The sequence below is a fragment of the Myxine glutinosa genome, chromosome 12, assembly GCF_964187855.1.
Source record: "Myxine glutinosa chromosome 12, kmMyxGlut1.1, whole genome shotgun sequence".
NCBI classification, from domain to species: domain Eukaryota; kingdom Metazoa; phylum Chordata; class Myxini; order Myxiniformes; family Myxinidae; genus Myxine; species Myxine glutinosa.
In genome coordinates, this window is record NC_136272.1 from 13,321,769 (window position 1) to 13,575,544 (window position 253,776).

The 253,776-nt window shown below is 45.4% G+C and overlaps 4 protein-coding genes across 10 annotated transcripts; 3 read left to right on the forward strand and 1 right to left on the reverse strand.

Annotated features, from left to right (window-relative positions):
- Positions 1 to 21,842: 21,842 nt before the first annotated feature.
- On the forward strand, positions 21,843 to 66,867 carry OS9 (OS9 endoplasmic reticulum lectin). Of its 2 annotated transcripts, XM_068133256.2 has the most exons (13): positions 21,843 to 22,061; positions 23,770 to 23,925; positions 46,151 to 46,330; positions 48,419 to 48,482; positions 51,883 to 51,959; positions 52,110 to 52,208; positions 52,827 to 53,040; positions 55,042 to 55,164; positions 60,375 to 60,466; positions 60,813 to 60,942; positions 61,040 to 61,204; positions 61,307 to 61,416; positions 66,528 to 66,867. In XM_068133256.2, the coding sequence occupies exons 2-13, from the start codon at positions 23,782 to 23,784 to the stop codon at positions 66,660 to 66,662; spliced, it is 1,533 nt and encodes a 510-aa protein (XP_067989357.2). In that variant the 5' UTR covers positions 21,843 to 22,061; positions 23,770 to 23,781; the 3' UTR covers positions 66,663 to 66,867. The 2 variants fall into 2 exon arrangements, with proteins under 2 accessions (XP_067989357.2, XP_078622603.1); XM_078766477.1 differs by lacking the exon at positions 21,843 to 22,061 and having other exon boundaries at positions 23,685 to 23,925.
- Positions 66,868 to 75,704: 8,837 nt separating this feature from the next.
- Positions 75,705 to 151,562, forward strand: PPIG (peptidylprolyl isomerase G). Of its 2 annotated transcripts, XM_068133266.2 has the most exons (13): positions 75,705 to 76,026; positions 78,704 to 78,781; positions 79,830 to 79,904; positions 83,281 to 83,388; positions 85,101 to 85,145; positions 89,803 to 89,890; positions 93,848 to 93,877; positions 97,596 to 97,735; positions 97,878 to 98,061; positions 98,315 to 98,485; positions 125,452 to 125,539; positions 129,145 to 129,311; positions 150,105 to 151,562. In XM_068133266.2, exons 2-13 carry the CDS (start codon positions 78,724 to 78,726, stop codon positions 150,985 to 150,987), a joined length of 2,037 nt encoding a protein of 678 aa, XP_067989367.2. In that variant the 5' UTR covers positions 75,705 to 76,026; positions 78,704 to 78,723; the 3' UTR covers positions 150,988 to 151,562. The 2 variants fall into 2 exon arrangements, with proteins under 2 accessions (XP_067989367.2, XP_067989368.2); XM_068133267.2 differs by lacking the exon at positions 79,830 to 79,904 and having other exon boundaries at positions 75,981 to 76,026.
- On the reverse strand, positions 139,074 to 152,050 carry LOC144888485 (uncharacterized). The gene is made up of 2 exons (XM_078766479.1): positions 151,927 to 152,050; positions 139,074 to 141,638 (listed from the first exon to the last, which is right to left on the reverse strand). Exon 2 carries the CDS (start codon positions 141,232 to 141,234, stop codon positions 140,071 to 140,073), a length of 1,164 nt encoding a protein of 387 aa, XP_078622605.1. The 5' UTR covers positions 141,235 to 141,638; positions 151,927 to 152,050; the 3' UTR covers positions 139,074 to 140,070.
- LOC137438209 (pyridoxal phosphate phosphatase PHOSPHO2) lies at positions 151,784 to 221,890 on the forward strand. 5 transcript variants are annotated; one of them, XM_068133268.2, is made up of 5 exons: positions 151,784 to 151,850; positions 188,144 to 188,276; positions 188,366 to 188,629; positions 197,341 to 197,615; positions 220,764 to 221,890. In XM_068133268.2, the coding sequence occupies exons 4-5, from the start codon at positions 197,360 to 197,362 to the stop codon at positions 221,234 to 221,236; spliced, it is 729 nt and encodes a 242-aa protein (XP_067989369.1). In that variant the 5' UTR covers positions 151,784 to 151,850; positions 188,144 to 188,276; positions 188,366 to 188,629; positions 197,341 to 197,359; the 3' UTR covers positions 221,237 to 221,890. The 5 variants fall into 5 exon arrangements, with proteins under 5 accessions (XP_067989369.1, XP_078622607.1, XP_078622606.1 ...); XM_078766481.1 differs by having other exon boundaries at positions 188,488 to 188,629; XM_078766480.1 differs by having other exon boundaries at positions 188,144 to 188,629.
- The last annotated feature ends 31,886 nt before the right edge of the window (positions 221,891 to 253,776 follow it).

A 253,776-nucleotide genomic window follows, 5' to 3' on the forward strand; every position in this document is an offset into this window, starting at 1 on the left:
GTTCAAAATATACGCGGAGATCGGGCTTATCTGTCTTTGTCGTCTTGTATTGTTGGTGTCCAGCACCGCTCCTTCCGGCCCGATCGCACACCACGAGGCCCCTCGCTCCAAGCACCACGCGTCCGACGCAGGCCAGCGGCTCCACTTGACCAGGGACAGGAAGGACTCCTTTCAACTCCACTCGACTCGACGACGCGGGAGTGCTGGCAGCCAAGTGCCAACGAACTGCTCAGTGCCAACTGGGTGTGCTCTCGTGTGTCTCCTGCGACTCCCTACAACCCGAACTGCACTCGAACTGCGACTGGAATGGCGTGTCCTCTCCAACTCTCCACCACCGCTCAACTCTCTGGTGCCTGCCTGCGTCTCCCAGTGCCTGCCACGAACTCAACTCAACTCCTGAAATGGCGTCCGACCGTCGCCTATATTGGTGGCCGATGACGTCACATTGCGCACTCCTCAGCCAATCAAAGCCTCCCGCGACTCCTGACATCTCCCCCGTTACGCGACCCTGCGGTCCTGGCATAACACGTGCCGGCCAGGTTTGTAGGCCTTTGGAGGTGTACACGGTGGCGGCCAATTGTGGTGGTGTTTTTGACCTGGTTTCCTGTCAATTTAATACGAAGTCCTTGTCAGGGAAAGGGGATTATTTAATGTTGCGCTAAGGACCTAACTAATGTTTATGTGGTTTGCAGTGCCATAATGGACAAAGGTTTGACTACTAGGTGAGACTCACAGGGGCGTTACCTTTAATCCCTCACTATTTAACACTCGAATCTCCAGGTAGATCCACACTCATACATCTTACCCCGACAACCGCCTGAACATCAATAACTTATTACATGTAGAGTCCCTGTCACGACAGCCGAATACCTACCTATTCAGATCTACCTAGCTCTAGATGTTGCATTACCAAATTCATAACACAGCCCCCCCCCTGGAACCGTAGCTCCTGCAAGGTTCACCGCAGGGCTACCATTCCAGCCTTCACACTTACTGTCACACACTTAATTAACCTATGAAATAAATCAGGAAGGGCTGTGGGAAGTGAGTCGGACTACCTACCTACACTTCCTTAACATGCTGAACCCCTTAACCATCATGCAAGTATGTACATCTTCTTCGTTGTTCCTGTGGAGGGAGGAAACAACAACACACAACACTAACTTAACCACAAAACTTAACCATCTTTCCAAAACTCAAAACTCTAACCTTTGTACATACCCCGGTCTACAGACCGCGTCCCCCGGTGGATGCCACAAGACACAACCTTACCTGCGGGGCCATCCCCAATGCATCCCACTAAATTTCCACGGGCCCTGTCCAGATGTTACAGGTGAGTGACACGGCTCGGTGGATTTCGCCCACATTCATGCAACACAGACCCCTTAACCACTCATTCTCATTCCATAGGTCATCAAGGCATTGCAAAAATCAACGAAGCACTTATTCCCAATACACCCCCTGCAGGACCATGGCATTGATGTCATTCACGTGTGTGTGCACTCCTCAACTAGGCAGCGGGGAGGTACCGCACAAAAAGATGGTGGGGGCGCATCAGGCTGTGGTGCCCGCAGTCCCAAAAACAAGTCAACCGACTTACAAGTTCATTGCCCCCCCCCCTTCACCTCTTGGCCCCATGACAGCCCAACAGCCCCTTTCCGCCGTTACCTCGCCGGTGAGGGTCTCCACACACACCAGGCTCCTTTGCCTCCTGCTTTCGCGCAGCAACACGGGTCACCGGGGGACTTCCTCACCCCGCGGCGCCCAACCAGACCCTCCACCGACGAGCTCCAATTTCCAGTTACCACCGGCTGCCAGGGGTAATTGCCGCAGAGGGGGGCCCGCAGGCATCGCTCCTCAGAGCTTGCTCTGTACCTGCGGACACACACACCTTCCCCACCCACAAGACCCCAAAACACACTTCCTCCCCCACTGCCATTCAATTCTCCACACAACTCAGCACAATTCAGTACAATTCCATAGATGGTGTAAAAGGTGTTACAAGGCTTGCCATGGCCTGCTACATGTGAAATTCCCCCAGTTCACATTTAAACCATCACATCTTCCCAAAAGCACATTTCCAAAAGCACAATTATCACCCCTCATTATCTCCAATAATCATCACACACTCTCCAGGTTCCACTCTCACGACCACATCAAAACACGTAACCACAATACAAAAACATACGCCACCCACAAGACACTGTGGCTCCCATTCCATCCCCTCACCGGCCATGTCATCACTCACACCCGCCTCCCAACTCCAATTTACATGTCCCCAATTTCCAAAGCAAGTCCTGAAGCCTGGGACAGTACTCCTCAAAACACTCACCTCAAGTGCAGGTAGTTGCAGGTTGGTCAGGTTCAAGAGCGTCATCCACCCTTCACAATCCCAAAATTTCACATTGGGCCTACCAAATACTTCCAAATTTCTCTTTTGTCCCCACTACACTGGCAGGTATGTGGATCCGCATCCAACGGTGATCATCACTACACAACTACCTGTGGCCACGACAGCTCTGCACCTCTACCGTGCAAGGGTCACCGGGACAAGGTGAGCAGTCAAAACGCCAACATGGCCCATGAGTGTCCATAAGGGTGCGACCCACCATCCCTCCTTCGGCCCCCCTGCGAGGAACACAGCTGCAGCAGCCCCAGCTGGCCAATGTGGTGAGCACTTGCTGCCACAACACACACTACCGCACACACAACCTCGGCCCTGGGGGGCACGGTCGCAGTGCGTGGCATCCCTACAGCCACGTCCCCTGCACCTCCCCACCATCCCCCAGTCCGACTACAGAACTGCAGCCCCCCCAGTGCTCACCCACACTTGACCACACCAAGGTCCAGTCAACAGCCATGCTCCACCAGGAGACTCACCCAGAAGACATGGTCCACACACCTCGGACATGCACAGCACCACGTTGACCCTCAGGCTACACAACTGCATCCCCAGGATCCCGCGTCCCAAATATCAGCACAGTTGCCCCCGCAACCAGTTGAAAGCTGTGTCTTACTACCCTATTAATTTCATCACAGCCTCCAACACTTTGGTCTACACACCTGGATCAATAATGGCGTCACTGTACAGTGTCCACCATGGCATTTCAAAATCCACCCTTAAATTTCCATCTAACCCACAGATTACCCATGCCAACCATTTGTCACATTTCACTCACCTCACCAAAGAAGGATGCTTTGCCATACACATGCCAGCCGAGCATGGCCCATATGCTCGGCGCGTTACACATCTCCCGATTCACATCCCCATGGCTCTCTTCCCAACCCGAGAGTCCATAAATCATAACGGAGCATCTGTGGAAGGTCACTCACACCATCACGTTCCACAGATGCCCCAATGGTTGTCCGGCAGGCTATCTCCATCCCTGTCCATTCGGTTTGACCCGCGTCCATAGACCAACCACCATGCCAGGTCACCACATGCTGGTTGTCCCAGAGTCCCTGGAGGAGAGTGCCAGGCCGCATGCCCGGGTGGTCACCACATCAGTCCCAAGCTGGCCATCTGCGGTGCCACCACCAAAGCGCGACCCACAACACCTCCCCCTAGTGGTCCTCAATAAATGCCAACCCACGCTTGAGAAACCACCTCGGACCCCTCTGGAGGTCTTAACCCCCACCAGGGTCCGGTGACCCTGCCGGCCCGAGCCACCAGCTCGGACGGCGCCCCGACGGACAAGGGACGCCACACTCCACCAGACCCCCCGTGGGACCCAGGTCGTACCTCGACACCCAAGGCTGGACCCCACGTTCAAATCTCGCCATCACAGCCCCCCAGCTGGCCGGCATACCCAAATTTTGAAAGGGGCAACTTTTGCCCGAGGCCATCACCCATGACCTCTCCATACCCAGATCCCGCAGCCCGGGGACCAATCCAAACCATGGCTGCTCCAAATCAATTTCCCATTGTAATTTTATTTTACAAATTTTTATTCCCACTGCCATTCCGCAGCTGCAGGGAACAACCTCTACCACCGGTTGTTCTGCCCCTCCCTGCAGTTGATCCAAATTCCCTACAGGGACCAAATCTCCAGAAGCTCTATCTCCCGATCCTCCAAGATCCAAATCCAGCCCGGAGCCAACACACTCCCCCAACTGGTTGTCCAATTTTGGAGCCTCTGTTTCCAAATAGCAGTGTACAGTGAGCGTCCCCTCGGTCATTCCAACCACCTCCTTGGACCAACTCACCTCTTCCCCCAGACTCCTTTGGGCCTGAACAAGCTCTACCTCCATGGGACTGTCACAGGTCTCCAGCCGCTGGATCAAATCATCCTCATCATCATCATTACAAATCATTCCTGGCCCCGCCAGGCTTTGATCAATATCCCCAATAAATACCCGGTCCGGCTCTATCGCATGGACCCCCAAAAACTCTACCCCCTCTTGCTCCGCACCACCGCCCTGGTGCTGCACAATTCCAAATTCATCCCCCGGTTGGGGTGTTGTGACATCCACACGGTCCCGATAAACAACCAGGCCAGAATGTGGGAAACATTCCCCATTACAACTCTCACATTCCAAATTTCCTTCCCCGCTCACCTGTGGACACTCCACGTTTACCTGCAGGCATTCCCCATCTACCTGTACACATTCCCCATCCACCTGTGGACATTCCCCGTCCACCTCTGCACCTGCAGTCTCCCCATTTACTTCAATTGCCATTCCCTGTGCAATTCCCAATTTTGCCATTCCCGGTGCAATTCCCTGCTCGTGAGCAACATGCACATCTGCATGGGCCGTACTCTCTCCTGTTCCCAATCTAGCTTCCCCCCGTTCCGATTCAATTTTTGCCACCTTTGGCTTCTCCTGTGCCCCCAATTTTTCACTCCGAGCCCTCGCTTCGTCCCTCATTACCTCCATTTTTCCCTCCAATCCATCGATTTTGCTGACCATCCCTTTGATTTGTTCTTTCAATCCCTCCTTTAATCCTTCAATTTTATCACTCTGGGCATTCAGTTCCCCTTTTAACCCATCAATTTTATTTCCCAACCCACTTTTCATTTGTCCCATTTGTTCCTCCAATCGATCACTCATTCCCTTCATTCCTTCCCTACATTCCTTACTCATTTTATTTTCCAGCCCGTCAATTTTTCGAAGCAATTGACCCAACATCTGGTCGGTTGTCGGGGCCGTTCCTACTGCTCCCGACTCCCCGGTGGGGGAGGGGGATAAGTTGGTGCTCGGGACGAGGGAGGTTCCAAGGCTCACCTCTGCATCTAATTCCCCTATTTCCGGCTCACTCCCGACGCTGACGGAGGCCTCGCTGCGTACCTCCATCTCATCAATTTCCGACATCCGCTTTCCGGAAGATTGTTTCCCGCGCGCGTATTTATTTTAATAATTCCTGAAACAATTTAAATTTGACGAAGACGCGATATCGCGCTCCGTTTGCCCGATTGATTATTAAATTTCTCCGCCTCGACTATAAAAATTTTGCGTTCGAACGTCGGGCGCAATGTACGCCCGACCGTGTCGATGTCTCCCCGCGGACAAAAAAATTTGTCCGACCGTGTCGATGTCTCGCCGCGGACAAAAAATTTGTCCGACGGGTTCAAATCCCACTCCTGACACCACTTGTCGCGTAACCGTGATTAACACCACAGTTACGGATGACCGATTTGCGAGACTTTAACTCCCGAGGCGAACACTCAATGGCGGACTCAAGTTCAACACCAACGCGCGGAATGGCGGGGCGCAGCGAAGGCTCCGCAACCTTATCTATTAAAATCAAACACCCAGGAAAACTGCGTTCAGATATTATGTACAAAAAGTAATATAAGGGTTTATTAGGAAAAGTAAAGCCAGTGAAAAAGCCCGCCGGTAAATCTAATAACTCTAATAAACCTAAATCGGGACGTCCCCACACGACTGACAGCAAACACAAACGAGGGAGATTAATCACGAAAATAACACGTCCCGTCGTTCAAAATATACGCGGAGATCGGGCTTATCTGTCTTTGTCGTCTTGTATTGTTGGTGTCCAGCACCGCTCCTTCCGGCCCGATCGCACACCACGAGGCCCCTCGCTCCAAGCACCACGCGTCCGACGCAGGCCAGCGGCTCCACTTGACCAGGGACAGGAAGGACTCCTTTCAACTCCACTCGACTCGACGACGCGGGAGTGCTGGCAGCCAAGTGCCAACGAACTGCTCAGTGCCAACTGGGTGTGCTCTCGTGTGTCTCCTGCGACTCCCTACAACCCGAACTGCACTCGAACTGCGACTGGAATGGCGTGTCCTCTCCAACTCTCCACCACCGCTCAACTCTCTGGTGCCTGCCTGCGTCTCCCAGTGCCTGCCACGAACTCAACTCAACTCCTGAAATGGCGTCCGACCGTCGCCTATATTGGTGGCTGATGACGTCACATTGCGCACTCCTCAGCCAATCAAAGCCTCCCGCGACTCCTGACATCTCCCCCGTTACGCGACCCTGCGGTCCTGGCATAACACGTGCCGGCCAGGTTTGTAGGCCTTTGGAGGTGTACACGGTGGCGGCCAATTGTGGTGGTGTTTTTGACCTGGTTTCCTGTCAATTTAATACGAAGTCCTTGTCAGGGAAAGGGGATTATTTAATGTTGCGCTAAGGACCTAACTAATGTTTATGTGGTTTGCAGTGCCATAATGGACAAAGGTTTGACTACTAGGTGAGACTCACAGGGGCGTTACCTTTAATCCCTCACTATTTAACACTCGAATCTCCAGGTAGATCCACACTCATACATCTTACCCCGACAACCGCCTGAACATCAATAACTTATTACATGTAGAGTCCCTGTCACGACAGCCGAATACCTACCTATTCAGATCTACCTAGCTCTAGATGTTGCATTACCAAATTCATAACAATACTTTATGAAATAAAACCTGAAGACAGTTGGTTATTATAATAATATAGTATATTTACCTCTGCCAGCAAAGGTGGCGTGTGCCGCAGAGGTCATGTTTTTACCCGCTGTGTGTCTGTTTGCTTGTGAACAGGATATCTCAAGAGTTGTGGAAGGATCCAGACGAAACTTGGTGGACAGTTTGTTTGGGTGTGTGACAAGGAAGAATCGATTCGATTTTGGTGAAGATCCCGATCCGATAATTTTAAAAGTGATTCTTCACCATTGAGTGATAGGGCAAAAAAAACGATATATAGCACGATATTTCAAAAAGTTGTGAATGGATTTTGGACAAAACTTGGTGGAGAGGTTGGGCATGTGACAAGGAAGAATCGATTCGATTTTGGTGAAGATCCAAATCCACATCCGATAATTTCTTAAAGTGATTCTTCACCATTGAATGATGTGGCCAAAAACGATAAGTAGCACTATATCTCAAAAAGTTGTGGACGAGGTTTGACAAAACTAGGTGGACGAGTTGATTAGGTGACAAGCCAATTCGATTCTGGTTCAGGTCTGGATCCAGATCCGGCCTATGCGTGCGATAAAAAACCCTAACCTGTTCAGCCTAGCAGAGGTATACGCTCTACCGAGTGCCGTTCTAGTTATCCATGTAAAGATCAAAGATACCAGAGCAGGGCAAGATGACCAACTCATCCGCTAACCCATGGAAAAGAGTGTAGTACACACTGGGGTGGAACGTCCACCATTGTAGTCAGCAATTTCTCAGCGGTGCTCGATGACCACTACGTCGCTGATGTAGCACCTGTTGGCGAAATCGAGGATTTCTTTTTGGTTTCCTTTTTAGTGGAAAGAAGGGGAGGCAATATCAATTTGAAGGCAGATTTATTTTTTAGCTAGTTTTCTTGTGTGGGATTAATGGGATTGGGATTAATTGTGCTCCGAGTGAAATGTTTTACTTTGGCAACATGATGGTAGAACCACTGGTGGTTTTACTGGCGACATGTCACAGGCTACAAAAGCTTTGCTTTGCTGTTGTTCATGTTGTGGGTCGATTTTTGAATTGTGCACCCATTGGTTGGACAGCTGCTGGACCACACCCACACATCGCGTGACTCCACCCACCATAATACCGAGACAAAATGATATGGCTGTCATCTTGTTGCAACAAAAAAGGAAAAAAGAAAAAAGCCGATTGTATGGCCGCCATCTTGTTGCAACAAAAAAGGGGAAAAAATTAATAAATAAATAAAAATAAACCGATTGGGTTTAAATTGCAGCACAAACATTCCTGGGACAGTGTTGACTTCTCACCTTGGTGCTGTTTATTGTTAATTACAAACAATATTTCAGGTTGAGGTATGGGTGGGAAGTAAACACATATATATGGCATCGGTCCATATTCCCCTTTCGTTTGTGTTTGCATTCAGACTTGTGATGTTCATAAAAAGCAGACACACGGCAAATAATGTACACAATACCAGTAAAACTTTCAGTCTCTACAATTCATTCACATAATTATTCACATAAAATACGATTATAATCGAGATTACATCCACATCAATCTTCTCTCGCATTCCGACTCGCATGCTCTCGGCAGGCTTTTCTCTCTTCAGGCTTTCATTTCCAAAATACAACTACACACATCACCACCATTCACTTTAAACTTTGACTTAATACATGTGTTGTCATTTTAAAATACCGTACCATCATAATAAATAAGATATACATTACTGTCCAAGTGTTAAATCTCATTGCCACCATGTTCTCGTATTTCTGTTTCTCCACAGAGTAGCATCGACTTCTTTCATAAAACAAAGTTGGAAGTAAAGTGAACATTTAAAAAAGATTTGTGTAACCAGATATATATGAATTTTAATAAAAACACTAACGTATAAAAATACATGTACAATAAAAAGTCTGCGAAGCAAAGTTAATTTGCATACAATAAGACAAAAAACTATCAATCTCAAAATCGGCATATTTTATGCTAATTTACGTCTTGCTTGTCCATGTTCATAAATACAATTACGTTTTTTGTTATCTAAAATGTAAAGTGTGCATGAAAACAAAAAATGATTTAGAGAAAAGACTCGGTAGAGCACATACTTCCGCCAGACTGAACAGTTTGTTTTGTATCCCATTGATAGGCCGGATTTGGATTCGGACCTGAACCAAAATATAATCGGCTTGTTCTCGTCACCAAACCAACTCGTCTACCAAATTTAGTCGTAACTCGTCCATAACTTCTTTTTTTTTTTAATATCATGTTATATATCTCTTTTTGCCCGATCTCTCAATCGGTGTGTACCCCGATTTAGAATAGGTACACCGTATCCCTGCGCATCGTAAGAGGGTTGGTGTCAGGAAGGGCATCCGGCCATAAAAACATTGCCTCAAACAGGGAGCCATGATTGTCATGGGGCCCGCAAGGCTAACCCCTGCTCTAGCGGGGAAAATGGCCTTAAAACGATCATTCATTCATTTCATTCTCAATCGTGAAGAATCACGTTAGAATTAAATAATTCTCGTATCCGAATCCATATTCAGATGTTCACCAAAATCGATTCAATTCAGTCTTGTCACACACACAACCTGTCCACCAAGTTTCGTCCAAATCTGTCCACAACTCTTGAGATATCCTGTTCACAAACAGACAGACAGACAGGGATGAAAACAACCTCCATCCACCTTTGCTGGCGGAGGTAAAAATGTAAGCAAAGCGCACATTGAATAACATGATCATTTGCAAACTCCAAATACAAATGGGATCAATCAAACACAAATGTGACAAACCATTTACACTACCTGTCTGGTACACTTTACAAGTAGGCTCTTTGTCACGATATGCACATTACAAAAGAAAAAAGTTACATCTCTAACTGCAAACATTAGAAATATACGTACATGCCAGTTTACACTCTTGAATTGCGTTGCTGAATATTTTTGAGCCATGCTATTGGTACTTAGAAAACATGAGGTATGTGTATAATTTTATTTACCATACTGCCAACGTTTTCAGAGTGCATAGACCACCACTGATCTTATCTAGGCCATCCATGGAAGACTTACTAAGAAGAAAAGAACTTGCAAAATCTCCACAATGTACATCCTTCAATTTGAAGCATCAACTTTACAGCTTCCATCGATACAAACAAAATGATAATCCAACATTTTCATGCAAATTAATATGTAAATTGACCTACATGTACATGTTGTCCAACATCTTTTCGAGAACTGTCCATATATCGGTTCTTATTTGTGCAGCAGCTTTTGAACTTTTCTACACTTCCTCTTGTCGGTGGCATGACGGACATTTGTGTTCTTGAACTTCAGTGCGTACTGGACCCCAAACATAGCAAAGCCACGCTTTTTAATATCTTTGCTGGACTCGGACGCTTACAAATGTTGCAACTATTCTGGACTTCACTCGCTCACTGCAAACGTGCAAACGCTTGTAGACATCCAGCCGATGCATGGCTCCATTGAGCAGGAGACAGATATTGTTTCTTGTCATCTTTGCTTCACTGAATTCAGAGTGAAACGCTTCCTCACAGTGTGAGCAAAAAGTGAGGAACTCGTCTGATGGGACCATCGGATATTCAAAATCTGACTTGGATGTGTCGTATGCCTTGTTGTGAATCGAGAGCATGGCGGGATCGTCCAATTCAGCATCGCTTCTGAGAAGAGCCTTTCTGCAGACCAGACACGACGACAGAACTTCATGTCCACTGAGGATTCTGCGACACAGGTAACCAGCAATGTAAGCTAGTGTTTTCTGCTGATGAAGGCCGAGTTGAACATTAGGAATTGCAACATTTCTGACATTTCTGACGTAACTGAGAGGCGATCGACTCCTTCTTTTCTTGTCGGCGAGACTCCGCAGCGTCAGAATGAATTTGTCCGAGTCTGGCGAGCAATTTGCTGCAGCAGCCGGTTTGATTAATTCAGTGACCATCGCCATCCTCAACACACATCTGAATTCCTTTGCTGATGGTTTGGCTCTGCACCCACCTTTCCTCCTCACGGTTGAGAACAGGTTCTCTACGATGTCCTGGTTCAGACGAGAAGTGAATAAATATTTAACGTCAAAATCTGACTGAAGCTGCTCCCACAACTGTGTTACGCAAGCTATGGCAAGTCGCCAGCCTTTGATGAACAATATATTTTTAGCCCCAATTACCTTCAAGTTGTTGAGGATGGGCATACATGTCTGGAAAAATGATAAATGTTCCGATTTTGATGAAAGAGGGAGCTTCAATTTCTTTGTCTCCTTAAATACCCTGCTGTTGAAGGAGTCAAAGAGACCGTCTATCGTTTCAACAAACTCGGCAGTATGGACCGCTTCAGCGGGCAGTTTTCCCAATGCTGCATAGGTGTAAATGCCTGCAGCCACAGTATGACTGAGGACGTGCGCCGCCTTGTTGACTCTCATCTTAGAAAAGCTGTTAAGGTCAAAGTGCGCCTTCGTGAGTTTAGGGGCCTTCCTTATAGGCAGTTGTGAATCAAACTCGTAAAAATTGCGAATATGTGACCACCTGATGTACTTAGACTCGCTTCCTGCCTCCAACTTAAAAAAATACTTTTCCAGATTTGACCTTGTATTCTTCAAAAGATGACGGGGGTCGTGCATGCAATAAATCTTCTCTTCCTCGAAAAGGAAGAAGGGACGTTCTTCACTAACAAGCAAGCGCTTGTATAGTCCGACATTACTTGATCCCGCATCGCACACCACAACCATCGGCTGCAATCCAATATCTTTCACCTTCTGTATGCATTCCTTAAGGAGCGTCTCACGTTTGTCGGCTGGTGTAGCATCCTTGGACAGGAAGTAACCCATGGGTTGTTTCCATCTACCCATCAAACCCCTCACCATAAACATGAGAGCATGATTTGCTGGTCGAGGTGTTCGTCCCAGGGATCCAAAATCTTCCAACCCTTCCACATAGTCTTCAGTTATGTTAAATGATAGACCTGCACGAAGACTCATTTCATCGAACGAGATGATGCAGAGCTTGTCCTTCTCAGCCATGCATGCCACTTTGTCCCCGAGCAGCTCAAGTACCCGTGAAGGAAATCCTGGTCGGACCACCACATTGCTCAGCCAATGGCGCAAAGATGAAACAGACGGAAGGGTGAGAACCCGTCTGCAGAATTCATATGCTCGCGGACTCTGGTGATACAAAGACAAAGCAACAAGCTTGTCCTTACATGTCCATCTCCTCCCCGTTGCTTTACGGTGACGAGTTGAATTGCGTAACTGAGAGGCAAAAAATGCTAAGCCTGGTTCAGCTAGATACCTGCTGGCTCCTATGATTAGCTCCTCCAGGAAGTGCGCTTCATTTACAGCCTTTTCCATGGATCGTTTCAGCTCGTTGACTCGTTTTTTCAGCCGAAAAGTTCGGAGGCGTTCCTTCTTGAGGAGGTTATATGTACTCTGCTTCCTTGGTGGTGCTTGGTCTGGTAAATCTGGGATGTCTGGAGATGATGTGCATGGGTGCAGGTTTTCGGAGCTATTATTGGAGTTGTCTTCAGTTGACTTGCAGTAGGCATGGTCAGTCAGGGGTTCGATGGACACTGTAGGGAGGAAAAGGAAAATTAAAAGCGAAAGGATTTTAAAAGCATACATTAATTAAAAGCATACCTCTGCCAGGCTGAACAGTTTACATTTTGTATCCCAATGATAGGCCGGATCTGGATCCGGACCTGAACCAAAATCTAGTCGGCTTGTTCTTCTCACCTACCCAACTAATCCACCTCGTTTTGTCGTAATCTGTCCAGAACTTTTTGAAATATCGTGCTATACAGTCGGACCCAGACATTCGCGGGGGATACGTTCCTGGAAAATGCCGTGAATGTGTGAGAGGGAAGTATTATTTATTTATTTATTACTGCATTGCCTAAGCTCGTGGAAGAGGGATGGCACAGAACAAATCAGGGCAACGTATCAAAGGGAACAGCAAGAGATATGGGAAACACCAACAGCAGGGCGGAGGGAGAAAATATATGGAGACGGACAAACAAGGGATGCAGGTAACGATGAGGGGTAACGGATAACGCAAAGGGTGGACAAGATGGATACATAAGCAAAACGTTTTGGAGTGGTGGGGAGTGGTTTACCTATTTTGGGAGAGTAAAACTTCCCTGACCCCGTAAATCCCCTTAATGAGCACAGATTTTGATGTGGTCAATAGGATGGTTCTTCAAAATGAAAGTTAGAAAAGTCATGCACTTAAAAAATTTTGTATGTATGAAAAAACCCTTGTGGTGAAATTTTAAGCCATTTTGACTAAATTTAGGGGTTGCACACGGAGTTTGTAATTTCACATATTTGGCTCAAGCATTTGGAGTCGATTATTTATTCTCCACTGCTATACTTGTAATTTTGACCATTACAGTTGACCTGTGACCTTGCTATGTACTGCACATTTTGAAGTTGTTTTCAAGTTAATTGAATGCAGTGCAGGTGTACTCTGGTGTATGCAGTTGCTCACATTGAAGAGTACAATCGTCTCCTGACAAAGGATGAACAGCAAACGCAGTATCTGCTTCAAGTTGTGACAGAACATCGCAAGACGTTTCCCGATTGCAGGAAATCAACGCTTATCGGGCACAAACATTGAGTGGCTGGCAACCATGAGTCACTGTGCAACCCCTAAAACTTGATGTATTCAAAAAATATTTCACATGCAGAAGTCATACCTCGATGCCAAAAAAATTAAAGGTTAGGAGTAAAACAATAAAAATTTTTTTATTTATTTTGCCTTATGTAGCTAAGAACCACCCCAGCGGTCAATACACCTTCATTAGGCATCAGATATGAAGATTGTGACCACATATCATCACAATCGTGTGTTTGGTTCAAGCGATAATGACTGAAGTGTTTACGGACTCACTGGCTGACATATCTACGGACACTGCTCGATTGCATAATCTCACCGGACTAGAGTCCAGGTGCGCTAAAAATGATGAATATTTTGACGTTTCAACAGATCCATGTCACCTGTTTATCTCTATATATAAAGGAGGAGTGTCTGTGTGTCTGTCTGGATGTCCGCTTATAACTCAATAACTACACATCGGAGAAAAGTTTTAGACGCAGATTCGGAATCAGCATAAAATTCCGGTGGTTATAGGCTACTTTTTATTTTAATATCAATGGTTTAAAAAACCGCGCCAGCTGCAATTCCATGGTGTAGTTTGTGGCGGCGCTATTGCCCCTTTCCGATCCCATGACGCATTGCGGTTCCGATTCGCGATAAGGTCTATGCGCTATCACCGACACTTTTCCACCTTTTCTATACCTTTTAATCAGATTTACCTTATCGTCCATCGTAACCACATTACACTTGGAAACACTAGCATTATCCTTCTTCGGACGCATGGCTAACACAGACACAGTAAAGGAATACTGTACGTCGCCTCTGTTTTGAATGAGAATCAGCGGTTGCGCGTACGTACAGTATACTGTACGTACATATTTATATATTTTTAATGTGCTTTTTATTGTATTTTAAATTGTTTTTTAGCTTCTTTTATTGTTAATTTATGTACTATTTTATTTATTTTAAATATATATTTAAGGAAAACAAATGTTTTCACATCCGTAGGAGTGACGTAATGTCGCACATAATGACGTTCGCTGCCCGGTCATGAAAGAAATTATGATTCTCTTGACAAAGTGACATGCAGATCAGGCAGTAAACCTCCCAACTGAGTTTCTCAACAGTCGTCAGCCTCAATTCTGAAATCCTTAATTTTCATCCTATTGACTTGAACTTTGAATAGGATTTACATATCGGCTTACTGAATTAAACCACCAACTATTTTTGAGATCGGCATAGGCCAAAAGGTCAACGTAGGCCAAAGGTCAACCACTTTTTTTTTAAAGTTTCTAAAATCCTCAATTTTCATCCGATTCACTTGATATTTGAATGGGATTTACATATCAGCAAACTGAATTCAACCAACAACTATTTTTGAGATCACCATAGGCCAAAAGAGCAACATAGGCCAAAAGTCAACAACAATTTCAAATTTCTAAAATCCTCAACTTTCATCTGATTAACTTGAAATGTGAAGAGGATTTGCATATCAGGTCACTGAAATTGAACCACCAATTCTTTTTGAGGTCAGCATAGGCCAAAAAGTAAACATAGGCCAAAGGTCAACAACTTAAGGTGAAGTTTTTTAAATCCTACATTTTCATCCAATTGACTTGAAATTTGGATAGGATTTGCATATCAGGTCACCTAATTCAACCACCAATTATTTTTGAGGTCTAAAGGTAAAAATATCAATATGGGCCAAATTTCTAAAACCATCAATTTTCATCTAATTGACTTGAAATTTGAAGAGGATTTGCACATCAGATCACTGAATTAAACCACCAATTATTTTTGAGGTTAACATAGGCCAAAAGGTCAACAACTTATTTCAGGAATATTTCAAGACATATTTCTGGCGCAGGGGCAATCAATGAAGGTTGTAGGCCTGAACTCCACAGAACAAGTGTTTGCCCATGGCCAGCTGTACGTGGGCTGCTCGAGGGTTGGAAAACCAAGCAATCTTTATGTCTTGGCACCAAGCAAGAAAACGAGAAATGTTGCATACCCAGAGGTTTTGAGAAATAGAAAATTGAAAAAACGTCATGTAGGAAATGTACTGTGATATTGCTCTAAAATATACATGTTCTTTTCATCATATATTTGTATTATTCTTATTCAACCCGGGCGAAGCCAGGTACCTCAGCTAGTGTGTGTGTGTATATATATATACAGTGAAACCTTGACTTACGAGTTTAATTCGTTCTGTGACCGAGCTCGTAACTCAATTTGCTCGTTTCTCAAATTAAATTTCCCCATTAAAATGAATTGAAATGCTATTAATCCGTTCCAGCCCCCCAAAAACCACACCAATTTTTTTTGAAATATATATATATAAATATCTCGCGCTTTATATTTCACCTGTATGCAGCATACAAGTTGGCAGGATGGCCTGGACTGGAGGTACGCACACTTGACTCTAAACTGTCCAGCCTGGGTTTGAATCCCGACCCAGCTATAACCTGTCATGGGTGAATCACAGGCAGGGTGATTCATCAATGTGTGTACCGCTATGTTAAGGATCTCACCGTGTTTTCCACAAAGAGAAGGCGAGCTATCGCCGGCACTCTGAACAAGTTGTGGCCTGGCATGCTCTTCTCCTCTGCCGTTATATACGTCCTCCTCGGCATCTTTTTCCAGAAGAGCCCTGTCTCGTCACAGTTGAAGATTTGCTGGGGGATGTATCGTTCGGCTTCTATCAGTTCGGCAAAAGTTATAATAAAATCTTCAGCTGCCTTCACATCCGAGCTTGCTGCCTCACCATGCCTCACGATGGGGTGAATGCCGGTCCTCTTCTTAAAATTATCAAACCATCCCCGACTGGCTTTGAATGACTTCCGATGCCTCGTCCGTTGATGTTCCCGCCGTCTGCTGCACCAAATCCCCGTACATGTCTCGTGCCTTCTCACACATGATGCTCTCGGTCACGGTATCTCCTGCGAGCTGCTTCTCCGTCAACCACACAAACAACAACTTCTCCATCTCTTCATGGATAGAGGTCCGGAGCTTTGAAATAATCGTAACGCCCTTGGCTGGCGTTATAGCCTTTATCGACTCCTTCTGCTTCAAAATCGTACATATCGTAGAAGTACTACGATCGTACTGCCTCACCAAGTCGACAACACGCACACCTCGCTCATGTTTTTCGACGATTGCGTGTTTTATATCCAAGCACATCATCCTCTTCTTCTTCTCAGTACTGCCCTTGGCACTCAATTTCTTAGGACCCATGGTTAAAACTAAGAAATTTTCCAAAATAACCAAAATGCGAAAACAAAGCAGCAGCGATATACGGCAGAGATGCTTGCACGGCAAGATAACCACGTGACCGGAACCCACCTGGTGGCGGGTGGCGTAAGCTCGTAACTCAGATCTCGGCTCGCATCTCAAAGCAAAAAACCGCCCGAGCGACGGCTCGTATCTCGGAAAACTCGTAAGTTGGTGCACTCGTAAGTCAAGGTTTCACTGTGTATATATATATATATATATATATATATATATATATATATATATATATATATATATATATATATACTAGCCGAATGCACCCGCGTTGCCCGGGTTCTTTTTGAATGAATTTACTACTATAATTCAGCTTTTACCTGTGGCCGTAGGTGATTGACTACTATAATTCAGCTCAGCTTTTAATTGCGAAATGGGCCCAGCCTGGCCGAAGCGGCCTCAACCGGCCTCGCCACCTAGCCTATAACCTTCCCGGGGCGCGTCCCGACATTTTTGGTTCTTTTTGAATAAATTTACTACTATAATTCAGCTTTTACTCGCGGCCGTAGGTGATTGACTACTATAATTCAGCTCAGCTTTTAATTGCGAAATGGGCCCAGCCTGGCCGAAGCGGCCTCAACCGGCCTCGCCACCTAGCCTATAACCTTCCCAGGGCCCGTCCCGACATTTTTTTGTTTCAGAGGTTTCCTTTTATCTTTCACTGTTCAGGAGATTAGCGCGTGCAGACAAACAAACAAAAACTTTCTTTTATATATATAATAAGAAATAATAATATATAATATAGAAGATAGATGAGCCAGCGATTAATAACAGCATTAATTCACAAATGATAAACAAATGTTTGAATACCAGTGTTTCACTTTTACCCTATTTGGCATTCCACCTCGGTTTTTGACATGAGAACTGTTGAGCAATTCTACCTTAAATTGTGTCATATACATGTATGCACGTACATGCATATACATCATCAAATCAAGTACCTTTCTGTTGCGCCGGTGCCTGTGGTATGGATGTCTCTGTGCTCTTCCTCTTTAAAGTGCGGCGGGGAGTGGACAGAGATTTGGGGGGATTGGGTACATTGAAGACAGTTGGAACAGCGTTCCATTTCAATCTGTTCTTTGCCTCGCGGTTGGAGAACTGGTCAACTTCAAAGTGCTCAGCACACAAGCGACAGTTGTTTGACAGATAAAAAGGCGTCCTCTTCCGGAGATCTTCCCTGCGGGTATTTTGAACCCATTGTTGACACCTGGATAAAAGAAAGAAAAAGGGACAAGTCAGGAGACAACGATGGTTCACGAGCGAGCGGTATTCAATGACAAAGGACAGACTATAACCGAAACAGGCCCGGACTGGGGGGTTGGGGGCCCACGTGGCAGGTGTCGGCCGCCGACATGCGGTGTACATGCCTATTTACAAAGGGCCCCAATGCGCTGTGTGCGCAGGCCTTTAAGAGCCAGCCGTACGTAATTGTGTGTGGTGCTGGCCTGGAAATGTCAAAACGAAGGTTACTGACCTTGAAATGAGATAGAAAATAATGTATAATCAGTTATGAGGTTAGTTAGCTACACAATACCGAAAATTCGGTTCGATTCGGACCTTCAAAGGTCAAAGGTCGAAGATTCTGAAATTTGTTGGAAAACTTGTATTTCATGACGTATGTGATAATATAAGATCATGTATGACATTTCACCCTATCAGGAAGCGAACAATGTAATGAAACCATCAAAAATCGACTTTTCTAAATTTTGTGACCTTGTGACCTTGACCTTGGGGCGAAAATGAAAAAAAATCGAGCTCCATGGGGCTAGAAACATTACATTGGCCTAACCAAATATCGAAACCCCTGTCAGATTCCACCAAACCCCTCGGAGAAGATGTAGCTTGAACTCGATTACCCCCTAAAAAGACATCTTTTTCGGGCGTGGCTCCGCCCACAATGGGCGCAATACGCATACTCAAGGCAGGACACAAGTAGATCATGATATCAACCTCCCACCCAAGTTTCATCAAGATCGGATGATATCATCGAGTAGTTATGCTGCGGACAGACAGACAGACAGAGACACACACACACCCATGACGAATATAGTGGTCACTCTGTTTCATAACTCGTGAACCAAAAATACATCTGGAATGAAATCGACCTCGTCTGTAAGTACGCTTGCTCACGCCACACCACACACTCGGCGAATGTGTTTTTTGAGACATGTACATGTACGATTGTACGTGCATTTGTAACATGTACAGCTAGGTTGGTTAGCAAGCTCCAGCGATAGCGTGCGCGTTATCAATCTGAAGAACGAACTTTCTCGGTCGCTTGAATTCAGCGACTGATGAAGTACAGTAGACCTAAGTCTTAAAATGGTCTTCATTTGTGTATGCATCCGGAAGGCTGGCGGAAAGTTTTGAAGCCATGGTACGCTTGTACGGTGTTTAACAGAACCCAGACTCTGGGGGGTATTTTCAACAAATTTGCAAATGTGGGATTTGACCAGGAATCAGCCATCAACAACTACCAGATAACTCAGTAGTGCAAGTCGCACATATCTAGTATTGGTCGAGTACGTACAAGTGCACAGTACAACAGACATTGCCACTGCTGCAGTAGATGTTGCCGTATCAGGTATATGACCAATATCATTTCAATGGGATATCAATATGGGATGTGTGTGGGTGGTATGTGTTGGTGGTATGTGGTGGCCATCACGATGTAGTGCCCACCTCGGAAAAAATATCAAATATTAAGGCTAAGGCACCTCTCTCTCCTTTGCCCCCCCCCCCCCCCCCCAAGAGCCCGGACGAGAAACTAATCATTTATTTTACTTGGCATAAATTCAAATGAAAGACCTCAGTATCCTTACGATAATTCACGGACTAGTGTGTATTTGGCGCGCTGCTCCTCCTTCAGTCCAGGGCCAATTAGATCCAGACTTGCTGTATAGGAAGAGCATGATGGCAACCTGTGTGTAGAGGTGCCTGTAGCTTTGCTGGTGGTCTTGGTAGGGGGGGGGGGGGGGGGGGAGAAGGTGAAGAGGGAGGAGGGTGGAAGAAGAAGGGAGGAGGAGGAGCAGGAGGAAAGCCATTTCTCTATGCAAATGTGTATTGTGTAGCGCTGCTCCAGGTGGGAGCGGGTATTACAAGTCCCACCCTTTACAGCAGTGTTTCTGTCCACATTGATTGTGTCACGGTGAAGAGGGAGGAGGGTGGAAGAATAAGGGAGGAGGAGGAGCAGGAGAAAAGCAATTTCTCTATGCAAATGTGTATTGTGTAGCGCTGCTCCAGGTGGGAGAGGGTATTACAAGTCCCACCCTTTACAGCAGTGTTTCTGTCCTCGCGTTTTCTAGGGCAGAGGTATTTTGAATTATCGATCAGCGTGGAACCAAGTAACTTCCGGTTAGTGCACCCTTCGCGACAACAGTCACGTGATTGGATACGGTGAAAACAAACCACAAAAGGGCACGTGTTACAGCCGGAAATTATGGAAACGGTGTAGGTTATTCGATCATAACTCGCTTAATTCTTGTCTGATCTTTGAAATTTTAACTTTCCGACAAGCGAGAAGTAATTCTCTTTCTAACAATATAAAGTTTTATGAAAAATAATAGGAAGTTTGTATAGCCGCCCGCGGAACTACGTAACTTCCGGTTAGTGCACCCTTCGCGACAATAGTCACGTAATTGGATACGTTGAAAACAAACCACAAAAGGGCACGTGTTACAGCTTACTTCCGGTAGTTTCGCCCTCACCTATACGCAGTAGGTATTTTGCTTCATACACGTAAGTTTTTTTTTTTTTTTAACTTTCAGGAGCAATTGAGAGAGCTGTCAGTTGCCTATACACCGCCCAAATGAAGGTATGCATCAAAATAACGTATTGCATGCTTGGAACAAGATCACCCGTAGGGCAGGTACTCCGGGTATAGCCAGTAGTAATAGCCGATCTCGACACGACACCCGACTCCGAGTACTCGGCTCAGACCGGTCATTATCAGTCATTCAGTCATGCTCATCATGCACAGCAGCAACCGTATCCCAACACTAATGTATAACAGGAAAATGCCAACTAGTTTATAGATTTATATACATCTCTTCAGGTTTTGAAAAAGATCACCCCCACCGCTATTTTTTTTATTAGCTCACCTGGAACCAAGTTCAGGTGAGCTTATGTGATGGTGCGTTGTCCGTCCGTCAGTCCATAAACATTTGCAACTTCTTCTCCGAAACCGCTGATGGGATTGCGACCAAATTTGGCACAAATGACATTTGTTGTGTTGCGACTAAAGTTTGTTCACGGCATTAAAAAAAAAAAAGCCCCTTTTGGGGGTTTAGGAGGAGGGGGCGTGTGGGGGGGGGGGGTGGTTGCCCCCCAAAATAGGTATTTTCTTCTTTGTTTGTTTAAAGTCTTACGATTATGTTAGTATGGTTCCACATGCTGCACTGTCTTCTAGCGACCATTGAAATTGGTTTAAAATACCTTTAGTCGGTGCAGGATCCTGTTTATTCTACCAGTACCAGGTGAGCACCAGGGGTATTTCCCCTATGTTTTTTGGATGGCGTGGCAATGGAGATCGAGGTTCTATGTTACATCGAGGGTGTAGTATAATGTATAATGTATAGTACAACTATAGGGTGTAATGTTGTGTGGTGCCGAGCTTGAACACACTCCCTCGCCCCACATAAGCGTTCCCGCGTGGTGTCGCTTGTTTTACTTTTAGATCTAAACTTAATGTAATTTGTAAGGTAATAATATTAATAATAAGACTGTATAGATCTAGAGTCTAGACCTTATATAATGTTATATCTACGTACCTTTCCTTGTTCTGTGGAAACCTGAAGAATGATAAATCAGGCCTTTTGGACTGTCGATTAGAACAATGAATTGCAGAACAATGAGCGGAGGACCGTGAAGTTGTCGCCATTCCCATGTCTGACAACCGTGGTCCGTGAACAACTTAACGTTCCTTGCGCAGTTGCTTACTAAAATGGCGGCCGAGCAGTGAGCACGCCCATTGGATACTTCACGGTGACGGCTGAGCACGCCCATTGGATACTTTGTGATGACGGCCGAGCACGCCCATTGGATACTCCCGTTCACGGCCGAGCACGCCCATTGGATACATCGCGGTGACGATCGAGCACGCCCATTGGATACTTTGTGGTGACGGCCGAGCATGCCCATTGGATACTTTGTGGTGACGGCAGAGCACGCCCATTGGATACATCGCGGTGACGGCCGAGCACGCCCATTGGATACATCGCGGTGACGGCCGAGCTCGAGCACGCCCATTGGATACTCCCGTTCACAACCGAGTAGAGCATTTTGCGCCTTCGCGGCGCTTCAATCAACCTTTGGTAAAGATTTATGGTCAAATTTGGTTGGTCTCGCGAGAGCTTGTGCACATCACGTGACGTGCGACTGTACTGCAGCCTGTAGGTGTTCCGTTTTAGTAAATTCCATTCTGCAGTGAATACCCCTTCATCTTAAGTTAGTTTAATTGTACATATGTTGTGACAAATAAATTGTTGAAACGTTGAAAGCTATTTTCTAAACTGGGATATTTGCGAACACGTCGTTTTATTAATGTTTTCATGAATAGCGCATTTGGACCAGACCTCGCAGCACCCCTCATAAAAACTAGAATGGTACAGCCCTCTTAAACACTTGAATGGTACACCCCTCATAAACACAAGAATGGTACACCCCTCATAAACACTTAAATGGTACAGCCCTCCGAAACACTTAAATGGTACACCCCTCATAAACTCTAGAATGGTACACCCCTCATAAACACTAGAATGGTACAGCCCTCATAAACACGAATGGTACAGCCCTTATAAACACTAGAATGGTACAGCCCGCATAAACACTAGAATGGTACAGCCCTCATAAACACTAGAATGGTACAGTCCTCATAAACACTAGAATGGTACAGCCCTCATAAACATTAGAATGGTACAGCCCTCCTAAACACTAGAATGGTACACCCCTCATAAACACTAGAATGGTACAGCCCTCCTAAACACTAGAATGGTACAGCCTTCCTAAACACTTGAATGGTGCAGCCCTCATAAAAACTAGAATGGTACAGCCCTCCTAAACACTTGAATGGTACACCCCTCATAAACACTAGAATGGTACAGCCCTCCTAAACACTTGAATGGTACACCCCTCATAAACACTAGAATGGTACAGCCCTCCTAAACACTTGAATGGCACACCCCTCCTAAACACTAGAATGGTACAGGCCTCCTAAACACTTCAATGGTACACCCCTCCTAAACACTTGAATGGTACACCCCTCATAAACACTAGAATGGAACAGCCTTCCTAATCACTTGAATGGTGCACCCCTCATAAACACTAGAATGGTACAGGCCTCATAAACACTAGAATGGTACACCCCTCATAAACACTAGAATGGTACAGGCCTCCTAAACACTTCAATGGTACACCCCTCCTAAACACTTGAATGGTACACCCCTCATAAACACTAGAATGGTACAGCCCTCCTAAACACTTGAATGGCACACCCCTCCTAAACACGAGAATGCTACACCCCTCATAAACACGAGAATGGTACAGCCCTCCTAAGCACTAGAATGGTACAGCCCTCCTAAACACTTGAATGGCACACCCCTCCTAAACACTAGAATGGTACACCCCTCCTAAACACTAGAATGGTACACCCCTCCTAAACACTTGAATGGTACACCCCTCATAAACACTAGAATGGAACAGCCTTCCTAATCACTTGAATGGTACACCCCTCATAAACACTAGAATGGAACAGCCTTCCTAAACACTTGAATGGTACACCCCTCATAAACACTTGAATGGCACACCCCTCCTAAACACTACAATGCTACACCCCTCATAAACACGAGAATGGTACACCCCTCATAAACACTAGAATGGAACAGCCCTCCTAAACACTTGAATGGCACACCCCTCCTAAACACTACAATGGTACAGTCCTCGCCGTGTCCACTGGCACTGCACCAAGTCCGTAACGTTTTGGGTTTTGTTTTTGACCTGGGAGACCTGGCCGGTGTTTTACAGTTCATTGGGGCCATGGCGATGTCACGGAGCCTCTTGTGGGTTTGTGCTTTGTGCTGGATGTGCGGTGCTCGATGTTTGGCCTTTTTAAATGTGGAAGAATTGATGGAGGCCCAGTACACGCTCGAGATATCAGCAGAACCAGTTATCTCCGGACAGGTAGGCCTGTGCTTATCACTCCAAAAGGTGTGTCCATGACGTCTTGATGTGTTCAAGTGTAAATCGTTATAGAGTTGGGCAGTGTAAAAGGCGTCGATTCGTGCGTTACATGTAATGCGGAGTGTAAACACTATGATCAGAATGCCAGTTCCGGTGTCTAGTGATTGCTGTGGAACTGGAAGGCAACTTGATCAGTCATCAGAACGCTACAACCCACCCCCCTCTACCCCCTCCCCCTCTCCCCACCACCAACACCAACACACACATCAACAACACACACACCACCATTACCCCCTTCCTCACTTACGGAGAAGGCCTGGTCAAAGATGCCTATGCCCCTGTAGTGACGTATGGTGAGGCACCCTGAGCGCACCTATCCACACTAGTTATTATTAATAATTATATATTATATAAAATATGCACAATATAGCACTACGTTCCAGTCTCGTCCCGAAGGGGATGTGAGAGAGAGAGGGAGAGAGAGGGAGAGAGAGAGATAGAGAGAGAGACAGACAGACAGACAGCGACAGACAGCGAGAGAGAGAGACAGCGAGAGAGAGAGAGAGACAGCGAGAGAGAGAGAGACAGCGAGAGAGAGAGAGACAGCGAGAGAGAGACAGACAGAGAGAGAGAGAGACAGACAGACAGACAGAGACAGTGAGAGAGAGATAGAGAGACAGACAGACAGAGACAGCGAGAGAGAGAGAGACAGCGAGAGAGAGAGACAGCGAGAGAGAGAGAGAGAGACAGAGAGAGAGACAGACAGACAGACAGACAGAGACAGCGAGAGAGAGAGACAGAGACAGCGAGAGAGAGACAGACAGAGAGTGAGACAGACAGAGAGCGAGACAGACAGAGAGTGAGAGAGAGAGAGCGAGACAGACAGAGAGCGAGACAGACAGAGAGCGAGACAGACAGAGAGCGAGACAGACAGAGAGCGAGACAGACAGAGAGCGAGACAGACAGAGAGCGAGACAGACAGAGAGAGAGACAGACAGAGAGAGAGAGACAGAGAGAGAGACAGACAGAGACAGACAGAGACAGAGAGAGTGATTGTGGTTGATTGAAAGTTATCTCCATAATTTGGGTTTCAGAAGGTGGAACTGACTCCTCCCAGGACTCGAAATATCCACCTTTGTTTCAGTGAAGAATCTCGATTATTCTTGGGTGAAGTTGTGAATTTGTGCTCTTCTCAGAGTTTTGTTCTGAGGGCTCTTTTCAGGATCGTATGTGTATCTGGCTTTATTGGGATCTAACCGATGAAATTGTCTCTCCATGTCGGCAATTGAGGAAATAACTTGAGAGAGATGTGAATGCACTGGAAGTTCGCTCAATGAGGTTCGAAGTTCTATACCATGTCTGTGGTGACAGCTCCCCCCCATAAACATTATTCGCTCATTCTCCTCGTCCATTTGAATGCACTTGCACTCAGGCGCCGCTCACCTCACACTCCTTGCACCTGCACCTGCTTGCACGCTCGCCCTCTCCCACCAGTGCCGGTATGCACATGCCATGCGGTTACGATCTTACGGTGCGGTAGCTCGCCGTGCACCGAAATGCTTACGGTTCGCAGACCGGTCATTTAATCTCCACCGTGTAGACCCGTGCTTCAGCACTGGATGCAGGATCAGGTAGCTCCATGCTGAACACACCCAGGCACACACACCTCTCTAGGGAGATTTCCTGTCCAGACCTCCGTTAACTCGTCCCCTGCTCACCACTCACACTATTACTATATATCTCCACATACCTGGTGTTGACTGCCATGGCCACCTCCACCCCACAATCGTGTTGCTCCACCGGCTCCTCTGCCATGGTATCTTGCACCTGCTGGGCCATACGCACCTCACACGCCTCCACCTCAGCACATCCTTCAACCTTTTTTTTTTTTTTTTTTTTTTTGTTTGTTTGTTTGTTTTTGTTTTGAATCGAGGCTCGTGAAAGAGCTAAAAGATAGGATAACATTACATTACATTACGGAGACAGGATAACATTGCATAACATTACATTACGGAGACAGGATAACATTACATTACGGAAATAGGATAACATTACATAACATTACCGAGACAGAATAACATTACATCATGGAAATAGGATAACATTACATTACATTACCGAGACAGGATAACATTACATTACATTACCGAGACAGGATAACATTACATTACATTACCGAGACAGAATAACATTACATCATGGAAATAGGATAACATTACATTACATTACCGAGACAGGATAACATTACATTACATTACATGACATTACATTACGGAGACAGGATAACATTGCATCACGGAAATAGGATAACATTACATCATGGAAATAGGATAACATTACATTACATTACCGAGACAGGATAACATTACATTACATTACATGACATTACATTACGGAGACAGGATAACATTGCATCACGGAAATAGGATAACATTACATTACATGACATTACATTACATTACCGAGACAGGATAACATTACATTACATTACATTACATTACATTACATTACATGACCGAGAAAGGATAACATTACATTACGGAGACAGAATAACATTACATCACGGAAATAGGATAACATTACATTACATTACATTACATTACCGAGACAGGATAACATTACATTACATGACATTACATTACATTACCAAGACAGGATAACATTACATTACATGACATTACATTACATTACCGAGACAGGATAACATTACATTACATTACATTACATTACATGACTGAGAAAGGATAACATTACGTTACATTACATTACCGAGACAGGATAACATTACATTACATTACATTACCGAGACAGGATAACATTACATTACATTACTGAGACAGGATAACATTACATTACATTACCGAGACAGGATAACATTACATTACATTACATTACCGAGACAGGATAACATTACATTACATTACCGAGACAGGATAACATTACATTACATTACCGAGACAGGATAACATTACATTACATTACATTACCGAGACAGGATAACATTACATTGCATTACGGAAACAGGATAACATTACATTACATTACATTGCATTACCGAGATAGGATAACATTACATTGCATTACGGAAACAGGATAACATTACATTACATTACATTACCGAGACAGGATAACATTGCATTACATTACCGAGACAGGATAACATTACATTACCGAGATAGGATAACATTACATTACATTACCGAGACAGGATAACATTACATTACATTACCGAGACAGGATAACATTACATTACATTACATTACCGAGACAGGATAACATTACATTGCATTACGGAAACAGGATAACATTACATTACATTACATTACATTTCCGAGACAGAATAACATTACATTACGGAAACAGGATAACATTACATTACATTACATTACATTTCCGAGACAGGATAACATTACATTACATTACCGAGACAGGATAACATTACATTACATTACCGAGACAGGATAACATTACATTACATTACCGAGACAGGATAACATTACATTACATTACCGAGACAGGATAACATTACATTACATTACCGAGACAGGATAACATTACATTACATTACATTACCGAGACAGGATAACATTACATTACGGAAACAGGATAACATTACATTACATTGCCGAGACAGGATAACATTACATTACGGAAACAGGATAACATTACATTACATTGCCGAGACAGGATAACATTACATTACGGAAACAGGATAACATTACATTATGGAAACAGGATAACATTACATTACATTTCATTACATTGCCGAGACAGGATAACATTACATTACGGAGATAGGATAACATTACATTACATTTCATTACATTGCCGAGACAGGATAACATTACATTACGGAGATAGGATAACATTACATTACATTACATTGCCGAGACAGGATAACATTACATTACGGAAACAGGATAACATTACATTACGGAAACAGGATAACATTACATTACATTTCATTACATTGCCGAGACAGGATAACATTACATTACGGAGATATGATAACATTACATTACATTACATTACGGAAACAGGATAACATTACATTATGGAAACAGGATAGCATTACATTACATTTCATTACATTGCCGAGACAGGATAACATTACATTACGGAAACAGGATAACATTACATTACGGAAACAGGATAACATTACATTACATTACGGAAACACGATAACATTACATTACATTACCGAGACAGGATAACATTACATTACGGAAACAGGATAACATTACATTGAAGGAACTGCGCTCCAACGCGAGTCGAAAGAATTGACGCGACCAAAGACGGAATTCGTCCGAGTTGCTTTATTGAAACAAAACAGCTCAGGTATTCTGACAAGCCCGTTTATCGGGCAGCAATATATATACACATTCATGTCGGGAAGTTTGCCCGGCAAAAGCTATACCGGGCAAGCCCGGGTGTCAAGGGCGAGCCTTGGAAAGGCGAGTCTGGACCTGCCCGGGCGTGTTTGGCTGCGGCCTGGCAAGTCGAGGCTGGGCGTGCCCGGGCGCTCTGGACAGCACTGGAAAGGCGAGAGCGGGCATGCCCAGACGCTCTGGGCGAGCCCTGAAAAGGCGATAGCGGGCATGCCCGGACGCTCTGGGCGAGCCCTGGAAAGGCAAGAGTGGGCATGCCCGGGAAAGACGAGACCGGGCGTGCCCGGGAGGTTCGGGCGTGCCCGGGAACAGCGAGTCCGGGCATGCCCGGGAGAGGCGCGTCTGGCCGTGTTCTGGCCGGTGCAAGGCGATTGTGTGCATCCAGTGGTAACCGCTACACACGCCCCTCCAGAATCGACCTGCACCGGCAGGGTCAATTTAAGGGGGGTCCGGATGACCCGGCCGAAGCGACCCCTGGAGGGTCGTGGGGAGGGGTCTGACGTGGTGGTGGGTGGTCGAGCGGGGGGAACTGTGGACGGGGGGCGGCCTCGCCGCGGAGGAAGGGCCAACCGTGGTGGTCGGTCGACGTCCATGTGCGCCGGTTTGAGGCGGTCCACAGAAATCCGGTCCGGCCGGCCGCCGAAGTCGACGATGAAAGACTTGTCGCCCCGTTGCAGGACCCGGAAGGGCCCGTCGTACGGCGGCCGGAGTGGCCCGCGGTGCGCGTCATGACGCACAAAGACGTACTCCGCTGTGCGAAGCGCCGGGGGGACGTAGGACTGGGGGCCACCGTGGCGGGACGTCGGCACGGGGGCAAATCCTCCTGCGGCCTCCTGGAGGTCCGAGCGCTGGCGAGCGGCGGACCAGGGACTGGTAGCGTCGGGCACGAATTCGCCCGGGACGCGGAGCGGCTGGCCGTAGACGAGCTCGGCGGCGGACGCCTGGAGGTCTTCCTTGGGGGCCGTGCGAAGGCCCAAAAGGACCCACGGCAGCCGGTCGGCCCAACCGTCGTCCTGAAGGCCAGCCATGAGTGCGGCCTTCATGGAGCGGTGAAACCGCTCGCACAACCCGTTGGCTTGGGGGTGGTAGGCCGTGGTGCGGTGCAGCGTGACCCCCAACGAACGGGCGACCGCGCCCCAAAGCTCAGACGTGAACTGTGGGCCGCGGTCGGACGAGATGTCCGCTGGTGCGCCGAAGCGCGTGACCCAGGTGGCGATGAACGCCTGCGCCACGTCGGCGGTGGTGGTGGAGGTGAGGGGCACGGCCTCCGGCCACCTGGTGGTCCTGTCCACCATGGTGAGCAGGTGGGTGAACCCCCGCGAGGGGGGCAGGGGACCCACCAGGTCCACGTGGACGTGGTCGAAACGCCGTTCAGGCACGGCGAAAGGTGCCAGCGGGGCCTGGGTGTGGCGGTGGACCTTGACCCGCTGGCAGGCCGTCCAGGCGTTGGCCCAGTCGCGGATGTTTTGTCGAAGGCCGTGCCAGACGAAACGCGCCGACACCAGCCTCTGAGAAGCTTTCCGGCCCGGGTGAGAAAGGCCGTGGATGGAGGCGAAGATGCGGCGCTGCCAGGAAACGGGCACGATGGGGCGAGGCTGGCCCTGGGAGACGTCGCAGAGCAGGACGGTGCCCGCGAAGTGAATGTCGGCCAGGCGGAGGCCCGTGTCCGCCGCACTGAGTGCCTGCACCGAGGCGTCGGTGGTCTGGTCGGCCGCCATGAGCGCGAAGTCCACGCCGAGGTGGACCGCGTTCGCGCTGGCCCGAGAAAGACAGACGGCCACGGCGTTGTCTTTGCCGGTGACGTGCCGGATGTCCGTGGTGAACTCCGACACGGCGGAGAGGTGGCGCTGCTGGCGGGCCGACCACGGCTCCGTGACCTTAGCCATTGCGTAGACCAACGGCTTGTGGTCGACGAAAGCCGTGAACGGGCGGCCCTCCAGGAGGTGTCGGAAATGGCGAACGGCCAGGAATAGCCCGAGCAGCTCGCCGTCGAACGTGCTGTAGTTTAACTCGTTCGGCCGGAGTTGCCGGCTGAAAAAAGCGAGTGGCTGCCAAACCCCGTCCACCCATTGCTCATGGACGGCGCCCACCGCGTAGTTGGAGGCGTCCGTAGTGAGGGCGATGGGCGCGTTGAGCACCGGGTGAGCCAGCAGCGTTGCGTCGGTGAGGGCCCGTTTGGCGCTGGCGAAGGCCGCGTCCATGGCTGTGGACCAAACAATGTCATGCTTGGCCTGCTTGCCCCCGAGGGCCTCGTAAAGGGGCCGCATGAGCTGAGCAGCGCGGGGCACGAATCGGTGATAAAAATTCACCATGCCGAGGAACTCTTGGAGGGCCTTGATGGAACGGGGACGCGGGAACGTGGTGATGGCCTCGACCTTGGTCGGCAGCGGCACGGCCCCGGTCTTGGTGATGCGGTGGCCCAAAAAGTCAACGGTCGTCGAGCCGAAGTGGCATTTGACCGGGTTGACAATTAAGCCGTGCTCGCTGAGGAGACCGAACAGTGTTCGGAGGTGGAGGAGGTGCTCGGCGCGGGACGTGCTGGCGACGAGGATATCGTCCAGATAGACGAAAAGAAACGGCAGGTCGCGCAGCATGCCGTCCATCAAGCGCTGGAACGCCTGGGCCGCGTTCTTGAGGCCAAACGGCATCCACAAAAATTCGAACAGGCCGAACGGCGTGATGACGGCCGTCTTCGGGACGTCGGCCGCCCGGACAGGTACCTGGTGGTAGCCCCGTATCAGGTCAATTTTCGAAAAGATGACCCGTCCCGCCAAACGGGCGGAAAAGTCCTGAATATGCGGGATCGGGTACCTGTCGGGGGTGGTAGCGTCGTTGAGACGGCGGTAGTCACCACACGGGCGCCATCCACCCCCCAGCTTTGGCACGATGTGCAGTGGCGAGGCCCACGCGCTATCGGAGCGCCGCACGATGCCGAGGTGCTCCAACGCGTCGAACTCGGCCTTCGCCACGGCGAGCTTGGCCGGGTCGAGGCGGCGGGCCCTGGCGTAGACCGGCTGGCCCGTAGTGGGTATGTGGTGCTCGATCCCGTGCCGCACCGCGACAGCCGAAAACGTCGGCCGCGTGAGGGCCGGGAATTCCGCGAGCAGGCGAGCGAACTCGTTCGCTGCCGGGAGGGCGCACGCCAGTTTGGTCGGCGCGGAGCTGCTCATTGTGCACGCCAGGGAGCTGAAGGTCTCGGCGTGGACAAGGCGACGTCGTTTGACGTCGACCAGCAGCCCGTGCGCGCAGAGGAAGTCGGCGCCCAGCAAAGCCACGGGGACGCTGGCGGTAACAAAAGTCCATTGAAAACGCTGGCTGCCGAAGCAGAGGGTGACGACGCGTGGGCCGAAAGTGCGTATGGCCGAGCCATTAGCAGCGACCAAAGAGGGGCCGCAAACGGCGTCCCGCCTGTCCTGCTCGGAGGCGGGTATGACGCTCAGTTGGGCGCCGGTGTCACACAGGAAACGCCGCCCAGACGCTTTGTCCCGAATAAACAGCAAGTTGCCCGAGTGGCCGGCGCTCATGGCTGGGAATGAACGCCGGCCCGGCCGTTTCCCGACCTGCTGAAAGTGCACGGGGGCCGGCACGTCCGAGCCTTGTGTCCGAACCTGGCGTGGTAATAACACCACGCCCGGTCAGGTGGAGGCCCCGGCCGTCGTGTCGGAAGCGGGCGGTGCGGCGTGGCAGCCGCCAGTTGCACCGGCAGTTCGGCCTCCAACCGCGCAGGGCGCTCGGGCGTCATGGGCGTCGCCTCGGACGGCGGCGGGCTCCAGGTAACCGCGCCGATGTGCTGGCCCGCCGAGGAGATCTTATCGGCTTCCCTGGCGAGGGCGCGGGAATCCGTGATCAACGTGCCAGCCAGGGCGAGGCGTACCGGGTGAGGCAGCTGGCGAAGGAACAACTCGCGGAACAGAAAATCCGGAGAGTGCTCACCGAGCAACGAGAGCATATAGTCCATGCGCTCGGACGGGCGCGTGTCGCCGAGCTCGGGCAGAGCGAGCAGGCGCCGTGCGCGTGCTGCCGGTGAGAGGGCGAAAGCGTTGAGGAGGAGTGTCTTCAGCGCGTCGTATTTGTCAGCAGCCGGCGGGTGCTCGAGGAGGCTCAAGGCGCGGGCCGTGGTGGCAGAACCGAGCGCCGCCACAACATGGTGGAAGCGGGTGTCGTCCGCGGTGATGCCTCGCAGGGCGAACTGAGAGTCCGCCTGAGCGAACCAAACAGCCGCGTGAGCCTCCCAGAAGGTAGGCAGTTTAAGCGTCACTGCCGTGTCCATGTCGGTAGGTCACCAATGAAGGAACTGCGCTCCAACGCGAGTCGAAAGAATTGACGCGACCAAAGACGGAATTCGTCCGAGTTGCTTTATTGAAACAAAACAGCTCAGGTATTCTGACAAGCCCGTTTATCGGGCAGCAATATATTGTTACAGACACGACTTTGATGTTAAGGTGGGCCGAGCGGAATGGCCGTCGTGTCCGCACAAATTACCCGATTGTACTCGAACGTTGACGGAGCCGCGCTATGCTGGATCAATAAGGAAAAAGAAGACACCCGGCTGGATTATAATGACAGACACCAATGTTTCGATTCTCAATTATATATTCGTACGGAAAGGTTAGATTACAGGGGCTAGAGGTAAAGCACAGAAAAGATGGGCACTTAGACACACTCTTATATTAACCCCGGACAGACGACAGGTAAACGGGACAACGGCTGACTCACACGGCAAGGAAAGGCAGATAGCGATGGCTCAAGGTGCACTCTTGGCTAAAAGCAGGGTACAGTCCGGTCCAAAGATGCGGGGAGGTCACAGCGCTCGGAGGGGACGTTCTTTCTCAGGCGGGTTCTCTTCCTCTCAGCGATCGCAGGCAACGTTCTTTCTCCAGCTGGGGGCGCATCTGACGTCACATCCGGCGCGGGGCCGCGTATATCCGGCGGGGAGTGACACGCCCTCGGCTCGTTAGCGCCGCCCCAGATGGAATCGGTCCGCCCTTCTGATTGGGTGCGGGGGGTTACCAGGCTCCGCCCTTGAGGAGGAGCTGACAGCCAGCCCCTCCGTGGTAACCCCGTGGAGCGCGTGGTCAATGGCGCTAATCGAGCCGGTGTGAGGACGCATCCTCCCCCGCGCCGCCGCCATCTCCTCTGTTGTTGTTGTAATTGTTGGGGAAGAAGATGGAAGGAGGTATGGGAAAGGTCCTAAACTCACTACTGATGCCATATAATCACATTCTGGTGCAACGAAGAGTCAGAATTAATGGACACGAGTCCTTAACTGACATAGATTAAGAATAACTAGCAAGATGTCCGATGGTTGTCTACGTGTGGTGCGGTGGACCTGGGCACGACATTTAATGGGGGAATAAGGGGAAGGTCGGCTCTACTGAGTGTTATTTACATGCAATGGGACTAGGGAATGGGGGATTGGGGAAAGTTGGGGAGTATTGGAGAAATAGGGGAATATTTACAAGCGGATATGGAGGCCAAATTCCATATTCGCAACATTGCACCCTTCTCTACCCTCGGGGCGTCCCGACCCGATAAATTTTTACCTACTTTAGTGTGGCACGCAATGTAGTTCCCTCTACTATTAACTCTACCCTGAGTGCGACAGTTTTACAGATGTTCACAAATGAGTAAATATGTCCCCCTGCGACGTTGCACCCTTCTCCTCACAGAAACACACCCACAGGATAACCGAATCCGGAAAGAATTCTCAAACTACACATACAGCCGGTAGGGAGCATTATTTACAAGACTACGCTGCTATTTACACTACGATCCAGGACCTGTTTTTGGAGGAACACATGCAGATGTTATGCATAGAGAGAGCGCGCTTGCCAACATCGATACACCAACCCACGAGTGCTCTGTGGCCGACGGCCTTTAATAACGTGCAGAGCACCCTTCCCGAGCATCAAAAGCACCACCCCACCACCAATCGGTGCAGTCACCATTGTTCATTGGAATAAAAATAAATTCGACAACCCCTAACCCTGCAGGTGTCTCTTGCTCTTCTTGTGGTGCACTTGGTGTTAACTAAAAGTGGTTCACCTGTATGGCATAGGTGCCACGTTGACCCATAGGTCCATCCCCGGGTGGTGCTTGGCCGCAAACGAACTGCGGTCCATTGTGGGTGGCCACAAACATTGCGGTCCATATGGTGTATCGATCCCGGCAGCAAACAGCGAAAGTGCAGGCCCACAACTGCGCAGCCAGCACCTCTCTCTCCTCTCTCTCTACCCCAAAGCCAGATCCTCGGAGGTGGGAGACAAAAGAAGCAGACAAGTGAGTAAGGTGGTAAGGGCGCAAAAGTGCACGCAATGTAAGGTGATGCACACTGGGGGCACATGGGAACCAGGTGAGACAGGTACGTTCCTATCGTACGCCCCCCCCACCAGGTAACCTACATGGCCCCTCCCTTACCCCTTACTGCATCCACAAAACACAACACTACCCATAAACATCTACTTTACAAATCAACAAACATCCCTACTGTCTTCCCCGTTCCTCCCATAAACCAAATTCGTCTTCTCTCCCTCCTAACCAATCAAATTTGCCATTTTCAACTCTCATCAAAATTTGCCATTTTCAACTCAACATCAAAATTTGCCATCACCAATTCATCATCAGTCCCTCCTAGGGAGGGAGAGATGGAATCACCCCAATGTCTCATCCACGGCGTGATGCGTCTCACCAATCCACACAGCAATTTCATTTCCTGCTACAAACCAAGAAAACACAGGTGTGGAGTCATCATCATCACCACAGGTAAGTGGCTGCGTATGGTGCGACAGGTTCATCAATCCTAACTATTTCCTAAATGACTTTAACAACTTTACACTACCCGGGGTCTTTCTCCGGCCAAACCATTGGCCCTCTTACACTACGGGTTCTAAAAACCAATTCCCATTGGCCAAACTGTGGTGCTCTTCAATTTGGGGTCTCACTCCCCCGATTCATCTCCCGGTGCCCTCGCACAATTTCTGGGCTGTGGCGTGTACCTCTCCCAGCGGGTCTACCCACCTGCACACCTCCACCACTGCAGTTGCCTCCGAGCTTACCTGCTCCTTACCCTAACCTAACTACCTGGGGAAGGCCCTCTGGCACTCTCCCCACTCGGTGCCCTCTCTGGCACTGGGCTACCCGGGTCCGTCCTCCGGATCCTCGGGCCCCATCCACAACTCTACCGGCTCCCAGAGCCCACCTGCGGCCTCACCTGGCCGACATCCTCACAGTGGTGGAGTGCCCAACCAACTACACGCACTAACAGGCTACACGCCCAGCCATTTCCACAACACTAATGCACCCATTCACAACACCATTCTGCAACCGCACCACAAGTGCCAATATCCAACCACAACTTACCTATACCCTCTACCTAACACTTACACTACCCGCCCCGGGTATTCGTGAAAGGGGTCCACTCTTCCCCCATCCACACCTTCGCACCATGCACACCACTCCATACCACTCACTCCAACTCTCTCCACACACCTGTACCTGCACACCTGTGCTCTCACACCTGGTGCCACCTGCACCCTTCTCTCCCCAAGCGCATTCGCTTTACACACACTCACTACTCACACACTGCTCCACACACCTGTCCAGTTGCACACCTGTGCAATCACACCTGTTCAATTCTCACACACACGGCATCATCTCAGCTAACTACTCCCTTCTGAAACTTGCGCTTCCCAGTCGTCCCTTTAAACTATTGCGCTCCCTCGTCATTATCAGCCACACTAATCTACCTGCGTCCCCACTACAGGTATCAGTCACTAACTAAACTTAACGTCACCTAATGTCATCTTCTAGGGCCCTATCAATATAACCTAACCCACCCGGGCTAGTTTTCACTGCCATACACCCCATAAGCTATTGCTCCTTTGCCCCCCCCCTGTGAGGGATGGTGGATTTGCCATCCCACCACATCGGGGGTCTCTCACTACCAATTTTGCACATCAAATTTCAACAAATTAAAAATTTGCCAATCACTGCCCATCATCTGCCAATCACTACTGCCAATCCTTTGCCAATCATCAAATTTTGTTTTTCTCTAATTTTGGGTCCAAAACACGAACCTCATCACCCAGTCTACTCACTACTGCCTCTCGGTGCGCCAATTCCTGTCCAAAGCCCGGCTTCGTAAAGCCAAGCAATGGATGCTGGTTATTTTGTGCTCGCGGCTGGGTGCGTCCGGCATTCGGTGCAGGGAAGGAGGTTTACCCGGGCCGAGATCCCACGCACCATCTCGGCGTGGAGCCATCCAATGTCCCGATCTCGACCTGCCGGACTGCCTCAACAAAAAGTGGTCGCCATGACGACTCTTTCTATCAGGCTGCCTGCTCCGCTTATTGGAGCACGGACGCGGCCGTTCAAAGCGAGGCCCAGCGTGGGTCGCGCACGGCGGTCCTTTCGAACCCGCCGTGGCTCGGATCCCCGCTGGTTCTCGCGGCACGCGAAACCCGGCACGCACCGAGGGCCCGCTTCGGCTAAAAGTCGACCTAACCTTTAACCTGTGTAACGTCGATGCTTCACCTGGACGCTTACACCCCGCAGCCCGTTCCTTGCTCACACATCCAGCCGTTTCCATGCTCCTCGTACCGTTCCTTACACACCCAGGCACACCCATTCCACTCACAGCCTTGGTCACACACCTGACCACCGAACACTTTGGCACACATTCGTTGGTAGCACACCTCACCAAAACACCTCTTCGCGCCCCCTCCTCTGTCACCTCCTCTGTGACAATCACAGGTGTGCCCTCATTCGCACACCCAACCACGTGCCTCACCACCAACTCCAGCGTGCATTCCCACTCACGCTCTACCATTCCAGGTGTACATCCTTCCATCCCAGGTGTACATCCTCGCTCACCTGTCACAACCAGCTCACTCTCCTTGTCACTCTCACTACTCTCACCTCCACTCGTGACAACGCACTCACCCTTACTCTTGACAGCACACTCTTTCCCCATGCACCTGTCCGTCACACACCTTTCTCGCGCAAACTCCTGCGCACACTCTCCCGTCACACCCTCTGTAACACTCACCACACCACGCTTCCATGTGCTCCCTCGCACACGCGCTACGACCGACTCACTCTCGCCAGCACACTCACTCCTTGGCACGCACTTTTTCCTCACACACCCCAGAGTCGGACTTTCTTGCACACCTCCATTTTCGCACACCAGACCTGTCGCACACTTCACCAACGGCCTCTCACGAACACCCGGGTCTATCTCGACCCCCAAGCCTCTTAAATCACCTGGCGCATCATACGCACGACCATATTGGTCACCACTTACACCGGGTCCTCTTCCTCTTCGCTTCTCCTCCATCACCTGCGAATCCCTCATCCGGTTAATGAGCACATCATCACGATCCAAACACAGACTTTGGACCAATTCTTTTATCTCCTCTTTTATCTCTTTCTTATCCCCTCTCCGTCGCTTCTTAATTTCGCTCATCCCTTCTTCCACTTCTTCTAATTTGTGCTTCACCTCTTTTATTCCCCGGTACGTCTCCTCAAGCTCATCCTCTAAGGCTACCTTGACCGTTTCCAGGTGCGTCCTCACCTGCCGGTCCTTCGTCTCCATTACCTCTATCACCTCGTCCAACCTCGTTGTCAGTCCCTCACGTACCATCTGACATTCCCTCTTTGTCGCTATCAAGTCGTTTTTTATGTCGTTTTGTGTCGCTTTTAAACCTCCTAATACCGCAGTGTTCCTTTGAACCTGCTCCACTAACTCCGTTTGTCCTACCGTCAGCTGCTCCACCTCTTGCGTCAGGTCCTCTATGCCCCCTTGTAACTTTACAGTCCCCTTTCTCACCTCCTTCTCCATGTGCTCCTCACAGTGCCTCACCTCCTCGCGCACTCCTCCGACCTCCTCACTCACTCCTCTTCTGATCTCTTCTCCCATCACTTGCATCTCCTGCCCAGATGCCACCCTCATCTGCTCCATTTCCTCCCTGTGAGCATCCAGTTTGGTTTCTACCCCCATTCTGACCCCCTCTATCTGCTGCCCCATTTGGTTAACTTCCCTTTCCGCTTGGTCCCTCATGTCCCTCAATTTGCCTTCCATGGTGTTTTCTAACCCCTCTAACCCATTTTTCACTCCCTCTATCTGATTCTCCTGAGCGGCCATTCTGTTTTCTACCCCCATTAACCCATTTCTCACCTCTTTTATCCCGTTGTCTAACCCCTCAAAATTTTTGTCTACCTTCTCACCAGTACCCCTCGCTTCGTCCCTCATTACCCCCATTTCGTTTCCCATTACCCCCAATTGCTCATTCTGAGCCTCCATCCGGTTCCCCATTACCCCCAATTGCTCATTCTGAGCCTCCATCCGGTTCCCCATTACCCCCATTTGGTTTCCCAACCGCTCACTATCAGCCCTCATTCCCACCATTTGTTCCATAAGGGCCCTCATTTGCAGGAGGAAAAGGTTCGAATCCACCAGGGGCGCTGCCGCGGGCGTGGACGCCGTGGCCACCTCGTGCGTGACAACGCTATTTTGCGACCCTGCCGCCCTCACTGCTTCGCTCTCCTCCTGTCCCTCAATTTGGTCCTGGACCGACCCTGCTTCACTCTCCCCTACCGGACCCCAGCCGTCTTGATCCGCCATAGCGCGACTTTCAAAATTCGAGTTTCGTAACACAAATCCAAATTTTGCTGTTATAATTTCGTCGAGCGCAGTAACCGCGGGACCGCGCTCCGGATCGATTTTGTCGAGCGCAGTACGCGCTCCGAATCGATTTTCCCTCCCAAAATTTGGGCCTAACTAATTTAGTCCCGGGTCCGAATCTCACTCCTCGACACCAATTGTTACAGTACTAACACAATTGGTGTCCAAAATTTGGGCTAAATAAATTTAGTCCCAGGTTCGAATCCAACTCCTGACAACCAATTGTTACAGACACGACTTTGATGTTAAGGTGGGCCGAGCGGAATGGCCGTCGTGTCCGCACAAATTACCCGATTGTACTCGAACGTTGACGGAGCCGCGCTACGCTGGATCAATAAGGAAAAAGAAGACACCCGGCTGGATTATAATGACAGACACCAATGTTTCGATTCTCAATTATATATTCGTACGGAAAGGTTAGATTACAGGGGCTAGAGGTAAAGCACAGAAAAGATGGGCACTTAGACACACTCTTATATTAACCCCGGACAGACGACAGGTAAACGGGACAATGGCTGACTCACACGGCAAGGAAAGGCAGATAGCGATGGCTCAAGGTGCACTCTTGGCTCAAAGCAGGGTACAGTCCGGTCCAAAGATGCGGGGAGGTCACAGCGCTCGGAGGGGACGTTCTTTCTCAGGCGGGTTCTCTTCCTCTCAGCGATCGCAGGCAACGTTCTTTCTCCAGCTGGGGGCGCATCTGACGTCACATCCGGCACGGGGCCGCGTATATCCGGCGGGGAGTGACACGCCCTCGGCTCGTTTGCGCCGCCCCAGATGGAATCGGTCCGCCCTTCTGATTGGGTGCGGGGGGTTACCAGGCTCCGCCCTTGAGGAGGAGCTGACAGCCAGCCCCTCCGTGGTAACCCCGTGGAGCGCGTGGTCAATGGCGCTAATCGAGCCGGTGTGAGGACGCATCCTCCCCCGCGCCGCCGCCATCTCCTCTGTTGTTGTTGTAATTGTTGGGGAAGAAGATGGAAGGAGGTATGGGAAAGGTCCTAAACTCACTACTGATGCCATATAATCACATTCTGGTGCAACGAAGAGTCAGAATTAATGGACACGAGTCCTTAACTGACATAGATTAAGAATAACTAGCAAGATGTCCGATGGTTGTCTACGTGTGGTGCGGTGGACCTGGGCACGACATTTAATGGGGGAATAAGGGGAAGGTCGGCTCTGCTGAGTGTTATTTACATGCAATGGGACTAGGGAATGGGGGATTGGGGAAAGTTGGGGAGTATTGGAGAAATAGGGGAATATTTACAAGCGGATATGGAGGCCAAATTCCATATTCGCAACAATATATACACATTTATGTCGGGAAGTTTGCCCGGCAAAAGCTATACCGGGCATGCCCGGGTGTCAAGGGCGAGCCTTGGAAAGGCGAGTCTGGACCTGCCCGGGCGTGTTTGGCTGGGGCCTGGCAAGTCGAGGCTGGGCGTGCCCGGGCGCTCTGGACGAGCACTGGAAAGGCGAAGAGCGGGCATGCCCGGACGCTCTGGGCGAGCCCTGGAAAGGCGATAGCGGGCATGCCCGGACGCTCTGGGCGAGCCCTGGAAAGGCGATAGCGGGCATGCCCGGACGCTCTGGGCGAGCCCTGAAAAGGCGATAGCGGGCATGCCCGGACGCTCTGGGCGAGCCCTGGAAAGGCGAGAGCGGGCATGCCCGGGAAAGACGAGACCGGGTGTGCCCGGGAGGTTCGGGCGTGCCCGGGAACAGTGAGTCCGTGCATGCCCGGGAGAGGCGCGTCTGGCCGTGTTCTGGCCGGTGCAAGGCGATTGTGTGCATCCAGCGGTAACCGCTACAACATTACATTTCATTACATTTCCGAGACAGAATAACATTACATTACGGAAACAGGATAACATTACATTACATTTCATTACATTTCCGAGACAGAATAACATTACATTACGGAGATAGGATAACATTACATTACATTACATTACATTTCCGAGACAGAATAACATTACATTACGGAAACAGGATAACATTACATTACATTACATTACATTTCCGAGACATGATAACATTACATTACATTACCGAGACAGGATAACATTACATTACATTACATTACATTTCCGAGACAGGATAACATTACATTACATTACGGAGATAGGATAACATTACATTATGGAAACAGGATAACATTACATTACATTACGGAGATAGGATAACATTACATTACATTACATTACATTTCCGAGACAGAATAACATTACATTACGGAAACATGATAACATTACATTACATTACCGAGACAGGATAACATTACATTACATTACATTACATTTCCGAGACAGGATAACATTACATTACATTACGGAGATAGGATAACATTACATTATGGAAACAGGATAACATTGCATTACATTTCCGAGACAGGATAACATTACATTACATTACCGAGACAGGATAACATTACATTACATTACCGAGACAGGATAACATTACATTACATTACATTACATTTCCGAGACAGGATAACATTACATTACGGAAACAGGATAACATTACATTACATTACATTACATTTCCGAGACATGATAACATTACATTACATTACCGAGACAGGATAACATTACATTACATTACATTACATTTCCGAGACAGGATAACATTACATTACATTACGGAGATAGGATAACATTACATTATGGAAACAGGATAACATTACATTACATTACGGAGATAGGATAACATTACATTACATTACATTACATTTCCGAGACAGAATAACATTACATTACGGAAACAGGATAACATTACATTACATTACATTACATTTCCGAGACATGATAACATTACATTACATTACCGAGACAGGATAACATTACATTACATTACATTACATTTCCGAGACAGGATAACATTACATTACATTACGGAGATAGGATAACATTACATTATGGAAACAGGATAACATTACATTACATTTCCGAGACAGGATAACATTACATTACATTACCGAGACAGGATAACATTACATTACATTACCGAGACAGGATAACATTACATTACATTACATTACATTTCCGAGACAGGATAACATTACATTACATTACCGAGACAGGATAACATTACATTACATTACCGAGACAGGATTACATTACATTACATTACCGAGACAGGATAACATTACATTACATTACCGAGACAGGATAACATTACATTACATTACATTACATTTCCGAGACAGGATAACATTACATTACATTACATTACATTTCCGAGACAGGATAACATTACATTACATTACCGAGACAGGATAACATTACATTACATTTCCGAGACAGGATAACATTACATTACATTACCGAGACAGGATAACATTACATTACATTACCGAGACAGGATAACATTACATTACATTACCGAGACAGGATAACATTACATTACATTACCGAGACAGGATAACATTACATTACATTACCGAGACAGGATAACATTACATTACATTACCGAGACAGGATAACATTACATTACATTACCGAGACAGGATAACATTACATTACATTACATTACCGAGACAGGATAACATTACATTACATTACCGAGACAGGATAACATTACATTACATTACCGAGACAGGATAACATTACATTACATTACATTACCGAGACAGGATAACATTACATTACGGAAACAGGATAACGTTACATTACATTGCCGAGACAGGATAACATTACATTACGGAAATTACTCTTCTCTTCCTATGTATTTAATTTGCTCTCCTGGTGCTATCTCTTTCAATCAGGGCGCCATTCCTAGTCTCCCCATGTTGTCTGCATTTCTTTATAACTAGGGCATGCCCGTACTATATATATGCCTGTACTATATATCTATCTAAAATTATATCCCCCCCCTCTATTTACATGAAATGGTTTGGTCCATTCGCAACGCCAAAGCGAACGGCGAACGGCTTGCGAGTACAGTGACAATCCCCCCCCTCTATTTACATGAAATGGTTTCGTCCATTCGCAACGACCACAGAACCCCCCCCTCTATTTACATGGAATGGTTTGGTCCATTCGCAACGCCGGCACACGCGATCGTTCGCTGCTCTCTGATTGGTTGAATCGTTTTTTGGACATAGCTCGGTAAGTAATTGTCCGATTAATATGAAACCTTGAAAAGGCACATCCTCGGGTCCCCAGCAATATACCTGGCAAGTTAAAAGTATATCGGACCCGTGGTTGTCGAGAAACAGCGGTCACAGACAAACAAACGTACAGACAGAGATTACTGGAATTATAGATAGATAACAAGCCAACATATTTGCCTCTCTTCCTTTCCCTCCCCCATCCCTCTCCTCTCTCCTCCCATTCCCCTGGTCTCTGTTCTTTGTTTTGAATCCCATTTCCCACTCTGGCTCTGTTGCCTTTATTCCTACTTGTGCTTTTTTTTCGCGACTTCCCTCCTTATCCTCCTTGCTGCCGGATCTGCTCGGTTTATCCTTTCCCCATTTATCCCCTCCCCTCGAACCTCCCGATACCCTGGCCTGACCGGCCGCCAGTTCTTTCTGCACTCCCCATACGTGCTGCCAGGCTGTCATGGTTTGCCTCCACACTTTCCACCAGATCAGCTTGGCACGCTTCCATTTTAGCCATGCATAAGTGTAAGCAAGGCCATCAGCCCCTGCTCACTGCCCTGCTGTGACAGCAATGCCAGCCTGCTGCTCCTTGCTGCTAGTTTGTTTGGGGGCACCGGGTTAACTGGGGAGGTGATTGTCTATGGGGGTATCGGGCAGCGGGGGGGTGACTTCATTGTGTCCTTTAGTGGCCCTTCTAACTCAATTTGGCCGGGGCCGCTGTGGCATAAGTCCAGTGCGTACCCTTCTTGTTCAAGCCACCTTGATCACTCATTGCGAAAAGTTTTTTTAAATTTTTTTATTTGGCACAAGGATTGCACACAAAATACAATTTTGCTTTGAAGAGGGATTCCCCGCTCCTCAGTCCGAATCCCACTCAACCAATGTTGCAGCTGCAGTTCCTCCCAATGTCCTGGTAAGAATCCCTGCAGGCCTTGTCAACAGAGGCCGCAACGTCCGGCTGAGTTGATGGACCCACGTGTGTCTACTGCCACGATACCGATACCATGCTGGAGGGACCTCTGAGTCAGCTGATGAGTTATGTTAATTTGGTGCCGAGCGCCTAATCTCTAATTAACGGCCGCGCAGAGCCGGTGAGTGTTGTTATAGAGCGTTGGTCGCCTGTAACCAACCTTTAATGGAAGGGACCACCCAAATTCATCCTGAGACCAAGTATATTTAATAATAAAGTCTCATGTGGGATGGCAGCACAGGAGAAGCAATAACAACTAGAACGGCACTCGGTAGAGCGCATACCTCCGCCAGGCTGAACAGTTTGTTTTGTATCCCACTGATTGGCCGGAACTGGGTTCGGACCTGAAACAAAATCTAATCAGCTTGTTGTTGTCACCGAACCAACTCGTCCACAACGTTTTAAAATATCAAGTTATATATCGCTTTTCGCTCGATCTGTCAATGGTGAAGAATCACTTAAAATTAAATAATTCTCATATCTGAATCCATATTCAGAACTTCAGCAAAATCGAATCGATTTGTCCTTGTCAGGCACCCAACCAGTCCACCAAGTTTCGTCCAAATCCGTCCACACCTTATGAGATATCACTGCTATGTATCATTTTTGGCCCTTTCTCCCAATGGTGAAAAATCACTTTTAAAATTCTACTAGCCGGATCCGAATCTTCAACAAAATCTAATCATTTTGTCCTTGTCGCATACACTACCTCTCTGCCAAATTTCGTCCGAATCCGCCCGCAACCTTTTGAGATATCTTATTCACAGACAAACAGACAGACAGGGGTGAAAACATAACCTCCATCCACCTTTGGTGGCAGAAGTAATATTTATATAACAAACACCTTACCCACTACCAATACTGCGCTCACGAAGCCAATAAACGATCAGGAGTTTCCTTCGTTATCCATCGTAAAGGACTTCAATAATTCCATGGGAGATAGACAAGAGAGGAATTACCTGAGCTGTGTCGTTGTGACACAGCTGGAACCAATGCAGGGTGGCAGCCCAGGTGCGTCCCTTGAGCAGGCACAGTCAGAGCTTGCAGAGGAGCAGGAAGGGGTGTAGGAGGGCAAGGAGAGGTCTGGCTGGGTGGGGGCGTGAATCGAGCGCAGCTCCGTATACCTGAGACCCAGCCTTCCCACAAGTTCAGTCCAGGCATATCCTCTACTCCCCCAGCTACCCGTGCATTTATAGTTTCCGGCCCCCACCTCATGCCATGACGTACTGCTCCCCTCCCCTCTCGCCATTTGTCCGAAGCCCAGTTTGAGTGTCGGGTGAATCCTTCCCCGACCTGCATCCAGATATTCCTGGTGCTGCAAGACTGGGCAGGATGGTGATGGTGGTTTTGGAACAGTGGGCTGAGGGCCTACAACAACAACAACAACAACAACATGCATTTTAAGGCCATTTTCCCTGCTAGAGCGGGGGTTAGCCTTGCGGTCCCCATGACAATCTTCTCCATTTTGCCCTATTTTCTGCATCTCTCCTTGTTAACCCCCTTGCCCGCATTTCTTCTTCCACCATCTTTAGCCAAGTCTTCTCTGTCTTCCCCGTCCTCTGCTTCCTTCTACATTCATTTCCATCACTCTTCTCAACCAGTCACTTTCATCCTTCCTCAACACATGACCAAACCACTCAACCTGTTCCTCTTCACAGCATCAATCACAGGCTCTATTCCCATCATCTTTCGCAATTCATCATTTGTCTTCCTCTCTCTCAACGACGCTCCGCACATCCATCGAACCATTCACATTTCCACCCTTTCCAGCCTTCGTTGCTGCTCAGGGCCTACCCAGAGCTCAGTTGCTGCTCAGGGCTGAGGGCCTACCCAGATACTAAAACGACCATAAAAGACAGATTCCAGATGGTAGAACATTAAATAAGGGTTCAAAGGGATCGTGGTTTTTAGACACACACACACGAGGGAGGGTGTACGTCATCTGTCTATACATAAAGCGACGCATATCTAATTTCACGATTAAATTACCTCACACTTACGTAAATTTCCACAGCCGTATATTAGACGTACGTGCACATCCTCGCCTGGCTCTTGTTAAATGCTCAATGTTGTTTTGTGTGTTTTAGGCTGGAGACGTCAATATGCTTGAGGTTACATCGCGCTTTGGACAGCACTATGAATGCCTCCTTCCCACACAAGGCGTGAAGCTCGACATTTCCTTGGCCAAGGACGACAAGGTGGACTCTCATTCGGGGAATGTCTCGGAACTTTTGCAGCCCATGGAGGCCGAAGCCTGCCTCACCAAGGTGTGGTCATCCTGTTTGGTTTCCTGTCACATCATTGTTTAAAATATACGTATACATTACTTGCAAGTTTGAGGTATTTTCCATGCCAACCACTTTGGCACCAAATTTTAATTCTTGTAGGCCTCGTTTGATTATTTTACTTTGCTGTGGCAATCAATTTTCCTTCCGAGCAACCTTTCTTAGTTGATTGATAAATGCTTCGTGTGTTGTTACAAGTGCAGTGTCTTCCTTCCGAAGAATTTTAATCATTTTTCATCTATCTATAATTCCAGTAATCTCTGTTTGTTTGTTTGTACGTTTGTACGTTTGTACGTTTGTACGTTTGTACGTTTGTTTGTCTGTGACCGCTGTTTCTCGACAACTACCGGTCCGATATATACACAAAGAATTAAGTTAAGCACCCCCCCCGTTTTTTTACAACCTCGCACATTACAAGTTTGTTGTCGTCAAAACAGTGTAATATACCCATGATATTGCTATATTTTCTGGAGAAGTGATATTATGGTCACATAAAAACATAACAATCATGCCGTTTTCAATATTTTATTCTGAATAATTTAAGGTGAAAATTTTTGGGAATTTTAGGCATATTTTCACCTCAATTTAAGTATGGAGCTATAGGTCCATCACGGACAGTGTGGATGACGTTTATGTTTTCTAACGTACAGTCATTGTTCTGAGAAGACCTCTAGCGATCTTTGCGTCAATAACGTGTGTAGGACCCACGTGATCGGATCACTGACTCAACCCTACGTCTCATAGACCATGTAAGCCGTCGTATGCGTTGCTGTGGCAGGTTGTTCCATTCCCGATGTAATGCACGTTCCAATTCATCCAGATTGGCTATTGGAGGGACCATCTTCGCAATTTGTCGTCCCAACATGTCCCAAACGTGCTCGAGGGGGTTCAACCTGCCACAGCAACGCATACGACGGCTTACAGGGTCTATGAGACGTAGGGTTGAGTCAGTGATCCGATCACGTGGGTCCTACACACGTTATTGACGCAAAGATCGCTAGAGGTCTTCTCAGAACAATGACTGTACGTTAGAAAACATAAACGTCATCCACACTGTCCGTGATGGACCTATAGCTCCATACTTAAATTGAGGTGAAAATATGCCTAAAATTCCCAAAAATTTTCACCTTAAATTATTCAGAATAAAATATTGAAAACGGCATGATTGTTATGTTTTTATGTGACCATAATATCACTTCTCCAGAAAATATAGCAATATCATGGGTATATTACACTGTTTTGACGACAACAAACTTGTAATGTGCGAGGTTGTAAAAAAACGGGGGGGGGGTGCTTAACTTAATTCTTTGTGTATACTTGAAACTTGCCAGGTATATTGCTGGGGACCCGAGGATGTGCCTTTTCAAGGTTTTAAATTAATCGGACAAGTACTTACCGAGCTATGGCGATTTAGCCGTTCGCCGTTCGCTTTGGCTCTGCGAATGGACCAAACCATTCATGTAAATAGAGGGGGGGGGGGGTGTTCTGTGGTCGTTCGCTTTGGCTTTGCGAATGGACCAAACCATTCATGTAAATAGAGGGGGGGGGGTTCTGTGGTCGTTCGCTTTGGCTTTGCGAATGGACCAAACCATTCATGTAAATAGAGGGGGGGGGGTTCTGTGGTCGTTGCGAATGGACCAAACCATTCATGTAAATAGAGGGAGGGGGGTTCTGTGGTCGTTACTGCCACGTGGTTTCAAAGTTTTTTTTTGTTGTTGTTGTTTGCACGCATGTTTTTTTGCACCCACGTACGGGCACGCCCTAGGATGTTTACACACACACACCCCTACACAAATTTTTTTTTTTTTTTTTTTTTTGGCAAGGAACGGGCACCCACGTACGGGCACGTCCTAGCTTATATATAGTACGGGCATGCCCTAGTTTAAAACAAAGCTAATTGGGAGGGATTGGTTGGGGATACATTTTTCATTTAGCACACCACTTGCATCAATTAATGCGTCGTTCATGAGGAGTTTGGCAGAGTATGTTGTCAATATTTATTTAAATTTACCCAAATTTGCTTCGCCTCCTTTTTTAATTTTTGAGATATGCTTTGTTACTTTTTTGCAGAAAGTGAACTGGTGGACGTACGAGTTCTGCTACGGCAAAAGCATTAAGCAGTACCATATGGAAGGTACTCATACGTATGTTTGTGAATGTAAAAAGAGTCATGTGCACTGCCATTGGTGAAAGGCCAAGTTTTGGAAATGCTGACTGCTTCCAATGATTTAGATTGAGCATTGTCATTTTGATTTAATTTGATTTGCTGTGTCAGTGCAGAGCGTACATTGTGCTGATGTGGTCAAATAAATCCTGCCGTAAGCATGCATTTATTACCTCCGACCCCGTAGGTGTATATTTTCACCCCTGTCTGTTTGTCTGTGAACAAGATATCTCAAAGTTGTAGACGGATTCAGCCGAAATTTGTAGGAGGTGGTTGGGTATGTGACAAGGCCGAAGTGATTAGATTTTGGTGAAGATCCGGATGCAGATCTGCATACGAGAATTTTAAGTGATTCTTCACCATTGAGAGATAGGATGAAAAACTATATATGGCATGACATCTCAAAAAGTTATAGACTGATTTGGATGAAACCTGGTAGAGAGGTTGGGTGTGTGACAAGGAAGAATATAATCGATATAGGTGAAGATCCGAATGTGGATCTCGATACAACAACAACAAACAACAGGCATTTTAAGGCCATTTTCCCTGCAAGAGCGGGGGTTAGCCTTGCGGTCCCCATGACAATCTTCTCCATTTTGCCCTATTTTCTGCATCTCTCCTTGTTAACCCCCTTGCCCACATTTCTTCTTCGACCATCTTTAGCCAAGTCTTTCTCGGTCTTCCCCGTCCTCTACTTCCTTCTACATTCATTTCCATCACTCTTTTCAACCAGTCACTTTCATCCTTCCTCAACACATGACCAAACCATCTCAACCTGTTTCTCTTCATAGCATCAATCACAGGCTCTATTCCCATCATCTTTCGCAATTCATCATTTGGCTTCCTCTCTCTCAACGATACTCCACACATCCGCCGAACCATTCGCATTTCCACCCTTTCCAGCCTTCGTTGCTGCTCTACGTTCATTACCCATGTCTCGCTCCCATAAATCATAACACTTCTCACACATGCAGCATACATCTTTCCCTTCAGCTTCAACGACACTCCCCTCCTCGTCAGCACGCCACTCAGTTCCCGAAACTTCTTCCATGCACATCTCACTCGAGCAACCGTTGCCGAGTCTGATCCACCTTCTCCATTCAGCATGTCTCCAAGGTAACAAAATGTTTTCACACCTTCCAGCTTCACGCCATCTCCAAGATCCAACTCAACATTTCCTCCATCTGCAGCTCCCTCTGTGCACACCTTACACTTGAATGTAGCTGCCACACTGGTTAATGACCCTCTCAAACCACTACATTTTTGATGAACCCACTCTGCGCACATTGTACATTGAATGGAGTTCACTCCGACACCCTTCCTGCACACAGCACACGGCCACTTCCCAGGTCTTTCCACCTCACCACATGCTTTACCACTTGCCATCACCTTCGTCTTTCCAATATTCACCTTCAGACCTTTTGTCTCCATACATTCTTTCCACTTGTTCATCTTTTCCTTCAGTCCATCCATACTTTCTGCAATCAACACCAGATTATCTGCATACAACAACTCCAATGGTAAACCCTCCTTTACGTTCTGAGCCAGCACCTCCATCACAGCTACAAATAGTAGTGGACTTAGTACGGACCCCTGATGCACTCCCACCTTCACCTCAAACTCACCACTGTTCCAGTCCTTCGTCCTTACAGCTGTGCGCGTTCTTTTGTACATTGCCATCACTACTCTGATCAACCATTCCTCCACTCCTAACTTCCTTCTCGATAGGAGAATTATATGTATATTTTAAAAAGTGATTCTTCACCAAAAATGCCGTTCTAGTTATTCTGATGTGATGTGGATAACGCCGCTGATGTGTGGAGTTCATTTCCCATATCTTTCGATGGACGGAGGTTTTGTTTTCACCTGTTTGTTACTTACAAAATCGAAGATTTTTCCCAGATCCGACCTTTCGGTGAGATACAAAACATAAACTGTTCAGCCTGGCAGAGGTATGTGCCCTCCCGTGTGCCGTTCAGTGAAACTGCATAGTTCGCAAACCTCATTTTTTGTGGGTGTTGTGAGTCGACCACAATGTACAGATTGATGTCATCTGAAGGCCTGACAACGTGGTTCAGGCAGATTACTCCTCTTCAAGATTATTTGTGGGAGAGCCGGGTTCTTGTTTACAGTGTCATCGTATCATGGTAATTCTTCGAGGACTTGGTAACTGTGTCCAGATGTTTAGAATGCAAAAACCTTGACACAATTGTTTTGTATTTAATCATTCTAATTTTCTGGCTCTACAATGATTCAAATTGATGTGATCCTCATGATGTTGAACTAATTCTTAATCACAATCTTGTGCAAGCTGTGTCTTGTATTTTGCTGTGTCAGCATGAATCTTCACTATTTACACTCGATGCTGATACATGCCATGATGGCACATGTTTATTGAGTCCATGGATAGATGCCCAGGAATTACTACTGACAAAGCTTTCATTCGCAGCTTGATGGAGTATTTCTCTCCCCTCTGGGCTGGTGCTCCTGCCTCACACCTAGCTCGACGTCATGCCGTAGAAACCAAAGCTTTCAGAATCATTGGTATCTCCTGTGATGAAGCTGATTCTGAGGGCCTTTCACTTGCTCACCGCAGGCAGGTTGGTGGTCTTTCTGTCTTCTCCCAACTCATCTGCAGCCTAGCTCCCCCGGCTCTGTCTGTGTTCTGTCCCCCAAATATTCCTTCAAGATGCACAAGATCTGCCAGCAACAAGATTTGCCAGCAACCCTCTTCTGGCGAACCTGCCAAAATCAAGACTCCCTGCTCACCTTCACTCTTTCATTCCACTTTTTTCCCGCTTCTGGAACAAACTCCCTCACTCTCTTCAATCCCCCTCCTCCTTCCAGGTCTTCCAAACAGCTGTTCACCACCATCTCTCATCTTCCCCCATCCAAAACCTTGATCTTTTCTACCCCTGTTAATCCACCCCAAACCCACCTCTTAAAATTCCCTGTTTTCTTTCCTGGTAGTCCCTGTAGTGTCGATCTTGTTTATCCTGTGTACCCCACCCCAGCCCTCCCTTACACAGATCTCCCGATGTCCCTATTCCCTACTGTTGTGCTTCCCTCTCTCTCCCCCTCTTGTGTCCCGCTCCCTTTGTTATATGTTCTCTCTATGTTAGTTCTCATACGAGCCTCAACTCGGTATACAAAAAAAAAAATTGGAGATGCCCAGACAAATTCATAGTCGATAAATTAACCTAGTGTATGGGATTTGAACTTGGGGTCCCAGCATTGAGCCAAATGCTTAGATGGGAATGCCAAAGAGCGCAGCACCAGGATTAAACCAATTAGGTAACAGGCTGCATCATTTGCATGGAATGCATCCCAAAGATGTTGTTGTACAAAGTTTACCTAATTTCCTTTCCAGGTACTGAAATTCAGGGAGAGATTCTCCTTCTCGGCCTTTATCAATCCGACTTCATTTGGGGTAACAGTACACTGAAGGTTTGTGAGTTGGTACATACCATCTTCAGACTTTGCAGGAATGTTTATATTGTCATTTTTAAATTAAATAATTATATAAAATAATTAAATAATTGTGATTAGAATTGGCTGTCAGGTGTTGGTGATTAGTATTTGCATATTTTTCCCCAGGAATCCCGAAAGCATCGGCTGCAGAGGTACCATAGTCAGCGATATGTGAACGGGACACCGTGTGATTTAAATGGCATGGCGAGGGAGACTGAAGTTCGTGTGAGTGCACGTCATTTACCCGTGTCGAACTTCCTTGGCCATTTTTAAACGTGCATGCTGTTTTCAAATTGGAGAACCTATCTGGTTGCGAGTAGAGCATAATTGATTTATAGATGGTCCAATGGAAGGATGGTTATTCGATGAAAAATATGATAATTGGGAGGTACCATAGACCACTTCGAAAAAGGAACAGCGTGCAAATAGTCTCATGGATTTGGAAAAGTTTATAGTGCAAACTTTGGTGCTGTTTAACATTCCCGTCTGAGCACTTGCCTTGCTACTCGGATCCCAGGTTTTGATTTGTCCACTGTTCATCAATGTCCTTGTAATTCATGTACAAGTCGCTCCATGAACTTTGGATCACTAACGGCAAATATAAACAACTAAACTATTCTGGACGAGACAGTTTTGAATGTGTGTTCAAGTTCTCATCAAGAAGACAAAATGTACATTCTTGAAAATACATTTGTTGTAGACTCTCCTTAAGTGGCCGAGAACGTGGCTATGACTGGGGAAGTATCATTTCATAAACCATTTGTGGAATTTGGAACAAAATGAAGTGTGGTCAAATGAGAGTTGTGCATTTAAATTTTGTACTTCTTGCCATGTTTCCTTTAGTTTACCTGTGAGGATGGAGTTCAGGATTACCTGCACAGTGTTTCAGAACCCGAGTCGTGTGTTTACATACTATGGGTGCGCACCGCACGTATATGCCAGCACCCAATGCTTCGGCCGCCGCGGCACCCCCCATCTCTCACTGTGACGTGCCATCCAGCCCTTTCTCTGACGCAGTACGAGCAGCATCTGCTTCTGCGTCACCGGGAGGAAGAAGGTGGTAATGGTTATCCTGTCTACCTCGGTCTTTTTCTCTGTTATTTTATTTTTATTTTATAACTCTGTTCCTTTGAGACAAGGTGTGTGCGTGCGTGTGTGTTGTATGTTGTATGCAATGACAAAGCCCAAGCATGAGCTAGAACACAGAATTTAGCAGAACAAAAAGAACAGTAGAAAGAGAATAGGGGGTGCACCAACAGCAGGGTTGAGGGACAAAATAAAGGGGCATTTGGATAAATAAGGGATGTGGGGAAGAATGACACCTCTCAATCACCAAAGCGGAACGGAAAACTGGAGACTTGGGGAGGATTAACGGGGGTAGAAAATATCATTATTGTGGATGTGGGATGATCTGAGATGGGAGTGAACAACTGTCTTGAAGCCCTGGAGAGAAGAATTAAATTGAAGAGAATGTGGAGCTTGGTTCCACAGGTGGGGCAAAAAGAGGAATGAATGAGTGGAGGTGAGCAATGATTCTGTGTTTTGGGAGTTTCTCTAGAAGGGGGTTGCTGGTGGACCTCAGAAACCTGGAGTAGGGGATGGTGGGGCTGGGGGCAGAGCACGAGTGGGCAGCAAATGCCAGACCAGAAAGAGGCGTTAGAAGACAGAAACCACCGACCTGTCTGCGATGTGAAAGTGATGGGCCAGAGATTTAGTTTTATCGAAGCAGATTCCAATGCTTTTCAAGGCCTTGTTCTCCAAGGCGTCAAACTGAGCAAGGTGTGAGGCCACCAGCATAGAGAGGAGGGCAGTACTCCATCAAGCTGCGGGTGAAGGATCTGTAAGTAGATAAAAGTTCAGGTGTGCTACGAAAAGACTGTGTACGACGGAGGATGCGCAGTCGGCAGCTGGCTTTGGAGGCCAACTTTGAAATGTGGTTAGCCCAAAAAAGATTATAACTGATAGTGAGACCCAGGAGTTTGAGTGACTGAACTTTCTCAAGAGGATTTTGACAAAGTAGATAGGTGGGTTTGTCAGATGTTCCTTTATGAGAGAGATAGTGAGAGTGTCAGATTTGTCAGGATTGAAAGACGTATTCCAAATGTTTGACCAGATTGTAATTTTATCAAGTCTGAAGAGAGGAAAGAGGCTGCCGTCCACCTGTCTGAAGGATGAGGGATGTCACAGCAGATGGTCGAGTCATCAGCACATAGATAAAGGGGATTTTCCAGAGTTAGAGAGGTCGTTGATGAAGATTAGGAATAGGACTCGGCCCAGAACACTGACTTGGGGCACTCTAGCCTTGACAGGGAGAGGAGATGACAAATCTGATGATCTGAGGACCTTGCTGATGATTGAAAGTAGTTCTTTTGGCTGATTTATGTAATGCAGTGATGTCTAATTTCCAAGCAGATGGAATATGACCAAGGGCAAATGGTAGGGTGAAAATCGCAAAAAGAGGATGTGCAAGTGTAGCGGAGCAGGTTTTTAGGACACGCGGGCTGATGCCGTGCAGTCCCGTTACAGAGCCAGCCATCTCAACCATTCGGCCACGGCGACTTTTACCTGCTATACATCGGTTTTCTTTATTCCTATAAAGAGCTGGTTGGGAAGAAGAGGAAGGCAGTACTTGAAGCGCTGCTGTAATACACAGCCTACAAACGAACCTTTTGTGATTTCTATAAGGAATCATAAGTGAAGAAATAAAAAAAAATCAAAATCAAAAATTCGTGCACAAACAGCAACAGCAACAACGTGTAACGATCCTTCGTAATTTCCGTTTGTTTCACTTAATTGTACATTGGGATTGAGATTCTTCTTCTTCCCAACTGGAAGGATGGGCTCTGTGCTAGTAATATTAACTGTTCAATCAAGCCTGGTTTAGCTGAATTTTAAATCGTATGTATTTACATCCAGGAAATGTCTACGCTTCCAAATCAAACGGCACAAGTTTAAAATAAAAAAGTGATTTTGAATGTGTTCGCACCTTTTCCGCATCAGTCGTGACACGAAATGGTCATTTTGCAATTTCTCTTTTCTCTCGTTCCTTTTGGTTGAGTCGGTGAAAACCGTAAGGAGGAAAGTGACGCCAAGTTGGAGGAAGAAGCCAAAGGTTTTGAAATATCTTCTGAAAATGAAGAGGAAGATGCAGATAAAGCAGATTCCACTCTTCCTGTTGCAGGTTGGGCGGTGTTTGTTACTTCCACCACCAAACGTGGTTGGAGGTTATGTTTTCACCCCTGTCTGTCTGTTTGTGAACAAGATATCTCAAAACGTTGTGGACGGATTCAAATGAAATTTTGGCAGAGAGGTAGTGTATGTGACAAGGACGAAATGATTAGATTTTTTGATCTGACTAGTATAATTTTTTAAAGTGATTCTTCACCATTGGGAGATGGGGCCAAACCGACATACAGCAGGATATCTCAAAAAGTCATGGACGGGTTTCGACGAAACTTCACCCTCGTCTGATGAAATTGCCAAAATCAAGACTCTCTGCTCACCTTCCTTTCATTCCTCTTTACTCCCACCTCTGGAACAAACTCCCCCACTCTCTTCAATCCCACTCCTCCCTCCTGGTCTTTAAAACAGCTGTTCACCACCATCTCTTATCTTCGCCCCATCCAAAACCTTGATCTTTTCTACACCCGTTAATTCACCCCAGATCCACTTTTTTAAAATACCGACTTCTTTCCTGGAAGTCCTAGCAGTGTCCATGTGTTTTATACCTCTCCCACCCTCCCCCACCCCTTTCCATGCCTCCTCCCCCCAAGCCTTTTCCCTCCCACAGATCTCCCGATGTCCCTGTTCTCTGCTGTTGTACTTATGTGCTTCCCTCTCTCTCCCCATCTCGTTCTCCCACTCCCTTTATTGTATGTTTTGTGTGATTTTTCCCAATCTGGAAGGTTTTCCGGTTTTTTTTGTTTTGGTTTTTATTGTTAACTCTTACACTAGCCTCGATCTTGTATACAAAAAAAAAACAAAAAACTTGGTGGATCGATTGGGTGTGTGACAAGAACGAGAACGATTCGATTCGATTTTGGTGAAAATCTGAATATAGATTCGGATACGAGAATTATTTAATTATTAAGTGATTCTTCACCATTGAGAGATTGGGTGAAAAGCGATATTTAAAAAAAAAACAAAAAAAAAAACAAACAAACAAACACCTTTAGAGGCCATTTTTCCCCGCAAGCGTGGGTTGGCCTTTTTCGGGAACTGTGGTTGTTGTTGTTTTTCGGTCCCCTTTTTGAAGCAATGTTTTACGGCCGGATGCCCTTCCTGACGCCAACCCTTTTTGCCGCCTTTAACGACAAGCAGGGAATTACCAGTGAACTGGTACTCAATTTGACGACCTCGGAAGGATGACAGGCTGAGTCAACCCCCCTGGCGTTAATTCAGCGATTGACCGGGATTCGAACCCAGGATCCTAGGATCCTAAGCCGGCACCCTAGCCGCTAGCCCAACACCAGGGCTTACGGACTATGGGTGAAAAGCGATATATAACATGATATTTTAAAAAGTTACGGACGAGTTTTTATTTTTTTTTCTATTTTTTTTTTTTTTGTATACAAGATTGAGGCTCGTGTAAGAGCTAACAATCACAAACTAGAGCTTCCAGGGAAGCAGAACTCAACTGAACTGACTGGACAACTTCACACACCAAGTTTGATCAAAATCCATAAATATTTGTGGACGTTAAAGTCTTAACGTCGTTTCGGAGCTGAAAACAATATGGCGGCTTATGGCGGCCATTTTGTGACGGATCGGGTTGGAATGCAATAGCAACCTATCTTGTGTGGTAAGGGTTAAACATTCTAAGTTTGATCAAAATCTGTTAATATTTGTGGACGCTAGAGTGTTAACGTCGTTTTCATGACCAAAAACAAAATGGTCGCCTAAGTCCGCCATTTTTCAACGGATCGGGCTGAAATGTAATACTAACCTGGTCCTTGGGGTCAGGATGCTGCATGTCAAGTTTGATCAGAATCGGTTGATATTTGTGGACGCTGGAGTGTTAACGTCGAAAAGTTAACAGACGACAACGACAGACGACGGATGCCGGAGGGATCAGTATGTGATGAACTCAACTGGACTGTGGTCCAGTTGAGTTAAAAACATAAACGGACACATAAAACATAATAAAGGGAGCGGGAGACAAAGGAACCAACACAGCACGACAGTAGAGAACAGGGACATAGGGAGTTCTGTGGGAGGGAGAAGGGGCAGGAGAAGAGGGGGGGGGGGGGCGGGGGGTTGGGAGGGGTATAAAACAAATGGACACTGCTAGGACTTCCAGGAAAGAAGTTGGTATTTCAAAAAGTGGATCTGGGGTGAATTAACGGGGGTAGAAAAGATCAAGGTTTTGGATGGGGGAAGATAAGAGATGGTGGTGAACAGCCGTTTTCAAGACATGGAGGGAGGAGTGGGATTGAAGAGAGTGAGGGAATTTGTTCCAGAGGCGGGAGACAAGAGGAATGAAAGAGTGAAGGTGAGCAGAGAGTCTAAATTTCTTGAGAGTCTTGAGTTATGACTAAACTTGGGGGATGAGTTGGTTAGGTGACAAGAACAAGCCGTTTAGATGTTGGGTCAGGTCCGAATCCAGATCCGGCCTATCAGTGGGATACAAAATGTAAACTGTTCAGCCTAGCGGAGGTATGCGCTCTACCGAGTGCCGTTCTAGTTGAGCATGAAACTGTATTGGATTATGGTGTTTTTATTTATTTATTTATTTTTCCCACCATATTGTGAAAGAAAACTGTGGTAATGGTTAACACAGAAGGGAGTATTTAACTCAGCAGTAAAGCTAGAAACATGAACACCAAAAAATTGCTCATTCCCAATGAATGACTTTAATCATCGAATTGCCAATCGTGATGACAGATTTGGCCAATATCTCTCTGATTACTACAATGACTGTATTTGCAACTGGCAATGCAAGAGAAAGATTCCACGGTGGGTTTTGAACAAAGCGAAGCTTTATGTTCATGAGGACTTTCGAGTAAAGTTCTGATGGGACTTTCAAGTAAAATTGTGAGGAGACTTTGAAGCCGCCTCTCCCTTTTTTCTTTCTTTACAAGATCAAGGCTCATGGAAGAACAAGGCTATTAACTCACTGTGGAGTAATAATTGGACACAATACAGGAAAAAATTATAATTGAACAAGAAAGACCGCACTGTGGTCACAACCTGTGACAAAATTTGGTAACAGGCTGATTGGGAAACACACATTTAATGCATGATTACAAAATGAACTCAACGCCTCTCATCCATGTCACCCTCCCCACGGGTATATCAGAACGAGCTGATTCATCACACGGTCACGGATTGCTTAACCCCAATATGCGGCCTTTCAAAAATTATGTAACGCTATTTTTTTTTGGGGGGGAATTTGCGTAATGTAATATTTGATGCCGTAATGTAACGCTTAATTACTGTGCATTTTAACGAACCATGAGTTCTGACGGGCTTGATTAAACCTTATTATTCGGCGAATTATTAGATTTTTCGGGATCCCTCGTCGTCAATAACTCGACCCAAGCACAGCAAATGTTAATCTGAAGCAACAAACCTGGGCAGTGTGTAATCAGGTGTTAGGCTCACCCGAAAACCAAGATGGCAGCCATATCATTTTGTCTCCATGCCATGGTGGGTGGAGTCAAGTGACAGCTGTGGGTGTGGTTCAGCACCTGTCCGACCAATGGGTGCACATTTAAAAAATCGACCCCAACAAAACAACAAGAGCAATGCAGAGCTCTTATAGACCTGAGACATGTCGCAGGTAAAAAGGCTGTACTTCATGGTCGGTAAAGCCGACGTTTCGGCGAGAATCCTCTTTCGATTTTCATTAAGAGTGCGAAAGATTCATCTCGCCTTGGTCACAGCAGATGGTGAAGTGAAGAAGAAGCTTGAGAATCGCCACGTGACCTCCACTGGTGATATATCTACGCACTTGAAGCTGCATGGTCATAGCTTTGATAACAGTCAAATGAACAAGTTAGAGAAAAAAGTGGTTTGCTCGTGGTGTAAAGGAATCCATTTGGGAAAGAGCCAAATCACCATCTCTCAACAAAAAGGACGGTTTGCATATTCACCTGTCTCGCACGTGGGACGAGGCTATAACATATATATCATGCCATCTGCAACTGTCACGTGACGCCCAGATTGATCTACAAACCAACTGACCCTACAACTGGTGTAGGTGATGTGGCGATTCTCAAGCTTCTTCTTCACTTCAACATCTGCCGTGACCAAGGATTCTCACCGCAACGTCAGCTTTATGGACGAGCAAGTCCAGCTTTTTTCAATTACTAGGGCATGCCCGTACTATATATATATCTAAAATTATATCCCCCACCCTATTTACATGAAATGGTTTGGTCCAAAGCGAACGGCTTGCGAGTGGTGACAATCCCCCCCCTCTATTTACATGCAATGGTTCGGTCCAAAGCGAACGGCTTCCGGAGTTTGGTAAAGAAATCGCCATCGCGTACACAAACGCGCAGGAAAGCGAATGAATCGCAAATTCGTTTTTATTAGTTGTAAAACATAATGCCCAATTATTCAATTAGCGCCAACGTATTTTGGCTTTTTGCAATTTAATCGCAAGGAAAAGTAGAAAGAGAAGAGGGAAAAAAAGAAAAGCCTTGCCTTGCTGCAAACAGCTGCTGCAAACAACAACAACATGGAAGGCTGCACTGTCCGGAAGTTGGCATATCGCAGTTACGATTATTTTAGTGTTAATGGCCAATTATTCAATTAGCGCCAACGTATTTTGGCTGTTTGCAATTTAATCGCAAGGAAAAGTAGAAAGAGAAGAGGGAAAAAAAGAAAAGCCTTGCATTAACGCATTAACGCTTGCATTGCATTAACGGTTCGGCACACGTGATAGCTCGCTGCTCTCTGATTGGTTGAAGCGTTTTTTGGACATAGCTCGGTAGGTACTTGTCCGATTAATTACAAACCTTGAAAAGGCACATCCTCGGGTCCCCAGCAATATACCTGGCAAGTTTCAAGTATATCGGACCCGTGGTTGTCGAGAAACAGCGGTCACAGACAAACACACAGACACACAGACACACAGACAGACACACAGAGATTGCTGGAATTATAGATAGATAAACTTCTACTGTTTGATTCGACTGGATGAAGAATAACAACCTGTATCAAATTAATTGGACACAATAATTACGGGAATGAATAAACAGGAAAGGAGGGGAGGAAATGTAGCGGCCTGTAAGTAAGACGGTTGTTCTCGGTTAAGCTTGGCGTAAAGTTCAGCTTTGGTGTAAATGATAGGAAAGTTCAGGCTTTCTCTAAACTGCTAAAGTAACATGTCCTTTTGACTTTGATGGGTGTTTCAGGGTTACCTGGTAACTTGTGTGTTTACAGATGTGCAGCTTCAAAGTGATGGTTTGAGGTTTGTCAAAAGTGCCAGTGTGCTTTCCAAGTTCAAGAGGATATTGCAGAAGATGAAGAAAAATGTAAGTGAAATCACGATATTCGGCTGCAGGTGGAAAGTGGCGAGGGGGAGCGGACGGGCACGCTGAGACATACAATTTCACCTGTGGTACCGATGTTGTGGTTCCAGAAGTTTCTAATCACAAACATTAAGACCCATCGTCGGTTTTGCAACAACAATCTATGCGTCGATCTGTTATCCTCACCACTCGGTCACCATTGTACTTCCGCACCACTTGATCACCACTATACTTGTATTGTGTACGTGGAAACTATGTTGTAGAGTTTAAGACTGCTCAAGAATAATTTGACAACCAAGACTTTTAAATTTTCTTTTTCTGTCTTTATCTTGAATTTGGCATTTCCAAGGGTGATGGTGGGAGTACGACGAATGTGGACGAGACCGAAGATGCTTCGAAACAACCACACCAAAGCGATAGTGGGGCTTCTGCAGAACCTACAGAGTCCAGCGTGACGACGAAGCAGGAACAGCCAATGGGTCTGTTCAGCACGCTATACGATCATAACACAACCAGACTTGTAAATGTGTTCACCATTCTAATTTCTATTGGGTTTTTCCCAAAACTATTATTCAGACAAGGGAAGCAAAGGGAAGGTGCGGATTCGAGTTTTCAGCAAGGTACTAGCAGGTGAAGCCGAGGAGGGAGACAAAGACTCCGAGAAGGAGGGCGACTCTGATGAACTTGGTGTAGAGAATGCGGTCAACGAAGCATTGGACAAATCGGGTGTTAACATGGAAGGTAAGCCGTTACCGGATTGGAGAGTAGTGCACGAGTGGAGGTCCTCGAGTTTATTTATTCTGATTTGGTTAAATGTATTTGAGGTGCCGCCTTTACCTGCAGGGAAAGTAAATGTCAAGGTGATTACTAGAGGGACAAAAGTCGATGATGATGTACGTTGGCTCTCCGAGGAGGAGACCAAGCTGCTGACAAACCTCCTGGTGGAAATGTTGGTATGAGACAATAGTTTCCCTTTTTCACATTTATTATTGCTGATCTCCTTTACAGAGGGAGAAGCTGCTCTCCCTTTCCGCTGAGTTGCTTTTTGCAGTGGGTGGGTTCTGTGTCTTTCACAGACTGCAACTAAAGCCAGAAGTTTCATTTTGTGTGTGGTGTTGTTATCAACAGTAGCCCCAGACATCCTCACGAGAAACAACAGCCCCAATGATGCCGGCCACTCTGACCGGATTCCCCCGGAGACTGAGTAAAGATTAAATGTTAAATAGTTGTCTGTATTGTGCGAGTTGAGAGCAAGTTGTAATGAGGCGGATTAGTGTCCAGGTAAAGATGGCAGCACATTTTAAGGTATCACAAATATCCCTCCCCTCGCCCTCTCTCCAGCCACCCTTCCTTCATCCTTGAACCTTGTGCGTTGTGATCTGCCTTTCGTTGTAAACTTCCATCGTACAGTGACCAGAAGTACACGTAGCTTCAAGTGAGAGAAGGGCATACTTGAGCATTTATAAAACGTGTGACACATATTTATTCTCCCACTTGAGCCTCATGGCCCTCTGTGCCCTTCTCCCACTGGAGCCTCATGGCCATTCGTGCCCTTCTCCCACATGAGTGTCATGACCATTCGTGTCCTTCTCCCACTTGAGCCTCGTGGCCATTCGTGCCCTTCTCCCACTTGAGTCTTGTGGCCATTCGTGCCCTTCTCCCACTTGAGCCTCGTGGCGATTCGTGCCCTTCTCCCACTTGAGCCTCGTGGCCATTCGTGCCCTTCTCCCACTTGAGTCTCGTGGCCATTCGTGCCCTTCTCCCACTTGAGTCTTGTGGCCATTCGTGCCCTTCTCCCACTTGAGCCTCGTGGCCATTCGTGCCCTTCTCCCACTTTAGTCTTGTGGCCATTCGTGCCCTTCTCCCACTTGTGTCTTGTGGCCCACTGGTTGCTGAATCCGTCTCTTGAATTACAGCAATTGCAACACACATATGCTAAACATGTACGATGAAATAACTTTTCTCAACTATGCCTTATTCACTCCTTAGGCCAGGTCCGCAACAGTGTGTGTGTGTGTGTGTGTGTGTGTGTGTGTGTGTGTGTGTGTGTGTGTGTGTGTGTGTGTGTGTGTGTGTGTGTGTGTGTGTGTGTGTGTGTGTGTGTGTGTATAAAAGTTGAATATGGGATGTGAAATTATCATCATTTACAGAAATCCTTTAAATTATTTATATTTAAGTTTAGGAACAACTAATACTGTACAATTAATTAAATGCATTTTTAAGTAAGAACTGAAAAAGAGAAATAAGAATTGAAAATCATAAGAGATAGAATTGTGAGAAACAAAAATTTAAAAAAAACAAGATGTGTGTGTGTGTATGTATGTGTATATATACAGTCACGTGAAAAAGTAAGTACACCCCATGTAAAGTTTTGACTTTTTCAACATATTTCAACATACAGCTATTTGATCTTCATTTCAACAATATTGATAGATAAAGGTGATATAATATAACAAATATCATGAAACATTTACATTTTGTAGTCCATTGTATAATTTAAATAAACATAAATGCAAATTTCGCATGTGGAAAAAGTAAGTACACCCTTTTTTTTTTTTTTTTTTTTTTTTTTTTTTTGTATACTGAATCGAGGCTCGTGAAAGAGCTAACATTAATCACACAAAAGGACAAACCGACACACAAAAAACAAGGGGAGCGGCAGACAAGATGGGGAGAGAGGGGGAAGGACACAAACACAACATTTGAGAGCAGGGACATCGGGAGGACTTGGGGGGAGGTGGGAGAGGAATAAAACATATGAACACTGCAAGGACTCTGGGGTGAATTACCGGGGGTAGAAAAGATCAAGGTTTTCGATGGGGGAAGATAAGAGATGGTGGTGAACAGCTGTTTTAAAGACCTGGAGGGAGGAGTGGGATTACAGGGAGTGGGGGAGTTTGTTCCAGAGGCGGGAGAAAAGGGGAATGAAAGAGTGAAGGTGAGCAGAGAGCCTAGACTTTGGCAGTTTAACCATAAGAGGGTTGCAGGCAGATCTTGTGCGACCTGAAGGAATATTGGGGGGACAGAGCACAGAGAGAGCTGGGGGAGCAAGGCCGGAGAGGAATAATAGAGATTAGAGAGAGGAATAATAGAGAGGAATAATCTCAAATCTCCCTATATTTTGTACGGAGAGGTACAAAATATAGGGAGATTTGAGAAATAAGGGATGTGGGGAATGAGGGGATGCATGGGGTGGACAACATAGAAACAGAAGCAAACTCTCAGGAAGGAAAAACGGGAAGGGTGGAAAGAGGTGGGTTTGGGGAGGGTGGAGAAGATCATTGTTTTGGATGGAGGATGATCTAAGATGGTGGTGAAGAGCGGTCTTGAAGACCTGGAGGGAAGATTTAACAGGATATGGAAGTTGGTTACATGGGTGTGGAAAAAAAAATGAACAGAAAATGAGTGGAGGCAAGCAGTGATCCTGGATTTAAGTAGGTTCACCTGAAGGGGGTTGATGGTGCACCCTGCGGAAAGATGAGGAAATAAAAAGCATGGAAAGAGCAGAGGCTGCAAGACCAGAAGGTGGTATTGCCCCCTTTGGCAGAAACAACCTCAAGTAGGCGTTTCTTATAACTGTCTACCAGTCTCTGACATCGACTGGGAGAAATTTTTGCCCACTCCTCCATGCAGAATTCTTTCAGCTGTGCGATGTTTGAGGGGTTTCTTGCATGCACAGCTCGTTTCAAATCCCCCCACAACATCTCGATGGGATTTAGATCCGGGCTTTGACTTGGCCATTCCAGAACCCTCCATTTCTTTCTTTTCAGCCATTCCTTGGTGGATTTACTAGTATGTTTAGGGTCATTGTCATGTTGCAAGGTCCACCTTCGGTTGAGCTTCAACTTTCCAACAGATGGCCTCACATTATCCTCAAGCACCCTCTGGTACAATGAATAATTCATAGTGGATTCTATGATGGTGAGCTGCCCAGGCCCTGATGCAGCAAAGCTGCCCCAAACCATAATATTTCCACCACCACGCTTTACAGTTGGTATCAGGTTCTTATGGTCAAATGCTGTCTTTGGTTTTCGCCAAACATGTCTTCTGGTACTGTGGCCAAATAGCTCTACCTTTGACTCATCTGTCCAGAGCACATTGTTCCAGAAGTGCTGGTCTTTGCCTAGGTGTTCATTGGCAAACTTTAGTCTTGCCCTGATGTTCTTTCTGGACAGCAAAGGTCTCCTCCTGGCACACCTCCCATGTAGATCAAATTTGTGCAGCCTCTTTCTAATGGTAGACTCGTGCACTTTGGCATCAACAGTGGCAAGAGCTACCTGTAGGTCCCGTGATGACATTCTGGGGTTCTTAGAGACTTCTTTCAGCATCTTGCGGTCTGCTCTCGGGCTGAACTTGCTGGGGCGGCCTGGCCTGAACAAGTTGGCAGTTGTTTGGAATCTTCTCCACTTGTAGATGATCTTCCGGACAGTCGAATGATTGATTTTAAATTGTTTGGAGATCTTTTTAAATCCCTTCCCAGACTCGTAGGCATCTATAACCTTCTTTCTGAAGGCCTCAGAGAGCTCTTTTCATCTAGGCATGGTGACGCTGCACACTTCAACAACAAAGAGCAAACCAAACTAAATGTCTGAGGTTTAAATAAGACAGGTTACTCCAAGATCCCCTCTAACAATGTTCTAATCATTTGCACCTGAGCTGGTGCACCTGATTCTAATTTTAGGTATTTGAAGTACTGATAAATGTAGCGGTGTACTTACTTTTTCCACATGCGAAATTTGCATTTATGTTTATTTAAATTATACAATGGACTACAAAATGTAAATGTTCATGATATTTGTTATACTAGGGCATGCCCGTACTATATATATATCTAAAATTATATCCCCCCCCTCTATTTACATGAAATGGTTTGGTACATTCGCAAAGCCAAAGCGAACGGCTTGCGAGTACGGTGACAATCCCCCCCCTCTATTTACATGAAATGGTTTGGTCCAAAGCGAACGGCTTGCGAGTACGGTGACAATCCCCCCCCTCTATTTACATGAAATGGTTTGGTCCAAAGCGAACGGCTTGCGAGTACGGTGACAATCCCCCCCCTCTATTTACATGAAATGGTTTGGTCCAAAGCGAACGGCTTGCGGAGTTTGGTAAAGAAATCGCCATAGCGTGCACAAACGCGCAGGAAAGCGAAAGAATCGCAAATTAGTTTTAATTAGTTTTAAAACATAGTTTAACGCCAACATAGTTTGCCAACGTGAAATAAATGAATACGCTCTCAAATGTGCCGTCCGAGGCAGAGTCTGTTCGGCACGTTCGGCACACGTGATAGCTCGCTGCTCTCTGATTGGTTGAATCGTTTTTTGGACATAGCTCGGTAACTACTTCTCCGATTAATATGAAACCTTGAAAAGGCACATCCTCAGGTCCCCAGCAATATACCTGGCAAGTTTAAAGTATATCGGACCCGTGGTTGTCGAGAAACAGCGGTCACAGACACACAGACACACAGACATACACACAGAGATTACTGGAATTATAGATAGATTATATTACCTTTATCTTTCAATATTGTTGAAATGAAGATGAAATAGCTGTATGTTGAAATATGTTGAAAAAGTCAAAACTTTACATGGGGTGTTCTTACTTTTTCATGTGACTGTATATGTGTGTGTGTGTGTGTGTGTGTGTATATATATATGTGTGTGTGTGTGTGTGTGTGTGTGTGTGTGTGTGTGTGTGTGTGTGTGTGTGTGTGTGTGTGTGTGTGTGTATATATATGTGTGTGTGTGTGTGTGTGTGGTTTTTTTGTTTTTTTACCGCCCACACCGCTGCTATTCTAACAAATTGATAAAGACTCCATGTGAATGAGCAATCTCATGCATTGTGTCGTTTGCATGATGTGCCAGCTCAACTCACCTGGAGCACCACAGGGAATGAATTGTGGATTCCTACTGAGTCATCCTTTGTTTATCTACAAACGAGCTTGTGGCTTCCACTTGCTGTGACCAATCACTTTTTGAAAGCTGCATGAAAATACATGCAAAAGTTGAATTGTGCACATTGTTACCTTAATTGGACTCCCTGGCTTGCGATGCTGTTCTAGATTGGGAAATCTGAAGAAGCCTCCAAAGAAGAGGAGAGACAACTGCAGCTTGAGGAATCGTACCGGTTTGTGTGGGATCATCAGGAGCACAACACTCAAGGTGTTACGACAGAACTCGATGACATGGACTTGTGAATATCGGCTTCTTTAATACACCCATTCCTTTTGCCAACACAAGACTTCACTTTGTCAATGCTGCGACGTTTCAGTTTTGTTTCTCTTCCAGTTCAATGACCGATGCAAAAAATATTGCAGAATCAACATTTGTTTGTATGGAATAAATTCTTCAATCGAGTACCTTTGCTGAGCAAAGTGAACCTGAAGGAGAATTTTTGCGAAACTGGTTCTTGCAATTTCATGGATGCCCCTCCCCCCTTCTTTCCCCACACCATTCCTGGTTGGTTGAGGATTTTAAGGATATTTGTCATCGCTGGTTATTGGATGTTTTGCCAAACTGTAATCCTTACTTAGTATTTGTGGTGTAAATTAGGATGGCAGGTGGGGGGAGGAGGGGGGCAGGGAAGAGGGGGAGCAGGTGGATGGGGGATAGGAAGAGGGAAGGTCTGCTCTACCAAAAGCATTGGTAATTATAACACTTCTGTTTAAATAACTCGGCTGTCGTCTTCTAATGACCCACCTTCAGGGAAAAAATATTTTTGGTGGGTTGGTAGCCTGTTCTGCCAACGTTCCAGTGCATGCAGGAGTTTAGGAAAAACTCTGAAATGCAATTTCCACCATCAGTAGCTGCTTGAAAATTGAGATTTTCATTTGTATACAAATGTCGAATGTCTCAACCGCTGTGTGCCAAACTGTTTCAACAACCAGGAAAGCCACTCACTATGTTTTAAATTGGTTACTGTCGAATCCCAAGTATTTGAAATGAAACTGCATGTACCAAGTCGAAATGGACGACTAATTAGATTGAAATATATATATATATTGCGTCGGAATGGCGACCCATCCGGGAATGTGCCCAATAGACAAGGAAACTGCTTCGGCAGCCCTATGCATCGTCACGGTGCAAAAACGAATGGAATTTTAAAAATGTATGTGTGTATGTGTGTATATATATATATATATGTATGTATGTATATATATATATATATATATATATATATATATATATATATATATATATACACACATATATTTATATATTTATATATTTATATATTCATATATATTTATATATTCATATATATTTATATATATTTATATATATTTATATATATAATATATTGTTGCAGATCTCCGACGTCGGCCTTCCCCTTATCAAGGGGGGATTAATCCCCTTGTCCTTTATCTGGCCGACGCGATCCTGGGGGTTATAACGTCCTTCCCAGGCAGCATTAGGTAGGGTCTTTAGGACTAGGGATTCGCTATTACCTAAGTCCTAACGCTGACCGGAAACGTGGAAATAACTCCCGCCCGAATCACGGATATTGATGGAATATGCCGAGCGGATAGCAATCCGCGATCCGAGCTGTTAACCAATGACTCGACCCGATTATAGCGGTTCCGAATCGTGCCACGCGTACCCAATGGAGAAAAGACTGGGACGATTGAATTAGGAAGAAACCAGGAAGAACCAGGTAATTTATTACAATTTGTACAAGAAGAGGAAAAGAAAGAATGTACAAGGAAGAGGAAGAAAAAGGACACAGGGCAGCCTTATTCAGTCTTAACTTATTCCCTGGACTCGGGCCCGCTCGCTCTCAGACTCGGTCTCAGACTCAGACTCACGCGGGGATGCAGATGGTCGGGTTGAGGGTCCGGCGATGGCGTTCACAGCTCGTCCCGGTCCTCGACCCATACCAGCAGACGATGGTGGACTGCAGGCAGCTCTCCGCGTAGCGTAGGCGCGAGCGGACAATTATATCGGGGAAATGGTAAGCTGGGCTATCGGCGACTTCCTGGCTCTTGGCCGCGTATGTAATAGGAATACGGGCGTTTGGATGTTTGTGCACCGCAAGCCCAAGCCAAATTCTCAACCGGTGATTCCCGAGAAACCCTTCACAATGGCGCGTGCCTCCAACAAATGTCCTTCAATGCCAATCGTACAAGTTATTTGGCACAATGCGCTCGTCCCCCAAGTCCTTCGCATAACTCAGGTACAATGTTCATCACTCAAGCTCTCCCCTCATTACTCTCACACGAACCAGGTCAAGCGCCTCTCTCTCCCTGCTCATAACTCGGAGCGCACGTTCTTTTGGGATCTCAACTCTGTTCAGTCCTCCCCTCATAACTCAGAGCGCAATGATTGCAGCTGTGTCCCTCCTCATAACTCTCGCACGAACAAGGTCAAGCGCCTCTCTCTCCCCGCTCATAACTGAGGTGGGGGCATCGCGCAAGGGGTTATATTACCACGCCCAGCGAACCCTCTCGAATGTCCAGCCACACCCTGTCAGGCGATGTCACCTCAGCCCTGATTGGCTGGTGTGGGCTTACCGGCTCCGCCTTGATGGCTGCATGACGTGGCCGCACCTCCACCCTTGCGCTCCGCCCCCTTTTCGGGCCTCACCTCGTGGCTTTTGGGCTGGTTTGAGCGGAAGCCCAGCGAGGTTGCGAAGGCTGCTGGCAGCCTAAAGGGCAAGGGCGAAGTACAGACTGGCTAGCGCTTAATGGCGTCGCTTGGAGGGAGGCTGCAAAATGGACGGATGGGCCTACTCTTATTTGTTCTACACAATGCAGATGCAACTATTGGGAATGGCCTTATCCTAAACACATACTATGAAATAACTAACGTCCTAAGGTGACCTACGTGTTGCTTGTGGCCTATCTATGGGGTGCACCCTTTAACCTTTAATGATGTTACCTGTGTGGGTTCTCAAAACCGCAACAATATATTTATATATACCTTTTAATATATATATATATATATATATATACACACACAGGTATATATACATTATACACGTATAATTATTGTCGTTGTGCTTTATTTTATGTTAAATAAATAGATAAACATTGCACATAGCTCAATTCTGGATCCACCTCAACTTTGATAATCACAATCAAGAGGCTTGTGGTGACATGACGACGCTAGGTATCAATAAGCGATCCTTTTTGACCTCCAAGAAAGTGCACATCCTGCTACCACCACCAGTGTGTGAAATTGATGTTGATATCCTTCTCATTACATTATTTTGACAGCTTCTTTTTTTTCTTTTTCTTTTTTTTGTATACTGAATCGAGGCTCGTGAAAGAGCTAACATTTATTTCACAAACAAATCAACCAGACAAACAAAATATATAAAAAGAGGGAGCGGAAGACAAGATGGGGAGAGAAGGGGAAGCACACAAACATAACATTTGAGAGCAGGGAGATGTGTGGGAGGGAGAGGGCTTGGGGGGAGGAGGCGTGGGAAGGGGGGGGGGTGGGAGAAGTATAAAACCCAAGGACTTCCCGGACAGAAGTTGGTATTTCAAAAAAGTGGATTTGGGGTGAAATTAGCGGGGGTAGAAAAGATCAAGGTTTTGGATGGGGGAAGATAAGAGATGGTGGTGAACAGCTGTTTTAAAGACCTGGAGGGTGGAGTGGGATTGAAGAGAGTGAGGGAGTTTGTTCCAGAGGCGGGAGAAAAGAGGAGTGAAGGTGAGCAGAGAGTCTTGATTTTGGCAGTTTAACCATAAGAGGGTTGCAGGCAGATCTTGTGTGACTTGTAGGAATATTTGGGGGACAGAGCCCAGAGAGAGCTGGAGGGGGGGGGGGGGGGGGCAAGGCCAGAGAGGAGTCGGTAGAAGATGGAAAGACCACCAACCTGCCTGTGGTGAGTGAGTGAAAGGCCCTTGGAGTTAGCTTCATCGCGGGAGATTCCAATGATTCTGAACGCTTTGGTTTCAACAGCGTGAAGACGAGCTAGGTGTGAGGCAGGAGCACCAGCCCAGAGGGGAGAGCAGTATTCCATTGAGCTGTGGATGAAAGCCTTGTATGTGGTGAGGAGCTCAGGTGTGCCAAGGAAGGACTTCGAACGATGGAGGATGCCCAGTCGGCGACTGGCTTTGGAGGCCAGATTTGAAATGTGTTTTTCCCAGGAAAGATCATGGCAGATAGTGAGACCCAAAAGCTTGAGTGACAGAACTTCTTGGAGAGGATTATTCAGAAAGTGGATGGGAGGGTTGTCCAGTCGGTCTTTTCGGAGAGGCATCGTAAGAGTGTGAGATTTGTCAGGATTGAAAGACATGTTCCACTTGTTTGCCCAGTCTGTGATTTTGTCCAGGTCTGCAGAGAGTGAGGTGGCTGCAGACTGCCGATCTGAGGGAAGAGGAATGGAGCGGCAGAGAGTGGAGTCATCAGCAAAGAGATAGAGAGGATTTTCAAGAGAGTCAGAGAGATCATTGATGAAGACCAGAAAAAGCACAGGGCCCAGAACACTGCCTTGGGGAACTCCAGCCTGAACAGGAAGAGGAGATGAGAGAAACCCATTCAGGGCTACACGTTGACTATGACTAGAGAGGACGTCCGCGAGCCATGCGTGGAGATTTCCATGGATACCAAAGGAGGAGAGTTTGGTGAGCAGAGCGGGGTGCCAGACCGTATCGAAGGCACGTGATATGTCAAGGGAGACGGCTCTAATTTCCTGTTACAAAGAAACGTTTGCAAAGAAAGAAACAGCTCCAAAGAAACGTTTGCTAAAAGTAACTCTGTAAAAATCGACTCTTTCTGTTCTTTAAATTTTCTCACTCTCTTCAATGTGAAAATGTGAATTCTCCACTTCTGAATTTTTACTGACATTAATAATCCTTCGAATATGATCGGTACGGTAATACAGACCTACCTGATGGGAAGCAAGTTGGTGGGTAATGATGCGATTAATGTGTTAAAGTATGGCAATAATTTTGGTGAATGGTAGCTGTTGTATGATATCATTCATCATGTGGACTTTTTATTTAACTTCATTGTTGAATTTTTGTTTTGTGAAACTTTATTTCTGCCAAAATGCGCTCACCCGTGCACATCCACGATCTCTTCTACACACGCCGAGTCTTTTCCATTCTGTTCCTCTCCGGGTCATTACTACTCGTTTTTGTGTTTCTTCATGTTTCTTGTGCCCTTTGGTAGTTGGTGAAACCACTGCCCTTTGTTTGTCATTCAGTTCCTCTATGAGCCTCGACCTTTATTTATTTATTTTACCGGATCTAAGGCTCGTATTGGAGCTGTCAAAGACACATCTCACACATATAGACATACAGACGAATACAAGACACAATACAGGACTGTTAGATGAGACAAACACTCCTGCTGAGCTCGGAGGAGGTGCCATCACTTCGCAGGGCACTCTGGGTACCAACAACACCACAACAATTGTGCCAGCTTTTAAACTGCCCTCAGCGGCTTATTGATGCTTGTTATTATAACTTACGTGTTGATGCTTTTTCACTTTGTTTCAACACATTTTGGATAACTTGGTTGCCCAAACCGTTGTACGACGCTGTCCTGAATCGAGCGTGTGCAGCTTCCCTTTTCTGAAGCCCTTTCGACCATCAATGCCGCAACACCTCGACATTTAATCTGGTCTGCAGCTCTCTATGCGAAGCAGGAGCCGTGAGGCCTACTCAAAGATCCCTCGTCGGTGAGAATTATCATGACACTTCGCTTGGGCCTACAGCCTGTCAACGGCGATTAGCGAAATTGAGGCAGATCCCGAGCGGAGGTATATGCGCGATTTATTTATTTATTATCTGTGAGAAAGCATAACTTTTCATGATTGTCCATTTTGGCTCACGCTTGACCTCCACCTCTTAATATTTGCTCGTAATTGGTGAAAACGTAGTGAGGGAGTTATAGCTGTTGAAATGCAGTTTGGCGCGCACACACCTTTACATTCGGCATGTTTTTGCATTGAGAAAATGTCACCGGATGGTCGGGTAATCCAGATTTCTCAAAAAGAAACGGTGCAGTAGAAACGTAACACCTCGTGCAAAAAACACGTAACACCTCGTGCAAAAAACACGTAACACCTCGTGCAAAAAACACGTAACACCTCGTGCAAAAAACACGTAACACCTCGTGCAAAAAACACGTAACATCTCGTGCAAAAAACACGTAACACCGTGCAAAAAACACGTAACATCTCGTGCAAAAAACACGTAACATCTCGTGCAAAAAACATGTAACACCTCGTGCAAAAAACACGTAACACCTCGTGCAAAGAAACACGTAACACCGTGCAAAAAACACGTAAAACCTCGTGCAAAAAACACGTAACACCTCGTGCAAAAAACACGTAACATCTCGTGCAAAAAACACGTAACATCTCGTGCAAAAAACACGTAACACCTCGTGCAAAAAAACACGTAAAACCTCGTGCAAAAAAACACGTAAAACCTCGTGCAAAAAACACGTAAAACCTCGTGCAAAAAACACGAAACACCTCGTGCAAAAACACGAAACACCTCGTGCAAAAAACACGTAACACCTCGTGCAAAAAACACGTAACATCTCGTGCAAAAAACACGTAACATCTCGTGCAAAAAACACGTAACACCTCGTGCAAAAAAACACGTAAAACCTCGTGCAAAAAAACACGTAAAACCTCGTGCAAAAAACACGTAAAACCTCGTGCAAAAAACACGAAACACCTCGTGCAAAAACACGAAACACCTCGTGCAAAAGACACGAAACACCTCGTGCAAAAGACACGAAACACCTCGTGCAAAAAACACGTAACACCTCGTGCAAAAAACACGTAACACCTCGTGCAAAAAACACGTAACATCTCGTGCAAAAAACACGTAACACCTCGTGCAAAAAACACGTAACACCTCGTGCAAAAAACACGTAACACCTCGTGCAAAAAACACGTAACACCTCGTGCAAAAAACACGTAACACCTCGTGCAAAAAACACGTAACATCTCGTGCAAAAAACACGTAACATCTCGTGCAAAAAACACGTAACACCTCGTGCAAAAAACACGTAAAACCTCGTGCAAAAAACACGTAAAATCTCGTGCAAAAAACACGTAAAACCTCGTGCAAAAAACACGAAACACCTCGTGCAAAAAACACATTACACCTCGTGCAAAAACACGTAACACCTCGTGCAAAAAACACTTAACACCTCGTGCAAAAACGAGTTTTTCAGAGAAAAATATTTATTGTCAAAGTATTTATTTTCAGCCGGTGGGTATCTCATTTGAGCAAGTCAACGATGTAAACGAGCACACTTTATAATTTCAACATTGACAAATACACGACACGTAAATATCAAGTTCAGCGCACTGTTACCTTTGAAACACCCTGCACGATTCACCGGGACGAAAAAAAGAAAAGATGGTGGACGAGGTTCTGCTTTGACCTCAAAACCCCACAAACGAAATACTCTGCGTCTTGTCATTGTACTCGTACAATGGTTCCGCTGCGGACGTGTCCCGAAGGGGACGCTTAGTTGCATTTTGAGGTCTCGCTGTGTTTTTTTTTCTTTTTCATTTCATCATGAAAGTCTACTTTGAGACTGGAATCCGTCACTGGTGATGCTTGCGATGCAGATTTGCATTTATCTGATGTAAGTGACCTTGCCGAGTTCAGACAATGCAACTTATTTTCTTTTCTTTTCTTTTTTTGTGCGGGAGGTGGATTGGAGGAGGTAAATCTGCATTTATTAAAAGAAACAAAAATGAGATCTTGCCTCGATGTGCTTTTCATGCCTCTTTGTACACTGGTGTCCTTGTATTGAGGATGAAGGCAGCAGTGATTCGTTTGCTTCTAGTTTACCTAAAACCCAAGGACGTAGATTATATCGAAGTCTGCCCACTATGGAAGATTGCATGTCCTGTTCTTTTGCTGACATCAGTAATTCAAAATCCATGACAAACTCAGCACGTGCTTTTTCTGTGGTTTCCAGACAGTGGTGCAGATTCATTTGTTTATTAATTATTTTTTTTGCTGTTGGTGAGGTCATTGACGCCATTGGGATCCAAGTCGTGCTTTTGTGTCTGAACGTTTTTTTTTTTGTTTTTTTTTTTGAGAAAGTGGGAAATCTTTTTGGTTCCATTGTGTGTCCTTCGATTGTTAACATGGCCACACCACCACAATCGATTTTCATAATGCTGGTGTTGATGTTTCATGCAAGTATTTCAACAATCTTGTTTGAATAAAAATGGAGACTATTGTTCTTTGAGTATTTGGATCGAGTTCGACAGCACCGTGCGGAGGCATAGCACGTACCTTTTTAAGCCTGGGTTCGATTCCCGTTCCTACTGTGGACTGTCAGATTGGTGCTTCGCTGGATGGGATGGGATGGGGGTGCTGCATCTCGGAGTATGCATCCTTTGGATGAACAGCTCTGAGTGCCAGCATGGGAGTAAAATATCCCATTGCGTTTTGCGTGAAGAGTCGGTGAATTATCGCCGGCACTGTGAACAAATTGCAAAGGTAAGTAAACAAATGAGTGATGAGGTGAGTAAATACGAGGAACGCCCACCTATGCTATCGTCGTGTGTAGTGCACAAGGATATTTGGCCCAGGAGGCTATTTGGCCCATCGTGCCTGCGCTACATCTCAATTCAATCTAACAATTTATCAACTAAATTCCTATGCTGAGACAGCGAGACGGCTGGAGGAGTGCGAATGAGCACAGCGGGGGAAATAAAAATAATGGTAGCAAAATAAATCCTGCAAACGTTTTTACATAGCAATGATAATGGCGTTTTCCGTCACCTTTCGGCAAATGTACCTGACTACATCGCATTCATATCATAATGACGTGTAGCATCAGTAGTGCTACATTAATCACGGAAGAATTGTTTTTACGTCAATTGTAATGAAGTACCGCACACATTTTATAATACAAGATCTGCTTTAATGAGGTAAATAGCTTTGCGCCAGCCTCCGCACCATGTCGGAGTAGTTTGTGTCATGGCTTTGTCAGAAAACCGGCACCGAGTTTGACATCGTCGGATATTAATTGTGCTATAAACTGAAATATTTGTTGCTTGGCACAATTTTAGATCTTCATTTTCCTGAATTATTTGTTTCCTGGACGCTTTGCTGGATGTTCTCCTTTTCCCTCTCAAAATGTCCTGATTTTCGCTTTTATCTCGGCTATAGCTCTTGTGTGTCCCCGATAAACGAACGGGCATAAAACAACAACTTCATGCGATCGTGCTGCATGTGGTACGTCCTAGGAGTGAAGCGTTTCGCAGCTTATACACCGCCTAAAATTCTTTGTCGTTGCATTCGGTTCCCGAAAATTCTCGTTCCATGTTCGATGAAAGAATAAAGATTTTTTTTGTTTTATAATTTCATCGTCGACGTAGCTTCAATTCTTGCGGGCATGAGATTACGTTTCATATCTCCATGACAGGAGTGTCGAGAGTAGGTTTTTATTATTTTTTTTTCTTTTATTATTATCATCGTTTTCCTTCCCCCTTAAGTAATTCCTGAGAGGATCTCGAAGGTGAAATTGTAATTATTTTAGTTTAAAATCTATAGTACAGTTACGCAGTTACGCTACCGCCGTGATCCGCCATGTTTGATGTTTCTACGGCTTTCTGAGGTAAGCTAGGGTTTGGCGATATTTTCCTCAAGTATGTATTTATTTTTATAAATTCAGCAATAAAACCAGACGTGACGTGCATTGCATACGGAATTGCTGAAATACCTCATAAGTAAAGTCTCTGTTTTGTCAGTCGTGATTTACGTTTGAAAGTTGAGGCCTGTCTGGTGTCTTTACGCCATTAGTTGGGTTTGTCGTGCATGTTTGCGAGAATCGATCCCTTCGCCAATTCCTTCCAACTCGTGAAGCGAAAACCGATGATTATTCGGTCTCGTCGTCGCTTGTACGGTTTATAAAACGTGTGACGGTGTATTAATGTTATTTTATTATCATACGAGGACTGTTCATTTGACCAATTGACGTTTGGAGGTATCGGCGTGTAAACCGTTCCACATGACCTGGATTTGAACACGACGATGATGGTTGTGATTGTGGACGTCGATGGAATGCTTTAATCATAAATCGGAGGGAAATGTGAACTGACTCGACGCGAGTTGAGGTGACAGTATCGGGAATCGAAGCTCTTGCAGTTTAAATGTTTATACTGTATTCCGAATGCATAATGGAAAGTAATACGTATTTGAAGGGTCCACAGTCTCCACGGGACTACACTGAGTGTTTGGAGTGGTCGCACTCTCATGTACGACCTTAAACCACGAAACTAGGAGGCCATTTGGCCCGTCGTTGCTGTGTTGCGCTCCCCGAGTTAATGATCTTGCTCGATATATAAACAAGTGTCCATCATCATCGCCACCATCATCACCACCATCATCATCATCATCATCATCATCATCATCATCCCTATAGCTCCCGGTCACTGCGTCCTGTAAACTTAACAAACCCCGGTGAGGGTTTCGGGGTACTTTGAATCTTCCCCCCCACCAATCCCCAGTCGGTTGGGGCTTGGTAAGCAGCGGGTGGAGTGGCCTGATGATTGTGAGTGTGCCACCATGAAGAGAGGGATCCTTATGGGACGGGACTCCCCGTCTCGTGGTGAGTGTTGCGTGTCATCCACTTGTGGTGGGCAACCGTGGCAATAAAGTGAGGACGACCAGCCGAGCTTGCCGCTAATCGGTCACGTTCTTCCTCGTCGCTTCCTTCCACACTACACTCCCCTCTCTCAACTTAGCCTCGAGGTGGTCAAGGACACCCGAGGACCATTTGGTCCCCAATCCCTCCCCGGATCTGCGGCGATGATGTGCTCACAGTTTGGGATCCACACATCGTGTAGGCTTGTGGTGGCCGGCTCTCCGCGAGCAAACACCTCATCTCGGCACACTACTGGATCTTTCTTGAAGAGATCTTCCGTGTGCGCCATGTCCAGCAGTGGTCTTTGGTAACTGGGCTCTGGCTTTCCCACACAAGGGGTTGGTCTCGACGCGATTCCGGGTTACCGGATCATCGACTGACCTCCCCTGGTGGGCTGTCCTGTGCCTGGCGGCGTACGACCTCGAACAAGATGACAATTGAAAGGAAGTCTAGGAAAACAGCCAAGCTCTGACAAAGGCTGTCATTATTCCCATTTTCTAGAATAAAACAGATATTATTTGAAATTAAATTGACAAAGTCTCCCTCCCATCACTTTCCATTGAGGAAAATGTCTCAGAAACTTTCCAAAAAAGGGGGATTTTTCCAGACCGAATGACAGAGGCAGTGAAGACATGACGGTGAAGCATTTATAAGACCCATTGCAAAAGTTAAAAACATTCCGAAGTTTTGCCAGGGTTTCAATTTCAGGGAAATGACATGAGGGCATGGGGTTTTTTCTGCACTGAACGAGATTCAACGGACTGACTGGATTTAAACCAAGATATTCATCGACTATATGAGTTTAAACAGATGTGATTTTAAAGACCAAATAAGATAACGTGTCAGTATGATGCACAATAATGAGGTCAGAGAATAGTGAGTGGGTCTCGCTCACAAACAAGTAGTGCAAGAACGTGAGTGGCGAACGACAGCAAGTGTTGAGTGGTTGGTCTCGCAACCAACATTTTTGTACTACTCACGTATGGGAGTCTTGGCTGTGGTTGTTGTTGTTTGTGTGCTTGTCTTAAAATAATAAATGTGCCCTACTGTCGTAAAATAATAAATGTGCCCTGCTGTCGTAAAATAATAAATGTGCCCTGCTGTCGTAAAATAATAAATGTGCCCTGCTGTCGTAAAATAATAAATGTTCCCGTTCCTGCTTCTTCTTCTTCAATCACAGAAAGACGGGCTTTTAAAACAGGCATGTGTGTGATTAAACGTACACAAATTTTTGTTCCAAATAAATTGATTATCTTTTCAACAAGTAAATCGCTTGTTCACCTGTTCTCCCCTAATCCACTGTTTGTTGTGTTAATGTTTCACCGTTTGTCATTTCAACTCTTCTCCATTCCTTGAAATATATACCAAAAAAAGAAGCTTTTCGAGTTGTAAAGTTGTACATCAGGGTCTAATGCGTCAAAATAAGTTTGCTTTTCCACTGAAACGATGAACTATGTTCCTGGAATAGCATTTAATGGCTCCAGCATCAATTTGAACTTGAAATGTATTACCTGTATTGTTTATTTATTTATTTTTACATTAAAAAAGTGTTCTTCTTGACTTCTGCATTTGGTGAACCAAGTTTATTCTGAATTCTATATTACCTGAATAATTCTGACTTACTGTGGCCTTGATTGTGTCTCACCAGCTTCCGTTGATGTCGTCAATATGGGTGTGAAGCAAAGAACCCGTTGCTTTTTTGACATCTCCATCAACAATGTTCCTGGTAAGATGTCAAATGAGATTTTGATTTTATGAGCCTTGTTGCACTTCTTGAAAGGAATGCATGTCAGCGCATGGAATGGATTTCCTGGAAAGTGATAGCAGCAGGGGCAGTTAAGTTAAAACTGAATTCGGACAAGTACTTTTAAGCATTGGGGCCTACAGCGTGGTTTTCATTAGAAGCCGTCTGCTGCCCAAGCGGGACGGCCGCTTTAATGAATCCAGCCATCTACTTTGAAACTTCCTGAAAACCCTGTACAGGGGGCACAGAGATGTTGGCAGGAAAGGTAAGTTTCTTGAAATTAGCCAAATATGATCAAGTTGTGATGTGTGTGGGTTGAAGATTGTTTTGCACGTTATGGTGTTGGAATATGTAGTGCGTTTGTTTGTGTAGGTAGGAAAAGAAACTCGCAATCGGCGGCCACAACCATTCTTAACCACGTTGTGGAATGTCAGCCAAGGCCCTCACCTTCTTTGTTCTTGCACCCTCACGTTTCACCTTTACTCGCTTTTAAATTGGTTTCCTCCGCAACCGCTTGGGCGATTGGCAGAAAACATTCAAGATGTGAGCTCCTACCCATGGCGAATCATTTTAAACAAAGTTACATGATGATTGGGCAGAAAGTGTGGCTGGCGTTCCAAGAAATCCGTTTTCTGCCAGCATGGGTCGCAGGGTGTTTCACGTGTCAGGAATAAACAGCCCCGACCTCACTTTGCTCGGCCGAGGAAGGACAAGTGAACTGAGGGGGGCAGGTTTGCATGGGATAGTATTATGCTCCACGGTTGTCAGGAATGTGGAGATCGGCACGGTGTTGATTGGTCAAGTGGTCTCCTGTGTTTGTGTTTGTGTTTGTTTTGTTTTGTTTTTGTAGTTACATATATATATATATACATATATTATATTTATAAATGTTAATGCAAATTTCTCTTTGTTTGCAATATATTAAGATTGCACTTCTAACAAATGTGTAGTCTTTGTCATCTTTATGAGTTATTGGGTAATGAATGAAGCTGCGAGTGTTCACCTGCTTTTGTAATTCACTTCCAAACAGCTGGAAGAATTGTGTTTGAGTTGTTCTCGGACAAATGCCCAAAGACGTGTGAAAACTTCCGTTGTCTTTGCTCCGGTAAGTTATTTTGCATGTCCAATGTATCCTTAACTTAGGACTATGGGGACAAACAAGTCAGAATGAATTTTTGGGGGCTGAAGATGAAAATGTTCCAAATAACATTAATTTGAGAAAGTAATCCTGAAATTTCTTTTAAACTTATAAAAATAACTTTTTCAGGGTGATTTGGGACATATAGCATGGCGTCAAAAGATTTTACTGCATAGCCGAGACTCGTGGAAGAGCTTTGACACAGAACAAGTCAGGACACAACATAACAAAGGGAACAGCAGGAGAAAGGGGAAACGCCAACAGCAGGGCGGAGGGAGAAAATAGATGGAGATGGACAAACAAGGGATGCAGGTATCGGAGAAAGCAAAGGGTGGACAAGATGGATACATAAGCGAAACATTTTGGGAGGGGTGGGCAGTGGTTTAACAGGTGTAGAAAATATCATGATTTTGGATGGGGGATGATGACGTTTGCCTAATGGTTAGGGCAGCGGGCTTGGGATCCTAAGGTCCTGAGTTTGAATCCCGTTCAGCTGTTGAATTAATACCAGGTGGGGTTGACTCAGCCTGTCATCCTTCCGAGGTTGGCACAATGAGTACCAGGGTGTACTGGGTCCTCTCTCAAGGAGGTTGGTGGCAGGATTTGCACTCAGTCCGCTGTAAAAACACCTCAATCCGTGTCACACACAGTGGTGTGTGTCGGGATGGTGCTGAGGAGTCGTCCAAGGATGCAGCGACGTGCTGATCCAGCGTATGCTCCCATATATATATATATATATATATATATATATATATATATATATATATATATATATATATATATATATATATTATATATATATATATACACACACACACACACACACATACACATATATACACATATACATACAGTCATGTGAAAAAGTAAGTACACCCCATGTGAAGTTTTGACTTTTTCAACATATTTCAAAATACAGCTATTTGATCTTCATCTCAACAATATTGAGAGATAAAGGTGATTTAATACAACAAATATCATGAAACATTTACATTTTGTAGACCATTGTAAAATTTCAATAAACATAAATGCAAATTTCGCATGTGGAAAAAGTAAGTACACCCTTGGCTCTAATAGGTGGTATTGCCCCCTTTGGCAGAAACAACCTCAAATAGGCATTTCTTATAACTGTCTACCAGTCTCTGACATCGACTGGGAGAAATTTTTGCCCACTCCTCCATGCAGAATTATTTCAGCTGTGCGATGTTTGTGGGGTTTCTTGCATGCACAGCTCGTTTCAAATCCCCCCACAACATCTCGATGGGATTTAGATCCGGGCTTTGACTTGGCCATTCCAGAACCCTCCATTTCTTTCTTTTCAGCCATTCCTTGGTGGATTTACTGGTATGTTTAGGGTCATTGTCATGTTGCAAGTTCCACCTTCGGTTGAGCTTCATCTTTCTGACAGATTGCCTCACATTATCCTCAAGCACCCTCTGGTACAATGAAGAATTCATAGTGGATTCTATGATGGTGAGCTGCCCAAGCCCTGATGCAGCAAAGCTGCCCCAAACCATAATATTTCCACCACCATGCTTTACAGTTGGTTTCAGGTTCTTGTGGTCAATGCTGTCTTTGGTTTTTGCCAAACATGTCTTCTGGTACTGTGGCCAAATAGCTCTACCTTTGACTCATCTGTTCAGAGCACATTGTTCCAGAAGTGCTGGTCTTTGCCGAGGTGTTCACTGGCAAACTTTAGTCTTGCCCTGATGTTCTTTCTGGACAGCAAAGGTTTCCTCCTGGCACACCTCCCATGTAGATCAAATTTGTGCAACCGCTTTCTCATGGTAGACTCGTGCACTTTGACATCAACAGTGGCAAGAGCTACCTGTAGGTCACGTGATGACATTCTGGGGTTCTTAGAGGCTTCTTTCAGCATCTTGCGGTTTGCTCTCGGGCTGAACTTGCTGGGGCGGCCTGGCCTGAACAAGTCGGCAGTTGTTTGGAATCTTCTCCACTTGTAGATGATCTTCTGGACAGTAGAATGATTGATTTCAAATTGTTTGGAGATCTTTTTAAATCCCTTCTCAGACTCGTAGGCATCTATAACCTTCTTTCTGAAGGCCTCAGAGAGCTCTTTTGATCTAGACATGGTGACGCCGTACACTTCAACAACAAAGAGCAAACCAAACTAAATGTCTGAGGTTTAAATAAGACAGGTTCCTCCAAGATCCTCTCTAACGATGTTCAATCATGTGCACCTGATTGTAATTTTAGGTATTTGAAGTAGTGATAAATGTAGGGGTGTACTTACTTTTTCCACATGCGAAATTTGCATTTATGTTTATTTAAATTATACAATGGACTACAAAATGTAAATGTTTCATGATATTTGTTATATTAAATCACCTTGATCTATCAATATTGTTGAAATGAAGATCAAATAGCTGTATGTTGAAATATGTTGAAAAAGTCTAAACTTTACATGGGGTGTACTTACTTTTTCACGTGACTGTATATATGATGACGAGATGGTGGTGAACAGCAGCTGTCTTGAAGACCTGGAGTGAAGAATGAGATTAAAGACATAATGGAAGGTAGTTCCATGGATGGGAAGAAAAAGGAATAAATGAGTGGAGGTGAGTAGTGCTTCTGGATTTAGGCAGTTTCACTAGTAGGGGAGTACTGCTGGAATGCGTGCGTCCTGCAGATACCTAAGGGGGACAAAGCACGGTGAGGGCAGACGTTGCAAGTCTTGACAGGACGCCAACAGGTTTTACAGGAGGGAGAATAGTTTGAAAGCTCATTCTTGAGATTGGACAGATGTTGTTGTTTTGTGGCTCTTGAGGTCATGGACACTTGTTATGAGCTTTGTGGAATGATCTGAAGTTGTCTTCAATTGGATTTGCCTTCCAGAGAATGCAAGTTGTTTTAAAGCAGCTTCCTCCCCACAGGATTCAAAGTACCAAGAGCAGGAAGGATTAAATTGAAGACTTAAAAGATAATTAAATTAAAATTTAAATTAAAAGATAATTGAAGACCAAATGGGGTGAATCTCTACATAAAAGAGCCTAGGTTTCTGTAGAAGAATTCCCAGGCTGAATTTATATCGGTGGCAGTGGATATAGGAAGACGAATTCCAGGCAAAGTACCGCAAAATTTACTCCCCCAAAAAATAAAGAATTTTTTAACTGTAAATAAGCGAAGCGCGAATGTAGAAGTAGGTCACATGTTATGAACCGCGAATATGCGGGGCCGGCAAATGTTGGGACCGCAAATTTGCATATGTAATCAATGCATGGCCACTCTTTTCAAATTTGACAAGCTTGTGCTGCTCTTTTCAAATGCTCCTTTACAGTATTTATTTGGTTTGCATTAATCTCAAATGTTTGTCATTGTCCAGGTGAGAGAGGTGTGGGTAAAACAACTCAAAAGCCTTTGCACTACAAAGGCACACCTTTCCATCGGATCGTCAAAGACTTTATGATTCAAGGTGGAGATTTTAGTGAAGGTATGAATTTATAAGCTCTTTAAAAGCAATAAACTACCATTTAATGCATCTTGTGTACAAGGTCTGTCTGGTTTCATGTCTCATCTCTCTTCACTTTGCACATCTTTGCCAAGCTTCATGAGAACAACAAATAATATCTTACGACGTCTAATTTGCTTCTAACTTTTATTTTGTTCTGCGGAGTCGAAAATAGCAGTGGACAAAAGGTGCTTTTAAAGCCCAACCGTTTTGGGGATTGTTATTGTTCTCTCAATTTAATTCATTATTCACGGGATTGGTGTCGTTGTCGTTGTTCTACGGCCCTCCTGTCCTTTCAATTGCTATTCCAATTAATTACCAGTCCTTGATCGGTACATGCGCTAGTTGTACATAAATGGAGAAGGAAATTATGATCGATCAAAAGTAAAGAGTTCATAGAACACCTTACCCCGTACAGTCTTGAGAAGCGAGCACATGGGCATGGTCTGTGAGCGCCAAATTTGATTGGTCGAGATGATGTAAAATGCTGTAATATTTTGTCCAAATACTGCTAAACAGAAGGGGTTTCAAAGTGTCAAAAAGGCGATTAGTGTTCTGCAGTGTTTAAGTATATAAATATTTTTCGGTGGTTTACCACCGTTGATGCAGCGTGTTTTACACCACCTTATTTAACACATTACATTAGTTATTTGTGCCTGCTGTTTGTGTCCTTTATGACAGCCTTAAAAACAGTAAGCTTCCTGTTTGGAATGATTTTCAATTTTCTTTGACTACCTGACAGGCAGCCAGAGTAAAATAATTATCTCCTGTCCGTTCATGTGCATGTGTGTTCATGTGTGTGTTCATGTTCATGTGCGATCGGGTCAAATTCAGATGCAAAGTAAAACTACAGTTTTGTTTTTTGTGTTCAAAATATAACATTCGATTGAAATTAAGTTGTTCCTCGAACATAAACTGATGTTTGTGGACAGGCAGACAGACAAACAAAGTGAACCAATTGCTTAACCCCGCTTTTTGGCTTTGCTTTCACGGGATAACAAAAACTCTTGAGGGCTTTTGATAGCACAGGCTAAAGTTGCATTGCACATGTTCCTTGATCGAATGTACTCCCAAATGTCTCATCTATCACTGATCCAGCACCTCACACTCGCTGTTTATGCCATACTGTCTTTTTTGTTTTGTTGGAGAAGGGAGGGAGGGAAGAATGTGGTGGTGGGGGGGGGGGGGGGGGGGAGGAGAACGGGCAGGGGGAGGATTTTCAGTTGCGGGTTGTTTTGTATGACTTAACTCTCTGTGTCTCGGCTGTATGAGGTCTGTCTTGGGGTCTTGGCTGCCTTGGCTGTGTCTCTCTGTGCCCTGCGTAGCGCACCCTTTATCGCAGCTCCCTGCACCTCCTCCCCGCACCCTCCACCCCACTGTGCTGGTCCCACGCAGCCTGTGGTCGCGGACATGGCTACTCCATTTTTAAAACCCTGTGTGAGAGACTTCACATAGCACACGTGTGCCCTCCATGGTGATTGCAGGGACAACGGCCAGGTGATTTAAGATGCACACAGATGGGGAAAAATAGATAGTCACAACACCGAGGGTGACAGAGAGCCAACTAGACATGATGGTAATTGGGGTTTACAAACACTTATGCTGAAACTCATTCGGATATAACTGCAGAATAATTAACCACCAAGTCATTTTGTAAAATTATTTAACGAGGCTGATTCCATTGTTTTACGCAGGTAATGGAAAAGGTGGAGAATCGATTTATGGTGATTTTTTTGAAGGTGAGATATTTTGATTTTGCTGTTTGAATGTACTAAATAATTAATAACTAAATAATTTTGTGCTTCAGTTTACCTGGACTTAACACTCAAAATATCTGTGCTGTAAATGCAGTTTGTCCGTTTGTTTAAAAATATATTTATTTCGCTTTTTTATCAGTTATTTATATAATTGAATGTGCAATGCCTCAGCAAGTTTAACGATGTGTGGCTAGAAATGTCATCCTATAATTATGAATGGATTTCTTGGAATACTTGCGGAGATGCACGTCTCACAGGTGCAAACGATGTACAAAGGGCATAAAAATAATTGTCTTTTTCACGATTGGTGATGAGAAATGTCATGAAGACTGACGTGCAATATGTGGTTCTCCTAATTTATTTCAACAAGCATGTAAGACTTAGGAATACATCACTTCTCGATTATAGTCCCTGAGGAGTGCTGTATACCTTTGGCACCTGTCCATCTGTGGTGTGGTGTGTAGCAAAGCTTTCTTCAGTGGTATATAGAGGACACTGACAGAATGACAGATCGTTGATGCCAAACCTGATCTGGAGGAAATGTTCAGACCACAAAGGCTGTCCTTAATTTTTGGAAATGACAATGTCAGTGGGCACAAGGTCTGGCAAATCTGATGGATGTAGGGATCGGCTTGATGTGCTGTTCGTCAAATAATTCCTGCACCTGTGCGGCCCAATGTGGCGGGACGTTGTAATGGTGAAAGTCAAACCCTGACATTTGAAAGTCGATTTATGGACGTTTCTTCTGCTTGGCTGACAACCGATTTTTCCAACATCTCGCTGTAGCTGTCACCAGTATCGGTCATCCCTTTTGGAATACAGTGGGTGAGATTGATGCCACGAGCATCACCAAAGATGGCCACCATTGTCTTATTTGATGAGCCTTCGCCCATGGTGGTTAGCCTGGCGATTGTTTCTCACCATTTCTTCCACACAATGAATGTTGTTCGGTGAATGGCTTGTTCAGGATTATCTGGAATGAGGCCCAGTTTCGCTGCTTTACACGTCTCTCTCGAAACCTCTGCAGCCTACTCTACTCCAAACTCTGTTCATGTCCATCGTTTGCCCTCTCGTATATAAAACCACCTTAAGCCCTAGTTTGCCCTCTCGTATGCAAAAATTAAAAATTAATTATATTACTATATTGTTATTATTAACATTATTATTATTACACAAACTATACTACTGAATTAAGAAGCCTTGACTAATTTGCCCAAAGCGGCATGAAGGTGAGGGATGAAGGCATGAAGCCTAAGGGAAGAGCCGTAATGCCCATGCTTTTGATATTTGATGGTGATTTTAACAATCATTTTGTGTGTTTCACACTGAATGAAAACCGTCAAGGTGGAGCATGGCGATTGTGATATACACAACATGACCAAAAGTATGTGAACCCACGGACGTTGCACATCTCATTCCACATTCATGGGCATTAATATGGAGTTGGTTGCCCCCCCCCCCCCCCCCCTCTTTGCTGCTATAACAGCCTCCACTCTTCTGGGAAGGCTTTCCACTAGATGTTGGAGCATTGCTGTGGGGATTTGCATCCATTCAGCCACAAGAGCATTAGTGAGGTCGGGCACTGATGTTGGGCGATTAGGCCTGGCTCGCAGTCGGCGTTCCAATTCATTCTAAAGGTGTTCGATGGGGTTGCAGTCAGGGCTCTGCAGGCCAGTCAAGTTCTTCCACACCGATCTCGACAAACCATTTCTGTATGGACCTCGCTTTGTGCACGGGGCATCGTCATGCTGAAACAGGAAAGGGCCTTCCCCAAACTGTTGCCACAAAGTTGGAAGCACACAATCATCTAGAATGTCATTGTATGCTATAGCGTTAAGATTTCCCTTCACTGGAACTAGTCGTGGCCAAAAATATTGGCACCCTTGCAATTTTTTCAAATAATGCACCATTTCTTCCAGAAAATTGTTGAAATAAAAAAATATTTTGGTATCCACATATGTATTTCTTTGGTTTGCAGTGGAACTAAACAAAAAAGCTGGAAAAAATTACTAAATCTTAGCTTATTCCACACAGAAATCCTAAAATGGTCCGGACAATATTATTGGAACCTTTTCGAAGTTGTTAAAAATTATTAGATTTCAAGCAGCTGATTCTCCCTTACTTTGAAAATGAACTCACCTGTGGTGTCTGCAATATAAAAATCACTCGTGCAACAGTTTGAATAGGAGTCATTCTGCTGTTTTGTGTCACGGTGTACCGCAATGAGCATGGAGAAATGAAAGAAAATCTGAGAATTGTCTGAGGAGGTCAGACAAGATTGAAGCCAAGCATGGACAATCTCAAGGTTACAAGTCCATCTCCAGAGACCTTGATGTTCCTGTGTCCACCGTACACAATGTTATCAGGAAGTTTAAGCCCTATGGAACTGCAGCCAACCTCCCTGGACGTGGCTGCAAGAGAAAACCTCATCGAAGATTGCAGTGAAGGATTGGCAGTTGATCGAGGTGCTTTCTCCACCATTCGAACAAACAGATTCAAGCCTTACCTTCAGGCACAAGGTACGACGGTTTCAACTCGCACCATCCGTCGCCAACTCAATGATGAAAGGGGGTTCTATGGTAGGAGACCCAGGAGGACCCCACTGCTGAGAAAGCCCAACTGAAGTTTGCCAAAACACACCTGAACAAGCCAAAATCCTTCTGGGAGAATGTGCTGTGGACAGATGAGAACAAATTAGAGCTTTTTGGTAAAGCACATCATTTCTAGGTTTACAGAAAACAAAATGAAGCCTTCAAAGAAAAGAACACCTTCCCCACAGTCAAGCATTGAGGAGGTTCAGTGATGTTTGGGGTTGCTGTGCTGCCTCTGGCACTGGGTGCGTTGAATGTGTGCATGGCATTATGAAATCCGGAGATTACCAAGGCATTTTGGAGCGCAATTAGAAGGTGTGACCGCATACTTTTGGTCATGTCGTGTATGACAGGTTCGACGATGTGTTCGGCCTGAACGGCATAGAAATCAAAATGGCGGTGTATGGAGCCAGCCGTCGTACACCGTAATGACATCAGACGTAATGACAATACATCATCCCTCTCATGTGACCAGATCCTCAGCTCTGATTTGTGTAGATTTGTGAGGGACATAAATGCATACATACATACACGCGAGCGCGCACACACACACACACACACATCTCGTTTTTTCCTTTTTTGTTCCTCACAATTCTATCTCTTTTACACACACACACACACACACACACACACACACACACACACACACACACACACACACACACACACACACACACACACACACACACACTTAATTGTACAGTATTGGTTGTTCCTAAACTTAAATATAAATAATTTAAAGGATTGTTGTAAATGATGTTAATTTCACAACATCCCATGTTCACCTTTATTTAAATTGCAAACCTCAAACATAGTTTCTCCACCTAAAGGAAGAACGTTAACCTGTAAGCAATTGACTCGTTTCCCGACTGCATGGATCATCAGCTGGGCACCGTTCCTCCTCGAGGTTTCGATCCTTTCAGCCCAGGACCTCTCCAAACGGCGGATCCACAACCTCGATCATGGATCCACATCAATAGATGGTACATCAGTAGATCCACAACCTCAGTTGCGTCCAGGCAGTCAGTCAACCCATCAATGCACCAACATATTGCATCGCACATTTGCTACAGGTCAATAGGTAAACTATATTTGAGGTTTTACATGTAATTAATTCTTTAGTTTCTTTTAACTTGTAACATCTAGCCGTTACTGTACATAAAAAATAAAAAATAACCACCTTTAGAGGCCATTTTTCCCCGCAAGGCGGGGGTTGGCCTTTTTCGGGCACCGTGGTTGTTGTTGTTTTTCGGTCCCCTTTTTGAAGCAATGTTTTACGGCCGGATGCCCTTCCTGACGCCAACCCTTTTTGCCGCCTTTAACGACAAACAGGGAATTATCAGTGAACTGGGACTCAAATTAGCCGACCTCGGAAGGATGACAGGCTGAGTCAACCCCCCTGGCGTTAATTCAGCGATTGACCGAGATTCGAACCCAGGATCCTAGGATCCTAAGCCGGCACCCTAGCCGCTAGCCCAACACCAGGGTTATTAACTAGCCGTTACTGTACAATTAATTATATTGTTTGTGGTTTTCATGCTTTGAAATGTAGTTGAACAAACATAAAATATCATATAAATGTAGTTTAACAAACACATTAAAATCACATCAACAAAGAATAAACATATAAATATATGAGAAACAGTATATGAAACACACACACACACACACACACACACACACACACACACACACACACACACACACACACACACACACACACACACACACACACACACACACACACACACACACACACACACGTACACATACACTGTTCTAGATGGCTTTGCCCTACAGGCTACACCATAAGAATCTTCCAGAAAAAGTCTATTTTACCCTAGCGACGCTTTCAATTTTTCATATTTAATTATTTATTGGCTGCACGAACCATAGTTAGCTCCTCAATGAACCAAAACGAGGGAAGGTTGGGGTTCATTCCCTCATCTGGGGTGGGTGGGGGGGGGGGGGGTGTTTGTTTGTTTTTGCTGGTTACATATACATTAGCAGTGTTTTTGTGTGCGTGTTGTTGCATCGTGTGATTGCAGATGAGTCCTTTGACCTGAAGCATGATAAGGAATATCTGGTCTCGATGGCAAACCGTGGCAAAGACACAAATGGCTCCCAGTTCTTCATGTGAGTGGTTACATTGGGGAAATGCAATTTATTATTATTTTTTTCTCTTTCATGAGTCCTTTGTAATGCCAGTCTGACTTTTATGTGACTGATAAAACACATTACTTTGAGAATTTATGAATCCAAGGTCAGTGTTTTTTTTTATCATTTAGACAAGAGCTTGTTTGAGGTCGAGAATTGCTGTTATGAGCGATGGCATCTCCCCCTCAATTTTTTATTATTACTGCAACTGACCTAATGTTATCAAAGACGTGGAATTTTACCACCGGACGCGCAGGCTCTTACAAATCACAGTGCTCCTTATCTAAAGCAGTTTGATTCTGTAATTGCTGCTTGCAAAGGAGAGGACCTTTAAGACTTGCAGATGATTTACTTTCCTGTTATGGCTTGGATATTTTAGAGTGGTATTTGTGACTGACGTGAGCTTGCACTAAGGGCATGATGGCTTCAAGGTTGCACTCTCACGAGTTGTCTAGCCCGTGTTTGAATCTCTTCCCAGCTAAAAACAGTGCCGTCCGTTGGAAGGATGTTGAGTAGGAGGACTCGTCTGCGAGCATTGGCCATTAGTGGATGCTAAAGATCCCACGGAGTCTCTCGTGAAGAGTAGGCGAATTATCGCCGGTGTCCTGAACAAATTTTGAATTCTTTCCTTGGTTGAATGTGAGAAGAAGAAATGTGGGCAAGGGGGTAAACAAGGGGAGATGCAGAAAATAGGGCAAAATGGAGAAGATTGTCATGGGGACCGCAAGGCTAACCCCTGCTCTTGCAGGGAAAATGGCCTTAAAATGCCTGTTGTTGTTGTTGTTGTTGTTGTTCTTGTTGTTGTTGTTGAATGTGAGACCTGGCCAACCTGTTCCAGACAGAATTTGGCCAGAACCATCTGGCCGACTCCACAAGGTGGTAATTCATTGGGATCATTATAAATGAAGTAGACCGTGGGCCAAAACCCAAACGACCTCCCCAACCCGCTCCCAGCCCCTTTCCCCCCGCCCCCTCAAGGATTTTTGTGTTGGTACTTTTTAAATACCATGGGATCCGTTCCTTCTTTCTTTCATAGGTTGTACGCCACCCGAGTTTTGGTAATTATGTGGTGCTCAAATGTCATGTTTTCAGGCACTTCTATTTCCGGGATGGTTTTCTTCGTAAATGAAAAGATAGCTTGTTTATCGTACATCCGACTGATATGCTGGATTGAAATCAAAAGATGGCAGAGTGCAAGTCTAGTTCAGAAAGGGCATTGTGAGTGGAATGGGGGCATTAACCATGAGTCAGGGAGAGGGAGGGTGTGGGCATTTTAATCTAGATGGTTCCAGATATGCATAAATTACATGTATATATTTATTTTGGATAGGTTTCATGCTCCTCCTCTCCCCGGCTTCCAGACATTTGTTGCTGACCAAGATTTTGAAGTCGGAAGCCATAATGGTGGACCGCAGAGAGAGGTCCATACAGTTTGGAAACAAATGAACTTTATTCAGATTGTTCAACATATTTTCAGAGAACGAAGCACTTTTGGAAATGGAGCATGGAACATTCTACACGAATGGGAATTACAGGCAGGAATGGCTGGACGAAGGATGAGAACAAATGGAGCATGGAGTTGTGTGTTAGACAGTTAGTGCACCCCTCTGGTTCATTCCAGCCAGCTAGGGGGTTGATCACAGTGGAATATGCGAAAAGAATGTGAAAAATTGAATGCATAACTTGAAAAATGCACAGATATGTTGGGGTTTTGAGAACCCTGCACTTTGTAAATTGTTGTAAATATACCCCTTTGTAAATAATTCTTTTTGTAAATACCTCCATACATTGTAAAGGTCAAAGGTCGTCCCCTAGTTAGTCCACATTGCAACACGTAGCGAACCATAAGCCCTTTTCATAGTTATTTCGTTATTATGTGTTCCAGGTAAGGCTGTGTTTCCAATAGTTGACTCTACGTTGCATAAATCAAATAAGATAGGCCCCCTTCAACTTCCCCAATCGTCTCTTTGAAGTGCCGGTAAGGTGACGTTCGCCGCCGTTGCATTGGGCTGTTTTGTTGGCATCACACCGCCAAAACTCCATTACGCACGAGGCCAAGAAGGGGGGAGGAGCCGCCGGATCGGGCGTGGCACCAACTCGTCATCAAAGGTGGAGTCAGAGAGCCCTTACCAACCAACCAGCGCCGGGGTGAGCCAACCGGTAGGCGTGTCATCGCAGCTGGCAGCTTGATACGGCCGACAGCAATAAAAGGAACTGCGAGGGACTGCTTACAGAGAGACGCGTAAGGAGGCTGATGACCGAGGAGGAAGAACCAGCGCTGACGACCGGGTTTTCGCCGCTGAACCCGACTGAGAGAGGGCGTGCACGCGAGACACCAAAGGCGTGCCGCGATCCCCGGACCTCCCTACCCGCCAGCTCTGTGGACCATCTGCCCCTCATCCTTCGTCCAGCCATTCCTGCCTGTAATTCCCATTCGTGTACGTGAGTTTGTTCTGTCTGTATTGTCCTGGGGATAAGTAAGCCTGTTTAAGAATTGCTCTGTCTTCTTCTTCTTCTGTATATTACTTTCGTTCCTGCTCTTCCTTTGGTTTGTTAGAAATAATAATTAATAAATACCTGTTCCTTCTTATTCTTTGGTTTCTTTCTCGTCCGATCGCTTTCGTGATTTCTTTCAATTGAGTATCTGTGGCGCGATTTTGGCCGACCCGCTTTTAATCGGGTTTAGTCCATTGCTAACGGCTCGGATTCCGGATTGCTAAACCGCTCGGCAAACTCCATCTTGTCCGGGATTCGAGCGGGGCCATCCACCTGCTTTGTGGAGGGATTGGCGGAGGTGTCCGGGAATCCCTTGACCAATCACCTTGGCCAATCCCATCCCACAAAGGAGCGGGGTAGTTCCAGGAACGGAGACGGCCAGCTTAACAAGACAAGGGGATTAAACCCCCCCTTGCTAACGGGAGTGCCGTGCTCCGGTTCCGTAACAATATTTTCAGAGAACGAAGCACTTTTGGAAATGGAGCATGGAACATTCTAGGAGTTGTGTGTTAGACAGTTAGTGCACCCCTCTGGTTCATTCCAGCCAGCTAGGGGGTTGGATCACAGTGGAATATGCGTCAAGAATGTGAAACATTGAATGCATAACTTGAAAAATGCACAGATATGACTCTATCATTGGAAAAACAAAGATTTGCTGTTATTTGTTAAAAATACTTCAGTGGCTGATAAACCTCTGCAACTTTGAACATTCGTTAGTTCTAGTTGCTAACAATTTTAAACATAACAATAGTGTAAAATATAAGAAAAATAATGGTGTTATAGCAACTCTTATGCACAGTGGAAAATTAATCGAACTACCTTGGATTTGATTTTGGGCATAACAGGTAACACAACTTTCCTTGCATTTATCCTCATTACCAGTTAATGAACTGGGCTCGTATTATGGTGTACCACGGATTTGTAAGGGTTGACAGGATGGCCAGAGGTACGCACACTCGCCTCTAAGCGGTCTGCCCTGGGTTCGAATCCTGACCCAGCTATAAGCCTTCATCCCGGTTTTTCACTGGCGGTGCGATTCATCAATGCGTGTGCTGTTCTTCGGATGGACGTTAAACGGGTGCCCCGTCCCCCGGCATTCGTTGTTGGACGTTAAAGATCCCACGGTGTCCTTCACGAAGAGTAGGCGAGCTATCTCTGGCACCGCACCAGCATCAGCAGCACAGCTGTGCCAATTATGCCCCTGCAGCCTTGTGCTGCCGACGAACAAGCTAATTTGTAATTGCCGAAACTTGGTTGCGCTTGAGGGTTGTTTTTCTCATTTAATTGTAAATATTTTACATTTAATTACACTTTTCCCTCTAATGTGTGGACTATTGTGTTTTTGATGAACGTTTTATCTCGATGTAGTTGTTTGTAATATGTCTATTACAGTCTAAACACATGTTGCTTTTTAATTTCAATCCTTATCTTTGTTTCCAGTACTACGAGGCCATCACCACATCTTGATGGGTAAGCTCATGATTGGGGAAATCCTCTTGTTACCTCCACTACCAAAGGTGGATGGAGGTTATGCTTCCACCCCTGTCTTGTCTGTCCGTTTGTCCGTTTACTTAGGAAAAAAAAAAAAAAATTTGCAAGTATGTTGATCACTCCGGTTTGTGTGGTTTGTCTGTCCGCTCACTTATACTTGCCTACAGTTTACAGTTTTTAACCGATCTTCACGAAACTTCACCAAATAGTAGAGTTCGTGGTCCGACAAATTCCTATATATTTTTGAGGTCAAAAGGTCAAAAAGTCAACATAGGGCAAAGGTCAACCACTTTTCTTCAAATTTCTAAAATCCTCTATTTTCATCCAATTGACTTGAAATTTGAATAGGATTTACATATCGGCTAACTGGATTCAACCATAAACTATTTTTGAGATCAGCGTAGGCCAAAAGGTCAACATGTCAAAGGTCAACCACCTTTTTTTGAATCTCTAAAATCCTCAATTTTCATCCGATTGACTTGAAATTTGAAGAGGATTTACATATCTGCTTACTGAATTCAACCACCCCAACTATTTTGAGATCAGCATGGACCAAAAGGTCAACATAGGCCAAAGGTCAACCACTTTTTTTTGAATTTCTAAAATCCTCAATTTTCATTCAATTGACTTGAAATTTGAAGAGGATTTACACATCAGCTAACTGAATTCAACCACCAATTATTTTGAGATCAGCGTAGGCCAAAACGTCAACAGAGGCCAAAGGTCATCCACTTTTTTCAAATTTCTAAAATCCTCAATTTTCATCCGATTGACTTGAAATTTGAAAACAATTTACATATCGGCACACTGAATTCAACCACCATCTATTTTTGAGATCAGCGTAGGCCAAAAGGTCAACATAGGCAAAACGTCAACAACAATTTCAAATTTCTAAAATCTTCAATTTTCATCCGATTGACTTGGAATTTGAATGTGATTTTCATATTGGCTAACTGAATTCAACCACCAACAATTTTTGAGATCAGCGCAGGCGAAAAGGTCAACATAAGCCAAAGGTTAACCACTTTTTTCAAATTTATAAAAATCCTCAATTTTAATCCGATTGACTTGAAATTTTAATCGGATTTTCATTTCATCTAACTGACTTCAACCACCAACTATTTTTGAGATCAGCATAGGCCAAAAGGTCAACAATTTCGAATTTCTAAAATCCTTAATTTTCATCCAATTCACTTGAAATTTGAAAAAGATTTACATATCAGCTAACTCGATTCAACCACCAACTATTTTTGAAATCAGCATAGGCCAAAGGGTCAACATAGGCCAAAGGTCAACAACAATTTTAAAAATCCTTAATTTTCATCCGATTCACTTGAAATTTGAATGGGATCTACATATCAGCTAACTCAATTCAACAACCAACTATTTTTGAGGTCAACATAGGCCATATTTCTAAAATTGTCAATTTTAAACCTATTAACTTAAACTTTGAAGACTATTTGCATTTCAGGTCACTGAATTCAACCACTAATTATTTTTGAGGTCAAAAGGATGCTCTTTGAGTGCCATTCGACTTTGTGCTGTTTTGCCAAGTGTCACTCTGAGTGATTTTTCATTTGTGTTTCTTTGTTGGTTTGTGTTTGTCTGTCCGCTCACTTATACATGCCTACAGGTCACAGTTTTTAACCGATCTTCACAAAACTTCGCCAAATGGTAGAGTTCGTGGTCTGACAAAATCCTATATATTTTTGAGGTCAAAAGGTCAACATAGGCCAAAGGTTAACCACTTTTTTCCGAAATTTCTAAAATCCTCAATTTTCATCCGATTCACTTGAAATTTGAATGGGATTTACATATCGGCAAACTGAATTCAACCACCAACTATTTTTGAGATCACCATAGACCAAAAGGTCATAGGCCAAAGGTCAACCACTTTTTTCCAAATTTCTAAAAGCCTCAATTTTCATCTGATTGACTTGAAATTTCAATGATATTTTCATATCAGCGAACTGAATTCAACCACCAACTATTTGTAAGATCAGCGTAGGCCAAAATGTCAACATAGGCCAAAGGTCAACCACTTTTTTATAATTTCTAAAATCCTCAATTTTCATTCGATTGACTTGAAATTTGAATAGGCTTTTCATATCAGCTAACTGAATTCAAACACCAACTATTTTTGAGATCAGCATAGGCCAAAAGGTCAACATAGGCCAAAGGTCACAACAATTTCGAATTTCTAAAATCCTAAATTTTCAACCGATTCACTTTAAATTTGAATAGGATTTTCATATCAGCGAACTGAATTCAACCACCAACTATTTTTTTGATCAACATAAGTCATAAGGTCAACATAGGCCGAAGGTCAACCAATCTTTTCAAATTTCTGAAATCCTCAATTTTCATCTGATTGACTTGAAATTTGAAAAGGATTTTCATATCAGGTTAGTCAAACCAACCACCAACTATTTTTGAGGTCAACATAGGCCAAATTTCTAAAATTGTCAATTTTCATCCGATTAACTTAAACTTTGAAGACGATTTGCATGGCAGGTCACTGAATTCAACCACTAATTATTTTTGAAGTCAAAAGGATGCTCTCCTGAGTGCCATTCGACTTTGTTCTGTTTTGCCAAGTGTTGCTCTATGAGTGATTTTTCATTTGTTACCTTCGCAAAAGCGGAAGGTTATGTTTTGATCGCTGTGTATTTATTTGTATGTCTGTGTGTGTGTGTGTATGTTATTCGCATAACTCAAAAAGTATTCAACCGAATTGCATGAAATTTGGTGGGATGATTGGTTATTATACGGGACACATTTGATTAGATTTTGGGAGCAATCGGGTCAAAGGTCAAGGTCAAGGTCACGAAAAGGTCAAAATCGTATTTTTGTTGTTCTGTTCCCTACACTCCCATGCCAAGTACAGAACAGTAGCTGCGGCGAAGGTATGCGCTCTACCGAGTGCCCGTTCTAGTTTTTTTTTGTTTTTTTGTGAACAAAATATCTCAAAGAGTTGTGGACTGATTCGGACGAAATTTGGCAGAGAGGTAGCGTATGTGACAAGGACGAAATGATTAGATTTTGGTGAAGATCCGGATTCAGATCCGGCTACAAAATTTTTAAAAATGATTCTTCACCATTGGGAGATCGGGCCAAAAACGATACATAGCAGGATATCTCAAAAGCTTATGGACGGATTTGGACGAAACTTGGTGGACCGGTTGGGTGTCTTACATGGACAAATAGATTAGATTTTGGTGAAGATCTGAATATGGATTCGGATATGAGAGTTATTCAATTCTAAGTGATTCTTCACCATTGGGAGATGGGGCCAAAAACGATACATAGCTGGATATCTCAAAAAGTTGTGGACAGATGATTTTGATTAAATGTGATTCTTTATTGTGATTTTCTGGTCTACTCTGGGATACAAAACAGAAACTGTTCACAAGGTTCACAAGGATTAAATGTGATTCTTTATTGTGATTTTCTGGTCTACTCTGGGATACAAAACAGAAACTGTTCATAAGGTGGAGGTTTACTCTCTACTGAGTGCCGTTTTGGTTCTGTTTGCTTTGATATGTGCCTACGATAGATTGTCTATCGCCATGATCTATTGACTCGATTGGAATTTAATTTGTGGAAATTTTCCATTTCACGGTTTTGTGGCTATTTTTAAAAATTTGAGTCGACTGGGAGCCTGCACAGCCAAACGTAACTGCTGCTTCTCTGCCAGTGTGCACGTGGTGTTTGGACAGGTCATTTCTGGCCAGCAGACCGTCAGAGAGATAGAAAGCCAGAAGACTGACCCCGGCAGCAAACCTTATGCTGATGTTCGTATTGCCACCTGTGGCGAGCTCGTTCTCAAGTCAAAAGGTCAGAGGTTTGGTGAAACCGACAGGCTGAGTCAGGTTTCCTTTTTAATGTCAAACAGATGATTTTGCTGTAGTCTTTGTGTTGGATTTTCTTTTAACTGCATGTTGACTATTGTTTTAACTGGAATTATCTCACGGTGCAGACAAGGAAAAGAAGAAGAAAGCCAAGCAGTCATTATCCTCGGAGACTTCAAATTCTTCTAACTCAAGCTCTTCAGAGGATGGGGAAGAGGGGAAAGAAAAGGCAAAGAAACGGGTGAAGAAAGCCAAAAAACATGGGTCGAAGAAAAAGAAAAAACACGAAAAGAAAGAGAAGACCATGATGAGGTTACTATAATATTTTCCCTATGCATTTTGTGCTTGTCTGTCACATCAGAAATGGGGCGATGAAAGGTTCTTTAATTTATTTATTTATTTGCCCATTTAAATTTTGACTCCCTTTATTCAAGTTTCTCATACTTGCCTTGTTGGTCAATTTAAGTATGTAGTACTGATTAATGTAACTCAAAAAAAGTATTGGAGATGTAATTACAGCACTTTGCGCAAAATAATAATTGGAACGTTTTTACCATCATTGCAGCAAGTCACAGGAGAAGGATGCCGCTGAGCAAGCAATATCAACCGGGGTGGCCACAGTGGCTTCGAATGTGAATATGGATGCACTGTCATCCGTGCGACCCGAGGAAATACCTGAAGTACCCCAGAACCGATTCCTTTTGAGACGAAGTCCTCTTGATGTGGATGAGCCGGGGTATGTTATTGTGTGTTTTTACGGCGTAGCCCGTAGGATAACGCCGTCTAGAACAGCATTTGTCTGTCCACATGTCCCAAAAAACGTACACCAATCAGAGTTGAAGACCTAGTCACATGACAGGGGGACAGTGTTTAGTATCCACTGCAGTTGCATATTTTACTAAAAGGTAATGTTATAACCTTTTGAACGTTTTGGAGTCCCAGCGGGTGTCATAAGGTAGGTGGGAGGTTTCAGAAATTCCTCAATACAATTATGATTTTGAAATGCAATTCTACACGAACCTTGCTCCCGAATCCGGAATTGAACAGATGATGACGGTTCGTTGGTTTGATAATGTCTCGATACAATCGTGATTTAACATTATATTTTGATATATTAATGCTGTAGTATTAATTTGTGATTGGAATGATGAATGATGCTGGAATGAAAATATCGGGATATTGAGTTTAAAGAAAAATGAGGAAACGACGTAAGGGTTTCCATCCGTGACATTCGCGGATTCATCGTTTGCAATTTCGTCATTGACTGGATAAAGCAACATTCAGACTGGGTACATTTTTGTGCAAGTTCTTCACGAACCTGCTGTCAATGCCTGACGTGTTCGACTGAAGGTGGCACAGGAATGTGGAATGTATTGGTTCATCGTTTGCCATTCACCATTTATTTATTTTTTACCCAAGTCAATCACAAACTGGCTGTCCATGTCTGAAGTCAAAAAATGTAATACTTGCATTGTTTGCTAACTGGTATCCCCACCCAGGTCATACTATCCTCTTCAACTACAGTATCAAACAAGCCCGGCTACACTGTTGCTAGACTATTTTGTCTCTCCCTGTCTGTCTATAAAAACCTTTTTATTACACCGCGTGCAAAGCGGGGTCAGCATTTAGCTCACTCTGTCGACAGAAGTCGGTCTACAATTAAGGAACTACTTAATTTCAATTTAATTTTATATTTTGAACACTGTAGAACACAAAGCGCAACACAAACCTGCAGTTTACGAGTACAGTTGGACCCTGCTATTTCCGGGGGGATACGTTCCTGGAAAATCCGTGAATAGCGAAACCCGCAAATAGAGGGGGATTGTTTCAATGTAAAAGGGGGGGGGATAGGTTCCCAAGTCGTGAAAATCCGCGAATAGAGAGGACCAAACCGTGAAGGGTGAGGCAAAATCCTAGAATATTGACGCAAATCCCGAGAATATCGACGATAATCCGCGAAGGTCAATGGAAGTCCCGTAAATGGAGAGACAAAACCCGTGAATGTCGACCATAATCCGCAAAGGTCGACGAAAATCCCATGAATGTATGCCGCAGCATTGTTTCAATGGGGAAGAGGGGGATACGTTATAGGTTCCCAGCGGTTCCTGATTCATCGAGGAAAATTTTTTAAGTTTAAAATGTTTTCATCCACAAATGCACATGATTACTGTTTCATTAAAAAAATGCGTACAAAAAAACAAACAACACCAGGTACTATTTCCAATTTATTGAAGGAATGCACTTACAGTTTATTAAGAGGGCTTAACCACGCTGTACCATGCAACACAACAACAACAACATGCATTTTAAGGCCATTTTCCCTGCTAGAGCGGGGGTTAGCCTTGCGGTCCCCATGACAATCTTCTCCATTTTAACCATACTGTACCATGAAAGTAAAAAAAAAAAAAAACACAACACCAGTTACAGTACTATTTCCAATTTATTGAAGGAATGCACATACCGTTTATTAAAAGTGCTTAACCATAAAGTAAAAAAATCACAACGGTCATGTTCTGTTTAAAATTTATATTTTACAAACACACGCAACTTTCAAATGATGGTGAATTAAAATCCCATGAATTCCTCGAACTTTGAGGGTGACCCAAATGATGGTGCAGCAAAATCGTGCACCAAGGGAGAGGTAGGAGAAGGTGATGATGCTGAGAGGAATGCAGGAGAGGGTATTGGTGATCTTGAGGTGGAGGGGGCAGGGCTGAAGAAATGGGTGATGGGGATCTGCCTGACAGATTGCCCAACATTTTGATATCGCTCTTTGTATGGGAGCAGCGCATCATCCAAGGCCCTCTTGAACTTTTGAGGTACCTCTCCATGACTGGGTCAGCGTCTTGCACCCTGTCGACAATCGCCCGCATGTCCTGCAGCAACTCGCCCAGGAACTGGTCTGTGAGGTTGGACCTTGGCACATCTTCCCCATTACTGCCCGCCTGCGCCTCCTCCTCCTCGGAAACCTTTGGAATGGCCTCCAACTCTTCCTTGATTAGTTTCAGGAATGGTTCAGCATCATGGTTTTCAGCATGAAGTCCCTCGTCTGCGTGTTGTCCTCGATCCATATTCTGAGAGTCTTCTCCATCCTTTCCATTTGGACATTCCGGACATGGGTGACCACCTCCGTATTTGATACAGTGCTCGCTGAAAGTTTCTCACGAATGGCCTTCTCCTTCCGTATGTAGCGAATGGTAGATTTGTTGACGCCGTAATGTCTGCCAATAGAGGCCGCACTCACTCCTCTCGAAAGGCGGTTGAGCAGCTCCACTTTCTGGCTCAGACACATCGGTTTCTTCTGCCTCTTGGTAGTCGACGCATCTCCGGCCCTGGTCTTGCGCTTGGGAGCCATAATTGAATGATTAGCAGAGCGAATCGAAGCAACGGGACGAGAACATTGATCGAAATTGAGGACACAATCTGCATATACAGTGCATTCAGAAAGTATTCAGACCCCTTCACTTTTTTCACATTTTGTTTTGTTGCAGCCTTTTGCTGAATTCGTTAGAATTCATTTTTTCCCTCATCAATCCACACTCAATGCCCCATAATGACAAAGAGAAAACAGGATTTTAGAAAGTTTTGCAAATTTATTACAAAGAAAAAACTGCAATATCACATTTACAAAAGTATTCAGACCCTTTGCTATGACACTTGAAATTTAGCTCAGGTGCCTCCCATTTCTCTTGATCATCTTTGCGATATTTGTACACCTTTAGTGGAGTCCACCTGTGGTAAATTCAATTGATTGGACATGATTTGGAAAGGCACACACCTGTCTATATAAGGTCTCACAGCTGACGATGCATATCAGAACAAAAACCAAGCCATGAGGTTGAAGGAACTGCCTGCAGAGATCAGAGACAGGATTGTGTCGAGGCACAGATCTGGGGAAGCCTACAAAAAAATTTCTGCTGCATTGAAGGTTCCCAAGAGCACAGTGGCCTCCATAATTCTTAAATGGAAGAAGTTTGGAACAACCAGGATTCTTCCTAGAGCTAGCCGCCCGGCCAAACTGAGCAATCGGGGGAGAAGGGCCTTGGTAATAGAGGTGACCAATAAACCGATGGTCACTGGCTGAGCTCCAGAGATCCTGTGTGGAGATGGGAGAAACTTCCAGAAGGACAACCATCACTGCAACACTCCACCGATCTGGCCTTTATGGCAGAGTGGCCAGACGGAAGCCTCTCCTCAGTAAAAGACACATGAAAGCCCACAGAATCTTGTTTCTCGCAGTCTGAGAGTCCTTTAGGTGCTTTTTTGCAAACTGCAAGCGGGCTTTCATGCGTTCGACCTCATGGCTTGGTTTTTGCTCTGATATGCATTGTCAGCTGTGAGACCTTATATAGACAGGTGTGTGCCTTTCCAAATCATGTCCAATCAATTGAATTTACCACAGGTGGACTCCAATCAAGGTGTAGAAACATCTCAAAGATGATCAAGAGAAATGGGAGGCACCTGAGCTAAATTTCAAGTGTCATAGCAAAGGGTCTGAATACTTAGTCACGTGAAAAAGTAAGTACACCCCATGTAAAGTTTTGACTTTTTCAACATATATCAACATATATCAATATACAGCTATTTGATCTTCATTTCAACAATATTGATAGATATAGGTGACATAATACAACAAATATCATGAAACATTTACATTTTGTAGTCCATTGTATAATTTAAATAAACATAAATGCAATTTTCGCATGTGGAAAAAGTAAGTACACCCTTGGCTCTTATAGTCGGTATTGCTCACTTTGGCAGAAACAACCTCAAGTAGGCGTTTCTTATAACTGTCTACCAGTCTCTGACATCGACTCGGAGAAATTTTTGCCCACTCCTCCATGCAGAATTCTTTCAGCTGTGCGATGTTTGAGGGGTTTCTTGCATGCACAGCTCGTTTCAAATCCCCCCACAACATCTCGATGGGATTTAGATCCGGGCTTTGACTTGGCCATTCCAGAACCCTCCATTTCTTTCTTTTCAGCCATTCCTTGGTGGATTTACTGGTATGTTAAGGTCATTGTCATGTTGCAAGGTACATCTTCGGTTGAGCTTCAACTTTCCGACAGATGGCCTCACATCATCCTCAAGCACCCTCTCGTACAATGAAGAATTCATCGTGGATTCTATGATGGTGAGCTGACCAGGCCCTGATGCAGCAAAGCTGCCGCAAACCATAATATTTCCACCACCATGCTTTACAGTTGGTATCAGGTTCTTGTGGTCAAATGCTGTCTTTGGTTTTCGCCAAACATGTCTTCTGGTACTGTGGCCAAATAGCTCTACCTTTGACTCATCTGTCCAGAGCACATTGTTCCAGAAGTGCTGGTCTTTGCCTAGGTGTTCATTAGCAAACTTTAGTCTTGCCCTGATGTTCTTTCTGGACAGCAAAGGTTTCCTCCTGGCACACCTCCCATGTAGATCAAATTTGTGCAGCCTCTTTCTAATGGTAGACTCGTGCACTTTGACATCAACAGTGGCAAGAGCTACCTGTAGGTCCCGTAGTGACATTCTGGGGTTCTTGGAGACTTCTTTCAGCATCTTGCGGTCTGCTCTCGTGCTGAACTTGCTGGGGCGGCCTGGCCTGAACAAGTTGGCAGTTGTTTGGAATCTTCTCCACTTGTCGATGATCTTCCGGACAGTCGAATGATTGATTTCAAATTGTTTGGAGATCTTTTTAAATCCCTTCCCAGACTCGTAGGCATCTTTAACCTTCTTTCTGAAGGCCTCGGAGAGCTCTTTTGATCTAGGCATGGTGACGCCATACACTTCAACAACAAAGAGCAAACCAAACTAAATGTCTGAGGTTTAAATAAGACAGGTTCCTCCAAGATCCTCTCTAACGATGTGATAATCATTTGCACCTGAGCTGGTGCACCTGATTCTAATTTTAGGTGTTTGAAGTGGTGATAAATGTAGGGGAATGTACTTTTTCCACATGCGAAATTTGCATTTATGTTTATTTAAATTATACAATGGACTACAAAATGTAAATGTTTCATGATATTTGTTATATTATATCACCTTTATCTATCAATATTGTTGAAATGAAGATCAAATAGCTGTATGTTGAAATATGTTGAAAAAGTCAAAACTTTCCATGGGGTGTACTTACTTTTTCACGTGACTGTATGTAAATGTGATATTTCAGTTTTTTCTTTTTAATACTGAAAAACCTGAAAAACATTGCCCGTCTCCGCTCATCCCTTTCCTCCATGGCTGCAGAAACCCTCATCCACGCCTTCATCGCCTCCCGTCTGGACTACTGCAATAGCCTCCTCTATGGTTCACCCTCAAAAATCACCAATAAACTCCAATACATTCAGGACTCCACTGCCCGTCTACTCACCCATTCCCGGACCCGTGACCACATCACCCCCGTCCTTTACAAGCTTCACTGGCTCCCCATCCCCCAGATAATCCAGTACAAAATCCTCCTCTTGACATACAAAGCCCTCCATAACCTGGCCCCATCCTACCTGGCTGACCTCCTCTCCAGACACACTCCCACCCGCAACCTCCGCTCTGCTGGTGCCAACCTCCTGACCCCCTCCATCCGGACCAAATTCAGATCCTGGGGGGACAGGGCCTTCTCCATCGCTGCTCCCACCCTCTGGAACTCACTACCTCACACCATCAGAGACTCCTCCTCACTCACCACATTCAAAACATCACTAAAGACCCACCTGTTCAACACTGCATTCAACATTCAACCCACAGCATTTAGCCCCTGACTATCTCTTATCCTTCTCCCTCCTTTTGCTTTAAATATTTCCCTATTGATTCTTGTCTTTTTGCAATTGTTGTTTTCATGTATTGTTATGCATTATGTTTTCCACTCTGTCAAAGCGCCTTTGGGCTTCTTGAAAAGCGCTATACAAAATAAATGAATTATATTATCTATCTATAATTCCAGCAATCTCTGTGTGTGTGTGTGTGTGTCTGTGTGTGTGTGTGTGTGTCTGTGTGTGTGTTTGTTTGTCTGTGACCGCTGTTTCTCGACAACCACGGGTCCGATATACTTGAAACTTGCCAGGTATATTGCTGGGGACCCGAGGATGTGCCTTTTCAAGGTTTTAAATTAATCGCAGAAGTAGTTACCGAGCTATGTCCAAAAAACGATTCAACCAATCAGAGAGCAGCGAGCTATCGCGTGTGCCGAACGTGGCGAACACACTCTGCCTCGGACGGCACATTTGAGAGCGTATTCATTTATTTCACGTTGGCAAACTATGTTGCCGCTATGTTGGCGTTAAACTATGTTTTAAAACTAATTAAAACCATTTCATGTAAATAGAGGGGGGGGGATTGTCACTGTACTCGCAAGCCGTTCGCCGTTCGCTTTGGCGTTGCGAATGGACCAAAACATTTCATGAACCAAACCATTTCATGTAAAGCGTTCGCCGTTCGCTTTGGCGTTGCGAATGGACCAAAACATTTCATGTAAATAGAGGGGGGGGGATATAATTTTAGATATATATATAGTACGGGCATGCCCTAGTCTATCTATAATGCCAGTAATCTCTGTGTGTATGTATGTCTGTATGTCTGTGACCGCTGTTTCTCGACAACCACGGGTCCGATATACTTTAAACTTGCCAAGTATATTGCTGGGGACCCGAGGATGTGCCTTTTCAAGGTTTCATATTAATCGGACAAGTAGTTACCGAGCTATGTCCAAAAAACGATTCAACCAATCAGAGAGCAGCGAGCTATCACGTGTGCCGAACGTGCCGAACAGACTGCCTCGGACGGCACATTTGAGAGCGTATTCATTTATTTCACGTTGGCAAACTATGTTGGCGTTCAACTATGTTTTAAAACTAATTAAAACTAATTTGCGATTCTTTCGCTTTCCTGCGCGTTTGTGCACGCTATGGCGATTTCTTTACCAAACTCCACAAGCCGTTCGCTTTGGACCAAACCATTTCATGTAAGTAGAGGGGGGGGATTGTCACCGTACTCGCAAGCCGTTCGCTTTGGACCAAACCATTTCATGTAAATAGAGGGGGGGGGATTGTCACCGTACTCGCAAGCCGTTCGCTTTGGACCAAACCATTTCATGTAAATAGAGGGGGGGGATATAATTTTAGATATATATATAGTACGGGCATGCCCTAGTTATTAATAAATTTGCAAAACTTTCTAAAATTCTCTTTTCTCTTTGTCATTATGGGGTATTGAGTGTAGATTGATGAGGCAAAAAAAGAATTTAAACGATTTCAGCATAAGGCTGCAACATAACAAAATGTGAAAAAAGTGAAGGGGTCTGAATACTTTGTGAATGCACTGTATATCGGATTGCGAGCATTGTGGGTATCTGCGGTAGTCCATTGTTTGTGGAGGGATGTTATCGGATGTTGCCGTGTCGTGCGTATCTGCTCATTTCAATAATAGATTCAATGAAACATTTGCATTCTATAATTTGCGGAGGATGACTTGTTTTAGTCGCTGATGGAACATCCCCCGAAGTGGTTTCATTGTGTAACATCTCTGATGATGCTTTACCTTAAATTGCAAACTGTAATCGATTTAATGAAGCATTTCAATTCTATAATTCACGGAGGATGACTTGTTTACACATCTGGTGGGATCATATCCCGCGAAGCTCGCTTTTAGTGTGGCTAAACTTTTTAAAATGTGTCAAGATAATGGCTGTACAGTACCATACAGTATAAACAGGTCATGCTCGTGACTTGTAGCAGTTTTTTTTGTTTTGTTTGTTTTTGCGTACGTCCAGCTGCTTTATGCATAGCTGGTAAAATATGGGTTTTATAAATGTGTCAAGCTAGCAGCTCGTGAAATTTTTTTGCGCCCCTGAAAAACCACAAATTCGCGGAACATGCCCACAAATAGGGGAGGGTGGGGGGAGGGGAGGGGTGGGAACCTCAATTTCGCGGAAAATGTCCGCAAATTGAAAAGAAACCCGAAAATTTGCGGGACATTTTTCCGCAAATAGAGAAACGTCGCATTTTATCAACCGCGAAAAGCGAGGTCCGACTACGTTATTTTCCTTTGAATTTGGCTAATTGTACAGAATCTCATCCCAATTGCGCATGCAAACAGAGGTGAAAGGGAATTTTATTTTAGTCTTGTCTGCCTGTCAAACAAAAATTGAAAATCATTCCAAACAGGAAACTTGTTTAGAATTACCTCATAAAGGACACAAATAATAGGCATGGATAACTAATGTAATGTGTTAAATAAGGTGGTGTAAAAGACGGTGCATGAACGACAGTAAGCTTCCAAAAAAGTTTTTATTTACTTATTTATTTCCTACAGTCTTTAAAACCTTTATTTTATTTCAATTGAATAATATACTTGAACACTAATCGCCTTTTCACTTCTAAAACCTTCTGTTTAGCACTATTTGGATAAAATATTACATCATTTTACACCATCTCAACCACTCAACTTTGCTGCTCATGCTCTCAGCGTTGGAAAATGTTGAACTTCAGACAAAATGGCGGCTGTTAGGAAATATCGATTGTACTAGGAAACGCAAATCAAGAGTTGAAAAGGCCCTTCCCATGCCCTTTTTCTCAAGACTGTGTGGAGTAAAGTGTTCTATGAACACTGGTTATGATTATTTTAAAATCATTTTTGGAAAATTTGCTTGCTCTTCAGTCGGTAATGGCTTTTACTTTGTTTCAAATCATTGAAAGCAAAACCGTTTAAGAAAAAAATATATATATTAAAACCTTAAAATGCAGCAAGAAAAACAATGTAAAAGGTGATTAATTCTGTTTAATTACCACAAGGAAACCTCAACCTGTACGTGTGTTCATATCAGCATAGCATGTAATCACAAAGTACAGCAGTAACTTCTCCTACGTCGTGAATGTCCCGAAAAAGTGCGACCTTGTTGGAAACTATTTTTGCAATTCAAATTAATGCAAATAATATTTAATGTGTCTCAAGTCAGAAGTTTTTTGCACTAATAACAGCTTTAATAAGTCTTAAAAGGTATATTTTTGTACATTTATATGGAATAACATCCTAATCATAAAATAAAATACCGAACAAACACAATAAATAGCCCTCAGTAGGCTGACGGTCATCTCTTGAGGTTGTAGTTCAGACCTCTGCTGATTTGGGGGACCTCCCCTGGGAGCCCCCGTGATCCTCTGGGAGCCACACTGATCCGAAATCAAAAAGATCTGAGACCGAGCTATCTTGTGGACCATCAAATAGAAGGGCTGTATCATGTTTCAGAGGTATCAGTTGGTAAATAAGGGACGAGTAGGGACCCGAAGTTTTAGGGGGTAACTTCCACTGGGAGCCCCCATGATCCAAAATTGAAGACAGAGCGATCCTGCTGACAATCAATCAGGACTGCATCGGGTTTCAGAGCAACCGTTTGGTAAATAAGGGACAAGTACCAATCCAAAGTTTAAGGTGGACCCTGGGAACCCTCGTGATCCAAAATCGAAGCCCGACCGATTGCATGGGCTACTATGTTGTATTTATGTGTCAAGTTTCAGAACAGTCGGCCGGGTGATACGGGAGAAGTAGCAAAAATAGCAAAAAGTTGACGGACGGACGGAAGGTTGGTCAGACGGACAGACATCCGGACATCATGACCCATTTTAAAAGTTTATCTCTTCGCAAATTGAGATTAGTCCAGCGGATTAGCAAACCAATTGTTCATTTTTTGATAAAAGCATCAAAATTGGCACAAAAAAAAACCCCCCCACCGTTTAGAGGCCATTTTTCCCCGCAAAGCGGGGGTTGGCCTTTTCGGGGACCGTGGTTGTTGTTGTTTTTTTTGGTCCCCCTTTTGAAGCAATGTTTTACGGCCGGTTGCCCTTCCTGCCGCCAACCCTGTTTGTCGCCTTTTTACGATAAACAGGGAATTACCAGTGTACTAGTACTCAATTTGCCGACCTCGGAAGGATGACAGGCTGAGTCAATCCCCCTGGCGTTAATTCATCGATCGACCGGGATTCAAACCCAGGATCCTTGGATCCTAAGCTGGCACCCTAGCCGCTAGCCCAACACCCAACACCAGGCACAGACAGATAATTACATAGTAAACAATTTCAGATATGGAGGCACTTGAAATTGTACCTATGTTGGCCAGAGTGGCCATTTTCCAATATGGCCACCATGCTGCATTAGAGATATAGATAATGCCTACTAGATGTCTTTGTTTGTGTCTAATAGCCACTTTAGAGCTGCCAATTGCTCATGATCTTATGCCAGAATATTAACGAGGTGCTGGCCTGAATATTTATGGGTGCCATTTTTCAAAATGGCCGCCATGTTCACAAAATGGGATCATATCTGAGCATATTGCTTTAAAACAGTTCAGCTTATGTAAAAATTGACTTACTGCTAGGTATATTCGTTTCTTGGACATTCTCCTTCACACCAGCAGAGAGCTGTGCATTTAAGTGCAGCCTTTTGCACTTGCAGCGGTTACGGCATCCTTTCTTGCAGCCACAGGAGATCAACTCATAGCAGGTCTTGGATGCTTCAGGAAGTGTCGTCCAATTTGGTTGATAAAGTCCATCATCAGTCTTTGTCCAACCCCAGCTACATGGAGAAGGAAGTGCAGGCTGTGGAAGCAGTGTCTGGCCCCAGATATGGCCACCCTGGAAAACAGCCCTCTTAACATGTTGTTCTAGAGCAGCCTGTGTTGGCGGAATTCACCTAATAGAGTTATTCTTTGCAAACAGCTTCTTCCTAGCCTTGTTAACATCAGTGCAAGTACCTGTTCGATCAAAGAGGAGTATGACGAACCTCTCAATGACACTCATGCTTTGTTCCGAGATCCCACTGGGAGCACGTGCCAGTCGCAAAAGTGCATCAGTGAGCTCCGGCAGCGAGTTCCAAGTAGCCCATGCAGTTTTCTTTCCATGTCCAACAAAGGCTGACACCGTATCACACCTTGTTAGGGCATGAAACATTGGAAGCGCACGTGATTTCTCTGGACCCAGACAGGCTGCAATTTTGTTGGTTTGTTGTACCCATCTACTTCCACGTAGCCAGTCACCCACAGTCTTCAGAGCTGCCATCTCGATGTGGAGACCACCGAACATCACCACAAATTGATCTTCTCCATATTTCTCAGGCCACTTCCACTGGATCTGTTTGGTGAGAGCATATAGCGGCTGGTCAAATGTCAGCACCGCTGGTGTTTGGCCTGTGTTCAGATGTTCGATAGCATTCTTCACTACATCCATTGAGTGTTTAATCATAGCCACAGTGTGGGCACACTCCTGGAGAAGATGGAGTAAGGCAGTGGGTGTGATGATTCGATCACCAGGGGTTTGATGGCTTGCATGGTATGCAGCCCATGATATGTTCTCAAAGTCCTTCTCTTCGTCATCATCAAGGACATGGCTCGTGTTTTCCAACCACCTGTACTGTTGTTCGGTATGGGTCTTGAAATTACTTCTTTGCAGGGAGGTGACATGGGTAGCCGGAACAGTAGATTCCTTGATGCTGGATGTAACAGGTGGTACATCAGCATAGAAATGTGGTAGATCACCAACCGTCTTCGAGCCAACATTGCCTCCAATTATGACAATACCACGGTCAACTCCAGCATCTGCACAAGTGGGATGTTGCAGCAATGAGATTCCTGTTCCATGGAATGAGTCTTTGGCTGTGGTTGCACTCGGATTGTGGTCAATATTGTCCACAGCAGCAGTTGTGAATATGTTGCCACGCATGGTGGTTGGACAAACCACTTGCTCCATGCGAAAGCGTTGGCAGACATTGTTCCCCATCTCAGCAGAGAGGCACAGCACGCGGTTATATGAGATGCTGAGGCCGAGATTGAATAGCCTGTCTACCAGTTCTTTCTTATGAGTTTTTGCATGCAGCATTAGCCCAATGTATGTTGGAAGAGGTGTTTCCTGGGAGGTATCGTGTCTGACTGATGGAGTAGTGTTTTTCTGGGTTCGCCTGTGCTTGACACAGTTATATTCCAGAAGCTGGGCAATAGCCAGTGTTGCTGGTGTCGAAGACACCAGGCTTTGGTCCTTGATGCTGTGGCCCTCCAGCACCATGCTTACGAAGGCAAGCAGAAGTTTTGGCACAGAGTTCTCCTGGCACCTTTCATCAAATGACCCATTGAAAGGCACAGAGTCTTCGAACATGTGTTGACGTACAATGTGTGCAGCATGTGCAAGGTGAACAGCGTCACTATCAATGTCCCCATCACAGGCTTTGCCTAATGCAGCACCGATATCTTCATCAAATACCAGCACAACATCTCTCCCCTTATTCTGAGCACGCAGGTCTGGGAACTGGGCCAAGAGTCTTTGCGTCCGTCGTGTGGTATTTACTCTTTTGTCGTGTGCAACTCCCAACTGTTCCATTCTTGACATGTAGAGATGTGCCAGATCAGCAAGCTTAAAGACTGGTGCAGTTCCTGATTCCAGGCGAGTTTCTTCAATGTACATCACAAGTTCACCAAAGGCGATTCTGGAAATTATACGTTCACTATCTGTCCCTTGCTGTGCATCTGTCTTGACCTTTCTTGCGCGATTGTATGGGGCCAGCAAACACTTTGTATGGTATTTGGCTTCCAATGCCACCATGTCACCCATACTGAGCCTGGCCAATAGCTCAGTATCCTCAACAACTGCTGCACTTGCCTGTACATTGCGGTCAATCTGAAATGTTGAAGCCTCATGAAGGCCATCATTACCAGCCAAATGTCCACAGAAGAAACATGAAGGCTCGCTTGCAATTGTTTCTGTGCCAGCAGGCCACGATCTAGTCCGTTTGCATCGAGTATCACCACTTCCACTCGATGTAGCTGCTACACTTGGCATCGTTCTTTTCTCTGCTCTTCGGGCAGTCTTCGCAGCATTGTACTGTTGTAGCAGAGCATGCTTGTGTGATGCCACTTAGCCTCGTTGGCAACCATAGCAGCTTCAATACCAGAACCACCATCTATTCTGTCCAACTGCAATGTTCTTGGTAACTGTCTTAGTTCATTGAATTTGACAAGGTTATCAGCAAGTGACTTGTACCCTCTTCCAATGTCTGACCGTTTCGACAGTGCCGGGCATCGAAGCGACTCCATTGTTTGCTCCTGGCATATAACACAAAGTTCTCAGTTTGTATGAGCTGGCTGTTGATATGCAGGCGATGCACATGTGTCCACAAGTTTGAACCGTTTTGACATGATTAATTGAGTGTCTTAGTCGCTATTATGTGCTATCGGGTCACCTATTACTGCAACCGCCACCTCTGTATCACAATATCCACCATCCACCACCACCACCACCACCATACTCTGCAAAGACATGTACAGTCACGTGAAAAAGTAAGTACACCCCATGTTAAGTTTTGACTTTTTCAACATATTTCAACATACAGCTATTTGATCTTCATTTCAACAATATTGATAGATAAAGGTGATATAATATAACAAATATCATGAAACATTTACATTTTGTAGTCCATTGTATAATTTAAATAAACATAAATGCAAATTTCGCATGTGGAAAAAGTAAGTACACCCTTGGCTCTAATAGGTGGTATTGCCCCCTTTGGCAGAAACAACCTCAAGTAGGCATTTCTTATAACTGTCTACCAGTCTCTGACATCGACTGGGAGAAATTTTTGCCCACTCCTCCATGCAGAATTCTTTCAGCTGTGCGATGTTTGAGGGGTTTCTTGCATGCACAGCTCGTTTCAAATCCCCCCACAACATCTCGATGGGATTTAGATCCAGGCTTTGACTGGCCATTCCAGAACCCTCCATTTCTTTCTTTTCAGCCATTCATTGGTGGATTTACTGGTATGTTTAGGGACATTGTCATGTTGCAAGGTCCATCTTCGGTTGAGCTTAAACTTTCCGACAGATGGCCTCACATTATCCTCAAGCACCCTGTGGTACAATGAAGAATTCATAGTGGATTCTATGATGGTGAGCTGCCCAGGCCCTGATGCAGCAAAGCTGCCCCAAACCATAATATTTCCACCACCATGCTTTACAGTTGGTATCAGGTTCTTGTGGTCAAATGCTGTCTTTGGTTTTTGCCAAACATGTCTTCTGGTACTGTAGCCAAATAGCTCTACCTTTGACTCATCTGTCCAGAGCACATTGTTCCAGAAGTGCTGGTCTTTGCCTATGTGTTCATTGGCAAACTTTAGTCTTGCCCTGATGTTCTTTCTGGACAGCAAAGGTATCCTCCTGGCACACCTCCTATGTAGATCAAATTTGTGCAGCCTCTTTCTAATGGTCGACTCATGCACTTTGACATCAACAGTGGCAAGAGCTACCTGAAGGTCCCGTGATGACTGTTACGGATTCGTCACTTCTGTTGTTGTGGTTTTCATCCACTGTAAACATTTTTGATTACATGTACTATTATTGTTGTCGTTTAAGGGAAATAGATATTGCTATTTTCAAAAGGTAAAAAAAGTTAATGTTTTAAATGAAACCGGAGCCGGACGACGAAGAAGAGGAAGAAGAGAAAAAAGAAGGCGGAGCGAGTGAGTCGGAGAAGAAGCATAGTTGCTTTGCGGTCTGGAGCGAACGTTGGCGAGTGTTACGGATTCGTCACTTCCGTTGTGGTGGTTTGCATCCACTGTAAATATTTCTGATTCCATGTACTATTATTGTTTTCAAAAGGTTTATTGTTCATGAACTGTTTTCAAAAGGTAAAAAAGTTAATGTTAAAAGAAACAGGAAACCGGATCGGGAACCGGGTGACGAAGAGGAAGAAGAGAGAGAATAAAGAGCGGAGCAAGTAGAGTCGGACAAGAAGCATAGCGGCTGCTTGGTCTGGAGCGAACGTTGGCGAGCCAGAGTCACTAGCGAACTTTCGGGGTTCCGAGAAAGGGATTCCTATGACAGAGTTGTCATCGCTGTGACCGGTCAACCTGCGTGTCAGGTTTTGAGATCGATTCAGGAGAGAATCATCGCCGTGCCGTGCGCCACGAGACCGGGTCGTTGGCCATTTTGACTCGCGCAGGACTTGTGCTTCGCTCGCGGGTTCGTCTCTTTTCGACCGTCTCTTTTCGACCATCTCCACCGCATTCAGACGTCGATCTGGGGCGTGTGTGTGACATGGCTTTTTGAAGGTCAATTCGTCCATACCCGAGGGTGTGATCTCTCAGTCGCTGTAGGGCGCCTTTGGATTTCCCAGGCGCCTTTGTGCAGCTTCGGCTGTGTGATTGTATTTGCCATCCACATGGGATTCTGGTCTCGATTGGACCTCGTTCTGGTGATCGCTGGAGCGAATCAACTTTGGGCTTGAAGCCGGGAATAAGAGACATTGGGAATCTTCCTCTTTTCGCTCACTTGGAGCACAGTGAGTTATATTGTACGAACCTGATGGTACCATCATAGGAAATATATTGTTACAGACACGACTTTGATGTTAAGGTGTGCCGAGCGGAATGGCCGTCGTGTCCGCACAAATTACCCGATTGTACTCGAACGTCGACGAAGCCGCGCTACGCTGGCTCAATAGGAAAGAGAAGACACCCGGCTGGGTTATAATGACACAATACGACACCAGGGGTTCAGTTCTCAAGACCTCCGGAGGAGGTTATATTAAGGCGGAAGGTTAGATTACAACTACAAGAGGTACATCATAGGAAGACAGGCACTTAGACACAACCTTATATTATTCCCGACAGACCACAGAGAAACAGGACAAAAACTGGCTCACACGGGGCTTGATGGCAAGGAAAGCGGGTATTCGATGGCCAGCACAAGGTGCACCTTGTGCTCAGGGACAGGATGGCGCGGCCCAAAAGATGCAGGAGGTCTCTCAGCGCTCGAGGTGGCGTCTTGTCGTCTCAAGCTGGGGGCGCATCTGACGTCACGTCCGGCAAGCGGCTGCGTATATCCGGCGGGGAGTGACACGCCCTCGGCTCGTTAGCTCCGCCCAGATGGAATCGGTCCGCCCTTCTTATTGGGTGCGGGGGGGGTTTACCAGGCTCCGCCCTTGACGAGGAGCTGACAGCCAGCCCCTTCGTGGTAACCCCGTGGGGCGCATGGATAATGGCGGCTAACCGAGCCGGAGGGAGGACGCACACTCCCCGCGCGCGCCGTTGTTGTAGTTGTTGTTGTAGCTGTAGTTGTTGTTGTTGTTGTTGTAGCTGTAGTTGTTGTTGTTGTTGCTGTAGTTGTTGTTGTTGTTGTTGTAGCTGTAGTTGTTGTTGTTGTTGTTGTAGCTGTAGTTGTTGTTGTTGTTGTTGTTTGGGGAAGAAGATGGGAGGAGGTATGGGAAGGTCCTAAACTCACTACTGGTGCCATATAATCACATTCTGGTGCAACGAAGAGTCATAATTAATGGAAACGAGGCCTTAACTGACATAGATTAAGAATAACTAGGAAGATGTCCGAAAGTTGTCTACGTGTGGTGCGGTGGACCTGGGCACGACATTTAATGGGGGAATAAGGGGAAGGTCGGCTCTACTGATTGTTATTTACATGCAATGGGACTAGGGAATGGGGGACTGGGGAAAGTTGGGGAGTATTGGAGAAAATAGGGGAATATTTACAAGCGGATATGGAGGCCAAATTCCATATTCGCAACATTGCACCCTTCTCTACCCTCGGGGCGTCCCGACCCGATAAATTTTTACCTACTTTAGTGTGGCACGCAATGTAGTTCCCTCTACTATTAACTCTACCCTGAGTGCGACAGTTTTACAGATATTCACAAATGAGTAAATATGTCCCCCTGCGACGTTGCACCCTTCTCCTCACAGAAACACACCCACAGGATAACCGAATCCGGAAAGAATTCTCAAACTAAACATACAGCCGGTAGGGAGCATTATTTACAAGACTATGCTGCTATTTACACTACGATCCAGGACCTGTTTTTGGAGGAACACATGCAGATGTTATGCATAGAGAGAGCGCGCTTGCCAGCATCGATACACCAACCCACGAGTGCTCTGTGGCCGACGGCCTTTAATAACGTGCAGAGCACCCTTCCCGAGCATCAAAAGCACCACCCCACCACCAATCGGTGCAGTCACCATTGTTCATTGGAATAAAAATAAATGCGACAACCCCTAACCCTGCAGGTGTCTCTTGCTCTTCTTGTGGTGCACTTGGTGTCAACTAAAAGTGGTTCACCTGTATGGCATAGGTGCCACGTTGACCCATAGGTCCATCCCCGGGTGGTGCTTGGCCGCAAACGAACTGCGGTCCATTGTGGGTGGCCACAAACATTGCGGTCCATATGGTGTATCGATCCCGGCAGCAAACAGCGAAAGTGCAGGCCCACAACTGCGCAGCCAGCACCTCTCTCTCCTCTCTCTCTACCCCAAAGCCAGATCCTCGGAGGTGGGAGACAAAAGAAGAAACAAGTGAGTAAGGTGGTAAGGGCGCAAAAGTGCACGCAATGTAAGGTGATGCACACTGGGGGCACATGGGAACCAGGTGAGACAGGTACGTTCCTATCGTACGCCCCCCCCCCCACCAGGTAACCTACATGGCCCCTCCCTTACCCCTTACTGTATCCACAAAACACAACACTACCCATAAACATCTACTTTACAAATCAACAAACATCCCTACTGTCTTCCCCGTTCCTCCCATAAACCAAATTCGTCTTCTCTCCCTCCTAACCAATCAAATTTGCCATTTTCAACTCTCATCAAAATTTGCCATCTCCAACTCAACATCATAATTTGCCATTACCAATTCATCATCAGTCCCTCCTAGGGAGGGAGAGATGGAATCACCCCAATGTCTCATCCACGTCGTGATGCGTCTCACCAACCCACACAGCAATTCATCTCCTGCAACAAACAAAGAAAACACAGGTGTGGAGTCATCATCATCACCACAGGTAAGTGGCTGCGTATGGTGCGACAGGTTCATCAATCCTAACTATTTCCTAAATGACTTTAACAACTTTACACTACCCGGGGTCTTTCTCCGGCCAACCCATTGGCCCTCTTACACTATGGGTTCTAAAAACCAATTCCCATTGGCCAAACTGTGGTGCTCTTCAATTTGGGGTCTCACTCCCCCGATTCATCTCCCGGTGCCCTCGTACAATTTCTGGGCTGCGACGCGTACCTCTCCCAGTGGGCCTACCCACCTGCACACCTCCACCACTGCAGTTGCCTCCGAGCTTACCTGCTCCTCACCCTAACCTAACTACCTGGGGAAGGCCCTCTGGCTCTCTCCCCACTCCGTGCCCTCTCTGGCACTGGGCTGCCCGATCCACACCCGGGATCCTCAGGCACCCACTCACAACTACCGGCTCCCAGAGCCCACCTGCGGCCTCACCTGGCCGACATCCTCACAGTGGTGGAGTGCCCAACCAACTACACACACTAACAGGCTACACGCCCAGCCATTTCCACAACACTAATGCACCCATTCACAACACCATTCTGCAACCGCACCACAAATGCCAATATCCAACCACAATTTACCTGTACCCTCTACCTAACACTTACACTACCCGCCCCGGGTACTCGTGAAAGGGGTCCACTCTTCCCCCATCCACACCTTCGCACCATGCACACCACTCCGTACCACTTACTCCAACTCTCTCCACACACCTGTACTGGCACACCTGTGCTCTCACACTTGGTGCCACCTGCACCCTTCTCTCCCCAAGCGCATTCGCGCTGATCCACACACTCACGACTCATACACTGCTCCACACACCTGTCCAATTGCACACCTGTGCAATCACACCTGTTCCATCCTCACACACACGGCATCATCTCAGCTAACTACTCCCTTCTGAAACTTGCGCTTCCCAGTCGTCCCTTTAAACTATTGCGCTCCCTCGTCATTATAATCCATACTAATCTACCTGCGTCCCCACTACAGGTATCAGTCACTAACTAACCTTAACGTCACCTAATGTCAATCCTCGCTAGATCCCTACACGCCATATCCTAACCCACCCGGGCTAGTTTTCACTGCCATACACCCCATAAGCTATTGCTCCTTTGCCCCCCACATGGGAAGGATGGTGGATTTGCCATCCCACCACATCGGGGGTCTCTCACTACCAATTTTGCACATCAAATTTCAACAAATCAAAAATTTGCCAATCATCTGCCAATCACTGTACCATTACCAATCATCACTCTGCCAATCCTTTGCCAATCATCAAATTTCGCCTTTTTCTAATTTCGGGGCCAAAACACTAACCTCATCACCCAGTCTACTCACTACTGCCTCTCGGTGCGCCAATTCCTGTCCAAAGCCCGGCTTCGTAAAGCCAAGCAATGGATGCTGGTTGTTTTGTGCCTGCGGCTGGATGCGTCCGGCATTCGGGGCAGGGACGGGGGCTTACCCGGGCCGAGATCCCACGCATCACCTCGGCGTGGAGCCATCCAATGTCCCGATCTCGACCTGCCGGCACGTCTCAACAAAACGTGGTCGCCATAACGACCCTTCCTATCGGGCTGCCAGCTCCGCCTAGTGGAGCCTGGACGCGGCCGTTCAAAGCGAGGCCCGGCACGGATCGCGCACGGCGGTCCTTTCGAACCCGCCGTGGCTCGGATCCCCGCTGGTTCTCGCGGCACGCGAAACCCGGCACGCACCGAGGGCCCGCTTCGGCTAAAAGTCGACCTAACCTTTAACCCGGTCACCGTCGATGCTTCACCTGCTTGCTTACACCCCGCAGCCCGTTCCTTGCTCACACATCCAGCCGTGCCCATGCTCCTCGTACCTTTCCTTACACACCCAGGTACACCCATTCCACTCACAGCCTTGGTCACACACCTGACCACCGAACACTTTGGCACACATCCGTTGGTAGCACACCACACCAACACACCTCTTCGCGCCCCCTCCTCTGTCACCTCCTCTGTGACAATCACAGGTGTGCCCTCATTCGCACACCCATCCACGTGCCTCACCACCAACTCCAGCGTGCATTCCCACTCACGCTCTACCATTCCAGGTGTGCATCCTTCCATCCCAGGTGTACATCCTCGCTCACCTGTCACAACTAACTCACGCTCCTTGTCACTCTCACTACTCTCACCTCCACTCGTGACAACGCACTCACCCTTACTCTTGACAGCACACTCTTTCCCCATGCACCTGTCCGTCACACACCTTTCTCGCGCACACTCTCCCGTTACACCCTCTGTAACACTCACCACACCGCGCTTCCATGTGCTCCCTCGCACACACGCTACGTCCGACTCACTCTCGCCAGCACACTCACTCCTTGGCACGCACTTTTTCCTCACACACCCCAGAGTCGGACTTTCTCGCACACCTCCTCTTTCGCACACCAGACCTGTCGCACACTTCACCAACGGCCTCTCACGAACACCCGGGTCTATCTCGACCCCCAAGCTTCTTAAATCCCCTGGCGCATCATACGCACGACCATATTGGTCACCACTTACACCGGGTCCTCTTCCTCTTCGCTTCTCCTCCATCACCTGCGAATCCCTCATCCGGTTAATGAGCACATCATCACGATCCAAACACAGACTTTGGACCAATTCTTTTATCTCCTCTTTTATCTCTTTCTTATCCCCTCTCCGTCGCTTCTTAATTTCGCTCATCCCTTCTTCCACTTCTTCTAATTTGTGCTTCACCTCTTTTATTCCCCGGTACGTCTCCTCAAGCTCATCCTCTAAGGCTACCTTGACCGTTTCCAGGTGCGTCCTCACCTGCCGGTCCTTCGTCTCCATTACCTCTATCACCTCGTCCAACCTCGTTGTCAGTCCCTCACGTACCATCTGACATTCCCTCTTCGTCGCTACCAAGTCATCTTTTAGTTCTTTCTGTGTCGCCTTTAAACCTCCTAATACCGCAGTGTTCCTTTGAACCTGCTCCACTAACTCCGTCTGTCCCACCGTCAGCTGCTCCACCTCCTGCGTCAGGTCCTCTATGCCCCCTTGTAACTTTACAGTCCCCTTTCTCACCTCCTTCTCCATGTGCTCCTTACAGTGCCTCACCTCCTCGCGCACTCCTCCGACCTCCTCACTCACTCCTCTTCTGATCTCCTCTCCCATCACTTGCATCTCCTGCCCAGATGCCACCCTCATCTGCTCCATTTCCTCCCTGTGAGCATCCAGTTTGGTTTCTACCCCCATTCTGACCCCCTCTATCTGCTGCTCCATTTGTTTAACTTCCCTTTCCGCTTGGTCCCTCATGTCCCTCAATTTGCCTTCCATACTGTTTTCTAACCCCTCTAACCCATTTTTCACTCCCTCTATTTGATTCTCTTGAGCGGCCATTCTGTTTTCTACCCCCGTTAACCCATGTTTCACTCCCTCTATCTGATTCTCTTGAGCGGCCATTCTGTTTTCTACCCCCGTTAACCCATTCTTTACTTCTTTTATCCCGTTGTCTAACCCCTCAAATTTCTTTTCTAATCCCTCACCGGTACCCCTCATTTGGCCCTCCAATCGCTCACCCTGAGCATCCATCCGGTTTCCCAACCGCTCACCCAATCGCTCATTATTAGCCCTCGTTTCCTCCCTCATTTTCTCGCTATTCTGGGCCATAAGGGCCTTCATTTGTATGAAAAAAAGGCCCCAATCCATCGGGGGCGCTGCCACGGTCGCTGGCGCGGTGATCAGCGAGGCGCCATTTTGCGCGCCCGCTTCTTCGTGCGTGACGGCGCTATTTTGCGAACCTGCCGCCCTCACTGCTTCGCTCTCCTCCTGTCCCTCATTTTGGTCCTGGATCGACCCTACCTCACTCTCCCCTACCGGACCCCAGCCGTCTTGATCCGCCATAGCGCGACTTGCAAAATTCGAGTTTCGTAAAACAAAACAAATTTCGGCCGCTCCAAATTTTGACCAAATTTTTTTTTTTTTCCTCTATTCGTTTTTTTTTCAAAATTTGGTCGGGCCTCGAATCTCACTCCCGACACCAATTGTTACAGACACGACTTTGATGTTAAGGTGGGCCGAGCGGAATGGCCGTCGTGTCCGCACAAATTACCCGATTGTACTCGAACGTCGACGAAGCCGCGCTACGCTGGCTCAATAGGAAAGAGAAGACACCCGGCTGGGTTATAATGACACAATACGACACCAGGGGTTCAGTTCTCAAGACCTCCGGAGGAGGTTATATTAAGGCGGAAGGTTAGATTACAACTACAAGAGGTACATCATAGGAAGACAGGCACTTAGACACAACCTTATATTATTCCCGACAGACCACAGAGAAACAGGACAAAAACTGGCTCACACGGGGCTTGATGGCAAGGAAAGCGGGTATTCGATGGCCAGCACAAGGTGCACCTTGTGCTCAGGGACAGGATGGCGCGGCCCAAAAGATGCAGGAGGTCTCTCAGCGCTCGAGGTGGCGTCTTGTCGTCTCAAGCTGGGGGCGCATCTGACGTCACGTCCGGCAAGCGGCTGCGTATATCCGGCGGGGAGTGACACGCCCTCGGCTCGTTAGCTCCGCCCAGATGGAATCGGTCCGCCCTTCTTATTGGGTGCGGGGGGGGTTTACCAGGCTCCGCCCTTGACGAGGAGCTGACAGCCAGCCCCTTCGTGGTAACCCCGTGGGGCGCATGGATAATGGCGGCTAACCGAGCCGGAGGGAGGACGCACACTCCCCGCGCGCGCCGTTGTTGTAGTTGTTGTTGTAGCTGTAGTTGTTGTTGTTGTTGTTGTAGCTGTAGTTGTTGTTGTTGTTGCTGTAGTTGTTGTTGTTGTTGTTGTAGCTGTAGTTGTTGTTGTTGTTGTTGTAGCTGTAGTTGTTGTTGTTGTTGTTGTTTGGGGAAGAAGATGGGAGGAGGTATGGGAAGGTCCTAAACTCACTACTGGTGCCATATAATCACATTCTGGTGCAACGAAGAGTCATAATTAATGGAAACGAGGCCTTAACTGACATAGATTAAGAATAACTAGGAAGATGTCCGAAAGTTGTCTACGTGTGGTGCGGTGGACCTGGGCACGACATTTAATGGGGGAATAAGGGGAAGGTCGGCTCTACTGATTGTTATTTACATGCAATGGGACTAGGGAATGGGGGACTGGGGAAAGTTGGGGAGTATTGGAGAAAATAGGGGAATATTTACAAGCGGATATGGAGGCCAAATTCCATATTCGCAACAATATATTGGTTGTACAATTGATTACTATTGTTGTACTGTTATTCTTGTGTGATCTTAATACAATACTGATTTGTTTGTAACAATTGGTGTGGCTTCACCATTGATCTTTGACATACAGAATAACACATTTTTGTGCCGTGACTCCTCTCGGGGCTCGGAGGTACACCGTCACCAGGGGGTTTGGGGAGGAGCACGTACAATGACATTCTGGGGTTATTTGAGACTTCTTTCAGCATCTTGCAGTCTGCTCTCGGGCTGAACTTGTTGGGGCTGCCTGGCCTGAACAAGTTAGCAGTTGTTTGGAATCTTCTCCACTTGTAGATGATCTTCCGAACAGTCGAATGATTGATTTCAAATTGTTTGGAGATCTTTTTAAATCCCCTCACAGACTCGTAGGCATCTATAACCTTCTTTCTGAAGGCCTCAGAGAGCTTTTTTGATCTCGGCATGGTGACGCCGCTCACTTCAACAACAAAGAGCAAACCAAACTAAATGTCTGAGGTTTAAATAAGACAGGTTCCTCCAAGATCCTCTCTAACGATGTTCTAATCATTTGCACCTGAGCTGGTGCGCCTGATTCTAATTTTAGGTATTTGAAGTAGTGATAAATGTAGGGGTGTACTTACTTTTTCCACATGCGAAATTTGCATTTATGTTTATTTAAATTATACAATGAATGAATGAATGAATGATCGTTTTAAGGCCATTTTCCCCACTAGAGCAGGGGTTAGCCTTGCGGGCCCCATGACAATCATGGTTCCCTGTTTGAGGCAAATGTTTTTATGGCTGGATGCCCTTCCTGGCGCCAACCCTTAGTCGCCTCTTACGATGCGCAGGGATACGGTGTACCTATTCTAAACCGGGGTACACACCGGGACCGGGGTACACACCGGGAAATATAATATTATAATTAAAATTTAAATAGTTATAATTTAAATTATACAATGGACTACAAAATGTAAATGTTTCATGATATTTGTTATATTATATCACCTTTATCTATCAATATTGTTGAAATGAAGATCAAATAGCTGTATGTTGAAATATGTTGAAAAAGTCAAAACTTTACATGGGGTGTACTTACTTTTTCACGTGACTGTAACACATTATTAGGTTGATTGTGGTCGCTATTAAATTCATTTGTAATGTGATTGAGTTAGCACTGAAATTTTGAATAAATAGCCACCATATTTTTTAAATGGTGGCCATTTTAAAAAATGGCGGCCATATATCTTTTATGTAACCCTCTGTTTGATATTCTGGTGAAATATTATTACCAACTTACACCTTTAAAACGACTTTTAGAATCATAAAGTGACATCTAGAGCGGCATATCTTTATTGTGTATGCCATATGGCCAGCATTTTGGAAAATGGCTGCCCTGCCCGACCTTCATATCTGAAATTGTTTAGTATATAATATAATATTCTATGCTTGTGCCAATTTTGGTGCTTTTATCAAAAAATGAACAATTGGTTTGATATGTTGAGCTAATCCGCTGGACTCGATGTGATGACCTAAAATAAGTAAAAGCATGTAAAGTCATGTATAGTACTGTGCTGTATTCACTGCCGATGGTCGTGGATGTATCTTTTGGAGGTGGAGTGGGAGGGAAAATTGTAGGGAACTGGCCTAAAGCGAGGAGGAGGAGGAGGATGGGGCAGGTTCTACCTCCCCCAACACCTCTACGTCATCATCCACAATGTGTGGTTCATCCTGGGATTGTTTAATGGCCGTTTTATCCAAATCAGAATAAGATGTTATTAATATTTAAAGTAGTTTTTTTTTTTTGTTCTTGGTGTTATCAATATTTAAAGTATTAAAAAATCCCCACGCAATTTTTAAATAGTGTTTATCAACATTTGCTTTGCTGCCTTTTTGTTTTCATAATAGATTTCCATGTAGCATCTTAAGACATTCCTGCACTCTCCTCTTCACTTTTGCACAGGGTTCTTTACTATGTAATGGGAGTGCAACAACAACAACAACAATTCACGCCTTTGGTGGCATTTTCATTTTCGTCTTCCATGTAATGCAGTTTTGATTTAGAGCGTTGCAAACCTCCGTTTTCTCTTTTCGAATCTTTCCCTTGAGCATTCGCTCGTTATACAGGTATGGACACCTGCCTGGTAGGTTATTATCCTGCGATGAAAATACCTATCTAAAACGCTTCAATCGTTTGGCCTTTTTGTGGTCATTTGTAGGAGAACTTGCTGTACTTGAATTTGAGAAGTGCGTGTGTTATATATATATATATATATATATATTTTTTTTTTTTTTTTACTTCTTTGCACTCCTGAACCGTTTGATGGAATGAACTGAAAACTTGAGGCTTTATGGAATGAAAACTGGTGTTTGGTGGTTTTGCTGATTTAAAAAAAAAAATCATAGCTGCCAGGTTTTGAGGTGGTGCTAGCTCGCCGTTTCTCTCTGTAAATGTATGTTATATATCGGCACCTGGTCAGAGCCATTATTACATGTCATAAACTAGAAGGGACATTTGGAGATAGCAGAACCTCGTAGGACTGTCTTTTTTGTATGGTGTATCCTCTCTGGGGTATATAGAAAGCATTCTTTTTAACTAAACTGGGGACATATTCCTGGCCTCCATATGCTTTTCTATCGCATTAAGTAAGAAATAGAAGAGATTGTAGTACTTGTCGGAACCTGCACACTTTGTACTTTGTTCTCTATCGAAGGTCACTTGTTACTAAATAGTTGTATTTGGCATTTCATACTTGTTTAACACATCTTGTGCAACCAATGATGTGTGATCATTGTAGGTGTGTTGCAACTATGTTGGAGCCTAACATGTTTACCTGAGTTATTGTAGACTTTCACTGAGTAGAAATGATTTTGTAACACAAGCTGTGGATAAAATGGGGTTAAAAAAAAAATTGTTTCCCTTTATTTTTTTATTTTTTTTATTTTTTACAAATTGGAACAGTGGTTCACAACCTCTGGTCTGGGGTATATGGGGGAAAAACAGAGAGCATTAGCCTCCACACACCGCTAAATGACACCAGCCTCGGTGGCCTAATGGTTGGAGCATCCGCTCTGAGTCTGGGAGGTCGGTGGTTCAAACCCTGGTCGAGTCGTACCAAAGACTTTTAAAATGATACGTGCTGCTTCCTTGCTTGACCATCAGCCTTTAAGAGGATATAGCACAGACAAACAACCATAGGTTGGAAATAATAGCACAGGCTCTGATGAGCCAAATGGCCTCCATCTGCATCAAAGTTCCTTGTAAGGGAATATATTATTTTTATAATTCTGTGATTCACCACACATCAGAAGCAACCATTCATGGGAGGTTGTGGTTCATCCTCCTTGTATCATTTAACCTGACCCAACCTCTGCATGTCATTATGATAGTTGTACATGGTGGGCCGCAGAAGATTTGGATGATTGGAAGTGAACCAGACATACAAAAAAGTTTGGGAACCACTGGCTGGGAGGGATGAGTCCAAAGGACATGCCACTCCCTTGACCTATTTTGATGAAAGAGGTTTTAGGGAAGAGGGGATGATGGGTTTCTGACCAATACATAGAGAGGGCAAGAAAATCCACCGACCAATCGGAACTTGGGACCACCAGTGGGGATAATGCTTGCTTACAATAAACTTTGAATGTAATAATAGCAAATTATGCGTGTACTCGATTTACATTTCGTGATTTGTTTTTGCATTTGTTTTAGGAATGGAAATGTGTCACCGCGACCTGGTTATCGGGGCCGTGTGTTCTACACCCGCTCTGGACGCAAAATAAAGGGCCGTGGCCCAATGGTGGGTGAAAGTTCATCTTCCTCCAAAACAAAGTTGGCTTTTTAAACTGAATGATCACACGGTTCACACGGTTTGGCTATTTCCTGTGGATGAGGTGTTCCTTTTACTGTGCTCGGTGTTTGTCGATGTTGCAGGAATTTGAATTGGTATCGTGTATGTAAGCTTGTTAGAAATACTACAAAATAATGCTTAATTGATTTATTATTTTGAAGGTTTTGTCACAGGATTATGATTATGATGAAGGTGTGAGTCGTCGCTTTCGACGAATGATATCCTATGTTTGATATTTGGCGAATACAACATCTTTGGGTTTCTGAGGTTTGGGACATGGAATGTAGGGACAATGACAGGGAGATCAGGAGAAGTGGTGGAAGTATTGGTCAGAAGAAGAGTGGACATATGTTGTGTGCAAGAGACGAGATGGAAGGGAAGTGGTGTGAGAATGGTGAAGGGTAGGCAGGGACAGAAATACAAGTTTGTGTGGCAAGGGTGCCCGGAGGGCGTGAATGGTGTTGGTGTCCTGTTTTCTGAGGAGTTTGTAGACAGTGTGGTGAGTGTGACTAGAGTGAGTGATAGGTTGATGATGGTGAAAATGATGATTGGAAAGCTCTTGGTGAACGTCATCTCGGGATATGCTCCGCAGGTTGGTCGAAGCGATGAAGAGAAGGACAAGTTCTGGTGTGCGATAGAGAAGCTGATGGAAAACGTGAAAGATGAGGAAGTTGTTGTGGTGGGAGGAGACCTAAATGGACATGTGGGAAGGAGTATGGACGGTTTTGAGGGAGTTCATGGGGGTTACGGATATGGTGTGAGAAATGGAGAAGGTGAAAGGATTTTGGAGTTTGCTGATGGAGCTGATTTGTTGATTTGTAATACTCAGTTCCAGAAAGAGGACAATAAGCTTGTTACATACACGTCAGGTGGGTCGACGACAACCGTTGACTACCTGATGGTGCGTAGGCGAGATAGGGGGCACCTCCGGGACACAAAGGTGATCCCGGGGGAGGAGGCTGTTTCACAGCACCACTTGGTTGTCTGCGACATAAGGGTGAAAGGTGCGAGGAGAGCTCGGCGGGTGAAGTACCAACCGAGAATGAAGGTGTGGAGGTTGAAAGAGGTGACAGTAAGGGAGGCATTAAAAGAGAGGCTGAGTAGGGTAGAGGATGATGTGGTTGAGCTTGAAAGTGGTTGGATGTCAATGAAAGCTAGTCTGTTGGGAGCCGTTGGTGAGGTATGTGGATGGACAAAAGGACCACCGAGGCACTCGGAAACATGGTGGTGGGATGTTGAAGTTGGAAAGAGGATTGACGAGAAGAGGAAGAAGTTCAAAGAGTGGCAGAAGGCGAAGGGTACGGGAGCAGAAACAGCAGAGCATGAAAGTTATAAGGCAGCCAGGAAGGCTGCAAAGAAAGAGGTAGCAAAGGCGCAGGAGGCATGTAGGAAAATGTTCGGAGAACGCTTGGATTCGGAAGAGGGTCAGAAAGCAGTATTCAGGATTGCAAAGCACATAGCGAAAGAGAGGTGTGATGTGATGGGGGTGAGTTGCTTGAAGGATGAAGTGGGACAAATCGTTGTCGACCCAGATGGAATTAAAGGAAGATGGAAAAGATATATGGAAATGCTGTTGAATACAGAGAATGAATGGGATGGCAACATAGAGAGTAACCCAGTTTTAGGACCGGCAGAGAAGATAACTGAGAAGGAAGTTGAGGAAGCGATAAAAGCAATGAAGAGTGGAAAAGCGGGAGGGCCGACGGGAGTTGTGGGAGATATGTTGAAGGCAGCAGGAAGTTGGGGTGTGAAGAGAATGACAGAGATCTGTAATCTGGTGGTGAAAGAAGGCCGCATTCCAGTGGATTGGGAACTGAGTACCCTCGTCCCTCTATACAAGGGGAAAGGTGACCCTCTGGAGTGTGGCTCGTACCGAGCGATAAAGTTATTGGAGCATGGAATGAAGGTATTGGAAAGGGTCTTGGAAAGGAGGATAAGGAAGAAAGTGAAGATCGACGAAATGCAGTTTGGATTTATGCCAGGAAGAGGAACGACAGATGCGCTTTTCATTGTGAGGCAGTTGCAGGAGAAGTACACGGATAAGAGGAAGAAGTTGTTTTTTGGGTTTGTTGATCTGGAGAAAGCATTCGATAGGGTTCCACGCAAAGTATTGACATGGGCATTGAGGAAGTTAGGAGTGGAGGAATGGTTGATCAGAGTAGTGATGGCAATGTACAAAAGAGCACGCACAGCTGTAAGGACGAAGGACGGGAACAGTGGTGAGTTTGAGGTGAAGGTGGGAGTGCATCAGGGGTCGGTACTAAGTCCACTACTATTTGTAGCTGTGATGGAGGTGCTGGCTCAGAACGTAAAGGAGGGTTTACCGTGGGAGTTGTTGTATGCAGATGATCTGGTGTTGATTGTGGAAAGTATGGATGGACTGAAGGAAAAGATGAACAAGTGGAAGGAATGTATGGAGACAAAAGGTCTGAAGGTGAATATCGGAAAGACAAAGGTGATGGCAAGTGGTAAAGCATGTGGTGAGGTGGAAAGAACTGGGAAGTGGCTGTGTGCTGTGTGCAGGAAGGGTGTCGGAGTGAACTCCATTCAATGTACAATGTGTGCTGAGTGGGTTCATCAAAAATGTAGTGGTCTGAGAGGGTCATTTACCAGTGTGGCAGCTACATTCAAATGTAAGGTGTGCGCAGAGGGAGCTGCAGATGGAGGAAATGTTGAGTTGGATCTTGGAGACGGCGTGAAGCTGGAAGGTGTGAAAACATTTTGCTACCTCGGAGACATGCTGAATGGAGAAGGTGGATCAGACTCGGCAACGGTTGCTCGAGTGAGATGTGCATGGAAGAAGTTTCGGGAACTGAGTGGCGTGCTGATGAGGAGGAGAGTGTCGCTGAAGCTGAAGGGAAAGGTGTATGCTGCATGTGTGAGAAGTGTTATGATTTATGGGAGCGAGACATGGGTAATGAACGTAGAGCAGCAACGAAGGCTGGAAAGGGTGGAAATGCGAATGGTTCGATGGATGTGCGGAGTATCGTTGAGAGAGAGAGGAAGACAAATGATGAATTGCGAAAGATGATGGGAATATTGCCTGTGATTGATGCTGTGAAGAGGAACAGGTTGAGATGGTTTGGTCATGTATTGAGGAAGGATGAAAGTGACTGGTTGAGAAGAGTGATGGAAGTTAATGTAGAAGGAAGTAGAGGACGGGGAAGACCGAGAAAGACTTGGCTAAAGATGGTGGAAGAAGAAATGCGGGCAAGGGGGTTAACAAGGAGAGATGCAGAAAATAGGGCAAAATGGAGAAGATTGTCATGGGGACCGCAAGGCTAACCCCCGCTCTAGCAGGGAAAATGGCCTTAAAATGCATGTTGTTGTGTTGTTGTTGTATGTAAGCTTGTTAGAAATACTACAAAATAATGCTTAATTGATTTATTATTTTGAAGGTTTTGTCACAGGATTATGATTATGATGAAGGTGTGAGTCGTCGCTTTCGACGAATGATATCCTATGTTTGATATTTGGCGAATACAACATCTTTGATCTTGGCAGATGGCTGAAGCTTAAGGAAGCTCATTGGTGGCGTGTGTGTGTTGGTGCAGCGTTACAGGACGCCATCACGCTCCCGCTCGCGGTCTCGCTCACGGAACCGTCGCACCCAGCGTAGCGACACGCCACCACATTGGCGTTCGGAGCAACGACGTCTGCGGCCCCTTCGCGACGTCCTTACAGCACAGGACAAGTGGGCGAGGGGCGAAGATCTCGATAAGTACGTAGAGGCCGTGATCGCCAACCTTACCTGGCTTTCCATGGCAATTTATTTTCATTTTCTGAGCTAGACTGTCGATTCTATTAACCAACTCTGTTCACTCGGAAGTAATTTTGGTGTTCACAAGTTGTTTGCAAACTCTGCGTTTTTTGTTCCACAGATAATTTATCTTCACATATCTGTCATGACTATCATTGTTCAATATGTAATACGAGTAGGGGTACCTGGCGCTGCATGGGGAAAAAAGCTATGTAGTTCTATGAGTTTCAGGGGAGGTGCGGAGGGGGGGGGGGGGGTTCAAGACATGGTGGATATTGAAAAGCTATGGAGTTATTGGCCTCATGGTGGTACTTATTGTCTGCGGGCTGGCGGCATTGCTGCCTTACCCCACATCCTAATATACACCTTGTAGCAGCTGACGTCAAAACGGATGTCAAGGCCAATGTGTGGTAGCTTATAACCTTGCCCAGATTCTGAAAAAACTACATCGAAAATTTGGGGCTTCCAGGTGTTATGGTTCGGCTGTGAAAGAATATCACACGAACACCTGAAATTATTTACAAGCTTGATTTTAAATTTTGCGAAAGATGATGGGAATAGAGCCTGTGATGGATGCTGTGAAGAGGAACAGGTTGAGATGGTTTGGTCATGTGTTGAGGAAGGATGAAAGTGACTGGTTGAGAAGAGTGATGGAAATGAATGTAGAAGGAAGTAGAGGACGGGGAAGACTGAGAAAGACTTGGCTAAAGATGGTGGAAGAAGAAATGCGGGAAAGGGGGTTAACAAGGAGAGATGCAGAAAATAGGGCAAAATAGAGAAGATTGTCATGGGGACAGCAAGGCTAACCCCCGCTCTAGCAGGGAAAATGGCCTTAAAATGCATGTTGTTGTTGTTTGTTGTATTGAATTTAAATTTTAGTATTTTATAAATCATTTTTCCTATTTCTCAAAGTTTCTTGGAGTTTTATAAATCTTTTCCTTGTGGGAAGTTGAGGTTTCCAAAAGTATGGAACATCCATGGTACACTGAGCCATCAAAATGCACTGCTTCCCTACATGGAGCCCCTCTCCATCGTTTTAACAAATGTGAATATGTTGTAGGGGCTTCATGTCTTTGGTTTCAACACTAGAAGAAAGATAACATTCTGGCTTTTGGTGCTATTTTGCAGGAAGTATAGAAAATGCTGCTATTTTGCTGCTGCCACACAGCTTCTTCTTTTTAATTTGGGGATGATGCCCTCATAAGCCAAAGATAATTAATTAAAATGGACTGACACCACATTAATGGCAGAACTCGGTTGATAAAGCCAGCCAGCACTTGGCTGGGCAGACTGTCAAAATGATTATTTATTTATGTTAGAATAAAAAGAAACTTTTTTTTTTTTTTTTTTACAAAAGTGGAGAACAGTATCTAAGGACTGTCAATCTTCTGCTCCCATGCTTTGAAGAATGAAATACATTGAGAGAATCATCTTGATCTCGATGCACTTGACCAAACCTCAAAGGAACATGACGTATTGTCGGCTAGATGGAGGGGCATGCAAGGTGGTCACGCACCCACCTCCCCATACACTCGGGGCCCCAACCTGGAATTGCCGAACAAGAACATGCGGAATTGAACCGTCAGGCGCAAAGCTGATTGTTACAGCTAAACTGACACCCTAACGACAACGAGAAAACATCCCCACATCAGTCCAACAATTCGATAATATTGATGACTGAAAAAAATGACAAACTATGCAGTTTTATCTGGTAAACACTAATGGTATCGGGCACAACTCATGACGGTCCTCCAGCAAAAGATGTCAAAGAACGTATATCGATAAATTAAATGCATTCACCCCGATGGCTGCAGGACTATGTACAAAGAAAGTGGGCCGGAATGTTGGGGGGAAATAGGAAAGAAACAGGCTGAAATAGAGAAATGAACATGCTGATAACGGGGCAAGAAGATGACATGCCTTCAGTCTTGTGGTCTATGGCAAGGCATGAGATGGAACCGATGTCAGCAATCTGCCGACAAGGGTGATCATTAATCAATACTCAAAGCCGACTTGTTGTCTTGGGATTGCGACTCGTACTCGGAGCTCCACCCGTACTGCCCTCTCCGACCTGCCTGCACAACTCTCATTGTGTGGACTCTTGTTGCTGCCACGTATCCCTGCACGCTTGACAGATGGACCCAATGTCAAACCCGACCAGAGGTTCTTTGGTCCATACAATGGGAAAGTAATGAGGGCAATTCCTTATCGCATAATCTACTGTGACAGACAGCTTGTACCTTTGACCTTATTCTTATTATTCTAAAAATGCAGCTCAATCAGCCACTGATGTGAAGGCATCAAGTCATGTGATCCATAAATGGCAGATAAATCCTCACTGCTACCTGCATGGTCTTGTACTTTCTTTTTTCCAAACAGGGGCCTGTATGGGTTTTTCACAGTCAGGGACCTGGAGCAGAGAGGAATAGAATATCGACACAAGTTTGGTGTTGGGTTTTTATTGTTATTTTGTGGAAACCTGAGGCAGGTCGATTTTGCTTGCCCTGTGGGACTGTTGATGACTCCCGAGTCTATCCAAAGTCAAACTGAAGGTTATTAACAGGTGACTGGCATCGTCCGGGTTTGCTCTTACCTTATTGTAAACAATAAATGGAGCGTTTTTACTCTCCACATGCGACAGAAACCCTTGAGGTAACATTGTCTTTTTAAAGCATACAAAAGGGGACGTTTCGATGAATGTTTTATTCATTGGAAGGTGGATAATGGGTCGGTGAGCAGAAAGCTGTAGTGCACAGTGACTAAGATAGTACAGGTTGTTAGGAAGGTGAATATGAAGTGATCCAAGTATCAGAAGAGGAGGTCGTTCTCTGGTTGCTCAGACCTTTGCATCACTTATTTAGTTTGATATTGTGTGCATTTATCTTATTGTGTTGTCAATGCAAGCAAGTGAAGACTATGATGGTACGCACAGGTGCGTCACGAAAACTGATGTTTCAAGGCGGCACGCTCTCTGCCTACGCATCCGCAGCATTATACTTTTGCCACTTGCAAAGGCTAATACTTTTGCTAATACCCGGGCTCATACTTTTGCCACTTGAACCCTGGTGTTGGGCTAGCGGCTAGGGTGCCGGCTTAGGATCCTTGGATCTTGGGTTCGAATCCCGGTCAATCGCTGAATTAACGCCAGGGGGGTTGACTCAGCCTGTCATCCTTCCGAGGTCGGCTAATTGAGTACCAGTTCACTGGTAATTCCCTGTTTGTCGTTAAAAGGCGGCAAAAAGGGTTGGCGTCAGGAAGGGCATCCGGCCGTAAAACATTGCTTCAAAAAGCGGACCGAAAAACAACAACAACCATGGTTCCCGAAAAAGGCCAACCCCCGCTTTGCGGGGAAAAATGGCCTCTAAAGGTGTTTTTTTTTAATACTTTTGCCACTTGCACGATTCAGTAAAACCATTTTTTAAAGACCTCTGCTTCCTCTTTTCAACAAACATTTCACTTGAGACTCTTGAGAGGTGGGCTATTTGGAGATAATCGACGAGAAATGAAAAATGAGGAAATAAGGGCATGTCGGAAAAGGTAATCTCACCTCTATTGAGGTTTGCTTGTATGGGATATTGTGTCTATTGCATACTAGCCATTTACCTACCCACCAGGTGCATTTTGTGTGTGAATTATTTACATTGTGTATATACATGTGTGTGTATGTACGGTATTGTGTATGTGAATGTAAACGTCGATATATTTGAAAATTCCGAGAACACTTCGGAGGAGGAAAATGCATTTGTCGTGACAATATTGATTGTCGCGTGGTAGAACTACGTGGGTTTGAAGAGGAGTATAACTTTTCTGTTGTAAACAAACACACAATTATTATGTAGATGATCTGAATTTGCCATACCCTTGAGATTGACGTGTACATATGTTTTTTTAATGTGTGCAAGAAAACAAGTTCTCGTCAAGGCAAACAAGGTCTATTGAATTTGGGTCTGTCTGTCTGTCTGTCCGCACATAATGTGCTAACATTGGCTACGAACGCCACCTCGTGGTAGCCAGTTTCACACGTTATCTTTTTTTCAACCGAGTACCGATATAAATTACGTACAATTACAATGCAAGTATGCCTATAAAGTAACTGTTTTAAGAACGTGAGTGCATCTATAAAGTACGTATTACAAAAATACGTCTGCGTCGGTAACATACGTCTATAAAATACATACAATTGGGACGTGAATCTACACAATAAAACTGAAAAGGTCTGTTTGCCCGCTGTATAAACATACATGTACGACGTCAAAGCATCGTCAACACACCATACGTACACAAACATGCCAGCGCACAAACGCCACACAAAATAAACCACATAAAAAGAGACCTGGTGAGGGTCTGCAATCTCATCTGCTTCCAGTTTTATTTGTCGACCAAAGTCTTCTGATGGAAAGGTGGATTACTACACATACCTTTTTTTGGATACAATGTGAGGCTCGTGGAGGAGCTAGAACATAGAACAGATCAGGATGTAACAGAATAAAAGGAATAGCAGAAAGAGAGGGAAGGGGTGGGGAACACACCAACAGTTTGCGGACAAAATAGAATGAGACTTGGACGAATTAATGGATGTGGGAAAGAATGACGTGTAGGGAAGGAAGGACGGGCCAAACAAGATGGATACAGAAGCAAACTCTCAGGAAGAAAAACTAGAAATTTGGAAGGAGGTGGGCTTGGGGATGATCTGAAATGGTGGTGAACAGCTGGCTTGAAGACCTGTAGTCATTTGGGAGTGTGGCCATCGCACGGCTCCCCAAGGATGAAAGTGACTGGCTGAGAAGAATGATGGAAATGGATGTAGAAGGAAGTAGAGGACGGGGAAGCCCAAGAAATACTTAGCTAAAGGTGGTGGAAGAAGAAATGGGGGCAAGGGGGTTAACAAGGGGAGATGTAGAAAATAGGGCAAAATGGAGAAGATCGTGATGGGGACCGCAAGGCTAACCCCCGCTCTAGCAGGGAAAATGGCCTTAACATGCCGTTGTTGTTGTTGTTGTTGTTGTTGTTTGCACTGCTCCCCATGCGATGACCACAATCCCAGATGACAAAACCAGTACAGAACTTGCTGTACTTACCTCCCTCCTTCCCCCCATTTTCCCAATGTGTGCTTTACGCCACTGTTCCGTGCTTGTGTTTTACTCTACTCGACTTCATGTGCTGTCTGTCTAGTGTATGCTCGATGCTAGGCTTTTGCAATCCATGCATCTTTGCAAAGGACTTTCACCAAACTTGGTTTAACTATATACCAAGTATTATGTATTATGATGCAAAGCTAAAGTGATTCGATTTTGGGGTCAATAGGTCAAATATCAGAGGTCATGTTAAGTTACAATTATTTCGTTACCACGATAACTTAACTGCTGAAGGGATCGTAGTCAAACTTGGTGCAGGTGTGTATAATGAGGTAAATGTGAACTGATTACATTTTGAGGTCAAAGGCCAAAGATCAGAGGTCATGTTAAGTGAAAATTATGTTGCCGTGCCAATTTGGGTACCAGTGATGGGATTTTGAATAAACTTGGTGTAAGTATATATGATGCAAAGATGAACCGATTGAAGGCATCAAGAGGTCAAAGGTCAGAAGTCATGTCAGGTAAAAATGTGACAACTTGAGAACAGTTGAATGGATTTAAATCAAACTTGGTCCAGGTATGTATAATGATGTAAAAATGAGCTGATGAAATTTTCGGGTCAGGAAGTCATAGGTCAGAGGTTATGTTAAGTAAAAATTATGTTGCCATACCAACTTGTGAACCAGTGATGAATTTTGACCAAACTTGGTTTAAATATATATGATGCAAAGATGAACTGATTGGATTACGGCATCAGGAGGTCAGAGGTCATGTCGGGTAAAAATGGGATAACTTGAGAACAGCTGAAGGGATTAAAACCAAACTTTGTACAAGTCTCTTATTATAGTAGAGCAAACGTATATGGTTATGTTTGTCTGTTTGCTTGTATGTATGTTTATATGCGACCAAAACGTCTTCTTCTTCAAAAAAAATTAACACTCTTAATTACGTTTAGACTGCTGAGACACCTCAGACTTTTGATGACCCTTCAAGTCCCCAAGACTCTTAAGACCACCAAGACCCAAAACACCCCAAAGACCCTTAAAGGCCCAGAGGATCCAAAAGACCCTGAAGACCCAGAGGAACCAAAAGTCCCTGAAGACACCAAAGACTCAAAATACCCTTAAAGGCCCAGAGGATCCAGAAGACCCCTAAAGACACTGAAGACCCAAAAAACACCAAAGACCCAAAAGACACTGGAATGGTCAAAGATACCTATCCCTCTGAAACGACATGTGGTGAGGCGCGCGGAGCGTGCCGAGTCACGCTAGTATGTATAATGATGTAAACATGAACTAATTTCATTTTTGCGTTGAGGTGAAATGTCATGTTTGGTGAAAATCCTGTTACCATAATAACTTGTGAACCAGTGATGGGATTTTGCCCAAACTTGGTATAAGTATATCCTATTATGATGCAAAATGAACTGATTATATTTTGGCATCAAAGGTGAGTGAAGTGATTTTGGTGAGGTCAGAGGTTATGTCAGGTAAAAATGTGATAATTGAGAACAGCTGAAGGGATTTAAATCAAACTTGGTACAAGTATTATAATGATGTAATAATGTGGGTGGAGGCATATCTGTCGACGTCGTGACATCGAAGAGTGTCGTTCTAGTTCATTCACTGCTTAAATGGTCGCTGGACTCCCAAGTAGTTCTGAAGTTGTGGAAGTTTTCTGTCATTGTACCTGTACCTAAAATACATTGTACCTGTACCATTGCACCTGTACCCAAAGTGGTAATTTAAATGATTATCGACCAGTCGCGTTAACTGCTATAGGCATTAAATGTTTTGAAAGGGTTGTGAGAAATATTATTGTGGAGTAAATGAAATAATGTATGGATTATCAGGATATCAAATAATGTATAATGTAATGTATGTCAATTTGCTTATCAGGGAAAGAGAGGTGAAGATACAGTCATAGCCTTGTTACACAATGTGCATGACCACCTTGAGAAAGCACCATTTTATACACAGGTTTGTTTGGCATCGGCTTTTAATACTATTCAGACTCATTTATTGATGGGGAAGTTGCAGGTAATGGATGCGAATTCAAATTTAAGGATAACTAATTTTTCACAGATAAACAACAGAAAGTTTGTTTCGGTAATCCATTTTCTGATTATATCACTTACGACATTGCAGGGACGTATCTCCGACTTTGTTTACCCTAATTATATGTGAATTTGAGTGTACAAGTGCTGGTTACCCTCGCCAGAGGAGAGGGTATTGCATTTGAGTCCGTTTGTTTGTCTGTCTGTCTGTCTGTCTGTTTGTCTGTCTGTCTGTTTGGCCGCACAGAATAAATATGATTTTCTCTGCAACCGTTGGTCCGATTGACAGGAAATTTTCACCATAGGTGCAGCTCCACCTGTATAATTTTTTATGATAATTATGATGTCATAGGTCACGTGGTTCGGCCGCCATCTTGGAAAAATCGAAAAACTTTGCACCTCTATATCTCGGAAAGCACTGAATAGAAAAAATTGAGACATGGCTCATTGTAAAGAACTCTCCATGGGGAATAAAATATGTTAATGATGATGTCATAGGTGCCTCCATTATGACATCATAATTCGACAAGTACAAAACTTCATCCGATCAAGTTGAAATTTCTTGGGCATAATCTAGGAATAAATTAGTTTAGACGAAAAATAATGATGACGTCATCGGTCATGTGGTTCGGCCGCCACATTTGTTTTAACATAAAAGCCTTAAAAACAACTGAAAATACATCCTGGCGAGGGTTTGCAATCTCTGATTGCTCTTTTTCTTGTTTATCATGTTTTATGGTCAAATATGCAGATGTTTGTTTTGATGGACTGATTTAAGACAGTGATGAGAAAAGACAACGTTCATTCCTTTGAAAGTTGGTGCCTGGGTAGGGAAAACATTGGAAACTCTTATAGATTTTGACAAAAACAAAGGAAATTGTTAGTTTTTTGTGTATACATAGTCGAGACTCGTGGAAGATTTGGTACACTGAACGGATCAGGAAGCAGCAGGACAAAAGCAACAGTAGAGCTTGGGGGGAAATACCAACAGCAGAGCTGAAGGCCAAGATAGAGGGAGACTTAGACAAACGAACGTGGGGAAGAATGGGGGGCAGGAAAGGATGGATTCAGGAGGGAAAACTTGAGGTTTGGGGTGTGGGGTGGTTTATGATGGAAAAATAGATCATGGTTTTTGATTGGGGATGATCTGAGATGGTGGTGAACAGCAGTCTGGAAGACCTGGGGGGAAGAATGAGATTTGAATAACATGTGGAAATTGGTTCCACATGTGGAGGAAAAAAGGAACGAATGAGTTGAGGTGAACAGTGATCCTGTATTTAGGTAATTTAACCAAAAGGGGGTTGATGGTGGACCATGTGTGCTCTGCAGAAACCTGGGTGGGGGAGGGGATACAAAGCACGGAAAGAGCAGATGGTGCAAGACTAGAGAGGAGTTGGTAGACGAAAGAGAGACTACCGACCTGTCTTCGATGGCGAAGTGATAGGCCCATAATCTCAGCTTCATCGCGGTATATTCCTTCATCGCGATCTTGAAGGCATTGGTTTCCATGGTGTCAAGGTGAGCAAGATGAGAGGGTGGCGAGGCAGTCAGAGGGGAGAGCAGTACTCCATAAAGTTGCGGATGAAAGCTTAGACAGAGACGCACAGACAGACAGACATAGAGATGCAGAGATATTGATATTTATGTGTCACGATTGAATGAATGAATGAATGATCGTTTAAAGGCCATTTTCCCCGCTAGAGCGGGGGTTAGCCTTGCGGGCCCCATGATAATCATGGTTCCCTGTTTGAGGCAATGTTTTTATGGCCGGATGCCCTTCCTGACGCCAACCCTTGGTCACGCTCTTAGGATGCGCAGGGATCCGATGTACCTATTCTAAATCGGGGTACACACCGTGATCATTCATCCCAGCAAGCTGGTACTCAATTAGCCGACCTCGGAAGGATGACAGGCTGAGTCAACCCCCCTGGCGTTAATTCAGCGATCGACCGGGATTCGAACCCAGGATCCTAGGATCCCAAGCCGGCACCCTAACCGCTAAGCCAACACCAGGCTTATTTGTCACGATTGAAAGACATATTCCAAGTGTTTGACTAGTTTGTGATTGTGTCAATATCTGGAGGGGAAAGAGTCTGCTTCTGTCTGGGGGTTAATGTCTGCTTTTGATAGTTTGTTGATGTTGTTGTTGATTGTCTGTTGATGTTGATTCTGCTGCTGTCTGCTTATCTGGAGGGTAAGCAATGTCACAGCAGAACTTGGCATTATCAGCAGAGATACAAAGGGGATTTTCCAGGGAGTCCGAAAGATCATTCATTGATGAAGATCGGGAATAGGATTGGCCCAAACACTGCCTAGAGGCACTCCAGCCTTAACAGGGAGAGGAGATAAATGGGTTCTGTTGATAGACTAGGCTAAATTTCCAGAAATGCATCTAATACAAGTTATAGGGGCATTTCTGAGTAAAAGTTGGTAACAAGTGTTTTTAACCTATTTTGGGGGTGCTGATCATGAAAAAATAGGATACCAAGCTGAATTTTTGGTATTTGATGCTCAAATCTGGAAAAAACTAAATGGCCGCCAAAATATTTAACTTTTAGCCGCTGAACTCAGAATCACACAGGAAGACATTTCAACAAGTACACTTTACGTGAAACAAGATGAATATTTCCGGGCAATCAAATTTGTATATACTATTTTAGCAGAAATCGATGTTTCGGCCATTTTCCAAGATGGCCGCCATCAAATCTTATATTGACGATATCTCCAGTTCTAGTGAACATAGAATCATTATTTTGATGTCTAGCCCCAGGTTATCGAGGTCAAGGAAGCATATGAGCGCACTATTATTAGTGTTGGACCAAAGCTATATACTGAAACAGGACACATTCAAGGTGGTTGCTCACAAAATAGCTCTAAATATCGGCTAACTGCAGCTAAAATGATATCTACAGACACTTACACATGGACCCTTGTGCCACACAGCTCATATAATAAACAACACGATTACAAGGCAATACAACAACGCATGGCTTTGTTGAACTTTTTGCCAGCCAATGCTGCTTCAATGGTGTTCTGTCCCATTAGACCAGCTTCAACCCAGGCCTCTGCCAATCCAGATCCGTGCATGTGTTCTCCAATAACTTTTTAAAAGTTCATTGAAATGTGTAGCCCTCCTAGACGTGGAATGAGTCTCTTCTTGTACTCCGGATTGCACCACTTCAACTCCATGAGCTTGCAATAAAGTGCTTGATCCACACTCAGTACCGTGTATTCTTGTCCGAAGCGAGATGAAACTTCCAAACATCGCTCCACGACTGTTTTGAGTGTAGCAAACTCGTGCGCTGGTGCCAGGATTATGGGCATATAGCCAACTGTAGTTTGTGGAGGATCATTTTGTGTCAGGGACTCATTGAATACTGTCCAACTGGTTTCCGTTGTTGAGTTGAGTCGCATGAAATTGAACGCTAAATCCACCGATTGGGCCCTTGCTGCACAATCAGTGTCCTTGGACGGTTGATGATACCAAGTTTTTTCCACTTGGCCACTGAAAGATGGTTCGGCCCTGACGGCAGGCATAGTTGCAGCATTTAAGGTGTCCATGACCTCTGGGACATGCAGCATTCGGTCTTTAGAAAGAACCATGCTGTCCCCACTTCACGTCTGCGGATGGTCCTCTCTGCCACGCTGCCAGCTGAGTGGCATGGAAGGTTTCTTTTCCGTCCAATGTCTCATCCAGTATGTCGATATTGTCAGCAGTGTAGAACAGAAAGCGGTCAGGAACTAGATTAGGTGGTATGACGGCACCGGTGTTTGGATTCATAGACTTAATTGTGGACTTGGCTAAGGTTGTGTCCAACTGCAACACTTGATGGTAACTGAGGGTGTGTCCTGCCTTATGGAACATTTCCACCAACTCCTTAGATCGTGTAGTTTGGTGCAGGGTGCTGCCGAGCCCTATATGTTTCGGCGTCAGTTTACTGCCTCCGCTCACTCCATATACCATGTCCTGAGCACTGCTGAGGACTTGTTGTTCTAGTTTCGTATCATCTTCTTTGGCAACGCATGGTTCTATTTCAAGCTGACACGGACCACCATATAAGAGCTTGAGGAACATGTAGACAGTCTCTGGTACGCAACTTAGTGCGTTTCCGATGCTCACTTCAAATCCCACGTGGCCAGGCTTATCAAGCAAATCTCCTCGAAGTTTTAGGGCAACATGCACCAGCGACAGGAAGATGTCCTCTTCAGGCCCGAACCTAGGCATTGTTAGTTGTTCGTCTGCTTCATCCGTCAGTCCAGATACAGCATTGCCGGTATACTTAGATGGTACCAACAACGTTTCTCTCTGAGATGTCCCACCATCAGGTCGAACAAAGAGGATGGTATCACCTACTCGAGATTGCAGTTTTTCCCTGAATGTTGTCCGACGACTTACAAAGGACTTCGGAATAACTGTGTTAGCTTCCTCTGAAAGATTTACATACCGATCCCAGACGTCACTTAGCCTCAGCACATGACCCTTTTGGGCTGCATACATAAGTTCTGAAGAAAGCCATATCAAAGGTAAGTCTTGACTGGTGTGAAAATCTTCTTTGACTTTGGATGTACTTCTTTTGAACGAACTTAAGCAAGGAAGGTGATATTTACCTTCCGCTGCGATGAGGTCACTAACGCCTGCCAAACTGAAGCATAGCTTGTGATGTAATTTAGATGCCTCTAAAATATCTTTGCTGACATTGAATGTCATAACTGAACTTAATCGTTGTTTTGACGTACGATCCTGACAAAACATGCACAGCGTCCAGTCAACTGGCTTGACAGAGCTCCGACGTATGACACGACCTTGGGTAGACCCAACAACTGAGCTGCATGTTGGTACATTTTCTCGGTCCTGATGATGATCTTCCAGTCTTTCTAGGCGAAGAAGTTAATTTTTATCGGTGAATTGGACATAACAGTTTTTGTGCCATACGATTGAGGTGGTATTCGAACCCAACGCCAGATCCAGACGCTCAATTATATTGCGGTTTTTTGGGTCGCGTAATTTCTTTCTGGTTTCGTAAGCCTTAGCGAGTGTGGCTAGACCTTGATTGCTGGCAGGTCGCAAATCCCCATCTGTTTGGCATAAAATGCATAAGGCGAAGTCAATCGATGATGGTCGTTTCAGAGTAGCAACAGGATCCATCTTGATTTAGTCTGAAAATAAAAGAAAGAGAGGTTGCATGTCACCGTCCCGGTAAATAAACCGTCCTTAACTAGACATGATAACAACCTTAACTAGAAAATACAGTTGACAGTGATCTGAAAGCAATGTAATGCCAATCAAGGTAAAACGGCAATAAAAGCCAATATGGTGTATGAAACATCTTCCATTGAAAGCCTGCAATTCAGCTTGGTATCCTATCTTTTCGTGGTCAGCACGCTCACATACAGCTAATAAGCATAGATACCAAGTGCTACTATGACATTCCTATTTTTAAAAGAAAATTAGAAATGTCAATATCGCGTATACTTTTTTTGACGGCCATTTTGTTTTTTGGCTGATTTAAGCCCTAAATATGTAATATTCAGCTTGGTATTATTTTTTATCGTGATCAGCACCCTCATATACAGCTAATAAGCATGGATACCAAGTATTACTACGACATTCCACTTTTCTGAAGAAAAAAAACAAATATCGCATAAACTTTTTTGGCGGCCATTTTGTTTTTTGCTGATTTAGGCCCTAAATATGCACATTTCAGCTTGGTATCCGTTTTTTTCGTGATCAGCACCCTCATATCCACCTAAAACGCCCGGATACCAACTTTTACTCAGAAATGCCTCTGCCAAAAAAAAATCAGAAATTTAGCCTAGTCTATGAGAGCCACTTGGCTAGGAGAGTGAAGGAAGTCGGTAATCCATATGTGGAGTTGGCCTTTAATGCCATAGGGCATAGACAGACAGGTTGGAGAGCAAGACAGGATGCCAGACTGTATGACGAGGACTATATAATGTCCATCGAGAAGGCCCTGAACTCAACTCTGATATTGATGGTCTCCATCCATTGTTGGATGATTAGAAGCAGCACGCCCAAGGTGGAGTGACCTGGTTTGAATCTGAACTGATGATCTGAGATGGGCTTGTTGGAGAAAAGGAAGGATTTCATATCAACTGTGATGATGGATTCCTTGACCTTGCTGATGATTTTAACAAAAACAAAGGAAATTGTGATAAAATTGTTATACAGTAATACACTGGTATGTCGCCCCTTTTATCTCGCAAGTACTTCGTCACGTTACTAATACCACTTCTCGACATTCGTCGTCTCAACTCACACTTGCGTCATTTTAAAAGTAATGTATTTTATTCTCAAGCATTTTCAGAACATGCTAGACTGATAGACGCCAGAATACATCGCTAGAGTACCAAATCGGGAGATTGCAAAATCACCAAAATAACTGCTGTGTACTTTGCTTCGCACATAAAGAAATGTACGATACTGTAGATTGGCTAAGCAAGAGGGTTACCTTGAAAGTGAAATCGGATGTTGTTCTTCAAATGGATGCTGATGAATGTGCCGTTGATGATGCCAGTTATTAAGTTTGCCTCTGATCGATAAATATGCCCACTGTTATTGAAGAAGAAGAAGAAGACTTACCACCACTTATGACTGCTTCTGGAAGACGTTTAGACCATGGACCAAAATCGCTTGGCTGTCATCTCGATGTACATATATATATTTTTTAGGCAACCCAATTTTCACACCAGATGTACTTTATGATGTTGAGCTTAGGAATCACCAATTTTCCTGCGTTTTTTTTTGGATATCAGCAACAAAACAACTGCCAAAAGATTGTGCTCAGCTGCCACGTGACCATGGCAATCAGCCAATCAAAGGAGTCCATGCGTCGGCCAACACCCGTCTCCTGCTTCATCGATCCAATATGGCGGCCCCCACAGGGTGTTATTTGAACATTGTGCCAACTGAAAATGGTGCTATTATACCGATTTCTGAAGTCGGTTTCCAAAAAATTTGTCAATGTGTTAAAAGATGGGAAAACCTGGATGGTGAGGATTGTTTAGAATACCTTTAGTCAGTGCAGTATACTGTTTATTCCACAAGGTGAGTGCCCAGGGGATTGCCCCTATTTTTTTGAATTTAAAATACTCTGGTAATTGGTTATCTTTTATTTATATGTATGCTTACTTTAAATATAACCAGGGAATTCTGGTTATATAACCTCTGACATCAATTCTTCCAAAGCAAACTGCTCTCTCTCATGCACAGATTTATCCCATCGCGTCTTCAGTTGTCTTACCCTTCCTCCCGTCCATGGTACACTGAATCTTGTGGTGAGGCAGTTGCCCTGAAACAACTTGCCTTTGCCTCTTGGAACGCAAATCCAACTGAAGGCAATCTCAGTTCCTTCCACCAAGCTCGGAAAAAGTGTGTGTCTACCCTCAGGAGTGCCAGGAAGCGCTATCTCTCCACACTCAAGATTGAACTCTCAAACCTGTCTCCTTCCTCCAAATCCTGGTGGCATCTGGTCAAATCCGTTTCTGGTGTTTGTTCCCCTTCCATCCCCTCCCTTACCTCAAATGGCTACACAGTTGACACCGCACGTGACAAAGCTGAATGCCTCAACTCTGTTTGCCTCAAAATCTTGTGTCCCAAACCCATCTCTCTCTGTTCCCACCTTTCCCAGTCGAACCCAACTGCTCCTGGACTCTTCTCCACCTTGTCAGGAGAGAAGGACACAGTTTTTGTCAAACCTCGACTCTGATTCTGCAACTGGACCAGACGGCATCAGCCCACGGGTCCTAAAATCCTGCCCTGCCGCTCTATCTCACCCTCTCTCTGTTCTTTTCACCCTCTCTTTTGCTCAAGGTCATCTGCCAGCATCTTGGAAATCAGCAAGCATTACCGCTTTGCACAAAAAAGGTGCAAAAACAGATCCTTGCAACTACAGACCAATCAGCCTGTACCCAATTATCAGCAAAGTCATGGAATTCATCATTGCTTCGGATATCAAATCCTTCCTCTTTTCCAATGGCTTGATCTCTGATCATCAATTTGGATTCAGACCAGGTCATTCTACTCTGGACATGTTGCTTCTGCTGTCTCAACAATGGATGGAGGTCCTCAATGCCAAACAGGAAATCAGAGCTGTCTCCCTTGACATATCACGTGCCTTCGATACGGTCTGGCACCCAGCTCTGCTCACCAAACTCTCCGATGGTATCCATGGAAATATCCACTCATGGCTTGCGGACTTCCTCTCTGGTCGTAGGCAACGTGTGGTCCTGAATGGATTTCTCTCATCTCCCCTTCCTGTTCTGGCTGGAGTTCCCCAAAGTAGTGTTCTGGGCCCTGTGCTATTTCTGGTCTTCATCAATGATCTCTCCGACTCTCTGGAAAATCCTCTATCTCTTTGCTGATGACTCCACTATCTGCCGCTCCATTCCTCATCCCTCAGATCGGCAGTCTGCAGCCTCCTCACTCTCTGCAGGCATGGACAAAATCACAGACTGGTCAAACAAGTGGAACATGTCTTTCAATCCTGACAAATCTCACACTCTTACTATGTCTCTCCGAAAAGACCGACTGGAAAACCCTCCCATCTACTTTCTCAACAATCCTCTCCAAGAAGTTCTGTCGCTCAAGTTTTTGGGTCTCACTATCTGCCATGATCTTTCTTGGGAAAACCACATTTCCAAGCTGGCCTCCAAAGCCAGTCGCCGACTGGGCATCCTCCGTCGTGTGAAGTCCTTCCTTGGCACACCTGAGCTCCTCACCACATACAAGGCTTTCATCCGCAGCTCAATGGAATACTGTTCCCCCTTCTGGGCCGGTGCTCCTGCCTCACGCCTAGCTCGGCTTCACGCTGTTGAAACCATTGCTTTCAGAATCATTGGAATCTCCTGCGATGAAGCTAACTCCGAGGGCCTTTCACTCACTCACCGCAGGCAGGTTGGTTGTCTTTCTGTCTTTTACGGACTCCTCTCCGGCCTTGCTCACCCAGCTCTCTCTGTGCTCTGTCCCCCTATTATTCCTACAGGTCGCACAAGATCTGCCAGCAACCCTCTTATGGTTAAACTGCCAAAATCTCGGCTCTCTGCTCACCTTCACTCTTTCATTCCCCTTTTCTCCTGCCTCTGGAACAAACTCCCCCAACTCCCTTCAATCCCACCCTCCAGGTCTTTAAAACAGCTGTTCACCACCATCTCTTATCTTCCCCCATCCAAAACCTTGATCTTTTCTACCCCCACTAATTCACCCCAGATACGCTTTTTTGAAATTCCAACTTCTTTCCTGGAAGTCCTTGCAGTGTTCATATGTTTTATACCTCTCCCACCTCCCCCCAAGCCTTCTCCCTCCCACATTTCTCTCGATGTCCCTGCTCTCAAATGTTGTGTTTGTGTCCTTCCCCCTCTCTCCCCATCTTGTCTACCGCTCCCCTTATTTTGTGTTTTATGTGTCGTTTTGACTTTTTGTGTGATTAATGTTAGCTCTTTCACGAGCCTCGATCTTGTATACAAAAAAAACAAAAACATCAATAATCAAAAAAGCATTAACATCATAGGTAAAAAACGAAGTATAATACCTTGAAGTGGTGGCATTAGGAACGCATCCCCCCCTTATCCCATTAATTAATTATTGAGAAAAACTGCTTTGATCTCTGTAGTTTTGATTTTTGTCGCACTTTTCAGGAATGCATCCCCAGCATAAACCATGGCCTTGCGGTACATATAAATTGTTACACCATGTCCTTAATGGAGGTAAAACAAAGGAAATTGTCTATTTTGGATGAAAATGTTGAGAATGTTTCAGAATATAAATATTTAGGAACTTTAATAAACTGGAAGAGTAATAGAGGCAAAGTACGTTCTAAATGTAATTCTGAATAACGCATGTATATTGTCGCGTTCCTGGGGTGAACACCCCTGGGGATGGATAGCTGAACGAGCTTTCCACTCCTAGGCGTTCAGTCAACAATGGCAAACCTTCTTTATACGCGTGGGGGAGGGCAGCTCAGGGTAGCGAAGCTCTTACCTTCACGGACTCCACTGGACGTCTTTGAACCTGGAAATCAATTCAAACCGACACGGAATTAAAATGTACAAATATCGGCTTTATTGAAAGGAATGCCGGTAACAAAATAATGCACGGTGAACTAAAATGCCTAATCGAGGGACCCCTCCATATGGACTCTCGTATACAACACAGGGGGAAAAATAACTGGAAAATAATGTGTGTGTTTGTGTACTTAACTCTGAGCGGCTCTTGAACCCCGTCAGTCCGTGACCAGGTCCCGGAGGTCCATGCACGGGAAAAGCACTCACCCTGGCGCGAAGTCCGTGCGCAGTAAGCAGGCCTTAGTGCGCCCTCTGCTTCACACCGCCTCGCCGCACAGCCAGCACCAATGGGCCAAGGAAAGGACAATGCGGTCGCTCGAACCAATGAAAGCCAGGGACCACGAAGACAAAATGTGCGACTGCGTCCGCCTTTCACGAACACCAGGAAGCGAGAGGGTGTGGTGTGCGAATGCCACCGCTAAAAGCGAGCCCGAACTCCAACCGCACACAATGAGCACCCACCGCAATAGAGCACTGTATATGTGACCGTTCGCTTGCAATGTCCCTGGCGCAAGAGAGTCGTATATGAGACCGTTCCCTTTCAATGTCCCCACACAAGAGGACAAAATGTCGGGACCCAAGTCTTTTATTCTGAAGGCTCCGACGTCATCCGACGATCCCCGTGCGTGCTCCTATCAGCGGGTCCCTCTCATTGCTTGACAATACCGGATCAATCACTGTTCTTCGGGGTACGGCCTCACGGACCTGCCTGCTTGAAGTTGTGATGTGGCAGGTGGCGGCATCAGCGCTTTTGTTCAATGTCCTGTTCCCGTTGGTTTTTATTTACTGTTTTAATGCACGATTGCTTGGCTTGGCTATGTGTGTGTGCTGCAGTGTCATAAGGAACAAGGGGAAAAAGTACAGAGGCGATTACATGCAGGGGATGAATTACCCTTAATCCCTAACTAATTAACATAACCCCACCCCTCGTCATGGGGACAATTATACACTTACGCGATATCCAGTCCAACGGATTCCCTACTTATGGTACAAGGGGTTCTTCTTTTTCATCGCGACATACAGAGCATGGTAATCTATACACTTCTACCTGGCCCTAAGGTAATCCATTGCCTACCCCCCTATAAACGTAACAATATTTTAAGGTGTTTGAAGTATATTGATGTTTATAAGACTATTCTGGTTTTGTTTTTACAGGCTATAATTCAATATGTAGTAACATTTTATGGTACAGTGAACTATCTCAAGATGAGAGGAGAAAATTATATAGTATAGTGAAGACAGCTATTATTAAGATGATTGGCAAGGATGTTAAATATTTAGAATTTCATTATTGGTGGGAAATTTCAGACAGTTATTGATGATGTAAATCACTCTCTCCGTTCTTACATAGTTTTTCATAGACCAGGAGGAATTTGAGTTCCACGGGTTAAAACCATTACGTACAGAAATCCCTTGCTTTGTGCTATGAGGAATACAATGATCATTCTCGAGATTACTTCAATGAATGTGTTTTGTTTTTTTTAATACATGGGCTAAGGCTTGTAATAGAACACACACACACACACACACACACACACACACACACACACACACACACACACACACACACACACACACACACACACACACACACACACACACACACACACACACACACACACAATGGATGCCAACCAATAGGGATTGCCTGTGCTCTATCCTTTCTAAGCAAGGAAGCAGCACGTACCATTTTTGAAGTCTTTGGTATGACTCGAACCGCGGTCCAAACCGGATGGGTGGTTTTTAGGAGACACCATCTCCTTACTGGATGGCGTTGGCTCCCTACGGGAGCTCATCCGCCCTTTGCCAGGTGTTATTTTTGGTCCTGGCAGGGTGTCACAGTCACCCTCCCCACTAGCAAAACCAGTGAGAGGTGTCTGTTTAGTCACCGACAACCCGAACTTGCGGCAGGTAGCACTTCGTTGCATGTTACCAGCAGCAGTCCCAAAAGACTGTCCTGACCAAAGATAACTAACTGTTGGAGGAAGAAGATAACTGTTGTTGTTACATATCTGCATTTTGGTGTTTTTAGATCGTTTTTTATTATTGATTCATTTGGTGTTTGTAAATGAATGTACATGTAAAGTTTTTTTTGTTGTTGTGATTCATTTGGTGTTTGTAAATGAATGTACATGTAAAGTTTTTTTTGTTGTTGTGATTCATTTGGTGTTTGTAAATGAATGTACATGTAAAGTTGTGTTTTTTTTTGTTTGTTTTTTATCATGCATAGCTTATGTTGAACTTTATATTATTTAATTTGATAGTTATTTTGTAAAGGATTCCTTTAACGTTTCACGGAGGTGGATTGAGTGTTTTAATCTAATAAGTATTAAATCGCCACATGGAGTGGATTTATTGCAAATTGTTACTTGCAAATTGCAAATTGAGAGCCCAAATCGAAGATTTTTCAAGTCTATTGGTCGGTTGCGTTTGTGGTTCTGTCTGTTTGTTTGTCACCGGCCTACAGGTCACAATTCTAAACCGATCGTCGCGAAACTTCACCAAGTTGTGATCGTCGTCCCAATTAAGGTCGTCCCAGTTCGTCCCAGTTAAGGTCGTCCCAATTGAGAAGCCTATTGTTTTTGGGGTCATAAGGTCAAAAGGTCAACATAGGCCAAACGTCACCAACTTTGCCAAATTTCTAAAATCCTCAATTTTCATCCGATTGACTTGAAATTTGAAGAGGACTTACATATCAGGTCACTGAATTCAACCACCAAGTATATTTGAGGTCAACATAGGCCAAAAGGTCAACATAGGTCAATTTCTAAAAATCCTCAATTTTAATCCAATTGACTTGAAATTTGAAGATGACTTGCATATCTGGTCACTGAATTCAACCACAAATTATATTTTAGGTCAACCAATTTATTATATTATTTTTATACCAACCAACAATATATTATTTAGGCATATAGGCCAAAAGGTCAACATCGGCCAAGTTTTTTAAATCCTCACTTTTCATCCGATTGACTTGAAAATTGAACAGCATTTGCACATTGAGTCACTAAATAGGGAAACTAAATATTTTTGAGGTCAAAGGTCAACTCAAGGTCAACCTTCCAAAATCATCATTTTTCATCTGAAAAATCGTCACTTTTCTTCCTGTTGACCTGAGCTTTGATCAGGATTGTCAATTTTAATCTTGATGAAATGGACAATTTGCTGTATCAATGGAATTTTTTTTTCTTGGGGTTGGGGGGGCGGATTTTGCAAGTATCGTGCTCCGCATGACGTCTTCTTGTTTATTTATTGTACAAAATGACTGGGAAGATCAATTTCGTGCTATTGCATGATCAATAACATGAGTCTGAGTCGAATCGTCCTTTTTGGCACGCCAGGTAAGAGTGATGTCATCAGTTAAATTGAGAACCACAATCTACTCTCATTTAAATTTGTATTGAGTTTATCAACTTGAAACATATTCCGAATGTTTTATTTAAGACTAAAGTAATGATGTCGATTGATGAGGTTTTCTTGCGAAAACCAGAATTATTAATTTCTTGTTTCTCGTCCCTCTGTCCTCTTCTCCCCCACTTTCAGCCAATGTGGGGAAGCAAATGAAGAAAGTGTCAACGCAGATCGTGAAAATCGTCCCCAACAGGGAAACGAGGATGGCATAAAACGTGGAGAAGAGAAACGTGTAACCGAGGACATGCCAAAGGAAAGGAGCCGAAGGAGAGAGAGGGAATCGGAAAGGGAACACAACAGGGAAAGAAGGCACGATCGCCACAGGGACCGGGAGCGAGATGGAGATAAGGACAGAAACCGAAGATTGAATCGAGAGAGGAACAAGCACAGGCAGGGAGATCGAGATCGAGGGCATGAAAGGAACAAGGGTAAAGAAAGAGAGCTTGGTGAAGAAAGAGAAGGGAAAAGGGAAGGTCAGAGTAAAGAGAACAAGGTGAGAAGAAAAAATGGAGAGCAGGATGCGAACAGGACTGAAAATGAGGAAGTGGTCGCTGCAGAGAACAAAAATGAGTGCGAGGTTGAGAGGAAAGAAAATAGTCATGTGGAGCCAGAGAAAACAGAGGATGGTCTCCAAAATGCAACGCGCAAGGAAGAGAAAGATGATGCCGCTAAAGGAAGCGGAGTCGGAGATCTGAACACGGGGGACAAAGAGAAGGAGAAGGAAACGGATCGAAGGAGAGCAAGCAGACATTGCACAGACAGGGACGACAGACGCAAGGAGCATCGGCAAGGCGATAGGGACAGGGATCGAGAAAGACTGCGAGAAAGGGATCGGAAGCAGTACGGCGACAAGGACAGACACAGGCGGCGAGACCGAGACGGCGACAGCCAGGAGGTGGAACGGAGGAAGCGGTGGAGGAGATCCGACAATTCCAGATCGAGGAGTCGTGAGAGGCACAAAGAGCACAGTTCATCTCGAGAAGATGGCAAGCCCGCGTCCGCACGGGGACAATGAGCGAGTCGTGCCCCATTCCGTGGGATGTCCGTCCGTGCGACGCACGGCTTGTGATGATATCGAGCGAACCACCTACAGTGCACTTGCATTTCCGAGGTTGTCCAAACGTTAGGCACATTTTCCCTTTTATTCGTGCTCAAACTGTTCCTCAAACCAGTTATCTTCTTCTTTCTTCTTCTTTTTTTTTTAAAAGTGAGCGATGTTTGTTTTTCACTTCCTAATCGTCTGTGTGAATGCATTGGATAGAACATTGCGTTTATCTTTTGTAATTTCATTTCTGAAATGGCCACAGTGTAACATGATTAGTTTTTATCGAAAAGGTTTTTGTGATGCAAAAGAAAAAGTTGTCGGCCGTCACTTTTTTTTTTTTTTTTTTTGTTTCTTCTTCCCCTTCCTTGTCAAATGATGTTACCTCGTTGTTTGCGAGGAGGTCGAGTACAATGCTATGGCGAGGTAAAAAGATGCATAAATCTGCAGTTGATGGTAATCCCACTTGAAACGCGATGCCCGTGGGTTTTGTTCACTGTATGGGAACATATTGTTCATAATAAATAAATTTTAAAACCTGTTATATATATATATATATATATATCTTTTTTTTTTCTCTCTCTCATCCTTCCTCCAGCCCCATGGTAAGAAGGAAATATAGCAAGGTTGGTGTGTTTGTAAGATTAGGCATTTTGATAGGAGTACACACTGCAAAAAAAATACCCGACTCCATCAGCCTGGCTCCGCCCCCAACCCTCCGCTCCAATTGGACATCGCGCTGCGTTTCGCACTGCAGTGAGCCACGCCTCTCCCCCCTGCTCGCGGCAATACCCTGACGTTCGACCTTCCGAGAGCATTTTGTGCTTCAACCTGCGGTGAGTAAAATGCGTGCGCCGCGCCTAGCGACCCCTTTCGCCCCGCTTTGCCGTCCGGCCCTCCTTTCCCCTCTACCTGTTGCCCATGGCGGCAGGTGTCACGTCGCCCCGATCTCGCGGTGTTCTCGCGCGACCATCGACCTTAAAAGTACAGTCCAACTCGAAGGGCGTCCGCCGCGTGTTGTTCCCGGTGTCGTGGTGTTTGTTTCACAGCACCCTCTCCTCGGATCATTTTTAAAATCCCCAACATCTAAATAAAGCATGGACAGCCTCCCACACCGGTTTGCTCGGTCGTGGATGCACAGGGATCGTCAAACGTTCTATTCAAATGACGACGACCTCGTATTTGTTTTCAGTCCTCACCGGCTGCATCATCCACGTTGTAAAAGTTGTCCGAAGGAGATATTCTTGATAGTCCAGGAAACGTCTACATTTTATTCATCGTCTGCACTAAAATATAAATAAATGATTAAGTATAAATGAGATTGGTTAGAAAATTGTGCTGAACTTGCTTTTTGAAATTTCTTCAAACTTGGCATTTCATGCACTCCGAGAACTTTTTGAACACTTCTTCGAGAAATCAGTTTGGTGGAAAATCTTTGTTTCATCCGCCATTAAAATCAAGAACATTGTAATTCGATCACAGATTTGCCGTGGAAAGTGATTATTATTTTTATTTCATCTTGTTACACATGCATGTCGCAGAGAGAGACAGATATATATAATATATATATGTGTGTGTGTGTATATATATATATATAGTAAAGTAAAGTGCGGTGACAACACTCGTTCCAAGGTCCATTCGGATGATTTATTTTTACAGTAAAAAAAAAAAAAAAAATTTTTTATCTGAAAACTAGTGTTCAAAGTTACCCCACTTTACTATATATGTACATGTGTGCTCATACATTCTTTGAGAGTACGTTTGCATGATTTATTTGCGATTAAACGTTGTGCTCCCTGTATGGGGGATTCTGTTTGGCGACAATATACAAGACAAGCAAGTTCGGTTTTGGTTTGCTTTCCCGCACACATGACTCATGACTCAGCACAAGACTTTCTTTGCATTTTACGTAATGATTCGTTCTTGGAACGTTGGGCGGTTGCGAAAACCATTTGAGTGTAAAGTAGGGAGAGGTTCGGCATGTGTGACGGGTTATTTTCCAATGTAGCTAGCCTAATACTGTACTATAATTATTGTCAAAATTAGAATGTGTCCTTACTGGATTCATCTGATTGAGGTGGATTACATCTCTCGACTAGGTTTTGAGCTGGACATCTGAATAATGCAGGAGCCATGACACATCGTGAAACATACAATCTGGTTCAGGTTGACCTTTTTAATAGAGCACACAGTTGTGGTGGTCATACCCTGGCTTAGAGCATGCAGATGTGGTGGTCATGCCCTGGCTTAGAGCATACAGATGTGGTGGTCATGCCCTGGCTTAGAGCACGCAGATGTGGTGGTCATGCCCTGGCTTAGAGCACACAGATGTGGTGGTCATGCCCTGGCTGAGAGCACACAGATGTGGTGGTCATGCCCTGGCTTAGAGCATGCAGTTGTGGTGGTCATGCCCTGGCTTGGAGCATACAGATGTGGTGGTCATGCCCTGGCTGAATTCAGCAACTGCTTACCCTCACCACTGTTCCATGCCCAGACACTATTATGCAAGCCGATTCTTTTTATGGAACCTTGTTCAGATATGCATTTGCAATGTTTGTCTGCAATTCTACATTATGTGTGTGTATATATATGTATATTTATATTTATATTTATATAGTCTGATGATTTATAGAATAAAAACCGGTTAGCCCAATCGACACCACATTTTGCATATCTGCTCAGGGTACTCAAGATCAGAACAGGCTAAAATATACTTGCCCCCTTTGCCCCCACTCCTCCCAGGGGCCTTTGGGGCCATCTAGCATTTATAGTTATTAGTATTATTATTATTATTATTATTATATAAAATAAGGCAATCTATGTTTGTATGTGTGTACGTCTGATAATTATGGAATCGAAAACTGTTGGGCTAAGCTCCACCAATTTTTTTTTTTTCATATGTGCTCGGGGTACTCAATGTCTGATCATGGCCACAAAATATCACGACCACCCAGAATGAAGAGATTATTTGCGGTTGTTGCCTGTACACCGATAATAGTGCAAGTGGTTTAAACACTGACCCCCTGTTGGAGAGAGGGGTATTGAGGGTGGGAAAATACCAATTCCGAAAAAAAAAATCCTCTTGCTCCCAAAAGGAGCGGAGCGGGTATTACTCGTTAAATAAATTTGTAACTTTTTCAAAGAGTTGTCCTCACTGCTCTATGTAGACCACAGACAAGTTTGTATGTTGCAGGTACAGCTTGCTGCTCAGTGTGTGCATTAGGATTCCATTCTTCACAGAGGTGTTTCAGTATATTTGAGGAAGGTTTTTGAGAAATTATTGTGTTAGGAAATGAATACGGGTTGAATTGGTTATATAATTTGAGGACCATAGGATAAGGTGTACCTTTCTCCTCCCTTTTCTTGCTCTGGCAGATTTGGGATGAACGGGACTGAGTGTAAACTGTGTTGATGCATGCGAGTGGAAAAAGTTGAATGGTAGGCCAGGTGTGGCGAGTGAGTGGTGTGAAGAGTTATATGAGCGCAAGAGTTGTCGAAGGAGCTTCCAGTTAATGTAGGTGAGATAGGGGTTGGAAGATTTGAAAAATGGAAGCTTCAAAGCTGCTGGTCAATGGGCATGGCGAATTGGTAGTTGGAAACAGTGGGACTGCAAACAGGTAGTTTGTGGCCTGGGGTGTGGGCAGATTTTTGGGAGTGTGACTATTTAAGGTGCCAAGCTTTGGGGACTCCTGAGTGGCTGCCAGCTGCCAGAGGGCAAATTAGTTGGGATAGAGGACCTGGACACCTAAAAGAGAAGGACTACGGCGTGTTGGTGTCACGAGAGCATGGTCTGTGCCAGAAAGGACTCCACAATTGGGGAGTTTGGAATGGATGCTCTAGTTTAGCTCCAAGGTCTTGGGTGCCATCGGGAGATGGATCTATGTGAGGAGGCCTGAATTGGGGCCACTCGACACAGCCAGTTAATTGTGCCAAGACACAGAGTTAGAGGAATTTGAGGGCCGTGCCAAAATTCATAGGGTCGGATCCAGCAAGCTCAGCAATGGGTGAATTGGTCACTAGGACCACTGTAGCAAGATTAAAGGTAAATAAAAAACATATGGTTGTGTATTAGGGATAAGATTAGATGTTCTCTCGGCATCATACAATGTGTGCGTACTACTGGTTAGGACAGGATAAGGTATTTGAAAGGACCCATTGAGTCCCAAATTGTCAGACCAAGGAAGGTGCCACTCAAGCCACTCTCTCCACAAACTTGCCAAGTTTCGATCGTCTGGTATCCCGATGCAGTCTGGCATTGCTTTCGATGCAGTCTGGAAATCCCACATTTTCTCTCCAAACTGCCTGCCTGTGGGAATCCAAGGCCAACTCCACTCTTGGATTACTGACTTCCTCCACTCTCGTAGCCAACATGTGTCTCTCAACAACAATCCTTTCTTCTCCTCTCCCTGTCAAGACTGGAATGCCCCAATATAGTGTTCTGGGCCCAGTCAAATTCCTAATCTTCATCAATGATCTATCTGACTCTCTGTAGAATCCTCTATCTCTTTACTGATGACTCCACCCTCTGCCACAACATCCCTCATGCTTCTGACAGACAGGCAGGCATCCCTCTTTCCTTTCTTTAGACCTTGTCCAAATCACAAACTGGTTAAGCACTTTGAATATGTCTTTTAACTCGGAGAAACACACTTATTCTCTCTGAAAGGACTGTACCGCAAACCCTCCCATCTACTTTCTCAACAACCCTCTCAAAGAAGTCCAGTCACTCAAATTCTTGGGACTCACTCTCAGCTATGATTCTCTTGGGCAAGCCAAATTTTAAAGTTGGCCTCCAAAGCCAGACGCCGACTGGGCATCCTCAATTGTGCAAAGTCCTTCCTTGGCACACCTGAGCTCCTATCCACCTACAAGGCTTTCATCCACATCTTGATGGAGTACTGCTTTCTCCACGAGGCTAGTGCCCCTGCTTCACACCTTTCTTAGCTGGACACTGTGCAAATCAAAGCCTTCAAGATCATTGGAATCTCTCGTGATGAAGCTGAGTCTATGGGCCTATCGCTTCACCATCATCGAAGGGTCGGTGGTCTCCGTCTTCTTCCTCCTTTCTGGTCTTGCACCCTCTGCCCTCTCAGTGTTTTGTCCCCCACCCCAGGTATCTGTAGAACACGCATGGTGAAACTGCCAAAATCCAGAACCACTGATCACCGCCACTCATTTGTTCTTCTTTTTCCCCACCTGTAGAATGACCTTCCACACCCACTTCAATCTCGTCCTTCCCTGCGGGTCTTTAAGACAGCTGTCCACCACCATGTCGAGTCGTCCCCTATCCAAAACGATGATCTTTTCTGCACCTGTTAAACCACTCTCCACCCTCCTAAAATTTTGCTTCTGTATCCATCTTGTACACGCCTTGCATTCGCTACCCACATACATCGTTTCCCACATCCCTTGTTTGTCCGACTCTGTCTATCATTTCTTCTACAGGAAAGTGATTATGTTGGAGCTGGTCTCCTCTTCCCCCCGCCTCCCCCACCCTCTCTCTCTTCCCTGCCGACAAGCCACCCATCAACATCTGCAGCTAAACAACGTCATCAAGCTACCTGCTGCGAAGCGTCGCTGTTGCTAAGCTGCCAAATCAACCTGCTGCCATTTCTGCCAGAATGTACTTTTGCCTGGTCTCTGACTTGCCTTGCTGGCCCCATGGCCAATGAACACACTGCTGCCCCCCATCAATGGTTGCCCCACTCCTCCATGGACTCGAAGCATTGTTGGTTGATGTGCAACTTGTTATAAGTAGAAATGCTCATCCTCAGACAGTTTTATTTTTATCGTGTGCTTTGAAATTCTGGTTAGAAACGTGATGAGTGGGTGTTTGGGGATGGATGGATGCATCTGTGAAGGAAAGGATACTGGTCGACAGAAGGTGTACACAACCACATTTACTGCACTTTGAATGTTTTAGGTATTAGACAGAGTAGGACAGAATTGTTGTTGGTCATATCCATTGTGTCCCGGCCCAGCTGTAGGTGAGATTTGGGACACGTTTGAGGGGAAGGACGGGGCAGTGTTATGAGAGTGATGGGTTAATGAGGAGTTTATTAATTAGTTATCTCATTAGTTAATTATTTAAGCAATGTCCGTGCAAGTGTTTGTAATCCCCATTGGCAACAACCAGGATTGGATGTATTAGTCCCGCTGTCATCTTCACCCTTGTGTCCATCTCTTCTTCCTCTTTTTCCATCTGTGGTTGACTCTTAACTCACCACGATTGTCCTTTCACATCATACAACTCCACTTCAACATGGTGCATGCATGTAACTACCGTGACCCCTCTTACACAGTGTGGTAAAATGCTGCCTCCACGTGTGCTATCCCAGTATTGTGAGAGCGCATGTGGGATACTTACGGGGTTGGGAAAAAGATGGAAAAGGCGCATACACTGGCTATTTATTACAAGGCTGTGATGCTCACACACATGGGGGAGATGCAGAGTACTCGACATGGGCCACAGTGTGCGCACCCAGGGAGACGCTGGACATGCCATACAAGACGCGTCAAACCAGTGGTGAAGGGTCTGAAGGTAACCTTGCTATCAAGTGTCATTGGCGTCTCTCCCCAGCCAACATTGCACCTCCTGATGCTACACCAGGGAATACCGCACACCAATGTTTATTCTCCTGTTTGTCCTGTGCTCCTGATTGTCTGCTCACTTAAGAGCTGTGGTAATGTGGTAACCGTTACTATATAGGTTAAGCGTGCCGATCAAGTGTATTTTTAGTCATGTTCAATTCCTGTGTCCAATCCCCATTATTTATGACACTTGTTGTTTTTAAGTGTTTCTGTACTTTTTAGCTGTGCGACCATCCTCCATCTATCTATAATTCCAGTAATCTCTGTCTGTACGTTTGTACGTTTGTACGTCTGTACGTCTGTTTGTCTGTGACCGCTGTTTCTCGACAACCACGGGTCCGATATACTTTTAACTTGCCAGGTATATTGCTGGGGACCCGAGGATGTGCCTTTTCAAGGTTTCATATTAATCGGACAATTACTTACCGAGCTATGTCCAAAAAACGATTCAACCAATCAGAGAGCAGCGAACTATCGCGTGTGCCGAACGTGGCGGACACACTCTGCCTCGGATGGCACATTTGAGAGCGTATTCATTTATTTCACGTTTGCAAACTATGTTGGCGTTAAACTATGTTTTACAACTAATAAAAACGAATTTGCGATTCATTCGCTTTCCTGCGCGTTTGTGTACGCGATGGCGATTTCTTTACCAAACTCCGGAAGCCGTTCGCTTTGGACCGAACCATTGCATGTAAATAGAGGGGGGGGATTGTCACCACTCGCAAGCCGTTCGCTTTGGACCAAACCATTTCATGTAAATAGAGGGGGGGGATATAATTTTAGATATATATATATAGTACGGGCATGCCCTAGTATATATAATGTAAAAAGAAAAAGAAAGCTACACCAGGTAAGCCCTGTGCTGTTTCAAACCCTACCTGGGTTTCTATACAGCTGCATGCATTCATAAGGAGCACACGCCTGAAAATCCCAACGTGATTGGGTGTTTCTATTTACATGTTGACTGCTATCGGCATTTATTGGGTCTTTATATTAATATGTTTACTGCACAGTGGTGCGCTCTTCAGTCCATGCTGTCGCTGATGATTCGCCAATGAGTGATAAAACGGGGTCTATTGGCTGAGCGGAAGTGTGGCAAAGCACGGAAGAGCAGAGGTTGCAAGACCAGAAGGGAGGCGGTATAACACAGAGAGACCACAGATCTAGATGTTGTCATGCTATATATCGTTTATGACTCAATCTCTCAATTATGAAGAATCTCATTGATGATTTTTAAAAACCTCTTGTATCCAGATCTAGATTCTGATCTTCACCAAAATCGAACCTCTTTGTCCTTGTCACACTCCAAACCTTGTCCACCAAGTTGTTGTTTTTCGAATCCGTCCATAACTTTTTTAAAGATATCCTGCTCACAGACAAACAAATAATCAGACAGGGGTGAAAACATAACCTCCGTCCACCTTTAGTGGCGGAGGTAAAAACAGAAAATAATGCAACTTACCTGGCACATAACTTGCCTCCTAACTCTAAAACGCTACAAGATTTGAAGCTAAGGCAGTTGTGCAAAAGGCAGCAAGATACTGTGCCTGGTGTTGGCTTAGCGGTTAGGGTGCCGGCTTGGGATCCTAGGATCCTGGGTTCGAATCCCGGTCGATCACTGAATTAACACCAGGGTGGTTGACTCAGCCCGTCATCCTTCCGAGGCCGGCAAATTGAGTACCAGTTCACTGGTAATTCCCTGTGTGTCGCAAGAGGCGACTAACGGTTGGCGGCAGGAAGGGCATCCGGCCATAAAACATTGCTTCAAAAAAGGGAACCATGGTGCCCGAAAAAGGCCAACCCCTGCTCTGCGGGGAAAAATCGCCTCTAAAGGTGGTTCTTCTTCTTCTATACTGTGCAAATCAGCATTGGATTAATTTATGTCAAGAAATTCAGATTGCCAGTGACAATGGAAACCGTGCCATGTATGATGGCATCGGGTAAGCCGTCATCTATCCGCCCAGAAACGGCTCCAAAATTACTGTTGTGCTACCAACTCGGAAATACATGAAAATTGGTGATTTCTATAGATTTAGATGCGCTGAATCTGAAAATGAACTTCCACAAGTGATATTTCCTCAAGGGAAGGAGATATCACAGGTTGTAAATGTGTACCGCCCATTCCGGCATAAACCCTCTTAATGAGCGCATATTTTGAAAGGGTAAATACACCTTCGATAGGCATCAGATATGAAGTTTGTGGTCAAGTTTCATCAATGCTGTGTGTTTGGTTCAAGCGATAATAACTGGAGTGTTTACTGACTCACTTACAATGCCTTCTGAGTATGTGAGGGGGTGGGCAGGGTGTGGGGAAGTGGGTGGGATATCCTGGCAGAGATGGGTTCTGCTGTTTCTGTAGCCCGCACACTTGCCATTTGCTCACGTGTACATGCAAGTTGATTGTCAGTGTCTTCCAGTGTCTCCTGCAATTGAGCCCGCTTTATGCTTGCGGCAGATGAGATGCTGAGACATATATTAGTAATGTTCTGCTTTGGCATCCTTGAATGAATAAACTATAAATTACAGAATGATCCTGGCTATAAATCACGGACCGGTGTGTTTGTTTTGTTTTGTTTTGTTTTGTTTTGTTTGTTCATGACGCTACTCCTACAGACTACAGTTCTGGCCCGATAACATCCAGACTTGCTACATAGGATTAGCATGACCGCAATTAGTGTTCAGGGGTGTTTTTACCTTTGCTGGTGGTCTTGGTGGGTGGGGGGGAGGTTAAAGAGGAGGGGACTGGATGCAAATTCTCGATGTAAATGTGTATAATGTAGCACCACCTTCAGGTGGGAGGGGTTATTACATGTCATCGTCGACTCTGCTCACCTTCACTCTTTCATTCCTATTTTCTCCCGCCTCTGGAACAAACTCCCTCACTCTTTTCAATCCCACTCCTCCCTCCAGGTCTTTAAAACAGCTGTTCACCACCACCTCTTATCTTCCCCCATCCAAAACCTTGATCTTTTCTACCCCCGCTAATTCACCCCAGATACACTTTTTTTGAAATTCCAACTTCTTTCCTGGAAGTCCTTGCAGTGTTGATGTGTTTTATACCTCTCCCACCTCCCCCAAGCCCTCCCCCTCCCACATTTCTCTCGATGTCCCTGCTCTCAAATGTTGTGTTTGTGTCCTTCCCCCTCTCTCTCCCCATCTTGTGTTCCGCTCCCTTTATATTGTGTTTTATGTGTCGGTTGCCTTTTTTGTGTGATTAATGTTCGCTCGTTCACGAACCTCGATCTTGTATACCAAAAAAAAAAAAAAAAAAGTGAAAAATGTGATGGGGTCTGAATGCACTGTATCTATCCATTTTGGCTGTGTGTATCCACCTATCTATTTATCTATCCATGTAACCTGTATGTACAGTCATGTGAAAAAGTAAGTACACCCCATGTAAAGTTTTGACTTTTTCAACATATTTCAACATACAGCTATTTGATCTTCATTTCAACAATATTGATAGATAAAGGTAATGTAATATAACAAATATCATGAAACATTTACATTTTTACCTGGTGTTGGCTTAGCGGTTAGGGTGCCGGCTTGGGATCCTAGGATCCTGGGTTTGAATCCCGGTCGATCGCTGAATTAACACCAGGGGGTTGACTCAGCCTGTCATCCTTCCGAGGTCGGCAAATTGAGTACCAGCTTGCTGGGATGAATGATCCCGGTGTGTACCCCGGTTTAGAATAGGCACACCGTATCCCTGCGCATCGTAAGAGGCGAATAAGGGCTGGCGTCAGGAAGGGCATCCGGCCATAAAAACATTGCCTCAAACAGGGAGCCATGATTGTCATGGGGCCCGCAAGGCCAACCCCTGCTCTAGCGGGGAAAATTGCCTTAAAACGATCATTCATTCATTCATATATTTACATTTTATTGTCCATTGTATAATTTAAATAAACATAAATGCAAATTTCATATGTGGAAAAAGTAAGTACACCCCTACATTTTTCACTACTTCAAATACCTAAAATTAGAATCAGATGCACCAGCTCAGGTGCAAACGATTAGAACATCGTTTAAGAGGATCTTGGAGGAACCTGTCTTATTTAAACCTCAGACATTTAGTTTCGTTTGCTCTTTGTTGTTGAAGTGTGTGACGTCACCATGCCTAGATCAAAAGAGCTCTCTGAGGCCTTCAGAAAGAAGGTTATAGATGCCTACGAGTCTGGGAAGGGATTGAAAAAGATCTCCAAACAATTTGAAATCAATCATTCGACTGTCCGGAAGATCATCTGCCAGTGGAGAAGATTCCAAACAACTGCCAACTTGTTCAGGCCAGGCTGCCCCAGCAAGTTCAGCCCGAGAGCAGACCGCAAGATGCTGAAAGAAGTCTCTAAGAACCCCAGAATGTCATCACGGGACCTACAGAGGTAGCTCTTGCCACTGTTGTCAAAGTGCACGAGTCTACCATTAGAAAGAGGCTGCACAAATTTGATCTACATGGGAGGTGTGCCAGGAGGAAACCTTTGCTGTCCAGAAAGAACATCAGGGCAAGTGTTACGTGCTCCTCCCCAAACCCCCTGGTCACGGTGTACCTCCGAGCCCCGAGAGGAGTCACGGCAGAAAAATGTGTTATTCTGTATGTCAAAGATCAATGGTGAAGCCACACCAATTGTTACCAACAAACAAATATTGTATTAAGATCACAAGAATAACAGTACAACAATAATAGTAATCAAAAGTACAATCAATATATATCCTTTGATGGTACCATCAGTTTCGTAATATATAACTCACTGTGCTCCAAGTGAGTGAAACAAGAACATTCCCAATGTCTCTTTCCCGGCTTCAAGCCAAAGTCGATCCGCTCCAGCGATCATCAGAACGATGTCTAATCGACCAGAATCCCGTTCGGATGACAGTCACAGTCACGCGGCCAAAGCTGCGCAAAGGCGACTGGGAAATCCAAAGGCGCCCTCCAGGCGACTAGGAAATCACACCCTCGGGTATGGACGTTTCACGGCTCACAGTCGGCGAACAGCAAATTAACCTTCAAAAGCCATGTTGCACACACACACACACACCAGATAAACGTCTGAATGCGGTGAAAATGGTCGAAGCGAGATGAAACCTTGAGCGAAGCGCAAGTCCTGCGTGAGTCAAAATGGCCGACGGCCCGCTCTCGTGGCGTAACGGCCCTCTGATGATTCTCTCCAGAATCGACCACAAAACCTGTCACGCAGGTTGGTCTGTCACAGCGATAACGACTCTGTCGCAGGAATCCCTTTCCTGGGAAACCCAAAGTTCACTCGTGACTTGTTCGTCAAGATTCGCTCAGATCTCAGAGCAGCTCGGCTTTCTTGTCGAACTCACTCGCTCCGCCTTCTCTTTCTCCTCTTCCTCCTCCTCGTCGTTCGGTTCCGGCTTCATTTAAAACATTAATTTTTTACCTTTTGAAAATAGTAATATCTATTTCCCTTAAACGACAACAATAATAGTACATGGAATCAAAAATGTTTACAGTGGATGAAAACCACAACGGAAGTGACGAATCCATAACACAAGACTAAAGTTTGCCAATGAACACCTAGGCAAAGACCAGCACTTCTGGAACAATGTGCTCTGGACAGATGAGTCAAAGGTAGAGCTATTTGGCCACAGTACCAGAAGACATGTTTGGCGAAAACCAAAGACAGCATTTGACCACAAGAACCTGATACCAACTGTAAAGCATGGTGGTGGAAATATTATGGTTTGGGGCAGCTTTGCTGCATCAGGGCCTGGTCAGCTCACCATCATAGAATCCACTATGAATTCTTCATTGTACCAGAGGGTGCTTGATGATAATGTGAGGCCATCTGTCAGAAAGTTGAAGCTCAACTGAAGGTGGACCTTACAACATGACAATGACCCTAAACATACCAGTAAATCCACCAAGGAATGGCTGAAAAGAAAGAAATGGAGGGTTCTGGAATGGCCAAGTCAAAGCCCGGATCTAAATCCCATCGAGATGTTGTGGGGGGATTTGAAACGAGCTGTGCATGCAAGAAACCCCTCAAACATCGCACAGCTGAAAGAATTCTGCATGGAGGAGTGGGCAAAAATTTCTCCCAGTCGATGTCAGAGACTGGTAGACAGTTATAAGAAATGACTACTTGAGGTTGTTTCTGCCAAAGGGGGCAATACCACCTATTAGAGCCAAGGGTGTACTTACTTTTTCCACATGCGAAATTTGCATTTATGTTTATTTAAATTATACAATGGACTACAAAATGTAAATGTTTCATGATATTTGTTATATTATATCACCTTTATCTATCAATATTGTTGAAATGAAGATCTAATAGCTGTATGTTGAAATATGTTGAAAAAGTCAAAACTTTACATGGGGTGTACTTACTTTTTCACGTGACTATCTGTGTATCTATCTGTATATCTATCTATCTGTTGTCAGAATGGCCTTGTGTAATGTCTGGATAATGCAATTTTGTATTGTCTGTCTGTCTGTCTATCTTTCTGATGTAAGAATGTGTGATCAATGTAAGAGTGTGCCTTCTCTTTTATGATGAAATGGAGGAAGGACAGGGAGGTGGCGTTCGTAAGGGGTTGGAGAGCAAAGATGGACAGAGTTGGGAGGGGGAGGTTAAGACTTTGATGTGGGGGGGAGAGGGGGTTGAAACTTTGGGGGGAGTTAGGGATTGAGGACTTGTGGGGTGTGGGGAGGAGTGGGAGGGGTTGAGTGGTTGTGTGGGGTGTGGGGGGGGGGGGTATTTGTTGGGGGTGGGTTTGAAGGCTTTGAGGGCAGGAGGGGGATTGAAGCCTTTGGTTTGGGAGGGGGAGGTTGATAACTTGGGGTTTGCGAGGAGGGCTTGAAGACTTCGGTCTGGGACAGATGGAGAAGGGGTTGAGGGCGTGAATGGAAAGGGGTTGATGACTCGGTCACTTTTAACATTACGCAGAATCTCCATGGGTCCTTGCCATTACACTGTCAAATGGCATTCCTGTTAAACTCCATAAATAATCCACACTCTATTGGGAACTAATTCCCTTCTAACTACCCGGTGGAACCGGGTTATCTACTGGTTGTGTCTAAATTTGGTAATTTTAACGAGATTTAATTTTTCTTAAAGGTGGATTTACATTGAAGACAAACTTTTAGTTTCCTTATGCATCAGATCCGGTCTTATGCATTACTTCCCTGAGCGTGACTACCACTTTGATTGTAGTGGGGAAGCTTGTGTGCTCCTGTGACCCGGAGAGCTATACTGGCGGGAGCCATGCTCCTGGTAGGTTCGACCAAGTCAGGCAGGTCAAAGGGTAGGAGCCAAACCAAGAGTAGTCACATCTATCGACGAGATTGAAGTTGTTCACCTTTTTTAGCAGATTATCTAATGGAAGGTACCACGACTTCAAATCACACCAATAGGAGTGGTGACCACTGGTGTAACCCCCAAAGTTACTGGGTGGGAAAGCCAAGAAATATATGATTAAAAAATAAATAACCACATTTAGAGGCCATTTTTCCCCGCAAAGCAGGGGTTGGCCTTTTTCGGGGACCGTGGTTGTTGTTGTTTTTTGTTCCCCTTTTTGAAGCAATGTTTTACGGCCGGATGCCCTTCCTGCCGCCAACCCTTTTTGTCGCCTTTTACGACAAGCAGGGAATTACCAGTGAACTGATACTCAATTAGCCGACCTCGGAAGGATGACAGGCTGAGTCAACCCCCCTGGCGTTAATTCAGCGATCGACCGGGATTCGAACCCAGGATCCTGGGATCCTAAGCCGGCACCCTAGCCGCTAGCCCAACACCAGGGCTTATGTCCACAACACATGATTATGAGGTTAAATTACAGCACCAAGGTTAAAGTCCCTGCAATACACGACTTTCAAAATGGCATAATCTTGGGGTTCACACGGTCCACACGGTCTCCACGTTTTTCAAAGTTAAGTCGGTTCACAATTGTATTTTGTCGAAACTATATTTATCGTTCGGTGTGTGAACTTATAGTGTGCACCTTGGAAGTTTCTCGGTGTTTATCTTTCATAAATTAATCGTTTGTTTGCCGCGTCGCGAGCAAGGCCTTGCAGCCTCAGGCTTCCCCCATCGAAGGTTGTTCCTACCTTCGCTGTTTTGCTAGCTTTTTTGATTTCCCCTTCTCCACCAAGCTTCACCAAACATCTACTACTTGTCTAACGTTGTAACCCCCACAACCCCCCCCCCCAAAAACAAACAAAAAAACAAACAAAAAAAACTTTTATTTCCCTTTCTCCTCGTGTGCTTTTGCCTCTGCCCACGTGCGCTGTCTCGCCCCGCCCCCATTTTCCCCTTGCCTTCCACCTTTTGCCCTGTTCAAGTGACTCGTGGTCGTCGCTCTAGGCTTCCTCTCCCCATTGGTATTTTTGTGAATATAAGATTGTTCTTCACAGTTCTGTTTAAATATGTTTCAACTATCCCCTTCAGTGTTTTATTCTGTGGTTTATTACAACACGCTGTTTTTCTTCTTATTTAAAAGGCTCCTTTCAATTTCCTCTTCAACTCATTCCATTTCAAAAAAATATTCAATCTCTTATGATTCCAAATCACTCCATGCTCTAAATTCTCATTCATTCCATCCCTCCTCCATCGTTCTTAAACGAATCGCTAACTTGAAAATCACAACAAACCCAATTTGTTATATATGTTCATCTTTCATTAATCATCCACTTTCTAAACTCCCCCCTTGCCCCTCCCCTTCAAATCTCCCCCCCAACCATCCCTCCCAAATTCTCCCTCCTCCCACCTCCTTCTCAAAGCTGCCTCCTCCCCACTTCCTCTCCCTCCTATGTCATACCTCCACCTCCCCCAACATTCTACTTTCCTCTGCCCCCCCCTCAAACAAACTCTCACTGTGCCTCATTCCATCACCATCAAACCTTTCGTCCTCCTCATCCTTCCCTTTCTTGTAACTCTTCTGTAATCTCTGACACACTATCAACTGCTCTTCCTACATCCCCCTCTCACGCTTCATCTGACCCTACCCCTCCCCTCCCCTGTCCTGCACCCGATGCTCCCCCTCTCTCCTCACTAACGGTATGGACCTCAAACATCCGGGGCCTTCGCTCAAACCTGATTGATCTCTCCATTCAGGTTGCTTCTGAAAATCCAGACTTGATCTGCTTAACAGAAACTTTCCTCCTTCTAGATGTCTCTGATTCCTTAATATCTCTTCCTGGTTACTCCCTCCTCCGGTACGATAGATCTGATCCTCGTCCTGGTGGTGGGGTGGCTATCTTTATCAAAAACTCTCTTCCTCACTCTCCCTGCACTGCCCTCTCTCCACCCCACCCACAGGAGTACCTCTGGCTACGGCTTCCTCTCCGCTCCCACCTTTTGTTCATATGTGTTTTGTACCGTCCTCCAAACAGTGATGACCATTTACATTTCTCTGTCGGACAACATGGACCAACTTCTATCAACTCATCCAAACTCTCTCTTCCTCATATGTGGCGACTTCAACTGTCATCATGCCAGCTGGCTGGGTGTGGGTTCATCTCTCACCAGCCATGGCACCTCAGCAAAGGACTTCTGCGACTCATTGGGACTGACACAATCTGTCAATTTCCCGACCCGGATCTCAGTCAATGGAGTATCTTCACTTCTGGACTTGGTTATGACTAACTTCCCTGCAAATGTCTGCTGCTCTTCTTCTGCTCCAATCGGTTCTTCTGATCATGTGCTTGTTAAAGTGGACATCTCACTGGCCATTCTCAGAGAGCCTCCTCAGCGCCGCCGAGTCTGGCATTTCACTCAGGCCGACTGGCACGGTCTGCAAGCAGCCATCAATCAACTGGACTGGTCTCCCATCTCCAATGCCTCTGACATCAATTCTTCCTGGGAATTCTTCCAAAGCAAACTGCTCTCTCTCATGCACAGATTTATCCCATCTCGTCTTCAGTTGTCTTCCCCTTCCTCCCGTCCATGGTACACTGAATCTTGTGGTGAGGCAGTTGCCCTGAAACAACTTGCCTTTGCGTCTTGGAAGGCAAATCCAACTGAAGGCAATCTCAGTTCCTTCCACCAAGCTCGAAACAAGTGTGTTTCTACCCTCAGGAGTGCCAGGAAGCACTATCTCTCCACACTCAAGATTGAACTCTCAAACCTGTCTCCTTCCTCCAAATCCTGGTGGCGTCTGGTCAAATCCGTTTCTGGTGTTTGTTCCCCCTCCATCCCCTCCCTTACCTCAAATGGCTACACAGTTGACACCGCACTTGACAAAGCCGAATGCCTCAACTCTGTGTTTGCCTCAAAATCTTGTGTCCCAAACCCATCTCTCTCTGTTCCCACCTTTCCCAGTCGAACCCAACTGCTCCTGGACTCTGTGTCCTTCTCTCCTGACAAGGTGGAGAAGTTTTTATCAAACCTCGACTCTGATTCTGCAACTGGACCAGATGGCATCAGCCCTCGGGTCCTAAAATCCTGCTCTGCTGCTCTATCTCACCCTCACTCTGTTCTTTTCACCCTCTCTTTTGCCCAAGGTAATCTGCCAGCATCTTGGAAATCAGCAAACATTACCGCTTTACACAAAAAAGGTGCAAAAACAGATCCTTGCAACTACAGACCAATCAGCCTGCTCCCAATTATCAGCAAAGTCATGGAATCCATCATTGCTTCAGATATCAAATCCTTCCTCTTCTCCAATGGCTTGATCTCTGATCATCAATTTGGATTCAGACCAGGTCATTCTACTCTGGACATGTTGCTTCTGCTGTCTCAACAATGGATGGAGGTCCTCAATGCCAAATAGGAAATCAGCGCTGTCTCACTTGACATATCACGTGCCTTCGATACGGTCTGGCACCCAGCTCTGCTCACCAAACTCACCTCCTATGGTATTCAGGGAAATCTCCACTCATGGCTTGCAGATTTCCTCTCTGGTCGTAGGCAACGTGTGGCCCTGAATGGATTTCTCTCATCTTCCCTTCCTGTTCTGGCTGGAGTTCCCCAAGGTAGTGTTCTGGGCCCTGTGCTGTTTCTGGTCTTCATCAATGACCTCTTCGGGGTTCCGCTTCCGGTCCCTCGAGCGATGGGGCTTGCTTTGATCTCTCCACGGCATCAAAGTTTGAGTGTTTTCCCGTTCGTTTCTTTGTCAAATTTCTGCTGCGTATTTTGTTGTGTATGTGTTATTGTGTGTTTCTATTTGGTTTTGGTTTTGTAGTTGTTGCAAATTTGTGTGTAATTAGTCGTTTCTTTGTCCGCGCCTCGTGCGGCCTGGTGTCTCGTGCGGCCTCCTCGTCTCGACTTGTGCCCCGCCCCCTATATTCTCGTTTGTTCTTTCACCTCTGCTCCTGCTTTCTCAAATCCACGTTCTCACTTAGAGACTTTTCCCAGATTGTTTTCATGGTTTTGTTTAAATATTTATTTAAATATGTTTAAACCGCAGCGGTGATCCTCCCACCTCCCCCCCACCCCCCCACCCCCCCCCCCCCCCCAGGATTTCCATGTTTTAAACGTTTCCCAGTGTGTACCCTGGATAAGAATAGGTACGCCGTATCCCTGCGTGTCGTAGGAGGCGACTAAGAGGGTTGGCGTCAGGAAGGGCATCCGGCCATAAAAAAACATTGCCTCAAAAAAGAGAACCATGACAATTACAACTACATGTGGGCAGGGTACAGCCCGAAGTGGAGATCGGTTTCTGAGGTTTGGGACATGGAATGTAGGGACAATGACAGGGAGATCAGGAGAAGTGGTGGAAGTATTGGTCAGAAGAAGAGTGGACATATGTTGTGTGCAAGAGACGAGATGGAAGGGAAGTGGTGTGAGAATGGTGAAGGGTAGGCAGGGACAGAAATACAAGTTTGTGTGGCAAGGGTGCCTGGAGGGCGTGAATGGTGTTGGTGTCCTGTTTTCTGAGGAGTTTGTAGACAGTGTGGTGAGTGTGACTAGAGTGAGTGATAGGTTGATGATGGTGAAAATGATGATTGGAAAGCTCTTGGTGAACGTCATCTCGGGATATGCTCCGCAGGTTGGTCGGAGCGATGAAGAGAAGGACAAGTTCTGGTGTGCGCTAGAGAAGCTGATGGAAAACGTGAAAGATGAGGAAGTTGTTGTGGTAGGAGGAGACCTAAATGGACATGTGGGAAGGAGTATGGATGGTTTTGACGGAGTTCATGGGGGTTACGGATATGGAGTGAGAAATGGAGAAGGTGAAAGGATTTTGGAGTTTGCTGATGGAGCTGATTTGTTGATTTGTAATACTCAGTTCCAGAAAGAGGCTAATAAGCTTGTTACATACACGTCAGGTGGGTCGACGACAACCGTTGACTACCTGATGGTGCGTAGGCGAGATAGGGGGCACCTCCGAGACACAAAGGTGATCCCGGGGGAGGAGGCTGTTTCACAGCACCACTTGGTTGTCTGCGACGTTAGGGTGAAACGTTAGGGTGTTACGTTAGGAAAACGTTAGGTGAAACGTTAGGAAACGACGTTAGGGTGCGAGGAGAGCTCGGCGGGTGAAGTACCAACTGAGAATGAAGGTGTGGAGGTTGAAAGAGGTGACAGTAAGGGAGGCATTAAAAGAGAGGCTGAGTAGAGTCGAGGATGATGTGGTTGAGCTTGAAAGTGGTTGGATGTCAATGAAAGCTAGTCTGTTGGGAGCCGTTGGTGAGGTATGTGGATGGACAAAAGGACCACCGAGGCACTCGGAAACATGGTGGTGGGATGATGAAGTTGGAAAGAGGATTGACGAGAAGAGGAAGAAGTTCAAGGAGTGGCAGAAGGCGAAGGGTACGGGAGCAGAAACAGCAGAGCATGAAAGTTATAAGGCAGCCAGGAAGGATGCAAAGAAAGAGGTAGCAAAGGCGCAGGAGGCATGTAGGAAAATGTTCGGAGAACGCTTGGATTCGGAAGAGGGTCAGAGAGCGGTATTCAGGATTGCAAAGCAGATAGCGAAAGAGAGGTGTGATGTGATGGGGGTGAGCTGCTTGAAGGATGAAGTGGGACAAATCGTTGTCGACTCAGATGGAATTAAAGGAAGATGGAAAAGATATATGGAAATGCTGTTGAATACAGAGAATGAATGGGATGGCAACATAGAGAGTAACCCAGTTTTAGGACCGGCAGAGAAGATAACTGAGAAGGAAGTTGAGGAAGCGATAAAAGCAATGAAGGGTAGAAAAGCGGGAGGGCCGACGGGAGTTGTGGGAGATATGTTGAAGGCAGCAGGAAGTTGGGGTGTGAAGAGAATGACAGAGATCTGTAATCTGGTGGTGAAAGAAGGCCGCATTCCAGTGGATTGGGAACTGAGTACCCTCGTCCCTCTATACAAGGGGAAAGGTGACCCTCTGGAGTGTGGCTCGTACCGAGCGATAAAGTTATTGGAGCATGGAATGAAGGTATTGGAAAGGGTGTTGGAGAGGAGGATAAGGAAGAAAGTGAAGATCGACGAAATGCAGTTTGGATTTATGCCAGGAAGAGGAACGACAGACGCGCTTTTCATTGTGAGGCAGTTGCAGGAGAAGTACAAGGAGAAGAGGAAGAAGTTGTTTCTTGGGTTTGTTGATCTGGAGAAAGCATTCGATCGGGTTCCACGCAAAGTATTGACATGGGCATTGAGGAAGTTAGGAGTGGAGGAATGGTTGATCAGAGTAGTGATGGCAATGTACAAAAGAGCGCGCACAGCTGTAAGGACGAAGGACGGGAACAGTGGTGAGTTTGAGGTGAAGGTGGGAGTGCATCAGGGGTCGGTACTAAGTCCACTACTATTTGTAGCTGTGATGGAGGTGCTGGCTCAGAATGTAAAGGAGGGTTTACCGTGGGAGTTGTTGTATGCAGATGATCTGGTGTTGATTGCGGAAAGTATGGATGGACTGAAGGAAAAGATGAACACGTGGAAGGAATGTATGGAGACAAAAGCTCTGAAGGTGAATATCGGAAAGACGAAGGTGATGGCAAGTGGTAAAGCATGTGGTGAGGTGGAAAGAACTGGGAAGTGGCCCTGTGCTGTGTGTAGGAAGGGTGTCGGAGTGAACTCCATTCAGTGTACAATGTGCGCTGAGTGGGTTCATCAAAAATGTAGTGGTCTGAGAGGGTCATTAACCAGTGTGGCAGCTACATTCAAATGTAAGGTGTGCACAGAGGGAGCTGCAGATGGAGGAAATGTTGAGTTGGATCTTGGAGACGGTGTGAAGCTGGAAGGTGTGAAAACATTTTGCTACCTCGGAGACATGCTGAATGGAGAAGGTGGATCAGACTCGGCAACGGTTGCTCGAGTGAGATGTGCATGGAAGAAGTTTCGGGAATTGAGTGGCGTGCTGATGATGAGGGGAGTGTCGTTGAAGCTGAAGGGAAAGGTGTATGCTGCATGTGTGAGAAGTGTTATGATTTATGGGAGCGAGACATGGGTAATGAACGTAGAGCAGCAACGAAGGTTGGAAAGGGTGGAAATGCGAATGGTTCGACGGATGTGCGGAGTATCGTTGAGAGAGAGGAAGACAAATGATGAATTGCGAAAGATGATGGAAATAGAGCCTGTGATTGATGCTGTGAAGAGGAACAGGTTGAGATGGTTTGGTCATGTGTTGAGGAAGGATGAAAGTGACTGGTTGAGAAGAGTGATGGAAATGAATGTAGAAGGAAGTAGAAGACGGGGAAGACCGAGAAAGACTTGGCTAAAGATGGTGGAAGAAGAAATGCGGGCAAGGGGGTTAACAAGGAGAGATGCAGAAAATAGGGCAAAATGGAGAAGATTGTCATGGGGACCGCAAGGCTAACCCCCGCTCTAGCAGGGAAAATGGCCTTTTAAAATGCATGTTGTTGTTGTTGTATCAATGACCTCTCCGACTCTGGAAAATCCTCTCTATCTCTTTGCTGATGACTCCACTATCTGCCGCTCCATTCCTCATCCCTCAGATCGGCAGTCTGCAGCCTCCTCACTCTCTGCAGACCTGGACAAAATCACAGACTGGTCAAACAAGTGGAACATGTCTGTCAATCGTGACAAATCTCACACTCTTACAATGTCTCTCCGAAAGGACCGACTGGACAACCCTCCCATCTACTTTCTCAACAATCCTCTCCAAGAAGTTCTGTCGCTCAAGCTTTTGGGTCTCACTATCTGCCATGATCTTTCTTGGGAAAACCACATTTCCAAGCTGGCCTCCAAAGCCAGTCGCCGACTGGGCATCCTCCGTCGTGCGAAGTCCTTCCTTGGCACACCTGAGCTCCTCACCACATACAAGGCTTTCATCCGCAGCTCAATGGAATACTGTTCCCCCCTCTGGGCTGGTGCTCCTGCCTCGCACCTTGCTCGGCTTCACGCTGTTGAGGCCAAAGCTTTCAGAATCATTGGAATCTCCTGCGATGTAGTCAACTCTGAGGGCCTTTCACTCACTCACCGCAGGCAGGTTGGTGGTCTTTCTGTCTTCTACCGACTCCTCTCCGGCCTTGCTCCCCCAGCTCTCTCTGTGCTCTGTCCCCCCAATATTCCTTCAGGTCGCACAAGATCTGCCTGCAACCCTCTTATGGTTAAACTGCCAAAGTCTAGGCTCTCTGCTCACCTTCACTCTTTCATTCCCCTTTTCTCCCGCCTCTGGAACAAACTCCCCCACTCCCTTCAATCCCACTCCTCCCTCCAGGTCTTTAAAAGAGCTGTTCACCACCATCTCTTATCTTCCCCCATCGAAAACCTTGATCTTTTCTACCCCCGTTAATTCACCCCAGAGTCCTTGCAGTGTTCATATGTTTTATTCCTCTCCCACCTCCCCCCAAGTCCAAGTCCTCCCGATGTCCCTGCTCTCAAATGTTGTGGTTGTGTCCTTCCCCCTCTCTCCCCATCTTGTCTGCCGCTCCCCTTGTTTTTTGTGTTTTGTGTGTCGGTTTGTCTTTTTATGTGATTAATGTTAGCTCTTTCACGAGCCTCGATCTTGTATACAAAAAATATATATATATCTCCCTCAAAGGCTCAGTGCGCATGCTTCGAAACCCTTGGAACTGGCGTTGTTTGGGTCACCATAAAGTACATCGCATGTGTGCGAGATAAGGATCGTTACCTAAAATGGCTCACAAAGCTTCTAAAAGAAGCCTAAAATGCTTGGAAAATTACTTGAGAAAGGGCTGTGCCACGATCCAACGAAAGAGTTTGAGAACTTTCTCAGCTCGCCGAACGGGCAACAGCTCATACTGAAAAGTCAAGGCCCGAGTGGACGGGCATGTGCTGCACAAAAACCCCCCAGTGGGTTCCTACGAGTGAATGGACTTTGAACCTTGTGGGACTACCTCCTGTGAATATGGCAGACTTGGTGATTTATTTAATAGACATCTGCAATTGGAAAGAACATGCTGTGCATCATTACCAAGTAAAGGTAACCCACTCTTCAACAAAGGACATCTTCGCAGCGTGACAATACACAAAGCTTGTGTATCTGGATTGGTTGCTTCTGAACACATATCTGGGAAAGACACATCTGGGGTTTGTGAATGTACAGGGTAAGTTTAAAATGATATTTATTTATTGATCATGCTGTGTGGGAGTTGTGTGAGCTGTTATAAATATATGGTTTGATTGGTTCTGGGGCTGCACAAGAGAAATTGCACGACGTGTGTGTGTGTGTGTGTGTGTGTGTGTGTGTGTGTGTTAGGACTGTGTGTGTGTGTGTGTGTGTGTGTGTGTGTGTGTGTGTGTGTGTGTGTGTGTGTGTGTGTGTGTGTGTGTGTGTGTGTGTGCGTGTACGTACGTACACGTACGTACGTACACGCACGCAGGTTAAACCCCCTAACTTGACTCGGAAGCAAGGCACAGATTGAGTCTCACCCCAACAGTTGCTGCACAACCCGTTAGCAACAGGTGTCACCTGCCAAGCAGACACATTGTCTATGCCCTGCTCATCAACAATTAGGAGGTTTGCAGTCAGGAACATTACATTTAACTAAAGAAGCACACTAACCCTATGACATGACGCTGACATCATGTGCATAAATTATTGCTCATCAACAACAGTAATTGTTAATGAGCAGGGCAGAGACAATGTGTCAGCGTGGCAGGCGACACTTGTTGCTAACGGGTGTGCAGCAATTTTTGGGGTGAGACTCGATCTGTGCTTTGCTTCCGAGTCAAGTTAGGGGGTTTAATCTGTGAATATTAACGGCCTAGGTTGGTCACAAATAAACAATTTGCAGTATGTTGTCCTGATGAGGGAAAAATAAGCCCTCGTCGGGACGACATTGTGTTGAAGTCGTGGGGACTCACTCCTATGGTCCGTCGTGGTCGGGATGCATGTGTTATTATGGACCATGTGCTTCAGCCTTTGGGTTGAGGTGCATGTGTCTGCCAATGGGACAGCCTTGATAGACGGTGTGCCTTGGCCGTGGGGTCAAGGTGCACGTCCAAGACTGTTTAATTTTTGACCTTTTTATAATGATAAAAAAGGCAGGCCTCATGAGTCCCATAATGAGGGTGAAATCTAGATCGACATCTCTGCCTTTGTATATTTGTGACCATAGAGCTTTAATCTCAGTCTGCAAAGACTTGAATACCATGTGGATTCCTCCTAGTCTGGAGGTGATGTGTTGCTATAATTTATGCACATGATGTCAGCGTCATGTCATCGGGTTAGTGTGCTTCTTTAGTTTATTTATATATATATATATATAAATAAATTATATATATATATAATTATATATATATATATATTGTTACGGATCTCGGACGTCGGCTCTCCCCTTATCAAGGGGGGGGTTAATCCCCTTGTCTTGTTATCTGGCCGACCCGAGTCCTGGGGGTTATAACGTTCCTTCCGGTCGGTGGTAAGTAGGGTTGTTGGTCGAGTCTTAATCCAATTACCTAAGTACTACCACCGGCCGTAAAGCAAGGAGATAACTCCCACTCGAACCACGGATATTGGTGGAAACGCCGAGCGGATAGTGATCCGCGATCCGAGCCGTTAACAATGTGACTAAACCAGATTCTGAGCGGTTTCTAATCGTGCCACGTTTACCCAATTAGAGAAAAGACGAATGCGATCGGATAAAGAGGAAACCCAGAAAATAGGAAGAACAAAGATTGGTTTATTAATTATTTACAAGAAGGAGAAGAGGAAACGAAATAATGTACAGGATAGGAAGAGGAAGAAGCAGAACACAGGGCAGCCTTAGACAGTCTTATTCTTAATACCCCGGACAAACATACACACTCACACGGGGATTGTAGATGGTAGGCTGGAACAGGTAGAGGGTCCGGCGATGGCGTCCACCTCGTCCGGTCCCCGACTCGTACCGTGCAACAGATGGAAAACGGCAGCAGCTCTCCGCGTGTAGTGGAACGCGACCGGACAATTTATATAACGGGGGGAAGCTGGTACGCTGCGTACGTAATATTTGCACTATACAAAGGCGCCAAATGCCAATCCAAACGCCGTAATATTTGCACTCTCCAATGTACTCCTTTGATAAGGTCCTTGTTTCATAAGCGCCACTGCATCAACCCCGTCAATGCAACGTGCGTTCTCCCAGCAAGTCAGTCAAGGCGAGCTCTCTCACGCGGTAAGTCTTTACAAAGGTGCGCTCTCCCGATCAGTAAGTTCATGCGCGCTCTGGTAAGTAAGTCCTGTTGGTAAATGTGCTCGCTGGTAAGTCCTGTGAAAGGGCTTTGCGCTCGCTTTTATAACTCAACAAGCGATCACTCCGCGGGCCCCAAAGCCACGCCTGTCGGTGATGTCACTTCAGCCCTGGTTGGCTGGTTAGGGCTTACCCGGCTCCGCCTTTGACGGCTGGGTGACGTGGCCACACCCTCTTCCTGGCGCTCCGCCCCCTTTTTCCGGCTTTACCGCGTGGCTTATGGCGGCGTTGAGCGAGCGCTAAGGCAGCTGCTGCTAACAAAGGCGTGTAACAAATTGGGAGAGCCTTAGGGCAGACTGGAGGGCGCGTAATGGCATCGCTTGGAGAGGGAGGCTGCAAAATGAACAGAATGGGGCCTACTCCTTATTTGATTGACACAATGCAGATTCAACTATTGGAAACACGGCCTTACCTATACACATACTAATGAAATAACTGAAGTCCTATGGTGGCCTACGTGTTGCTTGTGGCCTAACTATGGGGTGCAACCTTTAACCATTTAATAATGTCATATTTACACAAGTGTGGCTTCTAAAACCGCAACACTGCACCCCCCCCCTTTTTCTAGGCTCGACCCGAGCCGAAACAATAGGACTATGTTTTAAATTGGTGTGACACTTAGGTGTGGTTACCCTCTACTTTTAACCTACTACCCTGAGTGCGACAGTTTTAACACTAGATATGTCCCCCCTGCTGCGTTGCGTCCTATCTAACTGACTCACGCCCACAATTAACCGAATTCCAGAATTATTCTCAAACTACACATAGAGCCGGTGGGGAGCATTATTTACAAGACTACTACTATTTGATTATTTACAAAACTAGAACCCAGGACCTGTCTTTTGTGGGAAAAAGCAGAGAGAATTTGAAAAGAGGAAAATGCCATTGCAATGCACTGCACCGATACACCATACCCATATGTACCAATAAAATGCACCATAATAAAGAAATGCACAAAAAGCACCAGCACCAAAATGAAAATGCACTGAAACATTTCAAAAATAATAAAATGATGTTTTCTGCTTCCTGTGCTGCTGGGCCAATGTATCTTGGCTTGATCTTCTTGCTTGATGTTTTCTTTTAATAAAAAGGGCCCAAACCGCGTCCTCTTTTTTTATTTATGGCCAGCAGGGCCAACGTAGGTGGTCCGACTGCTGGGCATGGGTGCCACTTAAAAACAGTGGTCCGCAAGCCAGATACCGCTGGCAACAATGGTCGGTCCCAGCAGAGATGCCAGGCCACAGAATGTGTGGTCCATAAGTGCCAGGCCACAGAACGTGTGGTCCATAAGTGCCAGGCCACAGAACGTGTGGTTCCTAGGGTGTACCGGTGCAGGCAGCACAATTCAGGGCACCTGCACACTCCCCTCGGACACAAAAGACCATGGTCCATGAGTGGGGAAGGATGACAAAGCAGAGGTTAGCAGGGTGCAAGGGTACACGTAATCACAAGGCAATGCGACATGAAGGGCGCGAAGAGCGAGCTGAGAAAGCTCGTCCCAAACGTTCGTCACCCCCCATGTCACCTACTCTACCCTTGCCCCTACCCCGTATTTACACAATTTACAACTTTACAAATTTGTCTCTACTGTCATGTCCCCCATATCTCCCCTAAACCAAATTCGTCCCCAATCCCTCCCAAGAAGGAAGGGATGGAATAACCACAATGTCTCACCCATGTCAAGATGCGTCTTTCATTCCCAAATCATTTGCAAAACATGGTGTGGAGTCCTGTCACCCTCAGTGAGTGGATGCGGATGGTGCGAAGAGATTTTCCTCCTATCTATCTTCTAAATGACATTAACTCTTTAAACTACCTGGGGTCTTGCCCTGCCAATCCATTGGCCATCATTAAACTATGTGGTTCTAAAAACCAATTCCCATTGACCATACTGTGGCGCACTGCCAATTTTTGGGGTCTCACTCCCCCGATTTCTCTACCTGTGCCCTCGCACAATTTCGGGGCTGGGTCGTGTGGCTCTCCTAGCAGGTCCTACTTACCTGCGCATCTCCGCCACTGAACGTCTCCACCCGAGCTTGCCTAGCTCCTTCACACTACCCTAACCTGGGGAAGGCCCTCCCTGGCACTTACCCCCTCGATGCCCCTCTGGCATTGGGCTAGCCTGGTCGTCTCCTGGGATCCTCGGGCCCTGCTGAACTCTACTGAACTCTAACCTGGCTCCCAGAGCCTACCTGCGGCCTCACCTGGCCGACAGACTACCAGTGGCAGAGTGCTCAACTAACCATACGTACTAATTAAGCCTACACGCCCAGCCATTCCACACACTAATGCACCCATCCAAGCAGTACTCTGCTACTTTCCGCACCACAGATGTCAATATCCAACCAAAATTTACCTACTCCCTCTACCTAACTTTAAACTACCCTCCCCGGGTACTCGTGAAGGGGTCCATCCTTCCCCCATCCACTCCTTCGCACCATGCACTCCACTCCACTCATTCCACACTCCATTTACTCCACACCATTTATTCCACACAACCATTCTCCACTTGCACACCATGCAAGCCAATGCACTTAAAACAATGACACACATCCTCAATACTCCACTCATACACTTTCACACACACACACACACACACACACACACACACACACACACACACACACACACACACACACACACACACACACATCTTTCACGAGCATTGCCTCTCAATTCCTCATTTCACCAGCACTACAAGGAATCTTATACGCAATGCCTCATTTAAACTAGACCACAAACACACTGCATCATCTGACTAACTACTACCCCTCTAATCCTTGTGCTTTCCCCGTCATCCCTTTATACTACGCACATCCCACGTCGTTATCATCCAACTACTCTACTCTATGTCCACACTACCTGTACAATGTCACTACGTAACTCTCAAGTCTCCTAAAGTCATCTCTCTAGATTTCTATCATTTATCCAAGCCCACCCTGGCTAGCTTTCACCGCCAAACCCCATAATCCTATAGCTCCTTTGCCCCAAGTGTGAGGGACAATTACCATCCCCCGACACTGGGTATTATTTCTCACCACTATCACCATTACAGTCCACTACACTTGAGCCTCTCGGTTCGTTCGCCATTACATCATCAAAGCTCGGCTTCGCAAAGCCGAGCAATGAATTCGGGTGGTTTGGTCTACTGTAGGTTGGGTCCGTCCGGCATTCGATTCAGGGGAGGAGGCATACTCGGGCCAAGGCTCCAGGCACCATCCCTACGCAGGGCCTTTCGCTCCCATGTGCGGTTGGCCAGCCTTCCCCGGCCGGAACGCCGCCACCGCAAAGGGGCGCCGCTCCGAACCCTTCTCCTTCCCCTTGAACCGGGCCGATTGCTTTGCCTAACAAAGCGCGGTACCGACCGTACAGGGCGGGGCCCGGCGCGAATCGTGCACGGCGCTCCTTGCGAGAGCACCGCGGCAACGATCCCCGCCGGCTCCCGCAGCACACAAAGCCCGTCACGGACCTAGAGCTCGCGTCGGCTACCCGTCGCCCTACGTGCTACTCCCCCGGTCCACGTCGATGCTTGAGCCACATTCTCACACACACACACACCTCGCGACCCACTCCTCTCTCGCACATTGATGCGCCCCTGCGCCTTCCATGCACCCCATACATTCTATTACACACTCTTCAGGCGTACTCACGCCATTCGCACACTCCGGCACACACTCGGCCACCGCACACCTCTGTGCACACCCTGGTGCTCTCACACTACTTGCGCACTCCGTTACATCCTCTGTAACAACCATGGGTGTGCACTCTGGCTGCACACCCAATCACGCGCTCTGTTGTGCACTCCCGCACACTCTCTACAACCAACTCTGGTGTGCATTCTCGCACACTCTCTCCTTCCATCTCACACTCTGTGTCGCACTCATCCTCACTTTCACACTCTGGTGTGCACTCATCCTCACTTTCACACTCTGTTGTGCACTCACCCTCACTTTCACACTCTGTTGTGCACTCACCATCACTTTCACACTCTGTTGTGCACTCATCCTCACTTTCACACTGTTGTGCACTCATCCTCACTTTCACACTCTGTTGTGCACTCATCCTCACTTTCACACTCTGTTGTGCACTCACCCTCACTTTCACACTCTGTTGTTACACACCCGCGCTTCGGTGCACATTTTTTTCTTACACGCGTGCCATTCGCTCTCACACAGCGCACAAAGGACCTTCCACAAACGCCCGGATGACGTCGCGATCCCAAGCCCGCGAAAAATGTTTTCGTGCCATATACAGCCCGACTCACCTTGGCGCTTCCTCTGCTTCGCTCCACCACCTGCAAACTTTCATTTTGGTTAGAAAGCACGACATCACGATGCGAATACAGACTTTGCGTGCATTCCATTTTTTCCCTCGCTAATGCCTCTATGCCTGCCGTCTCTCCAACCCCAATTTCCACTATGAGTTCTTTTTCTTTTCTCAGCCCAACGACCACCGGCGCGCTCAAAAAATTTTCTTTTAATTCTGCGGCCGTTGGCTTTTCTATTCCTTGTCGCGATTTCTATCCCGGTCCACCCGGCTGTGCTTTGCTCCCCCTTGCTTAACCCGCGCTCCTCAAGCTGCGCTACCCCGTCGCATACCAATGGGCCTCTCCCGCTCGACCTGCGGTCTATGTCCTTCCCCAATGCTTTTATTTGGCCACCTATTCTGGTTCTAAACCCTTCAATTTGATTTCCCACCTCATTTTACAATTCCTCAATTTGGTTTTCCAATTTATTTATGTCATTCTTTTGGGCATCAATTATTTCTCTCTTTGATTTGTCACTCTGGGCGTCCAATTTTTCTGTCAATTTACCTAATTCTTCTCCCATATACGCCCGGAGTTGCATCATAAAAAGGCCCATATCTATTGGCGCGGCTGCCGCGGCCATGTGCGAGGCGCCGCCATTTTGTTCCTCTGCTGCCTCCACTGCTGTGCCCTCATCGGCTTACTCCATTGCCAACTCTCCCTCTTCTTCCCTGGGTCCTGGGTTAATTCTACCCCTTTTATTTCCCGGGTGGATTTGCCCCCCCAATTCTCTCATTTCTGCCCTTAATTTGTCCCTCTGCATTTATATAAATGCTCGTAGTTGCTCTATGAGTAAATACAGGTCCCAACCCGCTGGTACCGTGGGCTCGGCTCTCGCCGCCATGTGCGAGGCGCCGCCATTTTGTGCGCCTGCAACCCCCACTGCCGCACCTTCAATTCCCTCTTCCATCACTCCGAATTGTTCTTCTTCCCGGGGGTCCTGGGTTAACTCTAAACCCTTTCCTCTTCTACCCCCACCGGCATCTGATCGCCTTGGCTATCCATGGCACGATTCAAAATTTAGATGTTATATAAAATTTCGGCCGCTCGAAATTTTGACCAAATTTTTTCACAGATAAGAAAATTTGGTTCGGGTCCAAATCCCACTCCTGACACCAATTGTTACGGATCTCGGACGTCGGCTCTCCCCTTATCAAGGGGGGGTTAATCCCCTTGTCTTGTTATCTGGCCGACCCGAATCCTGGGGGTTATAACGTTCCTTCCGGTCGGTGGTAAGTAGGGTTGTTGGTCGAGTCTTAGTCCAATTACCGAAGTACTACCACCGGCCGTAAAGCAAGGAGATAACTCCCGCTCGAACCACGGATATTGGTGGAAAAACCGAGCGGATAGCGATCCGAGCCGTTAACAATGTGACATCCACCTCGATGGCATCCACCTCGTCCGGTCCCCGACTCGTACCGTGCAGCAGATGGAAAACGGCAGCAGCTCTCCGCGTGTAGTGGAACGCGACCGGACAATTTTTATAACGGGGGGAAGCTGGTATGCTGCGTACATAATATTTGCACTATACAAAGGCGCCAAACGCCCTCCAATGTACTTCTTTGATAAGGTCCTTCTTTCATAAGCGCCGCTGCATCAGCCCCGTCAATGCAACGCGCGTTCTCCCAGCAATTCAGTCAAGGCGAGCTCTCTCACGTGGTAAGTCTTTACAAAGATGCGCTCTCCCGATCAGTAAGTTCATGCGCGCTCTGGTAAGTAAGTCCTGTTCGTAAATGTGCTCGCTGGCAAGTCCTGTGAAAGGGCTTTGCGCTCGCTTTTATAACTCAACAAGCGATCACTCCGCGGGCCCCAAAGCCACGCCTGTCGGTGATGTCACTTCAGCCCTGGTTGGCTGGTTCGGGCTTACCCGGCTCCGCCTTTGACAGCTGGGTGATGTGGCCACACCCTCTTCCTGGCGCTCCGCCGCCTTTTTTCCGGCTTTACCGCGTGACTTATTATGGCGGCGTTGAGCGAGCGCTAAGGCAGCTGCTGCTAACAAAGGCGCGTAACAAATTGGGAGAGCCATAGGGCAGACTGGAGGGCGCGTAATGGCATCGCTTGGAGAGGGAGGCTGCAAAATGAACAGAATGGGGCCTACTCCTTATTTGATTGACACAATGCAGATTCAACTATTGGAAACACGGCCTTACCTATACACATACTAATGAAATAACTGAAGTCCTATGGTGGCCTACGTGTTGCTTGTGGCCTAACTATGGGGTGCAACCTTTAACCATTTAATAATGTCATATTTACACAAGTGTGGGTTCTAAAACCACAACAATATATATATATATATATTCTCATGCACATTTGGGGTCTACTTATTACCCTGTGCTCGCGAAGCGAAAAGCAGGGTTAATCATTCAGGTGCGTACGTATGTGTGCCGTATGTGTCTGCATTTTAAAAATTTATTTTCTCGGCAACCGTTGGTCTGATTGACACGACATTTTACCATAGAAGCGCCTCCACCTGTATAATTTTTTTAAATTCATAATTATGACGTCATGTCACGTGGTACGGAATCCATCTTGGAAAAACGTTACACCTCTATGTCTCCCAAACCGTCAATGGAAAATATTGAAACATGGTTTATTGTGAAGTACTCCCCTTGGGGAATAAGATATGTTGATGCTGATGTCATCGGTGCCTTCGTTATGACGTCATAATTCGGCAAGTACAACACTTATCCGATTATTGTGAATTTTTTTTTCTCAGTAACTGTTGGTCTGATGGGCACGAAATTTTCACCATCGGAGCGCCTCCTCCTGTAGAATATTTTAATGATAATCATGACGTCATAGGTCATGTGATACAGGCGCCATCTTGGGAAAAACAAAAAATGTTGCACCTATATATCCAAAACCGCTGCATGGAAAAAATTGAAACATGGCTCATTGTAAAGAACTCCACATGGGGAATAGGTGTCGTTAACAATGACGTCATTGGTGCCATAATTATGACATCATAATTCGACAGGGACAACGCTTAGTCGGATCAGTTTGAAATGTATTGAGCGTGATCTATGCAACAATTATATTAGAGAATATAAATTTATGATGTCATCGCTCACGTGGTCTGGCAGCCATATTGGATCAAAGAAAAAAAAATGTTTAAAAACAGAAGAGTTGGCTCGCAATAAGTTGACTGCGCAGGGTAAGTATTCTATGAATACCATCCAGTTAGGTATGTAAGACATTGACCATTATAAAGCTTGCAATGTTCATGTGAGAAACCCCAGGTTATCCTTTACTGGTTACTCAATAGCTCAGTGGGTTGTGGCCTCATTAGCGATTAGGTCTTTGGGTTTGAGTCCCAGGTTGAGTCAGGAGTTTTTCACATTTACCACAAATAGGAATTTATTCCTGTTTATCAAACAATATACAGTCATGTGAAAAAGTAAGTACACCCCATGTAAAGTTTTGACTTTTTCAACATATTTCAACATACAGCTGTTTGATCTTCATTTCAACAATATTGATAGATAAAGGTGATATAATATAACAAATATCATGAAACATTTACATTTTGTAGATATCCCTGGTGTTGGCTTAGCGGTTAGGGTGCCGGCTTGGGATCCTAGGATCCTGGGTTCGAATCCTAGTCGATCGCTGAATTAACACCAGGGGGGTTGACTCAGCCTGTCATCCTTCCGAGGTCGGCAAATTGAGTACCAGCTTGCTGGGATGAATGATCACGGTGTGTACCCCAGTTTAAAATAGGTACACCGTATCCCTGTGCATCGTAAGAGCGTGACCAAGGGTTGGCGTCAGGAAGGGCATCCGGCCATAAAAAACATTGCCTCAAACAGGGCACCATGATTGTCATGGGGCCCGCAAGGCTCACCCCCGCTCTAGCGGGGAAGATGGCCTTAAAACGATCATTCATTCATATTCATTTACATTTTGTAGTCCATTGTATAATTTAAATAAACATAAATGCAAATTTCGCATGTGGAAAAAGTAAGTACACCCCATGTAAAGTTTTGACTTTTTCAACATATTTCAACATACAGCTATTTGATCTTCATTTCAACAATATTGATAGATAAAGGTAATATAATATAACAAATATCATGAAACATTTACATTTTGTAGTCAATTGTATAATTTAAATAAACATAAATGCAAATTTCGCATGTGGAAGAAATAAGTACACCCCTACATTTATCACTACTTCAAATACCTAAAATTAGAATCAGGTGCACCAGCTCAGGTGCAAATGATTAGAACATCGTTAGAAATTATCTTGGAGGAACCTGTCTTATTTAAACCTCAGACATTTAGTTTGGTTTGCTCTTTGTTGTTGAAGTGTGCGGCATCACCATGCCTAGATCAAAAGAGCTCTGAGGCCTTCAGAAAGAAGGTTATAGATGCCTACGAGTCTGGGAAGGGATTTAAAAAGATCTCCAAACAATTTGAAATCAATCATTCGACTGTCTGGAAGATCATCTACAAGTGGAGAAGATTCCAAACAACTGCCAACTTGTTCAGGCCAGGCCGCCCCAGCAAGTTCAGCCCGAGAGCAGACCGCAAGATGCTGAAAGAAGTCTAAGAACCCCAGAATGTCATCACGGGACCTACAGGTAGCTCTTGCCACTGTTGATGTCAAAGTGCACGAGTCTATAATTAGAAAGAGGCTGCACAAATTTGATCTACATGGGAGGTGTGCCAGGAGGAAACCTTTGCTGTCCAGAAAGAGCATCAGGGCAAGACTGAAGTTTGCCAAGGAACACCTCGGCAAAGACTTCGTCAAGTTGGGAGTGCTCTCTGGTTTACAATCACTGCCTCCTTGGTGCACATTTTACCATGCAACCTAGCATTAACAGATCCCTGATGGAGGACCAGGAGCTGTGTCGAATAAGTCAGTTTCTAAGACAGTAAAGATGTTCTGGCTTTTAAACTCTCTGGTCACACACAGTCAGTCATTGCTCTTGTCTACCGCCCTCCCAAACCACACCCATCATTCCTGTCTGACTTCTCCTACTTTCTGACCCAGCTATGTTCCCTCTCCCCCTCAATCCTCCTCCTTGGTGATTTCAATATCCACATGGACTCCACTGACTCCACGATAACCACTGACTTCACTGATTTACTCACCTGCTTTAACCTCACTCAACATGTCAACTTTCCTACCCATAACCGTGGTCACATTTTGGACCTTGTCTGCTCTACTGGATTAATCTTGCACCATCTCTCTGGCTCCGACCTCACCCTCTCTGACCACTTAGCCATCACTATGACCATTAACATCCCCGCCCCAACACCAAGGCATTATCGCACTATCAACTTCCGTAAGCTAAACGCTCTTTCACCTGCCTCATTCTCATCCACCCTCTCTGAAAAAATGTCCACTTCTCCCTTCGTTGACCTCCACAACCCTTCTGATCTCACTGACTACTACAACCACACTCTCTGCTCCTGCCTTGACCAACTTGCGCCGATAAAAACCAAAACAGTTTCTTTCACCCATTCTGCTCCCTGGTTTACCCCTGAACTCCACCTGATGAAAACTCGTGCTCGCCAACTTGAAAGACTCCGCAATAAAACAGGTCTCACAATTCACTCCCAAGCCTACAAGGACCACCTACAACACTACAAAGATGCCCTCTCCCGCGCCCGCTCCGCCTACTACTCTCAAATTATCCACTCTGGCTCCGGAAACCCAAAAGCACTCTTCTCTACAATAAACAAACTCCTCAGCCCCCTGAACACCACCACCCAGTCATTCACAGTAGACAACTGCATCTCCTTCCTTTCATTCTTCCAACGCAAAGTTGAAAACATCTACAACAGCTTGAACCACCGCCGCACCCGCTCCCCCTCAAACCACCTGCCCCCCCTTATCCTGCCATCCCCTGTCTCAATTCTCCCCAATCTCCCATACTGACCTCTCTGAACTCCTCATAGGAATGAAAACTGCCACCTGCACTCTTGACCCCATCCCCTCCAGCTTTGTCAAGGCCTCCCTTCCTGCTCTCTCTCCACTTATCATTGCAACAATAAACTCCTCCCTGTCTACAGGCATCGTCCCACCATCCCTCAAAATTGCTGCTGTTACCCCCATTCTGAAAAAACCTGGACTAAACCCTGACACCCTAAACAACTTCAGACCCATCTCCAACCTACCCTTTCTGTCGAAAGTTTTGGAACGCGCTGTAGCCGCTCAACTCAAACATCACCTCTCTGCAAATAACCTGTATGAAACATTCCAATCCGGAATCCGCTCCAACCACAGTACTGAAACTGCTCTCCTCAAAATCACCAACGACCTTCTCCTCTCCTCTGACGCTGGCAACCTCAACATTCTCATCCTCCTCGACCTCAGTGCCACCTTTGACACCATCGATCACACCATCCTCCTCACCCGACTTGAAACCACCTTTAACGTTGCTGGCACTGCCCTCTCTTGGATTCAATCATACCTCTCTGACAGACGCCAGTTCATCTCCATCAATAACTGAAAATCCCCCACTGCTCCCCTCCCCCAAGGTGTCCCCCAAGGTTCAGTTCTTGGCCCCCTCCTCTTCATCCTTTACCTGTCCCCCCTCGGTCACTTAATCCGCCATCATGGTCTCCAATTCCACTGCTTCGCCGATAACATCCAGCTTTTCATCTCCACCAAGTCCATCTCCACCGCCACCCACTCTATCCTGACAAACTGCATCACTGAAATAAAATCCTGGCTTCAAATTAACTTCCTCAAACTTAACTATGATAAATCTGAAATAATCATCATTGGTCCAAAAACGCTCATAAAATCCACCAATAACTTTGCCTTCAACATCGACGGTATCCCAGTATCCACCTCCCCTCACATCCGGAATTTGGCATCATCTTTGACCAAACCCTCTCCTTCGACAAATACACTAAACAGATCACAAAGACAGCCTTCTTTCACCTGAAAAACATCGCCCGTCTCCGTCCATCCCTCTCCTCCATGGCTGCAGAAACCCTCATCCACGCCTTCATCACCTCCCGTCTGGACTACTGCAATAGCCTCCTCTATGGTTCACCCTCAACAATCACCAATAAACTCCAATACATTCAGAACTCCGCTGCCTGTCGACTCACCCATTCCCGGACCCGTGACCACATCACCCCCGTCCTTTACAAGCTTCACTCGCTCCCCATCTCCCAGAGAATGCAGTACAAAATCCTCCTCTTGACCTACAAAGCCCTCCATAACCTGGCCCCATCCTACCTGGCTGACCTCCTCTCCAGACACACTCCCACCCGCAACCTCCGCTCTGCTGGTACCAACCTCCTGACCCCCCCCCCCCCCATCCGGACCAAATTCAGATCCTGGGGGGGACAGGGCCTTCTCCATCGCTGCTCCCACCCTCTGGAACTCACTACCTCACACCATCAGAGACTCCTCCTCACTCACCACATTCAAAACATCACTCAAGACCCACCTGTTCAACACTGCATTCAACATTTAACCCACAGCATTTAACCCCTGACTATCTCTTCTCCTTCTCCCTCCTTTTTGCTTTGAATATTTCCCTATTGATTCTTGTTTTTTTTTTGCAATTGTTTTTATCTTTTGCTATGCATTATGTTTTGCACTCTGTCAAAGCGTCTTTGGGCTCCCTGAAAAGCGCTATATAAAATAAATGCATTATTATTATTAAAGACACCTGAGAAAGGCAACTTTGAATGAGACAAGATGGTTGTCGGTGTCGTGCAGTTCGCCGTGTGTTTGGGTGGCCTATGTCTGGAGCTTGGTGGGACTTGTGGGCCATGTGCTGCAGGTTGGAAAGATCAGGGCTTTGACGGACCTCCTCCTGTAGAGTTACGGCTGTTGAGGATGAGAGAGCAAGGTGAGATCGAGGATTCGGGTGTCATGTGTGGTGATTTCGGAGTGCACTGTGGCTTTGATGGGGCTGAGAGCTGTGCATGTGGCACCCAGGCTATGTGGATCGTCTGGGACATGGCCTGGCCTGGTGGCTTACCGGGTTTCTCCGACTTCGTCAAGTTGGGAGTAAGGGCCCAGGATTTGGCAACTCCCCTTAAGCCATATTATGCCTGCAGGCAACCGAGCCCCATGAGATCCAGTAACGTGCCGAAGACAACAGCTTTGTGGGCGACTTTGGTAGGAGTAAGAGGAGGCACCCATGGCTTGATTGGTTTTGCCGACTCTAACCCATCGAGGAGGATATGCACGCTCGCACAGGTAAGGGTGTGTGAGATTTGGCGGACCCATGAGGAAGGGAGGCCTGAGATTTGGCAGACCCGAGTGGAAGGGGGGCCTGAGATTTGGTGGACCAGAGTGGATTGGGGGGGGGCTGAGATTTGGCGGACCAGAGTGGATGGGGGGGGGGGCTGAGATTTGGCAGACCCGATTGAAAGGGTTGGGGGGGCTGAGATGGGAGAGGGGGGGGGGTCTGAGATTTGGCGACCAGAGTGAGAGGGGCCCGGGATTTGGCGGGCCTGAGAAAGATGAGGACTGGTGGCGATGACACGCATGCGTGCAAGCAAATACACACACACACACACACACACACACACACACACACACACACACACACACACACACACACACACACACACACACACAACAAAGGGTCACAGGCCCCCAACAAAGAAAGCTCGGTGAAGTCTGTGCAGACACAGCAGGCAGCCGGGGTGCATCCTACTAAGATAGACGGCTGCACCTTCCCCAAAAAGAGGCAGGGCGCCCCCTGTCTCAAAGGAAAGATCGAAGCAGGATAGCAATGAAACAAATTAATGAAAGCTGGAATGCTGAGGGGTTGAGGGACATCCTTCCATGCAGAAGGTGCTCTGCTTCTGAAGCGAGGGGGATGTGCGATGAAGGAGACCGATTCATGGTTACAACACAAACAGATACAAATGATAATGGGCAGAAGGATGAAGAGGGACAGGGTAGAGAAGGAGTGGGAGGATGATGAGGAACAACGTGATCTGGAAGAGGAGCTGGCTAATAATATGGAGGTGTGATTGATACCAACTGAAGAAAGATTATGACTAATTTAACTGCATAATAATAAACGTACAAAAGCATGAACCAGCAGAAAAAACAAATCTTAAAAAAACAACCCAAAATTAGCCACACTGAAATAAATAAACATGGTGAAATTTGCAGCAGCACTCTTCATTCAGGAAAAAGTAAGAACGAAACACCGCAAGAACAGAACAGATCCCACAAATAAAAACCAAGCACCACCTTGGAAACTACAACTCAAGAGATGGAGGGAGATGCTCAGAAAGGAGACCGGACAAATACAGCAATTTCAAAGAGGAAATAAAGCCCAAAACTAAAGAGGAGAATGTAGAAAATAAAATACAAATATAAAATGGAAGACAAAGACCGAGAAGTAATGGTTACTGAAAATAAACTGTAAATAGAAATGGTCACGAGGAAAATAAACTATGACGAGGATAACACGAGGAGAAAACAAGGCCAGATGTTTGAAAACAACCTGAAAAGATTATACCGTGAACGAGGGAAAAGGAAGCAGAATGTGTTGTGCCCTCCTGAAAGGGATGAACTGGAATAATTCTGCACAGGAATTTATGAAGATCGAAAATAACATAATAAGGTGGAATGTTTCCAAAACCTTGAAGAGAAAAAGCAACATCTCGAGGAAATGCCCCAATAATAATCGATGCAGAGAATATAACACAACAACTGGCAAAGGTGGCAAATTTCAAAAGTCCCGGCCCAGATGGGATCCCAAACTTCTGGTTAAAGCAATTTGACGCTTTCCACATTCACTACACCTCGAGCATTCAATGAACTTGTCCAAGGGGATCTGGAAATGGATGAATGGCTCACAGAAGATAACACCTTCCTCGTCCCAAAATCTGAAGGGACCCAAATACCCCACAAATACCAGCCAATAACATGTCTACCACCAAAATACAAACTTTTAACAGGAATAATCACAGACAATGTACCACCACCTAACACAACAAGGAGGCCAAAAGGCAGAACAGAAGGGATGCAAGAGAGGATGTTATAGAACAAGAGACAACCTATTACCAAACAAGGCCATACGAGAAAACCAAATTGTCCACAGCATGGATAGACTAAAAAAAAAGCTTTTGACAGTGTCCCACATTCATGTATGATAAAGTGCATGCAAATGTACAAGATAAATCCACAAATAAGCTGATTGAGAAAGCCATGGATCTATGGAATACCACACTAATGGTAATACCTGCAGCAATCGCAAGGAAAGATTGAAATACCAAGAGTAAAGATACGACGCGGAACCTTCCAAAGAGACAGTCTTTCTCCTCTCCTGTTTTGCCTGGCGCTGGAACCACTAAGTAACTTCATTAATGATCAAGGACACGGATACACCCTAACATCCAATAAAATAACGTCCAAAGAAACAAGAGAGGTGTCGCATCTACTATACATACAGTCACGTGAAAAAGTAAGTACACCCCATGTAAAGTTTTGACTTTTTCAACATATTTCAACGTACAGCTATTTGATCTCCATTTCAACAATATTGACAGATAAAGGTGATATAATATAACAAATATCATGAAACATTTACATTTTGTAGTCCATTGTATAATTTAAATAAACATAAATGCAAATTTCGCATGTGGAAAAAGTAAGTACACCCCTACATTTATCACGACTTCAAATACCTAAAATTTGAATCAGGTGCAGCAGCTCAGGTGCAAATGATTAGAACATCGTTCGAGAGGATCTTGGAGGAACCTGTCATATTTAAACCTCAGATATTTAGTTTGGTTTGCTCTTTGTTGTTGAAGTGTGCGGCGTCACCATGCCTAGATCAAAAGAGCTCTCTGAGGCCTTCAGAAAGAAGATAATAGATGCCTACGAGTCTGGGAAGGGATTTAAAAAGATCTCCAAACTATTTGAAATCAATCATTCGACTGTCCGGAAGATCATCTACAAGTGGAGAAGATTCCAAACAACTGCCAACTTGTTCAGGCCAGGCCGCCCCAGCAAGTTCAGCCCGAGAGCAGACCGCAAGATGCTGAAAGAAGTCTAAGAACCCCAGAATGTCATCACGGGACCTACAGGTAGCTCTTGCCACTGTTGATGTCAAAGTGCACGAGTCTACCATGAGAAAGAGGCTGCACAAATTTGATCTACATGGGAGATGTGCCAGGAGGAAACCTTTGCTGTCCAGAAAGAACATCAGGGCAAGACTAAAGTTTGCCAAGGAACACCTCGGCAAAGACCAGCCCTTCTGGTACAATGTGCTCTGGACAGATGAGTGAAAGGTAGAGCTATTTGGCCACAGTACCAGAAGACATGTTTGGCGAAAACCAAAGACAGCATTTGACCACAAGAACCTGATACCAATTGTAAAGCATGGTGGTGGGAATATTATGGTTTGGGGCAGCTTTGCTGCATCAGGGCCTGGGCAGCTCACCATCATATAATCCACTATGAATTCTTCATTGTACCAGAGGGTGCTTGAGGATAATGTGAGGCCATCTGTCAGAGAGTTGAAGCTCAACCAAAGGTGGACCTTGCAACATGACAATGACCCTAAACATACCAATAAATCCACCAAGGAATGGTTGAAAAGAAAGAAATGGTGGGTTCTGGAATGGCCAAGTCAAAGCCCGGATCAAAATCACATCGAGATGTTGTGGGGGGATTTGAAACGAGCTGTGCATGCAAGAAACCCCTCAAACATTGCACAGCTGAAAGAATTCTGCATGGAGGAGTGGGCAAAAAAATTCTCCCAATCGATGTCAGAGACTGGTAGACAGTTATAAGAAACACCTCCCTGAGGTTGTTTCTGCCAAAGGGGGCAATACCACCTATTAGAGCGTAGGGTGTACTTACTTTTTCCACATGCGAAATTTGCACTTATGTTTATTTAAATTATACAATGGACTACAAAATGTAAATGTTTCATGATATTTGTTATATTATATCACCTTTATCTCTCAATATTGTTGAAATGAAGATCAAATAGCTGTATGTTGAAATACGTTGGAAAAGTCAAAACTTTACATGGGGTGTACTTACTTTTTCACGTGACTGTACATGATTTAATAATATTTGCACCGAACGACGAAAAATTGGCAGAACAAACAAAATTGGTAAAACGGTTCTCCGACAACATTCAAATGGAATTTCGCCTGGAGAAGTGTGCCAAGTGCACATTCGTGTAACGTAGACCAACAAAAACGGACAACATAAAAATCGACATGGACACAACAATACAGGAGCTAGACAATGAAGCATCTTTAAAAAACCTTGGAGTAGAAGATAGCCACCAAATTTGTCAATAAAAATGCGCAAACAATTACCAAATAATACCTGCATAGAATGAGGATGATCGTGAAAACATATCTCACCCCTAGAAACAAAATCAAAGCCATAAACCAACTTGCAGTACCAGTGTTCCAGTACAGCTGCGGAACAGTAAACTGGCCACAATCGGATGTCAAAAAACTAGATATCAAAACAAGGAAACTCCTCACTATCCCCAAAATGTTTCTACAAAAATTGGTGCATCCCAATAATGTACCTGCCAAGGAAAGAAGAAGGAGGAGGTGATGGCTTGATGGAACTCAATCAAGAGCACAGAGTGAAGGCTAGGATTAGCAGAGTATGTGAAAAGCTCAACAGACTACCAAATACAATTTGTGTACAAACATGAACACAGCAAGCCTGAAAAGGTATCTCTCACTCACTTTGAAAAAAATCTTCCAACAACAGGTGTCATTAGAACATCTATCACCTTCCAACAACAGCTATCACCAATCTAGCCAACATTGGTGATAGACAAAGAAGGATCACTGGAATGACAAAGAAGAGGTCAGCTCAACTGAGACGGAGAACGAATCATAATTTTATTAATGCCCAAGACCAAGGACATTACATGAATGGCTTTAAGAAGATGGCGGAACTGAGTCAATTGATCAAGTGTAGGTTCTGCAAGGTAGAAACAGAAAGCACGAGTCACCTCCTATGGGGATGTAAAAAACTCATGCCAGGACAGCTGTACACACAAAGGCACAACAAGGTATGTCGAGTAACCCACTGGCACATCTGCAGAAATTTCAATATCCCAGTTCAAAACTCATGGAAACACGAACCAAAAGCAATCATTGAAAACAAGGACATTATGCTCATGTATGACGTGATGATCCCATCCATCGTGAACATCGAAAACAAAGCATTGGGACCGGACATAATACTCAGGAACAAAAAGGAAAAGGCATCATTGCTGATTGAGATATTAGTAACCAGTGATTTTGGCCTAAATAATGCAGAAATAAAGAAAATGACCAAATACCAAGACCTCAAGAATGAAGTGAAAAGATCCTGGAAGCTGAAGTGCACTGAATTGTACCAGTGATAACTGGGGAAACATGAATGATAAAGAAGAACCTTACAGAGATTTAAAACCATCCCTGGGAACATTACCCCAAACAAACTACAGTTGGAGGCTGTACGGGGCTCAGCGACGATCCTGAAAATAACTCTTGGAACAAAACTCTGAGAACAACTCACAACTTAGCCCATGAATCGCAATCTTTCACCAAAGCCGGGGTGGATACTTCGAGTCCTAGGAGGGCTCCATTCCGCCTTATAAAACCCATATTATGGATATAACAACCAGATGCACACATACAGTACATGAACGCACACATGTACACTACCGGTCAAAAGTTTTAGAACGCCTCAATTTTTCCAGTTTTTATTGAAATTTGAGCAATTCAAGTCCAGTGAATAACCTGAAATGGTACAAAGGTAAAACAGTAAACTGCTCGAGGTTAAAAAAAAGTTTAGGTTAGCAAAAACGGGAAAATAATGTAAATTGCACAGTTATATTGTAAAGAAAGGCCTTCTTCAGGGAACAAGTAATGGGTTAACAACTTACAGCTGTTCTGTAGCAATGTAAGCAAATTAAGCCTTGAAAGTTGATGCAAACAATTCCTACAGGTGTCCCAACCTCTGCTGATTACTTGATTACAAACCCCCTGTCTGTATAAAAGCAGTATTGGAACAGACTGTTATTACACCCTCTGAAGCATTATTTGGACAATATTGCACTGCAGGAAGTAGTATATTGCTATCATAATGGTGAGAAAAAGGCAATTAATAAAGGAAGACAGACAGACCATTATAACCCTTAAAGTGTAGGTCTTTCCTTTTGAGAAATTGCAAAGAAAGCCAAGGTGTCAGTTAGTACAGTTTCCTACACCATCAAAAGGCACTTGAAAACTGAAGGAAACTCTGACAGGAAGAGGTCTGGCAGACCCAAAGCCACAACAGAATCAGAAGACAAGTTTCTGAGAATCAACAGCTTGCGTGATAGGCGGCTCACAGGACAACAGCTTCAATCACAGCTTAACACTGGTCGAAGTAAGCAAGCCTCAGTTTCAACTGTGAAGAGAAGACCGAGCTGCAGGTTTGACAGGTCGAGTGGCAGTAAGAAAGCCATTGCTAAGATGGCAAAATAAGAAAAAGAGGCTTGCCTGGGCCATGAACCACGCCAGTGGATTACTGAAGACTGGAAGAAGGTCTTATGGACCGATGAATCAAAGTTTGAAATATTTGGTTCATCACGCAGGGTTTTTTTACGCCGTCGAGCAGGCGGATGGATGGTTCCTAAGTGTGTGACACCAACTGTCAAACATGGAGGAGGAAGCGTGATGGTCTGGGCTTTTTTGCTGGATCCAGAGTCGGCGACTTGCACAGAGTGACAGGCACCCTGAACCAAAAGGGCTACCACAACATTTTGCAGCGCCATGCAATACCCTCTGGTATACACCTAGTTGGTCAGGGGTTCATCCTACAGCAAGATAATGACCCTAAACACACCTCCAGGCTATGTCAAAACTACCTTCGAGGAAAAGAACAAGACGGTACGCTTCAAATCATGGAATGGCCAGCACAGTTTCCAGACTTAAACCCCATCGAGCTGGTTTTTTTTTTGTTTTTTTTTCTATACAGAACCGAGGGTCGTGAAAGTGCTAACATTTATCACACAAACAAATCAAACAGACAAACAAACAAAGTATATAAAAAGGGGTGCGGTAGACAAGATGGGGAGAGAAGGGGAAGCACATAAACACAACATTTGCGAGCAGGGACATCGGGAAATGTGTGGGAGGGAGTGGGCTTGGGGGGAGGCGGCGTGGGGGGGGGGGGGGAGAAGTATAAACACAAAGACACCAAGGACTTCCAGGAAAGAAGTTGGTATTTCAAAAAAGTGAATTTGGGGTGAAATTAGCCGGGGTAGAAAAGATCAAGGTTTTGGATGGGGGAAGACAAGATAAGAGATGGTGGTGAACAGCTGTTTTAAAGACCTGGAGGGAGGAGTGAGATTGAAGAGAGTGAGGGAGTTTGTTTCCATACATTTTACATACATTGGGAAATACTTCCCATACATTTTACACCTGTGCAGATCCCGAAGATGGTGATACTGATGATGATGATGATGATGATACTCAGCTAGAACAGCTAGAATAGTATGTTCTGTTCCCGAACGATATTTGATTTCCATTGGAGAAAGAATGCCAAGAGTGTGTTCGGCGGTTATACCTGCAAAAGGTGGCTACTTTGCTGAGTCAAAAATTTAAATTAAATTTTGTTAAACAAAATGATTCTATGATTTCTTTTTATCTCCAATTGTTTATTTGTTCTAATCTTCATTTCAGAGTTCATTGAGACATTAAACTGCATAAATTTCAATAAAAACTGGAAAAATTGAGGTGTTCTAAAACTTTTGACTGGTAGTGTGCGCACGTCCATACACACCATCAACACACACACACACACGCACACACACACACACACACATATATATATATATACATATATAATTATTATTATACACTGCTGTTGAAGTCTTTGGCCACCTGACAATGAGTCATCAATTCGATTTGATTGGTAAATGTGATCGATTATATACAACACTTAATATGAGCTGCACATGTATAGTTTTACTTTGAGTTGTGTTCACAATATTTTGAGTATTCTGATCAATGTGAATTAAAGATTGTTAAATGACAAGCTTAGTTTCTTCTCACCCCAAAAAGCTGTATTAACAAGTCAATGTTATAAACGTAGAAAACGCTCGTGGCGACTTTGAATAAATTATTGATGCTCATAATGCTGCATATATTTTAACTCCTGAATGTGCCAAATAATTCTAAAAGTTTTCTCGAACTCCATGTTGCTACATGCCCAGAAAGTTGTGTGACCATTAATTAAATAGGTTGGATTCGTGAAAATACAAAAGGATGGAGGAAGGATGGGGAACTATGGCTAAATGAGCGATCCTCACCGTGCTAATTATAAGACAATTGATCTAAATACAGATTAATTAACCCGGTACCCCTTAAGGCATCTTCAGTGCAGTGTATAAATGTTATGATAGTTGTACCCTCTGTCTGACACATTAATATTGTATAAAAGTTTTCAATGCTTTTTTTCCCCATTATTTTCTTGAACCTGGCGTTGGCTTAGCGGTTAGGGTGCCGGCTTGGGATCCTAGGATCCTGGGTTCGAATCCCGGTCGATCGTCGAATTAACGCCAGGGGGGTTGACTCAGCCTGTCATCCTTCCGAGGTCGGCAAATTGAGTACCAGCTTGCTGGGATGAATGTGCCGGTGTGTGCCCCAGTTTAGAATAGGTACACCGTATCCCTGCGTGTCGTAAGAGGCGACTAAAGGGTTGCTTTCAGGAAGGGCATCCGGCCTTTAAATAACATTTCCTCAAAAAGGGAACCATGATGATTGTCATAGGAAGGCCAACCCCCCTGCTCTGGCAGGGAAAATGGCCTCAAAAAGGGAATTTTAATTTTTTCAATCCATTATTTTCTTGTTGTGCCAAAAATGTTTTACACATCAATGTGCTGTTTTGCCTTCGAATACTCGTCATTCCAATCTCTATTTTTTCAGTGTCTGAGAAACCCTCGCAATGAAAACGTTGGTGGTTTTCGATTTTGATGACACTATATTGGATGAATCCAGTGACGACTGGCTCTTTCGTTGGGCACCGGGACAGTCTTTCCCTCCACATCTCCTGGAACTCTACAAAAATGGGCCTTGGATCGAGGCTTTGGGTGCAGCGTTGCTGTACCTCTCGGAGCAGGGTGTGACTGGGGAGGTAATGAGGCAGACCATAAACGATGCCCCTCTCACTCCCGGAATGATTGAGCTCTTTCAATTCCTTGGTAAGGATGTTGCTTTCGTTTCTTGGAAATAAGAGGCAACAAAGCTTGTCGTGCTTTTCATGCATCAGGCATCCTCTATATTATGTACGCAAAAAAATGTCAATTTTAACTCCCTCCTCTCCTTGTGTACATAATATACAGATGGCCCATCATCATCATCATCATCATCATCATCATCATCATCATCATCATCATCATCATCGTCATCACTGCTTCATTTCAGTTGCTGAGCAAGTAAATGCTCTTTCAATTATTTTTAATGCCCAAAAATGTAATCTCATAAATAGCAAAATAGTGAAATTGAATTACACTTGCAATCAGACATTGTACGTCTATCGATTATAATTATTCACCAGTAACAAGAATAATGTGGCAGCAACAACTGTACGATCCGTGGAGAGATCAATGGTGTGATGTGTGCCTTGAGATGTTGGGCAAAACTTGCAAAGGGAAACGAAGCAAACTCGACACAATGGTCTCTCTCACAAACATATTGCTTCATTCATTCAGATTTACTCTTAAGACATCATTGTGTTTTGTTTGTTGGGGGTATTGAAACACTCACTGAGGTTTCATTGAAAGTATGTATAAATGTACAGTACCTGACGCCACTGAAGGTAGACAGCATTGTGAAGGGAGCCGACCACCCTTAAATGCTAAAACAACAACAACTACAAGGAGCAATCAGAGATGGCAGACCCTCACCAGGACTTGTATAGTATGGTGTTTGTGCGGTGTGTGTTGTGTTTGTGTACTTGCGTGTTTATGTGCTGTGGAGATGATGCATTGTCAACGGAAGTTTAGGTTCATACAGCAGACAAACACCTTTTTGCTGTTATTACATAGATTCATGTTCGAATCGTATTTATTTCTGAGACACATATTAAATAGAGACGCGTATTTTAGTGACATAGATGTATTTTTATATTACATATTTTATGCCCCATCGCTTCCTGAGAAGGAAGTTGAGGAAGCGATAAAAGCAATGAAGAGTAGAAAAGCGGGAGGGCCGACGGGAGTTGTGGGAGATATGTTGAAGGCAGCAGGAAGTTGGGGGTGTGAAGAGAATGACAGAGATCTGTAATCTGGTGGTGAAAGAAGGCCGCATTCCAGTGGACTGGGAACTGAGTACCCTCGTCCCTCTATACAAGGGGAAAGGTGACCCTCTGGAGTGTGGCTCGTACCGAGCGATAAAGTTATTGGAGCATGGAATGAAGGTATTGGAAAGGGTGTTGGAGAGGAGGATAAGGAAGAAAGTGAACATCGACGAAATGCAGTTTGGATTTATGCCAGGAAGAGGAACGACAGACGCGCTTTTTATTGTGAGGCAGTTGCAGGAGAAGTACATGGAGAAGAGGAAGAAGTTGTTTCTTGGGTTTGTTGATCTGGAGAAAGCATTCGATAGGGTTCCATGCAAAGTATTGACATGGGCATTGAGGAAGTTCGGAGTGGAGGAATGGTTGATCAGAGTAGTGATGGCAATGTACAAAAGAGCGTGCACAGCTGTAAGGACGAAGGACTGGAACAGTGGTGAGTTTGAGGTGAAGGTGGGAGTGCATCAGGGTCGGTACTAAGTCCACTACTATTTGTAGCTGTGATGGAGGTGCTGGCTCAGAACGTAAAGGAGGGTTTACCGTGGGAGTTGTTGTATGCAGATGATCTGGTGTTGATTGCAGAAAGTATGGATGGACTGAAGGAAAAGATGAACACGTGGAAGGAATGTATGGAGACAAAAGGTCTGAAGGTGAATATAGGAAAGACGAAGGTGATGGCAAGTGGTAAAGCATGTGGTGAGGTGGAAAGAACTGGGAAGTGGCCGTGTGCTGTGTGCAGGAAGGGTGTCGGAGTGAACTCCATTCAATGTACAATGTGCGCTGAGTGGGTTCATCAAAAATGTAGTGGTCTGAGAGGGTCATTAACCAGTGTGGCAGCTACATTCAAATGTAAGGTGTGCACAGAGGGAGCTGCAGATGGAGGAAATGTTGAGTTGGATCTTGGAGACGGCGTGAAGCTGGAAGGTGTGAAAACGTTTTGCTACCTCGGAGACATGCTGAATGGAGAAGGTGGATCAGACTCGGCAACGGTTGCTCGAGTGAGATGTGCATGGAAGAAGTTTCGGGGACTGAGTGGCGTGCTGATGAGGAGGGGGGTGTTGTTGAAGCTGAAGGGAAAGGTGTATGCTGCATGTGTGAGAAGTGTTATGATTTATGGGAGCGAGACATGGGTAATGAAAATAGAGCAGCAATGAAGGCTGGAAAGGGTGGAAATGCGAATGGTTCGGTGGATGTGCGGAGTATCGTTGAGAGAGAGGAAGACAAATGATGAATTGCGAAAGATGATGGGAATAGAGCCTGTGATTGATGCTGTGAAGAGGAACAGGTTGAGATGGTTTGGTTATGTGTTGAGGAAGGATGCAAGTGACTGGTTGAGAAGAGTGATGGAAATGAATGTAGAAGGAAGTAGAGGACGGGGAAGACCGAGAAAGACTTGGCTAAAGATGGTGGAAGAAGAAATGCGGGCAAGGGGGTTAACAAGCAGAGATGCAGAAAATAGGGCAAAATGGAGAAGATTGTCATGGGGACCGCAAGGCTAACCCCCGCTCTAGCAGGGAAAATGGCCTTAAAATGCATGTTGTTGTTGTTGTATATTTTATGGATGCACTCACATTCTTATAAATACATCCTTTATCAACATTATCACATTGTAATGGTATGTACTTAAGACGTTGTCACATTGTAATAGTATGTACTTTATCGACATTCTCACATTGTAATAGTATGTACTTTATAGACGTTCTGACATTTTAATAGTATGTACTTTATAGACGTTCTCACATTGTAATAGTATGTACTTTATAGACATTTTAACATTGTAATAGTATGTAATTTATAGATGTTCTCACAATGTAATAGTATGTACTTTGTAGACGTTCTCTAATCATACTAGTATGTAATTTATAGACGTTCTCACATTGTCTTAGTATGTACTTTATACACGTTCTCACATTGTAATAGTATGTACTTTATAGACATCCTCACATTGTAATTGTATGTACTTTGTCGACGTTCTCACATTGTAATAGTATGTACTTTTTAGACGTTCTCACATTGTAATATGTACTTTGTAGTGGTGCTGTCGAACCCTGACATTCGTGGGTGATACGTTCCTGGAAAATGCCACAAATGTTGAGGCAATGTTTCAATGGGAAAAAGGGGGATAGGTTCATGATTCAAAAGGTTTAAAAAAAAAAAAAAATTTAAGACCAGAAATGCACATAATTAGTTTCATCAAAAATGCTAACAAATAAAAATATTGTAAACAATTCCAAAAGATTAGCTCACTCTTGCCATGAGTGTCGTGTTCCTTTTAGTCCATGAGCAAGAGCTGTTAACGCTACCATCTTGAGGGGCCAAATGTAGTTTGTATTTTTTGATTACGCTATATGTGTGGAACCCACACAAAACCTGCTGGACCTATCGGAGCCGTAGCTTATTGTCTGAAAGTCGGTCACAAGATCCACCAGGATGCCAAGGACATGTGCATGTACATGTATATAATTAATAGAACGAATGCCTTGCAGCAGTCTCATTGTAGGACTTTCACGAGGAGACGAATGCCATATAACTTGAAGGTTGTCTCTTGTATTACATCTGGACCACCGACACTCCTCTGTTCCCCCTTTGTGTGGCTGCTGCTACCTCAGATTTTCGAACTTTCCGCCATTTAACTACCATTTCGGATTGTCATCTGTCCCACTATAGTATCGTCCGTCTAATTAATATACAGAAATAACTGGAAAAAACGGTTAGAATTGGTGACGAATACTTTGATAACTGGAGTTAATCAATTTATGGCCGCCATCTTGGATTAGCCCACATTTGGACACAGCTACAATTCTGACTTGTCCCACATTTGGACACAGCTACAATTCTGACTTGTCCCACATTTGGACACAGCTACAATTCTGACTTGTCCCACATTTGGACACAGCTACAATTCTGACTTGTCCCACATTTGGACACAGCTACAATTCTGACTTGTCCCACATTTGGACACAGCTACAATTCTGACTTGTCCCACATTTGGACACAGCTACAATTCTGACTTGTCCCACATTTGGACACAGCTACAATTCTGACTTGTCCCACATTTGGACACAGCTACAATTCTGACTTGTCCCACATTTGGACACAGCTACAATTCTGACTTGTCCCACATTTGGACACAGCTACAATTCTGACTTGTCCCACATTTGGACACAGCTACAATTCTGACTTGTCCCACATTTGGACACAGCTACAATTCTGACTTGTCCCACATTTGGACACAGCTACAATTCTGACTTGTCCCACATTTGGACACAGCTACAATTCTGACTTGTCCCACATTTGGACACAGCTACAATTCTGACTTGTCCATTATGTGTTTTTATGACCTTTTGTGATCCATAATTTGTTGTAGAAAGCATCATTATGTTAGGACCCCAGGGGCGGATCCAAGAATTTCAAGATGGGGGGGGGGGGTGGGGTGGGTGCATGAAACTATAGCGCTGGGGAGGGGGCATAAAGGGGGGGTCTGGGGGTCCTCCCTCAGGAAATTTTTAAAAATTGATCGTCAGAAACGGCATTTCGTGCGTTCTTGGAAGTTTCTGCAGTTCCTTGCGTTCTTCCCTGGTCCAACAGTTCAGCAGATTCGCACCGCCTGCGAATATAGGATCCTGGATCGAATCATCCTCATCCTGGATCGAAGGGGGGGGTGCGCACCCCCTGCACCCCCCCCCCCCCCCTGGATCTGCCCCTGGACCCTCAAAGTGGGAGCAACAAGTAAAATTTCAGGTCCTAGCTCATGGACTATTTATACAAAACGAACTTTGTTTTGCCCCGATCTTGCGTGGTCCCCAAAGCAGTGCGTTTTGATCCTGGAAATAGTTGCAAACCACTCGTCGTCCACGCCTGAAGGAAAACACGGCACCCCGCATTATGTTGCAAATATCGATGTTGAGTTTAAATTGTATAATTTTAAACGTCCTGGCATCATTGTCCTTGTGTTGGAAATACATTTTATTTTAGATCCGAAACAAAAGATCATTTATAATTGCCGTACCATGAACCAGCTTCGCCGATCAGCACAAGGTTTGCACTTTGCGGATATGGCCAAGACCTACATCCCCAATAGGAGTCCCCGATGCAACAGAACAAAATGACCACGGACGTCTTCTTCTTCACCACAATCTATCACCCTTCTTCTTTTTCTTCAAAAAGATTATTTTGTGCCTTTTCCCTTTTCCTTTTGTTCTGTTGCATCCTCATTGAAGAAGTGTTTAAAAACTTTAAAATGAGAACCAAACGAGTGTAAGGGGGAGGGATACACTTTGTCGTGGGTACGCCGAAGTATCGGTGCATAGGAAGAGAAGGGTGTCTAAAAGTTAAGCACAGATGCACAAAATCGCAAACCGTGTCCATGTTGAAGGCGAGGATTGATCTCGCATTCAAATGGTACGTAATTAATAGACGAACTCACGGTCCAATGCTACGTAATTAATCGACACACTCGGTTCTGATGTTCGTAATTAATAGATGTAATCACATTTCAATATTATTTAATTACTGGACATACATTCTGTGCGGACGGACACACACACAGATAACTGGTTCCAAATGCAATCCTCTGTCCTCTGGCAAGGGGAACGAGAACGATACATTAATGTGCAAGTTATTTTAAAAACAGGAAGAACGAGCTCGGCAGCAAAATAAGTTAAGAAACACAAATTTTGCATATCTGTCATTGGTGAAATGAGCTGGCCATGAAAAGGGGAAACTTTAATCAACGGATCAACGGATCCTTGTTTGAAATTCCAACTTCTTTCCTGGAAGTCTTGGCAGTGTCCATATGTTTTATACCTCTCCCACCCCCCCCCCCCCCCTTCCCTTGCCTCCCCCCCAAAGCCCTCTCCCTCCCACAGTTCTCTCAATGTCTCCATGTCTCTCGGTCCCTGCTCTCAAATGTTGTGTTTGTGTCCTTCCCCCTCTCTCCCCATCTTGTCTACCGCTCCCGATGTTATTTGTTTTGTGTGTCTGTTTGTCTTTCTGTGTGATTAATGTTCGCTCTTTCACGAGCCTCGATCTTGTATACAAAAAAAAAAAAAAAAAATCTTCATACACTCAAGGAAAACAGGTAGGAAAACTGGTTATTCTTGAAAAAGGTGTTGTAATGTCTCCAAGTGGTTGTTAGTGTACAACCTGTGGCTGCTGTTTGAATCACTTCTGCGGGTGCGGCTGTGCCACTCCAATGCCCCCCCCCTCCCCCCCAATTACCTGTCCGCTGGTACTCATATTGCCGACCTCGGAAGGATGACAGGCTGAGTCAACCCACCTGGTGTTAATTCAACGGAATGACAGGTGCTCAAACTCAGGACACCAAGATCTCAAGCCAGCCACCTTTAATCGTTACCCCAACACCAGCTATGGCTCCAAGTAAAAATGTGTCATAACATGCTTTAGAAGTTTAAAACGATTTGTGCAGATTGAAGACAAAATTCGTAAACAATCTTTATTAGATATACAATCTTTGTATTCTTCAATTGAGACCATTGATCGTGAAATAAAAGACCGATACAAGTTGAGTAACTTGAATATATTGAAAAAAAAAGCCAAATTAAATTGAGTGGGACATTTCAACCATTTTGCATATGTAATAGGAAGACAATTGATATCCAAAGAAATTGGGAGAAAATCCAAGAAAGCAAAAAAATCAAAACGAGACAACACACGGTAGAGCGCATACCTCTGCCAGGCTGAAGTTTTTTTTTTTTTTTTTTTTTTGTATACTGAATCGAGGCTCGTGAAAGCTAACATTTACTTCACAAACAAATCGACCAGACAAACAAAATACACAAAAAGAGGGAGCGGAAGACAAGATGGGGAGAAAAGGGGAAGCACACAAACACAACATCCGAGAGCAGGGAGATGTGTGGAAGGGAGAGGGCCCGGGGGGAGGAGGCATGGGAAGGGGTGGGGGGGGAGGGAGAAGTATAAAGCACAAGGACACCAAGGACTTCCAGGACAGAAGTTGGTATTTCAAAAAGGGGAATTGGGGTGAAATTAGCGGGGGTAGAAAAGATCAAGGTTTTGGATGGGGGAAGATAAGAGATGGTGGTGAACAGCTGTTTTAAAGACCTGGAGGGTGGAGTGGGATTGAAGAGAGTGAGGGAGTTTGTTCCTGAGGCAGGAGAAAAGAGGAATGAAGGAGTGAAGGTGAGCAGAGAGTCTTGATTTTGGCAGTTTGACCATAAGAGGGTTGCAGGCAGATCTTGTGCGACCTGTAGGAATATTTGCGGGACAGAGCCCAGAGAGAGCTGGGGGGGGGGCAAGGCCAGAGAGGAGTCGGTAGAAGACGAAAAGACCACCAACCTGCCTGCGGTGAGTGAGTGAGAGGCCCTTGGAGTTAGCTTCATCGCGGGAGATTCCAATGATTCTGAATGCTTTGGGTTCAACAGCGCGAAGACGAGCTAGGTGTGAGGCAGGAGCACCAGCCCAGAGGGGAGAGCAGTATTCCATTGAGCTGCGGATGAAAGATGAAAGTTTACATTTTGTATCCCACTGATAGGCCAGATTGGGATTCGGACCTGAACCAAAGTCTAATCTGCTTGTTCTTGTCGCCTAACCAACTCATCCACCAGGTTTCATCCGAATCTGTCCACAACTTGTTGAAATATCATGTTATATGTCGTTTTTGGCCCTTTCTCTCAATAATGAAAAATCAATCGAGAGAATTTTAAAAAAATTCTCTTCTCCAAATCCAGATCTTCACCGAAATGGAATACATTTGTCCTTGTCACACAGCCAACCTGTCTCACACAATTTCTACCCCTGGCTAGACAGCTTAGAGGCAAGCGTGCGGACCGCTAGGCCATCCTGTCAACCCACCATAGCCCAGCAAACCAAACCATCATAAAAGGAGGAGAATCCATGGTGATGATATATGGCAGAAAGCGGAGGTAACAGAAGATTCGAAAAAAGCCATTTGTTGTATCAACAAGAACAAAAGTAGACAATAATGCAAAGAAATAATATGGAATAACCTTACTGTCTTAAATTCCAAGCAAAGTATGTATTGAGTATGTTGCTAAACAGGATCAAGCTGCAATGAGTAATGCAAACAGGTGAGTAATACTGGAGCCGCACTCGGGAGAGCACATACCTCCACCAAACTGAAGAGTTTACCTTTTGTATCCCACTGATAGGCCGGATCTGGATTCGGATCTGAACCAAAATCGAATCGGCTTGTTCTTGTCGCCTAACCAACTCGTCCACCAAGTGTAGTCATAAGTCGTCCACAAACCGATCTCTCAATGATGAAGAATCACTTTAAAAAATTGAAATTGTCATATCTGGATCCATATTTGGATCTTCACCAAAATCGAATCGATTCGTCCTTGTCAATCAAATGTCACACACGAATCACACACACAACAAACGCAAACAACCAAACCAATCAGTATCACCAAGTTTCGTCCATATCCGTCCATAACTTTTTTAATGTCGTGCTATGTATCGGTCAATATCACAATATCACTCAATGGGGAATAATCACTTAAAAATTCTCTGATCCAGATCTGGATTCCAATCTTCACCAAAGTTGAATCAACTCTTCCTTGTAACACACACAACGTGTCCACCAAGTTTCGTCCAAATCCGTCCACAACTTTTTGAATATCCCGCTATGTATCTTTTTGGACCCGATCTCCCAATGGTGAAGAATCACTTAAAAAATTCTAGTAGCCGGATCCGAATCGGGATCTTCACCAAAATCGAATCATTTCGTAATACGCTACATCTCCGCCAAGTTTCGTCCAAATCCGTCCATAACTTTTTTAATGTCGTGCTATGTATCGGTCAATATCACAATATCACTCAACGGTGAAGAATCACTTTAAAATTATCTGATCCAGATCTGGATTCCAATCTTCACCAAAGTTGAATCAACTCTTCCTTGTAACACACACAACCGGTCCACCAAGTTTCGTCCAAATCCGTCCACAACTTTTTGAGATATCCCGCTATGTATCTTTTTGGACCCGATCTCCCAATGGTGAAGAATCACTTTAAAAATTCTAGTAGCCGGATCCGAATCCGGATCTACACCAAAATCGAATCATTTCGTCATACGCTACATCTCCGCCAAATTTTGTCCGAATCCGTCCACACCTTTTTGAGATATCCTGCTATGTATCGTTTTTGGCCCTATCTTCCAATGGTGAAGAATCACTTTAAAAATTCTATTAGCCGGATCCGGATCCCGATCTTCACCAAAATCGAATCATTTCGTCCTTCTCACATACGCTGCATCTCTGCCAAATTTCGTCGGAATCCGTCAACAACTTTTTGAGGTATCTTGTTCAGACCACCACTTGGAGACAGACAGGGTGAAAACATGACCTCCATCCACCTTCGGTGGCAGAGGTAACAAGAATAAGGCAGGTGCTGCGACGGTGAAAAACCCTTCGAAATGGCTTTTGTGTAAAAGGAAGGACATTTATGAAAAGGTAAAAATGAATATAACATGAAATGTAATAATTACACCGATTTTGATTTATGGATCATGCGTGTGGATTCTTACAAAACTAGATTCCTTTGAAATACACTTTTGAGGTCAATGTTAATTGTACAGTGGATGTCGTGTATATCCGGACTTCCAGAAGGCATTTGACAAGGTACCACATCGAAGGTTGCTAAGGTGAGGGCTCGTGGATTGGCTGGCCAGGTATCTAACTGGATTCGTGATAGGGAGCAAAGACCGACTGCGAGTGGGATAATGTAAGGAGTGCGACCTCAGGAATCGGTACTGGGCCCATTAATTTTATTGTTCATAATTTACATTCATGATTTGGATTGTCGGGTTAAGCGTCGGCTTTATCAAATTTGCACATCATACAAAAGATGGATGTCAGGTCGACGGCAGAGAGTGCGTTGATCAGATTCACACAAGTCTAGATATCTAGCACTTTAATAGATTGGGCAAACGATTGGCAGATGCAATTTAACAAACAAACATAAAGTGCTGGGGATGGGTAAGAATGATGAAAATGGAGATTACATGATACAAAGGGCAACATTGGAGCGTGTCACGCAGGAGAAGGGTCTGGGGGTGGTAATAGAATGGAGAGTAAGGACTCTAAGGAGACAGGACGATGCCAGGTACCTGCAGGTAAAGCTAAGAGTTTTAGGTTGTATTCGTAGAGGGATCAATGATATGGCCTCCTCCTGCACCTAAGTACATAAATTATCTTTGTATTCCTTCTTATTCCTTGTAAAATGGGATATTTTTATATCCTTTATTCTTATTCTTATTCCTTATAGTCAGGTTCACTATGTCAATAAATTATATTTCGTTCAAAATCATGGTAGATTAGCAAACCTATACATTTTTGGAAAGGTTATAGCATAAGGAAACTAAAAATCAATGTTTACATTTGGAGAGATACCTGTATGGCGGCCATTTTGGATTTTCAAAATGGCCACTGTAAAATACATATTTTGTTCTATTTCTGCCTCTAATTACCCTAAAAACTTTTTAAAATATACTAAACCTATATTTTCAGGGACAAGGAATCCAATGAAAGTATCAAATTAGTGCTATGGGGAATGGTAAGACACGAATCAAAGGTTTTGAATTGCAAAATAGTCTTTATATTCGCGATAAGTTGCATAATCAAATACATGTTATCATTTTGTACAGGCAGTTAATAACATCAAAATGTGTCACAATAATTCATATCACCAAACATACACAGGCAGTCAGCAAAATCATATATACACATGCGGTCAGTATAACTTCACATCTACACAGGCAGTCAATGACAAAATATACACAGGCAGTCAATGGCATCAAACATACACGATTACAGAATATGCCATTTAGAGTTCGTCATCACTGTCCTGTGTGTCGTATCCGACAATATAGTCCGCATCGTTTTCACAGTCCGTTCCACACAAGCAAAGGTCGGTCAAATTGATTGGCAAATCGAATTGGTCGAATAGTCGATCGAATCGAATTCGATGAATCGAATCGAATTGGTCGAATGGTCGATCGAATCGATTGGTCGAATTGGTCGAATTGGTCGAATCGAATTGGTCGGAATTGGCAAATGTAAACATTGATTTTCAGATTTTCCATGTAATAACGTTTCCAAAAATGTATCGGTTTGCTAATCTACCATGATTTTGAACGAAAAAACATCGTGAACCTGACTATTAAGTATTCCTTAAATATTCTTATTCCTTAAATAAAAATAAATAAGAATATTCCTTATTCCTTGTATTCCTTCTTATTCTTATTCCTTCTTATTCCTTGTAAAATGGGATATTCTTATATCCTTTATTCTTATTCTTATTCCTTAAGTATTCCTTAAATATTCTTATTCCTTAAATAAAAATAAATAAGAATATTCCTTATTCCTTGTATTCCTTCTTATTCTTATTCCTTCTTATTCCTTGTAAAATGGGATATTCTTATATCCTTTATTCTTATTCTTATTCCTTAAGTATTCCTCAAATATTCTTATTCCTTAAATAAAAATAAATAAGAATATTCCTTATTCCTTGTATTCCTTCTTATTCTTATTCCTTCTTATTCCTTGTAAAATGGGATATTTTTGTATCCTTTATTCTTATTCTTATTCCTTAAGTATTCCTTAAATATTCTTATTCCTTAAATAAAAATAAATAAGAATATTCCTTATTCCTTCTTATTCCTTTTATCACAAAGGAATTCCATTTAGTGTGCGAATACTTAAATCTAGACTTTAAATGGGTTGGATACATTGAAAGAATGGAGGAGGAAACTCAGTTATGAAAAGCATATATCAAAGCAGGATGAACAGTGGAAGGCCGGTGGCTCGATCAGAACCAGCTGGAAGCAAACAGTAGGGGAGGATAAAATGGAAGTTGAAATTACGATGGAAGAAGAACAACATCGAGTGATCTAGTCAAAGATGTAAAAGGGTGGAGAGATGTGATTCAGGCCTTGCACTGCTTAGCAACGGGAAGATAAACATCAAAATGCAGGGCATTGCATCCGCAATAACCAGCTGGAGCAGTCATCACCAAGGAGCCTTGGCAACTGGTACACGTGACTGTGAGACAATATGAGTGTATCATTGTCCACTGTATATAGGAAGTGCAGGAACGCAGAAATGTTTACAACAAGCACATCAAGATGTTGGGGGTAAACGGACTGAATCAAAATGATCGAATCAAAATGATCACCGACAGGCATGGTGTCATGACGCTGACGTCATAGTGCATATGAGGTAATGCAGAGTGATTGCCCCCAATAATTTGATGTCCTCATCTGCAGCAGGGCCGGGAAACGACAGCGTGCAGCTAACAAGAGTCGGTAAAACGTTTTTCCCCATCTGAGCACAAGAGCTCAGGGTGCATGACCCCAGGAACCCATACGCCGTGTGGATTTTCCCATCACGTGCCGTGTACCACGTGTGAGATGTGTGTAAACTCCTACTTGAGCCGAAGATAATGGGAGGGGAAAAAGAAATGAGAGAGCCTGCTTTCATCATATTACCGTGGGAACGTCATTTGTTTCCTTTCATTATGCGAGTATTTCGATGGAATTAAATCCAAAAATATCTTTATATTCCGGCAAAGCTTTTGTGTGTGTGTGTGTGTGTGTGTGTGTGTGTGTGTGTGTGTGTGTGTGTGTGTGTGTGTGTGTCCTGTTGGTGTGTCTCTGTCGGTGTGTTTGTCTGTGTGTGTGTGTGTGTGTGTGTGTGTCTCTGTCGGTGTGTGTGTGTGTGTGTCTTGTTGGTTGTTATCTCCATATGCGGGTTTCATAAAGTGGAATGGAGTCCTCCCAGGTCTCGAAGTATCCACCTCTGTTTCAATGGATCATGATTCATGGACCAGTTTGTAACGTTTTCTTATTCTCAAAATTTTGTTCCGAGGGCTCTTTTGAGAATCGTCACAGAGCCCCAGGCAGCTTCCAATTGCAGTTCATTTGCCATAATGTTCCCAAAGATGGCTTTACGATCTCTGTAAGGTTGAATGAATGAATGAATGAATGATCGTTTTAAGGCCATTTTCCCCGCTACAGCGGGGGTTAGCCTTGCGGGCCCCATGACAATCATGGTTCCCTGTTTGAGGCAATGTTTTTATGGCCGGATGCCCTTCCTGACGACAACCCTTGGTCGCCTCTTAGGATGCGCAGGGATACGGTGTACCTATTCTAAACCGGGGTACACACGGGGATCATTCATCCCAGCAAGCTGGTACTCAATTAGCCGACCTCGGAAGGATGACAGGCTGAGTCGACCCCCCTGGCGTTAATTCAGCGATCGACCGGGATTCGAACCCAGGATCCTAGGATCCCAAGCCGGCACCCTAACCGCTAAGCCAACACCAGGGATCTCTGCGAGGTTCTTGTTTATAATTCCCGTTACTCCATTAATCACTGGTCCATTTTTGGCGCTCTTCAGCTACCAGGAACCTTTAACTTCATTTTTAAGATCTTGGTATTTGGTCATTTTCTTGATTTCTGCATTATTTAGGCCAACAATCGCTTGATACTGACACCTCAATTAGCAATGCCTTCTTTTCCCTTTTTTGTACCTCAGTACTATAATAATCCAGTCGCAGTGCTTTGTTTTCTATGTTCACACTTGATGGGATCATCAGTTTGTACGTGAGCATTCCTTGTTCTCAATGATCGTTTTTACCTCCACCACCCAAGGTTAGCGGAGGTTGTGTTTTCACCCCTGTCTGTCTGTGAGCAGAATATCTCAATTTTGTGGTCGGATTTGGCCAAAATTTGGTGGACAGGTTGGTCGTGTGACAAGGACAAAGTGATTAGATTTTGGTTAATATCTGGATTCTGATACTAAAAAATTTAAGTGATTCTTCACCATTGAGAGATAGGGCCAAAAACGATGTATATCACGATATCTCAAACAGTTATTGCCGGATTTAGCCGAAGGCCAAAACTTGGTGGGCAGGTTGGATGTGTGAAAAGGACGAATCGATTCGATTCCAGTGAAGATCTGAATGTAGATCTGGATCCAATAATTTTAAAGTGATTATTCACCTTTGAGAGGCGAGGCCAAAAAACAAATTTGACATGATGTCTCAAAAAGTTATGGACGGATTCGGACAAATCTTGGTGGACGGGTCGGGTGTGTGAAAAGGACGAATCGATTCGATTTTGGTGAAGATCTGAATATGGATCCGGATACGAGATTTAAAAAATTTAAAGTGATTCTTCACCATTGTGATTGGGCCAAAATATATGCAGCATGATATTTCAAAAAGTTGTGGTTGGTTTATTACAAAACTTGGTGGATGAGTTGGGTAGGTGACAATAACAACCCAAATCGATTTTGGTTCAGGTCCGAATCCAATCCAGCCAAACAGTGGCAAACCAAATGTAGACTGTTCAGCCTGGCGGAGGTCTGCTCTCTAGCGAGTGCCCTTCTTGTTGTTTCATGTGTTCTGAAACTGAGATGTATGGTGTGCACGCACATGTTTGTGTGCCTATGCTTGTTTGTGTTTGTCGTGTGTTTATGCGGGTGCACATCTTTGTACATGTGTGTTTGCTCGTGGGTTTGTACATATTTTTGCATGTGCGTGTTTGCGTATGTGCATGTACAGTGCATTCAGAAAGTATTCAGACCCCTTCACTTTTTTCACATTTTGTAATGTTGCAGCCTTATGCTGAAATCGTTGAAATTCTTTTTTTTTCCTCATCAATCTACACTCAACACCCCATAATGACAAAGAGAAAACAGGATTTTAGAAAGTTTTGCAAATTTATTAAAAAGAAAAAACTGAAATATCAAAAACCAAGCCATGAGGTCGAAGGAACTGCCTGCAGAGCTCAGAGACAGGATTGTGTCGAGGCACAGATCTGGGGAAGCCTACAAAAAAATGTCTGCTGCATTGAAGGTTCCCAAGAGCACAGTGGCCTCCATAATTCTTAAATGGAAGAAGTTTGGAACAACCAGGACTCTTCCTAGAGCTGGTCGCCCGGCCAAACTGAGCAATCGGGGGAGAAGGGCCTTGGTAAGAGAGGTGACCAAGAACCCGATGGTCACTCTGGCTGAGCTCCAGGGATCCTGTGTGGAGATGGGAGAAACTTCCAGAAGGACAACCATCACTGCAACACTCCACCGATCTGGCCTTTATGGCAGAGTGGCCAGACGGAAGCCTCTCCTCAGTGAAAGACACATGAAAGCCCGCTTGGAGTTTGCAAAAAAGCACCCAAAGGACTCTCAGACTGTGAGAAACAAGATTCTGTGGTCTGATGAAACCAAGATTGAACTGTTTGGCTTCCGTCTGGCCACTCTGCCATAACCCCAGATCGGTGGAGTGTTGCAGTGATGGTTGTCCTTCTGGAAGTTTCTCCCATCTCCACACAGGATCTCTGGAGCTCAGCCAGTGTGACCATCGGGTTCTTGGTCACCTCTCTTACCGAGGCCCTTCTCCCCCGATTGCTCAGTTTGGCCGGGCAGCCCCAGCTCTAGGAAGAGTCCTGGTTGTTCCAAACTTCTTCCATTTAAGAATTATGGAGGCCACTGTGGTCTTGGGAACCTTCAATGCAGCAGAAATTTTTTTGTCGGCTTCCCCAGATCTGTGCCTCGACACAATCCTGTCTCTGAGCTCTGCAGGCAGTTCCTTCAACCTCATGGCTTGTTTTTTTTTTTTTTTTTTTTTTTTTTTTTTTTTTGTATACAAGATCGAGGCTCGTGAAAGAGCGAAAATTAATCACACAGAAAGACAAACAGACACATAAAACAAATAACATCGGGAGCGGTAGACAAGATGGGGAGAGAGGGGGAAGGACACAAACACAACATTTGAGAGCAGGGACCGAGAGACATGGAGACATCGAGAGATCTGTGGGAGGGAGAGGGCTTTGGGGGGGAGGCATGTGAAGGGGGGAGGCATGTGAAGGGGGGGAGGCATGTGAAGGGGGGGGGGGGGGGTGGGAGAGGTATAAACATATGGACACTGCCAGGATTTCCAGGAAATAAGTTGGAATTTCAAACAAGGTGGATCTGGGGTGAATTAGTGGGGGTAGAAAAGATCAAGGTTATGGATGGGGGAAGATAAGAGATGGTGGTGAACAGCTGTTTTAAAGACCTGGAGGGAGGAGAGGGATTGAAGGGAGTGTGGGAGTTTGTTCCACAGGCGGGAGAAAAGAGGAATGAAAGAGTGAAGGTGAGCAGAGAGCCGAGATTTCGGCAGTTTAACCATCACAGGGTTGCTGGCAGATCTTGTGCGACCTGTAGGAATATTTGGGGGACAGAGCACGGAGAGAGCTGGGGGAGCAAGGCCGGAGAGGAGTCGGTAGAAGACAGAAAGACCACCTACCTGCCTGCGGTGAGTGAGTGAAAGGCCCTCAGAGATAGCTTCATCGCGGGAGATTCCAATGATTTTGAAAGCTTTGGATTCAACAGCGTGAAGCCGAGCCAGGTGTGAGGCAGGAGCACCAGCCCACAGGGGAGAACAGTATTCCATTGAGCTGCGGATGAAAGCCTTGTATGTGGTGAGGAGCTCAGGTGTGCCGAGGAAGGACTTCGCACGACGGAGGATGCCCAGTCGGCGACTGGCTTTGGAGGCCAGCTTGGAAATGTGGTTTTCCCAAGAAAGATCATGGCAGATAGTGAGACCCAAAAGCTTGAGTGACAGAACTTCTTGGAGAGGATTGTTGAGAAAGTAGATGGGAGGGTTGTCCAGTCGATCTTTTCGGAGAGACATAGTAAGAGAGTGAGATTTGGCAGGATTGAAAGACATGTTCCACTTGTTTGACCAGTCTGTGATTTTGTCCAGGTCTTCAGAGAGTGAGGAGGCTGCAGACTGCCTATCTGAGGGAAGAGGAATGGAGCGGCAGAGAGTGGAGTCATCAGCAAAGAGATAGAGAGGATTTTCCAGAGAGTCAGAGAGATCATTGATAAAGACCAGAAAAAGCACAGGGCCCAGCATACTTCCTTGGGGAACTCCAGCCTGAACAGGAAGGGGAGATGAGAGAAATCCATTCAGGGCCACACGTTGACTGCGACCAGAGAGGAAGTCCGCAAGCCATGCATGGAGATTTCCATGGATACCATAGGAGGAGAGTTTGGTGAGCAGAGCTGGGTGCCAGACCGTATCAAAGGCCCTTGATATGTCAAGGGAGACAGCTCTGATTTCCTGTTTGGCATTCAGGACCTCCATCCATTGTTGAGACAGCAGAAGCAGCATGTCCAGAGTAGAGTGACCTGGTCTGAAACCAAATTGATGATCAGAGATCAAGCCATTGGAGAAGAGGAAAGATTTCATATCCGAAGCAATGATGGATTCCATGACTTTGCTGATAATTGGGAGCAGGCTGATTGGTCTGTAGTTGCAAGGATCTGTTTTTGCACCTTTTTTGTGTAAAGCGGTAATGTTAGCTGATTTCCAGGATGCTGGCAGATGACCTTGAGCAAAAGATAGGGTGAAAAGAACAGAGAGAGGGTGAGATAGAGTGGCAGAGCAGGATTTTAGGACCCGTGGGCTGATGCCGTCTGGTCCAGTTGCAGAATCAGAGTCGAGGTTTGACAAAAACTCCTCCACCTTGTCAGGAGAGAAGGACACAGAGTCCAGGAGCATTTGGGTTCGACTGGGAAAGGTGGGAACAGAGAGAGATGGGTTTGGGACTAAGGATTTCGAGGCGAACACAGAGTTGAGGCATTCGGCTTTGTCACGTGCGATGTCAACTGTGTGGCCATTTGAGGTAAGGGAGGGGATGGAGGGGGAACAAACACCAGACACGGATTTGACCAGACGCCACCAGGATTTGGAGGAAGGAGACAGGTTTGAGAGTTCATTCTTGAGTGAGGAGAGATAGTGCTTCCTGGCACTCCTGAGGGTAGACACACACTTGTTCCGAGCTTGGTGGAAGGAACTGAGATTTCCTTCAGTTGGATTAGCCTTCCAAGAGGCAAAGGCAAGTTGTTTCAGGGCAACTGCCTCACCACAAGATTCAGTGTACCATGGACGGGAGGAAGGGTAAGACAATTGAAGGCGAGATGGGATAAATCTGTGCATGAGAGAGATCAGTTTGCTTTGGAAGAATTCCCAGGAAGAATTGATGTCAGAGGCAGTGGAGATGGGAGACCAATCCAGACGATTGATGGCTGCTTGAAGACCGTCCCAGTCGGCCTGAGTGAAATGCCAGACTCGCCGACGCTGAGGAGGCTCTCTGAGAATGGCCAGAGAGATGTCCACTTTGACAAGCACATGATCAGAAGAACCGATTGGAGCAGAAGAAGAGCAGCAGACATTAGCAGGGAAGTTTGTCATAACCAAGTCTAGAAGAGAAGATACTCCATTGGCTGAGATCCGGGTCGGGAAATTGACAGATTGTGTCAATCCCAGTGAGTCACAGAAGTCCTTTGCTGAGGTGCCATGACTAGTGAGAGAGGAACCCACACCCAACCAGGTGGCATGATGACAGTTGAAGTCACCACATATGAGGAAGAGAGAGTTGGGATGAGTGGATAGAAGTTGGTCCATGTTGTCAGACATTGAAATGTAGATGGAGTCATCACTGTTTGGGGGACGGTACAGAACACATATGAACAAAAGGTGGGAGCGGAGAGGAAGCCGTAACCAGAGGTACTCCTGCGGGTGAGGAGGAAAGAGAGCAGTGCAAGGAGAGTGAGGAAGAGAGTTTTTGACAAAGATAGCCACCCCACCACCAGGCCAAGGCTCAGGTCTATCATACCGGAGGAGGGAGTAACCAGGAAGAGATATTAAGGAATCAGAGACATCTTGAAGGAGGAAAGTCTCTGTTAAGCAGATCAAGTCTGGATTGTCAGAAGCAACCTGTATGGAGAGATCAGTCAGGTTTGAGCGAAGGCCCCGGATGTTTGAGGTCCATACCGTTAATGAAGAGAGAGGGGGAGCATCGGGTACAGGGGAGGGGAGGGGAGGAGTAGGGTAAGATGAAGGATGAGAGGGGGAGGTAGGGAGAGCAGTTGATAGTGCTTCAGATGTTGCAGAAGAGTTCCAAGAAAGGGAAGGATGAGGAGGATGAAAGGTTTGCTGGTGAAGGGATGCGGCACAGTGAGGGGTTGTTTGAGGGGGGGCAGAGGAAAGTAGAAGGTTTGGGGGGGTGGAGGTATGAGATAGAAGGGAGACGAAGTGGGGAGGAGGCAGCTTGGAGGAGGAGGGGGGAGGAGAGAGAATTGGAGAGGAATGGTATGGGGGGAGAATTGAATGGGAGGGATTGGGGGGGAGTTTTGAAGGGGAGGAGTGAGGGGGGAGTTTAGGAGGGGAGGGGCAAGGGGGGAGTTTAGGAGGGAAGGGGAAAGGGGGGAGATCAGGAGTGGAGGGGCAAGGGGGGGGATTAGGAGGGGAGGGGCAAAGGGGAAGTTTAGGAGGGGAAGGGCAAGGGGGGAGTTCAGGAGTGGAGGGGCAAGGGGGGAGTTTAAGAGTGGAGGGGCAAGGGGGAAGTTTCGGAGTGTAGGTGCAAGGGGGGGGGATTTGGATGGGAGGGGCAAGAGGGGAGTTTAGAAAGTGGATGATTAATGAAAGACGAACATTGATAACAAATTGGGTTTGTTGTGATTTTCAAGTTTTTGCTCTGATATGCATTGTCAGCTGTGAGACCTTATATAGACAGGTGCGTGCCTTTCCAAATCATGTCCAATCAATTGAATTTACCTCAGGTGGACTCCAATCAAGGTGTAGAAACATCTCAAAGATGATCAAGAGAAATGGGAGGCACCTGAGCTAAATTTCAGGTGTCATAGCAAAGGGGTATGAATACTTATGTCAATGTGATATTTCGGTTTTTTCTTTTTAATAAATTTGCAAAACTTTCCAAAATCCTGTTTTCCCTTTGTCATTATGGGGTATTGAGTGTAGATTGACGAGGGAAAAATGAATTTAAACGATTTCAGCAAAAGGCTGCAACATAACAAAATGTGAAAAAAGTGAAGGGGTCCGAATACTTTCTGAATGCACTGCACATGTGAGTGCCAGCATTTAATCATAGTTCAACAGAAAATAATACAATGGTAATGACTATAGCATCTATATATTATATAATACATTTTGACACACTTTCCACTCTTCCCTTATATTACCAGTACAAGTGCACGCTGAAAGTTTTGACGAGGCTTCAGATAGAAAGCCAATTGAACTCCATTGCACTGCACTAGACCTGCAGTATGTTTTTCAGAGAGTGAAAGAGAGAGAGAGACCGTTTCCGACGCACCCAAAAATAAAAACTTCTGAAAGGGCAGTTAACGCGTACGTCAACCATGGAGGAGCCAAGACATGACACCACGTGATCACATATCCTTTGGAATGTGTCATTGCTGCAGGTAATGAAAGTAAGGAGTTCTCATGATCCTTCGCTGGTTTAAAGCCGCGGCCCGTATTCATCCTCATTTCAACCAGGTGGGTTGACACGCATCCACACAGTCACTCTCAAAGGTGCGGTTACCTGCAGTGACACGCACTCTTGCATTGTGACGTCAGGCTTCGCAACATTCACACATTTCTGACGCTTTGCTGGGTCCACGATTCCGTGCAGCTCAAGCAGCACAGGGAGCTCACAACCCTTGCAAATGCTTGCATATGTAGTATGTAGATCGGGTATTGAATGCAGTTTGGTTCTTCGTTATTTTTTAAAGCCTTGATATTTATTTCTTGTGAAAACTTTTCTTGCATAATAGTTCGTTATTCAGAAATATCAATGGAAACTCTTTATAAGCTAATTCATTTATTTATAGGTTAATTTCTGGATCGTGTTCAGGTGAGATGTTCGGAACACAAACTTGACGGCAAAGTGAGAAACCAAACTCAGGACGGTGTTTCACAAAGCCCAAATTGAGACACAAATTGAGACAAATTGAGACAAATTGACAATTGAGACAAATTGAGATGCTCTTGGACCTCACAATTGTCCAAGAAAAGGAAACTTTTTACTGATGTTCCATTGTACAATCAATTTCTTTTCACCAACTATATACAGATGCATGGAAAAATGAAACGATGGAATCTTTCAAGTTTCTTGGACGATTGTGAGCATCTTGTTTGTAGGATTTTGTGAATACCCTTAGTAAGTTCAGTTTCTATTGAAGACTCACCAAGAAAGCCCAGCAACAGGGGGCACAGCATGGTCGACGAATAGTGGAAAAAGAGTGACCTTCCTACCAGAATGAAAAGACAAAGACAAAACGCACAAAGGAGCTGATTTATGTTGTGGACGTCCATCCTCCGTCAGAGAAAGGTAAAGGTTCACCAAGTACAAAGCCTCGATTTAGTTTACAAGGCAGTGAAATATATCAGGAAGGATGCAAAGGAGACGAGGTTATATCATTCCCTACACGTGATCCATACTCCAAAAATCAATGAGAGCAAAAATCTTCCAGGATCACTGCTCGCACCCACTCATTCGTTCCTCTTCTCGAACCAACTTCCACATCCTCTTCAAGCTCTTCCTTCCATTCGGCTCTTCAAGACGGTTGTTCTTCCACGAGCCTCCACCTGGTATACAAAAGAAAAGGTCACTCGTTCAGCAGTTGCCAATTCTCGCTCGCATCTTTGGCGAAATCGATTTGTTCCTCGCACAAATTGTAGCAAACAACGCAACGTCGCTCAACCAACAATATCCAATATTAAACAAGAAAAACACTCGCATAATTTAGTTTGACACTACACTAAACTCTGATGCATATTTGAACTTGCAATGGTGACATCATAACATGTCATTCTATGTTTCTCCATTGAAATTACATCTCTGATCTTAGAATAAACTGAATTGTATTTTTGTGCTTTTTGAATAAATACATTTTAAATAAGTTTTTTTTTAATTTGTAAATAAATTATTTAACGAGAACGGCACTCGGTAGAGCGCAAACCTCCGCCCGGCTGAACAGTTTGTTTTGTATCCCAATGATAAGCCGGATCTGGATTCGGACCTGAACCAAAATCTAATCTGCTCGTTCGTTCTTATCACCTTACCAACTTACCCCAACTTTTTAAAATATCATGTTATATATCGCTTTTCAACCGATATCTCAATGGTGAAGAATCACTTGAAAATTAAATAATTCTCGTATCCGAATCCATATTCAGATCTTCACCAAAATCGAATCAATTCTTCCTTGTGATACACCCAACCGGTCCACCAGGTTTTGTCCAAATTCGTCCATAACATTTTGAGATATCCTGCTATGTATCGTTTTTGGCCCGATCTCCCAATGGTGAAGAATCACTTTAAAAAATAATAGTAGCCGGATCCGAATCCGGATCTTCACCAAAATCTAATCATTTTGTCCTTGTCACATACGCTACCTCTCTGCCAAATTTCGTCCGAATCTGTCCACAACTTTTTGAGATATCTTGTTCACAGACAGACAAACAAACAAACAGACAGACGTGGTGAAAACATAACCTCCATCCACCTTCGGTGGCTTAGGTTAAAATAAATAAATAAATTTACAAAAAAAATTTGTGCTTTTTCTCCAAACTGCCTATTTTAAAACGCGACACTTTATGATTGTTTAATCTTCGTACAAACTTTTCAAAACGAACTTGCAGTTTGTCCCAGTCAAATTAGAACCACCGCTTGATTGTCTGAAACACACCTCCCCCCGTCGTAATGTAATTTAACATACGAGTTGGTTATGCAGATATTTATTATTCTCAGCATTTGATCATTTCCTCATATGCTGCTGGTCGATTGTGAATCAGAGGCCCATGCCCCAAAGTTGCTTGAATTTGAATCGCTGAATACACGAGCCAGAAAGTGTACATTCAAGGGTGTGTGTGCGGCCGCTTATTGTTTCTTTTGTCCGATACAGTTGATGCAGGAAACAAATATTCGCCAATGGCACCGAGCAGGATATTCTGCACAAAGAATTTGTGATTTTGCAATCCGACGGATAGGAATATTGTTGGCCGATGTAGAAAACAATGATTTTGCTGTGGTTATGATGCATTCACTGTTCCATGGTAACCGAGACACACAATTGTAACCATGGTAACCGTGTTCCTTGGTAACCGAGACACACAATGGTAATACAGTAGCACAGTGATGCCACGGGAGTGGATGAGGATTTTGTGGGCCTGCAACATAACTCTACACCCTGTAACCCAACAGAGTCCAACAGGGCACACTACGACAGCATCGTGGCATCCGACTCCAACCTGTCCTTCATCTCCTGGACATTGGAGGCGGCGCGAGTGCACACTCTCTTCCGGACAATCATCACAAATCCGTCGACGCAGGTAGACGAGAGCAGCGCGCTCTCTGTGAGCCCTTTCCACTCGCATTCCTGCCCCGTGTGCCCGCCACATCTGTGCAAGCGGAGGGCGCTGCGCGACTTTGTGGCGGAAGAGACGGCTCGTGGGCGACGCTATCGCCGCGTCATTTACGTCGGTGACGGAAACAACGACCTCTGCCCGGTGCTCGACCTGTCCGCGAGCGACGTCGCGATGCCGAGGCGTGGATTTGCGCTTGAGAAGAGGCTGGCCGCAAAGGTCGGATCGTGCAAGGCCGAGGTGGTGCCCTGGGACTCAGGGTTGGAAATACAGACCCTTCTGTGTCGACTATCTGATGAGCAGGGCGAGTAGGCCCTATAAGAGCTCCGCATCATTGCATGATTATAATGTTAAGCAGTTTAACCTTTAAGACTATGAATGTCTTCAAGGTTTTGTTCAACCTGCTGGGTATATGCTTGATTTTGGCCACCGGCATTTTCTCTGAAGAGTATTGTTGTTATTTTTCTTCTCGTTTGGTCAAGAATCAACAAAAACACACATTGCTCAAATTTTTAATTTCAGAATGCGATTATCAAAAGGAAAGGAATTGTGCAGATGACCTACACTTTCCTGCAAGCATAATATTTTTATTTAGGTCCTAGTAATAAAATGCAACCTTGTTTCCCCCTGCCCCATTGTATTGACTTCTACATATTATGTTTGAAAAGGATAGGATAGGGTGAAAACTTCCAGCAACTTTGCATCCATAACATGGAGAATGGAGATGGTGCCGAAAGGTGAAATAAACCGCATTTACTTTCTTATTCAATCATTATTAACAACAGGGTCCAACACTGGCTCTGACCTCCTCTGAGGTTGTTACAAGTATAAAATAATGTGCTTTAATTAAGTTTAATGCATTTTATTATGTCAGTTTAAATGTTATGGTGAATGCATCACAAAGTACCTCCTCATATTCTTGCAAAGACAACTCTGAATTTGCAATATAAACCTTTGAACACCTGTCTCAACAAAACTCTTTTTTGTACACAAAGTCTTGGCATACAAATTTTTGTATACCAAATCAAACTTTCAACCCTCTACATTGAACCGCCATCCGAAGTATCATAAAATTGACGATTCAAGTATTAATCGATCTGCATCGTGTTGTAGACCCTGATGTAAATCGATAATACTTGAATCGTCAATTTTATGATACTTCGGATGGTGGTTCAATGTAGAGGGTTGAAAGTTTGATCTTTAGTAAAACGATACATACTAATGAGGTGTGTGTGTGTGTGTGTCACCATTTCTCTCAGGGATGGGTGAACGGATCTTGTCTTCGTCAAACTTTCAGAGGTTCACACCATTGGTATTCTGGCAGCAGGAATTCCACAGGAAGACGTTTCAATACATTTCAAATACCACAGGAACACCATTAAAGTATTTACCATAATTAGCTTGTTTTGACAGATCCAAGTCCGGATGTTCTTTAAGATAACTTCAAGCAAAAGCCTCTATAAAAATACACTCCATTCTATATTTCTACTGACAGTAAAGCAGTACTTTTGTAGCTAATGCAGTATTAATTTACACCCCATTTACATTCACATGAGGCCCAGGAAAATATCCATGTGTAACCCATGAAAATCCCATGTCCAGCCTATGTGGGTTAACCCACAAAAAGCCCATGTCCTGCCCATGTGACCTCGCCCAATTGGGCCACGGCGGAGCCTATGGACAACTCTAGCTGGGGCCAATGTGCGGGACACACTTGGGACCCATAGGTTAGCCCACGTAGGACCCATATGGGCCCCAGCTGGACATGCTGGCTGCGAGGCGGCCTCCCAGGGGATCAGAGGGCTCCTAGGTGCGTCCCCCAAATTCAGCAGTGTTCTGAACTGCAACCTCAAGAGATGACCGTCAGCTTTATATTGTTTTTGGTCCCATCTCTCAACGGTGAATAATCACGAAAAAATTATTGGATCCGGATTCATAACTTCAACAAATTTTCATCAATTCTTCCTTACCTCTTACCCAGCCTGTCCACCAGGTTTCGTCTGAATCCATCCACAACTTTTTGAGATATCCTGCTCACAGACAGGGGTGAAAACATGCTAAGCTAACACAACACCGATGGGCAAACGTTGGCATTTGGTCAATTGGTCGAAAGCGCATTGTTGACGTTGTTTGGTTGCAAACGCAACATCTATTTTCCAACGTTGGCCTAACGTTGTCTATTGGTTGCAAATGTGACGTCTATTTTCCAACGTTGGCCTAACGTTTTTTGGTTGCAAACGCAACGTCTATTTTCCAACGTTGGCTTAACGTTGTCTATTGGTTGCAAACGCAACGTCTATTTTCCAACGTTGGCTTAACGTTGTCTATTGGTTGCAAATGCGACGTCTATTTTCCAACGTTGGCCTAACGTTGTCTATTGGTTGCAAATGCGACGTCTATTTTCCAACGTTGGCTTAACGTTGTCTATTGGTTGCAAATGCGACGTCTATTTTCCAACGTTGGCCTAACGTTGTCTATTGATTGCAAACGCGACGTCTATTTTCCAACGTTGGCCTAACATTGTCTATTGGTTGCAAATGCGACGTCTATTTTCCAACGTTGGCTTAACGTTGTCTATTGGTTGCAAATGCGACGTCTATTTTCCAACGTTATCAGTTGCAAATGCGACGTCTATTTTCCAACGTTGGCTTAACGTTGTCTATTGATTGCAAATGCGACGTCTATTTTCCAACGTTGGCTTAACGTTGTCTATTGGTTGCAAATGCGACGTCTATTTTCCAACGTTGGCTTAACGTTGTCTATTGGTTGCAAATGCGACATCTATTTTCCAACGTTGGCTTAACGTTGTCTATTGGTTGCAAATGCGACATCTATTTTCCAACGTTGGCTTAACGTTGTCTATTGATTGCAAATGCGACGTCTATTTTCCAACGTTGGCCTAACGTTGTTTTTTGGTTGCAAACGCAACATCTATTTTCCAACGTTGGCCTAACGTTGTCTATTGGTTGCAAATGCGACGTCTATTTTCCAACGTTGGCCTAACGTTGTCTATTGGTTGCAAACGCAACATCTATTTTCGAACGTTGGCCTAACGTTGTCTATTCGTTGCAAATGCGACGTCTATTTTCCAACGTTGGCCTAACGTTGTTTTTTGGTTGCAAACGCAACATCTATTTTCCAACGTTGGCCTAACGTTGTCGATTGATTGCAAATGCGACATCTATTTTCCAACGTTGGCCTAACGTTGTCTATTGGTTGCAAATGCGACGTCTATTTTCCAACGTTGGCCTAACGTTGTCTATTGGTTGCAAACGCAACATCTATTTTCCAACGTTGGCCTAACGTTGTCTATTGGTTGCAAATGCGACGTCTATTTTCCAACGTTGGCCTGACGTTGTTTTTTGTTTGCAAACGCAACATCTATTTTCCAACGTTGGCCTAACGTTGTCTATTGATTGCAAATGCGACGTCTATTTTCCAACGTTGGCCTAACGTTGTCTATTGGTTGCAAATGCGACGTCTATTTTCCAACGTTGGCCTAACGTTGTCTATTGGTTGCAAATGCGACGTCTATTTTCCAACGTTGGCCTAACGTTGTTTTTTGGTTGCAAATGCAACATCTATTTTCCAACGTTGGCCTAACGTTGTCTATTGATTGCAAATGCGACGTCTATTTTCCAACGTTGGCTTAACGTTGTCTATTGGTTGCAAATGCGACGTCTATTTTCCAACGTTGGCCTAACGTTGTTTTTTGGTTGCAAACGCAACATCTATTTTCCAACGTTGGCCTAACGTTGTCTATTGATTGCAAATGCGACGTCTATTTTCCAACGTTGGCCTAACGTTGTCTATTGGTTGCAAATGCGACGTCTATTTTCCAACGTTGGCCTAACGTTGTCTATTGGTTGCAAATGCGACGTCTATTTTCCAACGTTGGCCTAACGTTGTCTATTGGTTGCAAATGCGACGTCTATTTTCCAACGTTGGCCTAACGTTGTCTATTGGTTGCAAATGCGACGTCTATTTTCCAACGTTGGCCTAACGTTGTCTATTGGTTGCAAACGCGACGTCTATTTTCCAACGTTGGCCTAACGTTGTCTATTGGTTGCAAATGCGACGTCTATTTTCCAACGTTGGCCTGACGTTGTTTTTTGGTTGCAAACGCAACATCTATTTTCCAACGTTGGCCTGACGTTGTTTTTTGGTTGCAAACGCAACATCTATTTTCCAACGTTGGCCTAACGTTGTCTATTGGTTGCAAATAATAATAATAATTCATTTATTTTGTATAGCGCTTTTCATGAAGCCCAAAGGCGCTTTGACAGAGTGCAAAAAAACTTCGAAGCTCCTAAATCCCGAATCCCAGACCATCCGATGTCAATCCATATATCCACACCTCGCTACGAACGTTATGCATCTAATGATAAGCATAAGAACCATCAAAAAATATTTTAAAACCACTTTATTGGACAAAATGAGGTGCGGCCTAGCATCTAGTCAAGACCAAGTCACCCAGGCCGACCACGCATCCCGACCCCAAAGTCCTCATCGACGATAACTAAACAATATATTATATGACTCGCACCGTAATGCGACGTCTATTTTCCAACGTTGGCCTAACGTTGTCTATTGGTTGCAAATGCGACGTCTATTTTCCAACGTTGGTCCAACGTTGTTGTGTTAGCTGGGCAACCTCTGTCCACCTTTTCTGGCTCATGTAATAACTTACTTGTGAGATAACCCACGTATGACCATACGCATCGTGATGGATAAGCCTCCGTACGTTTATACCTTACAAGCCAGTTGTATATGATTTTAAAGGGATTAAGGAAACAGACGGTGAGAATTAAACGAATAAAAGCACATGTTCTGATCCCTGCTTCAGTTGGGTTAACACGCAGCCAAGGTGATGCTTTTGTAATCAAAGATGGTGGGCGGAACATTTTCCGAAATGTGACACGCCCACTAAGCATGGTACGCCCACCATTAATTGTACATATGTCCGTCAGTCTTACCGAATTTACCCCCTTCTGGTGAAACTCCCAAAGTCCAGGATCACTGCTCACCTCCCCTCATGTGTTACACTTTTCCCTGCATGTGGAAACAACTTCCACATTCTCTTCAACCTCATTCTTACTTCTCGGTCTTCAAGGCAGCTGTTTACCACCATCTCAGATCGTCCCCAATCCAAAACCATGATCTTTTCTACCCTCATTAATCTCCCTCCCCCACTCCAATCCCTCCTCCTTCCAAATTTCCACTTTCCCTCTGTTTCCATGTTTTCCACCCCATGCATCCTCTCCTGCCCCTCTTTCCTTCCCACACCCATTGTTTGTCCAAGTCTGACTATCTTGTCCTTCAACTCTGCTGTTGCTGTTCCCCCCCCCCCTTCCCCCTCTCTCCACTGTTCCTTTGTGCTGTTGTGTTCTGATCCTTTCGTTGTACTAATCTAGCTCCTTCACAATCCTCGAGTGTGTATACAAAATAAAAAAAAACCCAAAACGGTCATTCTCAGGGAGGAGCTAAATGGAAAAGGACAACAGGCTTCAAGACGATACTAAAAGGTGGACTGGACTTTGGGAGGGTGAGCGCGTTTGGGTTCCTTGAGAAAGATTTGCGATTTGGGGAGGGTAAAGGTGGGAGAGGGCAGGAGGTTCCTCAAGAAAGGTTTGCGATTTGGGGAGGGTAAAGGTGGGAGAGGGCAGGAGGTTCCTCGAGAAAGATTTGCGATTTGGGGAGGGTAAAGGTGGGAGAGGGCAGGAGGTTCCTTGAGAAAGATTTGCGATTTGGGGAGGGTAAAGGTGGGAGAGGGCAGGGGGTTCCTTGAGAAAGATTTGCGATTTGGGGAGGGTAAAGGTGGGAGAGGGCAGGAGGTTCCTTGAGAAAGATTTGCGATTTGGGGAGGGTAAAGGTGTGAGAGGGCAGGGGGTGCCTTGAGAAAGATTTGCGATTTGGGGAGGGTAAAGGTGGGAGAGGGCAGGAGGTTCCTTGAGAAAGATTTGCGATTTGGGGAGGGTAAAGGTGGGAGAGGGCAGGAGGTGCCATGAGAAAGATTTGCGATTTGGGGAGGGTAAAGGTGGGAGAGGGCAGGAGGTGCCTTGAGAAAGATTTGCGATTTGGGGAGGGTAAAGGTGGGAGAGGGCAGGAGGTGCCTTGAGAAAGATTTGCGATTTGGGGAGGGTAAAGGTGGGAGAGGGCAGGAGGTTCCTTGAGAAAGATTTGCGATTTGGGGAGGGTAAAGGTGGGAGAGGGCAGGGGGTTCCTTGAGAAAGATTTGCGATTTGGGGAGGGTAAAGGTGGGAGAGGGCAGGAGGTGCCTTGAGAAAGATTTGCGATTTGGGGAGGGTTAAGGTGGGAGAGGGCAGGAGGTGCCATGAGAAAGATTTGCGATTTGGGGAGGGTAAAGGTGGGAGAGGGCAGGAGGTGCCTTGAGAAAGATTTGCGATTTGGGGAGGGTAAAGGTGGGAGAGGGCAGGAGGTGCCATGAGAAAGATTTGCGATTTGGGGAGGGTAAAGGTGGGAGAGGGCAGGAGGTGCCTCGAGAAAGATTTGCGATTTGGGGAGGGTAAAGGTGGGAGAGGGCAGGAGGTGCCTTGAGAAAGATTTGTGATTTGGGGAGGGTAAAGGTGGGAGAGGGCAGGAGGTGCCTTGAGAAAGATTTGCGATTTGGGGAGGGTAAAGGTGGGAGAGGGCAGGAGGTGCCATGAGAAAGATTTGCGATTTGGGGAGGGTAAAGGTGGGAGAGGGCAGGAGGTGCCATGAGAAAGATTTGCGATTTGGGGAGGGTAAAGGTGGGAGAGGGCAGGAGGTGCCTTGAGAAAGATTTGCGATTTGGGGAGGGTAAAGGTGGGAGAGGGCAGGAGGTGCCTTGAGAAAGATTTGCGATTTGGGGAGGGTAAAGGTGGGAGAGGGCAGGAGGTGCCTTGAGAAAGATTTGCGATTTGGGGAGGGTAAAGGTGGGAGAGGGCAGGAGGTGCCTCGAGAAAGATTTGCGATTTGGGGAGGGTAAAGGTGGGAGAGGGCAGGAGGTTCCTTGAGAAAGATTTGCGATTTGGGGAGGGTAAAGGTGGGAGAGGGCAGGAGGTTCCTTAAGAAAGATTTGCGATTTGGGGAGGGTAAAGGTGGGAGAGGGCCGGAGGTTCCTTGAGAAAGATTTGCGATTTGGGGAGGGTAAAGGTGGGAGAGGGCCGGAGGTTCCTTGAGAAAGATTTGCGATTTGGGGAGGGTAAAGGTGGGAGAGGGCAGGAGGTTCCTTAAGAAAGATTTGCGATTTGGGGAGGGTAAAGGTGGGAGAGGGCAGGAGGTGCCTTGAGAAAGATTTGCGATTTGGGGAGGGTAAAGGTGGGAGAGGGCAGGAGGTTCCTTAAGAAAGATTTGCGATTTGGGGAGGGTAAAGGTGGGAGAGGGCCGGAGGAGCGAGGCCAGTTGTTATCTTGCCCACTGGCCAACTTACCACTGGTGGGAGAGTGACAATCCCTGGTAATGAGCCTCCTCCTCCTGTCTTGAGATTTCAATGGTTGCAGAAGGCCCTGTTTTCAACACCATCAAGTGGAGCAAAGTGGGAAGTGAGAGCAGCTTATACATTGTGATGAGCTCGGTGTGGCTCAGGAATACCTTACAGCTTGATGGAGGATACCCAAGCGGCGCCTTGCCTCTGATGCCAGTTGTGGTGTGATCCTCCTGTTATATCACATATGTTATGCGGCGACATGTTATATCACATAGTAAGTCGAAGGAGTTCCAGGGAGTGTATTATTTAATATGAAAAAGGGATACGAAACTCAGTCCCCACTTTGTGATAGTTTAATAAAAGGGGAAGATTGGGGGGGGGGGGTTGGGCGGGAGTCCCTCTGTCCCAGATGTCTGTCCCCCTTCATGAGGGTGGGTTTTAAAGACCACTCTGTTAATACATATGTGTGTTCACTTCTGTCTATTTTTGAGGATAAAACAAACTCGAACAATTTCCATAAAAAGTAATTATGTCCCTTCTATTGGAATTGTAGACGGTGGTTTGCGAACCGAGCCCCAAGGGTGGTGTACAGAAGCGTTTTTTAAAATAACAATAAATACAAGATGGAAGGAGGTGAAATTCGCTGCATATGATGTACAATGGCTGTGGAGTAAAACGAGTGTTCATTTACATCTGTATGATGTGTAATAAATAAAGAAGGTATCAGCACACCTGACACTAGGCCGAGGCTTCAGATTTTGGTACGCTCACCGTCACATAAACTGTTCCAACCCATGATTTTTGAAGGGCTTTTAACTAGTAGTATATAATATGCTCCACACATGCCACTTACATCCCTTCACTTGGGATTGCCAGGATGGCCTTGGGGTACACACACTCGCCTCAACTATTGAAAGCGTGGGTTTGAGTCCCTACCCAGATACTATAAACTGTCCATCCTGGTATTTCACAGGTATCGATGTGGACGTTGAACTGGGTGTCCCCTCCATCGACATTAGTTGGTGAACGTTAATAAAGATCCCACGGTGTCATTCACAAAGAGGAGGTGAGCTATCACAGGCACCATGAGCAAGTTCAAATTCCTGCCCAAACCAGCAGAGGTCATTGCACCAGCACCACAGCTGTGCCCCCAATGCCCCATGCCGTATATAAAGAGAGTCTGACCAACTCGACTATGACATCATAATGGGCGCCATTTTGTTACCCAACAAGCCACCAGCGCTGTGCGATTATCTATCTATAATTCCAGTAATCTCTGTTTGTACGTTTGTACGTTTGTACGTTTGTTTGTCTGTGACCGCTGTTTCTCGACAACTACCGGTCCGATATACTTGAAACTTGCCAGGTATATTGCTGGGGACCCGAGGATGTGCCTTTTCAAGGTTTGCAATTAATCGGACAAGTACTTACCGAGCTATGGCGATTTAGCCGTTCGCTTTGGCTTTGCGAATGGACCAAACCATTCATGTAAATAGAGGGGGGGGGGGGGGTGTTCTGTGGTCGTTCGCTTTGGCTTTGCGAATGGACCAAACCATTCATGTAAATAGAGGGGGGGGTTCTGTGGTCGTTCGCTTTGGCTTTGCGAATGGACCAAACCATTCATGTAAATAGAGGGGGGGGGGGTTCTGTGGTCGTTGCGAATGGACCAAACCATTCATGTAAATAGAGGGAGGGGGGTTCTGTGGTCGTTACTGCCACGTGGTTTCAAAGTTTTTTTTTGTTGTTGTTGTTTGCACGCATGTTTTTTTGCACCCACGTACGGGCACGCCCTAGGATGTTTACACACACACACCCCTACACAAATTTTTTTTTTTTTTTTTTTTTGGCAAGGAACGGGCACCCACGTACGGGCACGTCCTAGCTTATATATAGTACGGGCATGCCCTAGTAGCTATAAAGACGCAAATTTCGAACTGATTTTTACCCAAGCTGAGATGGATGGGAGTGAAATCCGGGGAGGAGGGAGTTAGGTCAGATAGGTTCAAGGGTGGGAAGTAAGAGAGAGAATCTTGGTAGCATATGGGGGTTGGGGTAAAAAAAAAAAAAAAGGCCAGGGACTGAGCAACAGACCCTTAAATGGTCAACCCTTTCAATCGCAGGAACTACTAGACCGATTCTCAATATCAAGACATAATTTTGATTGGAATATTGAGCCCATCCAATTTACACTTCACTAGCAATGATGCTATAACATGCAGACAGACTTTTCCTGATGCCATGTTGAGCACTCTTTCGTTAAGCCAAACATTCTTAATGTGGGATAAAGCATGGATAAACCTCGTGGGTTGGCAAAAGTGGAGACGAGGAAATTCCTCCTTTATTTTCCACTGACTGCATAGAGTAAGGTGAGCCAGAGCGCCCTGGGAAGTGACGTCACTTCCCCTGAGGTCAGAGCTGCTGTTTGTCTGACGTCAGGCAGTCAGGTCGGTGTTTTCTCATGTATTTGGCTGCGTGTGAATAAATAACTCTCCCACTAACTTCAGGGCTCAGACTGTGTGGATATACACATAAAAAACACCTCAAAATATCCAGATAAAGTTTTCTTTTTCATTTCACCATTATTGCACTAATTCAGAAAGTCATTTTGTCTCGTTATGTCCAAAATATTTTGCCATTCATCACAACAAGTGTCCTTTTTTTAGCAGGATCTAGGGCTCGCAGTGGAGCTCTCTCTCTCTCTCTCTCTCTCTCTCTCTCTCTCTCTCTCTCTCTCTCTCTCTCTCTCTCTCTCTCTCTCACACACACAGAGGCATGCAGATGAATAAACGAGATACAACACAGTACTCTTAGTCGTGACAACCATCCACTGAGCTTGGGGGGAAGTGACGTCACTTCCCGGGGAACTCTGGGAACGTGTGGCGCAATAACGATGGCACTGCACTCAAGGCATTTCCTCCTCTCCATGGATGACAACCTATGGTTGATTGTCTGTGCTCTTAACCTTTTGAATGCTGAACATCAAGCAAGGAAGTGGCACATTCCATTTTTACCTGTGACATGTCGCAGGTCTACAGGGGCTTAGCACAGAGACGAAATTATATTGTCGCCATCTTGTTTCCTGCTGGGCCTAACACAGGCTTTTAGGCCTCTTCTGATTACACACTGGCCGGCTTTGTTGCATCAGATTTCCATTGTTTGGGTCGAGTGTAGAATTAGTAGTAAAGTTTAATCAAGCACATCCACGCCTTCCTAAAAAAACAGCGTTATGTAATTTTTGAACGGCCCAATATGTGCGTTAAATGCGCGTTTCCCAATCGGCCTGTTACCGAATTTTTAAAGGCCATTCAATTGCGCTTAAAGAAAAGTCCCCTACCTCGAATGACCACATACAGGCTTTTTTTGAACAAAATGTTTATTAGCACAGAGAGGGTGGAAGGGCAGAACACAAGCACACACATACATCCACTGTTTGTAATCACAATCACTGGAAGGTGAGGGGCACACCGGCTCGTGCTGCAGCTGTTCCACAACGTGCCCGTCATCAAAATGGCCGCCACACACCGACCGTGCACCGAAGCAATGGTCACTCAGCAAAACTGAAACGGTGGATTGTTTTGAAAATTGGAGACAATTTTCTTTATATTTTATTGCTCGATCCCATGTTCAGAGGGTGTCACCTGGGAGAAGAAGAGCAGAGTGGACTCGTCGATGATGACGGCAATATCCCCGCAGAGCAGCGTCAAACTGCCCAGCAGAAAACAATTGTTCTGGAACTTATGCTTGATCAAATTGCAAACTACTGCCCTGTGATATCCTGTAACACTATAGTCCGAACCTCTACATCTATAGCCAACATATGGCAGTTGATTCGACAACATTTTGAATTCCAGTCGACACAGGTGCACACTTTATTGACTTTACAGCGATACTCCCTAATCCTGAGGAGAACCATGAAGACTTGTATCAGCACCTGATGGCATTTCTGGAGGATAACTTGCTCCGACAGAATGGTGGCATTTCCCACCATGACCAGGTCATCACTGAAGATGAGGAGCTATCTCCCTCATTAGAGAACTTTGTTGTGCTCACATGGCTTCGTCTTGTCCACAGTGAGCTCCACGGACTTGTCAAACAACGCTATGGGACCGAGCTTAGATCCCGCACCTGAGCCTCCATAAAGCCGGAGATATCCCAACTGCTCGACTCACTATTAGATGAGCTCCACACTGCTGAGGATGCAAAGTCCATGCGTACGTCAACGTCTCAACCGCAAGTCTCCCGCCCGACATTATTCCCATTGCCAAATCCCAGGCAAGTCCTTTCAGGGACTCGCCCCAACAAAGTTGTGAAGTCCTGTCCCCTTTTCAAACAAGTGCATCGTGCTGATTATAGTCATTTCCTCAGTGAATGTCCTTATCTCCCCGAACGAGATCGTCGGTACATATTGCAAGAGCACGCCAAGTGGCTGGCATATTGGAAGAGCCAGACGACGACGAGTTAGGAGACTTAACAAATAACCATGTGGACAAAAGTGTTCATGACATAAGTTACCCAGAACTGCCCACTACCCTACATGTTCCGGTTTGCCAGTCTCCATATCTAGACACCTTCCATGGCCACCACACAATCCGAGTTACCATCGATAGTGGTGCCACAGGTAACCTGATTCACGCATGCACTGCAAGCAATTTAGGAGCCAAGATTCAGAAGAGCGTACCGTCCGCTCATCAGGCATATAGGTCCTCCCCGCTTCAAATTGTTGGTGAAACCAGACGTACACTCACGCGCAATGGAAGGGAATTCCAATTTGAGGGCCTGGTGGTCGAGAATCTAGACGTGGAGGTTCTAGCAGGAACACCTTTCATGGAGTGTAATGACATCTCATTCTGCCCTGCTAGGCATCAAGTTATCCTGGATGATGGCACCACTTACATATATGGTTCTCAGGGAAGGAACCTGGATCGCTATACTGAACGCCACGCTCATGTACTATGTGCCCCACCTTACACAAGTACTCTGTGGCCTGGAGAGTTTGTTGAAATCGTCCTCCGAAATGGCATTTCGAATATGGATTCAGTGTTTGCACTGTGTGTGTGTATTTGTGTGTCTGTCCCCCTTCATAAGGGTAGGTTTTAAAGGCTTTGAGTAGTGCTTCAAGAGAGATTTGAGTTGGGGGTTTAATCGGAAATCTTTCAACACGACCCTGTGTCCATAGGTTAAATACCACTATAATTCACCAAATGTCCGTCTGTCTGTCTGTCCGTCCGTAGGTACCGCAAAAACGGCTGAACTGATCCCAACGATATTTTGGGTGGGTAATCCTGGGATTCCCTGGAGTAAAATAGGCTATATTGTTTTGCCAATTTCAGCTTTGGCCTCCAGCATTTTCAGGTTTGTACTCCCACATAGTTATTTTCCCAGGTGCCACACAAATGGCTGCACCGATTGGACTCGGTGACCTCGGACAAAGAGCTTTTACAAGGACATGGGTTGAATCCCTGCTTCAGAGAATGCCAACCTCCTCCCCGCCATCACAGTAGTCTCCCCAACTCACAATCCCACAAGATATGCGGAAAGGACGACCCAAAACCAATTATCTTCTTTTTGATTCATATATAAACATCATTAAAAGTAAATAATGACCTTGGCCAAAGTTCAAACGACGTGAGTTTAATCTCTACATGAGAGAATTCCACATTGCTATTTGGGTGTGGTATAAGCTAACAGATCGCTGGCTCCATCGGCTCAAAATCCTTTTAACTGTTGACTTGGTAGTTTTTACAATGAAGGAAACATTAACAATGTTATTTTGTTAGAAGTTTTAAAATGTTTCAAAGTTTATTTTGTGATTAATTTGTGATTGGAGTTATGTTGTTTGGAATGAAAAAAGATATCGAGTTCAAGTAAATGACGACATGCCGTGATGGTTTCTACTTTCTGAACGTGAACTTCACGGATCGCCATATGCAGATTCGCCACGGACACACGATCCCTGTTTCTATACGTGAACATGGAACTCACCCTCTAGTCTAGATCAATAACAGATCAGCCTCCAAAGTATTACCAATCATTCATTCAGATCAGATCCAATGAATCAATCAGATCGGTTCATTGGAATCTGCTGCGATGAAATTAAATCCGAGGGCCTTTCACTCACTCACCACAGGCAGGTTGGTGGTCTTTCTGTCTTCTTCCGACTCCTCTCCGGCCTTGCTCCCCCAGCTCTCTCTGTGTGCTGTCCCCCAAATATTCCTACAGGTCGCACAAGATCTGCCAGTAATGCTCTCCTGGTGAAATTGCCAAAATCAAGACTCTCTGCTCACCTTCACTCCTTCATTCCTCTTTTCTCCCGCCTCTGGAACAAACTCCCTCACTCTCTTCAATCCCATTCATCCCTCCAGGTCTTTACAAGAGCTGTTCACCACTACCTCTTATCTTCCCCCATCCAAAACATTGATCTTTTCTACCCCCGCCAATTTCACCGAGATTCACTTTTTTGAAATACCAACTTCTTTCCTGGAAGTCCTTGCAGTGTTCATATGTTTTATGCCTCTCCCACCTCCTACCTCCCCCCAAGCCCTCTCCCTCCCACATTTTTCTCGAGGTCCCTGCTCTCAAATGTTGTGTTTGTGTCCTTCCCCCTCTCTCCCCATCTTGTCTACCGCTCCCCTTATTTTGTGTTTTATGTGTCGGTTTGATTGTTTGTGTGATAAATGTTAGCTCTTTCACGAGCCTCGATCTTGTATACAAAAAAAAAAAAAAAGACTTCGGGATCCTGGACCAACAGGCAGCCATGACGGGTTTCGAAACAAACGTGTCGCATTTCAGAGACAGAATTCATCAGATCCCACAGGAAGTCCCGGACAAGAAAGATGCGGAATAACGGACAACAAGTGGCAGACGAGAAGAAAAAGGCTGGATAGTGCCATTCACCGAGTCATGAAACCACAACCATCCTTGACAATGTTGGTGAATGTCGGCCGAGGCCCTCACGTTTTCACCTTTGTTCCCTTTTAAATTTGTCTTCTCCACAACCACTTGAGTCTTTTACATGAAACTTTCAACACAGGAGCGCTTAGCCATGGATACATGTCTTACAAATTTACATGATGATTGGATGGAAAAGGAAAATGTGCCCAGGATTCCAAAAAGTCTGTCGTCTGTTGGCATGGGTTGCAGCAGGGTGTTTCAGGTATCAGGAACAAATGGCCTTGAGCTCGCTTCGCTCAACATCGGCCAAAGTGAACAAGGAAAAACCTCTTCACAGGACCACTGTGAATGTGGGGAAAGAGGGGGGGATTATCCCAGGCAGAATGATAAATTGTCCTTCGCCAAATTTGTGATTATCAATTTGGCTCCACCTGCCTGATTTGGTCGGACCTGCCAGGAGCAAGGCTCGAGCAGGTATAGCTATCGAGGTCACAGGACCACGTGAGCTTCCCCACTACGATCAAAGTGGTTTCTCGATCAGGGAAGAAAGTAGACGACTGGATGGACACATGTTCCAAAGATAAAAGGAAACGAGCAAATGAATATGGATCGACAATCAAGATCTAGAAGCACAAAAGATTTTCAAAATGCCTTGGAGGTGACGTCCTCATGCCAATGCTCCTGAATGAGCACAACACCAATGGGGTTCCTGACTCGTGGTATATCAAGATAAGACACATCAAATTAAGACTTCCTCAGTACGAAAAAACAACTTTTGAGTTTGACAACATTCAGAGCTGCACCCACTGGGATCCCCCAAAGCGACTGTCTTCCAAGAATGTTCTTGATTGACAAGTAAAATATTTCTTTTTTTCTCACTTTGCAGACGTTCAGGAAGACCGGAGTCCCAACACGTTCATATCGGACAGACCACCAGATGGACAGCTCGTTACTTGTGAATTTTGATATTTATTCGATATGAAAAATCGAGGTAATTTGGTGCCGGGTGTTGGTTGTGTAATTAACATACACGATGGAAATGCAGTGAACATCACTGCTCTGGTACTACGTACAACCAAATTAATCGGTTTACAATTATTTCAAAAGGAGTCAAGATTGTACAGATCATGCTTTGATAAAAATTTTGTCAACAGTTCAAATCTGGGTTGAATTGGTTTAAAACGTTCTGGTTGAACGAATATCTGACCCGGAGCGAGTGTTTTTGGCAATCCTACAAACCCGATGGGAGTGGAGAGAGAGAGAGTCGTGTGAACACACACATCTGTTGGAGCACAAGGAATGATGAAGAAGAACCTCACCGAGATTTAAAAAAAGAAAAAACCATCCCTGGGAATATTACCACAAATGAACTATTGGAGCACCAGTAATGATGAAGAAGAACCTCACCGACATTTAAAAAAAATTAAAAAACCATCCCTGGGAATATTACCACAAATGAACTATTGGAGCACCAGTAATGATGAAGAAGAACCTCACCGACATTTAAAAAAAATTAAAAAACCATCCCTGGGAATATTACCACAAATGAACGATTGGAGCAACAGGAATGATGAAGAAGAACCTCACCGAGATTTAAAAAAAAAGAAAAAACTATCCCTGGGAATATTACCACAAATGAACTACAACTGGAGGCAATCCAGGGTTCGGTGATGATCCTGAAAAGAGAACTTGGAACAAAACTCTGAAAAAGTTGAACAGCTTGGTCCAAAAACAGCGGTAAACTTCCAAAAAAGTTATTATTTTTTTCCCACCATTTTCATTTTATTTCATTGAATTATAAACGAACATTAGAACAAATCACCTTGTCTGCACTTTCAAAAACCCTCAGTTGCATCCAGCCCAGCATGAAGGGAGTATGTTTGTGAATGTAGAAGAGAAAGGTGGAAACACAAACCTGTGAGTGCCCCTTTGAAGGGAATTTTCATGAACTGAAGATCGTTGACATAGATACCAAGACCATGAAAAGGAAAGTGATCAAGTGGATGAAAAATGTAACCAGGTGAATTTAAAGTAAATGGGGGTGATGCCATTGTCCAATAGATGAATGAAAGAAGAGCAGGTCAGGTGAGCGAAGCTGAATGAAAGAAAAGTTGGAGTGAAGACGTTAAAAGGATTTGAGCTTCGCTCCGCATGGGCTGGTGGATTGGAACGTGCAGGTGGAGATCTGCTATTCTTAGATTGCAAAACCATATTCGTCGTGATAATACATCGATAGGTAGTCCATCGATCACAGTTACTCGACCAGTCCACTCAACACCAACACTCAACAGGGGCCCACAAACTCAAGCGAACACAATGACGTCATAACACCACTTTGATGGCCTCGGGAAATCAACTGATAAATGGCTGCACGGACCACACCATGCACGTCCATAACAGCACAACTACTTCAACATTTCACACTGAGGGGGTGTGTTCCCTCAGCAAGCAGCTTGCCTCATCGCTTGATTCAAAGCACTCCATTGGGACGGGGAGCCTGGCACCGCTTAACAACATGGCGGCGGCCTCCATGCAAACAATGCGTCCGTGGAACTCAAATGTTTTCAGTTTTACTCGATCCTCTTGTGACAACTTCCCCAAACGAACTGATTGTGTTATCATCGGCTACAGAGTGCGAAGAAGAGAAAAAGAAAGGAAAGTGAGGAGGAGGATCCCCGACCAAGGTTATCTGCAGACCCGACCATTGTGCAATTTGGAAAAGGGAAGAGTGGGTATCTTCCTGTAATTCACCAAATGTCCGTCCGTTCCCAGATATCGCAAAAACGGCTGAACCAATCCAACGATATTTAGGGTGGGTAATCCTGGGACCCCCTGGAGTAAAACAGGGTATATTGTCTCAACAATTTCACCTTTGGTCTCCAGCATTTTCAGGTTTGGACTCCCGCATAACGTTATTTTCCCGGGTGCAGCACAAACGGCTGCACCGATCGCTGCACCGTAATCACGCAGGACATCCCAAGAACCCAAAAAATACCAACCAGGTAGAGTACTGGGGGTGCACGGCCACCTATCGGGCCCACGGACAACGTCGGCCGCAATACCAAGCGTGTTCCGTTAGCAAGCAGCTCGCTTACCGCTCGCCAAGCGGCTCTCTTGATTCAAACCGCTCAAGGAAGCACTCCAAGGTAACGGAACGGAGTGCTCGACACCTCTTATCACCGATAACGAGCTGCTTGCCAACAGAACACACCTTTGTTGCTCCCCTCCTTCCCTCAACCTTCGCTCCTCCCCCCATCAATCCTTCGTGCGACCTCCGTTACCTCAGAACACCGTTGCTCAGCAACCGAAGAGGCGGAAGTGGCAGACAAAGCATCAGGCGTGAAGTTAAACTTGGTCAAAGAATAAATGTGAATATTCCCGCAGATGGATTGTAGAATGGCTGAATTATAAATAAAACATTGTCAAAACCAGGACGAAGACTTCTCTAAACACAAGAATTCACCTTTAGGGGCGTGGTCTGTATTCCAAGCACCTGCGGATCGCGCGAAATTCTCTAATCTTCTGCCTCAACTGAGGTAAATGTTGTTTTTGAAATCCGTGGAGGATAATAACAAGAGATCGTTTGGGGATTACTCACCGGAGGTTTCAGGGAAAATCACTTCAATTTATTGAAATCCTGCGGGTCAAACGACACGAACAACGGCGGGAGAAGTTCAAGAGAAAACACGAACGAACGGAAAATCTGATCGGTGTTTCCGACGACGTCCGCGTTTAGTTATTAAATGCTTTACATTTCCGGTTTCGCATCAGTGTTTAAGACTAGGAGACAGAGTGAACGGTCGCAGATCTTCCAACCTTTGTTTTTTCTTCCCCGTCCCTTTCACCCCTTTACCTTTTTCCCTACTCAACCTGAAGATCTCGCGAACGGTCCCTTCTTGAAGGAGAAATCCTTCGTTTTCTTATTCACTCTCTTATTATCCACGTGTGTGTGGATGTTATTCTTATGCAGGTGGAGTTGCACCTGTGGTGAAAATTTCCTGTCAATCAGACCAACGATTTCATGAGGATCTAAACCTCGAAGAAGAACGGTGCCCACCTGATGATCCATGGGGCAAAGGGGGGCATTAAGCTCCAGGGGGCATTAGGCTCCACTACATTGTAAATGCATTTTATCATAACTTCCTGTACAAGAAAAACTCATTCTGATTGGTTCTTGAGTAACTTGAGAACATGGCTGGTGTATCATGAATAACATATTGTTGCGAATATGGAATTTGGCCTCCATATCCGCTTGTAAATATTCCCCTATTTTCTCCAATACTCCCCAACTTTCCCCAATCCCCCATTCCCTAGTCCCATTGCATGTAAATAACAATCAGTAGAGCCGACCTTCCCCTTATTCCCCCATTAAATGTCGTGCCCAGGTCCACCGCACCACACGTAGACAACTTTCGGACATCTTCCTAGTTATTCTTATTCTATGTCAGTTAAGGCCTCGTCTCCATTAATTATGACTCTTCGTTGCACCAGAATGTGATTATATGGCATCAGTAGTGAGTTTAGGACCTTTCCCATACCTCCTTCCATCTTCTTCCCCAACAATTACAACAACAACAGAGGAGATGGCGGCGGAGCGGGGGAGGATGCGTCCTCACACCGGCTCGATTAGCGCCATAGACCATGCGCTCCACGGGGTTACCACGAAGGGGCTCCTTGTCAGCTCCTCGTCAAGGGCGGAGCCTGGTAAACCCCCCGCACGCACCCAATGAGAAGCAACGTGCCGATTCCACGAGGCGGAGCTAACGAGCCGAGGGCGTGTCACTCCCCGCCGGATATACGCGGCCCCGCGCCGGATGTGACGTCAGATGCGCACCCAGCTTGGAGAAGGAAAGCCACCTGCGAGCGCTGAGTCAGATGCGCCCCCAGCTTGAGCAGACAAGACGCCATCCGAGCGCTGCGACCTCCCCGCATCTCTGGACCGGACCGAGTCGATTCTGACCTTTGAGCCCAGGTGCACCTGGAGCCATCGCTACCCGCCTGTCCTTTCCATCAATCCCCGTGTGAGTCAGCCTTTTGTCCCGTTTATCTGTCGTCTGTTGGGAATAATATAAGATTGTGTCTAAGTGCTTGTCTTTCTATGCTGTCCCTCTTGTAGTTGTAATCTAACCTTCCGCCTTAATATAACCTCCTCCGGAGGTCTTGAGAACTGAACCCCTGGTGTCGTATTGTGTTATTGTAATCCAGCCGGGTGTCTTCTTTTTCTTATTGAGCCAGCATCGCGCGACTTCGTCAACGTCGAGTATAGTCGGGTAATTTGTGCGGACACGACGGCCATTCCGCTCGGCCCACTTTAACATCAAAGTCGTGTCTGTAACAATTGGTGTCGAGGAGTGGAATTCGAACCCGGGACTAAATTTATTAGGCCCAAATTGGTAACAAGTAGAATCGATTCGGAGCGCGTTTCCCGCGCGAAATTATAACGGCGAAATTTGTATTTGTTTTACGAAACTCGAATTTTGCAAGTCGCGCTATGGCGGATCAACACGGCTGGGGTCCGGTAGGGGAGAGTGAGGCAGGGTCGGTCCAGGACCAAATTGAGGGACATGAGGGACATGAGGAGAGCGAAACAGCTGGGGTAGCAGGTGCACAAAATGGCGCTCTCGCGCACGATGCTTCGGGCGCGCAAAAAGGCGCCTCGCTGGTCACCGTGCCCGCGACCGAAGTAGCGCCGCTGGGAAGATTGGAACTTTTTTTTATACAAATGAAGGCCCTTATGGCCCAGAATAGTGAGCGATTGGAGGGCCGGATGGATGCTCAGAGTGAGCAATTGGGGGTAATGAGGGACGAAGCGAGGGGTACCGGTGAGGGATTAGAAAAGAAATTTGAGGAGTTAGACAACGGGATAAAAGAAGTAAAGAATGGGTTAACGGGGGTAGAAAACAGAATGGCCGCTCAAGAGAATCAGATAGAGGGAGTGAAACATGGGTTAACGGGGGTAGAAAACAGAATGGCCGCTCAAGAGAATCAAATAGAGGGAGTGAAAAATGGGTTAGAGGGGTTAGAAAACAGTATGGAAGGCAAATTGAGGGACATGAGGGACCAAGCGGAAAGGGAAGTTAAACAAATGGAGCAGCAGATAGAGGGGGTCAGAATGGGGGTAGAAACCAAACTGGATGCTCACAGGGAGGAAATGGAGCAGATGAGGGTGGCATCTGGGCAGGAGATGCAAGTGATGGGAGAGGAGATCAGAAGAGGAGTGAGTGAGGAGGTCGGAGGAGTGCGCGAGGAGGTGAGGCACTGTAAGGAGCGCATGGAGAAAGAGGTGAGAAAGGGGACTGTAAAATTGCAAGGTGGTATAGAGGAGTTGACGCTGGGAGTAGAACAACTGACAGTGGGACAAAAGGAGTTGGGGGACCAGGTAAAGAAGAACACAGTGGTAATAGAGGGTTTAAAATCGACACAGAAGGAGATGAAAAAGGACGTAGGGGTAATTAAAAAAGAGTGTCAGACGGTACATGAGGACCTGACGAGGAAAATGGACAAGGTGGTAGAGGTAATGGAGGTTAAAGAGCGGGAGGTGCGGGAGCACATAGAAAAAAATAAAGTGGAGTTAGAGGAAGAACTTAAAGGGGCGCACGAAGAGATGAAGGAGATGAAGCAAAAATTAGAAGAAGTGGAAGAAGGGGTGAGCGAAATTAAAAAGCGACGGAGAGAGGATAAGAAAGAGATAAAAGAGGAGGTAAAAGAATTGGTCCAGAGTCTGTGTTCGGATCGTGATGATGTGCTCATTAACCGGATGAGGGATTCGCAGGTGATGGAGGAGAAGCGAAGAGAAAGAGGACCCGGTGTAAGTGGTGACCAATATGGTCGTGCGTATGATGCGCCAGGTGATTTAAGAAGCTTGGGGGTCGAGATAGACCCGGGTGTTCGTGAGAGGCCGTTGGTGAAGTGTGCGACAGGTCTGGTGTGCGAAAAAGGAGGTGTGCGAGAAAGTCCGACTCTGGGGTGTGTGAGGAAAAAGTGTGTGCCAAGGAGTGAGGGTGTTGGCGAGAATGAGTCGGTCGTAGCGTGTGTGCGAGGGAGCACATGGAAGCGCGGTGTGGTGAGTGTTACAGAGGGTGTAACGGGAGAGTGTGCGCGAGAAAGGTGTGTGATGGACAGGTACATGGGGAAAGAGTGCGCTGTCAAAGGCAAGGAAGAATGCACACCTGTGGTGAGTGTTACAGAGGGTGTGACGGGAGAGTGTGCGCGAGGAAGGTGTGTGACGGACAGGTGCATGGGGAAAGAGTGCGCTGTCAAAGGCAAGGAAGAATGCGCACCTGTGGTGAGTGTTACAGAGGGTGTAACTGGAGAGTGTGCGCGAGAAAGGTGTGTGACGGACAGGTGCATGGGGAAAGAGTGCGCTGTCAGAAGAAAGGAAGAGTGTCCACCTGTGGTGAGTGTTACAGAGGGTGTAACGGGAGAGTGTGCGCGAGAAAGGTGTGTGACGGACAGGTGCATGAGGAAAGAGTGCGCTGTCAAGAGTAAGGGTGAGTGCGTTGTCACGAGTGGAGGTGAGAGTAGTGAGAGTGACAAGGAGAGTGAGCTGGTTGTGACAGGTGAGCGAGGATGTACACCTGGGATGGAAGGATGTACACCTGGAATGGTAGAGCGTGAGTGGGAATGCACGCTGGAGTTGGTGGTGAGGCACGTGGTTGGGTGTGCGAATGAGAGCACACCTGTGATTGTCACAGAGGAGGTGACCGAGGAAGGGGCGCGAAGAGGTGTATTGGTGAGGTGTGCGAGCAACGAATGTGTGCCAAAGTGTTCGGTGGTCAGGTGTGTGACCAAGGCTGTGAGTGGAATGAGTGTACCTGGGTGTGTAAGGAAAGGTACGAGGAGCATGGGCACGGCTGGATGTGTGAGCAAGGAACGGGCTGCGGGGTGTAAGCGTCCAGGTGAAGCATCGACGTTACACGGGTTAGAGGTTAGAGCGACTTTTAGCCGAAGCAGGCCCTCGGTGCGTGCCGGGCCTCGCTTTGAACGGCCGCGTCCAGGCTCCACTAGGCGGAGCTGGCAGCCCGATAGGAAGGGTCGTTATGGCGACCACGTTTTGTTGAGACGTGCCGGCAGGTCGAGATCGGGACATTGGATGGCTCCACGCCGAGGTGATGCGTGGGATCTCGGCCCGGGTAAGCCCCCGTCCCTGCACCGAGTGCCGGACGCATCCAGCCGCTGGCACAAAACAACCAGCATCCATTGCTTGGCTTTACGAAGCCGGGCTTTAGACAGGGATTGGCGCACCGAGAGGCAGTAGTGAGTAGACTGGGTGATGAGGTTAGTGTTTTGGACCCAAAATTAGAGAAAAACAAAATTTGATGATTGGCAAGGGATTGGCAGTAGTGATTGGCAGATGATGGGCAGTGATTGGCAAATTTTTAATTTGTTGAAATTTGATGTGCAAAATTGGTAGTGAGAGACCCCCGATGTGGGGGGATGGCAAATCCACCATCCTTCCCATATGGGGGGGCAAAGGAGCACTAGATTATGGGGTGTATGGCAGTGAAAACTAGCCCGGGTGGGTTAGGATACTGTGTGTAGGGATCTAGAGATTGACATTAGGTAACGTTAAGATTAGTTAGTGACTGATACCTGTAGTGGGGACGCAGGTAGATTAGTATGGATGATAATGACGAGGGAGCGCAATAGTTTAAAGGGACGACTGGGAAGCGCAAGTTTCAGAAGGGAGTAGTTAGCTGAGATGATGCCGTGTGTGTGTGAGAATTGAACAGGTGTGATTGCACAGGTGTGCAACTGGACAGGTGTGTGGAGCAGTGTATGAGTAGTGAGTGTGTGGATCAGCGCGAATGCGCTTGGGGAGAGAAGGGTGCAGGTGGCACCAGGTGTGAGAGCACAGGTGTGCAGGTACAGGTGTGTGGAGAGAGTTGGAGTAAGTGGTACGGAGTGGTGTGCATGGTGCGAAGGTGTGGATGGGGGAAGAGTGGACCCCTTTCACGAGTACCCGGGGCGGGTAGTGTAAGTGTTAGGTAGAGGGTACAGGTAAATTGTGGTTGGATATTGGCACTTGTGGTGCGGGTGGCAGAATGGTGTTGTGGATGGGTGCATTAGTGTTGTGGAAATGGCTGGGCGTGTAGCCTGTTAGTGTGTGTAGTTGGTTGGGCACTCCACCACTGTGAGGATGTCGGCCAGGTGAGGCCGCAGGTGGGCTCTGGGAGCCGGTAGTTGTGAGTGGGTGCCTGAGGATCCCGGGTGTGGATCGGGCAGCCCAGTGCCAGAGAGGGCACGGAGTGGGGAGAGCGCCAGAGGGCCTTCCCCAGGTAGATAGGTTAGGGTAAGGAGCAGGTAAGCTCGGAGGCAACTGCAGTGGTGGAGGGGTGCAGGTGGGTAGACCCACTGGGAGAGGTACACGCCACAGCCCAGAAATTGTACGAGGGCACCGGGAGATGAATCGGGGGAGTGAGACCCCAAATTGAAGAGCACCACAGTCTGGCCAATGGGAATTGGTTTTTAGAACCCATAGTGCAAGAGGGCCAATGGTTTGGCCGGAGAGAGACCCCGGGTAGTGTAAAGTTGTTAAAGTCATTTAGGAAATAGTTAGGATTGATGAACCTGTCGCACCATACGCAGCCACTTACCTGTGGTGATGATGATGACTCCACACCTGTGTTTTCTTTGTTTGTGTTGCAGAAATGAGAATTGCTGTTGGATTTGTGAGACGCATCACGACGTGGATGAGACATTGGGGTGATTCCATCTCTCCCTCCCTAGGAGGGACTGATGTTGAATTGGTAATGGCAAATTTTGATGTTGAGTTGAAAATGGCAAATTTTGATGAGAGTTGAAAATGGCAAATTTGATTGGTTCGGAGGGAGAGAAGACGAATTTGGTATATGGGAGGAACGGGGAAGACAGTAGGGATGTTTGTTGATTTGTAAAGTAGATGTTTATGGGTAGTGTTGTGTTTTGTGGATACAGTAAGGGGTAAGGGAGGGGCCATGTAGGTTACCTGGTGGGGGGGGGCGTACGATAGGAACGTACCTGTCTCACCTGGTTCCCATGTGCCCCCAGTGTGCATCACCTTACATTGCGTGCACTTTTGCGCCCTTACCACCTTACTCACTTGTCTGCTTCTTTTGTCTCCCACCTCCGAGGATCTGGCTTTGGGGTAGAGAGAGAGGAGAGAGAGGTGCTGGCTGCGCAGTTGTGGGCCTGCACTTTCGCTGTTTGCTGCCGGGATCGATACACCATATGGACCGCAATGTTTGTGGCCACCCACAATGGACCGCAGTTCGTTTGCGGCCAAGCACCACCCGGGGATGGACCTATGGGTCAACGTGGCACCTATGCCATACAGGTGAACCACTAATAGTTAACACCACCAAGTGCACCACAAGAAGAGCAAGAGACACCTGCAGGGTTAGGGGTTGTCGAATTTATTTTTATTCCAATGAACAATGGTGACTGCACCGATTGGTGGTGGGGTGGTGCTGTTGATGCTCGGGAAGGGTGCTCTGCACGTTATTAAAGGCCGTCGGCCACAGAGCACTCGTGGGTTGGTGTATCGATGTTGGCAAGCGCGCTCTCTCTATGCATAACATCTGCATGTGTTCCTCCAAAAACAGGTCCTGGATCGTAGTGTAAATAGCAGCGTAGTCTTGTAAATAATGCTCCCTACCGGCTGTATGTTTAGTTTGAGAATTCTTTCCGGATTCGGTTATCCTGTGGGTGTGTTTCTGTGAGGAGAAGGGTGCAACGTCGCAGGGGGACATATTTACTCATTTGTGAATATCTGTAAAACTGTCGCACTCAGGGTAGAGTTAATAGTAGAGGGAACTACATTGCGTGCCACACTAAAGTAGGTAAAAATTTATCGGGTCGGGACGCCCCGAGGGTAGAGAAGGGTGCAATGTTTCGAATATGGAATTTGGCCTCCATATCCGCTTGTAAATATTCCCCTATTTTCTCCAATACTCCCCAACTTTCCCCAATCCCCCATTCCCTAGTCCCATTGCATGTAAATAACAATCAGTAGAGCCGACCTTCCCCTTATTCCCCCATTAAATGTCGTGCCCAGGTCCACCGCACCACACGTAGACAACTTTCGGACATCTTCCTAGTTATTCTTATTCTATGTCAGTTAAGGCCTCGTCTCCATTAATTATGACTCTTCGTTGCACCAGAATGTGATTATATGGCATCAGTAGTGAGTTTAGGACCTTTCCCATACCTCCTTCCATCTTCTTCCCCAACAATTACAACAACAACAGAGGAGATGGCGGCGGAGCGGGGGAGGATGCGTCCTCACACCGGCTCGATTAGCGCCATAGACCATGCGCTCCACGGGGTTACCACGAAGGGGCTCCTTGTCAGCTCCTCGTCAAGGGCGGAGCCTGGTAAACCCCCCGCACGCACCCAATGAGAAGCAACGTGCCGATTCCACGAGGCGGAGCTAACGAGCCGAGGGCGTGTCACTCCCCGCCGGATATACGCGGCCCCGCGCCGGATGTGACGTCAGATGCGCACCCAGCTTGGAGAAGGAAAGCCACCTGCGAGCGCTGAGTCAGATGCGCCCCCAGCTTGAGCAGACAAGACGCCATCCGAGCGCTGCGACCTCCCCGCATCTCTGGACCGGACCGAGTCGATTCTGACCTTTGAGCCCAGGTGCACCTGGAGCCATCGCTACCCGCCTGTCCTTTCCATCAATCCCCGTGTGAGTCAGCCTTTTGTCCCGTTTATCTGTCGTCTGTTGGGAATAATATAAGATTGTGTCTAAGTGCTTGTCTTTCTATGCTGTCCCTCTTGTAGTTGTAATCTAACCTTCCGCCTTAATATAACCTCCTCCGGAGGTCTTGAGAACTGAACCCCTGGTGTCGTATTGTGTTATTGTAATCCAGCCGGGTGTCTTCTTTTTCTTATTGAGCCAGCATCGCGCGACTTCGTCAACGTCGAGTATAGTCGGGTAATTTGTGCGGACACGACGGCCATTCCGCTCGGCCCACTTTAACATCAAAGTCGTGTCTGTAACAATATAATGCATTTACAATGTAGTGGAGCCTAATGCCCCCTGGAGCTTAATGCCCCCCTTTGCCCTACAATTAATTGTGTGTGTGTGTGTGTGTGTGTGTGTGTGTGTGTGTGTGTGTGTGTGTGTGTGTGTGTGTGTGTGTGTGTGTATATCCTGGTTACAAGTCCAACCCCTCCTCAGCGTGGTAACTAGGTGAACGGCGGTGTATCATCACCTGCCGGCTAACGGGGCTCTGGCATCATACCAAAGGATCACAATGATCCCAGGCACAGTTCCAGCATGTTCCCATGAGTGCTCACCTTCGGAGAACTTGCAGCACTCCCAGCTGAAGATGAAGTCTCCACAGAGAGCAAAGCAACACAAGGGCTGAGGGAACTGTGTCGCCCGTAACACACCGAGGCCGAGATCGTGACCCCTTGAACTCTTCATCTTTGATAAAGTGTCTTTTGTTGTGTGTAGTTTCTCCCGCCAGGGAATAATGCATTCGCTCGTGTCCGTCCGTGTGTGTGTGCGTGTGTGTGTTCGTGTGTTTGTGTGTGTGTGTGCGTGTGTGTGTTCGTGTGTGTGTGTGTGTGTGTGTGTGCGTGTGTGTGTTCGTGTGTTTGTGAACAAGATATCTGGAAAAGTTCTGAACGGATTTGGATGAAAGTTGGTGGGATGATTGCCCTTGGGATAAGGAAGAATTGATTAGTTTTTGGTGAAGCTCAGGAAATTATTCCGGATCCAGGAAGTTTTTTTGGGGAATTTTTTTTCTGTTTTCCTTTAAAAACCATTTTCTCTGCAGTAATTGGACCGATTGAGATCAAATTTTCACCGTAGGGGGGACTCGGTCTGTAGAATATTTTTATGGTAATTACGACGTCACAGGTCACGTGGTTCGGCCGCCACATTGTTTTTCGTGAAAACACGAAAACCCCATTTTCTCTGCAACGGCTGAACAGATCGAGGCCAAACTTTGCAGGCAGAATCGCATACCCATGACAAACAAAAAAAGTCAGCGAGCATGACGTCATGCATCACATGGTTTCAGAGTTATGACGTTTTTAGGCACAAACCTTTAAAACCTAGCTCCTCTCTCATTTGTGATCCAATCGAGGGGAAACTTCACAGATCTGTTCAGCATATCAGTCTAATAAAATGGCCTTTTGGAATTTGCGATTGGTCACGTGGTTTGGCAGACATTGTTAATTAAACGCAAATAATAAAAACATTTATATCTCTTGAACAACTTCATTGATCGACGTGAAACTTCATACTTTAGTAGAAATCATGAAGTGTAACAAGTTTGCAAAATTCGAAGATGATTGGATGTACGGTCTGGAAGCTAGAAGTTGTTATTGTGTGAAGAAGAAGAGTCTTCGACTGTGGACGAATCATTATTTATTTATCACATGTGCAGACGAGCAGGCATCGTTTGACACAATCTCCCGGGTTAATTTGAACCTCAAATAAAATTATAATTCCAGATTTGTCAATGGCTGAGGTATATTAACAAACGAATAAATCAGATTTGGCAAAATTCCAACTTTTTTTTAAAAAGATCGCATATTCACCCAGGGTTGTGCGAGGCTGAAGAAGAAGAAACCTCGCATGGGCTTCCCAAACCAAATAAATAATTCTTGTTCTGGATTTGCGATTTGCAGGTTTATAACTACCGCCAGGGAGTAATGCATTAAATCGTGTCCGTCCGTGTGTGTGTGTGTTCGTATGTTCGTGTGTTTGTGAACAAGATATTTGGAAAAGTTCTGAACGGATTTGGATGAAAGTTGGTGGGATGATTGCCCTTGGGATAAGGAAGAATTGATTCGTTTTTGGTGAAGCTCAGGATATTATTCCGGATCCAGGAATTTTTTTTGGAAATTTTTTTGGGAAAGGTTTTTCAGGTTTTACTGCATTAAAGCTTTTATTCTTATTCTTAAATGATGTTTTTCTCCTCTAATTCCGAGATATATCAAAATAAATTCTCTGACAGTTAGGGCTTACTTTTTCATTTATTGTTTTGGGGAGAGGGGATGTTAAACAAAACATATTATTCCAACTAAACCCACAGCGGGAGTATGCGCCCTACTGAGTGGCGTTCTCGTTGTGTCTTTTATCGACCATATAAAACACTGTGTGTGTGTGTGTGTATTTGTGTGTCCGTCCCCCTTCATAAGGGTAGGTTTTAAAGGCTTTGAGTAGTGCTTCAAGAGAGATTTGAGTTGGGGGTTTAATCGGAAATCTTTCAACACGCCCCTGTGTCCTCAGGTTAAAATACCACTATAATTCACCAAATGTCCGTTTGTCTGTCTGTCCGTCCGTAGGTACCGCAAAAACGGCTGAACTGATCCCAACGATATTTTGGGTGGGTAATCCTGGGATTCCCTGGAGTAAAATAGGCTATATTGTTTTGCCAATTTCAGCTTTGGCCTCCAGCATTTTCAGGTTTGGACTCCCGCATAGTTATTTTCCCGGGTGCCACACAAATGGCTGCACCGATTGGACTCGGTGACCTCGGAAAAAGAGGTTTTATAAGGACACGGGTTGAATCCTCGCTTCAGAGAATGCCAACCTCCTCCCCGCCATCACAGTAGTCTCCCCAACTCACATTCCCACGAGATATGCGGAAAGGACGACCCAAAACCAATTATCTTCTTCTTTTTTTTCTTTTTTTTTTGGATACTGAATCGAGGCTCGTAAAGAGCTAAAACTCAAATGATTCATATATAAACATCATTAAAAGTAAATAATGACCTCGGCCAAAGTTCAAACGACGTGAGTTTCATCTGTACACGAGAGAATTCCACATTGCTATTTGGGTGGTGTATAAGCTAACAGATCGCTGGCTCCATCGGCTCAAAATACTTTTAACTGTTGACTTGGTAGTTTTTACAATGAAGGAAACATTAACAATGTTATTTTGTTAGAAGTTTTAAAATGTTAAAAGTTTATTGTGTGATTAATTTGTGATTGGAGTTATGTTGTTTGGAATGACAAAAGATATCGAGTTCAAGTAAATGACGACATGCCATGATGGTTTCTACTTTCTGAACGTGAACTTCACGGATCGCCATATGCAGATTCGCCACGGACACACGATCGATGTTTCTATACGTGAACATATTGCAAGAGCACGCCAAGTGGCTGGCATATTGGAAGAGCCAGATGACGACGAGTTAGGAGACTTAACAAATAACCATGTGGACAAAAGTGTTCATGACATAAGTTACCCAGAACTGCCCACTACCCTACATGTTCAGGTTTGCCAGTCTCCATATCTAGACACCTTCCATGGCCACCACACAATCGGAGTTACCATCGATAGTGGTGCCACAGGTAACCTGATTCGCGCATGCACTGCAAGCAATTTCGGAGCCAAGATTCAGAAGAGCGTACCGTCCGCTCATCAGGCATATGGGTCCTCCCCGCTTCAAATTGTTGGTGAAACCAGACGTACACTCACGCGCAATGGAAGGGAATTCCAATTTGAGGGCCTGGTGGTCGAGAATCTGGACGTGGAGGTTCTAGCAGGAACACCTTTCATGGAGTGTAATGACATCTCATTCTGCCCTGTTCGGCATCAAGTTATCCTGGATGATGGCACCACTTACATATATGGTTCTCAGGGAAGGAACCTGGATCGCTATACTGTACGCCACGCTCATGTACTATGTGCCCCACCTTACACAAGTACTCGGTGGCCTGGAGAGTTTGTTGAAATCGTCCTCCGAAATGGCATTTCGAATATGGATTCAGTGTTTGCACTTGAACCTCACACAGATGCCTCTATTGCGGGGTCACTGTGATCCAGTGAACTCTGGCCTCCACCCAGTGTTATCCACAACATTAGCGGGAAGGTTCGGATCCCCAATTTAACCTTTGCTGATGTGGGCCGGTACAGTAAGCCCCAACCCTCTCTTATGCCAAATGTAGAGTCTATCCTCCGCAACGTTGCGCAGTGGAAGTACCTTATTACGACCGACCTTACGAGTGCCTTCTATCAAATCCCTTTATCACGCAAGTCCATGAAGTACTGCGGTGCGGCTACACCCTTTCGTGGGATACGCGTGTATAACAGATCCGCAATGGGAATGCCTGGATCAGAAACAGCTCTCGAAGAACTCACATGCCACGTCCTTGGTGATCTCTTGGAGAAGGGAACCGTCACCAAGCTGACGACCTCTGTTGTGGCGGTAGCACATTGTATGAGGTCCTTCAAAACTGGCGAATGGTTTTGCATGCCCTGTATAAATGTCGACTCCGCCTTTCTGCTCCAAAGACTGTTATATGCCTGAAGAGCACTACCATCTTGGGCTGGATCTGGTCTAATGGCACTATCCGGGCCAGCCCACATCGCGTGGCTACTCTCTCCACGTGCTCGGCTCCTGAGAAGGTCAGAGGAATGAGATCCTTTATCGAGGCATATAATGTTCTGGCTCGTGTTATCCCTGGCTGCTCAAAACTGCTATTCCCCTTGGATGACGCTGTGGGTGGATCTCAAACACTGGACAGATGTGGACTGATGAGTTGCATGCTGCCTTCCGCAGAGCCCAAGCCGCTCTTACTTCGACCCATACTGTTGTTCTTCCTCGTCCGAATGATCAGCTGTGGATTGTAACAAACGGTTTAGTAAAATATATAGTATTGGATCGACTTTGTATGTCACACGCAGTGGAAGACCTCACCTCGTGGGTGAGGTTGCCTTGTGAGGTGGAGGCTCTTTCCATTACCGCCTCGGTAAAACACTTCAGTCCCTTTATTATCCAGTCGAAGCATTACGCTTCCATCCTCACTGATAGCAGGCTGTGCTTACAAGCGTACGAGAAGCTTTGTTGTGGTGAGTTTTCAGCGAGCCCTCGTATATCCACATTCCTGTCCACTGTCAGCCGGGATCAGGCAACTGTACGGCATCTTGCAGGATCCGTCAACATTTCATCTGATTTTGCTAGCCGCAATGCCCCAAACTGCACTGATACCACCTGTCAGATTTGTGCCTTCATAAGAAGCGAGGAGGAAGCCGTCGTCCTGCATATATCAGCTCAGGACATTGTTTCCGGTCGTGCCAAACTGCCCTTCACCAACAGAGCTGCTTGGTTGGCAGTGCAGGTGGAGTGCCCAGACTTAAGGCGGACTCATGCCCACCTCGTTCAGGGCACCCGCCCATCAAAGAAAGGTACCAACATCAAGGATGTCAAACGATACCTCCAGGTCGCTTCAGTGTCCAAAGATGGCCTAGTAGTACTTCGTCGTAATGAGCTCCTGTCCCCAGCACATGAGTGCAACATTGTCTCACGTCAGGTAATCAATGGCCTACTAACAGCACTACACATTCAGTTGGATCATCCGAGTCATCATCAACTTATTTTTGTCATTCACCGCTATTTCTACGCTGTCAACTTGGATGGAGGAGTTGATTGGGTGACCTCCAAGTGCCACCAGTGTGCTGCATTGCGCAACACACCCAACACCATCATCAAACAGTCCACTGGAGACCCTCCCGGTACCGTCGGTGTATCCTTCGCAGCAGATATAATCAAACTCAATCACCAGTTAATTCTTGCATTGCGAGAATGTACCACCTCTTACACTACATCATGTATTGCGGACAATGAACAACACAGCACACTCCGCGATAACTCGGTCCGTTTATGCATAGAGCTCCGGCCATTGGATGGACCATCTGCTGTCATCCGCACAAATCCGGCCCCCGGCTTTACACGTTTGGTTCATCACGAGTTTCTTAAACATCATCGCATGTGCATTGAGATTGGTCGCATTCAAAATCCCAACAAGAATCCCATCACTGAGAAGGGAGTTCGTGAACTTTAGGATGAACTTTTACGACAGGAACCTATGGGAGGACCTGTAACCCCATTAACCCTCGCACTGGCCACTGCCAGTCTGAATTCACGAATTTGTGCACAGGACCTCTCAGCCCGTGAGGTGTGGTGCCAGCGGGATCAGTTCACCAGTCAACAAATCCCGTTCTCTGACCTGCAGATGATAGAAACCCAACATCAGCTTCACTCTACAAACCACCCCTTTAGTGAGAAGTCTAAGGCACCCAAGGGGTCTGTCAGGCCCAACATGTTGGTGGAAGCTGGTGACTTAGTCTCTCTGTACTTTGACCGTAACAAGTCATGCCCAAGAAACCGCTACCTCGTTTCGGCCATCGATGGACCCTGGTGGAACATACGCAAGTTTGTCGGATCCCAATTGAGGATTGCAGCGTATCGGGTCAAAAAAATCAGAATGCTACAAGGTATCCAAGTATTGGGAAGATACGCGCGCACTTCCTCGCAATAGGGTACATGGAGGTTCTCTGTACACTGAAGACGTTTGCTTCCAACCAACATTAAAACCATCAGACCCCCCAGCCCCCATATATCCCCGATGACCTGTCTACACCTGTCGACAGTTCTGAATCTTTTCCAATCGCTATCAGCCAAGCACCGGACCACATCTCCGTTACACCCCCAAAGCTTAACACCCATCAACCAGATCATTCCCAATATGTTGAGGCCATCGATGACACCAGCGTGGATCATCTAACAATCTCTCCAAGCAACTGTGCACCAAGACGCT

Coding starts and splice junctions, on each gene's coding strand:
- LOC137438209 (XM_078766480.1), top strand. CDS start 197,360: ATGAAAACGTTGGTGGTTTTCGATTTTGATGACACTATATTGGATGAA. Junction 197,616..220,763: donor TGAGCTCTTTCAATTCCTTG/GTAAGGATGTTG, acceptor GTAACCCAACAG/AGTCCAACAGGGCACACTAC.
- OS9 (XM_068133256.2), top strand. CDS start 23,782: ATGGCGATGTCACGGAGCCTCTTGTGGGTTTGTGCTTTGTGCTGGATG. Junction 55,165..60,374: donor TTCCACTCTTCCTGTTGCAG/GTTGGGCGGTGT, acceptor GTGTGTTTACAG/ATGTGCAGCTTCAAAGTGAT. Junction 61,205..61,306: donor ATCGGGTGTTAACATGGAAG/GTAAGCCGTTAC, acceptor CTTTACCTGCAG/GGAAAGTAAATGTCAAGGTG.
- LOC144888485 (XM_078766479.1), bottom strand. CDS start 141,234: ATGTTTTGTCAGGATCGTACGTCAAAACAACGATTAAGTTCAGTTATG.
- PPIG (XM_068133266.2), top strand. CDS start 78,724: ATGGGTGTGAAGCAAAGAACCCGTTGCTTTTTTGACATCTCCATCAAC. Junction 83,389..85,100: donor AGGTGGAGATTTTAGTGAAG/GTATGAATTTAT, acceptor TGTTTTACGCAG/GTAATGGAAAAGGTGGAGAA. Junction 89,891..93,847: donor AATGGCTCCCAGTTCTTCAT/GTGAGTGGTTAC, acceptor CTTTGTTTCCAG/TACTACGAGGCCATCACCAC.